Source organism: Hypomesus nipponensis, chromosome 10 (assembly GCF_054491055.1).
Source record: "Hypomesus nipponensis isolate SF chromosome 10, ASM5449105v1, whole genome shotgun sequence".
Taxonomy (NCBI): Eukaryota; Metazoa; Chordata; class Actinopteri; order Osmeriformes; family Osmeridae; genus Hypomesus; species Hypomesus nipponensis.
The window spans coordinates 6544460-6746438 of record NC_140370.1 but is presented as its reverse complement, the minus strand read 5'-3'; the positions used below and the strand labels follow the sequence as shown (position 1 = coordinate 6746438).

The following is a 201979-nucleotide window of genomic DNA, read 5'->3' as shown; positions in this document are numbered from 1 at the left end:
CCCTTTTCTCCCCTTCTCATTTAGTGTCAGTAACTGTCCACGTGTGGGACTGAACTAGGACTCTGCAAGGACTGAAAGGATAATGTAATGTTCTCTTCTGTGCATGGTTTGAACAAAACAAGAAAGTTAAATGTTCTGATATTTATGTGTTGTGATTGGTAGTACCATAAGTGATTTTTGAGTGAAAGGTGCATTTCCAAATTTGGTAGTGAAGTAACTTTTAGAGGACTGATATTTATTTTCATTGTATTTCAATAATTTCCTTTTGTCATCATTCATATGTTTCTAGAGAAATGTCATACGTGATTTAAACTGATCATAACATTTCTCGAGTGGAGGCTTAAAAATAATAGTAACTGGATATTGCCATATTTAGACTTCATTGGTAAACGTTTATATATTTCAGCCAGCTCACAATTCAACAACTGGGAACCCAGGTTCTAATTTATCTTTGTATTGATGAAATGTACCATATGGCTAAGAAAAGTGTTACACACACCTACAGCGCCGCAACGCGTCATTCTGTGTTATTCTATTCCTGTGACTCAAGTCAAAATATCCAAAACAATATTCCTCAAAAAATATTTTATTTTTCCACAATATTAACAATTTAATCATAAATGAACTTTGGGGGACAGTGGCATCGCTGGCCTCCATCTCTCTCCCATTAAGGGATGGAGTGAGGTAGGGTCTGGAGGGAGGGCGTTCAGAAGGGGTTAGGGAGAGGTGGGGTCTGTGGAAGGGGTTCAGATGGGGGTGTGTGTGCAGGTGGGACAGGGTCAGTGGTGGGACAGGGTCAGTGGTGGGATGGGGTCAGTGGTGGGATGGGGTCAGCAGGTGGGACTGATGGAAGGGGACGGAGCAGAAGACCTGGTCCGAGGCCAGCAAAGGAAGGTCACCTGGAGGGTTAGTGATCACAAACCTGTAGGACACACAACTGTTACCTTCTACAGAACATCCTGTCACCTGCAGCTCTTCTCCATCATGTTACTGCTGTTACAACCTTGACCACTGCTGTCTGGTTCATCTCTATTGTGAACTGGTGTGTTCTATTGTGTCCTATTGTATTGTGGTGTGTTCCATTGTGTTGTGGTGTGTTCTATTGTATCCTCTTGGGTTCTGTCAGGGTGTTGTGGTCCATACCTCTTCATGGGGCGGTTGGGAGGGTCTAGGAGACGGTACAAGCCAAAACACAAGATCTCCAGAGAATCTAGAGCCCGGCCAAACAGATCTCTGAACAACACACACTGCAGAGAGAGAGAGAGAGAGAGAGAGAGAGAGAGGGGGGCGTTAGAGGCCGACAGAGAGACAGGTAGAGAGTGTGTGAGGTTACGAGTGTGTATGTGCATGTGTCCTCAGTGTGTGTGTGTGTTCTCCTTCACCTGGAGATGACAGAGAGGCTCGTCCTTCAGGGCCAGCTGGGCCAGTTTGGACCTACGGCGCAGCGCCCACAGCTGAGGGGACATGACCCCTCCTCTCAGCTGGTTGTCCCTGACGAGCTGGGCCTCCAGCAGGGGAGTGTCCCCGCCCGTCACCAGCGTGGACACCAGCAACGGAACGTTGGAGTTGAAGAATGTCTGGACACACACACAACACACTTAGCTAGCGCCGTGTGCTGTGGTATGAGAGAGCGACTCAATCCCTGACTCTAACCCTGAACCCCAATCCTAATTTGCGGTGTCTATGAATGTTCAGGTCTGGACTACCTGGCTGGAGAGTTTTGTAGATTTACTATGGATGGAGGTAAATGAGTGGCGTGGCTCCAGACTGAACCCTGTGCCCATACATCCAGACTGAACCCTGTGCCCATACATCCAGACTGAACCCTGTGTCCATACATCCAGACTGCACCCTGTGTCCATTCATCCAGACTGAATCCTGTGTCCATACATCCAGACTGAACCCTGTGTCCATACACCCAGACTGAACCCTGTGTCCATTCATCCAGACTGAACCCTGTGTCCATACATCTAGACTGAACCCTGTGTCCATACATCCAGACTGAACCCTGTGTCCATACACCCAGACTGAATCCTGTGTCCATACATCCAGACTGAACCCTGTGTCCATACACCCAGACTGAATCCTGTGTCCATACACCCAGACTGAATCCTGTGTCCATACATCCAGACTGAATCCTGTGCCCATACATCCAGACTGCACCCTGTGTCCATACACCCAGACTGAATGCTGTGTCCATACATCCAGACTGAACCCTGTGCCCATACACCCAGACTGAACCCTGTTGTCCATACATCCAGACGGCTGAGATCGACCACGGGGGTGACTGTAGAGGGATGAGTACAGGGACTCAATCCTCCTGGTGACTCACGGCAGCCATGAGGGAGTCCAGCACATCCACTGAGAACACCTTCCCCACGGAGAAGGCCTCGCTCAGATTGAAGCTGTCCACCTCCTCCAGCCTGTCGGTCTCATTCATAAGCTTCACCTTCAAAGTGTTACCTAAGGGGTGAGACAGGGTAGGATGGAGAATAGGGAGGGCGAGAGGGGGTGAGTCAGGAGAATCTTCGGTAGTGCAATGACAGCATTGTTCCCGGAGGGTGGGGTCGAGAGGCGTAGTACCTAGTTCCACCAGCAGAGGGACGGACTGTCGGGTTGTTTTTTGGCGTGGTGGGTGGGATCCGTGGATGTAGCCGGAGAGGCTGAGTGCGCTGAGAGCCTCCGTCTGCAGGCTGAGGCCGTTGACGTTGAAGCAGGACAGGAGCGTCTTGGACTCCTCGGTGGATCCCGTCGAGTTCAGGATCACCGTACGCGCACAGCGGGTCACGCCCGCCGCACGCAGGTCGTTCAGACACACGGGCGAACCCTGGCGTGGAGGGGGGTGCAGGGGAGGTAGGGTGAAGGGGGTAGAGTGGGGAACAGATGGAGCAACGGAACGTTGAACCAGAACCCCACAACACACGCCCATTCATTTCAACCGCACACACACATACCCACAACCACAAACTTTAACACCCCCCCATCCAACCACACACAAACCAATGTTCCTCCCCTTACACTCACAGGCAGGAAATAGATGTGAGGGAAGTAGTGGATGTCAGGCCACTCCCTCATGAAGTAGTCTCTGTCCCCCAGGAAGACCACGGGGGGCAGTTCAGGCCTGGTCAGGCTGCTGGCTCTCAGAGGCATCATGAAGGCCCGCAGGCCCAGCCGCCGTCTGGAGTGACGGTCCCCAAGCACACAGGCCACCACGTGCTTCTGGAGGGCTAGGGCACTAGCACTCTGTCTGGTCTGGAGGGTGCCGGACACACACACACACACAAGCACGTTTGTGTGAGAGTGTGTTTGTGTTTGTACGCGTGTGTGTGTGCAATCCCAGTGTCCCAGTCTCACCAGGGTAACCTCTTCCAGGGAGACAGGGGGACACCAGTGGAACATTCCGGTGGAGTCGAGCGTCACCTGACCCTCCGTCTCCAGCTCCTTGGTCCAGTCAGCGTTCTCCTCCTGATCAGGACTGTTAGACAGAGGAACGGCAGCACACACACACTCATGTGGACCTCATCATCACACTCATCAACATGTTTTCTACGCTCACCGGCAGTAGAGATGTTCCATCTGGGGCTCAGGTGAGAATACAGCCCGAGACAGAGGAGGAATAGATCCCTTGGATTGATTTCTTTCACATTTCTTTCTCATTCTCACTAACTCATCTCATGGTGGACCACTAACTCATCTCATGTGTGTGTGCACGTGTGTGTGTGTGTGTGTGTGTGTGTGTACTTACATGGAGGGAAGTACTCCCAGAGATGGGCGTCGTAAATTCATGGCCGAGGTCTGAGCGCCATCTGGTGAAGAAACACACGCTTGAACACACGAATGCACGCACACGGAAGCATGCGCACACATGCAGACAGATGACTAAATAAAGACATCCGGCAGAAGGCAGCATCACAGAGTGGGGCGAGGCCTGAAACCAGTTGTGACAAAAACGGAGGCAGGCAAAGCTGGTGTCGAGCACATCTGGCTTGAGTGTCACTGTTCCCACGAGCCAGTGGGGTCATCTCAACACCTGTTTGGAGTCCTTACCGTGATCAAACTCAGGACACTGGCACGGTCTCATCCTGGACAGCTTTCTTATCTTGCTGTGACACCTCTCACAGTAGATACCGGCCCTGGAGAACACACACAAACACACACAGGTGGACAGTGAGCCATCTCTCCTCGTGAGCTGACAGGCGTCATGGCTAACAGGACGTGAGTGAGTGAGTCCTGGGGTGAGCGCAGCTCCCACACTGCCTGTACCTCCTGGCATCACTAGCATCGCTGGCCACCAGGAAGCCCAGAGTCCCCCGCTTGATTTGGATGCACTTCCGAGGATTCACCAGAACACTAACGTGAAGAGAGAGAGAGAGAGAGAGAGAAAGGAAAGAAAAGATACTTTTTGTTATGTACGATAACATGGCGAGATGACCGGCGTGCCTTCTGAACAGGAAATGCACGGGGTGTAAACAGGAGGTCACGCACCTCATCTCGTTGTCTTCGCTATAGGTTGCTATGCCGATGAGCAGCAGACCCAGCTTCAGGAAGCAGAGCCTGAAGTACCAAACAACCACACACACCACACACACATTCAATATGCACACACACAATGAGCATGTTTCTGTGGGGACAGGACTACAGTTCCCATGATGCCTCTCACCTCATGCTGAAGCTGGGCGACAGTGACTCACTTGCTGGCTTGGGCGAAGGTCATGCCTATAAAAGGCCAGGAGAGGTGCTCTGTGTAGATCTCATTGAACATGCCCTCCAGGTAGAGGTTCTTCCACGACTCTCCCTTCTGCTGCAGGAAGCAAACACAGGGAGGTCAGCATTAGCTTGTGTGTGTTTCTGTGTACTGCATGTGTGTGTCTGTCTGTGTACTGCATGTGTGTGCTGTGTCTTTGTGTGGGTATGTGTGTGTGTCTGTGTACAGTGTCTCTGATGATGGGTTGTCTGAAGGACAAGAATTGCGTCAATGCTGTAGTGAATATCGGCTCCAAAAGAATTATCAGCCAACCTAACCTAAACACATTTTTTTTTATTGATTCATGTACTAAATTTGGTCTGTCTCTTGATATATGACTTCCCTGCCTGTGACATTTGAAGTTGTGTGTATGGGTTGGGTGAGCTGCAGATAAATTGACCTTTGAGGGCTCAATAAAGTTGAATCGACAGAGTCTTTGGCCCATGTGTGTGTGTGTGTGTGTGTGCGTGTAGCCATGTGGACTCCTTACCTCCACATCACTCTGCATTGTGAAAAGATTTGCCAGCAGGCTGGACAGTCCGGGCACCCTGCAGCTCTGGGCCATGAACCCCATCTTTAGCTCCGTCAGACACATAGCCGCATCGCCACGATTCCAGTCCCAGTGTGGAATCTTCTGCACCATGACCTGGAACACACAGGGACCGGAACACTTGACACCCTGACACACACACACACACACACACAGACAGTGTGGGGAGGTGTTACCTTGCTGCTGGGCTTCAACATTTGGACGATCACCCTGGTTCTGGGATGATAGGTCTTGACGGTGATCACACTAGAAGGAGACGAGACAGGAGAAACCTTGTTTGATGTGTGGAGATCTGTGTGTGTGTCTGAGTGTGTGTGTCTGTGTCTGTGTGAGTGTGTCTGTGATTGTGTGTGCTTACTTCTTCAATGTGTCCAAGTCCTCTGCATCTGGGTCGGCAGCAGACCTGTCACAGAGAATCACACAGGCGGACGCTTTGCGCATCTGCCAGAGTTCTCGTGTTAGGATTACACACACACAGCAAGACTCTCCCATTCTCCAACACATTTACACTTCATCCATTCAGCAGAAACTTTAGTCAGAGAGCACAATGGACACTCAGCACAGAATCCAGGACCACTAGTGCACAAATCCAACAGTATTTCAGTGGTTGGTGCCAAGGAACACTGTTTAGCTACAGTACTAGACTGTGCAACAACAACATCATCTCCACTACAATATGGATATTAAATATCCATACGAGCAATCAATCATGTCTCAAGTGCAACGTTACAAAAAACGGTTGGAGGTCTCATCCTTCATCTTCTTACAACACACACACGTCTCTGTGTGTGTGTGTGAACACAGTTACCATGACTCTCTTCTGGTCCTGCCCGTTCTTCACTGAGCCCTGGTAAAAGTTGATTTTCCCAGAGAGACTGAGAAAATACTCGAGCGCAGGGTCAGGGCAGAAGCTGAGGGAGGGAGGGTGAGGCGTCAGAGAGGAGAGACAGGAACCCAGAGAGAGGGAGACTGACAATTCAAATGTCAAACCATGTAGGACTTTGGATAGACAGACTGCCAGGAATCAGTGGATGGGAGCTGCACCAACAACTGATACTTGTTACAAACGGCAGATAAGCCTGAAACTGGACGTGTTTGGGGGAGTCAGATGAACTGGTGTAGCTAAAAGAGGCTTTCAGAGCTGCACTCACTCCCCCAGGAACAGGAGGTTGATGTGAACCTCCCCCCGGTCCTCATGGAAGAACTCCTTCACAAACGGCTCAATGTTGCTCAGGGAAAGATGTCCACACACCACAACATGCCTGCAACACACACACACACACACAGAACATCAGTGTGAGTCACAAAAACAGGAATGGTCTCTGAAGCACATGAAAATCTGGAGTGCTTCTCCCAGACAGAGACTGGGTAGGTCCGCCTTGTATTGACAGATGACTCACGATTTCCCCAAGACGCTGGAATATTCCCCAGTGAAGCGCTTCCTGTTTTCTACGATCTCCATCATCTGGGGTACTAAGCTGGCAAACATCCCCTGTAGACGACACCGTGGGTGAGCCAGGAACAGACATGATGGAACAGAGAGAGTGAGATGAAGGTGGCAGGAAGGAAGGGCGGCGTACCAGGTAGATGAAGATGAACACAGTGATTAGAAATTGTCCTGACACGGTGTAGACCAGGATGTCGCCATAGCCCACTGTGGACATGGTCACCGTTAGGAAGTACACAAACAGGAAGTAGGGACGGCTCAAGGCGTTGGATTTCTCAAGCCAGGGGTCACCGGAGCTCTCCACCTACAGCAGGGCAAACCAAGAGGAGAGAAACACCTTCGGATTTTAACTTCAGAAGCTTTTATCTACTCTGGCTTTGAAAACACCAGGCACTCAACTTTTTATTTTATTTTGCTCTCAATGTTTTCTGAATTGTGTTTTTCCATGCTATACTGTCGTTAAGATGTTACGAGATGCACTGTAGTTGAGTCCATATTATTCTTGCATCTTGCCTGGTCAATACAGACCATTCCTTGACTCTGACCATAGTCATACTGTTAGAACTATGCACTTATGTCCCTTGAATCTCTGCAGTACTTTCTATATTCTTTACTTCATGTTTTTTGCTTTGGATGAAAGCACCTGCAAAATCAATCAAATGTATTTTATGTTCATGATTTGGCGTGTTGCTGGATTCAAGTCCTCACCAGGTGAATGAGGCCGGCGTAAAAAAACAGGGATCCCATGAGGATGGCTCCCAGCCGACACAGCCTCTGAGATGTCCTGTGAAACCACAGAAGAAGAAAAGGACCAGAAGTGAAGTCTCACGCCAACCTAGAACAGTTCTATGTGATCCTAACACGGGGTCTTTCGTTCCATCAGTTCCTACTTGCTGGTCAGGATGTTGAGCATCCCCAGGACAGCTGGAAGCTCCAGGATGTACAGGGCCCGGAGGAACCTGAGGCCTGTGGGACGGAACATCATGAGAACCAGCCTGAGGGAGGGGAGGGAGGGAGGGATGGATGGAGGGTCTTACCAAGCCAGGACCGACCGGTGACTACTGCAAAACATGATGGTGGGACGGTGAACATGTCAACGATGGTTTTGTAGTCCAACCACATGACCATCAGATCCTCGGCAGACAGAAACTGACAAGAAAAGACACAATGCCGTCATAAACAGGAACTAATAACAAGAAAGCAACGTCACATCCAGAGGCAATCAGAACGTGGGACCTCCTAATCTGCGGTCCAACCCTCAACCGCTCAGTTCCACCTCATGCTAATGCGTGAAGATGAAAGCCATTTACGCCTATTGGTGTTGTACATCAGAGGAAGTTCTTACCCTGAGCCAAAAATGCATATGGTGGAGGATGCCCAAGCCCAAGTCCACAAGGAGCAGGGCGTCCAGAACCTCCACACAGTATTCAACGGGCCTGTCAGGCAGAACATCAAACATTAGAGACCCTGACTTCAGCTATTGGACCAGGTAGATGAGCTGGCTTTCTCTGTACTCACCTCATGGTGAGGACCAGGTAGATGACAAAAGACACCATGTTCAAGAAGAACATTAACACCGTCTGGACAGAGAAAAGTAAAAGGTGCTGTTACAATATTATGGGCTGTAGGGCTGGGGGGGAATGAGCGAGGCTGAGATTCACCGTGCTCACCAGGAAGCGTCCATGTGGATGTCGGCACGACACCAGGGTTGACGCGTGCGCTTTAACACGGTCGAAAAAAGGTGGCAGAGGGACGCACTGTTTCAGGAACAAAAACACAGTATGGTTTGTAAATTAGATGGTTTAACACTAGTAGCTCCTAGCACCACCTCCTAATCCCTCCTACCCTCCCTGTAAGACCTAACATCTCCTACTCTTGCTCACCTTGTACTTAGCCTTGTGAGATGTCAGGAGCAAAAACTGGTGCGGTTTCACAACTGATTGAGTCCACTTCCTGAAGAGGATGAGTAGCACGCCTTGCACCCAAGTGACAAGGCAGGTGACGACATAGAGGTCCCATATTTTTGTCCCTCGGTACATACAGTGGCAATATGATATTTCCTCGATGAAGGGTCTTGGCTTATACATGGTACAGTTCAGGATCTGTGTTGAATATTATAAGAGAAAATATACTAGTTAGTTCTGACCAAGTAATTTGATTGGACAGCAGGCATCCCATGAGTGCTGTTATTTTAAGATAACATCACTGGAACTTTGCAGTCCATTTGACTGTTTTTAAATTGTGCAATTACTTTTTCTAAATGTCTGTATATTTTATCCTTATATTAGTTAAAATTACAAAACTGAAAATAATTTCTGAGTGGGCTATTTCTACCTTGAATTGTTATAACGGTTACATTCAATCAATCAATCGACCTTTATTTCTAAAGGACATTTAACACAATATAAATTGATCCAAAGTGCTGTACATACTGCAAGGCAAAACTACGCAATAAAACAACAATTAAAGGTTTCCAAAAGCTAACAAATGAAAATGTGTTTTTACATTGACCGAATGCATTGTTATTGTACCATACAGTACAGTATGCATTGCTGATAATCAGCATGGCGGTGATTCGTTCGGCATTATTAGACAATAAATCATCAATATTAGTACTTCGAGTGTGAAATTGGTTAATTGAAAAGGTAGCTCCCTATATGCTATCTTGCTCATTTGTTCTGAAAGGATGTGATGGCTTAACTTCGTGGCCTACCTTTGGTATCGATGACTTCGCTGTAGATTGTGAATGAATCAACAACAGCCAAGTTAGGTCTTATGTAGTTTTTATCAACTCAAATCAAAACAACAGTAACCAAGTTGTCATCAACTCATATCAAAACTACAGTAGACAAGTTCAAAGTCAAAGGTCAAATCAAAACAACTGTTGACCATCCATATCAAAACAACAGTAGACAAGTTGTCATCCACTCAAATCAAAAGTGTGTTTGTCGAACGTCACATAAATAAATAAATAAAAAAATAATAATAAAAAATAAATAAAAAATTGTCGAACATCACGTGACTACACCGGAAAACAGGTCTCGCCACTTCCGCTTGCAGGGTAATCTGCGCTAACCCAACGGCAAACCTAGCTAGTTTACACAATCAACAATAACATTAACATTATTACCCGTGAATACCATGTATTTATCCAAAACGGTTAAGTACCAGAAGCGGGAAAATCCGAACAGTGATTTTTGCTGCGTACCTCAGTGTGAAATGTCCGGTAAGTTTAATTCCACCGTCAGCTTCCACCACTTCCCAAAGGATGAAACGTTCAGAGAAGTATGGATACGCAATGTTAGACGTACAAATTTAGTGATTAAGAGGACCACGACAGTGTGCAGTAGACTTTTGTCTCCACGGATGTCATTGACGGTGGTCGACGACGCTTAAAAGAGGGGGCTGTGCCCATGTTGTTTGCCTGGAACGACTACTCCCTATCGGCAGACAGACCAAGCGTCTGGGAGAGAGCACAACGGCCAGAGGATGAAGTAAAGGAAAGCATGGATGTTGATGTGCTGCTTCAGTGCCACGACTATTATGCCAAACCAGAACCATCAGCACTAGATATGGCATGTGAAAAAATAAAGGCGCAACAGCAGGTAATAGAAGAACTGCGTAAGAGGGTGGAAGGGGTTACACTGAAGCAATCATTTGGCTTGGAGAGGTTTTCAGCATCGGACGATGACATCAGATTCTACACCAGGTACATATAATTTCATATTTTCATTGCTTCGTATAATCTTAAATGTCTAAATACAGAGCCACAAGCACATCTGTACATGTCACAATTCTTTTACTATTTTAGATTTGCCAGCTACCGTCATCTAGATGCTTTTTGGAGACAGATTGAACCTGCAACTATGAGGATTGTGCGTGTTGGTACGCGAACACCGACCAGCACAACAGCAGCTCCTGACAAGGCAGCTGATCAACCTCTTCGACCAGTAAGCTAGTTCAGACTACATAAGTTGGTTACACTTTATTTTAAGGTGTTCTTCTTACAATAAGGTTGGTATTAGGGTTTGGTTTAGGGTTAGTTGAATATCATATTCATACTTTACTGTAATTACATGTAAAATGTGTAACAAGGACAATGTAAAATAAAATGTTACCCATCATTTTGATTTTAAAACCAGCTTGCTGAATAATTGGCACAAAAAACAAGTATTATCCAAGGATTCTTATCACCACTAAGACTTGTTCCCCCTGCATCCATCAGAGCCAATGCCTTCCACTGATTGATGAGTTGTTCCTGTTCTTGGTGTACCTGTCACTGGGTCTGAAGGAGAAAGATCTAGGTGATCGCTTCAACATTCATCAGTCCACTGTCAGCAGGATCATCAAAACCTGGGTTAACTTTTTGTACACTTTACTGGGTGCTGTTCGGATATGGATGTCTCCAGAGGAAATAGGAGCCACAATGCCAAGTGTGTTTGGCAAATACTCAGACACCCAAGTAATTATTGACTGTACAGAGTTGAAATGCCAGATGCCTTCATCTTTACTCTTACAGAGCGAGATGTTTTCGCAGTATAAATCCCACACTACTGTGAAAGGAATGATTGGTGTGTCACCACATGGTGCTGTTACATTTGTTTCTTCACTCTATTCTGGTTCTATCAGTGACAGTGAATTGTTCAAGCGATCTGGCATTATCGGTCTTTTAGATAAAGACATGGCTGTAATGGTGGACAAGGGATTCAGAATCGATGACGTAGTGCCCTGCAAAGTTTACATGCCACCATTTCTGACCAAAAATTTACGGCTGTCTCACAGTGAAGTGCTGGTCACTCAGAACATCGCACGACTAAGGATACACATAGAGCGAGCAATAAGACGCCTCAAAGAAAACAAACTTTTCGACACAGTTATCCCTCTAACCATTGCTGGCAGTATTAACCAGCTTTTTGCGGTAGCCTGCCTTCTAGCAAATTACCAAAACAAGCCACTGGTCAAGGCACGAGCCAACTGAGAGTAAATGCATTACTTTTTTTTGTAGGGCTGTATTGGCAGCAACCTGAACAGCCTAACCCGGTTTGTCACAGGTCACAGACAGTAGGCCTATGTTATTTTTTTATGACTCACATTCTCGTAATGTTTTTAATGTTGTTAAATATATATGTACTGGTTTTATAGAGTTTATGTGGGGAAAAACATTTATTGCAATAAACAATTATTACTGTGTAACCTTTTGAAGGACATACTGTGCAACATGAAAATTGCCAAATCAAAAAATCTATCAGTTGATAAAAATAAAAGATCAAGTGACTTTACAAACTTTTATCATTTCTGTTGTCCTATCCATTGTCATTACAACCTTTTAGATAAAGACAGGTAATTTTGTAATTACACATTAAAATAAAAGTGATCCACCTTCTCTCTGATGGTTGCTATTGCCTTTGGGTCAACATATATACGCTGCACCAGCATGTCCTCCTGGGTACAGATTACAAAATCGCACCACTGCAGGCCAGTGATCAACAGTTGACCTTGCACCAGCCAGTAGTACATGTGGCTTTCCCGAGTGCCATGCTGCATTTAAAAGATGCTGTAAAGCAGAACTTTATTGAACTCAAAATGTGATTAAAGTTCATTACACCACAGAAGAATTTGTTGTTAACTACCCATCCAAATTAGAATGAAAACACTCAACTTCGATTAATAAAAAAAACTAAAACATGATTACGCTAGAGACTGACTTATTTATTCAACTTAAGAAATACAGTTTAAAGAAAATCACATCCTGAACTGCATACTTCAGTAATTCAGTCCAATTATTTGCACCTACTATTGCCATTTTGGAATAAATGTTGCTGTGAAAAGCTTTGTAAAAGTTAATAGGCACATGATTATGGTGGACACTCATCATGGGCACCAGCACCCATGTGGAGCCAGTAATCTTGGTTTTTGAAGATGACAAAATTATAGAAGTTTTCCCCTCCCTTGTGAAATGAATGTTCTTTGAATCCCCAGGAAACGGGACTGTCCATGAAACCATGTACAGTCAGTGACAGCCAGGATGTGAATTTTGGTTCATCAAAATAACTCCTTAAAAGAGAAGAACAAACACTTGTCAATCACTAGCTTTTTCAAGGTTTTTTCTTACTTGTAGATGTATTGATAAAATACATCATTAATCATTAAGTGGCTTCTTTGGAAATATGATAATCCACCTCCCTCAACTGTTTGATTCAATAGAATTTACTGTATTTTACAACTAACTTTACCAAATAGTAAAGTTGTTGCCCATGATATTAACAGCCTGAATAATCAATATAAAGCATTGGTTGATCTTTCTATTTTGAGAACTTTCTAGGGATTCTATGAAGGACATTTATTGTCAAAGTATTAGTATTTCAATGGCAGAATGTTCCCAGAATGCATTTTAAGTTATATTCACAACATCAATCTTGCAGAATTGGCCTTGTAAAAACAAACAACACATACATGACCATAGACTGCACAATGTGGTCTGCACAATGTAGCAGAATGTAAAACATACCGAAGTTCCTGCAACAGTTTGTAGATGTCTTCAGGTAAAAGCAAGCCTGTGATAGTGCACAGTAGAGCATGGTTTACTGGAATCTGGGGCTCTGGACAAGTGTACGTTGACAGGAAACTAGTTGCAGTATTGTCACTGTAAAGGATAAAACAAAACACTGATGGGAGACTTTCAACTAAAAAAAAATGTGTTTGATCTAGCCATTCATTTCAGTCCCACACAGCCAAAACATTGTTAGGTCTCTTACAACAAAGAGACTACTAAACAAATTAGTTGACACCAGGATAGATATTCTGAGTTCCCCGCATACCAGTCAATATCGGCATTTACAGCTCCAAGCCACTCAAGGAAGTTTGTGGGGTCACAGGAGGATTGGTCGCCGCGCAAATCCGAGTGGTGGAGAGACGGACATGGCAAGTCCCTCAGAGTGAGGGTACTGACATGAGGCCTGTGCTCTGTCCACTGGCAATGGGACAGGAAACTCTGCAGGGTCTTGTTTCCATCCACTCCTACAGGTCAACACAACAATGTCAAAAATATCCAATAAAGTTAACAAAGTATAGGCAACATTTTGGAATGTGGCATTTATGATTACAACACTCATTTTGCTTATGTGTAAAAAGAACACGCCTAGCACTAATGACTACCAGGCTCTTTGGTTGTTCAGAATCAAAAAAATTAAATAAACAATCAATATAAGATGGAGTAAGAGTGGGGGTTCATAGTGTTGACAGTTGTTACGCCCCCTCCAATGGCTCGGGAGAGGAAGAGCACGCAACTGCCCTAGGCCGCACAGTGGTGAGGGATGCGAGAGGGTAGCGCCAGTACAAATACATTTACATCTACATACACAATACAAAATTCTACATATTATGTAGAATGACATCTAATTCTAGTTGGCATTCCACTGATGTGAACAATTTTAAAACAAAGTATAAACTACCTGAGCTGTGCTGGGACAGTAGGAAGTCACTTTTGAGGGTGACCCTCTCCCGCAGGCTGGTGACAACCTTCTTGTAAAATTTCCCTCCAGGAGCCATGGATTTCTCAGTCAGGTTGATGGTCACAACTATTAAATTAACCAATAAACATGTAAATATCCATTTCTTCTACATTGTCTGTTATCATTGTTGTACACATGCCCTCTTGGCTATCAATACACAACTACAGAATTTAGAACCAAATTTCTCACGGTTCTCACCATATCTCATGACACGCCTGTGATTGAAACGCGAAGGCTTTCCTTCAAGGCCAAGCTGTTCATACGTGTCCTTATCCAGTGAAAGAATAAGCTGTCCTTAAGAAACATACAGGAACACATTTAACTCTAGTATTCACAATGTTTCCCCTTGACATGTACATGTATTTTTGCTTCCTCCCCAACAAAGTGCAACCAACTCACTGTTCGGAAGAAGTGCTACGGTGTTATCTTCATCAATTCTTGTCTTGTAGGACAGAGCATAAACACCACCTGAAACAGACACGTGGGTACTTTATTGCCAATAAGTCGGTACACTTTTTTCCTGAAAGGGGCCAGTTGAAGTGTCGAGGAGTAGTAGTCCCTATCTAAATGTATAGCTACTAATCAAAGGCATTTTTTGCACTTACCTTTATTCAGAACATTGTCCAAGAACTCTTGTTCCAGCAATTTATAAACTGGTAAATCCTTGATTAAATAAAACTTATTGAACCCATTAATGACACTGGTCATACGTGATGTAAGGCCACCACAGTCTGGTAAAAACAGCGACACCTGAAATGATGGAACAAACGATTGTCTCAGATCACTCAAACACTCAGTTAAATGGCTTGCTGATTGCATCCAGGGGCAACCTCTTTACATATACAATTGAATTGTGTAGACTTTAAGTAAATTACAGATTTCCTTACCTTATGATTAAAGAAATGATGTGACACGTGAGTTTGATATCTAGAATTTTCGTCCTCAAAATTAGATTTTTCGCACACAAGCAACGTTCTAGGACACTTTTGCAGCTCAGCACTAGACATTCTAATCAAGATTTGACTTATAAATCATTTAGAAAACAAAAAGTAAACACTCATGGTACTTGCTACACTTCACGCCTGTCCCCCTTTCACCAGCGTCATTCAACTCTATTTCGTTCATTTGTTAAACGTAGGTTAACGTCATCGTCCGCTGTCGCCCCCTGTTGTATTGGAATATATATAAATGTCTCTAGGCATTTATATTTTATCAGTTGAGGCTTTGATACACTTACACTTGAATGTTGTAATAAGCACTTAATATACCTATAAGGCCTACCCTTTTTGGTGGCGGACTTCAGTAGGTGTATGGTACAGTTGGTAAAGGTATGGTGCAGGTGGCTCTCACCTACAGTATTGCAAAGGAAGGTAACATACCTTGAATATGCTTGATTCCTATGCATATTCACATGGCAAAAAAAGTCAGGATTGAAATCTTGTTAGGGTTTCTGTCAATTTCAATTTGCCATATTGCTATTTACAAAGTACATGTTGTGTACAGTGTTTTGCACATTAATGTTAGAAAGGAGCCAAATAATAGTTAGCTCTGCGAGAAAAAAACAGAGAATAAAATGTTGCTTATTGATCCAGTCAAGAAAAGTACATATTGTAGTGTGAAGTATGAATCCATACACGTTTAATTACAATGATTTATATAACAATAAATTACAGGACATTACATTACAGAGAACATTAGAGACTGAAGCCACAGAGCTGACTTAGCCCCAGTCTCCTTTTAGTCACTTCTCCTCAGCAGGGAGACATTCCTCACTCAATCATCACTTCTGAAGACCTCAAGCCCCCACTCTCTCCACAATGGTCATCTGAGTAGTGTACAGCTGACCAATGGACACCTGTAGAGAGAGACTTTATTTGTCAGTAAAAGAGGGTTCATTTAATGTTGTTTCTATAAACTCTACTTATAACACAGAGCACATTGAGAACACACATTTAGACAATGGGGACAGAAGTTCAAAGTATCCCCATGTTTTTCTGGTTTCACTTTTTTTCCAACTCAGCTATTGAAATTCTCAAAGAGTCGGGTGGACAAACACAAATTTTTTAGGTAAATTATTATTGCAGTCAAATTTATATCATACACTGTGATGAATACGTTCCGGAGCAGTCTTTACCTGTCTCTTGATGATGGCCAGGCTCTCTCTGGCCTGGTTCAGAAGAAGGTCCAGCGTTTTAGGGTTGTCAACATGTACATTCTCCCTGAAGCCATCCTTGACCCTGCGTAGTGCATACGTTCTGGAAAATAGTAGAATAGAATAATAATTACTTCATCCATGTATTTTGGAAGACGCTTGGTTAACAATAACCACTAGTCTATCATCCATGGAAATTACACTTAATGAAGTTCCAAATTATTCTCTGGGGAAAGGTAACTAGAGCAATTAAATCATGAAAATACTGTGATGGGGCCTGTGAGGTTTTGACATGACGTAACGTTAGTCAAAATATGTGCTGCAACACTCCAATAAAAATCATATGAGGCTACGCATACATTATCATACAACATTACATCTCTACCTGTAGTTATAGGACGGGAATTTCTTGCTTTCTTTCATAAGCATTCTGTACAAAGATATCACTTGAGTTTTGCTCGTTGACGCCATGTTGATAATAAACTTTCTTCTTTCATCAGGTCTATGGAGGATTACTGCCACCTACTGCCTTGGAGTGAGAAAAAAAAGCGCTTTCAATATCAAATGGCACTAACCAGTACAACCAACACGACAGTGCTGTATGCCTGGGAAAGCAAACATACATTTAATGAAAATAAATAAATACACAAGCTCATAATTGACTACAGCTCATAGTGTTTTCAACACCAGTCCTATCCTTTTGAGTTGTTCTATGTTTTTGACCCTTTTGAACCTCCCAGTCTCCGTAGTCAACAACTCACGTGTGCGGAAATGTTCATGGCACGCTGGGCCAGGCAGCCACCCTCCTAATCTTTTTTGGTGACTTTAAAGCTTGTTTGACATTTTACCACTAGTTTAAAACGATGTCTATGACCCAAATTGTACCGGGTCAATTTGATGATGCAGACGAAACAGAAGGGTAATACATCTCAAATTTGAAAGCCTAACTTTAACTATACTGTACAATTGTAGAAACTGTGTGAATGTCTTACTTGAAAACGTGTATGTCTGACATGTTTAATAATCAAATACATGTCGCTAATATTAATGTTAGTAGATATAGCATTGCGTTGCAGAAATAGAAGTGCACATTATAGTTATGCTAAGGTTATCTTTAAAAATCAATGTACGATCCCCAGACATTCCAGTCAGTACAGTAAGACTACTTTAGCTAGAGAGCAAGACAGTGTTGGGGTCCTGTGTTTTGTACAATTGGCCTTGATAAATGTGTTGTCAGTTGGGCTAGCTACTCAACTATTGCATAATTATGGGGTTGGTTATATATTTCCAGTTCTGCCAAAATACAACCAATAGCGGGGATGCCTACATTGAAGTGCCAGGTGGAACGAAATCATCTGGAAACGTCAATACATTCCATGGCTGAAGAGGAGGAGGAGGATTATGATGATGATGAAGATGATGATGAAGACTGGGACTGGGATGAGTCAGGGATGGACTTGACAAAACGCTACACTGCCAACAGAACAGGAATGAATCACCAGGTAGACCACTGTGCATCAAAGATCACTTAATTGGCCCCATCTCTTTTAAATTATTATCTGTTAAACATTACCACGTTCTTAAATTGATTAGAATGTGAATACGTTCTGTTATTCAGACCTCTCAACCAAACGGGTTATTTGAAGTACTAAATGATTTTTATATTTAAATCATATTTAAATATGTTTGCAGGCAAATAAACAAAACTCCACAAGCAAATCACAGCAACTTTCAACCCCCACTGACAAGGCCTTGAGAAAGTTTGAACACAGGATAAACCTAGGTATGTTTGAAATGTTTTCCCCAATGCTCATTGATGTTAGTAATGTGAACACAGCACAGCAGTGCAACTTTGCAAAGGAGGACTGTAGGCTGCTTGCTTTGTTATAAAATATTGTGTAAGAGGAAACGCAGAGCACCAACTGATTTATCTGTTTCATTTTAGATAAGCTCAAATATGCAGATTCTGTGACCAACAAAGTGACTATGATGCAGAAACAACGGGATGCTGGCACGTATGTACCACTATTCATGACATCACTAACATGCAACCAAAAAAACTGGTACCTCTAATTTTTTTTATAATTCTTCCTACTTATTAGGTATCGAGTAAAAGACAAATCAGATCGGGCTACAGTGGAGCAGGTATGACTTACCTACAGTTTCACATATTCTGACATTTAACTCAATCGCAGCTTTATCCAGTTACAGCTCTAAAAAGCTACCAATTCAATGTATTTTGTGGGTGGTATAATGATGATTTGTGTTTGACCAATATAAATGAGTATAAATCAAATAAATGGCCTCAACTGTGATCTGTTTAGGTTCACATGCACCTGTTGACAAATGACATACTGTATAAGCAATATACATTTGGTAGTGCATTATTTGTAATTTACTTGTTCCGGTTTTTTAAGGTCTTGGATCCACGGACTCGTATGATTCTGTTCAAAATGCTGAGTAGGGGGATCATTTCTGAAATAAACGGATGTATTAGCACAGGAAAAGAGGCAAGTATGCTAAACGGTTAACCAGTTTTAGGACTGTTCATAGACTGGATAGTGACAGTTGTTGTACAAATGAATGGGTCATTAATGGGACTGTGCTTCATACATTCTCTCTATAATCAGGCAAATGTTTACCATGCAACCACTGCAAATGGTGAGAGCAGAGCCATCAAGATATACAAGACCTCCATCTTGCTGTTCAAAGACCGTGACAAGTATGTCAGTGGAGAATTCAGGTAAGAATAATTTCAGTTTTTAGCTATGAACGACATTGAAGTTACCCCCAACGTGAGTTTACATGCAAACAATTCAATAACCTTGTCCTAATAAGTGGGTTAAGGATGTGTCATTTTGACCCTTTCTCTTTAATTTCTTTATCTACTTTCAAGAATTGGCAGTAGGTTGAACTAAAAGTAATATGTTTTTCAGATTCCGGCATGGTTACTGTAAAGGAAACCCTAGAAAGATGGTGCGAACTTGGGCAGAGAAGGAGATGAGAAATCTTATCAGGTATGCTGCTTTACACTGACACAGGGGCACTTACTGGATTATTCATAAATCCAAAATAACAAAGACATAAATCATTGTAACTGTCACGGTTGGCATTAAACATTGTCCTGCACAAGAAAAAATGGGGTGTGTCTTCACTGTCTGTCTTATGGGCTGTCTTTTTAACAGCTGTCTTTTGATTTAAGGTTGCAGACTGCAGAGATCCCAAGTCCTGAGCCAATTATGCTGCGTAGCCATGTTCTTCTCATGAGTTTCATTGGAAGAGATGACATGTAAGAACCACTCAGATGGACAAAACCCTTTGTTATTGTTAAAACTTGGGCTTTTAGTCATGCAGTTGTGACTCATTAATGGCAAACAATTTGTTTTAATGACATTTCATACACTTCAAAAGTAAATCTTTACAGCATTTTTTCAGTGATTCATCAGTTTTGTGCTTTTTAATTCTCAGGCCTGCTCCCCTGTTAAAAAACGCAGCTCTTTCTGAGTCCAAGGCTAGAGAGCTCTACCTTCAAGTGATTGAGAACATGCGAAGGATGTACCAGGATGCTCGGCTGGTCCATGCGGACCTCAGTGAGTTCAACATGCTGTATGTTTCTTCTTAATCTGAAGTCTTGAATATTTCTCTTTTTATATTGAATAAAGGCTTACAAAATGATAATGATGTAATGATAATATTTAATTAGTATATTTATTTATATTAAACCATGTTAATGAGAGCCTTTTTATTGAATTTATGGAATGGATGAATTCTCATAAATTAATATAATTTAAATTTGATTTTATTAAATTGATATTGTTAAGGTACCACAACGGGGATGCGTACATCATTGATGTGTCACAGTCAGTTGAGCATGACCATCCCCACGCTCTGGAGTTCTTGCGTAAAGACTGCACCAATGTTAACGGTGGGTTTGGAATCCACTAACATGTCTGTTTAGGACCACTTCTGACAGCTCAGTATATTCACATTCAGCGGAAGTCATGTTGTTAATGTATGTGAATTCTCAAGGGTTGTTCAATTCGTCCCTTTTTCTGTAGATTTCTTCATGAAGCATGGGGTAGCTGTGATGACCTTACGAGAGCTTTTTGAATTTGTCACTGACCCTTCAATCACAAGCAGCAACATACACCAGTACTTAGAAAAGGTGCGTTGATAAGGATGTTTTAGGTGTTGTTTTAAAACAAATACATGTTAGGGTTGGAGTCAGTCTAGATTATTGGAATTGAGCTTGATATATGTTAATTTGAGGATTTATTGAGTTTGAATAGTGCCATGTATGTTATGTCCCCCCAAGATCATAACCCAATAGGCATGAAAGTATGTTTTGATTATGTAATCACTTTGATAACTTCCTGTTTATTTTTTGTTGAAGGCAATGGACATTGCTTCTAAGAGGACGGTAGAGGAACGATCCAATCAGGAAAGCGTGAATGAAGAGGTATGTATAGGAAACAATATTCCCATCTAATGCAGTTGCATTTGAACATATTTTCATATAATCACACTGCAACATCTACACTATGTGACCTATTGAACAAACCAATTGTATTTAGACACTTCCTGAACTAGCTTATTTGGACATGTTTTTACTTTTATATATTCTGTTTCTTATTCAGTATTTCTTAATGAGTATTTTTTAATACACTGCAGGTGTTTAAGAATGCCTACATTCCACGTACGCTTACAGAAGTGAGCCACTACGAACGTGATGTCGACACCATGATGAACATGACAGAAGATGAGTCCTCACTCAACAGGCAAAATGACAATGTAAACTACTTATCAGTCCAGTATGCAATATTGCCAAAAGTGTCAATCACTGAAAAACGTCTATTGATTTAATTGAACAATGTGTTTTCCTACCCTACTATATACTGTATGCAGATACACCTAAACCTCACACCTGTAAACCTCTGCTCACAGAGAAGCAAATGCAAGTGTATGGCTAGTTTATTAATGCATTTGTTTACTTTGTGGTCCAGATTCTCTACCAAACTGTGACAGGCCTAAAGAAGGACCTTTCTGGAGTTCAAACGGTAAATTTTGACTCATGTTTACTTGTAAAAGACCAACACTAGATGTATATTTAAAATGTAATTATCTTGTATTAATTGTCTTCATTTAGGATATGCTTTTATCTAAATGGATGTACAGCAAAGGTTGAACTGTTTTTAACTGTGACATCTTGATTTTGCAATCAAATGCTCTGACCACTGAGCTATATTTCAGGGACCTGTCAAATCCTAGTCATTTCTTGTGGCTATGTCACTGTACTGTAGGTACCTGCTCTTCTGGAGCACTGTGATGTGCTGGAGAACTCAGAGGACGAGAGTGAGGATGACGAGGATGAGAGCGAGGATGAGGGGAGCGAGAAAGATCATGATGATAAAGTGAAACCAGAAGATGACTCACAGATGGATAAGAAGGTACTTCTGCTCAACACACATGGTGGAAGAAAATGGCAATATCTCACTGGGTGAATATTTGAATCCAATACCAATCCATACCAATTTTGTTTTCGTGTAGGAAAGGAAGAAAACAACCAAAGAAGCCCAGAGAGAAAAAAGAAAAAACAAAGTACCGAAACACATAAAGAAGCGGAAGGAGAAGGTTTCCAAAACAAAAAAAGGCAAATGATGGAGAAAGAAATTAGGGAAACCACAGACACACCTGTCTCACTGTCTCACTGCATGGCCTTAACAATAATGTAAAATGTTCAATGACTTGTGTGATGGTTGGTTTGTACAGATGTGTTGAGTAATACACATTTTAGTGTATTACTCAGACGCCATAATAGGGTTTTTACATCAGTATTTTGAGTAAATGAAGGTCAGCTATGTGGGAGAAGCAAATTACAAGCAAAATAAACATAACCATGGTAATGGTTACACTCTTCTATCATAGACTAGTTGCAATGTGCTTAATTTTGAAAGAGCTTCACGTTTCTTGGATCTTTTTGATGCCGTAGGTCACTGTAAAATCTAGATTGCTTCTTATTTTTCCAAGATGGACTCAATGTAACATGCGCATCTAAAAATTATATTGTGCTCCGAGAATATATTTAATTGAGGAAGAGATAGTTCCCTGTGTAGCTGTTTTACCAAAATCTTAGTTTTAAATCAAAAAAATAAATAAATCATCCTTACTCAAGTCATCAGCCTTACTCAAGTCTTGGTTCTTAGTACAACATACTTGGAAAAAAAACATGAATCTGAGGTAACAAACCAGCATCAGATCATTACACTACTAGATGCCAAGTGTGACGACATATGTACATACGTTTAATTTTGCAATATGCAAGCCATCAGTCATCTGCCTAGTGTTTTCACTTTGAAATTCAAACATCAAGTTATAATTTGTTTTTATCTTCATGGACAGTTCAATCAGATCAATGGTTTTAGCACAGGTCCAGTGTCCGTAATTGGCCACAGTGGCGTGTGCGGCAGCATACTGTATCCTGTGTTCATCTCGGATAATTCATTCGATCGACGAAGAAGAAAGCAAAACATACGGATTACGGAAGCGGCTCAACTGTATTCTTTTACACAGGTAAGACTTCAGTCCCCAAGGGGTATCCAATTTAGAACGAAACTTGATAATCATAATGTCTGTTTTACTCTATTTTCACTTTGCTGAATCCCCCCCTTTAGACATAGCTAGCGGTTAAATATACGAAAAGTGAACACTTTCCAAGTCGAATTAGGTCAATTAGGGAAGCGCGCACTCGTTGGTGATTAGGTTAGGCAGTATGTGTTTGCCCAAATTAAATGTTTGCCATCAAATCAAATGTGAGAGTTTATATATCAGTGTAAAAATATTGGATGCTGACCTGAACGGACTGAAGAGCTCCTCATAAATACCTTTAATGTTTGCCGATGTGGTAGGCCTACCATCTCTGATAGTAATAGTTTTATACAGAATAGTGTCCATTGTATCCGTGACTATTGACAAATTGTTCACACCATTTAATTTTTAAAGTTTGAGTTGTAATTGAGATGTAATCTACAGTACATATGTGTCCAGTGTTTGGTTTCCAGAATAACCTTTATGTAATAACCTTTCAGCATCCTTTTAAGGGCATTTTCCTAACATCACAGCACCATGCCTGACCCCTGGCAGGATGCCATGGACCATGCCGTGGCTTTGGCCAGGAAAGCAGGATCTGTGAGTGTGTCTGTGTGTGCGTGCATGCTACTATGAACTTGTCTGATTGGTTCTATCCATACTTTCTATTTTGTTTGCATTGTCTAGCAATTGTTGTTTTACATTGGCCCTGTTAGACAAGTATCTTTATCACACTGGTGAGTATTTTTTACAATCCTCTTATGTCTAGATGGTGAGGGATGCAGTACAGAATGAAATGACCATTACTTGCAAGAGCTCCTCTGTGGATTTAGTGACGAAGACAGACCAAAAGGTGGAGAAGCTCATCATTGAATCTGTGAAAGAGAAGTTTCCCAAGCACAGGTATAGTCACTTTCAAGAATATCCTCTTTACATAATGTGTATTTGATACCCTCCCATTAAGGTGTGTCTAGTAAGCAATTAATATGGTAGTAAAATGTTTTAGATTTGTTTATTAAGGTGAATGTCAAAACATTGTGCAAAGCCCTGCTAAACAGGAAGCCAAACATCAAATGGACTATGCAAGTAGTAAAAGTGCACTCTGAAAGTATGCAGACCCCTTTCCCCCAATTGTGTTACAGTCTTACTCTACTATATTGATGCATTAACTACATTTTACAGTAAGGTAATGTAGAGGTGTAAAAAGGGAAAGGGTCTAAATACTTGAAAATGAAAATGCACCGTATCAGACAGTACCTGAGGGTTTCCTCTTAACACCTGTTCTCTTTGCTTTTCAAGTTTCATAGGTGAAGAATCTGTGGCTGCTGGTGAGCCTTGTGTCCTGACTGATGACCCAACCTGGATAGTCGACCCCGTGGATGGGACCACTAACTTTGTCCATGGGTAAGAAATGTGTCTCTTGGTTGACTACATATGAATTATATCATTATTTATGGTATATTATTATTTATTACCATTATTTTCCTTCATCCTGATAGATATCCATTTGTTGCTATTTCTATTGGCTTTGCAGTCAACAGAAAGGTATATTATGAATTTTTTGCTGTTCTAAATGTGATGCTAGACTACATTCTTATAATTGAAAAACTGATGAAGTCAGAAAACTTTCTGAAAGTACTGATACCCTTAATGCGCAATACAATGCAAAAATTGCTTTATTAAACAGATGGAGTTTGGTGTAGTCTACAGCTGCATAGAAGATAAGATGTACACAGCAAGAAAGGGAAAGGGAGCCTTCTGTAATGGACAGACACTTCAAGTGTCAGACCAGAAGGGTAAACGTCTATCCCTCCTATGTACTTGATGATCAAATGTGTCTCTCGACTGACTACACTTGTCAAAAGTCAAGGTTCGGTACAATAGAGTCAAACAGAGTATGTCTGTTCATTTTGGATTGCAGAGATCAGCCAATCCATTATCGCCACAGAGTTTGGATCCAACAGAGATGCGGAGGTTGTAGATAAGATCTTCTCAAGCATGAAAAAGATCCTGTGTCTACCGATCCATGGGTAAGCCCACAGAGATGAAGTGTTAATGTCATTAGACCATCGAGGCAGTAGCGAGTTGGGAGGCATTTCAAATAACTTGGGATAAAAAATGGGGTTCTGCCCATTGACTTTACAAGGTAGCCTATTTTGGACAACCGTTCTGATAGTTTTAATACACTGCACAAAAATGTGTAGTGTCATAGATCACGTGCTCTCATTGTTATAAAACACCTTATTACCTGAACGCTAATCAAACTAGGTAAACCTGAACTAAAATGTGTTCTCGTATTAGCTGAAGAACCATAAACAATGGTCTATGTAAGGTTTTACATGCTGATACTCTGCCAGAAGGTTGGCATGTCTCAGCATGCTGTATTCTGTCTATCTGTTATGACCCTGTGTCTCTTTATCATCTTAACCACTAGGATGCGAGGAGTGGGTACGGCTGCCACTAACATGTGCCTGGTGGCGTCTGGCTGTGTGGAGGCCTACTATGAGATAGGGATCCACTGCTGGGACATTGCTGCCGGGGCTGTCATAGTCACGGAGGCTGGAGGAGTCCTAATGGATGTAGAAGGTAGAGTAACATTTTGTACTTTGTCGTCATATGTCCTTGTCCTACCTGGTTAGCTGTTTTCATGATGCAGACCGTTTTAGGCCGTTTGGCATGCAAAGAGGGACTTGTGGGATGGTGCTGTTGTTGTTTAGATCAGTGCAGAAGGGTATGATGTACATTTAGTGAGCACCAAATCTACTTGGTAATTTGACGCATGTGCGGTGAGAACCAAATCTATAACTGTAATTGGACGGTAACACATTAATTACCATAAGATAGTCTACTATTTACTCAGTTGATACAGGTACAGTTAACTAAATTGGACGCTCAAACACACAACCACTGTATGATCTCCAAATTGTGTGGTGTCATTTACCATTGTATGGTCACTAATGCAGTTAATTGTTATTGCTTTAGGTGGGCCTTTGGACCTCATGTCTAGAAGAGTAATAGCTGCCAACAACAGGACTGTTGCGGAAAGGATTGTCAAAGAAATTGATGCATTCACCCCTTTGCGAGATGATGCACCTATTGAACCAAAATAGTTATGTATGAACTTTGTATAGTATACAATTATGCATATTAATGTCCCAAAATTAGCCTTGTCACGTTTCTGTTTTTAAATGTATTTTGTTTTAAGTGACATTGAAAAAACGTTTTATAGACTACCCGTTTGGATTATTGAAACAGCATCTTTGTCATTTGGTAGGTAGAAGAACGATTGGTGCAACCTTTAGGCAAGTCTGTACTGAATGTAGGCTTGTAGTCTGTCTACGTTAGACTCCTCATGTTCCTAGGATTAACTGCTGAAATACATCAAATACCTCTCTGCTGGTGGAGAATAGTTTTGCAGTTACCCAGTAACTGAGATCAGGCTGAACTAGAAGTGTTTGGAAAGTCCAGTTTAAACAAAGGATTTACCTTGGGCAACCTCACAATTAAATGTATTATTTTACTGAAGGTTGAATTTTCATACATCTTGTATTTTTTAACATTGCATGTTCCTTCTGCTTTCCTTCTTCACTCAGAAAAGAGCCATAGTGCAGTCAGAGATGAGCCAATGGCAGTGTTTGTCATTGTCCCAGGATCAGGATTCAGGAATATTGATTTAAATATATTAACACTTGTAACTATGAAAACATTATTGTATGAAGTATTAACCAATTCACAATTACTTCAGGCTTGTTGGTGAATATTTTAATAGAATATATTTCAGAAATAACACACTTTGTACATACTGTAATTGTGTTAGCTCTATATGGAAAACAATTCGATACATTTTAAGAGGAAATATTTCTGTAAAACATTAGAACGTACTGAATAGTGTGTTGACTATTGTACCATACTAGCAGATCATGTACAGTGCATAATCCAGAAAACGTCTTATGGCATGTACTTAACTCTAACTTCAATCCTGAGAACCTATTTGAATCACCTACTTTACCTTTGTTTAAGGTAAAGTCATCTTCAGACCAGTGCCTACATTAGTCCTGACTTTATGAAAAAACATTACAGCCTTAGGGACCAAAAATCTACTAAGGAAACAAGAAAGTGCATTAAGTAGCTCATTCATATCATATTATAGACTTACATAAAAATAAACAGTTTAGGTGTTAGACATATCCTGCAGTCACAAACATTACAAATGAAAAAGGTCGCTTTTCTCCATAATCATTACTCCATTAGTCACTCATACCATTCACTTTTTCTTATCTTTCAATCTAATCAACCTTTTCTTTTATGCATTTGTGAAAGGACACTCATTCATTTCATACCACATAATCCACTTAATCAATTATGTAATGACGTGCACTTCAAATATCCTTCATACACAGAACAAGGATGTATTTGAGTTGGGTTTGAAATGGGTTTCAGTGAGATCCACTTAAACTATAGAATCAACACAATTCTTAAAATGCCCCTGCTTTTTGTTTGTTTGCAAAATGTCACAAACCATGTCAATTCAGGACATGTGGCCGCCGTGTGACGTTTTGTGAAATGTAAACAAGGCCGTGTTCAGTCCTATTCTGTGTTCAGAAGCCGAGCAGTGTCTTATAGGGTTAATCCAACGGGTTTATTGGTCCAACATAGGTGGAACCATTTAGACCGATGGGCGTACCGTACCCATACAATTCGATTCTGTAAAAGGGATATTATTCCCCTTTATTTAAATTTGACCATAATTTCATATATTTAAACAGGAGGACACTAAACAATTTAATCCTAAATTAGCGTGTCAGACGCTAATTTGCATAACATTGTTCTGGTTTGCATCCTTAGTCATTAAGTAGTAACAACAACTGGGAGTCTTCTGAGAAGCCACTAGCTGAGATGTTCTGGGCAGCAGGCCACATGCTTCCCATAGGTGGGCAAAGGTGATCTTTCACCTTCACAGGAGTGCCATGGTCCCTCAGGCGAACACTCTGGGTAAGTATCTGAAAGTGGTAGAGGTAAGTGGGTTGTTACTAGAGACTCATGCAAACTAAACACACAATGAGTCCGGTGCATTTTGCATAGCATTTGAGCTCACAGTGCATCGTTACGATTTGAATCCGAACATGCGAATGTAAATGCTAACTGGCAGCAAGCTACAAACGATTCAAATGTGACTCAAAGCCACACAGGGTGACATCCTTTTTTGATTTTTGCTCTGTCTGGTTCTACATGAGTCCTCACCTGTGCCTCGAGCCTCTAATAGTTGTAGGGCTACAGTGTAACAGGTAAAAAATAACTCATTGCATAAGAAAAAAAGAAAATGATTGTTATTATTATAATGAATTATTCCTCACCAGTCTGAGGCGGTGCGTGTAGAGTGGCTCAGGTTCTTGAGGCTTCCTCTGGGGAACAGGGACATGCCATCTCTGTAGATCTGTCACGATCTCTGCTGCGTCGAACAGAACCGCTGGGTCGGCCTGACTTCGGTTAATGAGTTCAACCAGGTACTCCTTATAATGGAGTCTGGGGAATGGTAAGAAGAAGAAAACACATTCAGCAAAAACATTGCCACTGCAGGCTCAGAAGACCCGACTTGAGCCTTGTTACTCTCTTATGTCTCTTACGCGCAGTAACCGTTGTGCTCAGTAAGAGCTGGTCGACCACACGGTTCCTCCTTCCTACTGCCTGTGTCTGGTAGCTCCAGAACAGCACACACACCTGATACACAGGGAGTCAAAGCGTCTTAAGAAAGATAGTCAAATGCCAGGGAGTTGGTTATGTCAAACAGGGCAAATGTATTCTCCAAACAAGTAAATAATGCATTTAGGTAAAAATCCAATGTAGATATATTTATGCGAATAGATGCTTTACCTCTGAAGCCTGTCTTTGTGAAGTCTTCTTTGATCAGATTTGAGAGGGAGACTCTGTAATGCTGGAGTTCAACATACAGACCGGCCATCAATCGGCAGCATCAACAGTCCACAATAAGAAATTAGTTTTATGGCACAGTAAGTAACATAACTGGTACAGTAAAGCACCCGGATAAGAATGGTCATCATTGTACAGCAGCCAGTCTAGAGTGAAAGCATGAGTGAGGGAGTGATGTAAGATCTGTAGCCTAAACAGATGAAGACTTACCTGTAGTAGCTTGTGAAGTCTGGTCACACTCCAGTCCCTTAGGTGGTACAGGCAGTCCCTGGGGTGGTGGGCGTGTAACCCCTTAGTACCACACTCAGCAGAGAACTTACAAGCCTAAGAAGATGACACCACTGCATTTACCAAGTCATCGCGGGTCAATTTAATACTAACAATGCGTAACTCAGTCGTGTTCAAGCAGGGGACATGGCACACTTACGGAGCCTAAGCTGAAGGGCCTTTTGCAGCTGCCACAGAATTCATGCTGGCACTGGGTGCATTTGAAATGGAGGCAACCACCCTTGGAGAGGTAGAACACAAACTCGCATTTTGGACATTCTGAAACAAAGATTATGGATGTAGTTTGTGTGGCATGCTACCATCTGCCACGTAAAAGAATGCATTCACACATCGATTACCAGGCTATTATACGTGTATCTACACAACTGACACATACATTTATTTCCATTTTCATCTTAACTTGTTTTGTTAGGTATCTTACAGAAAATAATTGTATTCACAGTGTGGACTATAGGTAGCTCTCTGGATTGAGCATAAGGTCCCAATCAATATTTCATTACACCCCTAAGTAACAGTGTGTGTCCTTACCTATCTTGTTCTTGTTCAGGAGGATCTCTAGTCGTGTAGTCTGGTGCTCTGGGTCATTGTGGAGTTTCCACTCTTTGAATTTCTGACATGAGAGCCCCTCATGCTGGGTAGCCCACTGATAAACACCCACAGTACCGGAGAAAAATGGAACACAAACCACATGGTTAGATCAATAGCTAATTGCTTTTTTCTAGATATTAAATGAGTACATGCAATCCCCCTTACAGCAGTCTTGCAGCGGGAGCAGGTGCTTTTCCCACAGCTGGGGCAGTCCATCCTTAATCGGTCTGCCTCGTGTAGAAGGCCGAACGAGCACTGAAGAGCACACAGATTTACACTCACTTTCCACAAGTGTTTTCAGTAACCACTGCAACCCGTATTTTGGTCCTCTTTGATAGCAGAATGCACATGTATTCTTTTTGGATTCGTAAATATTTGCATGATCTTCTGACCAATCAAATCAGTCAAAAATAATTTTCTTGAAACAATGTTCAAGTGTTTTGGCCCACATCTACCACTGACTGCGTACAATGGTTGTATAGGACATTTTTATAACTTACATCAATCATTCATACTGTAAGTATTTAAATCAAGCCACTGACCATCATACAATACATTTAGTTGTCTTATACACTTCAAAGACACATTGAAAGTGAGATAGACGGAGAACTACTGATTTACAGAAAGAGAGAAGAGGGATGTTTCCCTACATGGGCACACCAGCGGAAGTTGGGCATTTCTTGTAAGGCTCTGTCTCTCAGCTTCCTCTGGAACAACTCATGGGTCTGAGGATCCAGATAATGTTTGATCTGTAAAAAGATGGGTATCAATTATTCAATAAATATTATAAATATCAAATTATTAAAAAGGAAAAACCAGTAGCAATCAGATCAAATACTGTGGGCAAGAATTTGCTGATGCTACTAAATAGCAATGGTCACAAGTGTAGGTTATGGTTGTTATCTGGAAGTGCTGTGTTTGTGCTGGGATATGTCCAACCAAATGGCATTGTGCTAAAGCCTTTTGGGAGTGCGGGAGGTCGTCACCTTGGTGTCTAGCAGGCTGAAGTAGTCCATCAACCCCTCCGTGAGCCCCTGGGTACGGACATCCGGCTGGCTGCACAGGGGACACACCATGTGGGCGATGCTCTTCTCCTTGATGGCTGCAGAGAAGTAAGCCTTGAAGCAGGCCTCACAGAAGGCACACGAGCAGTGGGTCATAGTAATGATCTGGAGGGGTAAAGGAAGGTTACATGGAGGAGGCTCGAAGACAAATGTTGTAGGTCGGACCTTTTGTTTCTATACGATAGGTTACAGTCCAAATTTGCATTAAAGAAATGTTTACTTATTGTTCTGAGCGCAATTAGTGTTGAGGCAGCTATCCACATACTTATATATCCCTTCCCTCAAAAGTAATAAAATCATCAGCAAATCCATGATGACATTTGTAATATTTGTTAGGCTCACTGACGCCAGACAATTTGTCCTTTCAGTCTTCCTCGTAAAATATGGACAAAAAGCAGCAGGTGCCTGTTCACCAACATGAAGCCAGTCCGACCACAGCCTGACCTACCTTGCAGAAGGACATCATCTCCTGGCAGATGGGGCACTCATGGGAGAGGAACTTGAGAGCCGAGGGAAAGTCGCTGCACAACTGCACCGCCTCCTGGACATCAGCAGGGTTGAAGCTCTGCCCCTCCAGGGACAACAGGCTCCTGAACATGGCTGCCTTGTCCCCAGAGATGACATCTGGGATTGGAGTCTATATGAAAAGACACAAAAGAAAAGCTAATTGTTTTCTGATTGCTTGAGGACTGTTCAAAAGAATAGTTTGCGATTTGTAAATGGCCACAAGAAACTATAAGAAGTCATTATTAACATCATGGTATTACATTTTAATGGTACCTTACGTGGAGATGGGAAAAGGGGCACCTATTCTCCCTGTGTAATGATGTGTACTGCTTCACTGTAATACGTATCTACACACAGTAGAAGTTGTTGTTTTTGTCTTAAATAGTAGGACAGCCTCACCTGACAACTGTCAAAGCTCCTCAGCTGGATAAGGACAGGTTTGTTATTCAGAGTGATAATTCTGTTTGCCTGTTGTAACACTTGCTCTGCATCTATAAACAGATTAAAATGACATGAACGTAAAAGTACAGTCAAATGCACATGAGTAATTCAAGGAAATGTGCATAGCTTGGAGACACGCTTTTAGTTTGTCAGGGATGAAGCGAATCCGTGCAGATGCCTCCTTTTAGCTACTAACAAGATTGGACGTCAACCCTAGCCGAGGTCCATCTGTATGTTCACCTCTGGGGCTGTGGAAGGTGATGCAGGCCTGATCAGGCTGGGCTGCTGGGTAGGTCACATCCAGAACCTCCCCTCCTCCGTTGGTCTTGCGTTGGAAGTAGAGTGTCAGTTTGTTCTTCATGTGTCGAGGGACCACGCCCACGGGCAGCTTGTTCACCAGGACCCTGTGGCTGTCATCCACCAGGGCCAGGGGGGTGGAGGAGGGCTTGGGAGTGGTCTGGCTCCCTCCAGAGGAAGCGTGGGAGAGTGTGGCAGCTCCTGCAATGTTCAAGTCAGATATACTTGATGGTTGATGTGCCTTCCAAGCAGAGCAGAGGCTGAGCTGCATCGTTTGCAGTGTAGCCTATCCAGGCGTTTTTCCCCCCAGTTCAGATTGTTCGATTATTTGCCCTTTAAACCATTGTTAATTTTGAAAACATTGTTCTTTTTCTTTCTTTCTTTACCTTTAGAAGTGTTATCTTTGGTTTCAAGCTGGTATATGTTGACCACATTTTCCAACTGTAGGCTACTGAATAGGTTGCTGATGTCCCCCGAGCTGGATGGAGTTGAATCTGGAGCTGTAGTGAAGAGAACAGGAACATGTTAGACCTTTAGAATGTACTGGAATAGAGTACATTGTCATTTACAGAAGGTGGGTCACTGTTTTGGATACAGTGCAATAAGATACATTTGTAGTGTTACCTTTCCGTTACCCATAGAATCCAGTTTCATTAATGTAGAATACCAAATTACAATGGTTTGTGAAGTACTCCCTATTCCATCAAACATTCACTTTATTTTTTATTTTCTTACAGATACTACATCTACCACATTGCCATTTCATCCATAAAAAATGTCACCTCACTAGATGAGTAGCTAAATAAAGTATATAATCTTAGTCTTATCGTGCTTTTTGTTGGTTTTGGTTCATTCCCACAGGGGCAAGGAGATAGGTAAGTTGCCAATGGGCATACACCATGTAACATTCACTTTGGTTGAGAACCCTAGGCAAAGAAAGGGTGCCACCCAGTGTACTTTTGTTAGAGGTGGTTTGGCGGGTTAAGTTAACACAGTTAACATAGTTCTGTTTGCGTTTCCTTGGTACCATTCATAGTTCCCTTGTTCCCATTTGAATTTAAACATTGTTTCATTCATTATGCTCAGGTGCACACACCATTATTCCACGACTAAACACGGCATACAATTGTTAGACCCTTTTCCCTCCCTAAACAGCTGAACCTAAGAGAGGGTCATAATGGTGACCTCAATCTGCTTACATACCGAAATACAGACCAACTGGGGGTGAATCCTACCTGAGCCACTACCGATGAAAGGGTTGGAGGAGGAGTACCGTAAAGGCTGGTCAGGTGGTCTGAAGTCGATCTCCAACAGCTCTTCTGTGTAGGATCGCCTCAACCTGGACTCCCCAACCACCTCTGACTGGCTGGACTTTAAACCGTTGGCTGGAACTAAAGAAGAAACAGTGGAGCCAATGCGAAACAAAAGTAAAAGACAGCTCTATAATCTGAAAAGGAACAGTTAAGATTAATATTCATATTTGTAACATATCTCAAAATGATGTCTATGCAGGAAGACAAATAATGAGTATAATAAAGAGTTGGTGTACTGTCTCAGACAGACAGTGGCCAAATGTTCCAACTTAAGGAACTACAATGTTTGTGTGCAGGTAAATGTGGCCCATGTTAAATATTCCTGAGAGAGTAAAAATGCAGAGTGGCAAACACTGTCTCCATAGTCTCAAAAGGCCCTTAATACAGCCCTCACTAAAAGACTTGTGAAACTGAATGACAGTTGTGGATTCTGTTGTGGACAATTTTGAGGGATTTTAAAACCAAAACTCACCCCTCTCTCTTGGGGTCTGCATCAATGACTGTCCAACTGTTAGGGTAGAATAGCTTCTTGGGTTGAGCCAGCTAGTGTTGAACACAGAGCAAAACAAAATCAAAGAATCAACAATAACATTCAATACAACTTCGATCCACAGCATATTCAATAACAATGTTCTACAGTGTAATGCTGCTACTTTCAAAATAACAGTTATGCTGCTTGTTGTATATTGTGCCGTATATTGTAAGTCTAAATTCACTGTCTAAAAAAACAGAGAGCCCAAATTCACCCTCCATCAGCAAGATGCTGTCCACGAGCATCAGGACACACTGCATGTGCTCTGTGTGCTGGGGTAGGTAGCGTCTCAGCTCTCAGTGTGGCAAAGAGGGGAGTCTCTTTTAGGAAGGCAGATCTCATCTCTGCGACAACTTGTGCGAGACTGGACTGACCCTGTAAATTTCAATGCACCAACATCAATGCAATATTCATGAGAAGATCTGACCATCTTATCCTTAAGTGTGGCATGCTTGTCCATAACACAAATATTTACTGTAGCCCTCTAGAAATACTTAAAGACTGCTCGTTTAAACACACACAGATGCACATGAAGACACAAGAACTGGCTTCATAAAAGACATTGTGGGATTTTTTCCGGGACATTGTTTGAGCCTTAACAATACAATAAGACTTTATTGTACATTTGCAATGGACTAACAAAAATTATTCTGAACAGTTAAGGGTAGGCTTAGTTCTGGAATTAAGCAATCCTATTTGTTGATAACATGGTTTTGAAGTAGTAACAAAAGTGTATGGAAAAGGAACGGTGCAGAATAATATTTATGTAGAATAACATTGCAACTACACTGACACCTAATGCAACTACACAACACCATGGCATGAGCATGACCATGAACACAAACACATAGTTTATGTAGGCTACTTTAAGAGTAGCTAACCATGTTACCCAGAACAAAATATTTTAGAAAAATAGGTCAATTTGGATAAAATAGAATATGTCTGCTTAATGCTTTACATTTTTTAATCACCCATGACACACAGTTTAATCATTTTTGCACTCTTCTAGTAAGCAAAGCCTCTCCACTCACTGTTGAAATTAAGAGTTTAACTTTACTCTCTGTTTTATTCTACTATAGATTGATTTAACATCATTACATTTAGCCTACTCCAAGCTTTGTTGAAGCCCTGTCCATTAAACCTTCCCCAAGTGAGTTCAAAAAAGCCTATTAAACATTGTAAATATTCCAATAAAACTGTACCATCGACTTACACTCTTCCAGTTGTTAAGACAAATGAGACTGACATGCCCACTTGCATCCACACAAGGGCATCGGAGGTTGATCACCATAGAACCCGACGGACACACATGGCACCGTGGTTGGTTTTGGGGGTGTGTCTGATGAAGCCAAATGCGTACAGGGATGTTGTATGTATTACCTTGGAAGGCCAAACAAAACACAAGAAACACTACTATGATACTGCAACGTATAAGACAGTTAACTATTCCATAGTGTGTTGTTATTCTGTGTTTTTACCATCATATGGTACTGGAATAGTGCCAGCCAAACAAACCAACTTCTTCTTCTCCTTGTTGGGGTAACCTGCAGTGTTAACAGGGCATTTATCAATTATTGAATATCCAGTCCAAGGAATCTCTAATGAGGTTGAATAATATATTAGTGGTGGAGAAATAGAAGGAATTTCCTGAGAGGGCATCTCTCTGAAGATTAGCCAAGCAGGCTTGGAAAGAGCAGAAATCACCAAGGAATACTAGTCAATGTCAGATTGTGAGGAACTACAAACTGGTGAAGAACAACTGAACTTTTATAATCTCAAGAGCACTGCAAATATAATGCTAACACCATCTCGATCCACCTGGACACGGGTGTTGGTTTTTGACTGAACTGAACTTACAGTAGAAGTCCACATACATCCGCAGATCTCCGTATGTTGTTGTGACACTCCTGATATCCCTCAGTGCTTCCGCAGGAAAATTGTATTTACACTGTAAAACAGCATGCAAATCAGTCAACCATTTCTGTGACTACAGTAACAATAGTAATCTGTCGTTCATAGTAATTAGTACAACAATCAACAAAGAAATGTGGATTGATTTAGTGGGAACTTTCTAGGGGTATTCTGAGAGTAGTACTGACTCTGCGTATATGTCGGTTAATACTAATAGCATTCAGTGGCATAGCATAGGTCAGGTGCAATCAAGACTAATTCCCAAACTGTTAGCTTTCATCACGATGCATTTTGTTGTTTGATGTTTTTTCTCACTTCTTAATACAACTGTGAACTATCGTCTGATGACTGTCTCGCTACTAGTACTAGCTACTAGCTAGTAAAACTAGGCATGCTAGCTACCTACTAGTTCTACAGACTAGCTCAGCTGTCACTGTCAGACAAACTTTATTAGCCTATTAGCGTAGGACATCAAGGATAATTTCAAACTCACCTCGGCCAGAGTTTCAAATTCAAGTTCAGCTGGAACCCTCGGCATCGTTATGCGTGTTTGATGAAAAAATATCCATAGAAAAAGTTATACAATTCCACATAGCATGATAGAAAACAACATGAGAAGGGAACCGCCGACAGCGTCTTCAGTCTCTGGCGTCCTTTCCCAAAATTCCAAAATAAAAGACCCGGGATAAATTGCACTTCTAATGACAGGTGCAGCTTTCACAAATATGCTATAAAATGACAAAATAATACCTCCAAGCACTGCATTGATTGAAACAGCTTTCTACATGAACACAAGCATCTGTCAACTCCAGAGTTTGTTTGAATAAAATTGCTTTAATAATTATAGTTATTTGGTTACTGCTTGTTAGTGATCGACATCTCTCAAGAACTTGCTTTTCTTTTCTTTAGCTTGCTTCCTGTTTCCTCCTTTTTGAAGTGTTGTGGCAGTGGTGGCTAAAACGACTCTGACTATACAGCAGGGTCCGTGTACGTGAGCTGTGAACATTACTTCTCAGCCATCACTGCAAATACTAAAGGTGCAAGCAGTATTCAGTCGAGGTCAAGGCTGATTTAGAGGCCAAGTTCAGATGCTTGCACACTCAAAAGCTTGTCCTAGATGGTATCTGGTAGCCTAAGATCTGTGGTCAGTACACATTATCCAACACATGTATAACCAATGGGTATCCCTGCAGTTAAGAGTCTGAAACATATTGTATGCCGACTTGTACAGTATTTTATGGTTGCACCCATACCATGTTTCTCATATAATCAGAGGATATTTAGTGAGTAAATGAGTGAGTTATGTTGCCTTCAACTTATTATAATACTAAAGCTATTCAAGTCACATTTACAACAGTTTGTTTTGTGGCCTACAGATAAGACATGCATACACACAACTGAATACTTCAGGTACATAATAACTTTACAATCTAAATAAATAGGCACTATGATAAATAATTTATATTCGTCTCCCAAAAATAATCCTCAGCTAAATATCACTGGTCTGTATTTTGCTGAACCAAAATGTGTAAAGTCTCTTGTGTATAATAATCAAAATATGCTGCTGTGGAAATTTTGGGGGATGGAAGCCATGTCAATAATTTAAAAGGTACAATATGAGTTGCAACGATAAAACCCAACATACAATTCACATTAATTCAATAAGTGTATTGTAATTATTGCTGCAACATTTATTGTCAACTTTTATTGAAAAACATGTCCCTCTTATGTACTGAACTCTTAAAATACCTGTACCTATGAATGCTAACATGACAACATGAAGATTGGTATTTTGTATATTTAGAATTTTTGTAGCCCACATTACATACGGTCTATAACCAACATTTGGGGCGTGCAGTGTGCCTGGTTGTTTCACATATTGACAGATGTCACTTGAACCAATTGATGCCAGATGGAAAGCAGATTTTTAATAATTTATAGGGTATACACACAAAGATGCAGTACATAGAATGTGCATTATATATTTAGATATATAAGATAATGCATTTATTAATTTACGCTAATGACATAAGCAGGATGAAACATTGGTAGTAGGCTTTGTTATTTAAGGTGTTTAAAAATTCAGATCCATTTCCAAACAGGTTTGACATTAGCGTAACCCTTGTATGTAATTGGCTGGAAGCATCCCAGACCTGCCAGTTCTTTCAACTGTGCCATACACCCAACCCCCATCAATTGGCTGCACTCCATGGATGATGTCACCATCCCGGAATGACACCTCATCAGTGTCTTGGCTGACATAGTCATAAAGGGCTCTGTACACACTCTACCAGAAACAATACAAGTAAAGACCAGACCACATCAAAGTTCAAATGCATAACATATTTCAATATGTTTATATTGCACTGCAGGGTCTTCTAAAGCCCAGACAATGTAAGAATAATAATTGAAGACTTTGAGACTTTCTTGTTTACGTTTCAACAGATAACGGTGTTAGGCACCAAGAATAGAAACCCAAATTAGGGTGACATGTCACAACTTTATCAACACATCAGCAGACTTACCAGATGTGAACGACGCTGCATGGATCTTAAAGAATGCATGCTGGTCTGATGCATGTAGCTGTCTCCCAAGGTGTGTGCTTTGGGGTAGTATGCCCCTGGCAGTACGGGAGCTGCAAAAATCAATTTCAGGCATGCAATATACAACTTCTTTAACGTGTTTGATAATAACTTTAATCAACTACATAAAAAGTTGCAATGTTTAAAAAATGTCACTGTTGAATACATGACACACACACACAAAACATTCACTTCAGCAAAATGCCCAAATATTAAAATGCTTCGATCCATCGATATTTTGTCTATATAAACTTAAAAACATTCTGGAAGCCAAAAAATGAATTCACCATTCGAAGCTAGACATATTATAATCCATAATTATCCACTGTACCAGTGGGGAAGGTATAATAAAGCTGAAGAGCATCCTGCTTACCTAAAGTGTACAGTAGTATAAAGGGGTAACAATAATAGAGGATGCCGACCTACGATGATGCCTGGCCTGTGGGCCATTTCCATGATGTATTGGTGCACACGTTTGTGTGCCGGGTGCTCAGATGTCTTGTTGTCCTGCCACACTTGAGACTGAGCGTAGCCTCCTTGAGTGACACCGTGTGAGCCCATTCCCTCGTAATCTTTGCGATATTTCACCTGAAATTTTGAATTATCCGTTAGAATTACATATTTTTTAATGATTTTAAACATTTAGTTATGACCATGCCATATGTTATGTTACAGTATTTTCCACACACAAAAAAAACAAGTCAGGTTTGATCATCTAAGTGGCTTAAAGACAGGTAGACCACCTACATTTTCTGCTGCTGCAATATAAAAAATGTCTGTTTGATTTACCTTAATCAGAGATTGTATACCCACTTGCTATAATTTTAGATGCACCATACATAGCTACCATATAATTCAATGCTCTCTCATAACATTTGTTTTAAATAAATGTGAACATTTATGAGACAAGACTATCCCATATGGACAAAAGAACTGTTTCCGGTATGGTAAATTGAAAATGAATGTGGTGGTTGCCAGGAACCCATAGGAGAGGTGGCAGCAGTGCTGCAGTGACAGGTGGAGAAGCCATGGGGATCCTTCTGGATCGAGTTCTTTCTTACCATGTTTACCTCAGTGTCACACCATTTTACAATATGTCAAATTTTTGTCAATAGCAGTTTGTAGCCTTGAAGTGATAATTTTTTATCTTGTCTAATAAACAGACATTTGTTGACTGTTTGAAATCTTTCTAAGTTAATCTTTAAGCATGGTTCATGTATAATGCAAGGTTCACAATACCTGGCTCTGAAGCATACTTTGCTGTCTCAGTCGGAGGTTCTCAGGAGTGTCCGCAACAATAGTAAATGATTGCTTTGGATAGTGCCTTTTATGACATCAGGATTGATTGTAAGAAATAAAAACATTTAATGTTATTCGTTCTGTTGATTAAACTTACTCTTGTGAAATCAACTTATAGCCAAATATTTTTCCTGTTGTTTTCACAAATTACTTAACATTCCCAATTATTTGAGAATGTACTGTATATCTATCAAATGTCTCTATGTATATTATTGGATAGAACTCATTTTTATTTCTTTATTACAATTCAACATTTACTAAGCAGGAAACTGTTTAAAATAATACTCACGCATTACAATAGGGCTTCTTCTCATAGCCTTTGTAGTTCTTCATATTTAGAGCCATTCTGCACACCTCACAGTGGAAACATCCTTTATGCCAAATCTGGATCAAAAAGGGCAAGTAATAACCAAGTAGCTGTAGGAATCTCAGAGGTAAACATGTATGTATTTACCATCACCATTGTGTCTAGACTGCCATGTGTTGGTGTATGGTGATTGAGATCTCATTGTCTGTGAACCACCCAGTTATAAAGCATGGGAAACCTGCAACACATTAGGCTACAAAGTACTTGTCAACATTGCTGAATGGAAATCTTCAGAATACAGTCAATAGAATACATTGTAACTAAATCAAATCACATTTATTTGTATAGCCCTTTTTACACGCAAGCATGTCACAGAGGGCTTCACATACGCCCATAGAACTGCCCCTCAATCAACCTAAACCCCTCAAGAAAGACAAGGAAAAACTAATATGCTGTGTACGTGTATAGAGACTGAGAAGCCTTACCTTATCCAAGCAGTTCACTTTTTCCGTCACATAAACAATTTTCCCACATCGTGCACAATGAGGATTCATATTTTACAACCAAGTATCTTAAGGATCAAATAGTTGGTATAAAAGTTGTTCAAAAATATTGAACCGTAAACTTCAGTCGGATAGCTGAATGTGTCTTGCAGTCCACCACAATATGTTTATCAGCATGTGTTTTGATTCTTGGAGGACTACCAAAGCTGCTCAAATGGTGGGAGGATACCAAACAACCAAAACTAAGCATTTCACCCTGCCCAGACATTGTACCAAATTAGAGTCACTAATTTTATGTTTTGGCCACAATATTATAGTCCTTTTGTATTCATTCAAAGGATATGCTACCAATTATTAAATATGATTACTTTATTGTACATTGTTCAACAGGGTAACATCTAACATTAAATGTAGATTCATTACCATGTAACTACACAGAAATACTAATAGTAATATCATTGTCGTAATATTTACGTTAAGGGTATTACAACAGGACTTGGTTGCCTAACTGTACAGAGTAGAGGGGAAGTGGATGTGGCAAAATGGCTGCTGGTGTTTATAACCAAAACCAGATCAATGTCAGAATCCACCTTGTCAACCTCCCCCATACCAATTTTCATTAGGTCAATGACGTCTGTTGAACCGCAATATCATCCATCTACTTAACAGTTTCTACATTATGTAACTACAATGTTGCTCCTACAGGCATTACTATGTAGTTACATGGTAGTTCAAGTCTACCTATTGTCAAGTGTTAACTTAACAATTCATCCAATATGAATCAAAATACCTTAAATAGAAAGTTTACAGTCTGCTCTTGAACCTCATTGTCATTATATCCTCAACATATACACACACACACACATGTATATGTATTATCAGTAACTAATGTGTGACGAATGAAATGTGCATAACCGTTTATTTAAAAACATAAAACATAAGCAGTACAATACGTTATTGTAAATAAAATGGCAAGTGGGATGTTTTTGAGTACTGACAAGCGTTTCATTGTGTTGGTGCACTTTATGATAGATCATGGAGGGTTGGGTGGCATGCTTTGGGCAGAGCTAAGGCACATAACTGTTCATGAGTAAATCAAATGTACATCCAGACTTCCTTTATTCCCTTTGTGTCACCCATGTTTTGGGGTTATTAAAGGATTTTAAACATTTAGACCATTTGGGCACTTACTGGAAGTGTAACATTTGCATTTAGAGATTTATGACTAATATTTTTTTGCGTAACCCATCCACAAACACTGAAATAGCTGCCTTGCTTAAGGAAGTATGTAATGCTGGTGCATAGCATTAACACACATTTTTACACATACTTTGCACATACTTTGCCATCAGTAGTCTACCTGGGAAAACCTGAAGCACATCTAATCAGGTAAAATATCTAGAGTATGTTTCACTGCAAGCACCTGCTACTGTATAATCAGACTACAGATTCACACTTGAACACTGCACAGATTATTCAATTGTGCTTTTGGATTCCCAGATTTTGCTACAAAGATTACAGAAGTCATGCTGTTAATTTAAATGTTGTTTTGGCGAGTGTGAGATGCCATGTTCTAGCTTCTCTATACTTTACTCAAGCAAGGCGGTTATTGCTGGATTACAGTGAGAAACATGCTTTCTTCTCCCACAATCCCATGAAGCCAAACATTTGAAATACTTATATTGAGGATATTCAGTTGACTGCTCAACTTCCATACATTTTCTTACCATACATGTTTTGAGTAGTAAAAAGGGTTCCCAGTCTTTCTCTCTACCTCTCAGTGACATGACAGCTGACCATGGTGTGAGCCTTTAGAAGTCCTTCAATATGATATGCATATTGAACTACTTTCATGTATTCAGGTCTGTCAAGTCCAATAGTTTTGAAGGAAGTAGAAGACCTGAGGTCTGATGTGAACATCAGAAAGTCTAACAGCAAAATGAAAATAACTATTTTGGGAGAGTTAGCTCTTGGCTTGTTTTCTTTTCTGCACAAGCTCTGCCAAAAGTTTGTAACGGATCATACACTCCTCCTGAAAAGAAAAAGGAAAAGGTTATGAATTTAAAGCCACCATTCTAGATCGAATACTAACAATGTTTTCAAATTCTATGCATTATTGAGAGGTTGGTTTTTGTCCATTAAGGTCAAGTCCATCTTTAATATACCTATACCCAAGGGGTATATTACAATTTGACAGGCAGACAGTAAAGGGGTATTTGACCTTTCGTTTTCCAGGGACCACCATGGCAATCTTGTCCCAGCGTTCAGAAGTGCCACGAGGGTATTGCTGAAGGGCCAACTCTAGCAGTTTCTGTTGATTCTGGGTCCACACATCATCAGCTGTGGCAGATTTCTCCCTGAGTGCCTGGTGGGTTTGTGGACTTTGCTCATCCTCACTGTCTTCAACTGCTGCTGGGTCGAAGTCCTTCTGTCTGCGATTCTTAACCTTGGACTCCCCCACGTCACTCCCAGTCTTTCTGGGTCGCCTCCTGAGGGCCTGGGCACCCTCCGCATCATCCATGTCACATGACTCTGTGGCCCCTGAGGTGGCCTCTGGGTCAAATGCCTCGGAGTTGTCTCGCTGGGTGATGAGGCTGTCAGGTACCGTTCCAGACACTACTCTGTTGGCTTTTCCTGTGGTAGAAGTTCCCTTGAGCTCAGATAACTTCACCATTCCTGCATTGAAAATGTAGAACACGGTTACTCTATAAGTCTAAATTGCATATAGGTAAAGGCTTCATATCTGTGTGAGAAGAAAGGTTTGGATTGTTGTGAATGATTTTTCTGATGCTGATAGACATAATGAATTGGGTACGCATTATGTATTTTCCCAAAGGCACTTAATAAGACCACATCCACCTTTCAGTCAGCTCTTGTTCAACCAGATATATGTAATTCCTGTGTATCACTAAATACAGTATATCTTGGGTTTTTTCCAAGTACATTTAATATTCAATCATTTCAAAAATCTGCTTGATGAATAAAATGTCAAATCAAATGTCATGTATTATGTGGATTATACAACATTGTTCAAGCACAATTACTCAAAGATATAAACATATTTCTAGCTCTCCCCACACACACACACACCATAGATCCATGCTGTAATAGAGCCAGGATGCAAAAAGGAAAATAAAACAATTGTCTTACCTGAGGTGTTGGTAACACAATCTTTAACTTGTTTGACCTTTGTTGTAACCTGTAGTAGATGTATAGTTTCCATATAATTAATGTCAGACTCTTATGTCATGGACATACTAGGTGCCCCCCTATATGATGGTACACAATGTGGAACATGTTCTAGGCTGCTACATGATGTGCTAGTGACATCATGCGGAGGCTCCTCAAATGTCATAAAAAATTACCTTGTTAAGAGAAGGTGAGTTTCATTTGCACAGTTCTATTTAGTCTACGGTATCCTAGGCTAAATTCCACTGAGTCAAATTAATATTGACATTTACTCCAGGGCCTGTCCTCAAAAAGGTTAGGCTCATCATCAGTGGAAGTGGCTTGTTGTTCTAAATCTTAGTTGACACCATGGCTTGTTGTTCTAAATCTTAGTTGACACCATGGCTTGTGGTTCCAGATATAAATATTAAAATCCCGCCACTGCAGTGCTGTCGAGTAATGTAGTAGTATAGACTTACCTCTGTCACTGATCTTCCAAGTTCGTGGGCAATTTTTTCCCAGCGACCAGGCGTTCCTCCAGGGAACTTGGCCATACTCCGTGTCAGCAGACTGATGTCCTCTTCTGTCCACTCGGGCGTCTGCTGAATAAAAAGACCTCTGCTGAGCTTGGTGGTAGATATGACTAAATAATGTGATCTGGCTCATTTCCGAAGGCACTTTATCGGGATACCACATCAGTGAAACATTTTCAAAGAGCAACAGGTCTACAGTATGACAACAGACCATTTGGCTGGCATGCTAATGAACAGGAGTGTTGTGCTTAACGATGCCTATTGGTTGCTGTTGGGCCAAAGGGCAACAAAATGACCTGCTGCTGTTGCATATAATCACAACCGTCTTTGCCATTTCTGTGACTATACAGCAAGAAGCTACCAGAGCTGGACACATCTAGAACGAGCTTGCTTCTGAACTGGCAATTCACTCTTTTCAGGTTTATGTCCTTGGGACATGGGAAAAAAAGACACTGGTTGGAAAAAATACAAACAGATCACCTTCTTCTTCTCGGCTTTGCTGTCATCAAGCCAATGATCCATCTGATCCTCTATCTCTTCAATTGAGGTGCCCTGATCATAAGATGGAAGGAACCCGGTGTCCGTTATAGCTGGCTCATACACAGGGAATTCAAATTTTGGTTTCTTCACTTTGGGTCGCTTCTCTTCTGTGGGACAGGTAATAAATGAATATAAAATGAAATAAACAAGATACAAATTACATTTGTCCCATTCATGCATTTTCTTTAACCACATTGTTAGTCAAATGTAAAATGAATAATGTAATGCTAATTACTCTGTGTCGTCTCTTGTTCCGCCATAGCTTGAGCCTCCTCTTTCTCTTCAATCTTCATCTGCTTGTAGTCTTCATAATACTGTTTCATGTCCTAAAACACAGACATTTCTAGTATGATTGGTATCAACAGTAGCTTATAATATATAAACGATCTTCCTCCTTAATCTGGTTCATTATCCTTCTAGCTGTCAGATGGCATGCATGCTTATTAGTTTTCAAGTAAATAAATAAACCTTTAACAGGTATGTATTTGTATTTTTTCTACCTGGATGGCTTGTGGAAGGGACTTGAGTGACAAATACAGCCAGATGCTCAACTTAAGAGGCAAGATATCCTGCCAATGAGGTTTGTCGTGGCATCTGTAACGACAAAAAGCCTTTTATGTATAACATACATATATACTATAACATACATACATTCAAATTGCACTTAAAATGTGCATTAAATAAATATGATTTTCGACTTACCTCTCTGCCTTATCCTGACCTGTACACTTTGATTCATCCACAGTCTTGCTGCTCAACTTTTTCTTTTTCTCCTTTTTTTTCTTACTCAGAAGTTCATCCTGCGAATGAAAAAGCACAGAATGTTTGAGCTTGACCTGTGTGGGATGTGTTCCTGCAAAAACATTCTAAACATATAAAGAAAATACATTATTATATAAATACTTTACAGTATAGCATGGAGTATTGTTTAGTTTGATATTTTCCCAGGCCCACTCATAGCACATGACCATTTCCAGCTACATCTCTTGGAATATTCACAAGAAAATGTGAAGAGACGTCATGTGTGCGCCAGATGTTACAGTGATAATGATCATTTATGACACTTAATCTACAAACCAAAACTGCCATGATAGGTCACAACCCCAAAGTGGTGAAAGCAGAGCTGACAAGGTTCTCTCACCAGCTGCTTCTCCAGGTAGATTGACCAGATCACTGCATAATGTCCCACTGTTAGGATAAGGAACAGCAGGAAACCCAGCTCTCCATTGCTCATCTTTCTGACTCGTCTATAGTAGAATACTGGTTGTCTCCAGTCTGGTAGGCCATTGACAAGGATATCATTATAGCTGTAGGGAAAGATAAAAAGTGCTGTTTTATGAGTTGTTAAAAGGGAGAGAGAAATGATGTTACAGCTGAGAGTGTATCTAGGCTGAGGTCAACTAGTTATACAGATATTTCAAACATGTAATTAGGTAAAAATGGACAAGTGTTAATCGATTTGGTTTTGGTGCTTTAACCCAAGTATGTCCACATTGGCAAACTAATTTGAAGAAAAATAGGACTTCTCACCTCTGTCTCCTTTCCTCATCTTTAAGTACCTCGTAGATGGACACTAACTACAGGAGAAAAGATGACACGAGACAATGGTTACAGAACAAGAACAATTTCAGACTCGCAACAAAGGACATTTTCCATTCACAGCAGTATGTATTATACTGTACAAGTACATTTTCCAAAATACCTATCATGGGAATAACTCTCAAATAAGTGAGAAATATGCAACCAGCTACCTTTTTTCTTTTAAGATATATATTTTTATAAGTTTTAAAGGTAATTCTTAAAAGGTCATGGACAGTCTGTTCATATTTTAAAAGCAGGCAGCTAGCTTTCACAGGAGCAAATTCATTTTCTCTGAAGATGCATTGAAAAACATTGCAACCTTCTACTACACAGTACAGAAACAAAACAAATATAATAAATTAATCTTCGTTAACAGTTGCATTGTCAAAACTTTCCACTGAGGAAATGTTTTTCAAAGGCCAGCTTTCACCCGATTGCTTAGTCTATTACTTCAAACAAACGAATGTCTTACTTGTCTGAACTGTGTCTCAGCATTTTCGTCTTTGTTCTTGTCCGGATGTAGAGTAAGAGACAGCCTGCGATATGCCTTTCTGATGTCTGCTGATGATGCATCCTACATCAGAAAAAAAAACTTGAATACATTAAAAGACTAACAGATCTGTTAGCCGCAACATACTACTTTATCTACCAGTCAGTGCAATACAGCCCTTGAGATTCAAATAAACGATTAAAAGCAGCCTTCCTGGCTTAAATACGGTTTGATATGCCTGAGGATGACATACACCATATCAGGGTTCCAACTGGATGCATCTCCCTGATTATTCCAACAAGGTGCATTTGTCCTCCCATCAGTATGCTCATGAGTGTACTTTTTAAAATGAATAAGACCAGACTAACAATACATTTGATGTAGTCATGTGCAATCACCCAAGCTTCTAAAGACAATTTTTGCAAAAAAAAACTCAAATGTATATCTTTTTTCCAGCTGTGGAGGTAATGGATATTATTAGATCTTATTTGATCGTTTTTACTTTTTGTTTCTATTTACCGTAGTAACAAGGCATGCGGACTAACATTTTTAAAATGTTAACTTTAAAATAATGTGGTCACGAATTCAAACGTATTCGGTGTGGGCCTTCCTAAACCTTTTTGGAGTCGTACACGGGTAAAAAGAATATGTCCAAGCAAATCCTCCCGTAACCTTTTTGACACGTGTCCTTCTAGAGCTTGGAGATGCGTAAAAGCAATGGGACGAACGTTCTCTAACGATGTGGGATTAAGGTTTGCTAGTTCATATAGGCTATGTAACATTTATTTTAAAATAGGCTATACTTTACAACTAAAAATAACTATTTATTATTATTTGTTTTCTTCAACTGTACCATATGTTATGGAGTGCGTCTGCCGAAGGTTGACTAAAAGCGAAATGCAAATCTTATTGCAATTTTGTTCACATCATTAGACAACGAAATTACTTACTGTCTGACACCTTTACGGTTTAATGCAGCCGTGACAAACTGTACTATGTTATTATTTTAGATGTCTGAGGTAGCGAATAACGCAATACGGCAGTTTTGCAAGTGTAAGGTTTTTTTGTTAGTCTGCCTTGTTCATTTGCAAGCAACAATTATGCAAGCTCGTTAGGGGCTGCTACCAAGTTCCAAGGTTTCAACTCACCTGCTCTACCGACAGGAATTCGTAAAAAGATTGGGGAATTTCTTCTACAAGATCAAAAAGCTCAAGATCGGTATCCCACGCGCAAATGGGAACTGAAAAAGTAAAGAGAATACTGAATGCCAAGAAAACCTTAAGATTCTTCAATGCTGCGTACATTGTGATGCTTCAAATAATGCTGGCTCAATGAAAATGGATAGCTGACAAATCGTGTGTTTAAAATGTTAAATAGGTTTGTAAGTAAGGAAGGAAATGCTATATTCTATGGAGAAAAATCTATGTTGTGCCAGCTACACTGAGAGAGTACTTCCGGGTCTAGACTAAGTTTTACTGCCTAAGCCACCGTTCCATGGTTTTTCAAAGTAAAAGTGGCGCTTCCAATAAATAAATACATATTAATAATGTGACTTTGTTTACGCTAAAGAAATAGTACTCTGAAGGTTAAAAACTACTTTTAATCGTCATATTTTCCCTCTTCCGTCTGGACTTTATCTTTTATGTTGTCATGTGTTTTCTTTGACGAAGATGAAGAAAGGAAATGAATCCGTCTTCGGGTTAAATTGCTGAAAACAAACCCTTGAAATGTTGCATTGTGGCTCTTGTAGTTAAATATCTGATTCTAGATATACACCATCAGACCATTGTGAGACAGAAACACACAATTATTCGCAATAGTACAATATAAAGGAATATGATGAAATAATTAACATGTTCAAACAATTGTTTTAAACAAAACACAATAAAAAAAAATAACTAGCTGCACTTAAGGTACAGTCAACCAAACTACAGGTACCACGATCCACTGCGAATTACGTATCGCAACACACAGTCGACTGAGAAAAACGGACTGCTTCCGTGTTGTTATTCTGTTATTCCGCTAGTAAGTAACAAGCTAGCTACGTAAGTGAAGGCAATTTTGATAGTTCTCTGTCGATTAAACCATAATGGTTTTGTAAGGTTGTCACATAGTGTAGTTTTATTTCCAAAATGTCAATGCTACAAGGCTCCAAGAAGAAGGACAAGCGTATTTTGTCTGGTACTTGCCCAGACCCAAAATGCCAGGCGAGGCTATTCTTCCCTGCTTACGGCTCAATTAGCATCGAATGCACTGAGTGTGGCCAACGCCACGAACAGAAGAATCTTTTAAATGTGGAAGAAGTGACTGATCCAGACGTTGTGCTTCACAATCTCCTTAGAAATGCTCTCCTCGGTGTCACTGGAGCACCGAAAAAGGGAACGGAGTTGGTTAAAGTAATGGGGCTTTCAAATTACCATTGCAAGTTACTATCTCCTATTCTAACTAGGTATGGTATGGATAAGCAGTCGGGCAAAGCGAAATTACTAAGGGAAATGAACCAAGGAGAGATGTTCGACTGCTCACTCTTAGGGGACAGGGCTTTTCTAATCGAACAAGAGCATGTCTCCACCGTCGGCTATGGCAAGGACAGGTCAGGCAGCCTGATCTACCTCCATGACACTCTGGAGGAGATAAAAAAAGCCAACAGCAATAGAGAATGTTTTATTCCCGTGCATGTAGATGGAGATGGACACTGTCTGGTCCATGCTGTGTCCAGGGCACTGGTAGGCAGAGAACTGTTTTGGCATGCCTTAAGGGAGAACTTGAAACAAAACTTCAAGCAAAACCTTGATCGCTACAAGGCTCTCTTCCAGGATTTTATTGATGCTGCTGAATGGGAGGACATCATCAACGAATGTGACCCTCTGTTTATCCCACCAGAAGGTGTGCCACTGGGACTACGAAACATTCACATATTTGGTTTGGCAAATGTACTTCACCGCCCCATAATCTTGTTAGATTCACTGAGTGGAATGAGGAGCTCTGGGGATTACTCTGCAACTTTCCTTCCAGGTCTAGTGCCAGAAGAGCACTGTAAGGGGAAAGACGGAAAATTCAACAAGCCCATATGCATCGCATGGAGTAGCTCAGGGAGGAACCACTACATCCCTCTAGTGGGAATCAAGAATACAGTGGTTCCCAAGTTGCCGGCTAGGCTTCTGCCCAAGGCATGGGGTGTGCCACAGGAGCTCATCAAGAAGTACATCAAGCTGGAACAAGACGGAAGCTGTGTGATTGGAGGAGACAGGAGCTTGCAAGACAAGTACGTAATGAGACTGGTCAACGCCATGGAGGAGATCTTCATGGAGAAGCACGGCATCCACCCCGCCTTGGTGGCAGATGTGCACCAGTACGTTTACAGACGGACGGGTGTGATTGGAGTTCAGCCGGAGGAGGTGACGGAAGCGGCCAAGAAGTCTGTGATGGAAAACCGTCTGCACCGCTGCTTGATCTGCAACGCCCTCTCAGAGCTCCACGTGCTAGCTGAGTGGCTGGCGCCAGGTGGCAAGCTCTACAACTTGGCAAAGTCCACTCACGGGCAGCTGAGACCTGACAAGAACTACAGTTTCCCGTTAAACAACGTTGTCTGCTCTTACGACCCAGAAAGGGACGTCCTCATTCCAGACTACAAGCTGAGCTCTCTAAACACCTGCAACTGGTGCCACGGCACATCAGTGCGCCACATTCACGGCAACGGCTCGATCGTGTATTTGGACGGAGACCGGACAAACACCCGATCCCAGGGGGGAAATGTGGATGCGGGTTCAAGCACTTCTGGGAGAATAAGGAGTATGATAATCTTCCAGAGGCCTTCCCCATCACCCTGGAGTGGGGTGGACGTGTTGTGCGGGAGACGGTGTACTGGTTCCAGTATGAGGTGGACGTCACCCTGAACAGCAATGTCTATGACGTCGCCATGAAGCTTGTCACCAAACATTTCCCGGGGGAGTTTGGAAGTGAGATCCTTGTACAGAAGGTGGTGAACACCATCCTGCATCACACCGCCAAAAAGAACCCTGACGAGTACAATCCGGTTTCCATCGACGGAGCGCACGCCCAGAGGCTCACCGACGGGGCTGACCCTCAGCAGGCGGCTGTAGACAATCAGCCGCCCACCAAGATCATACTCACGGGTCAGAAAGCAAAGACCATCCACAAAGAAGAGCTGACCATGAGCAAGGCCGAAAGGAACCTCCAGCAGAGCATCAGAGAACAGGCCTCAGTGGCCCAGAAGAGGAGGACTGACCAGTTGAAGCAGGAACAGAAGGGACAGGGTCGACCATCTTCCCCAAGCGGTGCTTCAGAGGGTTCCTCTTCCTCTGCCCCAGCCACTCCCACCAAATCCTCCTTCTCCCCAACCTCCAGTAAAGAGAAGAAGATCCGTGTGACAACCAGTGACGGCAGGCAAGCCATGCTGACTCTCCAGGCCCAGACCACCTTTTCAGAGCTCCAGAAGAGCATTACGAAAGAGTTTGCTGTCCCTCCAGCCCAACAGTGCATCCGCTACGGGTTTCCTCCTAAAGAACTTTGCCCTCCTAAAGATGGGGAGGAGAATGAGCCGGTGGCCTTGCAGCATGGGGACCGGGTCACGGTGGAGATCCTGAGGGGACCAGACGTCCCCTCCTCCGTCCCTCGAGCTTCCAGTTCACATGCGTCCCTCCACTCTGTAAAGAGCGATGATCCAGTGACTTCCAGTAGAACGAGTAACAGAGAGCTGCAAGACAACATCGACCTTGAGATGTCCTCTCTCTGCCTCCTAGCAACCTTGATGGGTAAGAAAGAGGAAGGGTTTGTGAATGGAACTTCTCTTTGCATTTTTGCTACCATGAACATTTACAAATTCCATATGCGGCCTACTGTAACAAAGGTGTGGTATGATTTGAAAAGATATGAGGTCATGGCTTTAGATATCTAATAGCCTAGTTATTCTGCGTGAAGTCACTTGAATGGCAGACTTTGTTTTGGGGAAATAGCCTAACCACATGAGACCCTAAGAACAGGGGTAGAATTGGTGATGCATATTTCAAATCAAATGTATTTGTATAGCCCTTTTTACACGCAAGCATGTCACAGATGGCTTCACATACGCCCATATTTGTTTTAGATAGATAAATTCACTGTCAAGACTATCTCTTAGAATCAATAGATCATGTCCATTAGATCATTCAGTCAACAATAAAGGCCAGTTTGTCAGATGATCCAAAATGTGATAGGTGTGAGATGCCCCAAACTACTACACACAGCATAAGTGCATGCTGTTCTTGGATTGGTTACAAGAGGCAGGATGAATAACAAACTACAGGTATTGAGTGACTAGTGAGCCAAGCTTGCCAAGGATGGATCCAGGTCCAGAATAATCACTTTTTTTCCCCACTCAATATAATTATAATCAACTAAAGTGGTCTTAATGTAGGCTATATCATTAATATTGTTTTTAAAGGCCATATTACAACTTGTTTGGCAGTGAAATAGAGAGAGCCATGTGGATTTGCTGACACAGACAGATCTCCCATCCCTCATCTGGCTGCCAACAGGGTCAGAGTTGAAAGTTGCATTCAGCTGGGTGGAGCATTCAAGAATAGTTTTGGTTAGGCAAGAGTTGCAGGGATGTGATTGACAGGTAGAGTAAAGGATGATCATGGCAGCTCTGTTTGTGTTTGTGTGCCAAATAATACATAAAACCCCCCTGAATGCAGCTCTGGTCTCTGAAGGTACTCCAGGCCTTGCCCTGCCACAGAACGAGAAGGCTGATGGCTTGTGAAGTTATTGCTGGTAGCTAATCTGTAAAGTGGGATCAGACGTGGATGTCTTGTGATTGGCAGATGTTACAGGGCCAATCTAATCCTTCCTTACCCCCTGACGGGGCACATTATTTTATTACAGCATTTGGTTGTCTTTGCGTGTGCATAAAAGTACATGACCTCAACATCTTATTATCCACACTGCTATACACAGACAACTACGTGACATTAACCATAATAATGATTTCGATCTGTGTTTTGTTTATTGTAGAGTTCTGGTATGATATCCGTTTTTTGTTCTTTCTTTGCAGGAGAGGATGTCTGGTCATATGCAAAGAAGCTGCCTCATTTATTCCAGCAGGGTGGAGTTTTCTACAACATTGTGAAGAAAGATATGGGTATGTTGCTGTATTTTATGACATGGCTCAACAATGGGATTTTATCATAGCTTCTTATCATAGCTGTAGATTTATATTTAGTAAAAAATAACACAATTACAGGGAGTTCATATTTACTTGATTTCCCTTCCAAATGTATCCCACGCATGTTTAAGGTAGAGGTGCCTTGTTTCTTCATTATATATTTTTCCGATCAAATATTCGTTTTTTTTGTGGAAGTACATTCATGGTCATCTTAACATTTGTCAAAGTAACAATTTATTTATAGCCTCTCACAATCTTTCTCATGCAGGACTGCTGGACGGCAAGCACTGCACCCTGCCCCACCTCAGCGGGAAGACGTTTGTCTACAATGCTGCAGAGGAGCGTCTGGAGCTGTGCGTGGACACCGCGGGACACTTCCCTGTTGGCCCCGACGTGGAGGACCTCGTCAAGGAGGCCCTGGTCCAGCTGCGCTCTGAGACCACTTCCAGGAGCCGCGAGGGGAGCCCATCCCACGGCCTACTACGTCTCGGCAGCGGCGGCGTGGTGCGCAAGAAGGAGCAGCTCCAGAACGTCACGGCCTTCCAGGGGAAAGGTCACTCCCTGGGCAGTGCTCCCCCTGGCTCCTCCCCCCGGAGCACAAGCCAATCACCCGGCAGCACAGCAGCGGCGTGGACCTAAGCGCCAGTGTGTCCCGAGGGCCCGACCTCTCGGACATCCCCGAGGACGCCACCAAGGAGCTGGTACGCATGGCGCCTGGGTTTGTTACCATGAAGGACAGCCGAAACCTGGACCCTGACATGATAGAGGAGCAGAGGAAAAAGCTACAGGAAATGGTCTCCTCCATCCAGGCCTCCATGGACCGCCACCTGAGGGAGCAGCAGAGCATCGCTGCAGCCCCTGGGGGTTCTGTGGAGCGGACAGGCGGGGCCAGGATACCCGCTCCCCAGTCAGGCACGGCCAACCCAGAGCTCTCATCTATGGACGTGTCTGCGGAAAATCTACAGAGGGAGGTGGGAGCCAAGCCCGGAGGGAGAGATGCTAGCTCTGAAGAGCTGGAGGAAATGGATAGCCAGGATGCTGAGCCTACAAATGTGATGGAGCCAATGGATCATTCCTGATTGAAATTATCTTAGTTTTCTCTATTATGATACCGTAACCTCGCCCCACCCCCCCAGTTTGACTGGTTGCCATAACTGTTTGTGGGAAAACGCTTCAGGTGGTATCTACAGCTTTGGTATCCATTGTGTTTCTGTTGTAATTACTGCATGACTAAAGAGAGGTTTCAACCATTTTTGCCTTTCGATGACAGGCTAAATGTTATTATACGAAACATGCACCAAGGTCCAAGGCTGGTCGCTCATGTGTTAAATGCATTCCTGTAGATAGCTGCTCTTCACGTCTTAAGATAATGAAGGGTATGACAGCTTGAGGAGATGATTCCCCCCACCCCACTCCAGCAATGTAATGTCTGTCCGCAAAAAAACCCCAACATACTTCAACCACCGCACTACCATTGACATGAACGCACATATCATTTTTTGCTTCATTGGCGTATATGCATACATGCAAGAGGGAAATATTCCAAACTGTTTGTTGGTTGAGTGTGTCTCCCAATGACTAATCTTTGATTCCTAATTAAGGGAGAGCCACTTACAATCTTAAGCATATGTCCTAAAGCAATTATCAAATTGTTCCAATATAATGTTTTTTTTGAGTGGCAAATATTATAGGAAATGTCTTTGGATCCCATGTTAAATACAAATATATGACTAATAGGAAATATTTCTGGTGGAAATTGATTCTACAAGCCAATTGTCTGCTATAGACCAACTGGTGTGTGAATATTGATAGTAGTCGGATATTCGGATGCATATTTTCAATAAAATATAGCCTAGAATTAAATAAGTAGCCGGTTGGAAGCAATTTTAAGAATCATTTGCATAATCTTACAAAATCTCATTGTAAGTGATACCTTACTAATGGCAATTTTATTTTTCACTCTTGTGGCTTGAACAGTAAATGTGATACAGGGGATGACATATTTAGTCACTTTAGTCAAAGATTCTTAACTCATTTCAGGTTAAAGATTAATGTCATGTTATTCTTACTCCAAAGAGGACTCCAGAGAACATTCAGGAGTAAATGTATGGAAACATATGATATTGCTGTCAAAGTGCGATAGGAAATCAGTCAGAGATGATGAACCTCCCTTGCTGAATCCCTGAAAGACAATGTGTTGTGTCCATTTGATCTCACTTAGCCTTGAACTGAGTGCTGCATCTCACTGTGGGTTGAGGTGTTCACAGATTCATCTAAGTGCATTTGATTGTAAGCCTGTAGACAAAACTAGGACACGCTTCACATCCCTTCTTCTCAGCTTGTAACCGTGTAATCATCATTCTCTTTCCTTATATTTATAAAACAAAGCTATCTTGCTTTGTTTATCTGAATTTCATTTAAAAACTGGGTTGAATATCTTAAAGCAGAAGTCTCAATAATATTCAAACTCAAAGTGGCCATTGAGGTGCAATGGCCAGTTAGTTTACACTTGTGTTGCCAACCCCAAAAAATTTTGGTTTTCAAAAACTCCTTGTTGCTTTTGAATGACATGGCTGCCATCGTCAGTTTATGGCCTTAAATCCTTGAGTCTTACTAAATATGGGCCTGACTTCTGTGCAAGGTTTCTTATTCTGGCAAACACAGGGGTGAACTGCAGGGTTTTTTTTTCTCCAAGTGACAGGGTTTTATTTCCAGTGGAATAAATTCTAAAGCTTAGCACTTTTAGAAAAGGAGGGAATGTCAATACAGAACATACTAGCTATACATAATATAGTCAATGATATTGTCAGAGGAAAAAATTCAAGGAAACTTGCCTAACTCGGTTAACACTGATTCAACAAACTTCAAGTTTGTTTCTTTGTGACTGCTGTACTTATTTACATGTATTGTAAGCCAGTTGTATTATAATAGTATATATTGTAGTATACTTTGATCTGTACAGAAACTTGAGATGTTCAGTTCCTTCATTTTGTTTTGTTAACTTCTCTCGTTTGCTAATAAAAAGATTCGAGATACCACGGCTACACCATTGCTGTTTGCATGTGTGATGAATTTTCAACCCAACAATAAAGGAATTACTTAAGATTTTGTATTGTTGTCAATAATGCACTTTCCATTCTTTTCAGTACAGCTAGAAGGCCAGGATTGGTATGCTGTTGATTCATGTGTTTATTATGGGCAAATGTATGTGCTTCAAATAATTCAGACAGTGTTTACCACCATGGTAATATTGTCAAATTTCAAGCTTACATCAGTTCTAATACAATTCTATATCTGCAAGGTTTGGTGCAAGGTTGAGATTTTCTGCAGTCTTTTTGATCATCACAATGTTCTACCTTTCTACTCACCAAACAACTGGTTGCATAGAAATACTCTTTTATCCATTGATCGGTCATTCTCCTTCACTGACATTTCAGTTACACCCTGAAGTGTGTTTAAAGACCTGGGTAGTAATCTCCTCCACAGAGATTTGGGAGCTGAACAGCAAACAAATATTTGTACATACTTCTAGTTACAATTCTAAAGCCCTAAAGTTATGGTGCTGTTGAGTGGCAGTAATTTCATAACATTAATATCACTTTCGTTAAGTATGAAGATACAACACTGAGAAATCACACAACACATTTTCATGAATCATTTTCTTTAATAAACAATACATTTTAAATACAGGATCATCCGATTGACGCTTCCTTGACAGTTCTGAAAGGCAAATTAAACCGTAGTATTTCTTGTTAGCAGAGGTCCACCAAGTTAAAATACAGAACACATCCCTTGATGGTTGTCCTTGATATTATGATATTTCTCCAACATTGCAATCCTCGATTACATTATAACTGTAACAAATGCACCTTTGAGACCAAATAAGGGTGGATGATGGTGACTGATTAGTTGGCTTCATCCTTTGAGGCTTCATCAAAGTTTTCTACAAGATCTGCAATATGGACCAGATAGAATTGCTCAAGGACAGTCTCAAAGGGTTGAAAGGTACAAAGGGGTTAACTGATTGTATGACAAAGGATATTGGTCTAAAAGACACCAAAATGACAGTTACCAATTCAATAATTCTACAACTATTAATGGTCACAGAATCAATACCTGGAACGTCATCATCTTCCTCTTCAATATCTTCTGGTTTGTTTGCCTTAGTTTCCAATGCTACAACAAGGAAAAAGAAAGTTGGATTTGCATGAAAACTAATATTTTTCGACAATGTGCTCTCCCATAAGACCTACTGGGTTTGCGTGTGCTAAATAAGATGTAGGAGATTCAGCCCACCTTGCCGGGGGAAGTGCTCTGCCAGTTTCCGCAGGCTACTCAGACTGTCAGCCCCCAGCTGGCTGAGGATCCCAGGCAGCATCTCAGTGAGCTGTTTGGTCTCTGCGTGGCCAGTGATGGCAAATGTGTTTGCTGACAGTGAGGCTTGAACCTTTGGGTTGTTAAAGTGGATCACCATCCCATCGTCCTTTATCATGTTTACCTTGGAGGAAATTGCAAGTCATTTAACAAATGCTGGTTTGCCAAAATGAATACACAGGCTCAACGTGAAGCTTTTTAGGTTGCCTCACTGTTCTTTGGCAAAAGGTAAAATCATTTAAACTTGCCTCAAGTTATTTCTCCAAGAAGTGTTTTTTTTTTACATTATTTGAAACTCTACTTCCGTAAAAAATATGCATGTTACGGACAAGCGTTGATGTGAACATGTGGACACCGGGAATTAAACTTAATCCTGTTTGTTTTTTTACATTACATTAAGTCATTTAGCAGACACTCTTATCCAGAGCGACTTACAGTAAGTACAGGGACATTCCCCCCGAGGCAAGTAGGGTAAAGTGCCTTGCCCAAGGACACAACGTCATTTGGCACGGCCAGGAATTGATCTGGCAACATTCAAATTACTAGTCCGATTCCCTAACCACTCAGCCATCTGACTGTTTTGTCACTATCTGTTAATATCAAAACATTACCAAACAACACACACATTCAAACAAAAGAACTGAGGAACAGCGCTATCAAGGAGCTAACGTTATAGCAAAACTTTACATAAATTTGCTTAGCCACAGACTCAAACTGGCGGTTCCACATCACATTCCGTGAAAAAAGCGAGAAGTGCTTACAGAGAATTTGAGACTTCAACATGGGTGTAGGAGCCATTTGTACTTTAGTTAGATTTCTTTGAATTGAAGGTTGAGCCTATGACCCTGCTGGCAGAACTAATTATTGACACCTGGAACGATTAATTGGTATCACCTCACCTGTGTTAATTAGGAGGTGAATAACTACTAGACCAGTGGTTCTCAAACATGTCCTCAATTACCACCTGTCCTGCATGTTTTAGATGTTTCCCTGCAACAACAAACCTGATTCAAATAAATGGGTTGTTATCTAACTCTGTAGAAGCCTGGTAACGAGCATTCATTTGAATCAGGTGTGTGGGAGCAGGGAAACATCTAAAACATGCAGGACAGGTGGTACTTGAGGACAGGTTTGAAAACCACGGTACTCGACAAAGGAATTGGGCATAGCGTTTGGTAGAGAGCCTGTCGTGTGGAATGTTGGAACTTAATGCTGGGGACACACTAAACAATCTTTTTAATCTTATAAGATTTTCAAACTGTGAGAGACCACAAACATGAGGACAAAAAATCCTAGATTTAGCCGTTTTGCTCCTACAGTGTGTGGTCACTCTTAACACACTTCACACCAAGGGAACATCTAATAAAATCTGCAGAACCAAGATAATCGGGACATATGTTACCAAGGATTGTCGGAAGGGACGAAATCGTCCCAATTATCCTGTGGTGTGGTCCCAGCATTAGAGACGCTAGCAGGCATATAGTTTTTCAACTGCATCTATTTGTTTTATTTGCATCAATATTTTTAGTTGTAATAGTTGCATCAAGTTGTACAGTTTACTTTATTATTTATATTTTGTGACAACTCCTAAGTTTATTAAACAAACTGAACTGTTGAAAACTCCTATGGCATCAAGATGGAAGTGACTCATTAGAGGACACTACAATAGGAACAACATACCTCTTCAATACCAGCAATGTTGTTCACAGCTAGTTTCTTTAAAGAACTCTGCAGTTTTTTGTCATCTGCAGTGGCCGTCCTGTGAACCACCTTTTTCTTCCTACGGGCCGATCCCTATGGGCAGAGTAGATGGAGTTGAACAGTATTACAATACAGATCAAAAATTCACATGTAGGTTGAAAGGATAAATGCAAAAAAAAAAAATACATGTCAATTATGGCACCATCTAGTGGAGGAAAGAGACATGATCCTGCGACAAGAGAACGGACAATGACAGGCCTCAACAGTCATCAGGTCAAAGCATCTGTCCATAATAGAAATGCTGAGGTAGGGGGAAAAGGCTGGCAGGTCTTTTGTGAACTTAGCTTCTGCACCAAAACAGTAAGCTCCTGTTTCAACACATTCCATTACCTCAAGGATGAATAATGTACCTACTACTAGAGCTACAGATCCTCACCTTCAGCCTCAGTATTGCATCAGGCTACATTCAATCAGTATCAGCCTACATTAGGGCATAATACGTGAGGGTACTCTAAGCAATGTTATGAGTTATAATCTAATGCAGGTGACCCCAGTCATTTAGCATCACAAAACAGCAAATACATTTGGGACTTGTACCTTTCCCCCTATCCGGACTTGAGCCTGGAGTTTGGCAAGCTTTTCTTGGTTCATAACTGTTAGAAAGAATGAAGAAGACCATTTTATGTCATTAATAATGATGCATCAAGAAAAAGTAACACAATTACTTGTATTCAGATTATGTAATTAATTACACTGACCCCAAGCTAACACAACAGCATAATTAGATTTACCGAGGGGTGAACAATTAGCTGTAAGTCACAAACAATATATTTCTACAACGCTCACTAAAGCTAACTGTTAGCTTACTAGCTGAACTATAACGCTAGATAATCCAATGTAACAGGTTACTCGCTAGTGCTAGCTAGTTGACTTGCACTTTCATCCAATTTAAATAAGTACTAGCTAGATTTAACGGTGGTGGCACTAACAGTGGACTATGTGATTTAACTATACAAATGCGTGATTCATAGAAATATAAAACTGACAGTAAAAGGAGAAGTTAGCTAGGTGGATTGATGTGTCAGAACACGCTAGGTAGCTAAGCCTAGCTACGTTAGCATGCTGGTAAACAACAATCTAATTATCGACGAACACTTGCGTATATGACTTAACATAATACGATTGTTGTCCTTTGTACAGTTGTTGAATTATAAAATCTGAAATATTTACCTGTGTCAAGACTGTCGTCAGTAGCTCTCTGGTATTGTTCGTACTAGTACTGATTACCCACTTACCCAGGCTACCTCACCATCTGCAACACTAGCACGAGGTGATGATGATGATTCCGGTGTTGTGCCCTCAGATGCACCCCCACCATGAAAAGCACACCCTCGCGGGAGCGCGCACAAACCACTCGAAATGTTGTCTTGATATCGCAACCAAACGGAGGGGAGACAGCCGGATACTAGTCCCCTTAATATACAGTAAGAATAATTTGATGCAGGTCCAAACACTGTTGTGAAACAGTTGTTTCACCTACGTTGCGATATCAAGACATCAAAACATGACTAAATGCAAGACGACATTTTAAACTTTTTTATTTGAGCATGCTTTGCTTTTCAGGGTGGGGGTGCATCTGGGGCAACAACACCTGTCAGAGTGAAGGATAGCTGTTGACCACTAGGTGGTGTTATGGCATTAAATCCAGACACAATTATAGAAAATTATAAGAAACACCTATTTCCCTTCGTATTTACATTATTTTACATTACATTCATGTTCCCAACCTATTCTTAAACACTAACCCTGAAATCCAGAACACACAATTGTTTGGTAGCTCATCGGTAACTTTTATTTTGAAACGATTACATTGTGTTCAAGCACTCTGTCTCTCATCCTGTCACATGGTACATTATTACCGGTTTCTGGTACAACTACTACTAGCTAGCTAGAAGTTGAAAGTAGCTAGCACAAACAGCAAGATTGTTGTAAGGCCACGAATATGCTGTCCCCCCGTGTCAATATTGCTTTGTTGTCCGCTTTTCAAGTACTATTTTCGTTTTCCTATCTTCATAAGGTTGCAGCTGAAGAAGGGAATAGCCGAGGTAAGCATATCATTAATGCGCACGAATGTTTAACTGTCTGTAGGCTGCAGGAGTGAAAGGAAGAAGGCGGTACTGTACACGGCTGCTGGCCACTTTGCTGTATCAGATTTTGCTCTGAATTAACAAGCAATAACCTAGCTAGTTAACGTTAGCAATGTATATTTTGGGTTCTAGTTACTAATAGTGTAATTTTCCATAGAGCTTTCCAAGTTGACCAAGTTCAGCTTTCGTTATGCTTTAGTCATATCCTATTTTGAAAAGAAATATAAATGTGAACGTTTCATACAGTTTCCAGTAAACTTTCTTTGTTAATTCTGACTAAATACTTTGTCTGGCACAGGAACCGCTCACAGAAAATACATTTCTTATCTCCCAAGGTCTATTATTGGTGATATAACACAGACTCCGACAAAACATGTAAACAATCTGCCATATTATTAGGGCCTAGGGGTCCTAAATTCTGATTTCTGATTCTATCATAAAAGTAATAGCCAAGTTCAAGTTACACCATTCAGCCGGATGGCAAATAGTGTGTATGGCCCTCTTACCACTCCCAGAGACACACCCCTGCCCTGCCATCGTTTCTCTTCACAAAGAGAGAGGTGAAGCCTTCCCATTGACTCGTTTGTTTCTTTAAACAGGATTTGGGGATAATATCCACTGGAGAAGCCTGGATGATGGGAAGAAAGAGGCAGAGGCCAGGTGATCAAGTTACTCTTTGAAATGAGAACCTTTTACCTTGCCTTAATCAGTGATCTAGGTGTTGCCTGAACAGTTGTTCTTGTGCTTTATATCTACTCATTTAATCAGACCACTTTTTCTCTTGACAGTGGATTGCCGTTGATGGTCATTATTCACAAAACTTGGTGTGGAGCCTGCAAAGGTGTTTTTCCCCAAAATGTTCTTCCATATTAAGTTGTTCTTGCTTAAACCAGTGATTTGTTACATGAGTATGTTATTGATACTAGCTGAGAAAAAATAGCTAGATTTTCTAAAGGAATATCAACCCTTTTTCTTTTCAGCTCTGAAACCTAAGTTTGCAGAGTCTAAGGAAATCTCTGAACTGGCTCACAATTTTGTCATGGTAAATCTGGAGGTAAGAATAGGCCATTCTTTGACAGAATTATTCTTTCAGGCTTCCTCATTATACCAGGTTGTAGGTAGTTGTGTATGTATATTGTGTATGTAGATGTCTATGTAGTTGACTTACCACAGATGTATTTCAACAGGATGAGGAGGAGCCTAAGGACGAGGCCTTCAGCCCTGATGGTGGATACATTCCTAGAATACTTTTCCTTGGTAAAAGAACACTCTTGCCTGTATACTTCTATAAGCACATCCCTATGACACGCAACACCCCTTACATTGACATTTAGCAGACTTAGTTACTGTAAGTCGCTCTGGATAAGAGGTACATTCCCCCAGAGGCAAGTACGGTGAAGGACACAACGTCATCAACTTTCTGATTAATAGCCCAACTCTCAATCCGCTCAGCCATCTGACCCCCCCTCCCCCTTAATTGTTTTCTGTTGCTAATACCCATGTTTCTCATAGATCCCAGTGGCAAAGTTCATCCTGAGATAACCAACACAAATGGGAATCCCAACTACAAGTATTTCTACAGCAATTCAGACCAAGGTATTAATCTCATAGAAGTAAATAATTACAAGTGTGAGTGTCTGTGACTAACAGGTTTGGTTGTGACCCCTTCTCCTCATGCAGTTGTATCTGGTATGAAGGAGGCCCAGGAGAAGCTGACAGGTGATGCCTTCAGGAACACCCATGTTGGAGATGAACTGTGAGAGACAGGAGCAGGGTGTAAGGGCTTTCTTCCTGAAAGCCGCTACCCAAGGCAGCCGGTGGATACTGTACGTAGTCTAAAATCCACCCCATGTAGTTTTACTTCTATTTAAGTGCACATTTGACATCTATAGTCATATCATACATATTTGTCCATCTTATTTTGAGGATGAATGCAAGTCTCATAGCAGCCAAGTCTTCAAGCAACCGTCCATTTGACACCGGTGCTTAAGTAATGTACTTTTCATACTGTTATTTCCTAATAGCCATTTCCAAAATGTTACAGTAGTGGAAACTGTCTCCTTATTTCCAGATCACAAATGCTGTGTATAGTCAAACTACTGTACTTCAATAAATGCCATATAAATACTCTGTAGAGGCTGAACAATCACTCAAAATAGCCCCGTAACTATCAGGCATCAAAGTAAACCTTAACTGTCAACATTTCACTTGGATGTCAAGGATATTTACAATAATGTGCTTCCAAGTCCTCTAGAGTATTCCCATATTTTAAAGAAAAGCTTCATTATATCTGGGGCCTTCTTTCCTTTAAATTCTTTAGCTTTTGTGGGGTAGCTAAATGTATTGAAATTAATATGTCAGTTGTTAAATTCTGCCAATTTTGGCATAGTAGGTTATAAAATGTATCACTATTTTACAGTTAAAGTTTTTGATGTTTGGAAAATTATTTCCAACTGGTTCATCATTTTGCCGGCTTTGCTAAACTTGTTTTGAAGAGCATATTAACAAAATGAAAGGTTCTGTTGTCATGTTGTATTTTGTATATACACACCAAAGTGTGCCAATAAAGTTTGTTGTACTGAATGATTTGATAAGGGTTCATTTATAATATAACTAAAGGGCAGAACTGTAAAACTACATTTTAACGGGTTACTATATACCAGAAGATGACATCACTGCCACATATCTGTTACAGAATACCACTGTGTCTTTAACCCTGTAGTATAGTATCTTAGTCAAACAAATACAATTATTTAAATACAGAACATATTTTATCAAACCATTTACCATCCCTTATGGACAATAAAACCCTTAAGAAATAGATGTACAATTATCTGTAAACTGCATGCTAAACATTCTTTTGCTAAGAAAAATTAATGTATTTACAACAAACAGGCTTCAAGATGGCAGAATTCAGAGATAGATTTCAGTTTAATGGTGTGCCAGGTCTTAAGGCTGTAAAAAATATATTTGACAAATGACAAATTTTAATTGAACAAATAAATTAAAAACAAAAAACTTTCTATTAAAATCTATTTTATATCTTAATTACGCTCTAGCACTCTGTACAAAAATGCTACTAAAAGATAAGGAATGTTAGTTGAAATTGTGCCATCACTTCTCCTTGGTCAAGATAAAAACTTGTTGTGTGATAATCCAGTAATCCTTTACTGAAAAGGGAGCACAGAATCTAAGGCTATTTCACTCTTTTTGTCTCACTACCATGACTTCTTTCTGGGTAGCCATGCCCTGAACAGACTATTATCTGCAGTACAAGATGCATGGTGCACATAAGGCAGAGTGACACCTATAATGATACAACCCAATAGGATTAGGTCACACAATGCAGTGTCAGTCAAATTATTTGTGAAATAACTGACAATGGTAAACCTTCATTCCACCATGCTGTTGTATCATACAAAGATATGGAGTTTTTCCCAGGTGAGGTTGATGGTAAGATGTCCTACAATGACACCCTGTGGAGGAGAGGTTGGAAAATTGAGGTCTCGGTCAACATAAAAATATAGCTATGATCACCACAACTACACTAATTACATATGCCACGTTCCAAAACGCAGCAACATTTTGACATGAGACATATAAAAAGCCTAAAAAAGTTTGATACATGTGATCAGTACACATATATATATATATAAATATATTTATCACTGTTATAAAGTAGTGTGATTACAATTAACTGATTTAGAGGTGTGTACCCTTAATAACCAATGTTGCACATTTCACTAGATTGTATGGTTCATGAGTAGAGCATAAATAGGAACAACTCTAAGAGGGTATGTAGATAGTCTAGATAATGCATAAATCAATGCCCTTTTACAACCAAGACCAATTCCATTGTGATAATATGCATTGTGGAATGCAGACCAATATGCATTTTGTAGCCAGCCGTTATGGCAGCCAAATATTGAACCCTTCATTAAGTCACTCAAATACAAAATTTGTCCCCAGTGCAACTACCCAGGAATTACAAGAACCCCCCCCCCCCCCCACCAAACCACGCTGCACACGACTTTGGACTTGGTGACATGATGTCCTGTGACTAAACGAAGATGATTCAGGGAAGTATCAGGAAATTAAAGACTAAAAGCGTCCCTGCTTGGCGTCTCCGATTGCCCCCCAGACGTCGAAAACAAACTCGTCCGGGAAGGCAAAGTCTCCAAGGGCCTCGTCCAGGGCCATGGCGAACTCATCTGGGTTCTTCTTGTCCCGCCCCACCTCCACCATAGTGGCAGCTGGGGAATAAGTGGTACTCCATGTTATTACAACTGACTATATGATGCTGAATACTTTGATTACATTTCGTGCCTGGATATGGTATGTGTGCAAAAGTGTTGATTTGTTATGTTGTCAGTAAGGTGCTCATCAACTGAATATTTAGTGGGGAGTTTATTGTCTACACACCCAGCTCAGTGTCTCTGATCCCCATGTAGCTCTCCAGGAGGTCATCCACCTTCTTTACCGCTTTCTCTTCAAACTCTGTTGGCTGGAGAACACAACAGGGTTTCAGTAAGGAGACGGGCCACGGGGAAATGTGGGCCCTGCCTGGAAGGTTGTGACCAACACCAGGGGCAGACACTCACCACCTCCTCCACAGTCGCCGGCCCTTTGGAGCGCAGTCTCAAAGTTCCCCTCCCTGTTCCTATCTTGTTCTCACTGGCAGGTTTGGTGCCCTTTGACCTTGGCTCAAGCATTTCTGTTGATCAGGGGGGAAAAAATATACTTTCAAAGACATTGTGCGGGAGAAGGGATGTTGTCATGACATTATGTGATGAAACTGACATTTTTATTTATATTGGGAAATTGCGTTCAAAAGGGTTTTACTATTTTTATTACAAGTGTTTTTGTTTTTATGTAAAGCACATTGTGCTGCAATTCTTGTATGAAATGTGCTATATAAATAAAGGCTTATTATTTTTGACTGTGGCACAATGGCAAGCCAGTTACAAAGATCATGGAACAGGGAAGGCATTCAAAGCAAATTCAAAGTAAATAAAGTAAATATACTTTGTTTTTGTCCCATAATGGTCCCACAAGCCACTGTAGGTGTAATGTGGTAAGGTGTTATGGCCCACCACTTACCAAAGGCCTTCATAGGTTCCACTAGTTTCAGAGTGAAGACCTTGTCTTTGGGCAAATCCTTCAGCATGCGGGCCACCTCATAGTGTCGTGTGCCCACAATGTTCTGGCCGTTTATGCACTCTATGTGGTCACCCACACAAATCACCTTCACTCCATCCACCACACTGCCCTCTTTGATGCGCTAAGAGGAGAGAGAAAGAAAGAAAGACAAATATAGGGAAAGATTCATTTGTTGTTATTATACAGGAGAGTTGACCGTGATAAGAACCACTTGTGTTTCTCAACAATATTTCAAACTTTCTACGTGGGACCAGGAGAACCTTTCATGAATGAAACTTGAAAAGCTTATAAGAGGACAACCATACACATTTCATTCTCTCTGCTCATGTAATATCTGTGAACTACCATGTGTTTTTTGGTTTCTGTTCATATGAACAGCCCGTTTGACTTGAGGGTAACAACATGTAATGATGAATTATCAACACAAGGGGGCATGTATGAGCATCCATTTTGAGATCTTCCAAACTCTTGAATGAAGACAAAAAAGCTGAAATGAGTCACAAATATGTACAGTTCTTGAAATCAAATGACACAAGTGATCTCAATGGAACATTTAATTTGAATATGAATATGTGCATGCCTACCTTTATGAAGGCATAGCCAGCTCCATTGTCTGTGATGGTGAGGCCCAGAGCCTCCTCGGACTTGTGCACCTCCACTTCCTTCTTGATCCCCCTGATGTGGGCGAAGATGAAGTCCTCCAGGCCGATCTGGCCCCCCAGCAACTTCTCCATGTCAATCTTGTGGGTGTTCAAGGTACAGAACAGGATCTACATACACACACACACACACACATATATATTTTACAAAAAGACACACACACACAAACACAAGGTGGTACTAGAAAGAAGAACCCAATGCTTCATGACATTTTATTTACTGTTTGTGGTCCTCTTACTTCAAACGACAGAATTTGATAAGGGCTCATGTCAAAGTCACTTTCAATCACTGACTGTCTGGAAGCTGAGCTGGAGTGACACCACACGGGGCATGTTAACAAAGAAAGTCGCCAGTGAGTCATGTCTTTATCTATTTGGTCCATGTTCCCTTTCTAGTCCTTCTGTGACCAGTGTGACTCAAGACAGCTGTGTGGTGCCTCCCTCTCCGTCAGACTGGGACCAAATAGACAGAGAAGGTGACCTTTTCCACCGTGCCAGTGATGAGAGACCCTGGCATCACACCTTTGGCTGCAAACTCTTGGCAGGACAGGGGGGGGGGGGGGGAGAATGCGATCAGCAGGAACACGATCCACTTGTAGCCTGATTTCAAAGCCCTTTAAACTGGGGCCGGCCAGTGAAAGCAGGAGGGAGGGGCCTGCTGGGGGTGAATCATTTATTCCGCCCTACCTCACACAGATGGTGCACCCAGAGCTATTAATATGTCCTCCTGTAAATCTCTATTCTTCTACGATCCCAATGCTAGCCCATGCACCAAAGGCACGATTTGCTCTTAAGAGTTTCACACTTTTGAAGGAATTCATTTTGTGTATATTTTTTTTAAATATATGTATGTATCTGTTCTATGAGTTGAAAACTGCCAAGTCATGTTCCCTGACTTCCGGGCGGTGTGAAAGAAAAGGAGTGATCTGTACCGGTTCATCGGTATGACCTTTGTGTGCAATGAGTCTCTGGCAAGAACAAAACGAATAAAAAAACAAGCCTTGCTCGGCCCCTTTTGTGTACCAACAGGCACTACGCACATACACATCAGCTGACACAGACACAAGCGTTGCCCTTGGTTACCAGGGTATAAAAGAATGGGATTAGAAATTGGGGGGGGGGCTTGTTAGAAGTGGGAAGCAGAGAGGGAGCCGGGGGTGGAGGGGGGAGTTAAAGTGGACGCTCTGCTTGGCTAATCTCCCTCCTACCAGGGGAAAGCAGGCCAGGGCATTACCCATGAGGCCGTGGGTGGAGGAACAGCGATACGGACGCCTACACTCTGTAACCAAGGTTGCAGATTACATCAAGCCTCTTCTTTCCTGCACTCAGGATGTTCCCGATGCTCCTTCCCTGTGCCTGAGTGTGTACCTCACTGTGTTTACACTCCACGCAGCTTGGGTACAGGGAGCGTCACTCACACTCCTCTCTCACCTCCACCGCTCTGAGTGACTGACTCAGACTGACACAAGTCCACAAACACCTCCCACTAGCCCAACCACCCGGCCAGCTAGCCCATGTGGACAAGCAGTTGGTAAGAAACTAATCTGTATCATATATTATACAAATACTAAAAGACAAACTATACACAAAGGAACAACAGTGTATTAACATGCGCACATGTAAACTGAACACTGTAGAATCTACAGATAACAAGTCTGCAACAACACAGTAAACAACATGCCTTTGTAGTAAGGAAAAGGTTCAACTTTTATGATGATATATCAACAACAGTGATGAGCGCTTATCCATCATCAGTGATGTATGAGGTTATCAAAATGGTGGTAGACAAGGATCAGAACATCGGATTGGATTAAGGGGGTTTGTAGTTACACACTAAACATATCTTTAGGAAGATTGGTCACAACTAATCTCGAACAGTGAGATTAAAATATGACTTCACAGGTATTGAAGAAGCATGGTTGAAGATGGAAAAGGTAATAGCAAACTGAATTGCCTTACATATTTTTCAATGAATAGAAAGGTCCATGCCTCAACAGGATATAAATGCCCATCAGCGTTTCAACCTAGACAATGATCAACTTTGAAGTATCGCTGACTAAGGAGTTTATGAGGGCATACTATAAACAACAGAAATGCCACTGAAGGGACTGATGTCAATTTAGTCAATGTCCAGACACCTAAATACATCCACATCATCACTTGAACGCTCCTCCCACTAACCTACACAGAGAGAAACAAACCCAGGCAGTAGTCAGGTGTTCACAGGTGACACTCACACTTGTTTTGCTAAGTCCTGTGACATAGGCTAACCCTCAGTGTCGAAGACACAGATAAGAGGCTGGGCGAAAGACTCCCCTGGCAACGTTTCTGTCTGCACTAGCTGCTGGAAAACAACTACTTAAGCCTAATGGTGACTACAAAATATTTTAATACGGCTGAAGTCACACCTGTGTTTTCAGCAGGAGGACACAGTACGTTTAGCCTCGACTTGCGTCTTGTCTTATTTGGGCATGTACACACTTGTAGACTGTGAAAAGCAACATTACCCCCGGGACTGTGCCAAGTGCGCCACAAGCCTACGCAACATATTAACGCTCAATTAGTATTTGTCTATAAAGAAACCATAATTTCCAACAAAAAAGGGAGTTGAAGAACAGAAGAAGAAACGTATTAAAGGGGGAAATGAATGAGATCAACATTAGCTCACCTAATCTATTCAGGACGTAATTAAGATCTACAATTCTATCAGAGTAAGCTCCAGTAATCTCGGGGCTTGATCTCAACATTTCTGAAATAATGAAAATAAATACTAACTAAACATATACCCGTGCAGACATGGAGGAGGAATACTTAAAGGATGTGAGAATGCCAACACTGTGCAGCGATCTTTGTCCCCTTATAACTCTTCAAGAACAGCTCATCAGACTTCTCTAGATGGGATGGTTACATTTAATTAATTAGCAGTATAATCTCCTTGAACGTTTGACTGTGAGCTTGAAGCAATCCCAACAAAGTAGGATGTTAGGATCATTAGACTGATACCGTGAGCAGTCTCTCTACTGTATTGTCTGCCTTTTGAGTTAAGGTGCAGGCAACACATAGGACGAGGCTACAGGAAGGCAGCATTTACATTCAAACGTTAAGCAAATCATTTCTGGGGAGTAGCCTAATGCTGGCAATCTGTGGGAACAGGTGAGCACATTGCAAGTCACACACAGCCACACCTTTGGTAAAACACAACTGCCTGTGAAAAGACTTTGACCTCGGTTGTAAAAAATGACTGCCTGAAAATATTAATATCCTCCTTTTTTTTTTACTGAAATATGTCTCCCGTGTAGGAACAAGCTAATAACTGTTGTTTCAATGACAGCAATCACTGTACTCGCTTTTTCAATTAACAATAATGATATTAATAGATTTTCATGATGAGTGCCCGATTTACATAGAGATACAGTGCTTCATGTTAACAACGCAACAAAAAAACATCAAGAAATGTTTAGACCAATATCCTGAGCCACTCTTTAAGTGCCAACTTTCATGCCACATTGATGGGGGCAGCTGGTGAGTTGAGATGCCCTGGTAGTAGTTAGAGTGAGTTAGTGCTTTGTGTTGGTGTAGGGAGGGAGTTGGCATTGGGCAGCCTCGCCGCCCAAGGGACTTCAAGGCTGGCCCTCGGCTTTTATCTCATTGGATTTAGGCTGTGCCCATTGTGCAGGATGTGAGGGACTTCCTCAGTCTACCATCCCAACATAACCCTCACTCCATGTAGGGGCTATCTGCCCTGTAACACACAGAAATGGCTGAATGGGACACCATGTTCATGCAGGAATTGTGGAGTGTGTAACAGCTTTATGAATGCTTATACCCAGTGCAGGTGTCCTTAACTGAGCAGACGTGCTCAAGCAAGTCAGGACACGGAAAGAATTGCATGTACTCAGCTGGTGAGTTGATGATATATTTAAAATGTCATGCCTCCAAGAACCTTAGGCGAAATGGGCGCTTTCTTCATTTTCACAAATGCCCATCAAACTTGTGGCTTGACTGGTTTCTAAGAAGCGCCTTCTCACTCAATTGTCAGCAAAGGTTCTGCACTGGTTGAGGAGGGAGGGGGAGAATAGCTTATGGCTCAGCTCAAATGTGTCCCTGGCTGATAGGCCGGCCAGGCTGCCTGGTATCTAGTCCAGCTCAGTGACAAAAGGCAGACATGTCACTCACAGATTATTCTACAAAGAACAGAACAAAGAGTCTGGCCTTGGAGGAGGGTTTGAAACATGCATTTGTCTACTACAGGGCCTTCATTTCACCCTATCTATAAATGCAGTGTTGGCAGTGTCTATGAAGATGGAATTTAACCCTTGTAATGTAAGTTCAATTCTGGAAAGGGGTCCTCCCTGGGAGTTGTCCAACTGCTCCTTATAGGTTACTAGTAGGCCTATAATATAAGTTTGGCTACATCTGAATATCAATGTAGCCTACGCAGGCCCCAAATCTGATTCATGTATTTAGCAGTTCACTTAAACTTTTAGAGGCAGGCACTCACGCTAGCGTTAGGTCACACCTTACACAAACATACCTCGACGTCCTCTCCGCTAACATAATATAATTTTTTGGCATGATTTGTTTCACAACAATCACACACAGTACACATCATTTGTTGTTGTTGTTGTTTGATCAATAATCTACTGCTCTAAAATCACAGAAGTAGTAGTCTATAACTTACATCTGGAGGACTCAAATTAAAAGTGTTGGCAATTTTCCCGTACAGTTCTTTTACGTTAGTAAATCCTTCAATTCTGCCCGTTGGGCTGCCGTTGGCTAATTGCGTATGGAACACTAGTTTCGGTCGCAGGTTGGCAGGTGGAGGTGGGAGTCCCGCACCGTTGACGGAGGATTTCGCTGCGCTTCCACCAGCAGCAAGCTCCTCATTTTCGACCAAATTGGAGCTTTCCTTCGTCTTGTTTTTCTTTTTTCTTAGTCCCAAAGGCATTTTAAATCCGAAGAGCACGTAGACGAGTCCGTCCGACTAGAACATTGAAGTGGCAACCTGTTGCGATCCTTCCTTCCGCCTACCTTAGCTCCCTTCTCCAGGTTTGACTTTGTTCCTAGACAGTGACTCAACGCTGTGTTGAAGTTAATATTCGAAATATTCAACAGGTAGGAGGCGTATACTGCGACGCCTTTCTCGCACATACAGTAGCGAAGACTGAAAACTCTGACAGGCTGGTCACCGAACAAAAGCTTCTCTGTTTCAATATGCTGAGAACGCACGCGCAGTAGGCTACGATTAGAAATACCCCTGAATGAAGCACGCCAGTCTATTCTACTCTATACCTGTCATCACAGGTAGCCTATCCATTTTCACTAAAACAACGATTCCTTCAATTCTGTGTTTTTACTTGGTCTTTTGGCATTTGATTATACCTTATCATCAGTCAAGTATCGTTGGCTTGGCTTAGCCCATGTAACTCATGACGACTCATCTGACAAATGTTATTCAGGTCATAGTCAACGGGTGATAACAGAAGAACTAATGTAGCCCTTCTTAAGACCCCTATATAGCTTTGTGATGCATAATGTGGTGTCCCCTGGTGGGATAATGTAAAGGTCACTGTGTCTGCAGCCAATGATCAACAGCTGTGCAGCTGTTAATGGACAAGGCAATATTTATTCAATCACTTACTTTAATGTATTGCCTGTCTCCTTGTATAGTGGTTGTAAACCCTTAATAAAATACATAAACCGTCAACCTCTTTAGTCCCCTTGCTTACCATAGCCACAAAAGGCATTTTCCAAACATGGAAGATACTTTTTAGAGTGTGCAGGAGATGATCTAAGCCATCTCTTTTTTAATTATTATTCATTTCAGTTTCAAGTAAGGAGAGCTACATGTAAAGCAACACATTTCATAATGGAAATAACAGTACTTTGTTTTTACTTTGGTAACTGTCCTTAACAAAATGATGTCGGAAAATGATGTAAATGCTAGTAGGCTACCCATAAACCCCTATGTGCCTCTTTATCAGGGAATAGACCTTACAGCACGATTAGATCACATATGTGTGACATATAAATATGCCAATTAACAGTATAGTAAAAGTGTTACAGTCCATTACAAACAAAACAAATATAAATAATTAATATGTGAATGTGGAATTACCCCACAGACATACAATGTTTACTTTAGATAACAACACATTTTACTGTCACTTATATCAACTTGGAGGCATGCATGGTATTTATAAAAACACCTAATTGATAAAAAATTGAAATTGCACGTTCATTAGAAGGGGGTCCACCTGTGAATAGTCGCATTGTCCTCGTAAGAGGGAGAAGGAGGACTGGCATGCCGACATCATCCCTCGTCTGTCCACAGCCTTCTTGCTAGACGGGTAAATGTCGTTTCAGGACATCCTTGGCACTGGTTGGGAGACTCTCTGGAAAGTTTACATCAAACTCAACCACCAGATCCCCCCTCTGGTCAGGGTTTTTGGGGAAGGGTAGCCCTTGGCCTGCAACTGTCTTTCTCATGCCTGGTTTGACGACGTCTGTGATTTTCATGTTGCACGTATTCCCATCTATTGTGGATACCGTCACAGAACATCCACATAATGACTGCAACAAGAGGAATATGACAGTCAGTGACAAGTTTGCATAGAAGTCTACAAAGAAGTGTCATAATACATTGCAGAACACTGTAGGCAATATGCACTGTTGTATTTTCCAGGGTTATGTGGTCACATATTCAGCATGTGTTTACTGTCTGATAAGCAATGTGATCTAAGCGCAGCCACATTTTCTGGTGTTTTTGTAGTATGACTCATTGTAACCACATTCCACGAGACTGCATCCAAAACTGGGTTGTAAACTTCAAAACCCATAACTACACAGAACTAATATATGGAGTGTATAGAAAATACCATATAAGATAATCTTGCACAGTATGAGTGGGCAAGTTCTTGTCTCCCTGCCCACCTCAAGTGATGCAGCTCATATTCCATAAGTGTGTATAGTGGGGTATGTGCATTCCATAACTGGCAGACTAAATAAGTGAATACCGATGTTTATACATATTCAGTAAGTACTTATAAACTACCCAGACCAAAAAGAGTATTATGTATTCTACATTTGGTCAAAGTTATAATTCAGGATTTGACAGTCTATTGCCAGTAGTTACTTTCTACCATTGTTTTACTGGTGCCAAGTCATCAAGGAAAATAGGCCTCACCTGTCGTAGACTGACCCCTACAGGGTACACAATATCAGAACCTTCCCGTCTAAAGTGTGGGTGTGGTTTGTCCTTGATTACGAAAACAATGTCTGCAGGAATGGCACCGGGTGACTCGTCACCCTCCCGAGGGAAGGTGATCTTGGTGCCTTCTTTCCAGCCCCTCTTGATCTCGATAGTGAGAATCTTATCCTCCGTTCGCATGGTCCTCCCATCAGGATTCATCCTCTTCCGCGAGATCTTCATCCGCTTGGTGCAGCCATGGAAAACCTCCTCGAGGGTGACCCGCAGCTCGTGGTGGATCGCCGGGTCCTGCTTCCGTCGTTGCTGCCCACCCAGGCCAACATGTCTATCTCGGGGGAACCCGTTAAGGTTAAAACTGGTGAAGGAGCCAAAGGGGTCACTGCCATCCACCTCCATGTCCTCATCATCCCGTCCATTAGCCTTACGCCCAAAGAACATCTCAAAGGGGTTGGCTCCTCCAAAGAATGTCGCAAATGTTGCATGGGGATCTCCATGGAAGGTATAGGTGAAGTTGCTACCCTGTCCATCACCAGTAGGCCCATTTCCTCCTTTGAGACCTGGTCGGTGGACAGAAATAACACAGGGGTATGTCATTAACCATGCCTTGTAAAAAGTAACTGTATAGCACAAAAGTATGAAGTTTAACTAAAGGGAACATTTTATTTCATTTTAAAGTTATCCAAAAATATCCTCTATGTTTTAAACACATTTGTCTTATGCATGGCAGGCTCTGTAAATAAAAGTAATTGGTTCAATGCTCTGTTTTCCCCTAATCATGAAGATCATTCTGTCAGTTTTTCTGCCAGTATCTATTAGAGTGACATTTTATCGAGAAAATATCACCCAATTCATGTTTAAAAGCATGTTGAAAATAATTCGATTTACAGTTCTGAGCAACTGGGCCATCCCTGCAGACTGAGCCCAGGCAAACCATAACCTCCTTATAAATGCCCACACGACATGGGGTGAATACATATTCACAGTAAATATGTCAAAGATTGTCGAACGTTATGATTTAGCTAATACAAATGTATCTAAATTTCGTCTGAATTGAATATATGGAGTGTATAGAAAATACGATATAAGATAATCTTGCACAGTATGAGAGGGCAAGCTCTTGTCTCCCTGCCCACCTCAAGTGATGCAGTTCATATGCCTTATGTGTGTAAAGTAGGGTATGTGCAACTGGAAAAAAATACATAAGGTATGCATTCGCGTCCACGATTAGATAATTCAATCCTGTCAACATTGGCATGGAATATACAGCCTTAACACACAATACAGTATTAAAAGATTGAGTTTGCACAGATTACCTTCCTCTCCATATTGATCATATATCTCCCTTTTCTTTGGATCACTGAGGACCTCATATGCCTCGGCGATTTCTTTGAATTTTTCCTCTGCGTTGGCTGCCTTATTTTTATCCGGATGCCATTTCAAAGCTTGCTTTCTGTATGCTTTTTTGATGTCCTCTTCCGCAGCTCCTTTCGAAATCCCAAGTATTTTATAATAATCTTTTCCCATTTTCCCCCAAAACAGCCACGCATGAAAGAAAATATATTCTCGATCTGGTGTCGATGGGCGCTGTCAGCCCCCCAAAATGTTTGAGACCCCTTTTACTTGGAGACAACTGATAAAGCGACGCTCTTATTACTATTAACGACAGTACACGAATGAATAGCGACGATGTCTACGTTTAGATGGGCTTACTCAACTCTGTGGACCCTGTGTTATGCATCCCTCCCTACGATCCTCTTTAAATAGCCATTGCACCCTCCCCTGCGTACGGCTTGCTCAATGGAATCCAAGAGCAATTTCTAGAAAGTTAATGCTGTGGGCCTACGTCATGTGCCATATTCGGGTTTTTGCACTGTACACCTACTTGTTCATGTCATTCCAAAAAAGAATGTGTCCTTACGGCTTATGTTAGAGAGCTTCCTGGGCCATATAAGATAACGTCCACTGCGCATTTGATCATTTTGATGAACATTCGACGGTTGGACGATTCCGACCCGTGTAACCTCTGAACAATGTAAGCGGGTAAGCCCTAAAGTCCTCCAAGAACTGGAAGACAAACATCATGGTTTATTTGACTGGTCTTCTGAAATTGAGAAATGACAGCATGGAATAGCGCTGTATCCCATTTTGATCCACGCTGTAGTGGCATCTGCTGTATTCTTTTGGAACTGCATGTGGTCCCTCCATAGGCCAGCTCGACTTCAAGCCATTTCATCCTTCGAGTGCCCTATGACTCAGCCATAAACATCTAGGCTTTTTCTTTTGCATCCTTCAGGCTATTGCGGTCCTGAAACCGATACCTTAGCTTTAAACGTATTTATTTTTAACAGAAAACTGTTGAACAATTGAAGCATGGATGCATTTCGAGATTTATTTATTAAATTAGACACAAATGAGGATGGCTTTATATCGGTAGCAGAACTTCATAATGAGATGAAAAAAACGGGAATTCTTTCAGTAGATGAAAAGGCTCGGGTAGCTTAAATTGTATTACATACATTTTGCAATGCAGTCATCTATCAAAAACTGCACAACTGCTTAAATTGTTACATTTGTTTCAGAGTGTTATTAGCACATTTGACCGAGATGATGATGGACGTCTATCATATGAAGAGTTTCTTAGCTACATGATGAACAGTGAGAAGAAATGGAAAATCCACTTTCAGGATCTTGACAGAAACAAGTGTGGTGAGTAGAATGCTAGCTGACAGGGACAGCACTGCTTGTTTTTAAACCATGAGGCTATGCAGTATTTCCATGAAATGCTTTTTGACTGTCAAATTTATAGCCTCTTATAGATAAGTTTACCTCAAAGATCAGTCATACACTTTTGTTGACTGTACAATTTGTACAATTTGTTTTCAAGGTCAAAACCAGCAGTGAAAAGGACTCCTATTTAACTACAACAGACACTCCACTTGCAGTACAGACACATTTGACAATAAAGCACACTTCCTATAACCCTGTGTATTCATATCCACCTCTTTTTTGATCAGGTGTAATTGGCGAGGAGGAAATCGTACATTTGTTTAAGGAGTTAGGTGTGGTCATATCAAAGCCGAATGCAAAAACAATAATCAAAATGTAAGATGAAATTCTCGTTTTTTCTCCTGATTAAATGACCACTATGTAAAATAGTAGTTTAATAATAATTTCAGTGGCTTGTAAGTGCAGTGTAGCAAAAGTCCATGTCTTCACCGTATGGCAATGAAATAGTCCTCTTCCTAATAACTTCACACTGTTCAAACTGATATTATTAAATTATTGATTTGGTACATTGGAATTCTCTGTGTCCACATGTTCTTGCTTGATAATGATCAATATTGTTGGTAGGATGGACAAGGACAACTCTATGACAGTGGACTGGGGAGAATTCCTTCACCATGTCATACTCAACCCAGCTGAGAATCTTGGGGACCTGGTGTCATCATGGAAGCACAGCCTAGTAAGATCAGTTCACTGCAGTCTAATCATTTATGGATATTATTAAGATGTACAATAAAGACAAACAATGTCAGTTCACTGGGCAAAATCACATACCTATAGCATCACAAAATCCTGCGATATAACCTTTTGACTTGTGTCCTTACTTACTCAATGGCAGTGAAAGAACTGTGTCAACATGTGATTTTGATACATTTCTATCATTTACTGAGCTCCATTGTTTCAGCAGCAAAACAAACAGAAAGTGGCACCACCCCTACACACATGTAAAAGTATAAGAATAGCTGCTCACAGAATTGAGAGTGTCATGTTTGTAGGTGTTTGATGTGGGGGAGAGCCGTGCAATGCCTTTGGAGTTTCCTGAGGAAGGGCCTGACTCAGGGATGTGGAGGAGGTTTGTCCTGGCTGCAGGACTGGCTGACGCTGTGTCAAGAACGGTGACAGCCCCCATCGACCGCTTGAAGACCCAGCTTCAGGTTGGTAAAATGTTCAACCATCCAGTCACCGCATACAGGTGCTTAAGGCAGTGAATGGATTTGAATAGGTCTTCATTTCATATAGCTTGTTTGCGCGAACCATACGTGCATGTTTTACAGGTGTACGGATCCAAGGCATTCTCTGAAGGGTTTCGAGGACTGAAGGAGGGCGGTGTGAGGGCTATGTGGCAAGGAAATGCTGTTAATGTGCTCAAAGGAACTCCTCAATCAACCCTCCAGTGCCTCATCTATGCCCAGGTGTTCTGAAAACAAAGGCCTCTAACATAATGCGCACTATTCACTATGCACTACTATTCAATTTGTATACATGCACTACAATCTCTCACCCTTTAACTGTGTGGTTTCCCTTCCTGGTAGATGAAAGTATCCACCCTGTCTCTGGGTGAGCAGGACAGCCTCTCTGTGCAGCAGCGTTTTGGACTGGGGTGTTTCTCTGGTGCTGTAGCTCACGCTGTCTTCTACCCTCTAGAGGTATCAGAGAGCCTTGGCAGGTCTGAGTGCTTTACTGTTTCAATTGTGTGATATACTCTAAGATACAAGTATGATATGTGTATGTTACATTTGATGGATGCAACTTTCTTCCACTACCTCTCAGGTTCTGAAGGTCCATCTTAACCTGCAACAAGCTGGCACGTACAGTGGAGTTTTAGGGGGTGCACGATTGGTTTTCAGAAATGAGTCTGTAGCCTCCTTCTACAGGGGCTTTAAGCCAAGCATCCTCTGTATGATTCCATATGCTGGTGTAGAATGTGCAGTTCATCAGGTACACTATAAACACTTACCTATTTGAATCATTGTTATCTTTCACTTGCTACAGACTAATCGCGGTTCAAATCTTTGCTTCCAGTCAATCATAAGCTGGGCCAAGAGTGACCCAGTTTACAGCAGTGACTACAAGCTCTTCTTCTTCAGTTTTGTGGCCTTCGCGTGTGGACAAGTGACCAGTTATCCACTTGCAGTGATCAGGACACAGCGACAAGCTCAGGGTAATAGTTCATTCTAACAGCACAGTGTGTTTTGTGTTTAATATATTAACTGCATCATGGTCAAATTATTTCTTTTTTTTTCAGCTTTCAGTTTACATTCGCCTACCTCCTCTAGTGTTCTTCAAGGACTTATCGGAATCTATGAAAGGCAAGGGATTCGTGGATATTACAATGGAATGGGGGCCAGTTTTGTAAGGGCAGTTCCATGTGCTTTGTTGAACTACACCTTAACCACAAAGCTTGAAATGCTGCTGTCCTCATGTTAGGCATTGCCATTTGCCAATGCATCTGTATGATGACAATAGTCTGAATGTTGTCAGTCACAGGAGTTTACCAAGTCTTATTATGACCCCAACATCATAGAAATAAATATGTACAGTGGTGTAATAGCCTATGTACACTCTGGTAATTAGAAAGGTGATGCTGATTAATTGCATGTACATGATGTAGTCCATGAAATGTGTGTCTGGACAATGGGTGTAAGATACATTTTTAGGGGAACTAGCCATATACTTTCATCACAACATGTACTCCAAAAACATTAAATAACTGATTTTCCCCACATATTTTGGATTCCTCATTATTTGAAACTCATACTTAAGCGACCTAAATTGAGGCAAAGGCGTGTTCATTTAGTTAAACGGGTATTTGCGCGCAAAAAGTGGTTACTCCGCGGTGCGGCCCAGGTACAGTACTGCTAGCTGTAGGCACCTTCTGTACTCGCGAGGATTGTAAGGCCTTCCCATGTCGCAGTAGCAGCGCGAGAGTCCCCATCAATGAAAACGGCCATCTTCTCTGTCTCGAGCACAAGAGAGACGAATCGAAGCAGATATGGCTGACTACTCGAACGTGGCTCCGCCGTCCTCAAATGCTGGTGGTGGAATGAACGACGCGTTTAAAGACGCACTACAGCGAGCACGACAAGTAATAATGTTATATTGTTTACAATGGTAGCAAAAATAGGTTAAATAGCTAACTACTAAGTCGCTTGATTGCAATCGGACTATACTACGTTCGCTCACTGGCTACCTAAGCCAACTGCGGCCTTCCTCGTAATGGAAAGTTGGGGCGAACAAAGGGATGTTGCCACGTACCATATTTCGTTAGCTAAGTGTCTAGTAAATTGTCGTCCGTAAAATATAAGGCTGTGGGCTTATTGATAGCTTTGGATTGTAAGATGTAATGTGTAAACATCTTAAGCAGCCTAACATGGACTATACTGTAGTCAGCTACTAGTAGCTACTTTCCACCGCAGTGTTCTTAGCGTGCTTGAGAAGGCGTCAGTATTTGCTGGAATGTTGCTTACTCGTACATGGAACTGTATGTGTAGTGGAAATTGATATAGTCTCTAACTATTTTTGGACCAGCACGTTATATGTAGAATGTTTATGTTTGAAGTCAACCATACATTAAGCATGTCGGTGAAGGTAATTTATAATCAAGACACATTTCATCAGGTCTGGTTGTTAGCTAGCCAGCTAACCAATATTTCCGGTTAGTAAACTACCTGGTATGCGTGCATGTTTTGGTTTTGAGTGTCTTGCATCTCTTGTCTATTACAGATCGCTGCTAAAATTGGAGGAGATGGTGTGACTCCTTCACCTACAACCAACGAATTTGGATACGGTGGCCAGAAGAGGCCCTTAGAAGATGCCGGTGAGTTACTAGCCACCGAGGCCCTTCGGGCAACGGATGCAGAGCTACCTTACACACATGATAGTTTTCCCTTTAAATTGCACACAAACTTGCTATGAATGCTTGCATGGATGTTTTTAGTTGAAGCTACGCCTTTGGCGCAGCAAGACAAGTTTGTTACCTAAATTGGAATCGGATTTTAACTGCAATGATAATGTTACTTAACAGGGTTTTGCTGTGTAAAAAAAGTTCCAACCCATGTTTTCCTGTACTTTGCATTTCTCCTCGTGATTTCAGTACTGTGCGCATTTCTCCGTGAGAGAGGCGAATATACTTAGGTTTTTCATCCAGGTTTCGCCGTGCCGTTTTCTTTTGTATGACTGTGTTCATTCTATTCACTCTATGTAGATGACTGTTGGACAAGTCTGAACAGTAGAGGTCACCGGGAGGGAATGAACTCTCCTTTCTCAGGCAGGATCCCTTTGCTCACCATAGGCATCTAGGCCAATTATCTGAAGCTGGACTCTTAGTACTGTGAATGCCTAGTATTATGTAGGCTAGTTGATGTGGTTCATGGGTACATGCTTGTTCTTTTTCTTACCTGTTGCCAGATTTGGCATTTATACCGTCAATAGAACACTTTTATTTGTAGGCTAATATTATGTGTGATTTAATTGTGTGAAATAGCCTAAAGGATTTGCCAGGTTTGACTTATTTCCCTTTTGAAAGTATTGTGCTTTTAAGAGGGCATAGAGCTAAGATGCCTGCTTGTTGCTTTTGTTTATCTCACTAATTTTAAATGTAAATCAGTCTTTCTTACGGTTTATAATGATTGCTGTTTTGAGGGCAGTACCAGAAAGCGATTTCTCCACGTCAGAAATATAAACCCTCAGCTCCAGCTCTGAGGATCTTGGCAGGCCACCTATAAGAGTGCCACATGACTCCTTACACTGTTTTTTCCCCCTCTCTTTATAGACCAACCAGAAACAAAAAAAGTGGCACCAAATGACCGTAAGTATCTTGAGATGTGGTCTGGATCAAGATATTTTTGTGTGTGAATCCAAATATGTTATTTTGGTTCTGTCATGTCTGACAATCTTGTGTTCCTTGCAGCTTTTTCGGCAGCAATGGGTGGCATGGGAGGAATGGGTGGTCCAAGGTTTGTTTTCTACAAGTTTCTCTTCCAAAATCCTGCATCCACTCACTTGATAGTATTTAATGGCCTTTCTTTATTTCATATACATAACAAAAAAAATCTAGATCGTCTTCAGAGGAATTCAAGGTCCCTGATGGAATGGTTGGATTCAGTGAGTAAAACGTTTTCACCTTAGCATACTACAGATTGAGACGGAAAAATGTGTGTTGACATTCACATTTGTTATTTTAGTTATTGGAAGAGGCGGAGAGCAGATATCCCGCATGCAACAGGAATCAGGCTGTAAAATACAGATTGCCCCCGGTGAGTCTAGTGTACCGAACATCAAAATATAAATATGAATGTTCTCAAATGGTTTCATGTTTCGAGTGCACTTGTTAATCTATCTTTGGATTGACTTTTCCCCCTCTGTGATGCAGACAGCGGAGGTATGCCTGATAGGTCGGTGACATTAACCGGATCCCCTGATGCCATCCAGTATGTAGCGTTCCCTTTTTAACACTCATTGTAGTGATGAATACCACACTGGCCCCTGTAGTGGAGCATCAGTGACACCTTGATGTTTCCACCAGGGCTGCTAAGAGGCTGCTAACAGAGATTGTGGAGAAGGGAAGACCAACGCCTGCGTTCCACCACAATGAAGGACCAGGCATGTCCGTCCAAGAGATCATGGTCCCTGCCTCCAAAGCTGGCCTGGTGATCGGGAAGGGTGGAGAGACCATCAAGCAACTTCAGGTGAGAGAAGCTCGTTATCTTGGTCCCCTCGGTAACATGGCTTTTCCTTCCATGTATGTTGCGTAAGCAAGCCTTCCCATGTTGTTGTTTTGACTTCAACAACCCTGTTCCACCCACCAGGAACGAGCCGGCGTGAAGATGGTCATGATCCAAGAAGGACCGCAGAACACAGGCGCAGACAAACCTCTCCGGATATCTGGAGAGCCTTTTAAAGTTCAGGTAGGTCATCTTCATGCACTGCGCCCAGAAGCCGCCAAACATGTCGAGTGTAGTATTATATTGTTTGCATGTAACCTGGTATGAGTCTGGTTGTGGCGTTAAGCTTTCACCTCTCTCTCCCCTCAGCAAGCTAAAGAGATGGTGATGGAGCTGATCAGAGAGCAGGGCTTCAGGGAGCAGAGGGGGGAGTACGGCTCCCGGATGGGAGGGGGAGGAGGCGGAGGAGGAGGCGGCGGTGGCAACGGCGGAGGAGGAGGAGGAGAAGGCTTGGATGTAAGGCTGAGTTTGGACTGTTGTTGAGAGCTGTTGATTGACTGAACGGATTTCTGCATTTCTATGTAAGCCGAACATTAAACCAAACGTTTTCTCCCGTCCCCTCATCTTAGGTCCCGGTCCCTAGATTTGCCGTGGGCATTGTGATCGGCCGAAATGGAGAAATGATCAAGAAAATTCAAAGCGACACAGGTGTTAGGATCCAGTTCAAACCAGGTGAGTGTCTGGATTATCAACAAATTGAGTAACCCTCAGCAGGTTACTAAGGGAACCCCCCCCCCCCCCCCCCTCCCCCCACTGGCACCGGTCCGTAACTGCTTGTTACCTTCTTTTAGATGATGGCAGCACGCCGGAGAGGATAGCTCAGATCATGGGGCCTCCCGACCAGGCCCAGCATGCGGCGGAGATCATCTCCGACCTGCTGAGGAGCGTCCAGGCTGGGGGGCCTCCCGGCCACGGGGGCAGGGGCCGGGGTCGGGGCCAAGGCAACTGGAACATGGGTCCCCCCGGGGGCCTGCAGGAGTTCACCTTCACAGTCCCTACCATGAAGACTGGCCTGATCATCGGCAAAGGTAACCCGCTAATGCTGCACCCAGGCTTCCCAGCATCCTGCCTGGTGCTCCTCGAAAATACGCCGTAGAGCCGGGAGTGTGGACATATGCAGATGTTTTAAGTGCTGTTGGCCTCTCTTGTACCTCTCCACAGGGGGCGAGACCATCAAAGGGATCAGCCAGCAGTCCGGGGCCAGGATCGAGCTGCAGAGGAACCCTCCGCCCAACGCTGACCCCAACATCAAGATGTTCACCGTCCGGGGCTCACACCAACAGATAGACTATGCCAGGCAGCTAGTCGAGGAGAAGATTGGGGTGAGGCTCTTTTACCAGTCCTTTCAAAAGTATTTCGGAACTGTTCAGGATCCTTTGGGTGGTGGTTTGACTCTCCACTGTTTGGCTGTTCTCAGGGTCCGGTCACACCAATGGGAGGTCCTCATGGGCCCCCTGGCCCCCCCGGCCCACACGGTGGCCCGTCCCCACACGGCCCCCCTGGGCCTCCTGCTCCCATGGGCCCCTACAACCCAGGCCCCTACAACCAGGGACCACCAGGGCCACAGTGAGTTTCTCTACAGCCCCACCCCAAATATTTTCACACTGTGATCTAACAGAGGATTCATGGTGTGTCTTTTTGCCTCCTCCCTCTCCCCATCAGCGGTCCTCCTGCTCCGTACCAGCCTCAGGGCTGGGGCAACGGCTTCCCACACTGGCAGCAGGGCCAGCCAGACCCCGGTGAGTACCACTCTGCACCGGCACTGTGGGTCCTCCACAGGAGCTCCGGGAGAGCCACATGTGATATTCCAGTTTGGAGCAGAGCAGAGAGCTGATGTGTGCTTGTGTCTAAGGTAAAGCAGCCGCAGATGCCAACGCAGCAGCCTGGGCAGCCTATTACTCCCAGTACCAGCAGCAGCCTCAGGCCCCCATGACCCCAACCGGCGGAGCCCCGGGAACAGCACAGACCAACGGCCAAGGTAACCTTCCCCTTGCAGCCTGCTTAACTTTGCCCCCCCCAACCCCCAATGCTGGGTTTTGAAAATCCCACATGCGTAGAATAGATCTGCTCAGAATAGCCTCCTAAACAGCCATGGGATGGGTGCCGTAGCCCAAAACTAAAGCGTGCAGTTTTAGCTTGCTTTGCCATCACTTCATGCTTTAACCAGTTGCTTTGGCTCTATCTGTCTTGCAATGCTTTGCATTTAGCAGGTTGGCCAGACAGAATAGTGTATATATATATTTTTTTACCTGGTCGGGGTCAAGAGCCCCACCTAGGCAGGTGGAGGACTAACTGCAGCCTTTAAAAGAATGGTTATCAATTATATTGTACCATTTTTAACAGGTGACCCGCAGGCTCCAGGTCAGAGTGGACAGGCAGATTACACCAAGGCCTGGGAGGAATATTACAAGAAATTGGGTATATAAATGTCCACCCGCCCCCTCCCCCCAAACGCAGCTTCAGCGTACACTAAGCGAAATGAGGACCAGTCTAAACGGCAAAGGGGCTTGGAAATGACAACGCATTCTCTTTTTTTGAGGGGGGTGTGTGTGAGAGACTTCCAGAGGTTGGGCTCTGCTGGCTGCAGTGACTGGTCACAGTCCTCCGCTGGAGAGACCTTCAAGCCTGTGCTGTTTAGACTGCTGTACTTTCTCTACCCACAGACAGGTCCAGAGTAGCCAGGGACTGGCAGAAGAAAGAACACTGAGCAAGAGTAGCTTAGCACACAAGCCTTTAGGCCTTTTGTCCATACTGTTGACTTGCTAACGTGCTAAGATTGCAGTACTGTTATTGAATGCACCCATACAAGTTTTATAGTTGCATGTAAACCTATTCTTTTTTTTTTATGACCATCAACTGTATTTGGGTTGAGGTTTTTTTTTGGGGGGGGGGGCTGCATGTTAAGGGTTAGATGTTTTGAGAGATGTGTTGAGGTTTTGCTGCTGTGTTAACCTGCTTTCTGCATAATGTTTTAGGTCAGCAGAGCCAACAGCCACAGGACTACACAAAAGCATGGGAGGAGTACTACAAGAAACAAGGTGACCATTTGTAAATCAGCCTGTTCTGCAGTAACATTCTCATAGTATTCTTACAAAAAAAAAAAAAAATCTTATCACCAGGCCTTTACAACGCCACACAAGTTGGCTTGTGTTGGGTTTTTCCATTTGGGATTAGCCCAGTGTAACTTGAGTGTTTCTGGGTGGCTGTGCCCCCCTCGCAGCCCTCTGCAGTAGAGTGTCTGTACTCACAGCTGCCCTAGAGCAAGTCAGAAGGATTCTGTCCCGCCACCCAAAGGACGTGTGCTGGGTTCGTTCCCCTTCTCACACTCCTTTTCACTAGGAGTCGCCCCTCACCCAGTGACCTGACCGGCGGTCGCTCTGCGCCGGGCTCTTGTGTTACAATTGCTCTCCTGGTCACCCCCTGGCTGTGGTGGCGTGTTGGTAACGATGTGATTGGCTCCCTCTGCAGGTCAAGCCGCTCCCCAGGCCACGGCGGCAGCAGCGGCCACCCAGCCAGGCGGCCAGCCGGACTACAGCGCTGCCTGGGCAGAGTACTACCGCCAGCAGGCTGCCTACTACGGCACGGGGAGCCCCCAGGCCATGGGCGGAGCCCCGCAAGCCCCTCAGGTACATCCCGGCTACGAGCCTCCCCCCTGTTCCACCCCCCCTCCCCTTCCACATCTGTCTCCTGTACTGTGGCGTCTGTATCTCTCACGTCAATGCTCTTAACCCCCATTTCCACTCCCGCGTTCTCAAAATATTTCTTTATATGTTTTTGTGCATTAACCCCTTCCTCCCAACACAGGTTTTTACAGGTTTCCAGTGGGATATGCAAAGCAGCAGAATTAACGATCACATTTTTCTCCCTCAACAGGGCGTTGATATATATTTTGGGAAGCAGAGTAATGTTTCTGCTGTTAACATGCAACGTATTTTTTTTTATGTATTTCTCCTGCACAGGGCCAGTAATGTGAAGTGGACATAAAGTAAATGCTACATTGTCGAAACAAATCCTTTGTTAAATGTTTGGATGCAGACGCCTTGATGAAGATCTTAATTTCCTTGGTTTGAAAAGTGTTTCACATAGATGGCAGATTCCCCGGAGAACAACTTTTTTTGCTTTTTTTCCTTGTAAATGAATGGTTTGTTTTTAGTGAGGTTATAATACATATGGTCATTCCAGCCTTGTATCGCCATGCTATGTGGTTAAAACTCATGTTTAATAACTGTAGTCATTACCATGTAAATCATCTCAGTTTTTAAATGAAATGCCTGTTGTGTTTTGCAATAAAACTAAATGAAACCTTCTGTGTTGGTAAGTTGGGGAAACAGAGGAATGGGTAATTTAAAAAAAATTATGTAAGTTTTTGTTTTATCTTTGGGGAGGTAGGAAGTCTAAATGCAGGCCATCTCTCTTTTTGACTGTCCAAATTTGCTGACTGAAAGTTGCGCTATCCTGTCTCTGTCTCTCTCCAACTGTCTACAAGGCTCCTGGTTATGTTGAAGTCGTGCCGATCTCTCGAGTGGTTCAGACCTATTCAATTTCCCTGTCGTATTGACTTTGTGATGCACCTCGTCTTCATTGACTAGTCAGTCATAGGCGGATGTGTCTTATAGGAAGGCTTAGGGTTGGCAAACGTATGTTACTCATGCATTAACTGCAGTTCGTGGCATTCTGTCTCATGTTTAGCCTGGATTTCTGACTTTGAGGTCGTTTTTTTTGTATTGCAATGCTAGTCATTTCCTCCCTAACAGGCAAGATTAGAAAAGGGGTAAGCAAGAAGTTTTAACGTGTTCGCCAGAAATGTTGTCGCAAAAGTGATGCATATATTTTTTTAGTGTTTTTTTTTTTTTTTGCTGCTCTTTTTCAGGACAGGTAACTTGTTGCTGTATGAAACTTTCATTGCATTCAAGTCTGTTTTCTCCCCCATATCAAAATGTTTCAAAGCAATCCCAAATGTATAAATTTGCTGGATTTGAAAACAGTTTTTATATTCCCTAAAAAGATGAAGTGGTTTTTTTTGTTGCTCTGCCCATTGTCTTAGTATTTATCCAGCATAAGAACATAGGTTTGTAGGGTCGGGGGTGGCTAAGCAGTCCTGCATCCATGCGTTGAGCCCTCCTATACTGTAAGTACAAATACTGTGACTTAAAGAAAAGCAAGTTCCTGTTTTGATGTGTTTCCTTGAGCAACTGCAAAAAAAACAACTTGTAGTATGTCAAATTACAATTTCCCCCCATGTTTTGGGTAAGTATCATTGGAGGCCGAGTTATTTTGAAATAATTTGCGATTCTTGAAACGTCAATGTCTTTTTGACTGATAGGACTGTTACACCCCCTCACCCTTTCTGTTTTGCAATGCTTTCCTAACCTGTACTGTTTAGGCTCTGAAACCATATAGTATGTTTCATTTTTGCATTGTAGTTTATTGTTCTAGACCCTTCTCTGTAGGTAGGAATGCCAGTCGGACTGTTCTTTTGTGAACTCTGAACTGAGGGCCTCCAATATGTAAGCAGTGTTCTCAATTTCAAGTTAACCCGCTCTTGGCAGAATATTTCACTATTGATAGGCAGCTGAACTATGATAGACAAATACATTTTAACTGCTTTGTGCCATTTTTGCTAAGATGGCAAACAGAGATCGTTGATTTGTGTTCGACAAATGCCATTTTGTTTGACATTATTCCGAAGTTGCACAGTAATGTTTATTGATACTGTGTTTCCAGCACTGTTTTAACATGGCATGTGAAGGTTTCTGTTAACTGATGTCTATTATCAGCATGTGGATTGTCAGTAGATCAAGTGCTTCAGATTAGCTCAAATTGATGTAGATGTGCAATTCATCTTTCTTGACATGCCAGTCGAAATGAGCTCTTGTATTGAAGGCTGTTGAATTGAGTCAAATGAATGACTATACCTGTTGACTGATGGCAAACAGTGCAATGTCTGATCTTTGCAGTGTCATCCCAGACCTTGCACCTTAGGTTCTGCTGCAATAACACAGGTAAGCGAAACCTAAGGAACAGTGTTTTACCTGTGATCCAAAAAATGACCTATAATACATGCCCAAGATGCCTACCCTGTGTAGTTACATGTAAGATGCAGCTGTGCTTAGCATAAGTCATGTCCAGGATTTTGATTTGATAGCCCTTTTTAGTGTGAATTACTTGCATGGTAATGCGTCATGTTTTTGATCGATTTAGACAATGCAATACAGTTTAGGTCTCCCACTTGAGTTAGCCCACTCAGTATAGTATTTCACTGCAGTGTCATTGAGATATTTGTGGTGCATTTGAAGGTATGTCAGTATTGCCTATGATTTGTGCATTCCGGTAAGTCTTGCAGTGTCGATGATGCATTTAGTTCTAGTCTTGTTCCTCTGTAACATGATTTAGAACGTACTGCATGCAGTGCTGGTCGGAGACCAGTAAATGTGCATTCTAATGAGTCGAAACAGTCAAGTACATATGCCCATGCTGTCAAATTGGTGTGAACTTGTTATGCCCCACAATGCAGTGCAAATACCTTTCAAACTGCTGCCTTCACTTCTCACTCACAGTGTTGGAGGATGCTGCAAGCGTAGGTCATAGAATCAGGCCTGTGGTAGTTTGTCCCCTAAGGAAGAATCCTTTGAGTCTATCCCACTGCTGAACGTAAACCATTCGAGAGCTCCAGTGATAAGGTAAACAAACAAAAAAGCAAAGCAATGCAACTGAATGCAGATTTCTGTGATTGCAAAAGTACATTCTGTGACTTGTCTTTCAAACCTAGTCTGTTGATTTTTGCCATAGAATTCTGATAGCTGTCTGATAGCATATTTTCATGTCATGCTTCTCTTGAATGCCTTTGCCACTCTAGTATCATCAATAAGGATTAGATATGACCGTGCTTTAGAAAGTTGGATGAAGACCAGGAACTGTTGTACCTTTGTGGCTTTCAATGTCATGCTTTTCACTACCGTTTGGCAGTAAATTGGATTGGTTTCATAAAAACAACAAAAACAGCAAATGAGTCCCTGCTAGTTTAACACGTTTGCATATTTCTATATGCGATTGAGATGCTCTCTCTCCCTCTGAGCTAAATGTTTCAAGACAGAGTTCGTGGGGGTGTAGAAGACAAAACAGAAGGGAGAAATGTGGAGCATGCCTTAGAGGTAAACAAACAAGGTTTTCTGTGCTGTGTATATTATCGAATGTATTTTAATTTGTTATTGAAATTAGTTTTGACTTCTGCATTGTTGCCACGTCTATGAATAAAGTTGTAGAGATTTGACTTAGTCTGTTCCTTTGAATTCACTCTCTTGGATTTGTACAGAACTAGGTTTAATGCAACAAAAAGAATTGGAACTATCCACAGGGAATTCAATGTCACAGCAACACACATTTGTGGACCAATTTATTTTTTTAAACCAAGTTTATTTTCTTACATTCCAATGTTGCCCAGATGACATCCCATATTGATGTCATCCCACGATATTGCTTTTAATTAACTGTAGTGACCTGTCGTGTGTCAGTCACGCCATTGTCATCGTTTTATTGGTTATGCCCACAAGGACCACAAGTACAAACCAGCTTATAGGCAATACAACAATTAACAGGTGAGTACAATACATTCAATGATGAGACACAGGGCTGGAGCATGAGTACTGAAGACAGTAAGGCTTTATATTTAGTGTGCTCAAAGACCAACATGGTGACTGCCACAGTAAAACATGCCAGGGACAGCCTGATCACAGCAAGATTACTCATTTCTAGTTTAATGCAAATAGTTTATATTTCTCCCAAATCTGTAGAATAGAATGGTACTATTGATGGGACACCAATGTTGAATATGGACTTTAACCAAGGAAAATGTTACTTATATACTTGGTGCTCACTGTTTAGATTTACTTGAGTTAAATAAAAGGTCTGGTAATAATTTGGAAGAGGATCACCTTTACAAGGCATGTTAGCAGCAATGTGAGGCCTTAAGTTATACAGTGAGCAAGGACTACAGGTCACAAAAGCAGACCAAGTCATATTTGGCCTAATGTCAGCTCCCAAACCAGACAACCTGCCCATGGTTCACTAGCTGATTCACAATGCAGGGTATGACACGGCAAACCATGACTTGTGTAAAGATATTAAATATTACATATGTAAAATGATCATTTTTAAGCTTTAAAAATATAGATGTCACACATACCTTTTCAAGTACAATAAAATAAATACTAAGATAAAACTAGTGTGCCAAACAGCACAGAAGATCCTTGTATGCTGTTCTCTTCAAGTACTATTCAATTTACAATGCATATTGATCAGCAGAAACCTTTTTGTCAAAACGCAGTTCACTGCAAGTTTACACAAACGCTATCGTAGGAAAAAGTAGAACATCCACATTTGACGTGCATTGAAATGGCACTGTAACGAGGGTGAGGTGGAGAGACTGCACTTCTGAAGAACGGTGGGGGGGCGGGGGTAACCATCAGAACGGGTGAGTCGTCGTCATGGATGTATGGGAGGGCAGAGGTGGTGAGGGAGGAGGAGGAGCGGTCTCCTACAGCACGCGTGCCTCCAGGAGGGCACTAGGCACCAGAGTCACTTGGGGGCCGACGCAGCCGTTGAGGTGGCGCAGGGAGTCGGCCCCCAGGTAGGCCAGCAGGAGCTCGGAGCGCCGGTGGAGCAGGTGGAGCATGTCCTCCGCCAGGCTCTCCGCGCTCAAGTACCTCACCTTTTCCAGGTCGAAGATATCCTTCAGGAAGTACACCACCTGGTCCTGCAAAAAAAAAAACCCCAGAGCAGTTAACCGTGAGACACCGAGTTCAGGAGTTGGAGGCGCAAGACTGGTGCTTCAAAACTCCACATGGGATTTCTGACATCAGGATCAGTGGTGCAGTCTGGTACATCACACATGATGCCGCCGACACCCAGGGTTCAAAGTGCGGTAGGACCAAGCTGAGCGTTACCTTGAAGAAGCAGCAGAAGTCATGCAGGGAGCTCTTGGGCCCCAGGAAGCCCCACGCCAGGACGGGACTGATCTGCTCACACACAGCATAGACATGGGCAATGAATCCATCAGGCACCTAAGGACAACAGACAGGAGAAATTCTCAATTGCTGTGGTAGACAGAACTGGTATTGATGACAGCTTCCAGGGTGTCGGGTAGGGGGGGGGGGGGTGCTGTTCATTGAGGCAGTCCTGTACCTTCATGTGCTGCCTCTTCTGCTTCAGCACCGACCAACAGCTCGATGCCACGGCCTGTGGATCCAAAACAGGGCCAACGTGAGTGGAAACGCCGGAACAGAAACGCACAACACAAGTCGTTGTGCTGACATTGTGCTCTCCTGCCAAACTTACCGTCTCTTTGAAGGAGTTGTTGAGCCAGCGGTTGTTGACCACGTTCTGGATGGAGATCGGCGGGTTCTCGAGGTCCTCAAAGGAGTCCATGAGGATGAAGTCCAACACGATGTCGTAGAAGTTCAAATGCTTGACCTGCCCCATTGGAGGACGAATGGAGGATCGGTTTAACAGGCATCTAGTACGGCTAAATACTTGATATAACCCAGTAAACAGTGTTTAATTTGAAGATATATCAATTATGGATGAAGGGACTGCCAATATGTCCGTTTTGGGGGCGCCGGTTTCCAGTTTCGTCTCACCCCTCGTGTGGCCAGCTCCACCTCTGTGTTCTCCCAGTGCTCCGGGTGCTCCAGAAAGGAAATCATCTCCTCAAACACTTCCTCGAATCTCTTTGGGCTCTGTCGGCCGGTAAGAGTCCCAGTCAGTTGGTCAGGTTCACTTGATGCGTTCAGCACGTCTACATAAGGACAGTCACGTTTTGACGTGTGGGTATCTTGTCTTACCTTACGCGCTTTTACAATGATGGAAGACAGGGTCTTCTTCCCCGTGTCAGCCAGAAACGTCCTCGTAGCTCTCTCACACAGGATAAGCTGCAGGTGACAGACCATAATAATAAGTACACAAGATCGACGGAGCACAACTGTTCCATTGTCATAGTGAACATGGTTGAGATGTATACCTGGCACGCCTGCCTCACACAGTGCAACTTGGCCAGGAAGTCTGTGTCCCCAAGACATTCCAGCATCTCCGTCCTGAAAAAGACGCAAGAAACAATGTCAACACAATGTTACAACCACAGAGTAACTCGGTCTTGTCTTTCAACTTCATCTTGACTGGTACAGAGTGAACTGCCAGGAAGGACATAGCACAAGTATACGATCAGCTGAGTGATGATCTGAGAGGCCCATGTAGGAGAAACAGTCAGTGTACGGTGGTGAAACAGTCGGTGTACGGTGGTGAAACAGTCGTAGTACAGTGGTGAAACAGTCGTAGTACGGTGGCCGTGCGTCCTACCTCAGCACCCTGCAGGAGATCTTCCCGTCCTCAGCCATCTGCAGTGCCTCCTGGTAGAAGGAGGAATGGCCCAGGGAGCCCAGGACATAGACACTCCTCATCTCCCTGTGTTCAGACAGCTGAGGTCCAGCCAGGGGAGGGAGAGGGGGGCAATGCAGTCATGGATGTGGAGGGGAAAGAGAAGGGTTCTGTAAGAGCAAAGTAAGCCCCTGATGAGCCCTATGGTGCTCACTGTAAAACAGTGGAGCTGTGGGTCTTGAACCTGAGAATCCTTTGAACTTGAGACACGACGACCCTTCTAGCCACAGATTAGAGTCTAGGGTCAAGTCCTAGGTTGGTCTGGTTAAGACCAGGTCTGACATTACTGAGAACAGCTACTGTCTTGGTCAAACGTGCCGAGTCTTGAAACCAGACACGTCAAAAAACCAGACAGGTCCCTGCACTCCATTTTGATTACAGACAACATGGGATGGCTTGCTTCTGAGCAGTGCGCTGGTGGCACAGATGTAGGAACGTTTAATGCTATTTATAGAGGCCTCCTCCACACACCGCAGGAGCGCTGACCTACTTATACATGGTGGAGCTTTAGCTCAGCTCTCCTCAGTCATAAATGGCAGAACTGGTCAGAAGTTTCTATGAAGACGGAACTAGAAGCATTCTTATAAGGGTTGGCGTCTAATACAATCTACATGTACATCTACAAATGACATTGTCCCTGGGCAAAGCACTTCACTCTACTTGCCTTGGGGGAATGTCCCTGTACTTACTGTAAGTCGCTCTGGATAAGAGTGTCTGCTAAAATGACTAAATGTAAGTTAGAAACAGAGACTCCTGACTGCGAGAGCAAGGGCAGACCAACCTCCTCCTGGGTTTATCATTGAGGAGGAGAGATGACGGGGCTGCCCTGCGTTATTTAGAGCGTTTTAATCAGACCGCCCCCTGGGAACAGCGTCACTGCTCTCCTATACTGGTCCAACAGCTCCTGACCTAACCCCCGTCACACATCCACCTCCAACATTACACACCATGGAGGTGGAGAGAGCACACATGGCCGTAGCTGCCGTCATGCAGCGTACTGTGGGTAGTGTGCTACTATAGGGAAGGTAGTGTACTAATATAGGGAAGGTAGTGTACTACTACAGGGAAGGTAGTGTACTACTACAGGGGAGGTAGTGTACTACTACAGGGAAGGTAGTGTACTACTACAGGGAAGGTAGTGTACTACTACAGGGAAGGTAGTGTACTACTACAGGGAAGGTAGTGTACTACTACAGGGGAGGTAGTGTACTACTATAGGGAAGGTAGTGTACTACTATAGGGAAGGTAGTGTACTACTACAGGGAAGGTAGTGTACTACTACAGGGAAGGTAGTGTACTACTACAGGGGAGGTAGTGTACTACTACAGGGGAGGTAGTGTACTACTATAGGGAAGGTAGTGTACTACTATAGGGGAGGTAGTGTACTACTATATGGGAGGTAGTGTACTACTACAGCTGAGGTAGTGTGCTACAGGTATAGTAGTGTACTACTACAGGTGTGGTGTATTACTTTACCTCGGCGGCAGACACAAAGGAGTCTGTGGAGGCGATGCTGGTGGAGTCTCTCAGGCAGGGGTCGTCCAGCTCGTCCCGCCCCGACATGTCTGGGTTCTGATCTGGGACAGGAGGACACGGCACAACACCTCAACCTGTCAGAGCACGGGAGCCATCCGGGACTGGCCAATCGGCTCCTTGAGAACGAGTTGGAAAGATTTTCCTTGTGCGTGAACTACAGAGACGTGTCCGAAAAGCCGTGTAGAACAGGAAGAGTGCTTTGGCCTGATGCCAGCAGACACATTAGCAGCACTGTGCTCAGTGCATGGACTGAGGTTAGCTGCTATTGTTAAGCACACTGGGCTTGAGAGAATGTTATGGCTGTGGTTAGCTAGGGGAGAGCTGCCTTAAGGAACTCAAAATAAATCATCTGTAAAACAGACCTCTAGCACTGGGGGTATTATACTCTTCACTGACACTAGGATTATAATATCAGGATATAACTCTCAAATGTGTTTTATACACAGAGGGGAAAAGCATTACCTATCGTTTGCCTCTGTGTACTCAACAGCAGAGGTAAAAGGGCTTCAATGACAGGTGACAGCTGTTGTCACAAAAGTTGGCCTACAGCCGATGTTTATCAAGGAAGAGGACAAGTGCCCTTGACACTGTGTGTGTGTGTGCGTGCGACTCACTGCTGTTGCAATGGGAGGAAGGCTCAGACATTCCCAGAGCTCCTTCAAACTCCTCCTGCAGGCGGTAGGCCCTCTTCAGCAGAGACTCCAGCTTCAGGATGAACTCTGCACTGATCAGGTCCTGGGGACACACACACACGTTTAACAACCACGACCTCACACATCTGACCCATTGTCAGGGTGCGTTCTTTCTACATGTGTTCTCTATCCACACGTGTCTATATTGATAAGACAAAAATACATATTCACGGGCAAGACGTGTGCTAACAGGGTATTGAACCAACAGAAGACGGTGCCGACTGGCAACGTTACTTTTTTAGATTAGTAGGTTAGGGTTGGTAGCTGGTCGAGGTTATTTATAGACGAACCTTGAACTGTGTATTGGATTAGGCCTATTTGGAAGGACACTGGTATGTACCCATAACGTGTGTTTGTACCTAAGCATAAGGTAGGGATAAACATCCAAATCCAAACAAGAGTAGGGTATTTCCCACAGCGACACAAACTACCCAGCTCTCTCTGCAGACATCTTCCAGTAATCTTTACTAAGCCCTCCGGGGGGGGGGGGCTCTGTTAGGAAGCCCAGCCCCACACACAGCTGCTGTTTGGGTGCCAAAGATTCAGGTCTGCCCTCCCAAGCCTTCTAATCACTTTGTGACCTCAAGACAGGTAACGCTAGCCTAGGGGCCATCTTGCAGGCCTCACAGCACGGGTTATGTCAGTGTTGGATTACGAAAGGGCTTTTACATGCTAGACGTCCATCTATTCCATCTCAAGCTTGGACAGCATGCAGCACGCCAAGATTAACTCTATTAAATGTAATTGGTCACCCGCCCCTCGGGGAGCGAGGCACACGGGGGGGAGGTGTGCTTCCAGAGAGACAAGTCAGTCTTCTCCTCAGGAATCATTAGAATACATCCACTAACTTCTTCGATGAACTTTAGTGATATTGATATTCCGGCATTAGACACAAGTGTTCCCCTCTCTAAGCACAGTCAGTCATAGTACATTCTTGTAGACTTTATACATCACAGGCCTTACATCGAATCATTTTGACCAACCATAGACAGACATTTCCTGTACATGTTTTTTGACAAACCGTAGATAAGAGATGGCAACCAGCGTTTCTCGGCGTGTGCTTGTGCGACACAGTACAACGCGGGTACAGGGTGGTGAGCAGGGCTGGTGTGGGCTGGCTCACCTCCATGCTCTCCTGGGCGATGGCGTCTCCGGCCCCCAGTCTGACGGAGGAGCAGCTGGCCTCGTCCTCAGCCTGTCTGCTCCTGAACGTCAACGCCTGCTCCCACCTCCTCACAGCCTCCTCGAACAGCTCCATACCTGGTCGCCACACACACGCATATATTTACCCAACATGCACCTCTCGTCTCTGCACTGAAGGCATTGCAGACTCGGCCGCACGGTACAAGGAGTGTGTGTGTGTGTGTTACTGTGTGTGTCCTTACCCATCAGGTACAGGTTTTCCGGGGTGGTGACGGGAATGTTGACCACGTTGCAGATGTCGTCGTCGGCCTGCCTGTCCCAGCAGCTGGAGCCGTTGGCGCACGTGCAGCTACTGGAGGAGTTAATGCTCTTCACCTGGGGAGCAACACACACACACAGTCATCCCTGAGGTCAACACACACATTAACCACCCTAACCCGTATCACTCCAGCTTTCCCAACCGGGTGGGATGACATCACGGGCGGCTCAAATTCCTCCTGTAGGCGGGCGGATGCTGATGGTCTGCTGATAAGGTGCTGGTAGTGTCGAAGGCTGGTGAGGATGTGGAGGTGTGTGTTTCTAGCGGGCTGTGTACCGAGGTCAGGCTCTGGAGGGATCCAGACAGCTTGCTGTACGGCCCTGCCATGGGCAGGAGGCCGCACGAGTACCCGTTCTTGGAGTTGAGGGACAGGGTGAGCTGCTGCCGACTGCCGCTGTCTAAACAGAGAGGGAGAGCACGAGAGAGACACGGAGGGTTACTTTGCGTCGATGTCGAGGGGCGTTGTGTAGCAAAGTTTGCGTGAGTGGGCTCTATTCTACCGCCGCTCCACCACCAGCGCTCCTCCTACCAGACCTCCTCACATGAGAAGCTGGAACAGCAGCCTGCCTTGCCTTTTAGTTACAAACTGAATCCTCTCCCTGCTGCCTGTGCTACAGTTTACGGTATCACTGGGGTAACTGCACGAGTCTATACAGGCCAAGCGGAGTGGTTCATTTTCTTCTGCATGGCCAAGCAAGTACATCATTAACCGACATAATGCACATTTACATAAAGTATATCCTCTTGTTTTGTATATTCTGCATTGTGCCCATTACAGTAGCCTTGACAGTACAATTCCCCCCCACACAGAATCTATACAATACTACTCTACTCTTTATGAAGTCTGTGAAAAACAACATGGGCAAAAAGCGACCAGTGTAGTACCAACTTAATTTTGTCCCTGAACGCTGGATCAAAACACTACATTAGGCTCAGCAGTAGGGGAGACGCTGCTCAAACGAGGATCCCCCGAGCACGTCGCCCTGACAGCAGGCCGTACCTTTCTCCAGGTGGACTGGGGAGGGGAACTCAAACCCGGCCTGCTCCCACTGGGGCGGCAGGGCCTTCTTCCTGCCCTTCCTCCTCTGGAAGTGGCGCGCGAGGAAGAGGAGGGAGACGGCCCCGAAGGCCGTGGCGGCCATCAGCTTCTTGGTGCCAGTGCTGAGGTGGACCTGAGGGGGGATGAAGAGGACACCCTCAGTCTGGTACTCAGTCCAGCTGTGGACACGAGAAGGACGCAGGCTCGATCTGGAACTGGAAGGATTACATTCTATCTTGTCAAGCAAAGACATCCAGAAACCGATTGAGACATTACTGGCTTCAGGTGGGGACGTGACAATCTGCACAAAACAGCCCTGGCACTGGTGGCGTGTGTGTGTGGGGGGGGGGTTGAAAGAGAGCATGGAAAGCCTTATAGTTTCATAATGAAACAAAGAGCTTCATATCTGTTTGAGCCCTTTTAAACTCTTATGCAGAATGTATAGAATTGTATTCACGGTAATGGTAAAGGGGCTTTGACACAGAGCCTTTTACATTAAGAAAATTGCTACTCGCGAAATAAAAGACGACATAAGACGCGGAGAGAGATGACAGCTGTGACATTCACTTCCAAAACTTGGCTCTTCCTGCCTAATGGGATAAGATACGGATTGTTTAAAAGCACAGCTAGTTCACACCAGCAGTTCATCCTGGGTCTCTTTCCTGTCATCAAACCATGTCGCTAACAAACATCTAACATGCTCCCACAACATCCCAGCTGACATGGGAGACTAAATGGCGACGTGGCTCCAAACGCCGACGCCAAACACCAATGCGTCTCCACGGCAACAACACCTCACCCCTGTCATTAGAAGCGATCAAGCTGAGTCGCTGGCCAACGTCCCTCCTCTCAAAGCCCTTGGCCTTGGCACGGTCAAAACAAACAGTAGGGGTTAACCAGACACATGACCTGTGATCTTGTTTAGTGCACACTTCCTGACATGGTGCACTCGTCAGAGGAGGTAGAGAAGACTGGGGCAGGCTCACTGCTGAGCCAGAGGCTGGAGTTCATATCGGAATTCGCACCACGGCTGATGAGGATGACACTTTTGCCATTCAGAAAACGTTCCGACGCATCGCATTTCAGCAGTGTTTTCCCTTTGATTTGACACAAGTGTACATGACAGTTTACCCGGGGTGTGAGTACAAAGGACTCGTTCAGCTTCCTTTGAGTGTGCAAGACCTGATGTAGGACCACTCCAGAGACTTGCTTTCCTCACCTGCGCTAGGGAGTTGTAGACCGAGAGGGGCAGGTCCACCACCCGCAGGGCAGCCACCTTGAAGGAGAGTTGGGAGCTATTGAGTGTGTCGTCCGTCATCATGGCCGTCTCTCCATGTCCCTGCAGGTACAACGCTCTTAACCTGGTCCCATTGCCATCGTGCTCCGGAGGGGCTGTGAGGCTGGGGAAGATGACAGACATGGCATGACAGGTTATAACCTTGGGGCAGCGCTGGCCGAAAGAGAGCATAGTCTTATTACATAAGAACCGTCACACTGGCCTGTCACACTCGGTTCATGTCAATTCAATCCATGACCATACACTCATAAGTAACCTTTTTCTCACGATATATCATTACCTTCACTATTAATGTTGACATAAGAGTGACCATTATAAAACACTATGGAAAATATGCATTGACAAATAAGTCAGGTGTCCAAGGATGATATGCTGATGTCATTCAGCATATTCAGCTGATGCCTTTCAGATATCTGATAGTAATGCCACCATCTACTGGCTTTTACTATTTGACATGATTTAGACGTCAGAAAAGTCTCCAAATAAACAACTACCTGGAACTAATTCGTTCTTCTTTCTGAAAATAAGTCTAATGGCTGTCTTTAGTAAAGTCAACTTCTAATATTACTCCTATCAGATAGGTAATCTTGAACCTGTCCTCTTGGCACGACAATTCAATACATCCAATTATATTGACATGAGAAAGCAGTACGTTTTTAGCTTCTTGTGGTAGCCTATACGGTTGGAGCCCTCTTCTGAGCTCAAAACAACAGGGCAATGGATATACAATATAGATGCGGGAAGGCCATTGGATAGCAATGTCATCCATTCATCTCGATTGCCCAATGCCCCTTGGCCCTAGTCAACAATTTCTACAACGTAGTACGCGACTCAACTAGTAGTTAATTCGCAGTGTGGACTGGGATTCGATCTAAGTGCAACAATTTACTTACTTGACAACCACAGCAATCCAACATTGTCAGCTGGGGATATAGACACGTCTATGGCCAGCAGCATGCCTGACATTACAGGTTTACGCAGCTAGCATCTATCAATAACTCGCTTAGCTATATGGAAAAGAGACTTTAAATCAAAATGACAAATCAATACTAAATTACAACTCGTTGTCAAGCTGTACAACGTAGCCACTGGTTAAGGAGGAGGCAAAGGAGTAGTTGCAGATCGTGTCGTTAGTTAAAGACTACCCTGTACTAGCTAGCAACGCATTTCTGCCTCTCCTCCTGGCTTGCCAATGTAGGCTGCTATAACGACGTATCAAGGCGAGCTCAAGACTTGCTAACTAGACAGCTAAAAAGCCGGCAGTCACAAAAAAATATTCAGCAGTTCGACAAACTCAAACCGTTTTTTGGAATCGCCCCATTTTTTCTTATATTTACCTTTCAGTATATTCTCAGGGCCTCAGCTTGAGCTATCCCTCACGCGACCAACTGGATGCACTGTAGACCGCCATGAACCGATGACTGCTAACTGGGCGAATATTTTCCTGTGTTGAGTTCTACAAGCTAGATGCGTTGGGTTTTCAAAATAAAAGCCAATTAAAATTGTAAATGTATTTGACCAGTTGGTGGCGCTTGGGCTGGGTTTCTTTCTTTCTCCACTGGCAACAGTCAGCCACCAGGTGGCACAACGATCCTCGAGGCCAGACACCTTTCTTCAGCGCGATAGGGCTCGCAGAATAACCAACACACTTGCATAATCTAGCAAATAAAATAAAAACATAGTTCTTTATAAATTGAGTAGGGTTTCGTCATGTATGATATTGAAATTACACAGACAAGACAAGTAAACAACTTTACATCATAATGCATGGAACATCAAGGACATCACTTTTAAATATGTGTGACACTTATTCTGTTCAGATAACATTCTGGGTTTAGGCAAGGGACACTTGCAACACTTTTATGGATCCTTCAACCTCCTTGGATCCTCGGAAATCCAAACAGGAAACCCGTTCGTGGCGTAACCGGAAACCGTGGATTTGACTTGAGGGGCGTACACAACAGCAGCCAAGGTTTCAACCTGGAAGTTGTGGTTGTCTGAAACGTACGGTCTCGTGAATTTTTTTTTGATCAACCATTCAAAATGTCAAGGATATATGTTAAACCTGTGTGCTAAAGTCATAACATTGGAAGGATTACGGAATACTGTTATCTATTACGTGCAGGTAAGGACATTGGATTCTGCCTGTCACTGCTGTGCTGGCTAAGCTAGTGCCTAATGTCAGTGCAGGCAGTCACACTGCAGTGGTTGACGAAGGCTCTAACGCGAGTAGCTAGCTCGATAACTAACAGCCCTACTAGCTAAACTAGCCAGCTAGCGACGTGTGAAATGACTTGCAACATTGCTAGGATGACTTGCTATCTCATCTGGGAAATTGGCTCGTTTACACAACCCTAGTTTGGTCAGTCCTAATGGTACTAATAACTATATATTTTGAAGCTAGCTTCCTAGCTTTGTAGCTATCGCTAATTAATTCAGACTTGGACACAGACCAAGTCGCTAGCTAGCGGCAATATTAGCTTTGTTTGACAGCTCGTCAACGCCGTCACTTCATACTGTTAGCTAGTGCTTGTTCGATCACTTAGCTAATACCTTTACTGTCTTGCTTTCCCATTCGGTCGCACACGTAATGTTGGTGTTTTTCAAATGCGAACTGCCTATCATACGAAGTATTTTTCAGTGTTTTGCTATATTGAACGGTTAACGTCAACAATACTTCTAACAACTGAACGAAGTGCTTGACTTAAGACGTCTGCTTTTCTGGCTACTGTTAGTGGTTATTAGGTAGCCTACTGTATGTCTCCTAAGTCTACCGGTTTAGAGTTAGCGTTTGTTCTCTGATGGATACAAACAATTTATATTAACCCGGAATTTATATTCCACGGCTCAAGAAGCTTCCATATTGTAATCAACAGGCAGATGCCCCACCCTGAACGATAAGAAATGTGTGTATTCTCAACTGAATAAGTGAACTGGCATTCCCCTTGGCCAAATGGGCAATATATCCAACTTTTTACAGTCGATATAAAATGTCTAATCTTTCTTGTTTGCATTCATTTGATTGCTCTGCTGGACAGTGGTGGTAGTACAAAGGTCTCTATGCTCAAGGCACATTTATTATTATCTATACAAACAATATTAGAACTGCTATGTGGCACTGTTCCTGAGTGTTCAGAATTGTTTTCTTCACTAGCTCAATATTCATGAACGTAGCCCCTGTAGGTAGTTTTATATCATGGAAACAGAAAACAAAAAAATGAATATGTACTTTAACACTAGTTAGTATCCTGTCATTACAGGACTTTCATTTAGAATCTGATCTAAACTAACAGAGAGCCAGATTTGTGTTAAATGAGTGTCTTTTCAGTAGTGTGTATAGTGTTCATGAGCTGCAGGACCACTAAAGAAGTGTTGTAGGATGTAAATGATCCGACAGACTTGATTAATACACAGGCCCACTAGCAGCTCTGCTGAGATGAGAAACCAGGTATTGATTTGTGCAGTCTTGGACATGACTGGCCTGCTGCATGTCTTGAACTGAAGCTTTACACTGTCTTGCACTTGCCGACACTACAGTTTTGCTGAGCCATCCGTTTAACAATTTATTTATTGAGTTAGGGGTGGAAGACTTTTCAGACATGAAGCTGCAGGTGTTATTGGAGCATAACTCCGACATCATAGAATGGTAAAGAAACTCCTAATAGCCAGACTGCACTGTGCAAAACCACAGACCAAGACAGACTAGATTTTGCATGTTTATTGCCCTTTTTATTATCAGACCTTTTCATTTCTTTTATCTGATTCTTTTATCTTTTATTCTCAGTACCTGATTACAACATGACTGAATGGCTTGGTGCATTTTATGCGGGAGAGGAAGTTTGCGGAGGCGACTCCTGACTTATCCTGGCCTTGTTTGGAGTGACTGCTTGCAGCTGTAAACGCTGCTATTAGCTCCGGCTTGTGTGGAGACACAACCATCAGGCCACATTCTGCAACCTTGAAAATGTTGATACGATGAATAGCCCTAGATTCTCTATTCATCAGTGCTTTTTTTCCTCCCATGCTGCACCCTACATCAAATACAGGCCTATTTTCCTTTGATAGGGCACATAATCATCCTCCCATCCATTTTCTCTTGAGAGCAACCCAATGTGGAGAAGCTGTAGTTACCTTGCAGGGCTGCCTGAGGCATGTATGCTGCTGGACTTCAGCACTGCATACTCCTGTTCTGCAGTGCTAAAAGCCTACTGCTCACACCCCCACACCAGAAGCACCCTGTGGCTCATGTCATGCCTGCTCATGGGTTGTAGGCCTGTCTGCAGCCACTGCATTTCCCCTCTCAGTGGAATGGCTGATGGCCTCCATTACACCACTGCGGATGACAGCAGCTAAATGTTTCTACGCTCTGACGGCTCCTTCAGATACAGGCCTTCCAAACTCAATCAAATAATGAGAGAGAGTGCATACAGGAAGCCTAATAAATGAAATATGGCTGCCTTTTTGCGTGTGCAATTGGTAAGGGAGAGACATGTTGGGAACCGATTTATAAATAAAATATTGTTAATGTATGGGTCTGTTGAGTAATCAAGTGTGCATAATTTAGGTGTCCTTTTTCATTAGATCATGCTGGGCTTAATCTGGCCTACCACGACATTTAAATAGTAATTAGTCTCCTCTGGCCTATTGAATGCTCAGTCAGAAATCAGTCCAGAAAGGGCCAATAGCTCAGTCTGAACTCTGTAGTTAGGAGAAATGTGCTGGGTGGAATGAGAGGAAGTCGTTTGTTAGTTTTTATGGACGTGAAAAACTAGTTGTGTGGTCTGGTTTGGGTATCAGGTTTCAGTCATCCTGCCGGTCTGTTCCATCCAACAATAAACACAATAAATATCTCAGCCTACTGCTCTATGTCTGTTTGGGGTGTGGCCAGTGTGTCTAATGCTGTCTCCTGATGTTCTCTGATGATCTTCTTCACTGTAGCTTAAACCATTTTCTGTGTTCAAAGCATAATTTTTCTTTTTCGCCCCTCCCTCTGTCTATCTATCCCTCCCTCCCTCCCTCCGCCCCCCCCTCCCCAACAGATCTGTGTAGGTGAGCCATGCCAGCAGGGTCCAGTGGTGACTGTCCTCATCTGGAGTGTGTGGGCGAGATCACCAAAGAGGAGCTCATCCAGAAATCCCATGTGAGAGTCACCACTGTTCTGTAGTCAGACTCTCAATCATGTGTTTGTCTTTGAGATTCAGGCCTGTTGTTTGTGATCGAGCTCAGACTGTGTGGCCGAGGCTGTCTCACCTGTTTGGTTTTGTGAAGTGGAGCTGATTTACTGAGACTTCACCGTTTGTTGTGTTTGTGTTTGTTAGGGCCAGTGTCAAGACTGCAAGGTTGGAGGGCCGAATTTATGGGCATGTCTAGAGGTGAGTGGGCAGGGCTTGACCAGACTATCACCTACACCTGAGACCTGCCGTGACAAGAAACCGGCCACTCAACCTTTCAAAACGCTTCACTGGTGACCAAGAGGTGGAGCGTTTCACATAGACAAAGCCACTAGTTTGAGAGCGTTGTTCTGTTGTAACCTGACTGTGTCTCTGCAGAATGGCTGTTCCTATGTGGGCTGTGGAGAGTCTCACGCCGACCACAGCACCGTCCATTCCCAGGTGAGCGACCTTTGACCCCACACAAGATGGCTTGTTAATCCTTGAAAAAAAGCAAAGGAGGAGAGAGGAAAAGGGGGTGTTGGACAACAAGGGGAATGTTAGAAGAGAATCTGTCATGCTGCGCAACCATGACAAATATAAGCATCCGACATAGTGCTATTTCATCAGCCGCTTCCCAGCATCAAAGATTGTTCAGTCATAACTTTTTGGTCTTTGAAGCGCATGTGGTGAAAACCGTCTATTTTGCAGAGCGCCTGATGAAATGCAGTTGAACTTCACTATTGGATCATTTATTATTAATGATTGTCTTGCGGGAGGGGGGAATGGTTCACTGCTTTGAGCTCCATAGAAACCCTATAAACCCCTTGTCTGATTCCGGTGAAGCGTTAGTGTATTGTTTAAAAAGAGATTGACTGGGCCATACCCAAGATAATATCCACCCACCATCATATGATTCTCAAAAAAGCACACAGACTTCACAATAGAAAAAAGAAAGAAAAGAACTGCAATTCTGATTGGTCCAGGTCACAAAAAGAAGTTTGCCCGGGATATGACCAGAGCAGGCTGCTAATAGCATTGCACCATGCCCCAGTACCGGAGGAGCTGTGTTGATCAGACACGGTGTTGTTCGATACTAGTGGAAGAAGTCTTCAATGGGAAAAGGCTGCAAATATGGGGCTTCTGGACTCCAGAGGGTAGGAGAACATGTCAGTCTGTGACTGGGTGTGGCATGGGGAAGAGTCTGTAGCAGGAATAGATCTGAGGTAGGAGGGGCAACGAGAAACCTCTGACCGCAGAACAGCAATTGATTCCGACAGTAAATAGGATAGATTCCGTCAGCTTTTTTTTTTTTTACGGTTGAACCGCATGTTCAAGGTTGTAGCACTGCACTATTTCACCTCCCACACATTCGGACTCAATTTGTTTTTGTAATTTCTCTCTCTGTGTGTGGGGGTTTAAGTGTTTAATATTTAAGTGCCTTCTCTACAAAGCCAGTGGCCAGCTACAAACAGTCGGGTTAACTGACAACAAGCATGTCTTATATAGCTTGACTGAGTAAATGTAAGGGAAGCAAGTAGAGAAGCATTTTCACGCTCTTACACACAGGCTGGTTTCTTCTCTCATTGACAGCTTGAGAAGCTGTGCTGAACATTCATCCCCTCTTAACACTAGTACTTGGTGCAGATAGACATGTCCGAGCAGCGAAAGTCAAAGGAGGGAAACTGAGTGAGTTACTTCTCCAGTACTCTGGGGCAATATCTCCTCAATATTAGCTCTACTGTTAGTTCCACACATGTTTTTAGGCAAGTACTAGCTATTGTACCATTTAAACATGAAATTATGATGGTGATACAAAGTATGGGTATTTACTGTATGATATCGTCCCTACGCGAGTAAAATAAGGAGTATCTTTGAGTCTCTCAGCCAAAAGGAAACATTTTCACAAAGCCGGGTCACGTGATGTCGGACATTATCGGTGACAAACTGTATAGATATTCAGTAAACATATAAATCACCAAACTGGAAAAGGTCTCCTCATGAATCCTCTGAGGTTCCAGGGCCACCGCATGCCCCCCTTCTGCCAGCCCCCCTTCTGCCAGCCCCCCTTCTGCCAGCCCCCCTTCTGCCAGCCCCCCTTCTGCCAGCCCCCCTTCTGCCAGCCCCCCTTCTGCCAGCCCCCGTCCTGCTGTGTGACAGCTAATGCACAGGTCATGAATAATGCAGGAGCCGCTGGTCTGGCCGGCTGCTGCTCCCGGTCTGTCTTGCCAGCCTCCCCTGCTGCCTGCTTGTTGCCTGCCTGCTGCCTGCTTGTCTGCCTGTGCTGCAGCAGTAGGTCAGCAGAACTCGGCCATGATGGAGGGGTTTGGCCGCTCTGACTTCTGTAATCAGAGACTCAAGTCATGGAATCTAGGAACAAGTCTCTGATTACATAAAGGGACAGTTCATCTATTAACAGTTGCCCATTGGGCCATTTGATATTTCCCCGGGATATCATTGTGTTGTGAATGTACTGTTCCTGTCGGCGTTCCAAATATACTGTAAATTGACTCTCCGAAGAAGATGACTGTGAATAAGGGTTGGATCCGCAAAGCACCTCGTCATTTTGTCCCTTTTTTTTTGTGCTACAGCCCAGGAGGAATGCAGTTTCGAGGTCTTAAGCTTTGATATTCAGTCTCCCAGAGAGATGCTGCTTGTTTGCGTACGTGTGTCGCTAATGACGGCGTTCCGACGCTCTTGTCCAGGAGACGCGGCACAACCTGACGGTGAACCTGACCACGCTGCGCGTGTGGTGCTACGCCTGTGGGAAGGAGGTGTTCCTTGAGCGCAAACTGGGGCCCCGGTCCCCCCTCGCCAACAACAAGCCCCTCCCCTCTCTGCACACCACCACCAGCCAGGTAAGGACAACGGTGTTAAGCATCCTTAAGTCCCGTCCCTGTCCTAGAAGGTTCTCTAGTATGAGTGCTGTCTGATCGGGATTGACTTTGACTGTTGACAACCTCCATTTGACGTTATGTAATCCCCCTTGTTGTTCCTTCACTATCGTGGGCTGAGACGGCTGATAGCGTGCGATAAGGAATTCCACGAGCTCCCTATTGTTGACATTCCAGGCTAACGGCGTGAGGTTTACTGTCTGTTTGGGTGATAAGCTTGATCAGATATGCTGTGCGTGGGTGTTTTAGGAGAGCGGCCGTGCCCCAGGAAGCCCCACGTCTCTCAGAGTGCCCCCTGCTGGCGCCAGTGAGGACCTGGACATGGAGACGGAGGAGGAGGACGAGCTCCGCACGCGAGGTCAGAAGCAACGCCTCGCCGACTTGGCCCTCGTATTTCCAACTTGTTTCTCGGTCATTCCAACTGAGGGACATGGTGGCTCAATGGAGATATAAAAGGCCTCAATACCCGTGTTTGGCCTTGAGGATGTGTGTGACATCGGCAGATGGGTGCGGACCCCACTGTGTTCAAGCACTGATGTGTGTTTCTGTCTCTCAGGTCTGACAGGATTGAAGAACATAGGGAACACCTGCTACATGAATGCTGCCCTGCAGGCCCTCTCCAACTGGTGAGCTTCACAGCTACTGGAAACCTCCTGAACTCCAAATCCCATAAACCATTGATCACCTCTGCCCACTGGGCTTGCCCACACTAAATTTTTCAACAGGTTCTATTTCAGTGGTCACTTCTATTTTCTGCTCACTGACTTGTTCTCGTTGACGCTGAAAAATGACCATGGCCCGGTTTGTTAGTCAGAGGGGGAACACCCTTGTGAAAATTGCTGCAGTGCACCATTTGAGACTAGAAAATATGGCCCTTTTGTATTTCCCCGTAGGGCTTTTAGATCCAGTTGAACTATTTGGGTTCCACTCAACCTTGTCTTTTTACTTTCTCCTCCCCAGTTCCCAGATTTTATCTCCCATCTCTGAGTCTCTGTCTGGCGGTCTGGGTTTTTACTTATATTGGATGGCCCAGCTTTTTTATTTGAAATCGGTTGTTGCCGTAAACTGCCTGCATTGGGACTTTTATTATTACAGCTTTTATTTCAGTAACCTCAGGCTTTTACACCTGCTTGGTTTTTCCAGCAATAGATATTCAGAGCACAAGCTTGGAGAGAGAAGGGTGAAATAAAGTTACATCCTGTGGCAATATTCTAAACAACGTGAGAATGTTTTCAGTGTCTGAACTTGACACATTACAGATATACAAAATCAAATGAAATGTAGATCAGAATCTGTAGTGAGCTTAAATTGAGCTTGTGTGGGAGAGTGTGATGCAGTCGGTTGTTTTTGAAGACCGTTTATGTTCAAAGCTGGTAGTGGTCAAAGGGATTTTGCCCTAGTATGTGAAGAAAAAATACTGGTGTAAGACGCAACACAATATATGTCCTTGTAAAAACAAATACAGAACATAGATGCTACTTATTTGGGTTCTGACATTTTGTTCTCCCTCTGCCCTGTAGTCCGCCTCTGACTCAGTTCTTCCTGGAATGTGGAGGGCTGGTGAGGACGGACAAGAAGCCAGCGCTGTGTAAGAGCTACCAGAAGCTGGTGTCTGACCTCTGGCACAAGAACAGGTACGCCACTCTCTTCTTCACTGAAACCATGTGATTCCTTTGGTCTCTTGGACAGTTCACCCTACCAGGATGCTCCCAGTCTTGTTTTCCTTATCTCTGTGCTGTAGCTTTGTGAAACGTTGTTCTTGTGGTCTCGCAGGAACTCGTACGTCATCCCGACCACTTTGTTCCAGGGAATCAAGGCCATCAATCCCATGTTCCGTGGATATTCACAGCAGGTGGGTCATCTCAAGGCCAAAGAACATAGAATTTCAACTAGAGATGGAACACCCGTCAACAGACACCATAGCATCCAGTGTGGTCTCTGTGTTACTGTTCTCTGTGTGTTTGTTCAGAACTGAATAACTGAACTTGGTCACTCATCCAGTTGCCAACATTCCTGTGATTGTGTAACCTAAAAAATCACAGTCTCTCTACGTTAGGATTTTCAATCGTAATTTCTGATCTTGCACTTCATTTCTCCAGAGAGCCGTCTCCCACACAGAAATGACTTTATTTCATACTTGAGTCGCCCCGGAAGATAACGAGGATTTCTGACTCGTCTCGCGCACATTCTTTCACACACACACAGTCTTTAACCAAGCTCAATATGTTGATTCAATTCCGCCTGTGGTTTTAATGCGATATTCATTATGTATGAAAGCAGCCCCGTGTTAACGGCAGGCTGGTCCTGCCTTAATGTCACTAAGCAAGGCAGCAAGTGCATGCCGAAGCCCAAATGAAGATATGATTAAGGGTCTGTTTCCTCTTGGCTTGCCAGTGTTTGCTCAGTCGCGTTAGCTGGGGAATATTCATTGGTCACGCCGCGCTACACCAAAACAGAGGCTACGGAATTAGCATCTTCATGAATGGAGGCGCACACAAGGTCCTGGGAGAGGGGCTTTCAGAGGCCTAGCTCTCTTGATGGGACGGGACGTTCTCAATCCGGGCTCGCTTGACTCGCGCATTCATTCCCAGTCTGGGGACAGAATGCCAGGGGAGCCCGAGATTATAAGGCCCAGTCAGACGATAGGACAAAGCACTTAAGCGCTGCGTCCGGAAGCGTTAGTTCTGAGTGATATGGACCTCTAATCTTATTAGTGAGTGAAGCGGTTCCCTTGTTCAGTCATGCGTTGCTGTGAGCGGTCCTCCATATTCTCCTTCCTGTCCCCCCCCCCGCAGGACTCCCAGGAGTTCCTGCGCTGCCTGATGGACCAGCTCCACGAGGAGCTCAAGGAGCAGCTGGTGGAGGCCGAGGAGCCGTCGTCCACCTCGCACGCCATCACCATGGACGACGGGCCGGACGAGGAGCGCCACGGCCAGTCGGACAGCGATTTCCAGTCGTGCGAGTCGTGCGGGAGCAGCGACAAGGCGGAGAGCGACGGGCAGGGCGGGGGCGACGGGCGGGCGGGGGACGGCGCCAGCGAGGCGGAGATGCTGATCCCGGACGAGGGCCGGGTCAACCGGGAGTGGCAGAAGGAGAAGAACTTGATCAACGAGGCGCACCGCTCGGGCGGCGGGGTGAACGAGGGGTCGGGCGGCGACCTGGACAAGGACGTGGACACGGCCGCCGACGAGGCCACGCCCATCATCAGCAGCCAGGGCACCATCAAAGTCCAGATCCAGGCCAGGACCACAAGTAAGACCTGCCAATGTCAACCTCGTCCAGTCGCACCCAAACACCCCGTGAGATCGGGAAGTTCATCGGCTCACGTGCTTTCTCTCACTCACTTCAGCAACAAAAAGTCGAACCGAATCAAAATGTGTTTTGTATAGCCCTTTTTCCAAGCAATGTAACAGAGGGCTTCACATACGCCCATAGAACTGCCCCATAACCAACCTAAACCCTCAAGGAAGACAAGGGAAAAACTCCCACTCACTTAATGCACTCCCACTCACTTGACGCACTCAAAAACACACCACCGTTGCCCTTGCTAAACCAGTCTCGAACCTGTGTCCAACCAGCACCAGACTCCTTCCCAGAGGTCCAGGTGAGCAGCAGCGTGCGACCCCAGAGCCCTGTCTTCATGGAGAGCCACATTTCCAAGATGTCCAGCAGCCCCCCCAAGACCGCCTCCATGTGGCCGGCCATCGGTGCCAACCACAAGAAAGGTAACTGTCCTACTGGAGGCGGCCCAGGCTCAAGGTGCCCCGGCGCTGCCGTGCCCTCCCAGGCTGAATGTGTCCGTGCTTTTCCTTGGTTGTTGCAGTGACCACGTTCACGCCTCCTAAGAGCAGGCATCAGAGGAAGTACCGCAGCGTCATCTCGGACGTGTTTGACGGCACCATTGTCAGCTCCGTCCAGTGCTTGACCTGCGATAGGGTGGGTTTGTGGAATATATCGACGAAATGTCAACACGTCATCAGAAAGGATTTCAGTATTCATTTAACTATTGAATGCTAATGGCTGTGTGTCTGCATGGCCGTTCAGGTGTCGGTGACTCTGGAGAACTTCCAGGATATCTCCCTGCCCATCCCAGGGAAGGAGGACCTAGCCAAGCTTCACTCGTCCTCCCACCAGACCTCCCTGGTCAAGGCGGGCTCCTGCGGAGAGGCCTACGCCCCCCAGGGCTGGATCTCCTTTGTCATGGAGTACCTTAAGAGGTGGGTCCCCCATCCACAGGGTCTGACAGATAACCTCACGCTGCTCCCTAGCTTCGACAGAACCGCAGGTGTGTAGGATATGAGAAGGCGCTCATTTGTGGGGGGGCCCCCCCGGGGAGAGGTGACGAGCGTTTTTCGAGTGTTTCCGACGCTTCTGAAACACTGTGCCGTTTGTGTTTCTGTCGTGCAGCTGGTTCTGGGGGCCTGTGGTCACGTTGCAGGACTGTCTCGCGGCCTTCTTTGCCAGGGATGAGCTGAAAGGTAAGCATTTATTTCACTCTCAACGTGTACTTGTTTTCCGCTGACGTTCAAGATCTTCACCAAGGGTTTTTTTTTTTTTTTTTTTTTTTTTGTACGTTTGATTTATGGACTTTGCTTTGTGTATTCCTAGGAGACAACATGTATAGCTGTGAAAAATGTAAAAAGTGAGTATTTCATCTCGCATACATGAGAGAATCCAAAGTTTTAATCAGAGGGCTTCATGGAATATTTACACTGTGCCTTTTTTGTGTGTGTGTAGATTACGAAATGGGGTGAAATTCTGTAAAGTTCAAAGTTTGCCAGAGGTGAGTGCTCAAATGCCAACGAAACAGGAACGAGTTCTTCTACACGTCGACCAAACCAGACATTCATGAGGACCAGCCACGTGTCTCTCTGTCTGTAGAAAGACACAGAGGCCTGAAATGGAAAACGACACCTCCCTCTTCCTCTTCCCCAGATCCTGTGCGTTCATCTTAAGCGCTTCAGACACGAGCTGATGTTCTCCACCAAGATGGGCACCCACGTGTCCTTCCCCCTGGAGGGTCTGGACCTGCAGCCCTTCCTGGCTAAGGACAGCTCAGCCCAGACCACCTGCTACGACCTGCTGTCTGTCATCTGCCACCATGGCACTGCCAGCAGTGAGTCCCCCCCCCTTCCCCTTATGGTCTTTTTATGCACCGTACTCAAGATGTGGTCTGTCCATAGCCCGAGCCAATATAGGTCAATGAAGGGTAGTGCACTGTCATTTGCAAGTGTATTCAGTTGTTTTTATAGGCTGATGGGACTGACCCCTTGTCTGGTCTAACTGTACAGGTGGCCACTACATAGCCTACTGCAGGAACGACCTCAACAACCTGTGGTATGAGTTTGATGACCAGAGCGTGACCGAGGTCTCCGAGTCGTGTGTCCAGAACGCCGAGGCCTACGTTCTCTTCTACAAGTAAGACTTCCCAAGAGAATCTCCCCCTCAGAAGGTTGAGACCAGTGTGCAGGGTGAACCCGATCCTACAAGTTCCTAGTGAATCATTGTCCGACATTTGTATTCACGTGAATCGTAAAGCGTTATATTATTATAGTTGTCTATATTTTCTGGTATAGTAGCGTTGGCCTGTGGCAGTGATGTGTGTGTGTGTTCCTCCAGGAAGAGTAACGAGGATGCTGTGAAGGAGAGGCGGAGGGTGACGGGGCTGTTGAACATGATGGAGCCTAGCCTGCTGCAGTTCTACGTGTCGCGCCAATGGCTCAACAAGTTCAAGACCTTTGCCGAGCCGGGGCCCATCTCTAACAATGACTTCCTGTGTTCCCATGGAGGTATGCTGTGCACCCCCTCCCCCCCAATGACCTCCTAGGCCCTGCCCCCTTCCTTTCTAGTCATCCACCCCCCCCCCCCCCCCCAAGACTGTCGACTTTGATCTGAGCCAGAGATAGACTGCTTTGCCAAAGGCTTCAGCATAATCCCTGTAGAGTATAGAATACTTCAAAGGGCTTTGCTGTCCTGTATTTGGATCATATTGTCAATAGACGTGGGGGGGGGTGGGGGGTGGAGTTTAAATGGATAGAGATGCCCATTTGAAATGTGGAAGGTAAACGCTTGGGGGCGCCGGTCATACGGGGTTGTCTTGTCGTCCCCAGGTGTGCCGCCCCACAAGGCAGGGGCCATAGATGAGCTGGCCGTGATGCTTCCTCAGAACGTGTGGGACCACCTCTACAGCAGGTAGGCAGCCTGCTGCCTGGGTGCACCCCTCTTCACCACTCATCACACGGCCTCCACCTTATCGGGTTGGGATGACAGGCACAAGCCTGTTTTTCACGCTTTAACAAATGGCAATTTAGTGTTTAAAAGCAACCATCGCAGTAAATGCCGAGGTGGTGTGGTCATCGGCAAGCCTTGACTTTATTTACCTCAGGTGTGCACAGACTTGTCATGTCAGATGTGCTTCATGCACCACAATACTGTGCGTTTTCGGTCGGGCGAGTCTGAACAGCTGCGATATAATAATCAAACTATTTCACGCAGCCGTCAAATCACATCTTGATGTCCCGCTGCATTTCTTTAATGGTCACAGCGAGGCAAATTTGTACCCCATGTGCCATTGAGTGTATTCATTTTTTTTTTGGTGATGGATATAACCCATCTGGCCTGTTCATTGGGCAGGTATGGAGGCGGACCAGCTGTCAATCACCTGTACGTCTGCCACACCTGCCAGACAGAGATCGAGAAGCTGGAGAAGAGACGCAAGACGGAGCTGGACATGTTTGTCCGGGTACGTCTCCCCGCCACCTCCACCACCACCACCACTTATGTTATCACTCTACACAGCTTAAGGACTGAGCAGTGAGAGGGGCTGGCCTGGCACATAGGGAGGTTATCCTAGAATAAAGAGACACAAGCCAAGCGGTGGAAAAACGGTGTGCCCGTTTGTTTGGGTTTTTTGCACACTTAACTCGTTCATCATTGGACTGTGCTGGAGTCCTCCACTTTGCTGGCGGACCAGAGGTCTGAGTCTTGCAGAGTCATCATTAATGCATAGGAACAGATGTAGCGGGCGCAGCTGTCAGACAAGTGTAGATTTTAATTGAAAAAAAGCGACGGAGAGAAAATGTTTTTAAGCGAGAGGCGTACTGTAGACTTCAGCCGTGTAATGTTAATGGCCATTTCAAAGAACTGATGTCTAACTCAATCTCCTTTTCTCCATTCTCTTCCATTCTGTTCATCCCCATCTTGGCCCTGCCCATGTCTTTCTGCTCCCCCCTCCCCCTCCTTCCTCTCTCCTCCTCTGCATCTCCTCCTCCTCCTGTCACTTCCCCTATTTCCTCTCTCTCTCCCCTCCTCCTCTGCCTGTTCAGCTGAACAAGGCGTTTCAGGAGGAGGAGTCTCCGGTCGCCATATACTGCATCAGCATGCAGTGGTTCCGAGAGTGGGAGGGCTTTGTCAAAGGAAAGGACAATGGTGAGTGGCTAGATCCCTCTAGGCTCCTCCCCCATCCTGTTGTGACCTCAGTATGTGTTTTAAAGGGGGTAAATGCTTATAACTGTAGTGCCTTCATTTGGTAGTTAGGGGCAACTGAATTGTCCTGGAAGGAACAGCTTTCTAGTGTCCTCAAAAGAAAATGTCCACAATCATGAATCATGATCATGAAAACAGCTCCCATTTTCTTGTATTGTATAAATAACATAACATTACTTTTGAAACAATGAAGAACTTGATTATGATAAAATGTTGCGACTATAACTGGGAGCGTGTTTTTGTACCTGGCGTGATAGAATCTCAAGGTTCTCCTTTCTTGTTTCGTCTTCAAAAAGCCTCCCATATTCATGCAGGGTGGCCCGTCACCGTAGTAAGACAGTGTCAGGATGCATTCCATTTCATCTGTCGTTCTCTCGTGCTTCTGTTGCTTTGTGCCGTCGTCTCTTTCTACTCTCTGAACTTAGATGCAGCAAGTATGCTACTGACGGTATCGAATGCTAGTTCAATATTTGTTCTTCAAAGCTTTATAAGCTGAGAGAGGACTTCTTGTTGGATGTTAACAAAATGTAGTCAAATGCATCTGTCCCTTTCAAACTGAATTATATGTAATAGTCTGTACTTGTGCCTTTCAATACCGACTTAACGATTGTCTTTATCTCCCATCTCCTTGTCAGATCCACCTGGCCCAATCGATAACTCAAAAATTGCCACCAACAAGAACGGCCATCTAACACTTAAACAAGGTGAAAAATACATTTTTTTATGGAACTTTAATTTAATTTGTTTTATCGACGGTACTGAAGCCAGTCGGCTAGTCCGTAATAGAGTGTTCTCCAAAACGGCACAGTTCTTTGTTCTCTGACTTCAGGCTGTGTTTGAAGGTCCATCTCTCTGTCTAGAACACTGCCTTATGTCTTGTGCCTAAGTAGAACTATGTGTGATGCTGCCTATAATGAACAGTGAAATTTGCGGTCTGTTGAGTTAGTTATTGGCAGAAATGCTTTACCTCGTTATGTGTCATTGGGAACATCAAAAGGGTATGTTGGCAATGTGTAAATGACTAAAAAGGACTAAAATGTGGAAATGGAAGGAAAGGCAGTATAGAATGGGGGGTAATTGGGGTTGTAGGATTAGATCTACGGAAGGGTTAGGGTTAGAGTAACACTACGAGTACCTTAGTGTTGATGTAGTTAGAGGTTACATAAGGAGTATGCAGAAATTGTCTGTTTGTATTCTCAGGTGCTGACTCTGGCCAGATCTCCGAGGAGACGTGGAACTTCCTGTATTCCATCCATGGGGGAGGCCCGGTGGTAACTGTTCGACCAAACATCAGCCACCAGGAGGTAGAAACCTCGCAGTCAGAAGAGAAGATCGAGGTTGAGACGCGATCGATTTAAGAAAACCCAAGCTTGAAAGCCTTCCCTGTGAAGAAAAAATACATGAAAAGCCTTTTTATTTTGCACTTTTTTATTTCAAAAGAATTAGAGCAAAGGACCTGACTAGGATCACTACAAGACAGCTCTTGAAGTCGGGAAGAGGGAATAAACATGTTTGAGAAGGTTTGTCATGCTTGTACATAAATGTATAAATCTCCCCAATTTGTATTAGCACTGTAGAATCCATGTTGGGATGTCTCCAGAACCAAGCATTTAATTTTGTGTGCAGCTAAAGATTTACCTGAATGCCATGTGTTGTTTTTTTCATGACCAAAATAGGCAATGTGTGTTGTACATGGTAAAGAATCACAATGTATCTTGTATATGTTGACATGGTTCTCCTGTTGTCCAAGTGAATGGTTTCAAAGTCCAAGTGCTGCCATTTTCCTTAAAGTGAAGAAAAATCTCAATTAGCAAGGGATACGAAGTACTAACTGAGTAGCCTCAGGAATTGTATGTTTTACACTGTACTGTAGACTGGCTAAGTGGCATGCTCACGCAAATGTCTGATTTGTATTTGAATGTACCAGTACTGATAGTGTATGGGTCAGGAGTGCTAGCACTTTCTTGTTATTTATCCCTGAGGGGTGTGATTTACCATGATGTTAATAGACTTTTTGTAGAAAATATTTGGCAGGCCGAGTCTGTTAGAGAATGCATGCTTAGGGTGCACACAAGTAAATTAAAACCAAGTTGACCACAGAAAGGACATTATATTGCATGTAAATGCATAGCTGTTCTTGCTACATATGTATACAAGCACTGTGGCTATCTTGTCTGAAATGTAATGAGCAGAATACATAATGAGCTATCAAATCAATATTTCCATCAGCTATTCCAGTTGAAGGCATTCATTTCTGTATAAGGCATGGTGTTGCTTATGTGTTCACTGATGGGGGGGAATTGAGAATGCTGCACATGCACTTGGAAAATTGCATATGAATACTAAACTATTCAATGATTTTGGCTGGCTGATATTAAAACCTGACAAATTCAAAGTAGTGTCATCACGTTGATTTCCCAAACCACTGTTGGTGGTTGATTCAGAATGTTTGTTTGCATTTCCATTTGTGTTTTCATGGAGATGGTAGACGTCGATTCTTTTCAGGTTATTTGACTGACGATATGACATCTATTTTCACCCAGTTACTTGTATTAATGGTAATCATGATTGAAATATCAGATTACTGAATGGGTTTCCCGATGTGTGCAAAATAATGTAGTTTATTTAATAACAAGGAAGCCCTACTGTGAAAGTAACTTTCACTTTGCATCATTAACATCCACTGCCCACTCGGATATGGACCACTCTCACACACCACTACTGCCTGACAGGCAAAATTGTTCTGTATTGCATTTTGACGAGCGCGGCAGGATTGTGGGACTCGAGCACAGTCACATACACACCAGACCAGTTGACTGGATAGAAAATATGGCTGCTGCCGAATGTACAGCAAACTGCTTGCGGAAGTGAGGTAAGTAATTCTTCAGCTTCACAAATCATGTTTAAATGAACGATTATTTGATTGCATCAAAAACAATTAGGGGTAAAAAATGGGGTTGTCGTATACAGAAAATATGTGCAAGTGGGCCAATAGATAGGTCGTTGCCTATGTGAACGCTTTGGCAAACTTATGAGACCAGCTAGTAGCTAACGTTAGCTAGCAAACGTCTTAGCTCGCTAGCAACTCTAAACTGATGCTCAGACAGTGTGGCTGCTGTTTCATGGAGATAGTAATCCAGAACAAAGCTAGCCAGTTGCTAAGTATTTAACAGTGCCGATGTCTGACCACTTTAAAATAGTTGGTTAGGCAGGTTATGAAGTTAATTCCACGTGACTTTGACCTATTTGTTTAAAAACGTAAATATTTTGTGCTGCATAATTTTAGGGTGCGACAGAGCTTGCACGTTTTGTCAGCTCTGCGCAGCCCTTCTTTTGGTTAGCTTGTTCCTCGCTAGCTATCTAGGCTACACCGTGGGGCTACATACGCTAGCTTGTTAAAGTCATGATGTTTTGCGACTCGTGAGAGAACTGGAGCACTTGCTTGCTTTATAGCAAGAAAGGTGTACGAATACGGCATTCCCCTCCACCACAAAAGTGTTACCACTACAGTATAGATTTGCGTCAACCTGTTTGTTAGCCAGTTGCACCCACGCGCATTCTAGTCTGCAACTTTCATGAGCTCGGGAAGGTTTCTTTTCAGCATTTATGGCTCGGGGTAGCTAGCTAGCCACTAAGCGAGACTGGGTTTAAGCGTGTGCTCTCCTTCGGCTTTAGTATGATGCCAGTCCGAGGATCTGATGTTGCCAGTGAGGCCTGATGAAAGCAAATGTTTACTGAAGTCAGCAACATAAAGAGGAGGGTGAGAGAAGACAAATTCAACTGTTGTTTGAGATACTTGTATTTGGAGCAAATTCACCCGCTTGTATTCTTATTTTAAAGCTATGCACCATTAGCTCCACATATAAATCACATTGAAGCGGCTAGTTAGCTAATTGCATATTTGTTAAGGCATGTTATAATGATCATAAGGTTAACCATTAATAAACTGTTATGTGCTCCACGGTTTTGTCCACCACCAGTAGTAGTTGACTAAAGTAAAACATGATCTACTGCAAGCAACCAGCACGTGCCAATTTAAAGTTCACCACTAATAATTTAACATGCGCTCATATTCAGCAGGAAGTTGTAAATGCTTGTCATATAACACGGTAGTATTAGGTAGTTGTGCCTTGAATGATCTATATTATTTTGCAAATGATTTTACTTTGGGATTTTGTACATACAGTGTTCAGGCTGTTTGTCATCAATTATAGAATCGTTGTTGCCCTGTGAGATTTATTCTCAATAGGCATAGAACATTGTACTTAAATCGTTATGGACATTTCCTACGTTAACGGGTGGAAGGTGCTAAGATGTATTTTCTTTTACAACCCATGTTGGCTGTTATAGATTCCTGGCGCGCTTATGTTTCGTTGATCACTGATCCATCTGAAGTCAAGACGTGTCTCTTGGCTTTGGTTTCAGATTCACTTAATGAGTCTGATGCAACTGTGTCTGATGACATAAAACAAAATATGTATCGTATATGAGAAAATTAAACTTGGAATTATCGTTATTTATTGAGCCATGTCAAGGTTCAGGTACACTCACTGCGCATTTGTTTTTCTTTCCCTCCCTTATTTTATGCATGGTCAAATCACATTAGCTCTCTCCGCTGGAGGTCTCTATGGGCTGTGAAAGAGGGATGCACATAGCTTTTATACTGCACGGATCACCTGAACTACTTGTTCTTGTTAATGTCGTTTTCTTGACATACACATCACTGGTTAAGACTGTACCAATTGCTGTTTCTATACTTGGAAGTCAAACAACATAGAACATGTCATATTTAGCTCTCTAAGCAAGCATAATGTATTCCCTGAAGGGCTTTAAAGTCATTTGTGACAGATCTGGGTTTACAGATACCGTTGGAAGAGAATTTATGCAAGTGTACTTTGTCCCTTATTTTAATTGATGTCAAGGTTTTCCATGCATGGTATTCACTGATGAGCAAGGTACATTATTCCTACCCTGAAAGTCACTTTGTCCAATGCTGACAGATTTATGGGGTCTAACCATCAGTTCCTCCTGTTTATGAGATACTGCAGTTCACAAGGACGGGTGAACAAGGATTTGTCAAAGGCTTATACCAAGTCACGGTGGTACACCATAAGCTTAACCCACACAAGGCCGTGTTACCTAGCGATGACTGCAGAAGTGCTGCTCCTTTAGTTGTCTTTATACTATGAAGCGTTTGTCAAAGAGGGCCGTTGGTAGTTGAAAATCTGTTAAAGTGCAGATAAGGAGCAAACTCGGTGATGGTGAACCTTCACCCCCTTATCCTCCTGTGTGTTCTGTCGTCTCATACTCTGAATGTGGAGCTTCTACTGCAGATAGAGGACACGATCAGTGACCCAGGGAAACATCTGCTTTTGTTTTAGATTGGGGGGGGGAACAAACAAGCTGGACCTGAGGGAGGTCGAGAAAGACGTGCTTTTTTTTTTTCATGACGTGAGGCATGTACAGTTGAGCTTCAAAGCTGGTTTGACATTTGAAAAGTCCAGAGATTCATCGACCCCACTCTAGATGAAAGATACTGGTCGTATTTATCCTTCGTCAGCAACGTGCCTTTCAACATTTGTTTTCCTCATGCAAAAGGTTTCAAATCTTCTCTTTTATGCCAAATCTAACTTTCCCCACAATGGCCTCAGTTACAGAGATGTAACTCCCAACGGCGGTCAATTGGTACATTCTTTAGCTTAGAGAGAGAGAGAAATGGCATATATTCTTTATGGTGTAATAAATGTCTAATGAGCAATTCCTTTCTGCCCGTAGGTGCCCACATTCTGCTGCAGAGGAGCGAGCACCACGATGAGGACACAGTAGGCACCCGCTGGAGCATGGCCGCGTCCCGTTCCTCGCGTGTCACAAGGTCATCGTCAGTGGGGATCAATGGATTGGACGAGAACTTTTGCGGTCGAACCCTCAGGAACCGCAGCATCGCCCAGCCGGAGGAGTGTTCGTCGTCTCCCCTGCCGCGGGCCCGCTCGCCCAAGAAGAAGCAGGACCCCCAGCAGGCCTCGTCGCAGCCGGCCGCTCAGCAGGGGAAGGTAGCCGACTCCAAGGCCTCGTCCGCCGAGGGGGAGCCGTGGGCGAGCCCCAGGAAACGAGGCCTCTCCTGCTCGGAGAGGGACCCCGGCGCGGAGAAGGCGGAGAACTGCGAGCGGGGGAAGGCCGGGGCGCGGGATGTGTCTCCGCCCCTCAAACGAGCCAAGCGGTGCTCGCGCTCCGGGGACTCGCAGGGCCACGACCACGACCCCCAGCCCCCCGAACCCGAGAGCCCCGTCTCTGCCCCCACAGTTCTCAAGGAGAACAACAAAGAGGACTTGCCCAGCCAAAACTTTGCCACTGCAGCCTCCTTCTCGTCCGACCTCGGCAAAGAGGAAGATGGGAAGGACGACGGCTGTGTCGAGTGTGATGGACCCGCACGCCCCCAGAACACCCACAAGGCCTCCAACGGGCTGGGCGAGAACGGCGACAAGGACGCCCAGCAGGACACGCCCTCTGAAGAGCCCCGCTCGAATCCCTCTCCGTCTGTCCCCAGCCCGACACTTCTCAACGGTAGCCAGGCGGGGGCGCCCTCGTCCCCTGAGCCCATCGTGCCTTGTAGAAACTCTGTCCCCGAGCAGGCGGAGGTCAGCTGCTCAGAGGAAGCCCCCACCGTGCCACCGGCCCCCTCCCCGGACCCCGCCCCTGAGCTGCTGCTGGTCAGGGAGCCGGAGGTGGAGGTGGAGGAGGTGGAGGTGGACGTCGTGGGAGACTCCCTCTGCGTGGCCCACGAGGAGCAGGTGACGGAGGAGGAGAGCGGCGGCACCAACGGTCGGCCGCTCACGCCCATGCAGGACCCTGCTCCCTCCTCCTCCTCCACCGCCTCCTCTTCAGCCGCAAACGACACAAACGATACAAATGACAGCCCAATCACCACCAACAACAACAACTCAGGAGAAACGACCCCCCCGCTTGCCCCCCCCGCTTGCCCCTTGGAGCCGGGGTGCACCCCCTCGGCGTCCTGCACGCCCCCCTCCTTCACGGAGTCCCACGAACACAGATACACCCTGAGAACTTCGCCCAGGAGGGCGACCTGCGGGGGGCCGAGGCCCCCCTCCCCACCCAGGGACAACGGGCCCCTGCTGGAGGAGTGGGGAGCGGGGGTGCAGGAGAGCATGGAGGTGGAGACCAGCGAGAGGCTGGACGAGCCCGCAGGCCCCTGTGGCGAGCAGCTGGCCTCTGTGGACCAGGGGGAGAGGGCAGGCGGGGAGGACTTTGCCCAGGTGGAGAGTAGAGGGGCCGGGGTCAGCAAGGAGCCGGCCTGCAGCCAGGTTGCGGAGGAGGAGGACGAAGAGGAGGAACCAGACGTGTATTATTTTGAGTCAGACCACCTGGCTCTCAAACACAACAAAGAGTATGTAGTAGCCAATAATGTATGAGGTCCCATTGGGTCCTTTAGATGACATTGTTGTAGCTATATCCCTTCGAACACACTGTAAAACTGGTCCACTTGCTGATCTCTAGCCAGTTGGACTGCTGTACAGAATCATTTCTAGCTCACGAAGCCAGGGCTTTGTCCTTTTATTAAACAAAGCAAAATGTACAAAGTCACAGTAATTTATATTTTTAGCACAATGGTGGTCGACCTTCAAATGGATGCTTTGAGTCAACACAGTTTGACTCCCTTTACCCCTATTGGTCCAGGTTTTTAACACGTTTCCCCTTGATCCAGGTTAGTGTTTTACGTTGATTAGCATACAAATGGCCTAAACCTTCCAGGAGCTGCATGTAGAGCTGTCCTTCTGTTCCCTGTGGACTGAGGAGGTTGTTGGTGGAAATGGGGCTGTGGTCAGGCTGGAGTGGAGGAGGAGAGTGTGTGCTGGTGAGACAGGTTGTCCCAAGCTGTGCTCAATCAGAGCATGCTTACCACAGCATGGGAGGTCAGCTGACCCATCCAGCATCACCCCGGGAAGGAGGGGGATGGGCTCTCAGAAACGCCACATCTACCAAATGGTGCCCCAAAAATATGGGCTTCCGTTTCAGGCCATGGCCAACCATTACCCTAAACCTTCTGGGATTTATGACTTGTCTGCATCCATGTCATGTGACAGACAGTGTCATACGATGATTTGATCATTTGATGATGCAAATTCAAATCTGGGGCTTCGAAGAGAGAAATGAACAGTGTCTAGCACGACCTGGCTGAACTAACAGCTCATCGGCTCACCAGCAGGAAGCTCATTTCCAAATGAGAACCTGTGTTCCGTGCCTGTGTTGGACGTCCAGAGAGCGGCCAGGTTGTGCTGTGAGGAGGATGACGGGGCACCTCTCGGGTCTCTGCCGGGTGGGGCAGCATGGCTGTGTGTCAGTGGGTCCTCAACACCAGTAGGTGGCAATGCAACCCCAGGCCTGGCCCGAGACCTCTGGGCTCATGCCAGGAGGAGCAACAGTACCATCCCCAAGGCCTCTTAATAGCCCCACTGCTAGAGTAAACCATGCCCTCTCTCATTCACAGATGCTAGAAGGGAAATCAGTGTGTGGAGTGTGTTTAAACGGGTCTTTTTTTAGATATATATATTGGAATGGAACACCCAAGCTTGAACAAACGCGGTCTTGCAAGCGTAAGGCTACCTCAAGCCGAATGTGGGATCTACTGGCAGCTATTGAATGAATTCCGTCCTCTCATTGATCGTCGTTCATGTCCTGTTAGTGGTGATTGATCGCCTCTGCTCTGTTGGAGCTGCGTGATTACTACCGATGCGGGAGGACGCTGCTTCCCCATCGAGGGTTTGCTCCGCCGGCGTCTAGTGAATCCCTTTTGACCAATCAGACACTTGTTCCGCTGCGCACTGAGCCCATTTGCCTATTTCCGCGTTGCCCGCAGGGCGCGTGTGAAAAGGTCATTTCTATTCCAGTGGAGGCACTCCTCAACTTAACGCCAAACCTCGGAGACGTCCCAGCGCTTATCGTGTGAAGGCTGTGACGAGGCCAGATGTGTGCTGTGACCAATGCTGTCACAAGTGTTCCCCTACAGGTTGTGAAAATTAGCCCCCGGGTTCCGGATTCAGACCAAAACCCTGTTGAAAGGACCCCGTGCCAAAGTCCAAATCAGAGAGGCAGGCCGTCTTGGAAACACACTCCCTTGTCGCTTTGAGTTTTCTCCCATTTCGTTTATCAGTACCGCCGCGGAATTATGCATGGTTCCCAGGTATTTAGCAATGGGAATGCACCGACGCGTGCTAAGTGTCACCCTGAATAATGCATGTGGTCCCCTCTCCGCTGTGTGCCAGTTACCAGAGGCTGCTGCAGACCATCGGGGTGTTGGAGGCCCAGCGCGCCCAGGCCATCCTGGACCTGGAAGAGCTGGCCCGCCACCAGAGGGAGGCACTCTCAGAGCCCGTCAGCTTTGTAGAGCAGCTGCAGAAACAGGTACACACACACACACACACAGAAACTTTTTTGACTCCCCTCCCAGACGACAGTCAGATGTCGTCTTTGAAGGATGCTCTCCTTGTCATGGTGCCGACCATGTTGAGCTTGTCATGGTGCTGCCCATGTTGAGCTTGTCATGGTGCCGACCATGTTGAGATTGTCATGGTGCCGACCATGTTGAGCTTGTCATGGTGCCGACCATGTTGAGCTTGTCATGGTGCCACCCATGTTGAGCTTGTCATGGTGCTGCCCATGTTGAGCTTGTCATGGTGCCGCCCATGTTGAGCTTGTCATGGTGCCGCCCATGTTGAGCTTGTCATGGTGCCGATCATGTTGGGCTTGTCATGGTGCCGGCTGAGTAAGGAGATGGCTTTCTTTGTGTGCCAAACGTTGGGGCCCAGCCATGTTGTTCGAGGTCACTCTTATAAACCGTAACCTTTCACCCCCTCAAGGTGGAGTTGGGCTTGCCCTGCCCCCAGCGGGTGGTCCAGCTGCCGGACATCACGTGGGACCAGTACACCTCAGGTCTAGGAGACTTCGAAAGGGAGTTCTGCCACAAGAAGCGCAAAACCAGGCGATTGAAGCTCATATTCGACAAGGGTATGTGACGGGCCACTTCTTTATCACCGAAGGCCATTTGGGTCGAGGTGTGTCGTTTCACTGTTCGTTCACAACTCGTCAGTACGAAAAAGTACAAACCTCTTCTTGAAATGTATTCCTGACCCCAGTGGGATTGCCAGTTCGACCAAAAAGTCCTTTGGAGCCCAAGAAGGAAGGTGAATCGTCCACCATGTACTCTGCCCTGCCCTCCAGTGATGCTCCAGAAAATGGCACAGAGACACAGGTAGACCCTTTCACAGCTGTAAACGTTGCCCCGCTACAACAACACTGCATAGCCCAGCTTAGAGACCCTGGATGGTGGCTCGCCACCATAAATCATCAGGTCATTGTTTTACTGCTCCCTTTGTCCCACCCCCAACCCTGTTCTCCCAGTTGAGCGTGCCATGCATGCAAGCAAGCACAAATGGATGTTGTCTATGGAAACGTGAGCTGACGACCTCGTCCTCTCCCCACATCCGATCCCTTTGTGTGTGTGTGTGTGTGTGTTCTTATTGCATAGGCTGAAAGCAGTTATTTTAATTGATTGCGAAGATTAGAGGGAGCTACCAGCACTGAGCAAATGTCAGATCTGTATTCCTTTATTCAATTGTTGGTTCCTTTGTGAACAGAACTGGCTTCGTTGCAGGCTCACATTGTCAGATTCTAGTCTGCAGTAACCTTCCCTCGCGTGTTCTTAATGTCAGCATCTGTTGTCAGATGGTGACAGAAGGCTTTTGACAGTCTATTTGAAATGCCCATTTCCCCGTCTGAGAAGGCTTGTCCCGCCTCCCTCACCACATCTCCTGTGTGCTGCGTCTCCACAGATGATCAGAGGCAGGATGTGTCACCAGAGCAAGCCTGACACCTTCAACCAGCTGTGGACCGTGGAAGAACAGGTCAGCTGTGGGAGCTCTGTCCATCTGAAAAAGAAAATATGCTTTTGTGCTTTCAAAAAGAAAGTTGTCATAGATGTTGTCACTTGCTGTTTCGGCCCTGTCTTTGTATTAAACAAGTGTTTGTTTGTTTATTTGTGTGTGTGTGTGCACATTTACAGAAAAAACTGGAGCAGCTCCTCCTGAAATTCCCTCCTGAGGAGGTTGAGTCTAAACGCTGGCAGAAGATTGCTGATGATCTGGGTAACCGGACAGCCAAACAGGTGAACACCCCCCCCCCCCCTCACACTGTCACACAGCTGCGCTGAGGAGCAATACAGGAGGCCACAAGATAGTAATGTCCTTAGACAAGAATGATGATACAATGACAAATTTACACAATTCCCAATAGCTATTTTTATAACATGGTAAAAAAACAACAGCAATACTCTACCAGAATGTGAACTGTAGAGTGATTGTTGTCTTTAATGTTAATGTAGCTGCTCTGCACTGACATTTACATACACACCACAGATGTGGAATGAGAGTACTAATCTTACCCCAGAAGGGTAGTTTCCTGACACAGTTGCATGCTAACAGTCAGTCATAAGCATACAGGTGGGACTGAAGATGTCCCTTAGACATTAGGAGGGAGACACATGATGTCAAGTGGTTCTCATCCCAATTATCTGGTACCAAATCACTTTTTAAAACGATTAGAGTTTTTTGCCTAAGCAAAGGTTGTTTCACATTTTAGACCAATCGTCTTGTCTCGTTGCTTTGTGTCCAGGTTGCCAGTAGGGTGCAGAAGTATTTCATCAAACTGACAAAAGCAGGAATCCCCGTGCCTGGAAGGACTCCCAACATGTGCATGTACAGCAAGAAGGTACCAAATGAATCCATCCGAAAACACTTCACAACCGCTATAACAGCAGCCCCTCTGCCCCTCTTAACCAAACTGTCTGCTGATGCACGGCAGGCGTCCAGCAAGAGGCAGCACCACCTCAACAAGCACCTGTACAGGCAGTCGACCTTCCTCACCTCGTACGAGCCCCCGGTCTACATGGACGAGGAGGACGAGCACACCAGGTTCTTCAACAGCCTGCAGGACCACTCCGCCGACGACTCGGTCAGTCTGACGCTCGGGAAGGCCCTCCTCGCTCTCGCTCGCTCTCTCTCGCTCTCTCTCGCTCTCTCTCGCTCTCTCTTCAATCACTTGCCCTCTCTCTCCAATCACTCGCCCTCTCACTGTGGCGCCATTGTTGATAGGCCGCTGTATGTGCACAGTGATATCTAAACGGGCACCAACGAAGGCTGTGTAGACAGATTTTCTTCCGTTCGACCTGGCAAACCACCATTTAAGCCCGGCTATAAGGTGTTTAGAAAATCAAATATTTTTACCCTGCCTTTTGGAACCCTCTTACCCTCTAACCCTCTCTGCGCTATAATGGCGCAATTTGACACGTGGCGCGTGTGCTCCGCAATCCAGCGTCAGAGCACTGCTGCCGGCGCATGTGTTGCACCCCCCAACCCTATCTCAGCTGCCATCGAGACCGTAGTGTACGACGCTCGCTCTCCCGCCGTGATGCCAAACATTGACATTTTCCCTCTCGGTCTGATGGCGCTAACCTTTGAGAGCGGCGCTGCCGCGCCCTGCCAACGACACAGGCTGCTGGGGGGGGGGGGGGGCGTATCAGCCATGTCAAAGATCTGCTCGTGTTCATTAAGGTATCTGGAACATACTTTGAATTGAGTGTGTGTGTGCGCGTCTCTGTGTGTGTCTGTCCCAGGACGAGGAGACCATCCCCCTGGAGTACCGCCACTTGCCGGAGTACAAGGAGCTGCTGGAGCTGAAGAGGCAGAAGAAACAGAAGCTGCAGGAGCTGCAGGACGACAGCGCCCTGGCACAGCACCAAGGCTACAAGGTGAGGCTCGAGCAGCAGCCCAGCTTTGTGCTGAGTGACAGGGCTCTGGGGGGGGGGGGGGCAGAGCACACAGGAAAACACGCCTACATGTCGTTTGACGCATTCTTGGTGACACAGGAAAGCACGCGCTCAAGGCGGTCTGTGGGATTTTTCTTCTTTTTTTTCTTTTCTAAGGTCATGCACCGTGTCGTCATACAAAGGCTTTAAATGATGTATTCTTGTTGCCTTGAGACACGGCAGAGCACAGGGAGAATCACTGTTGACATCACACGAGTATGTACCTGCGTGAATGTCTCGCTGTACGGAAAGCCTGCGATGCATAATGCATGACGGTGGGTTTGTGAACCGTGCCCTGAAGCGTGACTCTCTCTCTCTCTGTCTCTGTCTCTCTTTTTCCTCAGTGTGACATGTGTGGCATGGAGCCCATCCAGGGGGTGAGGTGGCACTGTCAGGACTGTCCCTCAGACAACGCTGTCGACTTCTGCTCCAACTGCTCAGACTGGTAAGTGTCCCCCCCCCCCCCCCCCCCCCACTGGGGAAGCATGAACAGTCATACGGCTTGACGTCTGACAGGTCACCGTAGTAGTGCAGGTAAAGGGTATTCAGGCCTGGGGATGTTTGTCTAACAAAGTTGAGGCTCGGGGGAGGGAACCATTCACCACCTGTCGGTTCTGGCCGCTTTCCTTGACGTTTCCGTTTCTCCTCCCTCTTCAGCTTGTTTAAGACTGAGACTCATAAACCCAGCCACCACCTGGAGCCTGTGTACACCGAGACCTTCCTGGACCGGGACTACTGCCTGCCTCAGAGCACGGGCTACAACTACCTGGACCCCAACTACTTCCCCGCCAACAGATGACAGGCGCCAAGGCTTGTCTCCCACAGCATCCCACAGGCCTCTCTGTGCATGGCTTCATCCTCCAAGTTCAAGATACTGCTTAACCCATCGCCAGCCAGCCAGGCAGACAAGGCAGGCAGGCAGGCAGGCAGCCCGGTGTCCACACCCTCCCTCCCCCACAGCTGTGGTCGGTGGTGGTGGACGGTGGTGGTGGGGTGATGGAGGGGGCCGTGGAGGCTGGCCATCCTCACTCACCAGAGGGGTCCCAGGAGGGCTCTCAGAGAACGGGGCCAGGTTACCCACCACCAACGGAACAAGTCTCACGAAACAAACACACTATTTAAAAAATAATAATTAAATACAACAAAAAAAAAACATTAAAAAAAAGGAACTACAAGAAGAAGAAGACATTCCCAGTGACTCAGAGAATGGACCTCCACCCTCCCCCACCTCCTTCCTCTGGCCCACAGCACCTAACTGGAGAAGCAGGCAGAGGATCGACTCAGTGTAATGATGTGAACGTGTGATCACTCCCAGTGTAGCAGACCCGCTCATCAGCCAAGCCTCACAGAGGGCAGTGGGACCTCTGCTCTCTGAGAGGAAAACTAATTGTCCTTAGGTTATCTATCTGTAGTTATTCTGAGTATTTATGAATCAAGCTTCCTCAGTTGGGACAGGCCTGGAGTAAAGACCCTGGGGGGGTTTTGAGGGACTTGATGCCAGGACAATACATTTATTTGGATTGGTACTGGGTTTTTAACCAATCACAGGAGCTTTGCTGATCCATACGTTTCTAAAGACGCACCTGTTAACAGACCCTGCGCCAACCACGCTTCCCGCCTCACATCTCAACTCCCCTCTCCCTCCACGGCTGTTTATTTGTCTTTAAATTTGTCACCCTCCCCCACCCCAGTAATCTCAACCTGGTCAGTTTCCAGTTAAATAGCACTACAGCATGGACAACACGAGCTGAAGGAAGACTAGTGGGATGCATTTAGACGTACGAAAATAAAAGGATGTAGAAATGATTGTTTTCCTTTTCTTTGTTTTTTATTTTTGTTTTTACTTTTTCCAATGTGTGCCGTCGTTGATCATGTGGTGATAAGTACCCAGTGGTAGTTGCTGTGTGCCATTTATTTTGTCTGGAGAATCCCACCTCTGCAACCTGTACTGTCCTCCACGACACAACCCAATCACAACACCTCTAAACCCTCTTTCAGTTTGCAGTCCACAAGAAAGATTGTATTTTTATTAATCTATTTAAATAAAAAAGAACCGATGTGGTGGTGGTTGCCGCCCCCACAGTGGAACACCCACGTTATTTTATACACCTAGGTTTTTGTTGTGCTTAAAGTAGACACCATTTTATATGGGTTTCCTTTCGTCTCCCTTCACCCCTTGCCCTAGCTTCAATATCTGTGTATAACAGTCTGTTCTTAAATAATGTAAAAACAATTAAAAAAACAATGCTAGAGGAGAACTGTGGAAATAAAAAGTATGTGAAAATAGTCTTTCTACACCTCGCCTCCTGGAGTCTTTTGTTTGTGACAGGTGTTCTATGGACCTGTTGCCCTTAGATACTATTGTACATTCTACATCCTCCAGGTGGAGCTGTCCCACAGTAATAGCAGGTTCCCTGGGTTAACAAGCGTCGGTTGGTGAGGTGATTTGAATGAGGGCAATATAGAGTTGTAACAGCAGGTGTGTTGGGGAAAATATTCTCTTTCTAGACTAATTTATCCATGGGAGATTAAAAAGAGCATTTATATTTCTGTACAGCGGGATTAGGATTAGGGGATTTGGGACTGTTGGCAAACACAGTTTCTTGACACATCATCTCACACTGACAAACACTTCAGCACAGTGTGGCAGCGGCACAGTCTGAGGATGTCTTATCAGCAAGCTAGTGCTGTTAAAAGCAATAGCGTTGCGTGATCCTCATGTCCTTTTCATCCTCTGCCACAAATTCTTTTTAAATGAGGATTTAACCTCTGAAAAATGAATAGCAAGATTTACACTACGGTTATCGTTATTTGATGTGTGCTTACAGACTTGCGCGGATGAATAGGATGAGATCCCTTTGACCGACAGACGGTTGAAGTCAACCCTCAGCCTTGATGTCACAAAGAAAAAGGTGTTTTTTCAACAACAAAAACTTCAGCAAACTGACAGGATCTGAAATCTTGGTCGATCATCTGTAGTTATATTCCAGAACAAACTCATGAGACCAATTTACCAAATAGACTGTCTTTATTGAACGTTAAATATTGGACTTGACACGCAAATAGATGACACCGTCCCAAATGAGAAGTCTGTGGTCAGCCAAATATAGATGCAACACTTGAATTTCATATCTTTGCATTAAATTAAACACAAAAGGCAATAAGCTTGATTGTAACCCTTGCATGCTTGCTACAATATAACACATTCTGTGCACGGGAGCATGAGCACACACACACACACACCCCTGTCCACTGGCTACCTGGCGCTCGCACAGCAGCAGAGTGGGGAACCCTGTTTTCATACTTGGGGAACTTACAGCACTTCATTTGAGCGTTCATATTTCCCTGGTCACACGTCTCTTCATCTGGGGCTGAAGTTGGCAGCAAGTATCACTGAAATCACTGTAAAAGAACAAAACAAGCCTACTGTATGGACAGTAAGTTGTTTTCCTGACAGCCAAATACTTTGGTTTTGTGTCACAAAGGGTTTTGTTACTGTCAAAGACACTGATAGTGCTGGTGGGGATTTTTAAGACATTGAATGAAACATGCGTTGAGCATGTGTCTGTGTTAAGTGAGTGTCTGAACTGGGTCTAAGACTGGGCTGGTACAAAGGGATCAGTCTGCAGGGGGGAGATAGCGTAGTTAAACATCCGGGCCTGTAGGGGGGTGTGGCGAAGGTTCTAGAGCCTCTAACAGGAATCCATGGCCTGGCAGATCTGGGAAAACACTTCCTCTGGCATCCTCTCAGCATCGATCTAAACACACAAAGGCACTGTCGCTGATACATATACAATCAAAATGTTCACGACCTAGTCTACACAAACTGACACACACTTAATTATACTAATGATACTTTAATGTTGTAATAAAAGCATGGTGTGACTCCCTAACCTGTTCCGTTCTAATTTCAATTGACATATTCTCTTTTGGCATTTCCTTTACACCCACTTGTTGCGTGAACGCCCACATGTTGCGTTAACGCACACTTGTGGCGTGAGCACACACACACATACACACCCTCACCTTGTGTAGGAGTTTCCTGTGTTCATAGTGAGAGGCCACGGGCTGGGAGTCAGTGTAGTAGCTGTCCACTCTCCTGTGAGAGGAGCCGTCTCTGTCTCTGTCCCTCTCCCTGTCGGGGTGGAAGCCCAGCCCCGAGGTGGAGCGGGCCCGACACTGCAGCCTGGAGGCCATGGTGTCGGAGGAACACTCCAGCAGCAACACCAGAGAGGGCTCCCCCATCTGAACACACACACAAACACACACGCACACGCGCTCTTTAATGAACAACATGGGGGAAATTCCCAGACCTATTCACTAATGTGACGCCTGGCACCATAAGTGCACACACAAAGACTCTCAGCTCACAGGCCACAGGAGAGTGGTTTTATCTGCCCCCCCCCCTCCACCACCCACTCTCTATTCTCGCTCTCTCTTCCACCATCCTAGATCTTCTCTCTCCTTCTGCCCCCCCCGCCCCCCCCAAATCCCTCCAATATGTCCTCTCTTCCCCATCCACTGACTCGGTTCACCATTCTAGAACTCTCTCCTTCCCCCTACCCCCCCCCCCCCCCCATTCCCGGAGTGCTGACCTTGGCCTCATACTCCAGAGCCTGGCGGACGTCTCGAGGGAAGCCGTTGATCAGGAGGCCCCGCCCCTGACGCTGGGCCGACGCCACCGCCTCACACAGCAGCTCCAGCAGAGTGTCCTAAGCAGCACACACACACACACACACAGAGTAAAGATCTGGGCTTCTTGTTTTGTCACGTACCCAGAGATTCTATATGACAATTGGAATCCAAAGTGAGACAAAACCCATGACAGATCACAGATAGCATGGTATGTGAGCACTATTTGAAAGAAACTCAAAAGGCTAGCATGGGATGTATTTCGCAGAGAACATTTCATGTCTCCCTTCACATCTGTGTTGCTAGGCAACAGTACTGTAACATTTGATCAAATCAATCTCTTGAGCAGCTCCATGTTGCTTACATGTGAACCTCGGCGGCTAGCCCTGAGGAGAGGGTCTTGGGGAGGTGATGCTAGTGAACGTGACCTTGTCTAATCCTGGAGAACTGTCCTCCAAATGACCCCATGTGGGAAACTGGAGTGTTTATCTTCACACACACACACACACGCACGCACACGCACGCGCACGCGCACACGCAAGAGAAAAAGCCTTTGGCAATAGCTGAAACCACAGACAGTGGACATAAGGGGACTGTGACAGGCTGTGAGAGCTACAGCAGAGAGCAGAGCAGAGCTCTGGCCTGCTGCTGGATCCTCACTGTGATGAGCAACATCTTGATGGCAAATGTGCTCCTGTTTACTTCCCATGAAAGCTCTAGACAACACGGTTCAAACGGAACTCTACTTAAGGGCAGGTCTGTGCACCGACAGGATCCGACACGTTCCCTCTTTGAACCCGGGAGAACGCGAGGGGCATGTCGCATGGTCGTCTGGGAGGCCTTTGATGGGAAATGCCACTGACATTTGGGACAGGCCACTTACATTAAAAAGGGATACCGCAACGTGTCCATGGCAACTAGCTCAGAAGAGGACGGAGGCAAGAAAGACTCTTGTTATCTCTTTATGACTAGTTACACCCTGAGTGTGGTGAGAGTCATTTAGTTTGTTGATGCAGGGTTGGCAGAGGAGCATAGAGCAGAAGCTGTTCACTGAGCCAGTCTTATTTATTTGCCTGTCTGAGCTGTGGGGGTGTCATTTTTGGATACTGTTTCTAGTTCTGCTGTCACTTGTTTCGAGATAACAGCGGACATGAATGAATGCGTCTTAATGCGTTGGTATCTGGTGGTGCATGTGAGGGTGTGTATTGGTAAACATAACGTGTGCATGTCTGTGTGTGTGTGTGTCTATAACGTTGGAAATCTCAACGCATTCAATCTCATCTCATTTGATTCCATGATTGTCATTTGTGAACTCAAACAAAGCCTTGGCTTAGTGTGTGTTGCGCGGTGAAGGGAAGGAGCGTGTCTGACCTCAGGCAGCGTCTCTCCTCTCTCCAGGGCGTCTCGGAGGCGGCGGCCCCTCTCGCTGTGGGACTGCAGCTCGCTGCAGAGCAGGTCTCCTGGAGAGACACGACGCAGGCCCAGCCTCTCCTCCAGCCTCTCACTCTGGAGAGCCTTGCCAGAACCGGGGCCGCCTACGCACACACGCACCAAACGCACCCCCCCCCCCCACACACACACACACACGCACAGATACACACCCACAAATAAGCAGGCACCCGTGCTCACACACACACACAGCCACCCCCGCATCCACATTCGAACAAGCCCGCATTCACACGCACCCCCACAGACGCCACACAGAGTTCAGAAAGAGTCAGGAGAAAGATCGATACATGGAAGCACAGAGAACAGAGTGACTATCGCTCACACAGGAAAGAACAGAGTGACAAGTGGACAGAATAGGGGGAGACAAAGAGAGAAGAAACAGGGAGAGAGACCTTGCAGGATATGAGAAAGAGAGATAGAGCAGAGAAACAGTTGACTGGCTGATGACTGAGAGAAAACTAAAGTGGGAGGTGTGAGAGAGGGATGGAGGAAGTAGGAAAAAGAACACGAGACAGAGGTGTTGGAGGAGAAGTGCAGTGCTGCTGGAATGTGATCACCCACGTTATCACAGTGCTTGTTCATTAAATGTTCCCCTGGCTTCTTCTGCTACCTAGCGACCACTACTGGCAGAAAAGACTGCAAACACACATGTCGACACACACCTGTACGCACAGGCACACGCCTACACACAGACTTTCATACACATACACAGACCTAAACACATGCCCACACACACACATGCCCCCACACACACACACATGCCCCCCCACACACACACACACACACAGACCTAAACACATGCCCACACACACACAGGCCCACACACACAGACACACACACGCACACACACACGCTTATCCAGCCAGCAGAAAAACTACCACCTTCCACCCCCAGCAAAGTCACAGATTACATCCAAGGCTGATATTTGAACTATAACATCTATCTCAGTTCAACAAATGTGTAATTACATAACTTACTAAGTCCTCCTCTGCTATTGAAGTGTTGTTTTATTTTTGAAGTTAATTTAATTGTCTGAATATCCTTTTGTTGTGAAATGGGAGTGGGAGGATTCCTAATTACGAGAGCCTGTACATGTCCTGAAGTCCAGGGGCCAAATGTAGCAAACTCTGTGGAACTCTGGGGATATTTGTCAGTAAAGTAGGCAGACGGAGAAAACTGGAAAACTCCGGATGCCTCCGCAGCTTTTTCCCAAATGTATGATCAACCGATATCACGCGTTGGTCTTCATAGATTCCATTGAACTAGTGATTCTCCATTCTTGTTATTTATCCATCTAGTAGTAGCCATTAAAGACCCTAGGAGTAGCCACGTTTTGGAGATATCAGTTGGAGAGATGTCTGCCTTCTCATGAATATAATGGAACTGGAATGGGCTGGTCTTGGGGTGCTTACAAGCACCAAAATTTAAAAAGAGAGAAAAGAGTATTTTAGATTCGGGGTAAAGAGACTCTCCCTTTAAGAATCACTGCACAATGCCCTGGGACTTTTACAATGTTATAATCACAGGACATTAATGATGTTTTCATTTATTCACTGTATTTGTCCTTTACTTTGACTTCTCTGAGATGTGACAGCGCTAGCTTATTTCCTGTGGCTATCTCTCTCTAACACCTCAACACACTAAACCCAGCTTGGTAGAGGAAGTGAGCTAATGACTGGAGAAACTAGGAGGCATGCTGCTGTGTAACCCCCTGCCCCCCCCCCTGCCCCCCCCCCTCCTCACCCCCTAGGCACAGCCACTCAAGATGACTCGTGTGTAACTGGTTTGATTTAGAAATGTCAATTTCCTCCCTTGACAAGCAACTGTCAAAAATGATTCTAATCAACATAAAGTACATGCTTAAAAAGCATTGTGTTCATGATGGCCATTCTGACTAATCAGTTGCACACTGTGAAACCCTCCAGGTTAATGTACTGTAGCACCTTTCCACAACTGTGACAGGATGTGGAAAATGAGATAAATGTGCCCATTTATAGTCAACGGTTCCTTAGCCGTTAGCAATGCCGGGAGTCCATTCTAGTGATTCTAGTGAAAGTGGATGCTGTCACAAAGCTGCCACATGCGACCCGTGTTTCAAGGTGCTGCTCTGGAAACCGCACAGCATCCCAACACATGGTAATCACATGCAGTACTGTCCTTGACAAGAGCCAAGGTGACAGATGGAGAATCAGAGAGAGAGAGAGACAGACAGACAGAGAGAAATAGAGGGAGGGAGAGAAGCTGAGAGAGAAAGACAGAAAGACAGAACACGGCAGAAAGTGTAATTGAGCGATGAGAGAGAGGGAGAGGCTGAAAATAGATGAGGGGAAAAAGCAACTGGGACTAAAACAAAGCGATAGAGAGCGACGGAAAGAGGCATCCGCTTTCAACCTGCTCTCTCCTGCTTTCCGTCACTCTCTCCCCCTCCCTCTCGTTCTCCCTGCCGACGGCCTGGCATCGCTCTCATATGCATTTCAGAGGGGCCTCGTGATACAGTGAAGCCAGGTTATACGCGCCCCAAAAATACACACGGGGAGTGCATGTCTTTGACAGCAGTCCTGTTTTTTTTTCTTTTTTTCGCAGGCTCAGAGAGATGACAGGTAGGATGCCCCATCCAGAGACTTGTGACAGCTCACCAGGACACAGGACACGGACGGGGAGCAGAGAGCTCCAACCATCTGTGGGCAGGGGATCACATGTGGCCTAAATGTTCTGTGTGGCACCATGTGGGGAAAATCAGGCACCTAACCTGCTTCAGCTGAATTACCTTCGGGACCAATGAAAGGAATTGAATTGACAGTGTGCGATACTGAAAAGTGTCATGATCCGAACCCTTTGAAATACGTTTTGAAACTTTACGGTCTAGAAATGATCATTAACAAATGAGTGTCTGGTCCGGTGAGGAGATTCTGCGATAAGAGTTTAGTTACAGGAAGATCAGTGGAAAGACCCAACTGTGAGAACTCACCCCATGTGAATTAATCTCAAAAAGGAAGACGGCTTTCAATAGCGCTGACCTTGTGCTGTGTTTTTCATGGACACAATGCTGCCCCCATGGATTGGCTCCTTTGATTTCTCTTTCTAACACACAGACTCAACGCATAATCATGACGCACATTACACATTTGTTGGCTTACGTCGCTGATTTATAAGCCAAATAATAAATAGGGTTATTAGTGATACATAGTAAGTAATAGTGAAATGGGAACTGTCATTATAGCATACATTCCACACCCCTCATATCCTATCAACCTCCATCTCCCGTGTCCAATCAGTTTCTCGCTCTATCGGCTAATTGGAGAAGGGGGGGGGGGTGCATAAAAACCATGCTAGACTTCTCTCTGACTTCTCTCTGATTTCTTGTCTAACCCACACGCACTATTAAGTGTACGCATGAATGCACAGCAGACACGCACACCATACACACAACACACACACAAACATAGTTGGAACTGGTGGTGAGAAAAAGCTAACAGCCCGAGGCAGGGAGGTTGTTTCTTCTGACCATGTCTTCATACATCTGCCTGGTGTCTCTGTTCCAAAGGTTTCAAAGAGGAATCCCTCTTCTCTACAGTAGACTATCCTCTCAAGTCTGATCAAAACGTTCTGGAATTCTGTCTCGGAATATTTCTCTCCTAGAAATCGCAAGAACACATAAGCAACAACCATCCATCCATAATTCTGTTAATTTTACTGCGTGTTTGAAAAGCCAGTGTGTGTGTGTGTGCCGTAGAGACAGAGAGAATGAGGCCAGACAGACACAAGACTGACTCCCTGTAGGGGAGACGTGAGTGGCAAAAACAGGGGCTTGTTGAACCCCCTACTGTGTGTTAAAGGATTTGCTCGTACATGCATGCAACATGCCTTGTTTGTGTTCATGGAAGAGCACCTTTGGCTGATAGTTGTTGTATATACATACCCATCATGAAGATGACTTTTGGTTTCTTTCGCTCGGTAGAATAACCTACAATTCAGAGGAGAGAAGAGGACACAATCAGAAGGGGCATATTCAACACGCCCTCTCTGCCAAGCCCACCGAACATGGCCTAACACAGCCGCCTCGTCTGTCTGTCGGGGGCAAAAGCTACTGACGCCATTTTCCTTCTTTGTTGTTGGTACTAATGGGGTTCTAGCTGTCTTAATTCTCTGGCTGGATCCAAAGGCTCATGCAGAGCTGAGCCCAGATGAGGCGTCAGGAGATAAACATCACGCCTGCCGACAGGGAGGCAAACACAACCCTAACAGGACTGTCCATACTATACTACAGCTGCTAGCTACCCCACCTGAGGGAGGAATCACGAGATATCACGCTCTGCGTTCGAATCACGATGAGATGTTGGTATTTGATTGGATGTTTGGATTACCTCGTGACTGGATTCTGTGTTAAATGAGTAGGAGAGTTTCCAAGATGAAAACGATGCATGTTTATGCCGCTGTCATTTAGTACATATTGTATGCTGGCAGAATTAGGGTGCATTTCCTACTGCATGTCCCCAACCCTCCCACACACCCTTCCACACACACACACTTAAGTACTCACTCTCTGTACTTCCTTCAGCGTATCCCATCTCTTCCTCTTCAGCCTGTCAATGGGAGAGAGGAACGAGGAAGAGATTTCAGTATCTTATTCAGTATTTTTTTTTTAAGGGGGATAAACAAACCAGGCTAACCCCCAGGCCTGTCTGTCTCCTCATTACAGTCACAACTAAAGTGACTCAACTCAGAACTAAGACAGAGTGGGAGGGTAAAGGCCCGTGTAGCTTAAGATAGAGCATAGACAAACCACAGAGCAGACTATATAGAGTATAGAGGAGCCAAAGTACACCATAATAGCGGAGCCACAGTACACCATATAGAGTATAAAGTTATGTTTTAGATCATTAAACCCCATTCTGGATCATATTCAATGTTCTGCCCAATTCTGAACCGCATCTTTAAGACATGGTCAAATGTATCAACTCCTTTCACTTGTCACCGCAAGTCTGATCACAACACCAAAAAACAGTACCCAACATCATGTTGAATGTATTCCATGTTAGTCTTTGTCTGTGTCTCACTTCTTTGTGTGACGTCCTTGACTTTTATAGAGAGTGCCTCACACACTGCTGTGACAATGATCTCAGATTGACACTAATGGCCCTCCCCCGCGGTCTGTCTGACAGGGCGTCTTGCCTTCCATGACCCCGCCGCACTCAGGAGCACCTGAACCAAAGCCCTGGACCATCTCCCTCCCTGCAGCATCCATCACAGACAGGCTTAGACAAGCAGCACAGTAGGACCTGGGGCAATCCCACTTTAGTCACTCGAGTTAAAGAGCCCCGGGTTTCAACAAATTGGGGTTTCCTCAGGGCAGTCCTGCTCACGCTGGAACAGTCGAGAGGCGCAAGGCTAAAACAAATGCTCTCAGTGTCAAAGTGCTAAATAGACTGTGAGAAGAAAGGCAGGAAATCGAAGAGGGGTTGGTTTCCTGGAGGGCCTCATCTAACTCTTGACAAATCCATCTGTCTGACACCGATCACAGCAGTTGTCCAGAGCGATCGGCTGCCAGGGTTAGGGGCTTTAGTAGCTGGCTGTCCTGTGGGGCTGTGGTCGAGGTTCAGCACGTACAATGGGTTTATGGAGTAGAGTTTCAGTTGAGTTTGATGCAGTGGCAGAGTAGAGTCTTTACAGAGTTAGAGATTTGTGGAGGAGAGTGGAGCGAAGTTACAGTTGTGTCGCAGAGTTTAGTGGAGATACAGTGGACTGTGGTCACTGTGGGGGAGTGGTGGCACAGACTGGGGTGCCAGCGATGAGACAACCTGTCATGTGGGCCCACCAGCCGGTCCAATGAGTCACAGAGAGAGAAAGAATGATATAGGTCCAGAGAAAGACAGAGAGACAGGGAGAAAGAGAGAGAGAGAGAGAGAGAGGGATAAAAGGGATGCCAACACAGCAGGGAGCATGCATACGAACAATCCAACACCCTTCCGCGCCATGCAGCACGGCCGGCCCATGGAGGTAGCACACGCAAACTGGCTCCGGAGTGTCCAACCACACATCGACACTTAGTGACGGGACCATATTTGCATTTGAACCAAACACCGATTCATCAACATAACACTGCACATGTACGCACACCACTACACAAGTGGGACCATAGACACACTCCCACACGTGCGCCTAAAAATAAACCCACTTACAGTTCACACATGTCTAACGAACTGTGAAGACAACATTGTGAGCAGCCAACCACCTTGGAAGAGAAAGTTATACCTTTCATACACAACAGGTCCTTTATATCGGGCTTCGGTGAGTCATCTGTTTGAACTAATCAAATAAGCATGGCCCCGTCTCTGCGGATATTACATTCAAACCTCTCGACTCAAGCACTTAATTGTCTTTCACTCAGTCAAGTATGGAGGGACCAGTCAGGTGCTCTGCGGTACACAGAAGCATTACTCTGGCATAGAACTTGGACACACCTTGCTAACAGGCTCTAATATGAGATCACTTAGAGAAATGAATACGAATGAACTTCTATCATTTGCTCAAGTCGCGCGACAAAACTAAAGCGATGGCACAAAGACACAGGCAAACAGCCTGTGTCATGACAGAACGACCAGGCAGACAGACAATATAGGGTAACATAGTGAAAACTTGTGTGGGGCCTGAAGGGAAGGAACACTGGAACAGACTTGCTGTGTGCGACGATGCCAGGCCAGGACTTTGCTAGCCCTCTGGCCCCACCCTCTGCAAGGCAGCATGCCTCAGAGTCTAGCCTGAATCGTGAGCCAGGCCTCAGCCAGCGGATTGAAGCTCGCTTAGCAAGAAAACACTGCTGGAGTGACAGTAGCACATCTTCATTTGTTCTCCACAAGACCAACAGTTACTTTACCGCCTCTGCAATACCTTCACGGGTATGAAACCTACATTGTGGTACATTAGCGGGTGAAAATCGAACTATTTGATAACTATGATTTGAATGATATGACTCAATGACTTATGTCAGAGGTTTTGCATTTCTTTCCAAAATAGCTTGTCATGAAAGCATTCTGAAAACAGAAAGCTCCCCTTATAACCAGTTTGTGTCACCGCATGTCAGGTTTGTGACATTCTCATGAACCTAGCATAATGATGCAGGGCCACCTGGTGTGCAGAGGTAAGGGTCCCCACCTGGAGAGAGAGCCACAGTATGTGCCAGACATGATTAACAGTCCATTTGAAAACCGATTTACACTGCTAGCTACGTGCTCTACTGCAAGACATCAGCTGCACAAGCAAGGTACTGGATCAACATCATCGAACGGCTCACCCTTACCAAGGCTCGCCCAGTGTAAATACTATTTATACTTCGATGTATCAAAACCGAATTTCGATGTAACAAAACCCAACAAAACATTTGAAACAGATACGGTTCAAATGTCTCATTTTGAACTATCCTTCCTAATGCAAGTGCAAAATTGTTCATTGACGTCCACCGTGACAGGACAACGGTTAGCTTTGTGTGCTGTGGTACTCCATTCTTTCAGAGCGCCAGACTCCTTTCGTGAGGGACTGTTAGAGAGTGTGTGAGGAGCGCGGAGCTGCTCTGCGGGGAGGGAGCCTGCTGTCCACAGGCTGCTGTTGGCTCGCGGTCGAGGGAGGAGAAGTGGGAAGACGCGCGCAGAGCATCTCCACGACCCCTTATCTGATTCCATTCCAAAACGCACATGGTGACATCATGGCACAGAGACAGGGTCCGGTGGGATTGTCTCTGCCGTGCTCTGATAGAGCTCCGCAGCGCCGCCCGGGTAACGTCCATGCAGACGGACAGAATGTTCAGAGACAGATAGTGAAGACCCGACATGGGGGTGGGGATCTTGAGAGCATTAACGGTAGAGGATTTGATGTGGCAGCTCGGTGGGTTTCACAGGTCAGACACTCGATTTCATTTCCGTTTCTAATCTCCTCTCTGTGGATGACACACACTGGATGTGGTCTCCAGATACAAGCTTTCAGAAGGCGGAATGGATAAGAAGGGAAGAGGGCAAGAAAATAGAACATAGAAAGAACCTGTATGAAATAAAGAAGGAAGATGTGACGAGGAAGAAAATAAAATGTGGCGAGGAAAAAAGGAAAGGAAGGAAGGAAGGAAAAAAGGATCCTGGAACAAGGTGCCACAGATTACCATACACCAGGGAGTGTCTCATTAACTACTCCTTGGCAGAAACATCCTTAATCCTCACATATTAGGGCATATGGTCAAACTGACCTCAAACTACTGTAGACAGACTTAAACATAAAGAAAGGAGGAGAGAAGGGTGACTCAGCAGAACAAGGTAGAGGTTATGGATTTAGAACATTCCAGAAGGCTTCTGAGAAAAGGAGAGCTCAGAGGATCAATAATCTTTGCTGAATGCAGGTCAAATGACCCTCCACCCCCATTCCTGTTTACGAACACCAGCGTCATACAATGGCTGATTCATTTGACCTTTCAAACTTGGCTGCTCAATCTAGGCCCTCCTCTTTTTCAAACTGATAATTTGAAGATTTCATTTTGACAGTCATTTTGTAAAAGGAAATGAGGAGGGGGGCTTCCTACTGAGAAAGTAAAAAACTTTGCACTGTAATGATGGTGATTCAAATGCCAATGTGACATTTGATTGTGGCTGTAGCCGCAAGTCTTAAACGAGCATTATGTCTTCATGAACAGGATAAAGATTTATTATTAGGTTAGCGAGCTTTGTGAAATCCAAGATCATGATGTCACATTTAATCAAATGAAAGGGGTAAACTGTGTTGGGTGATCTTGGAGGAAATGTGTAAAGAGAGGAAGGGAACTGTGGAGGAAGGGATACATGAAGGAGGAGAGGAACGAAGCAAAATACAGACTCACCGGCTCATCGTATTTACAGGCGACATCTGCAAGGCTGCTGCTGTCTCCCAATAGACTCAGATCCAGTTCACTGGGACCTGTAGAGAGACAGATAGAGATATAGAAATCCAGAAACTTTCTTAAATGCACAATATCATTTTGTGGGGAGCGTGTGTGGGGGGCGGTCAGGGCATATAACCTGAAAAAACATCACTAGTTTTCCCTCACATGATGTAAATAAACCATTGAAAGGATTACATCCCTACAATGCCTTTGTCTATTTGAACTGGTGTCTTGACCCGTAAATATTTATTTCATTACATGCTATTCAAGTACAGGGATATTGATGCATTTGCCCGAAAGGATATTCAGGCATTGATGTTTCTCTTTTTGAAGCTTTCTTTTTCAGATGCTTCTCACAAGAATTGATGTTTCTTCAATAAAGAGAGAAGGCTACTTTGATCTCAATGTTGAGGACATTGTATTCGGAAATGTTTTGCCCTGTTCCAATCTCATTGTAAATCAGCTGGACTGATATCTTTTGACTGAAACATCATGTGATATTCAATTATGCTTTTCCAACGAGGTAACCAACATCCCAGCACTTGATGTTCAATATAGACCGACACAACTGCAACTTTCCAACATATTTCCACCTGTTCCATCGAAGATGAACAAAGAACCACCAGCCTACGCCAACCAAGGATGTTCCCTGACTTAAGGGTGAACTATATTGGAGCCCAGGCCTACGAGAGGTTGTGACAGAATCTAACATGCACGCAGCCTCGTCCTTTGCTGTAAATGGGTTGTGAGTAATGACACATCACTGCTGTTCCTGTCTGGTCAGCCTCTTGGTTCGAGAAAATGGGTTAGTTACAAAATGCTTGTTGGATCCCAGTGTCAGTAAGGGCTGTCATACTAAGAACATGCAGATGTCTCAGCTGGATCTTGTCTAACGGCTACACGTGACATTCAGCCAATGAGAACATTAACTTAATGTGTCTTTACTGAGTCATATATGGGCTCATTATATCTGGGGATTGTGAGGCTGCCGACAGCATGGCAGTGTTGGTACGTTTTCTTGCTTTCAGACCTCAGATGGATCAAACACAAGATAGCTCTGTGTCTACAGCAGAATACGTCTGACTCAACAAAGTGTTTCAGTGTAATCATCCTCAGGGGGATGATGATGGCAAGGGAAGGGATGATGTCACAGAGCGGATGTGGACGTCAGCCAGGGCGTCGTTAGACCCTTTTTACTGGGGCACGTGCCCCAGTATCAATCTGCTGTGCCCCAGTAAAATAGAAATTTTGAGTTTTAACAATTTACTTTATTAGTCAGTGCATTAATTTATATTGATAATCCCGGAAAAAAATGATCACAGTATCCCAATCAACGTTTGTAAAATCAAAGTAAAACACAAAATGAACGCAGAATTCCATGTTAGCGCGCTCTTCTGGGATTGCCAAATAGCCACTGCACGCACACAGAAGTCCAGGTGTTGGACTTGGCACACAAGTCAGAATTAAGGTAGACTAAGAAAACATTACAAAACTAAAGAACATTTCTAAATGATAGGCCTACCGATCATCTTATTTTGACTACAACATAAAAACTATTACATGAAGTTCATAAAATCTGTATTTCCACTCAAATTAATGCAAAAAAAACAAACAATTGATGTCCCTGCCAAAGCTGATATCAAACTTGCGCCCCTAAACTGTTGTATAGTGGGTTAAGCAAGGGGAGTTTCTATAGCCGAGTTGTGCATTGTGCGCAGCACATAAGATATGAGTACGGGCCTGTGCCCAAGTAGAGTTTCATGTCAAACAACGCCCCTGACGTCAGCTATTCATCTGCTCCTTGGGCCAGGAGCAGGATGCTGGGGGTGATGGAGGGAGCTGGAAGCTGGGGGTGATGGAGGGGGCAGGATGCTGGGAGTGATGGTCGGAGCAGGAAGCTGGGGGTGATGGAGGGGGCAGGATGCTGGGAGTGATGGTCGGAGCAGGAAGCTGGGGGTGATGGTCGGGGCAGGAAGCTGGGAGTGATGGTCGGGGCAGGAAGCTGGGAGTGATGTTGCATGGCTGGAAGCTGGGGGTGAAGGTTGGGGCCAAACTGGCGAGGGCCTCCAGGACCTCCAGTCCTCCAGACAGGAGCCACGGGACCAAGATAGTTTAGAGATCGCACATTTCCTTGTGGTAGGTTACGGTAGCAACCAAACTTCTATTATTTTTTAAGAGCAAGGTTGAAGAGCAGCATATTAAATCTACAATGGTGCACCTGGGACTCGGAGACAATGTTCAAAAATACATTATTACAGTTGATTGACACCCTCGAATTCTCTTCTATACACAGCTGAGACCATTGAATTGGGACCATTGTACAATAAGAACAAATTATTGCTTAGTGACATTGTCTTTATCCTGGATAATTGTGCTTTACTGATCCTGCAAGTTACACCATGGGGGTAATGGTACTAGACCATCTGCTATGAAACAATATGTAATTATTATTTTTTACCTTCATCAAACGATATTTAGATGACTGAGAGCCGTTTCACTCGCCTTTTTGGGTAGCATTCAATCAAATAGTTTATGAAAGATTGCCTAGCCGTGTGGACTTAAACCTGTGAGTGATTAATTTCTAGATTATTTAGCTAACTGGATTAAAGCATATCCTCTTAAGGGATGAGAAACAAAGCACAAGTATATTGTTGTCTTATATATAATAAGTGGACAAGCGACAGAAGATCAATTTACTGCGAGGGATTCCATTTCCAGAAGATTTATCTATAATCGGATAGAGAGATACAGAGACAGAGAGAAAGCAAAGGCAATTTGCAGTCTTACTGATAATTTTTTATGGTCCCCTGGAAATTAGTTCATTCTATGGCTTGCTGAATATCACTTAAAATAAAGCACATTTGCCAAACAAGAACAAAGCCTTACTGTTGTTCAGTGAGGCATGTACATTAACTTCATTGTATGGAGGAGTATCGGAACATTCAGAAATCCCTAAAAAGTTGACAAAAAAAATAAACATGGCCTCTTTAAACCTCTGCTATTACATATGATACTTTAACCTGTATCTAGCTAAAAAGTTGTATATCTGGTGCTCTACCATCGTCAAAAACTACAAGTCCCTACTACAATTCTCGTGTCTCTGCTGGTCCAGACTAGGAAGGCCGTTAAGGAAGCTGATTAATTTCATGGCCAGTGTGCATCAATACAGAGGCCTCGTCTGTCAACCCAAAGCTTCATTTATGCCCCCGTCGTTGGAGAAGGTCGTCGGGAGGAAAGCGATGTTTGATGTCTGAAGGAAAGGGACATTTTTAATGCTATCTGAGAGTAACTGCTCCTCTCTGCTGTTATTCATATCCTAATCTTCCTCTGCAGCCCACTGGCAGTATAAACCGCCTAAGGTCTGTGTGATGTGCACAGCCAGAGACCAGACAGTTACAAGGTGCTCTGCAAACTCAGATTCCAGAGTTTGTCAAACCAAGTTTAGATGCTGCTATTGGCAGTCAGGATTGATATTTGGAGTTTTATACCCATACAATGATCCATCTTGGAAATGTGGACATTATTCGATGGGTGCTGAAGGTTTATTTCCCTTTTGAAATGAATTAATTTTTTAGGTTTTTTGAAAACTGGAGTTACTTAAAGGGCAAGCTGTTTTCTTCAATGATTTGGCAGACAAAACAACCAGGAATTTAAATAAATTAACAATTTGAAACAGAGAAACATGTAAGCACCTCCTTTGGCCTGGAATTGTTTAATTGTTCAAGTGTTGACTAACACAGTTCTTACCAGCGACTGGTTCTTTAGAGGGGAAAAGCTTGTTGTCCACCGTCATGCTGATGTCACAGAAGACCTCCTCCTCATCTCTGTCAGCATCCAACTGGAACACCACATGAAAAAGAAAAGCTTAGATTTGTTAGTAATGTGAATATGAAAGTTAATTCAAACTTTTATATAATTTTACATGTGGTGAACAAGGACAAACACAAGGACATGTTGTTCAAACAATATGAGTTGGATATTTTTTTATTTATTTACCCCACATATGCAGAGCTTCAGTATTAGGAGATGAATTTAGTTCATTTCTACATTGCAATTGGTTTGATTCACATTTTTCAGCCTGTTTCTCATACTGCTTCCCAAACGTGTCCCCAGTGTGAATCCTCCCCCAACAGACTTCTTATCCCAGCTAATGCTTTGCTATTCAAGCTCTCATCTCACCAATCATCCCATTACTGAAATAACAATGACAACCACACAATATGCAAGGACAAACATCCAGTTTGTTCAGAGAGAAAGTCCATAATGAGCTCTCCTCTACCTTGGTGACCTGACTGTGTCTCAGAGTTACAGGACTTCCTCAAGAAAGATTCGGTAAGACGAACGCTGAAATCTCAAGTGTTTGGAAGGCAGAGGAATGACCCCCACTCACCCCCTCCTTCTACCAACACCTCCACGACTGGTTGCCATGACAACAGAATAGGAAAAGAATTGCCGGCGGACATTCAGTGTGGTGACTCCCCTAAGCCTCAAACCTACAGTCCCTGTTGAAGATCAGTGGAGGGGGGTCATTAAGGAATCAATGAGAAATACTCTGTCAGGACCCGAAAAATATACTGTCACTGAGCAAAAGCTCTCCTCCTCTAAGCCATTTTTCTTGCTGGGGGCTGTTCTCAAAGGTTTAGTTGAGGCACAATGTAATGCATGTTTTTTATTAAGAGACAGAGTGCTATCATTTGGAAACGCAAAAGGTATTGGAGTACTGTCTAAGCACTATGCTCGCAGAAATGTGTCTTTCGACACTTTGACAATTGAGTATTTGAGCCTGAAGTTGGTGTGGTTGTATTCATCAAATGAGTGGGATTATTGAATTATATGTGGAAGGTGCATCATTCCCCTGCCCAATCATAATTTTGCAAAATAAACGAGAATGTATTTAAATATGCCCACTGCATATGCCTGTTTAGCATAGGCCATGCACAAGATGAAAAGCAAATTTAGTACTTAATACTTGCGGCCAGAAAAAAATCTGGTCAAAAAGTTGATCGTTAGATTCACTCTCCACAGAATTTCTCATTTCATAGGTATAGCAGTACCTCTGACTTTAGCAGTACTTCAGCAGTATTACTGAAGAAGTCTGTGATTCAGTAAAGAGCTCTACCAAGACAGAGCTAAGAGTGATGGCAGCTTTCAAATGCAAGCAAATACCTATTCCTCTTCCATTTCTGATACCTCTTGGGAAAAGAGAACTGTCATTATTTGATTGCTAAAGCAGGAGCACAAAAGGGATTAAAGCTTTAATAAGGGCTTTTAAGCTCTACTAAGGAGTGTAGATAGTGAGTCACAAAACATTTATAGACTGCATATTTGACAAAAATACAACGCTGAATGCAACTGTTGGGTTCCCTCTTGAATGGCAGCTTGATCAAGCCACCTGTAAATTTGGCATGCATCTCTAGGTTTTTAGCATCTGTGCGACATAATGCCCCATGCAGGGTAAAGGAAGGCTGGGCGGGGGAGAGGGCTTTATTTAATCTTCCCATCTTTTAATGACAAAACCACTTTGTACCTCAACAATAATCTCCCCTTCCACAGCAATTTCCCATGACGTTTGATAGTGTACATGATGTAGGCCTGTGTGTGTGTGTGTGTGTATACACATGGTTTATCTGCTCAATGTATGGTGCAGAAGATTTTCTACCCCAAATAGAAACTTGAACAAAAAATCAATAACTTTTATTTATTGTGGAACTACACTTGCAATTGGTTAGAATATATATATATATATATATATATATATATATATATATACTAAAGAATTACGTGCTTATGAGCTCTCTGCAATGAAGTGGAAATGGGAAATACTACAATATATATATATATATATATATATATATAATAATATATTGTAGTATATAATATATATATATATATATATTGTAGTATTTCAGTATTTCCACACTTCATTGCAGAGAGCTCATAAGCACGTAATTCTTTAGTAGGTTAGTAGGGGTCGATAAATCAATGAAGTTCACTATGACTGTAACCAGAGTCTTGCTTTGAACAGTAAAAAAAAAAAATCAGTGATAACGCTCAATCCAATCGGCAATTTACATTTGCCAATGAGAGGGATTTTTTTCATACACAAGTGTGGGGAAAGGCTAAATAAAAATTTACAACACAATAACATAACTTAAATTAAATTAGGACAAAACTTAATTCCTACTTTGTGGCCTCAAATCCAAAAGAGAGATGCCAACTAAGAATCTAGGAGGTTTAAACCAGAGGTGACAAGTCTGTGTAATCCTGGACCAAAACAGCTTTCTTTCACCTCAGGAATATAGCGAAGGTACGCCCATTCATAAACCAAAATGATGCAGAGAAGCTAATTCATGCTTTTATTCCCAAGAAAGCCACTGAAAAACTACAGCTCATTCAAAGCTCTGCAGCTATTAACCAAAACTAAAAGGAGAAAACACATTAGTCCTGTCCAAACTACTTTACACTGGTTCCATGTTACCTTCAGAATTGACTTTAAGGTCCTTCTCCTCACATAGAAAGTTCTAAATGGACAAGGACCTAGCTACATTGCTAACTTTCTTATTAACTACACACCAGCTAGAACACTGCGATCATCAGATGCAGGCCTATTAGGTCACCAGCAGCAATCATAAGAAGATTGGTGATGCAGCCTTTGTCAACTATGCCCCAAAACTATGGAACACATTACCCATAAATAGTAGGGAAGCATACACGCTAGAAATGTTCAAAAGACAACTTAAAACCTACCGTTTTACCAAAGCATTTTACTCATTTTATCTCAGAAGGGTTTTATTACTTGTATTATTGATTTTATGTAAAGCACCTTGAACTGCAATTGTTGTATGAAATGTGCTATACAAATAAAGTTGTATTATTATTATTTATAAGAAAATCCTGTGTTTCATAGTAGTAGAGTAAAATACCAGCCAGAGCACAAAAACCTACGCTGTCAAGACAACAACAATTACAATAAATACATTCCTGTTACAGAACATGCGCTAAATTTTTATAGTTGTCATGACAACGACACGCTATTAATTAAAAGACTGTGTGCAACTGCTACAATACCTGCTGTAGTAGCAGTTAAAGTACATTTAATTAGCCAATAGCTGGCTGCCACAGCCAAAATAAAGCAGGTTGTCCTACAAAGTGATGTTGTTCTACAGGGTCTATAGAGAGGGTATTATGGGATGGGAGGATGACTACCGCCGGGAGGCCAGATGTGTCAGCTCCACGCGTCACAGCTGATCTGATCTCTCTCTCTGCCCTCTGTTCAGTGCTCTGCTCAGCAGAGACCGCCTGCAGCGCTTCCTTTAAAAGGGGTTTGCATGGTCCGTCCTTGGTCCAAACATTCACCAGTGCAGATAGCAGACACAAAGATGAGATTCAGCTCAAACTTTCAGGTGGTTACTCAAAGGCTTGATTCCAAACGCCTGTTTTGATGTTTTCAAATAAATCAATCAATTGTGGCCGGAGGAGGCCGGCAACGACTTCAGCACCACGCCCAGCACCCAGGACAGCAGATGGATTCCCCTGATGAGGGAGCACACCTGGCAGTCATCTTACATCGGGGGAGCATAAAAGGGCTGGGAAGGCAGCCACATGGGAGGTGAGGTAGAATAAGGAGAGTAGAATCAGGAGAGAGACAGTAGAATCGGGAGAGAGACACTAACTCCCCCAAGTGTCTGGCCCCACAGGCTGAGGACTCGGAGGACTGGAGCCCAAACACCCCCCCACACCCCCCACCCAGTGCCCCCCCCCCCATCTAAATATTTGTATACAAATCAACACTCAACTGACCGGCACTTCTAAAATGGAACAGAACAGTCCCTAGGAAGTTCCTTGTCGTAAATATGGAGTGTGACAACACCCGACCATCTGAAGTGCTCATATCCACATGCTAAGAGTCTTCTCACGGTTCAGCCTCATCGGGTGGCGTGCTTCTCTTTCAAAAGGCTCATTTGTGCACCAATAGCACTACAGCAGCTAATCCCAAACAATGCGACAAGCCTGGCCCTCTGAAGAGCCATTTACTGACTTTAAACCTGTAACAAGAGGTCGGTTTGCAGGGCAGACTCAGTGTGTGCACTTTGGACAGGAAATCCATAGTCTCTCCACCCAACCATGCTGGGTAATTATTCGTTTAGGCCAGAGCCGATGACCACTGGCCACTTACTGAGAGGAAACTGTCTGGGAAGCAGCAATGCAGACACAAATGTTTCATGGAAAACAAAGAGCATGAGAATACCTCAATCCCACTTTGCAAACATACAGTTTTAAGAGTTCAGAGGTGGTGAACTCTTCAAACTGTGGGTGTGTTGAGTGGGAGAATTCCGAAACATGGGAGATAGTAAAAAGTGAGATAGTAAGTGAGACAGAGAGTCAGAAAAATTAGGAATAAGTAGAGCGAGAGCGTGGGAGACAGACACACACAGGCAAAGACAGACAGGGGAAGCATGACAGACAGATTAGAGAGATGGCGTTTGTATGACAGCCGTGAGGTTGTGCGGACTGCCCGTGCGATTACATATTGTTGATCGGCTTGGCATTTCCTCCCCGTTTCTGCTCGCTGCTTTTTGTCAAACACTGCACAGTGAACCGGAGAGGAAAGAGCGAACAACCTCTGCCAGTCAGTGAGTGCAGCCACATGTAAGTAAAAATCAGGCTCTGAAAAGACATCTGGCCACACTGCGAATGACTCTCCGTTAGTGTGAAACAGCCTAGTCACTCGTGTATTCAGTTGATTTACGTTGTTATTATGATCAATAATATGTCCAGTATAAGGGATGGAGTTGTTTGGTTTGGTTTGGACAGGTTGGTATTGCATCACAGGAACTGACGGCTGGGATGGAAGGCTGCTATGACTCCATTTGCACCCAAGTCACACCTACCCAGGCTCCACACGTCTCTGCGGCCAACCACAAACCAGCAGGAAATAATGAGGACAGCAACAGCCACAAATTAGCGCCGTCCCTTCAATCCATTCTCATCACAGCCACAGTGAACGCCGGTGAAATTGATAGGGAGATAGACTTGTTAGGGGCGAAATAACTTTGTGTGCCTTTCTGCTGGAGTCAGTGCATGTGGGGAATGATAATGCAAATATGACTCCCCCCCCTCCCTCTCCCCCACCCCCTCCCCTCAACCCCACTCCCCCTCCCTCCCCCCAACCCCCCCATACCGTAACGATGAGGCCTCTCTCCTGGAAGTACTTCACCAGGGGGATGGTGTTCTGCTTGAAGTTGGTAAGGCGGCGCTCCGTGGCCTTTGGGTTGTCGTCGGGGCGACCCTGCTGCTCCGCCCTCTTCTCCAGGCGCTCCTTGAGACGCTGGTTGGTGCACGCCAGGAACACCACCAGGTCAGGACTACAGATCTGCAAGGGGGAAGGAGTAACACAGTTAGAGAGAAACAGAACCGGTTGGAATGTGGGGGCACGTTGACTTAATGCCTGTGTGTTTATGCTCTGAACGATATTGGAGCAAGCAGCACTTGGTTTTGAGAATAGCCTTGAAAACTTGACCCTGATGACCCCGGTGAGCCCTTTGTGACATTGCTCATTGATAGTACATCGTGTGATTGTAATTTCACGGCATGGGATGGAAACGTTGCCTATTCAGTGTGAATCCCACAAAACATCCACCTCAGACATCCACTCACACAATTTCATACAAACAAGTAGCAGCATGTAAATCTATTAGGCCAACCCTGTCCCCAGAAACTCTAAGTCTTTAATGAGGAACATGAGTCAGCTTCTGCTTCTGAGAAAGGACCGATTGGAAGACACAGGAAGGCGTCGGTAGCCACATAAGTGTCTGAAGAGCTGCTAATCCAAGTTTGGCTTAGCCAATAAGCACCATTCACCTCTGAGCAGATCAAAGAGTGTGTCCATTCAAAATATAGCATCACTGCATAATTCACGGGAGAACGTACACATTTGGGTCCCTTCTCTGATTCTTGTCATTAAGATGAGCCTTGTGTAGAGAAACTCTGTGGAGGTTACAGTAGTCCCTTCATGTTCTATTTTTATTTTCAGACATGCAGAGCCAAAAACAGATGTGAATTGCGTTGCTTTTGCAGCAAACTAGAAAGCTGGGACTTCAATTCATCAAACAAGGATTTTTGTTTCCATAGCTACCATTTTTTTTTTTTACCTAATTTTCTCAGTAGGCTTCACTTAAAGTTGTTAATGGCTTTACACACAGATATAAATCTCCTCTCAAGTCCATTTTCTCATTTGATTTCCAAAGGCGTGCCACACATGGGATACATTGCTACTATTTCAAATTCATTGGTCACCAACCAATTTTTTGTTTACATTTTGTTCAATGGGTTTTTGTGATACCATCACTTCCGTATAATGCCAGATGTGTCATGGAAATGATGCACATAGCCCACATCTGGTTCTCCAGGCAACCCTGTTATAGGAGCATGATCTTTGATGGACACCGAGGCAGCAAAACAACAAAAGTCTCTTAAACCCAGGGCAGTCCACTGAGTATGTAGTTAAGGCTTATTATTTGTGTGCCCATACAAAAACACACACACACACACACACACACACACACACACACACACACACACACACAGTGGTGTCTCTTGCCAAGAGAACAGGCTGCGAAAAAAATCTGAGGCAATTAAGAGTCACACATGAGATGACTTTCTCACCTACTTTGTATCCTCATCTAACACATTGTGATATATTTTGATGAGGTTGTGGTACTGAATACTAAAAACAAAATCGGACTTTCTTCATGCGACACAATCTACAACAAGAAATGTATAGCTGTCACAGCGAGTGGTGGAGTAGGACCCAAATGCAGGAGAGTTGACAGGCATAGTCGAACAAAGGGGTTTATTACTCAAAACAGGAACACACACACCGGGTACTCACGTAACAAGGGTAATGACAAGACAAAGACTGGACACAAAACAGGAACCTAAATACACAGAACCAAACAAGACACAGGTGGACACAATGAGACTAACGAGACAAACCACTGAACGAGACAGGTGAAGACAATATGGCAGGGAAAAACCAAAACAACAGAGGGGCACGGCTGTGGCCGTGACATACAACCACATTGCACTACTGTACCTCACTGTACCTCGCCACCAGGCTCCTGTATGGTCATTGACTTAGTCACTGATCTGCAATTTTGCACTATTGTACTGTACTCCACTTAGGTTAGAATAGGTTATAGGGTTGAAATAGGTTTTATGTGCATTTAGGGTCAGTATAGTGTATTATTTATTGTATCTGTAATTTAGGAAGTTTCAGTATTAGGGTTAGAATAGTCGATTATTTATTGCTATCTGTATATTTAGGAAGTTTCACTTATTTAAGATCAGCATAGATGTAAATTATGTTCTGTGTACTTATATGTTATGTTATGCCAGGTGCTTGCGTTGTCTTGTCTTAAGAATTTCAGTGCCCAGTCTGACCTTGTGATGTTCTGTGTACCTGACAAATAAAAGACTTGAACTTGAACATATAGCATAAGGTAAGTCCCGACAGCAGCCATGCTTATTTCTGTTCAAGGACAGACACGCTTGGATCTTGCATGGATGGAGCCAAAGGAAGTTTATGCTAAACATTATTCATCGTGTGAACCTTTAAAACGAGTCACCACCATGTGACAAAGCCAGTGCCAAATTGGCAACATTCCATGATGCAACTGTTCTAAACCAAGAGGGCTGGGGGGGGGGCAGGGAGGGAGGGAGTAGGTCTCTGAGGACAGCCAAGAGAGAATAAGGGATATTCTGAGGGAAGGGGGGGGTGTCTGGCAAAGAATTCCACTGAATCCCAGAGAGCAGACATTGTTTAAAGGGCAAAACAGCAGGAATAGGGACTCTGGAAGAAGGGGGGGGGGATTTCCTCGGGGGACCCTGTTGCCCACTGGGCTGCCAGTCTCTATCCAGTCTGATTGGGCTATCGGTGAGCACCAGTGGAGCTGGGCTCAGCTGAATGCCAAGGCCAACAAAACTAGCATGAAAGACGGAGAAACATGACTTTTCCACAGAAAAGTCAAGTCGAGTCGACTGATTTGTTGTGTGTTTACCCGCTTTATCAATGAACCCTCGTCCTGTTTATCTCAAAATACACATACATCGCCCTAGGCTCAGTTCAGTTGCTTGTAACCACCCAGAAGGGCAAGCTGACAGGACAACCTGCAATGCCTCTTGGGCTGCAACACACTCTTTCTCTTTATTTCTCTCTCTCTCTCTTTCAATTTCTGTCTCTATCTCTGTTCTCTATGTCTGAGTCTCTCTCTCCGATGCACTCCCTCTCTCCTTTGAGAAACTCAAAAGAGGCCACAGATGTCTACACCAATAAGACATCTTTCTGCTTCACTAATTGCACTCGGGCAGAATCTGCCGCCTTGATCCTTGAAAATCATCCCACAGAGTATTGTTATAATGTTATAACCCTCGTATAACCCTTACTTTAATGACAGTTTCATGACTAAGTGGGATTAGTCATTGATCATCCTCAGCATTTGGTCACTTTGCTCATAAGCAGATGAAAACCCCCTCACAGACAAAGTCGTCCCATAATCAGATTGTAAATCCCACGGCCACAGTCACCAGGACCAACGCTGCTGAGGAGCTGCTCTGATTGGTTGCCTGGACATGGCCAATACACATAACTTGGCCTGGCATGAACCCTGCCACCCCCTCATCTTTGTCATAAATGAGGAGCAGTCCCCCCTCCCTTTCTACACACACACACACACACACACACACCCTGGACTCAATTTGTAGAGCAGCATCCCGAGGGCACATATGAGATTTGAATCACGTCTGCATGCGGTAGTCTCGGTTCATCTCTATCTGATGTTCACCATGCACGGTCTGAGGACAGAAGGTACATCTAATCATTTTTCCAACAGGGCTAGAGATAACCATAACAAGCAGTGGCGCTGCCAAGGAGGCGGCAAAATGGTGCCCTATTACCCTGGCCACCCATATGAAAAACTTCTGGGGGCACCGCTAGCAACAAGGTCATAACTTTATAATAGGATGCTTTTTTTGCCATCCAGTTGCTACATGAGTCTTTATGTCATTCCAGCGGAATATATCTTCTAGGCCCCTGAGCAGAAGTCACAACTCAGGACCTCATTACAGGAACGCTGTGGGCTCTGCTGCAGGACTAGGAAATGATGAAGATAAAACATTAATTAACCAGACGTGCCCAGAGAAAAAAAGGTATGTGCCAAAAGACTGAATAAGATTACAAGAGACACACTGAAAGCTACTCTTTGATTCCCAAAGCTAACAGTTGAAAGGTGTTCAGCAGATATACATGTAACAACAACTACCATATAACGTGTAACCTACCATTTCAGGTATAAACTACCATAGGGTACTAGTAATTACAATTACAAATGAAACCATGGAATACAGTACACCTTGTTCCCCTTTAACACAATCAATTAATTATATATTATCTGGTGGGTAAAATTGAGAGAAAACTTAAAGATTTCGATTTCATTTTACTTGCTAGAATTGGGATTTTATAGGTGAACGCCCCGTGAGAAGCGACAGTGTTTCACTACTACCTCTAACAAGGCATCTCAACCCTGTGTTGACGGTCACAGGACTCACCCCACCCCCCACCCTGGATCTTGTCACTGTCTCTTTAATTGGTGTGAACTAAGGAAGGAAATATGTCGTTGCCACTCATTTACCTCCACGACTCGAGCAAACAGTCAATTCCATGACCGATTGGTCTCGGAGCGCCGGCTTTATGAGCCTGTTTACATGTGCTGACCGCGGTGATGCCGAGATACGACCTAATGTCCCCGCCGACTGCTCCGAAAGGTTACCGTTCACAATGATAGCCCTCTCAGTTTGTTTCCGCTCTGGGAGCACGCAATCTGATTTCCTCTACAATGGAAACACATTTAGTCCTTCTACTTGACCTATCGTTGTGCATGCAATGGGTAATGGTTCTTCTTTTTGCGTAGTGAGTGAGCCTGTGGATACCAGTGACTGACAAAAGAGTCAAAAAAACAGTGCATCAACCAGAATGAAAAAGACTGAATTTGTTGAAAAAGCGCCTGGAAAAAAAACCCTTCCTGCAAGATGTAGGTGAGGTTCTGGATATGATTTATTCTGAGTGTAGATCATCCATTTCTACTTCCAATTTGCGACTTCAAATCTGTCAATATCCATACCAGTACATACTTCAATGGCATGGATATTGATCTGGCCACACTAAACAACAATCTAAATAATAGCAAAGAGAAAAACAATCCATAAGACAAAAAAAAATAACACAAAAATGGTTGTCAATCCCTGCAGAGTAAATCTAAGAAACATTCTTTTTAAGTGACCTCACCTGCCCCTGCCCCTCCCATGTAGGATGATCTGAAAAGCTGATGAATGTTAATTGAGCTCCAAGATAACGAGAGAATCGACCGTTCTCCCAATGGCCACTCGACTGTAAAGCTAGAATTTCCATGAAGCGGGTAAACAACAAAGCGCCCGGGCCTTGCACAAACATCCCTCCATTGTTGCATGTGTGCGGAGTTGTCGGCACAGAGGAATGGAAAACCTTTGATCATCACCTTCGTCACGTTGTTTTTGTGAACGCTCACCCATTCTATGTTGTCATTCGCAATGCAGGGTATGTTCATGAGGTAGGCTGCAAACATGGGACTGCTGTTCCCAATCACCAACCAACCAATTGGCACACTCTTTACACCTAACCGTCCTGCACTAATGCAAATACACTCTTGACAAAAGGTCAGAGTCTGTGTTTGCCTATCCCGTCTGCAGACAATGACATGCTGCGCCAATCAATAGGGACCCCATGTTGTCAGTGTTTGAAGTTTGTTTTAGGTAGAGCTCACCTGGTCCTCGAAGGACAAGGCCTGTCCAACGTCACGGGGGAAGCCGTCGATGACGATGCCGCTCGCATCCGGAATCTTCATTATCTTCTGTTTGATCTCGGTGATGGTGGTCTCCTGTGGGACCATAGACAGACACTTCAACGCCGACATGTTTTTCATGGCACGGGGATGAGTGTTTCAAAGAAAAGACAACACAAAGCGGCAGGACGGAGTGACTCGGTGGAGAGCGGTCGTGTGTCGCACCACAGTTCTCACACACTCTCCGTCTTCACTCCTTGCTCTACTCTTCCTCTCTCACTTCGGATCTTCTCTAAATTAGGATGTAAACATGTATAGTGCTCCGTTGCTTTTCTCATTTGTCCACAAGGCTCTCTTTAACAAGGTGGCTTGGCAGCATGCATATCTCCCTCCTGCACAGGGCTACAGCGACGGCATGCTTTAGTGTCACTTATGTCTGGGGGAGTTGGGAATGTTCCAGGCTGTTACATATAAAGACAGACGGGAAAAGCATAATAAAGCAGAACTATCTGGGTAGCATCACTATTTAAAGATATCTACGACAACCAGGAATACCAATGCATTTGAGTATCTGACACAATTAGCTAATGTTCCTAGCAGACTGTTGTTTTTTCCAACAGGCAGGCTGTGCAGCAAAGGAATGACCTAGACTTCAAATCTATCGCAGTCAGATTGCCTCTGTGCCTCAAACTAAGCCCTATGTTCCAGACTGGGGTTTGATGTCAGCTCTGTCAAATGCCAGATATCAAACACTCCCCTCTTGTTCCTCTGACGTACGAAAGAAAAGGCTTTGTTTTAAAAGCACGTCCGCCTGGATGGAGTCATCAATAACGCCTACTACACAATGCCCAAAAACCTCCACCCACAATCCCAGATAAACCTCCACCCACAGTCCCAGATAAACCTCCACCCACAGTCCCAAAAAGCCCTCAGGTGTCACTGGGGTGGTATTCTTTAGAGACTGATATGGCTGTTCAAACTCCCAGCTCTGTACACCTACTATAGGGAAGCCTTGTAACAACCATCATGTTATAGATCTGGATTTACCACTATGCATCAACAAACAAGTGTATCCGTTCTTGGGATCATTTTACCACCGTTACTATCCTGACAGTGGAAGGCTGGTCCTTAAGTCTTTAAGCCCCACTGTGTATGGTGCATACCGTGGCCATCATGTAGAGGGTTTACTTGAAATACAGCCTGGGAATAAAAACGCATGACATGGTGCCTTTCATGTTGAAGCTAAATCGGAACCTCCCCATACACATTACAGATTAGGGGATTATTATATTATGTATCAGAGGGATATGAGGAGGGCTTGAAGGGGTGCAGACTGGCGAAGGGCCAGGCAGGGCCGCTTGTATTCGGTATTAAGTATCGAACGTAGAAAAGGCTAGAGTCCGTGACAGGGTTAGGTTTATCTTAGGGTGTCCTGGTGTCCTGCCTCACTCACCCTCCCTCATGCTGGGCCTGAATTGAGCTCAGACAACAGCCATAATGAGACACACATACAGCATACAAAGAGGCCTGGGTTTTAAGATACCTGCTACATTAGCGCCTAAGTGAAGCTGGGCTCCAGTCGGAGTGAGCGTAATATGAAAACACGACAAGGAGCGTCTTCACATTTCTCCCCGGACTGACTCATCACTGAGCAAGATGTAGTGTGAATAAGAGGACGTCGCCTCCTTCTATCTCCAGCTTCCTTCTGACAAGGACCCCGCTAATTATCCCCTTTTTTACATTCACGCTGTGATAATGACCTATAGGTGTGTGGCTAAGGATCCTTTCTCTGCCCCTCTCCCTCCCCCCCTTTTATCTCCCTTCCCCCTCCCTCCCTACTCCCTTTTCCCCTATTACCCCCTTCCAGTCCACCCTCAGTCCTATCTCCCCTATTCCCCCCCCCCCCTTTCTCTCTCATTCCCAACCCCCTGTTTGCTCCCAACCTGTGGCGCCAGCTCCCCATTGGTGATGATTTTAGCGATCAGACTCCACTTCCTGTTGCTGGTGGCGTTGTGGATCATCTTCTTCCTGAGCAACTCGCCCACGGAGACGTACTGGAACCCGTAGCGCTCGGCGATCTTCAGGCTCTGTGTACCTTTCCCACTTCCAGGACCACCTGTAGGGAGACAGGTGCTGGTCTTTGAAAGTGGTGAGAGTGTGTGAGAATAGGAAGCGTGTGCTTGGTGTAAAATGAAACCGATTTTTGTGTGAACCTCTTACCACAGGCTGGCAGCCACACACACACATGGTGCAGAAAAGATGGAGGAAAAATTGTGAGAGGACAATGACCCTCAGAAAAACCACTGTCAAAAGTGATTTCTTTGCAAAGTAATTTTTTAGCTTAATCAACTTCAAATATGATCACAATTTGTGTCACTCTGAGCTTCCTGTCTCTGTGTGAAATGGCCTGGCCCATTAGCGATTATCCCCACAGGCGATGACGATTACATCCATCAGACTTTTCAATCTAACAGGGAACTGAACGACTTACTGGGGTGTAGGGTGAACGCGTGTGTTGGTGGCAGTTATCCACACTCATAAAAAATGAGTGTTGGTATGAACGCATTAGGATTGTGTTAAAATGTCCTTGTAACCGATTTGAAATACATCAATACAATGTACCATTGAAACCTGTCAAGTGAAGACAAAAGTGTTCCAATCACTTACAACACAGACCTTGCTACAACACTCTCAGCTGCAAACAACATTGGTATTGCCCAGAATAATTAACGTATACTTAACCATCACATTTCACACAACTTCATCATAAAACATTCCACGGGTATGCTAATGTAAAGGGGACAACATGAATCTATTTCAACAGGCCCATTTAGGAAATCAGATTAGCATAGGATAAGAATCTAACAGTTTGAATATGTTTCTTGCTCTTATCTCTAAGGAAACAGGAATAGCCAATAAACAACACTTTGCTTCTAACCAGTGACATAATTAATATCTTTCATCCACACCAACAGACTCAGAGACACACGACAGAGAAGCACACGCATGCACACAGTAATGACGCCATCCACGTTGTGGTAATGACCTATAAGTGCGTGGACACAAGTACTTTGCTGGACTGGCACAAGTATTTGGACAAGCTCTTTACCTATAACAAGGATGACTTTGGGTCGTGGTCTGGATGGATCAAACACTTCATACTCCTCTATGAGCTCTGCTGTCTCAGACAGGTCTGAGTCGCTCTCTATGGAGAACTGGCTGATGGGAGGAAGTCGGTCATATCGCCTGTAGGGGAAATTGGGGCTGTCGGGCAACACTAGGGGGACACAACACAGAGACAATCACAACTGTTTGTTTCACATATTACATGATCCAAAGTTGCCTCAGCATCACTGACAACAAGATCGAGATTTCTTCTGTCGGTTTTAACAATGCCCTGTTATGGTCCATGGTTGCAGGAGGCAAAGTCAAGTAACCTGCTTGGCTAGGCAAATTAAGAATTGTGCTTAGTATATAATGCATTGTCTTTACTTCCTTATCTAGGGGTAGTTTATAATGTGTATATATATAGACATGTATCAGTAATCAGTAATGATTAAGCACACCCCACCCTCTTCAACATGTATCACTTATAACACCAGTACAACTGCCCCATTGTTCTACATCCAACCAAACACACGCAAACGTCCAACCCCGCCCACTCACCATTTCTGAAGAAGGACCTCCGTGATTGGCTCCCGTTGAGAGGGGGCAGTGACTTCTTCTCCTGACCAACAAACGTGTCCCATCGGACCTTGTCTGTGCCTCCCAGCTCCCGCACCTTCTTCAGACAGCCCTCCAGATAGTCTATGGGGTCATCAGGGCGGTAGTACATCAGCCCTGTCAACAAGCTCTGGAGGAAGCAGAACGAGCAGCACAATGAGAGAGAGAAACTGTCATCATCATACCTTGTGTTCCAAACTGTTGATCCTACTGGAGCTGACAGCCAGTTGAAAGTGGAACCACTGTTAAAACAGTCATATTTCCATATGCAACATGCTTGCCTTAGAAGGGGAAATAAGTATTCAATAAAAGCAGAAAGTGACAAGCATGTAGACATTGATTCACAACTATGTCCCATTAGGCAAATTATTCAAGTACATAAAACGTTCCATGCTTAGAAAAACCAAAGAATGTCCTTGATTTGTTCCTTGACCCTGACATTTTAAAACAATGCTTTCTGACATCCTCCCAACTTTAAATCCATCTTCTTAAACGAGTCCTCCAAGCTCGGACAGGTTGTTTTTAACAACACAACACACCGGTATGTTGACAGAAATTCAATATCTTGTTAACTGATTTATAAACACAGTTACATATTTTTTTTATATTAAATTGTCTAGAAGAGACAAAAACATTTTTTGCATTCCATCCAAATGTTCGTTTATACTGTATGTATAGGGCAACATGTAGTGTTATAATTACTAACCAGTTCTGCAAAATGGTTGTAATCAAATTTGCTCCAATTAACTTGATTACATAATCAATTGCTAATTTCATTCATACTCTAGCCTAACCAAAGCAATGTCCCAGTATACCAACAATTACACAGCTGGAAAGGAAATTGCTCATTTTAACATTATGGAATTATAGTGGGTGAACAACAGCCTACACTTAAGACCAATTGGATCTGTGCTCTACTGAGGATTCTCTTCACATGTCTCAATATTAATAGATTGTACAATGTATGAAATGTGCCTGACTTGGCTAGACTGAATATTTAAACAATTACTATTTACTTTTTTATTTGAGATGGTGATGACTGGTACATTATTTGATGATAAGCAGTACAATTAAAATGCATTATAAGTCAGCTAACATAGTCACACTTCTTACAATTTTAGATAACTATGGTATATTTTGTTGAAACCGTCTAATTTGCTACTTCAAAATAGCATATGGAAGGTGCGCGTGTTTTGAGCGGATTTATATCGCTTATACGCGCATCATCAGACAACATAAAATGGTAATCAGCAACGCTCCCTAACGTTTAGTTTGAATATAAATATATTCACATATATCCAGCCTTGCTTAACGTATTATAAACCAGTGACATAATAAATCGTTTTATACTGTCACATATCCTAAGTTAACTATACATTCTGTCAGCAACTGCTCGCAATCAATTCCTCTCACCTCGAACAGTTGAGGTATCTCTCGTCTTGCAAGATACTCCTTGGCATCATTGGTATTCATCTCTGCAAAAATTATGAGATAGCACTCTAGAATACAGCTAGTTTATTCTAAATAAACACGCAAGCTTTATGTCCGTGTTCTCTTGTGTGAGTGAAATTGATGGAATGATCTCCGAGCTATGTTAAAACCTCAGCACATCTTGCCTGTGACTTTATAACTGGATTCCTGTAGGCAACGCCACTGTGCCACCCTCTTCAGAGATGGGTGGCTGTTCTCTCTCCCTACAACGTCCTGCCTCTTACTCCGTTGGTTAAGAAGCCAGCCAGGCGAATGGCAACAGATATGAAGTGATGTGTTGGCATGCAGCATCTGCGGCTGTGCTTGATCAGATCAAAGCCTGCGGCGCATAATACATATAGGGCAACTTCTGTAGTCTTTAAAAATAAATACAAAATAATTTTCACATTTCTCGCACACATACATTAATTGATTAGCTTGAAACGTTTAATTGTCAATTGACATTAAATAAATTAAGTTAAAGCAGACGCATTAAGTATAGCATTGCAGGAAGAGAAAAAAATAACGTTCATGATAAAATGTAGGCTAATCACCGCTATAAATTCTGCCTCCCCTATTTAGTTTGTCAATGATTGATTTCATATAAAATAATTGTAATCATATCCTTAATCATTAATAGGATAAAAAAGTCAAATTGTTGGATTACAGATAGCCTACAATATTTGAATACACAGCACAGAGGAATTAAACAGCAGTTGCTCAACTATTTACAAGCCTATAGGCCTAATGTGACAGTAGGCTAATTTAACTTAATGTAAGATCAGTCATCTCGGTTAATAGGTTAAGGCTTTTTTCGTCAATCCTACTTTAGTGCCTCCGTGCTATAGGCTACTGAGTGAGTAGGCATAGGCCTCTACCAATGACATGGCTCCTTATGACCGTTACAAGGATGTTATCTCTATTCCTAATCCATTTGTCCAGTGACACGCAAATTTTATTTTTACATGTTTGCTATGGTGTGGGCAAGGCTGTAAGAACCTGAAGCATCTGTTATCGCATCTAAAAAAAAAACACATCTGTTATCTCATCTAGATGAGCTAACCATTTGCAACCCACATCAGCTGTTTCAACAGCTCATGAAAATCTGCGTTTGCTGAGATCTGTCTATATTGTAGCGACTGGAGGGGAATTATGTTTTTGCATACCTTTTTTATTTTAGATGCCAGTCATATTTTAGAGCGGCCTTGCAGCTCAACTGTGGCGTGTGATGCCAAGTGGGAGCAGGAAGACTGTAGAGATTAAGTGTTTGGCAAACCTAGGGCACAGTCTATTTTAAGCCACCTCACAGCGTGACATACTTGATTTTGACGCTGGATTCTGGAACCACAATTTTTCACTCAAAAAAGAGTCATCCTAAACAGCTCGCCGATGAGCGAGCAAATTCTCTAAATTGCGCTGAACAAAATGGAAAGCACATTTCTCAAAATCAAAAACTAAAATCTCCTGTGCTTTAGGTTACAGAAAACATAAGCACTTTCATTTTACAATTTTCCTAATACAATTTGAAAAAAAAGGCATAGACCGTTGTTTCGGTTTCAAAGTTTCACGATATCTAGAAGAATATACCCACTGAAGTTTCTAAATTACTGGACTTTTATTTTGATAGTAACCGGAAATATTGTTAGGCGGAGCCAGCGACAGCTCTTCCTTATCATCATGGCTAGCTGCTGCTCTCTGAAAATATTAACAATTTTAACCTTTGTTTTGTTCTATGCATTTGTGGAAAGTAATAACTTTGAGGTAATGCAGATTTTATAATTTACACCCGAATCTCTCAATAATATAAATGTCAAATGCGTCGATTTGTCTGTCAATTGAACCTGTATGCTAGCAATCTAGAGCTACAAACTGTAGTCCCATCCTTATGATGTCCAGATAGTTTGCCTTTAGCTTGTAAACTGAATTAAGCCATAGTACCTATCTGTCTCCTCGTTGGGTGAGATGCAGATATTCTAGCTGGTATTCTGCCATTTTTGCGACCTTATCAGGTTAACTACGCAAATATATAGAGCTAATCTTCACCTTGTTGTGTGCAAATGGAGTATCTGGTAATATGTTCTGGTGTGGAGCCAAAGTGATAGGACACAGGTACATGTGTCTTCACATTATTCCACCCGTCGAATTTATTTACTAGTCCTACTGCGCATGCTCACATAAAGCAATACGGTCAGAATTATCCCTATAGTATTGGGCTACGTTAGTCAAATATAACAAAGTTTGACATCGGCTAGTTAGTTATTTTTCCTAACACACCATCCTTTCTTTTCGTAATGAAGGCCAAAGCCGGCCAATTCTTCAGCAGTGGTCATACTAACAACTGGGCAGTACTGGTGAGTATGAAGGCCTTACACAGCACTGTGTTGCTTTATCATCATAATTCATATCATATCATCCTCAGATAGCATGTCATATTCTTTCTAATACAAAATGCACATTTGGTATTTGTTCATTAGCTGTACTGCAAAAATGAGCTGAAGGGTGTATTCCTTGTACCCTAGGTTTGTACATCCAGGTTCTGGTTCAACTACCGTCATGTTGCCAACACACTGTCCGTGTATAGAAGTGTTAAGCGACTAGGCATCCCAGACAGGTAAGTCTTGTTGATGTCCACCCAACAAACTGCTAGTGGATGTGTGTGTTGCTGTCCTTCAGTATCAAATAAATACACATTTTAAATAACTACGAAGCAAACTAAATAATAAAAGTCCCTCTTCCCCTCTCTTCCTGTCTACCAGTCACATTGTTCTGATGCTGGCAGATGACATGGCCTGTAACCATAGAAACCCCAAGCCAGCCACTGTGTTCAGCCACAAGAACATGGAGCTGAATGTGTATGGGGATGATGTGGAGGTGGATTACCGTGGTTACGAGGTGAGTGGGTGTCCTTACTGAGGCTCACCAGTGTTTACCTTCAGTGTGTAATGGGAAATTACTTTGATACCACTGACACAAAAGTGCTTTGTTATTGATCACCCCTCCCCCCACAAAAAAAGGCTTTTCAGTGGATTATCAGTTAGTTCGTTTTTTTTATATTTACCTCTCCAACCTGTTGGTTTTACCTTTTACTTAACCGGAACACATCATAATCATCATGTTGCAGTGATGTGAAAGATGGTTTTTAATACCTCTATTAATAGCACTCGAATAATAATATAAACAATGATTGGGGAAAAGCTAAATATCCACATTTCCAACACATTCATTGCCAATATATGGACATGAAAAACAGAACAGTGTGTCTTTTTACAGCAATAGATTGTTTTATCCTTGATTGTTGTTCTTGGTGGTTGCGTCAAAGCTGAGTCTTCATCCTGTTTGTCATCCTGAATTAGTTAGTTTAGATTGAATGTAAACCCGACTAGGGATTTCAGTCTGAACACCATCCTCCTTTCCAGGTCACTGTGGAAAACTTTCTCCGTGTTCTCACGGGCAGACTGCCTCCCAGCACCCCCAGGTCCAAAAGACTACTGTCAGATGACCACAGCAACATCCTCATTTACCTAACCGGTACTGTCCTCTCTTCCTGTCGACTCTCCTCAAACACCAGGCTTTCTCTTCGCACCTTCTTAATCCCTGTGTCCTTGTGCTTTCAGGTCATGGAGGGAACGGCTTCTTGAAGTTCCAGGACTCTGAGGAGATCAGTAACGTGGAGCTAGCTGACGCCTTCGAGCAAATGTGGCAGAAGAGAAGGTAACTTTGGAGATAGAGAGGCAGATACAGGATGTGTTTTCTGGTCATGTCACTGCTGTTGCTATCTGCTGTCCTTACCTCGATGAGTTAGTATCTTCACAGATCCGTATGGCGTAATGCAAAAAGCTGAAACCCAGTTGAATCCCCCACACCCTCAGTTTTTTTTGCTCTGATTCTTAAATGTTATAATAGACAAACAAATTGAACAGCATGGGGGAATTGTGACTTTTCAGGAAATCCTACTTGCTCAGTGGAGTTTAATTTTGACCAATTTATTGCGTTTGTTTGCCTTTTTTTTAATTTTATTTTTTATGACAGTAACAGACTGTTATAATTACTGAAGGTAAACACAAGGACAACAACAGCTGGGCTGAGGGCCAGGGAATTAACACCAACAAAAACACCTATCCCCTCCTGAAGAGAGAATAGCACGTCCTGTTTTCAAGACCTACAGCACCATTTATTCCTCCCATTTTTAAGTACATTTATCTGACCTGTCCACATCACATCCAGTTTTAACAATGTTTAAACACAGTTTGAAAGCTTTAATAATTAATTCCATATTTATTTGATCATTCCAATGATTCATTCAGTGTTGTCAAGGGTCGGAGATGGCAAGCCATTATCAAACTATAATTCTCTTGCTTCTGGAATCAGGCCTTAGGTGTGAACCACCCCAGTCTTGTTTTCTCTACTAATTTTCGTGTGTAACTCTATGGGAATACCACCCAAGAGAAACAGCTAATATCCATAATGAAAGGTACTGGAAGAAGTCTCTAATAACTAAATTACTATTTTCTAATGGGCAGATGGTATGTTTAGTAGTGTGGACATGGCTATTCATTAGCAAAGCCGCAGGGAGGGAGTAAGATAGACCTCCCGTCTCCAGCCCACTCTGTAATGTTCTAGATCAAGGACAAGAGACAGACTCTGTCTGAAGAGTCAGGCCAGCCTATGACAGAGGACAGCTTTGTGACACCAGACTTGTCACTGATGCAGTAATTGCAAGCTTGATCTGCCAAGCGCTGGCTGCCTGGGCAACTTTGTCCTCTCTCTTGACCAATTGGTCCTTTGTTCAGCCCCTGGTTCTCTCGTTTCTCTAGTCTCTAGAGAGAGAGAGAGAGAGAGAGAGAGAGAGAGAGAGAAAGAGAGAGAGAGATGGGTGTAAGTGCTTTCTAAGGCCTGTCATGATGGATGGAAGTTGCATTAAAATTCCCTTTTGAATAGAAGGAAGGAGGTGGAGGGGTTGGCGGAAGGGAGGGGAGTTGGGTTAGGTGGTGGAGTGAACGAGAGCAGCAGGCTTCTCCTGGTCTCCATGGCAACTGCTATTCAAAGCAGAAGGATGCAAGCCTGTTTGTTCGTGTCGTCGCCCCTCGTCTCTTGTGCGCGCACGCACCCTCTGCATGCCAGCGTGTTCACGAGAGGCGCTCTGCCTCTGCTCTCGCCGTCCAGGTACAGCGAGCTGCTGTTCATCATCGACACCTGCCAGGGGGCGTCCATGTACGAAAGGTTCTACTCCCCCAACCTGATGGCCCTGGCCAGCAGCCAGGTGGGAGAGGACTCCCTGTCTGTGAGTACCAACACACCCCTCCCCCTCCTCCCTGAACCCCCCCTTAGATGGTAGGAAGTCATGACAGCAGTGACCTTTTCGACTTTTCCGGGTCAGAGCCCTTATTGCCACGCTTTAAGCAGACACGTGAAAGGCCAGTCGACTGTGGTGTTCCTACACCTGTCTTCTGCGTCCCACTTCACCCTTCGAAAACAATTTCTCTCCCCCTGTCCGTCCACCACCATCACATCCCCCCCCCCTCTGTTTACCCCCAGCACCAGCCGGACCTGGCCATAGGGGTTCACCTGATGGACCGCTACACTTTCTACCTGCTGGAGTTCCTTGAGGACATTCACCCTGCCAGCACGACCAACATGAATGACCTGGTGAGAGAGAGTGTGTGCATGTGCGTGTGTGTGTGAAAGAGAAAGAGAGAGAAATGGCATAGACATACAGTATAACTTTACGTTTATGTGTATAGTATGCAAGTACAATGCAGACAAAGTCTTATATTGTGTGTGATCTTAAAACTGAACATGTAATACCATGGGGTTTTCCGAAGAACACTGTATGATTTGGTACTTCCTGTGACTCAGTTTTAAACTCTCCACCCCTTTTTATTTTTCCTTCACTAGCTGCCACTCTTTCTTCACTTTCCACTAACTTTCTCTCCTCTCTCATCCTGTCACTGTCAACACACACACACACACACACACACCAGACCTAGATGAAAGCCTTGGTGTGTGCTTTTCTTTCACGGACACTTGAAACAGACTGGCTAATCCAGCTCTGAGGCTCAGGGCCTTTGACATGCCTGCTGGGCGGCGGAGGGGGGGGGGGGCACAGCCCCCTGGCCCCACTGGCCCCACAGCCCGCTGGCCCCACAGCCCGCTGGCCCCACAGCCCCCTGGCCCCACAGCCCCCTGGCCCCACAGCCCCCTGGCCCCACAGCCCGCTGGCCCCACAGCCCCCTGGCCCCACAGCCCGCTGGCCCCACAGCCCCCTGGCCCCACAGCCCCCTGGCCCCACAGCCCCCTGGCCCCACAGCCCCCTGGCCCCACAGCCCGCTGGCCCCACAGCCCCCTGGCCCCACAGCCCCCTGGCCCCACAGCCCCCTGGCCCCACAGCCCGCTGGCCCCACAGCCCGCTGGCCCCACAGCCCCCTGGCCCCACAGCCCCCTGGCCCCACAGCCCCCTGGCCCCACAGCCCGCTGGCCCCACAGCCCGCTGGCCCCACAGCCCCCTGGCCCCACAGCCCGCTGGCCCCACAGCCCCCTGGCCCCACAGCCCCCTGGCCCCACAGCCCACTGGCCCCACAGCCCCCTGGCCCCACAGCCCGCTGGCCCCACAGCCCCCTGGCCCCACAGCCCGCTGGCCCCACAGCCCCCTGGCCCCACAGCCCCCTGGCCCCACAGCCCCCTGGCCCCACAGCCCGCTGGCCCCACAGCCCCCTGGCCCCACAGCCCGCTGGCCCCACAGCCCCCTGGGGTTAGTGATGGGTCTCTGCCATGTCTCCCCTTCATCTCCCTGAGATGTCTAAAAAGAGGGTCTGGGCCTCTGACCACCCCCTCCTGGTGTCCACTACTCTGCAGGGGATTCGATCAGACGGCTCTGTCCCCATTCTTTGTGCTTATCGCTCTTCCAGGGACTCAGATCGATGAGCTCCCACTAATGCTGAGTTCTTTTTTTTTCTCTCTGATTTTGTAGTTTCAAAAAGATGTGCTTTTTGTTGCAAGGTCTATTTTTAAGCATTAAGAATCAATATTATGGATTTTGCTCTCGGTTTAAAAAAAATAAATTAATAAAGAGAATTCTTTATCCCTCGTAACAAAGTGGCACTTTGAAGGATCACAAGGGAAAATGTTCCTCTCCAATTTTGCTTCGATACTTTGTTGTTAGATTAAAGATGGTGTTGCTTGAGGATTTAGCTAGCAGTGTCATGTTATTTTGTCCATCACAAATTGAAACCTACATCTGCAACAAAAGTTATAAAATAACGGGAACAATGCCCGGCCTACCCCATCCAAGTTTTCTCCTCGCTTTCCTCCAGCTCGAGGTTTGATTGACAGGGGTTTCACAAAATGAGCCCCGGAGGAAGGCCCACCTCGCTTAAGGTGATTGGCTGTAACAGGATTGCTGAAACAAAATTGGCTGGAAAGTGGTGAGCCACTCCAAAATTTGAAATTGACGTTCCACTGGTACTGAGCAACTCTCAGAGGGCCTCATTACCTGACAACATTATTATAGAGGGGAAAAAACGTTTTCAGTCAAAAATCTTTGACTGAAAAATCTTACCTATTGTACCTTTTTTAATATATTTTTTCAATCCATTCAGCTTGGTTACATTGGGTTATGATTTCTGGGATTCTTTCCATTGAAAGACAATGAGTATTTAAACCCAGGTCATTGATCCATTTCATCTCTTGCACAAACCTCACTGCAGTCAGATGGCTGTCCTCCGAAGAGATGGGACAGTCCCCCAGGCCCCCTCAGGCCCGCAGCATGTCTGATACCGTTGACACACAGCGACATGAACTAGAACAGACACTAGCTGTCTTCTACTGACACTTTATGACCATTGTGCTAATCACCCTGTCGTTATCTTTTGACCACTTAACTGTTTGGTATTTTTTGTCAACCCCAAGCACCTGTTGACAAGTTAGCAATATAGGTTGTTGACATGGAGCTGCAAAATGTGTCACATTCTCCATGCTGTATATTTGAATGTTTCCCCATTACGTGTGTTTTCAAACAGTTCAAAGTGTGTCCAAAAAGCCAGTGTGTGTCCACGCCGGGCCACCGTACTGACCTGTTCCTGCGTGACCCGGGGAGCGTCCTCATCACAGACTTCTTCGGCAGCGTTCGCAAAGTGGAGATCACCATGGAGACGGTCCACCTCCCCTCTCCCATAGAGAAGGTGGCGGAGGAGAAGAAGTAAGATCCCCTTCCTGTTTTCTCTGGTGACCTTTACCACCCCCTCATCACTGGGCCCCATTTATTTGAATGTTAATCTCTTCATAATTGACATACAGAAGGACAAGGCAGCCTCCGACCTATGAGAAGTAGAAGATTTCGAACATTGATATTTAGTATGATTGATTATAACCTATGAATACCAGAATAGGCTTTTGAGCATGTGAGACATGCCTTGCTAAGTGAGCCTTGATTATCCGTTGCCCTTTTTATAGCAGGAAGGGTAGATGGATTTTCACATTAGAGGACCTTTGTGGTTCGCTCCCATTAGAGGTGTGGAAGTATTCTTCTTGCGTCATTAGTGCTTACAGTAGTCGGATGCAAAGCTATGTTGGTCATTACGGTGACCTTGCGAGAGAAATGAGGCCAGTCAATGTGAAAGATGGATGGCTTGTCCCGTGTCATTTAGTTTTGGTCTGAACATGGCATGTACTGTAGTTGTACTTCCAATTAGGTCATACATAGATTTCTATTGTAGCCTCAGTTTTCAGCTAAACCTATATACTTCAGTAAAACAAATGGTATCAGATTATTTGAATGGCCACACAGTGTTCAATTTTATTGAAAAAAACGTTCTTAATCTCATCACAAAGGGGGCAGTAAGATTGTAACATTGAGGGGAATGGACAGAATGCACCTTTTTCACTTAACTAAGGTGTAGTTTAGTACCCCAGCCACCAAGTACAACCATGCTGCACCACTAGATGGCACTAGAGGTGTTTCTCATTCCTTATTTGAAAGTATATTCACTGTCCTGTTGAGTGGAATATCAAAATACACTAATCCCCACTATACATATAAAGACTTTCATTGGGAATTGCAAAACACTAAGGGCAAACAAGTAGTGTAAATGATGCATCCAAATCCTTCGCCACATTTGTTATAAATAGCTTTTCAATCGCGCCCTTTATGAAAATAAATTACAACTGGTTCAGGATTACGTTGCGTCCTTTTTATTAAACAGGCTTTATTGCAACACTGTGTGGCCATAGTCAAATAATCTGATACGGTTGGATGCTAATGACTAATTACAGCTAATTGGCATCGTACATTTGAGTTAGATGTTGGTGCTTTGGCCTCGGGGTAGACAGATACAAAGGCTTTCTCCCGCTAACCCCTCCCTATTACTTTATTATTGATTAGCGCTAACACAGCACGTCGCCCAAGCTTTAGCTGAACAAATTCTGACGCATTTCAATTAATGAAGAGGGGGTTGAGTGTGTCCCTACTTCATGCTGTTAAAGGAATCCATTATCTATTTTAGAATATAATGTATTTGAACATCAAATAGGCCTAATCATTGTGTTTGTAATAAATCCCACTAATAATAGCTGTTCTTCTTAATAGTCTGCCAATGTAAAGGTCAGAACTGAAGTTATGTCACCTTTCATTAGTTTAAGTAAGACACTTTGACTGTGTCTAATCAGATGAAATAATCTGTTGCCAAACAATAGCTTTTGGATTCCCAAAAAAAACTACAAGAGATTTTCCTTAGGGGATTTGTAAAAGTAGTGTTTCTAACACAGGATATGACTTTCCCCTGACGCTCTCACAGTACAGGACAGGCTTACAGCTTTAGATGACCCAGCAAGCAAGCAGTGATGGAATGTAGAGCAGCTCTAATTCACTATGTACCTCGGTGAACCTCTCAGACTAGTGAATAAGAATCAGTAGACACCGCTCTCTCTCTCTCTCTCTCTCTCTCCTTCTTTCCCTCACCCTGTATCTCTTTTTCTCCCCCTCCTGTCTCCCTCCCCTCTATCTCTCTACCATTTCCAAACAGCAATTTTTCTCTGGGCCATTAAGTGAATTACATTCGTTGCAGAGGACATTTTAATAGACCCCCCCCATCCTTTTCATTATATGTAGGCTTAACACTTAAATGAGATTGCATAGTAAGTCATCTCTGGGCCATAGGTGCCTGTTGACCATTCAGTATGCAAAGCCCAAAGTTAATTAGAATGAAGGGGAAGCTATAAAATCGGAAGAAAGTGTCATCTTGTGAAATAAACTGAATGAAATGCTCAATGTTCACGGACTTCATCCTGATTACAGTAAACTCTCGGGTCTGTTCTGAAAATAAATTGGGGCCATTAACATAACAGGTGTCCTATGAAAGGAAATTGGGGTCAGACCATTTGAGCTCAGTTGGTAAACTGGGAGATGGAGAAGTCCTCACGGGGTCAAGGAGTGAGCGAGCCTAAATGAAACTGGAAGCCATCTCCTAGCACAGAGAGCAGCTCGGAGCCCCGGCCCTGGATCATGGATCCCACCCTCCCAACCGTGAGCCTGAGGCCCAGCGGGAGGCCTCTCTGGCGGACCTCGTCTGTCAGAGAGGCCCCGGTGGGTTTCTATTCCGGTCGGCGGACGCTGGGACACAGCAGAACAGCAGAGCGGGGGAGGAGGGGAACAGGAGGCCCAGTGAGCGGCGCTGGGATCGGCCCCTCAGACCTGTGGTGCTGGTAGAGTACAGCTGCAGGAGCGCTAGCATGGACAAGTGTTGTTGATCTCCCCTCCGCCCGCCCCCCCTCCTCCCTTGTTCCGAAGGCGCAGGAATGACCTCAAGCTGAGACGGTCGAGCTACTGGGGGGGGGGGGGGGGGGGAGGGGGGGGGGGAGGGGAGGGGAGGGGGGTGACGCATAATTGCTCGCTCCTAAACACACGCACACATTCTCACACCATGGCAGCAAGCTTCCTGACACAAATTTGCAAATGAAACGGTTTCACAGTTACCTCCTGTTGCTTCATATCCTGTGTGTGTGTGTGTGTGTGTGGGGGGGGGGGTTGTGTCAACGTGGGTTCATGTCACGCGCACCATGGAGCCAGCTGTAACATGCAGTCGTTCACTCTCCACCATCTGGCTCGTGTGACAGAGGCCTGTCACCCCCCCCCCACCCCCCCACCCCGGTCCCCGTGAGCAGGGTTCTAACGTTCCGCCTGTCCACAGGTACGCCGAGCCGCAGAGGGAGATCCACGCCTACGTGGACCAGCTCCCCGTGGCTGAGATCATCCATCAGGTGAGGGCCCCGCGCACCCTGCTGCTTCTGGGAGCTCGTTAAGAGAAGGGCGGGAGGGGAGTTTATTATCACTCCCAAAACAGCCTGCTCCGCTCCCAGACCTCAACAACACCCCCCAACCCCCCCCCCCCCCCCCCCCCGTTCTGTTTATCTAACCGTGCTATGTTCCAAACACGTGTTCTTGACTGTATGAGAAGCACGCTGTGCCTATTGTGCTACTTACCTATTATAGGATTCCACTTCTGATTGGAGTGTGCGCGTGTAGCAGATAGAAAGAGGGGCAGCTGTATCGCTCCCCACCTGATTCTGAAACAGAACATGAAGTTACATGCGAGCAGAGGTGTTTGCGCTGCTACCATGGAAATGGCTGTGTGTGTGAGAAATGCAAACGTCTTGGACGCGTCGGTGGGACAGTGTGAAATTTGACAGAATATATTTGTAGGTGTGTGTTAAGAGAACTGGGCTCCCCATCTTAAAGCAAATTGAATTCTTTAGATGACAGGGAACTGCCTACACAACTAACACCTCTTCATCTCCGAATGGAATGATGTTGAATAGTATTGCTTGGTAAATCTCCAGATGACCTTAGCTTCCTGCTAGTGATTCTTCCAGACAAACATAACAATGTCAGAAGCAACCAAGCTGACAATGCCATGTCTTTAGGTTTAGCAAGAGTGACTGATACGAAGAGTAGCTGCTATTAAGAGTGCAGACTTCCCACACACGTTTGGTTGGCTATCAGGGAGGAGGGTCTGCCCCCGCTGGGGTGAGAATGGGAGCCAATAGGAGCCCAGGTTGACCTGTCTTCCACCACCCAGTCAATCTCCACAGTGGTGCCAGAACCTGCATCCCGCCACAGGCTAGGTCTGACTGGAGCCCACAACGCTTAATAACACCAAAATAATGTCCTTCTAAAGTCTTTTATTCTTCTCTTCTGTTTGGGAGAACAAACTGATTCAAGATATTGGATGCGAAAGTAGGATAGAAACATGTAATACATTTGACTTTTTATTTTTATTTGTAAAAGGGAAGACAGTGATTGCATCGGTTCTAACCTAGCTGTCTCCTCATGGTCCCAAGACCACTGTTGTCATTCAGCCAGCCATCCATGTTTATTCACTCCACCCAGAGAGCCACTAGACCACGGCATGTCTCCAACCTAATAGAAAAGTGATCTGATAGTCAGTGTGTATGTGAGGCTGTGCAGCAGTGGCCAGGGTTTCTAAACTGTCTCTCCAGTGTGTGAGCGAGGGGTTGATTCATGTGCTGTCCCCTGTGGCAGCTGTCTCGACTGGGGGAGCCCTCCCCCCTCACACACACACACACATGCCATTTCCCCGGACAACCATGCATCATAACACCATAACCCAATCACAACATGCTCTGTGGAAAAGGTGTGTGGAATTCTAGCTCCCTCATTGATTATTTTCTCTCTCTCTCGCTCTCTCTCTCTCTCTCTCTCTCTCTCTCTCTCTCTCTCTCTCTCTCTCTCTCTCTCACACACACTTTCTCACTCTCTCTCTTTCACTCTTTTTTTTTTGGGGGGGGGGGGGGTGTTCTTCGCAATGATGATCCCTTGTCCCTGGCGTCAAATTGATATTTTGTTCCCCTGCCAACTTTGACGCCACACCATATGGCTGTGGAGAATTGGAAACACAGAATGGTGGAAATGAATAAATAAATGAATAACTCCAGCGCTCTGAGGAGTTGATGTTCTGAGTTTTCAGCGGTTTTCATCCAAGTAACCTGCAAATATTATAGGATGGTGTGTGCCAAGGACTGAAACCACAAGAATAGGTAGAGCATGCAGAATGTATTTGTATAATTTAGTAAAAATGGCCGAGTGTGACCTTGAAGGTCTATAGGTTGGCAGGCTCTCCTGCCTCCCTAAATGACCATTAACACTGCATGGCTCTGTTAATTACTTTTAATCAATCAGATAGGCAGCAATTCATGGCTTTTAGTAATGTCCTGAATACGCACCACTGACCTCACACAGAAAGGCAGAGAAGTCAAGTTAAATTTGGCTTTCTGTCATTTTGGAAGCTAGAAATTCTAGAGCTGTGAAGAGAAACTATTTCTCCACTTTTTGTTCTCTGTCCTTCTTCTTCTTTTCTTTCCCTCCCCTGACATATGTTCTCCTCTCTCCCTTGTCTGCTGACTCGGCCCCCTGTCTTAGCCCATCCATCTCCCTCTGCTTTTCCACACCCGAGGGGACACACACACACCTCCTGTATTCCATTGTCATGGAGGTCAACCATCCTTGGGGTAGCACACACTCCCTCTCAGGTCTAATCAGCTTCCACCGCCCCCCCCCCAGCCCCCCAGGCCTGACTGTCTGGTTGGCGACTACAGTTCGACTAGAGTTGATTGAGCTATTAAGCTTGTTTGCAAATCTGGATTTGATGTAATCTAATTGTGGCTCTGGCTGCTGACAGTCTCCTCCCACCTTACTTCCCTCCCCTCCCCTCATCTCCCCTCCCCTCATCTCACCTCCCCTCATCTCCCCTCCCCTCATCTCACCTCCCCTCATCTCACCTCCCCTCATCTCACCTCCCCTCATCTCACCTCCCCTCATCTCACCTCCCCTCACCTCCAACGTAGAAGATTGAGGAAAAACACAAGTGCGGCATTCCAACATGTACAAACAAACACAGCCTTTAAACATGGGACTTAAACAGTGGTCCTGTAATCCCAACATTTCTGTGAGGTTGTCAGTTATGACCCTGAGCTGAGGCCCTGCAGTCTGGTCAGTGTGTGTGTGTGTGTGTGAGTGAGTGTGTGTGTGTGCATGGGACACTGGTGCGTGTGCAATTATGACAGCAGTATATGGTGTGCTCCTCTGTGTTGCGGTGAAGAATTCGGACTGTGCCTTTTTTGGCCTGACTCTCGTAGCAGCTTGTGGAGGAGTTGTGTACGACAACAACATCCACAACCACAACAAAGGATGACTGTCGTGTGGTCTCGTCCCCTCCACGGTTGTACAACAAGAGTTAGGAAGATTTTTAGAGGTTAAATCTGGCCTCTCCACAGAATATTCTCCCCTGCATTAGCATATAAATGTGTTCCTGGCGATGCATGTTTAATACGAGGGAAAGATTTAAAAGTATAATCATACACAAAGTGATGATGTGGCAGGGCATGGGCAAACACAGACAGGGGAGGTGTACTGATGAGCTTACCACTCACTTCAGCTTGTGTGTGTGTGTGTGTGTATCCATGTGAGTGTGAGTGTATGTGTATCCATGTGAGTATGTGTGTGTGTGAGTGTGTGTGTGTGTGTGCAGCATTAGCCATGGCCTGAATACGAGCCGGCCGACCACACTGTGCCTGACCCATCTCCTCCTCCCTCAGAAGCCCAGGCTCAGAGACTGGCACCCTCCAGATGGCTTCATCCTGGGCCTGTGGACCCTCATCCTGCTGGTGTTCTTCAAGACCTACGGCATCAAGCACCTCAAGCACATCTTCTGAGGCCTCGGGGGGTCCAGTCCGTGGAGTTCTCGCACCGTTTTTTGTTTTGTTGCTGTCCATTTTCTTTACAGCAGCCATAGAGAGGGGTGATGGTTCTGCCTGGTGCAGTCAGGGGATGTTGAAGCCCTTTAGAAGGTTATCTACAGACTGCCTTTTCCAAAGCTCATTTCCCATTGTTAATCCCCCGTAACACTTTTAAACTGAACTGAACTGAAATATGTAATAAAAATGTTAAAAAGATAAAGTACATGAAGGATGTAAGCATGCAAGCACAGTGATCCTTCTTAGTATGGCAGCCCAAGTTGGGTGCAGTGAGCCACCAGAGGGCACGGTTTATTATGTTTTCTTTGTGTTTAATGTTCTGTTTTGTACAAACCGCCTATTCAATAATTGCGAGATTTGTCTGAAACGCACTGTATCGAGTCTGCAGATAAGAATGTCATTTCTTGGAGAGCACGCCGCTCCGCATATTTAAAGCACCGGCCTTTTTACTAAAGTGGCACTCAGCGTCATGGTCTCTGTGAAAAGAATATGAGGGGGGAGGGGGGATAAGGGTCTCGAAATGGTTTCCTTGGGGGATGTTGTGTTTGTTGCTTGGTGCTTTGGTCCGCTTGTGTACACTACAGTGCGGGGTGCCCACTACAGAACGTTCCGGGTGGTGTGTTGGATATCCATTGGAGATCCCATCTCACATGATGGAACCATCTACGTTTGCCATTCAACACATCGTCCATTAACCCGCAGGCTGTGGACTCTGCCGATTGGACTCTTATGATGGACATCACATGGGAGGACTGTTTTTTCTCCGGCCCGCATTATTAACACTTTTGTTTCTCCCAACTCCTTTGTTGTTCGGAGCTCAGACTTTGGTCTGCTTGGGGGGGGGGGGGGGGGATTTAACATTTAATAAAAAAATCTTCCTGCTGTCTTGATTGAAGATGAAAGTGCTGTTAGGATCTGAACAATATGTTTTTCTCTTTGAGGTTAATCTTTTTATGACATTCATCTTGAGTATTTTGATGTTAGGGCTTATTGAAAGCCAAAGCAACTATTTGAAGGATGTATGGCTGGGCTGATACGATGAGTCACAAATCCCTCCTACATCATTCTGCCATCAGGTGATCCCTGGTCTGGCCTGGTGTGTGGACAGATAGTGAAACATTTTCAATCTAGTGATAAGTCAGTTAACATGGTTTTCTTCAAGAACTATTAGATTTGGTTGTTTCTACAATGAAAACTTTCAGACTTCTTTCGAGTCTGTCTTATTTCACACCTGACTAGAGACCCTTATTGTGGTACAAGACTCAAAGGATGTGGAAATTGTAAAATATAGGATTGACTGAACCATGTCACATGGGATATATTATCTTGGGTTTGCCTTTCTATTTAAACCCATGGGGTAGTTGTGGCTCAGGGGTAGAGATGGTTGTCCATATAACTGCTAGGTTGGTGGTTCGATCCCCAACTCCTGTCAGTGTCACTGAGCAAGACACTGAACCCCCAGTTGCTCCTTGCATGGCAGCAAGAATCAACCAAAATCATGGCCACACATGCGTAAACCCTAGACTTATGGATAAGGCTTCAAGACTGTCTATAGTGAATGAGAGGGTGCACACACACACGCACCCACATTGTTTGAGAAAGCTGGAAATGTGTGGCAATCTGATAACTACCAGATTACCATGGAAACACTAATCATAGGCTATAACGTCAATCAAACTTACCACAATAGGAGTGTGCTATCTCACATATGACGGTAATTGGGTCCTTTTGTCATGTCAGGATTTGACCATTAGAGCTCATTATGTATATCAAACTCACTAGAGCCAGAGGGAAATCGGCACCCTTTGATATTCTACTTTTAAAAACTAAAAGCTGCCACTAAAGCCCTGCAAACCATCATTATCCAGTGTTGGCACCTAGAAACCCTCAAAGCTACAAGGTGATGATTGTGTAAGTGATGATTGAGATCATCTCAATTCAGTCCTCATAAGACATGTTATGATTTATGTACGTTAATGGAAGTGAGAGGCTCTCTTTGCCGTCTAGCTGACTGTACTTTGGAGCCGAATGCAGGCTAGGAGCTTCATTCAGTAGCAAAGGCACCATCAGAGAGACTATTTTTAGCCCTGGAGGTGATGAAGGAGCCCTCTTGGCCCTGTCTTTCATTACTATTTCAGTGTGAGAGAGGGTGGCAGTGAGCAACACTGGTGCAGACACGAGTCAAATGGATTTCAAACGGCAGAAGGTTTCCGTTAGCGACTTAAGATGAGAACTTGACTGCTTTTCCCATTTTCGCAAGCAATACACCTTTTTACATCAATTTTCTTTTACAGATGTTTTGCGTTTTTCTTTCTTTGCTTTATAAACTCTTGCATAATGTGAGAAGTTTTTTCATTAATGTTTTTTATTATATGGAATAAATGAAAAAAGTATAATCTTCAAACCACTTCACATACTACTACTATATATACACAGGTTCCAGAGTTCAAGTGCCTCATGGGATATTAATATTACAAATAGCCTACGTATAAGAACTGCTGAAATCATTTATTTTTATTTGTTTTCCTTTGAAATACGTTCAAAAGCTGTGCCCTGACTACAATGGAACATCCAATTTTTACTCGTAGCAGTATCGGTCCTATCTTTTTGATCAAACATGATATGAAACATGTTCACTTGGTGTAACTGTTACATCTTTGACCTGTGGCACCACACATTACTCACATTAAAGAGAGTGGGCCAAAATCAATAAGGCCGTAGACCTGGGATCAATCATTTAGATAACATCCCTCCTTTTCTCTGCCAAGGGCTGGCTACAGAGTCATTCACACAGATAGTGGGAGAGAGAGGGGGAAAAGAGAGATGCGATCAAGTGCACATACCCCATATCCATAAACAATTCCACGCATATATGATTAAATCAATCTTTCCTCAAAATGACTGCAGATTCGATTTGTCTAAAGCAAAGCGGTGCAAGTACAGTTGGATGAGCGTGTGGTCACAAGCTTCCCCTCCATCTCAATCTCCAGCTGGTCGTGTGAGACGCCGCGCAACATTTACATGACAATCTGGCCTGTAGCTGTATAAATTGCCCTATTAAACCAGAGACAGATCTGACAAAGCTTGCTGATATACACACACACACACACACACACACACAGCACAGAGCGTACACAGACAACTCGCGTGCACACACACACACACACACACACGGAAAACATTATCGTAAATGACACCCACTTGTCACTCAGATATCTGTGAGCGATAGAGCCGCGCGTTTGACATGCGTGAGCGCACACGTGCACGTCTGACCGGGGTAGAGAGGGCCTGCTAAAACATTCATGTGTCTCGACTTCTGACAGCCGTGAAGCGTAATCACCACACCGCTGCTCTACGCCAACCCCCCCCTCACCCTACCAACCCCCGAGCAGGCCTCTGTGCAGCCATACCAACGTGGGACATGATAGTGGAATAGGTAGACATTAATAACCCATAAATTGAGTTTAATCAGATCAAATGTGTGTGAATGTGATCATATGGCCAGTATGCAGCCTGGGATCATGGGTTGAGTAAGGTCCAGTGTTCACCTGGGCACAGTTCAGAGTGTTCCCCTCCTTGATACAGTGTTTAACATGGGTGTGGTTGGACAACCTAACTACTGTCATACAGTCAAGGGATATTTTGACATGTGGTCTTATGTGACAGATCTCAGTCATGCATACCAATGCACGCGCACACACACACGCACGCGCGCGCGCACACGCACATGCACGCTAACAAATCCACTCTAAACGATACCCAAACATGCAGTAGCGGACTGGAATGTACAATGGTGTAACACTGCACTGAAAGTGGCACACAGCAATGTCCAATAGGAATGCATGCCTCACTCTGTCCCTCCCCTTCCATAGCATCCAATCAGAGAGTACCATGATTGCCCACATCAAGCAGAGGAGGCCAGCAGCAGGTCATCAGCATGGTGCTCAGTGTTGAGCCACACCATCCTCAGTCTATTAGGCCAGTCCATCTCTTCAACCTCTTCCCCTGCAAAGTCACGTGTTCTTGGGCATCACAGTGAGCACGCCGCCCAGCGTCCGGTTGGCGGGGAGGGGCGGGGGGCTCCAGTCCGGCTGGTAGAAGTGGATGTCGAATATTTGCGCCCAGTTGGCAAAGACTCGCTTCTCTGTGATGAAGCGGTGGTGGCTGCCACGGCGACCACGCTCGTGGGAGATATACATGACGCACTCGTCCGCCCCGCGGGGTTCGTAGTAGTGGTAGGGGACTGAGGGCCGCTGGGGCTCCCTGGGGGGCCGGAGGAGAGAGGACGAGGGCTTGTCAGAAACAGAATTAACCATAGAACTAAGAAGAAGCTTCTCCAGCTAATATCACCACTTGCCAACAAACATCATAATGAAGTAACCGCTAATGAATGTGTAAATGTGTGGGTCACAGTTATTCCGTTTGTGTTGCATCAGTGCTTTTTCAGAATGTTCTAAATAAAACCTCATGTTTATATTCATGCATACCATTTCATTCTCTGTTTTTAATTGTATATATACCCCACCTTTGCTGCTACTGTTATATTTATTGTTTTCTCTCTGTTGTTATTTTTCTTAGTCTTCTGCTGCCATTCATTTGTAATTGGTGTTCTGCAATTTGCTTTTTTTCTTCTATTTTGCCGCTAGTGCTTCGTAATTCCTTTATATGCCTATTATGTCGCTTGCCATGTCGTAAAAATGTCATGCTTACACTGTGCACGTGATAACTAAATCCCACTGCAGGACTAAACAACGCCTGCTGTCATTGATCAGGATGTCCATACCAGATGATGCTGATCGATCCATGATTTGGGGGAGGTCCTTTCAGACCTGAGCTCACCTGCAGAAGTCAGGAGCCACCATGCCAAAGACGTTGATCCGGTCACACAGCTCCAAGGCGATGGTCATGGTGAACCAACCTGTGCTCAGCCACGAGTTAGAGATCCTTCTGCGGAGCACACGGAAAGGCGGGGAGGAGGGATGGAGAGAAGGGTACGTGGAGGGGTTGAGTGGACAAGCGTCATCAAAAAAAAGAGAAGAGAAAGGATACCTGATTAACTGGGAATTTAATGGAAAATCTCATTTTGGCAGGATATGGCTGAATAAAGATTTATTCAAATCCAGAGATCGATTTTTACCCCAAAGACTAGTGCCAGGATCGTTTGCAGATTCATTAAAATACAAATCCATCCTAAATACTGATGGATGAGAATAAGGCTTGTCAAATAATCAAACCGTCGAGCAGAAAGGAGAGATTTAAACGAGAGCATACTGAAGATACTTGGAGAAAATGACTCCTCTTTATTGGCAGGATGATTTATTATTTCTCAAATTACTAAGTTTTGGTCCTGGCCGCTATCAACAGGGCCCTAATGAGAGTCCATTGAAATGTGTGATAGTGTAAAAACGATAAAACAGTAGTTACGACATGCAGAACACTGTTCTTGAATACCCATTAATTTAGGATATTTCCCTTTCGTATCATTCATGGGCCAAATGACTGCTCATGAGGGACTTGCTTCAGCACACTGGGATCCTTCTCAGTGATTCTCAGTGATCAGTGGCCATACCCTGCAGTACCCTGCATGGGAAACGTGTTCATGTTTGTAAAGGAGATTGTCAACTGCTCTCACTAATCTGTGAACAAGCTCCCAGATGACAATCATTAAACACACACATTCTGGTGGCTTCTTAATGAACTGGGTAGTGAAATAGAACAAAACAAAAGCTCTCTGTATTAAGTCTGCTTGTTGGTAGCGTATGAACACAACTCACATAGCACCAGGTAGAACACAGAACATTAACACACCAAGGTACTATTTTTTAATCAAATGTCTGTTTGAACAGGTAATGTTCTTTCCTGACAAATGAACACTATGGCTGTTGAGCGGTCTCACTTTGACAAAGCCAAAAGGAAGAACGTATATTAAAAAGCTTTGATAAAAGCAGCCTGGAGCACTGTGCTATTATAGAACATGACACAAACTTCAGGGTTCAAGGTGTACCACCCTGTTAGCCATCTCTCTCTAGCTCACTCAGAATTACATGGCTGGGGTTCAGGTCTGGAAAGAAATACACGGGCTGCAAACACATTTGGAACTGGAACCGCTAGGCTGAAGGGGTATTGTTTACATGAGTCTGAGAATGTGTGGGTTCATGCATCTGTTTTGCCAATCAATTAGTGCTTTCTATGACTTGGATGTCTGAATAACTGGGAAGGGGAAGGCTGTGCCACTGATCTAAAACCCAGCCAGTTATCTCTGACCATGAAACACAGTCAACTCAGCCTGATTGAATCGTCGCAAACAATGAGAGTGTTTCTGATTAAATTAAAAGACAACTTAGGTTTTGGGAGCATACTTATTGGCTGTGGTGTGTTAACAATAACCCTTTGCAGGTACTGTAGTTTTATCAGCAGAGCATACAGCATCAAATTGGAAAAGTTTGAACAAGAACACGAGTAACAAATGTATCTTGGACACAGAGTGCTTTATTGACAGGCTCCGCTAATCCAGATAAATAATTATTCAGCTGTTTCTTATTTAATCACAGAGATGAAAAATGTGATGTAAAATGTCAAAGACCTCAAGCGCCATCTATTATGTAGTCATATTCATTGGATGACTGGGTAATACCATGCCAGGAGGTAAGATGCTAACACATTTGGGTTTTTGTGAAAATATATCACCCAAGTCTGGTCCTGAGGCTGTTTAGCTGCAGCTAAGCAATTACACTCCTCATTTAACCCTAATCTAATTGGCAAGTTGTTACGAGAACCAAAAAAGTATTCTTCCCTTAAATTGAGGTTCTGCACTATGATTGTGAAACATTGTGGCTTGGAACCCCAAGTGAATGGAAATATAAAATATTGAATACAATTGTACTGAGATCATTCCACATCTAATTTGTTAGTAATTATTCCATGAGGCTATTTTCCATCCTTTGCAATTAAGCCTGCATGAATCTAAAATACACCTGCTTGTCAGGGCTTTTGAGTTGATATAACCAAACTGGGTTGGACATGGCAACATCCCACACAGTCCTAATTAACTTCAGAGAAATGGCAGACTCATTTTCAATAACAGTCCTGCAGTTTCCTGTGTTTGACTGAATTTTCAGCCTCAATAGAGAAGGCTCCGGAAAACCAAGAGGCTAAATGCAATGTACTGGACATGTATATCCACTACATACTGTAATTATACATACATTTGCAAATGCATACAAATATCTACTGCATATATACTTCAGAAGAACCAAATAGGAAATTGGATATCTATGGCTATATAGCCAGAGAAGGATCATAGGAGCACAGTCGGTTACACTGAATAAACAATCACTTGACTCATAGGCTTAACTCAAAGGGGGTGAATGACAAAGATGTTTGCAAAATCCTTTTCAAAGTAATTTCCCTTGTGATGTCTGTCTGGCTTGAGCTGTAGTTCCAGCTCCACAGACGTCATTGGGCCAAGCCTCAGCGAGACATAATGAGAGAGAGAGGAATAAAGAGAAAGAGTGTGTTGTGAGATTAAATTTTCATTAGTGGCCATGGATCTGTAGCATTCGAGCACTGTACTGTATGAACAACTCATTCAGCTCAGTGTTCAATGCAGAGGTCTTGTATCTTTTTAGGAACTTAATCAAGGTCTTTTAAGATCTTGTTTATCCTAACAAAAGAACCCATCTGCTTGAAGGCTTTGTATGTTAGGTTACCTAGGCACCCTATCAGAAACATACTCACACTGGCACCGGTTTGTGCCCTCATTGCACTGCATTGAAGCTCCGTTATTGGCTGGAGTCCTTTTCAATTACAGTGCCACACAACGTAATAATAGTACCACTGTGCTTATTTCCAGCGCTCCAACACCCTCGCAAAATGGAGTTAGATTAACTGAAGTTCAGGAGGAAGATGGCGCACCAAGACTCCTCCTTCGCCCCAATCAAGTCATACGCATCAGCCCAGTCAAAGCACGGAGCATCTCAACCAAACTCCCCGTTTCAATTACGAGTTCTGTTTGAAGTCTTTTCCGAACCTCTGGTCCTTGTGCTAGCATGTTCTTGTCACCCTCCCACCATTCCTTGTCTTCTCTGATTCTCCCTGTTGTCTCTCCAGGGTTCCCGGGGTATTTGCTTGAGTTGCTGCTCGGCCGTGACCCACTAGGACCACACCCTGAGTTCAATGCCTGGACCCCAGACCTGGCTCTGCTACCAGCCTCCACCAAACTGCTTTAGGCTTGGCTCTGCTACCAGCCCTGCTTCAATAAAAGCATATCTTACCTCCATAAAAGCATATCTGGTGTGTTTTACTGAGCTCGTGAAACAAACGAAAGCCGAGTCCCACCGACAACCCTCTGCCCTCCACCCTCACCTGTCCTTGCCCGTCTCCCTCTTGAAGAGCTCGTCGAACTGCAGCATCTTCTGCCAGGAGATGATGTACACCTTGAGCTTGGGCAGCACCTGGTTCATCAGGCGCAGGTTGTTGTACACCAGACCTTTCCCGTCCCGCCTCATGTAGCTGCTGGGCCCCCAGAAGATGAACACTGTGTCCTGGCTGGCGTTGAGCAGCTCGTGGCGATTGCGTAGCACCCGCTGCATGCTGGAGTGGGCCACGACGCGCAGGCTGGTCCGGAGGCCCACGTCTCGGCCGTAGCCCCTCGTGGTGGGGGCGTCGTTCATCCGGATCACGCACTCGGCCTGGTCGATCTCCTCGCCACGGCCCCCACCAATCAGGTGGCCGGAGCTGGTCACCAGGGCACAGGTCTGGCAGTGCATTCTGAGAGGCTGAGAAAGAGGAGGGAGAGAGATGAATATGGACATGGGTAGTTCATGTATGTAGAATCAGGTCCTGCATCTTAAATCCCCTTTAGTCAGTAAGGGAAAGATAGGAGAGGCGGTCATGATCGAAAATGCTTTTGAAATACAGTATGTACCCCAGGTGTCTAGCAAACAAGGACAGTGCACCTAAAGGGGACCTTCATGAAGAGTACCCCCTACTGTATATGTATGAGGAAGAAAAATGCTTTGTTGACAAATGGATTGTGACAGTGGCTCTTGGGTTTGCACAGCTTGTCATTGACTTGCTACTGTCACAAACACCTTTGGGTCTCACAAAGGATTTGCTTGCAAACACTCTCTCGTCTCATCCAAAGTCACTTCTCTCCCACCTCACATACTGTAATTCTGATGTATGGCATTCATTGATCTATAGTATCTTCCTATAAATGATTCCTTAGATAAAAGCCATTACCTTTCATAGAAGGCTAATCTATGACTTGAATGAAGTGTGTGTGTGCGTGCCTGCTTAGGTCTTGTCTGCAGAAGTGTTCCTGCAGAAGTATTCCTCTGACACTGCTCACTTAAATCACATGCAGGCTTGGCCTCATAGCCTGCAGTGAACTATCTACTGAACAACAATACAGCAACAATTTTTGATGACAATCTTAAAGAAACAAAACAATGAGGGTCTGCTAGCCATTTTGTCCAACAAGGAATTTTCCAATATAGAATCACCAGGCCATAATTGAGATAGTCAACTGGGCCATCACCCTACTTGCCTCGGGGGAATGTCCCTGTACTTACTGTAAGTCGCTCTGGATAAGAGCGTCTGCTAAATGACGACATGTGACATGGAGTTCACTTTCACTCTGCAGGCAAAAGTGACTCAGATCAGCTTTTCTTGCTCAGACCCCAGTCTTAACGGGCAATACAGAATCCATCCGATTTTGAAGTCACTCTTCACATCGACAGTCTGCACAATTCTGCGCTGGCGCGAGTCACTCGGTGAAGACAAGCGTGGACAACAGCTCAGACGGAGGTCATCAGTGACAGGAGACCTGATGAGCTTCTGAACGAGCAAAACTAGAAGGGTTGTATCCTAATGGGTCTCTGTGTTTGAATCAAATCAAACAAATGTCCAGTGTAGTGCATCTGACGTTTTTTATTTTTCATTTGTGCATGCAGATCAATTGAGGATTGTGACCAGATCCCATTGGAATCTGATACTGGGAAAAAATAATAATTATGTGAACAGCCAAACATATCATTTTGGGGGGATCTGAACAATAAATCCGAACTGAGCTCTTAAGCTTGCAGTGTACAGGTAAGTGGGTCCATAGTTCATGTCTGAGGATTTTAAGTGAGTCTTCTGGCCCGATCTGTCCTCTCAGGGAGCCTGCCCAGGCTATAACAAAGAACAAGAATGGATGGCCTGGTTCTCTATGTCCAATCTTCTCACTGTGTCAGGTGGAATTGCTGCCCACCAACTCTGAATGAAGTTGTATCTGTACACTCACAGGGTGTATCTGCTTGTCTGATTACTCCAACAGCCAGAACCAAACACTGGTTCAAGAGCAGCACACTCTGAGCTTGGCTCAAAAAATCTATCATCTATAAATATATAATTCAGAGACGTTTGTATATTGACATCCGTTTTTCCCCAAAAGGAATGCCAGTTTATTTTTGACCCAGAATGAATTCTCCCCGAACCCTTAACAGCCTCTATGTCACATGGTACATCTACATCCAATCACATCTTACTAATGGCGTACGTCTAAGCCATTAGCGGTGCACAACAGATGTGCTACTGTTCCAATAAGGACAGAATCGGACCGGATGCAAATTGTTCATGTTGGTTCCAGACAGTACATTGTGTTGCCCTGCTTTGTAAGACATGCTTGACTGAACACCAGATATTACCAAGTGCCACATTCACCAGTCCCTATAATTAAACAGTGACAAAAAGATGTTGTAAAGAGAGGTGATAATTATGAACATAATTACACTGTGATTTTGGCTGAAAAAAGAGAGAAATTACGCAGATTTTCCGGTCTGATTATGTCAGTGGTCTGTACAGCAGCCTGACTGCCTAGCTGTACTCATGGGCACTGGACGTAATTGGCAGTAAAAACCCAACACGGGTCTCCAGGCATTCGATCAGATCATTTAATCATTCTCCTTCCCTTCTTTGCTTGGCAGAGAAATCCCTATTTAAAAATAATTATAGATTACGAAAAACGGTTGCAGTTTCAGGTAAGCTAGAGAAGCCGAGAAATAGCACAGAGCGGTGTTATTGATTTGAAGGGAGCAGATCGTGGGAGAGAGTCTGGAGCTTAGCACCTGCCCACTGTAGGGCAGCAGCCAAATACAAGCATATGGCCAGTAAATGCTACCGCTGAAAGGTTGCAATCACTTCAGCCTGCTGGACACAGTGACTCTGATACGCCAACATAAAAGACTGATTCATCAGACTGACTTGTTCTAACTACGCAGGAGTCCAAAGTTTTTGGAGTCATTATCGGTTGGTATGCAGTTACCAACGTGAGCGAGAGAAAGAGAGTCAGGGGGAGAAGGTGCAAGAGGGGAGGGTAAAAATAAATGAAACAGCAATTAAGGTCAACAACACCAAAGAAGAAGGAGAAAAAGCTGGGAACAAGAGACTCCAATTAGTGTCAACAGCAACAGCTAGGGTAGTGTGTGTGTGTGGGGGGGTGAGATGTTGTTTCGAAAACTGTAGCCACTGAACTGTGGAGTGCGGGCGGCACCGTCAATGGAGGAGGAGGAGGTGCCTACTGGGAGGAGTCCAAATATCTGTCTGCCCATCAGAGAGACTCCGCCGGGAAGCTGAGGTGTGTGTGTGTGTGTGTGGGGGGGGGGCAGCGGGGATTCCAGAGGAACAGCCGGCACCAGAGGCCGCTCCAGAGGCCCTATCCTAATTAAAACTGCACAGATTTTTTATCACGGAGATCACTTGGCCAAAAGGACACCTTTGATGGAGGACAATAACTGTGCACTTGATTCAAATTTTCTTTTTCGATTTTCTTTTTTGGGGGACGGGCAACGGACAACACTATTATGGTTGATGTCTTGTTATAGGGTGGTATTTCAAACCACATCTGATGTTACTCTGGGTTTGAAGAAAAGAGGATTTGTGGCAAAGCTCTGATCTTCAAAGTGAGAGCCGGAATGAAAGAGGGAGCTTGACTTGTGACAAAGACCGCATGAGAGTGAATGTGTGTGTGTGCAGACAATGTTGTCTCCTCTTGCACCATCACTAAAGAGGGACAGATTAAAGATGCATAAGAAAGGAAGGGAAAACAGACAAACTGGGACAAACCTCTACTCCTCCAAACCGTTTCCTCTGATCTCTAGACCACCAATCAGCTCTGAGCTGGGGAGGGGGGGGGGGGACAATGCTATAGTAGGAAAGCGAACCATGTATTTATTGATAATTAACGGCATTCTATTCTGGGCAGTAGAGATTGTTCAGGATGCGTCTCAGGGTGTTCCAGGTGGGAGTTCTCATCAGTATGTGTTGCAGGAAGCACAGATCCAGACGCCCTGTGTGTCAGTTCTGTGGAAGCTGTGAGACTTGCAGGTTACACCCTAGTCTGCAACTAATTGGCCAATACAACTCTGCTGGCCGGCTGAGCAGGTCATCAACCAGCCTTCTTCCTCTATCCACAGCCCGCAGAGAGACAGCCCACAGAGTGAGAGAGAGAGTGTGAGAGTGAGAGAGAGAGAGAAGGAGGTGCAGAGAAAAGGAAAGAAAGACACAAATAAGGCCACAGCGAAGAGACACTCCCCGTCGCAATGATTGCCTTGGTATGAATACCAAAGATGAGATGCAATTTACCAGGCTGAGAACTCCCTCTCTTCCACCCTGAGAACTGAGATTACAGTAGGAGCCTTGTAGCCGAGATTGTTCAGGGAAAAAAAAGGAGGGAGAGAGGCGGGGGGCAGGGGAAGGGTGTGGAGGATAAGGATGGGTGGGGAGGAGAGAGAGACGGTACCAAGCTCTACTCAACATGGGGAGGGACGCGCCAAAGCTGGGGGTGATATGGTAGGAGGTGGCGGAGGAGTGGGGGTGATATGAAAGGCAACCTTGATGGATGACAAAAAAAAAAGCAAAAGCAAGAAAGAGAAGTGGCTGTCAGAGGAAGAAAAAGGGGGACGCTTCGGAGACAACGAAATGTAGGGCAGGCCCTTTGGTGAGACATCGGGGGATTGCTGTGCCATTCCAGGAGAAAGGTTAGCATGGCACCTCCCCTCCTCTGTCACAACTCATAATAGCAAGGCGCTGAGGCTTGTACAAGCGGTTTGTATGCACGGGCACAACAGGCCTATAACAAAAACATCCATATCACAGTAAAACATCCTGATACGATGGTGGTCAGACTACCAACACAGTGGTTGATTTCTTCAGGCATACCCTATTGTTCCACGCTGGAGAAAATTGTGCTCTAATTGGAAATGTTCTGGTCTGTTCTAGGAGGAGCCTGTCCACATCCTGGGGTTGAAATCCACATTCACGCTACAGCAACACAGAGTTCTGTTCTTTGTGCTGTTTGGACTTTGTCTTTTCGATTCCTCTGCACAACAAATCCCTTGCATGAAGTATGGAAATGAAACTGGATAGATGACAGTGAATTTGAGATATGAATATCAGCAATAAATACACAACAACAACCAGTTGACTGTGGCACTCTGTCAAAGTATAAATGACAGTTTGAAGCAAACAGTGTTTAACAAACCCACAATTTCACACCTACGTAAATCTTTTCCTGGACACTGCAAAAAGAGTGTGAAATATCTGACAGTGTGAAGATAATACTTAACATACACAACTATAAAGGCAGGAATCTCGGTGTCACTGTCCGTCTATGGTTCGATTATCTCGAGAACCGGCCACTGCGTGAAGTTTGCCAGATGTATTGCTCAGGTCCCAAGGACCCAGTGTCGTGTGTAAAGTTTTTGGGATAAGCGTCCACAAGAAATAAATATAAACACAATTTCCGCCATGTTGAGCTGCGCTATGGAGCCATGGATCACACAAAGCAAGATCAATTCCAACACAACCCCTTCGCCAGATCAAACATATTTAATGGGCACTACACTGTCTCGTGATCCCAAGGGGGAAACTATTTGCAAGTTACAGCAATAATAAGAATATCGAGAAAAGAACATCTATCAAAAAAATATTAATGTACTTAATCATTTTTTTAATGCTCTCGACAAAAGAAAACTGTCTGTTAACCCATTATAGCTGGATATAAGTTAACTTGAACCTTACTTCTGAGTACAAACTCACAGACAGGAAGATCTACAGTGAAGGTAGCTTTGGCACATGCAAACCTGTAGTCCCTTCAGCATGTGCTACCATTAGCAAACAGCTTCATGGGGGTGTTAACCCAGGTCATCTCCCTCCCACACTCTCTGTGCTCCGCTCATTAGTCTAATCCTCGATGTCTTCCTCCTCACAGAAGTCGACTCGTCACAAACTCCGAGAACACACACACACACACACACACACAACCTGCTCACCGCCTCCAGCAGGGAATAACCCCTCCTCTCTTTGCTCTGTAATGAAGGAATGGCAAGCGTACGATACCCGGCGCCTGCCGGAATGTCGGTGTGCATATCTCTATACAGGCGTATTAGGGGGATTAAGATTGATTTCGATGCTGTAGCTGTCTGTGCTGATCTCCGCGGTTATTAGTTTAGCATCTGATGCTATCATCATGGACGCCTCTCTCGCATAACTGATGAGCGCGGCAAAGGCCAGCAGCAGCAGAGAAGCTCACTTTGGTTACAAACACGGCGGAAATTGAGATGGCAACAGTGCCTCCGTGAACGCATCATGGGTTCAAGTCTCAGAGCCTCCCATCCATCTCGGGCTAGGCTGCAGGGGTCGACATGCAGCCATGCGGCAGCCCCAAACACACGTAGGGCTTCGGGTCAGGGCCCTGGGAGGGGGCGTACTGTATACGGACTAATAATGTCTACACGCTGTAATCCATTTCACACTAACGGCATGCTCAGTTCCCATGACGATTCCCTGCTGTTGATCTCCGAGTGAGAGATTCTGTTTAACCCGAATTGATGTTGACACCCCACGGGTTAGAGGGAGGCTCGACTCTGCGTGGGTTCAATAAAGTGCTTACTCTTCCAACACTGTGTTGAAGTGCAGCATGTACAGGCCTGGTCCTAGGGCTTGTGGGATATGCTGGTGCCGGTTTCACAGTTCACCAGGTTTTCCCTAAACCAGTGGGAGAGGATGACGGCATCCAGCGGCAGTCTGAACCACCTGTTCTGCCAGAGGATGTAAGACAAGTTGCATTGGTGCTTTGTGTTGGACTATACAGTTATTTGATCCTATTGGGAGTCTTTGACGTGCCATTCTCAGAGGCTCCCTCTGGGTGCTTCCCGCCGTGAAATACTGACCCACTTTTGGGGGGTAGCAAAGACATTTTCCATTTAAGTGTTTTGTGTATCAAACAATAAATATCTACTCCTTGTTCAATATGTTGCTAATCCTTGGGGAAGCTGGCAGCATATGGAGGGAGATGCAAACACAAATAATAGTCTGATCATTTGTCTCTCAGTGTGAAGCACCAGCCCATTAATCATTCCTAAAGAGCTGAGTAATGCAGCCACCCTCGCACAAAAGGGGGTGAGTGAGACAGAGAAGTCACGCATTCATCTTTTTCTTCACTCACCAAAGGATAGAAGTCAGCCATTTATCTATCAGTTGCCATCTTGCCAAAGGTATCATCCACTTAACATTGTTTAACCTTTTTAGCTCCTTCATAGCTCCCACAAAGAGCACGTAGAGTAGCCCCCCCCCCTGGCTAGGCTTACAAACCACCAAAGGTTAAAACATGTAAAGCATGAAATTCCCTTTCTGCTCACGAAACACACAATAAAGTTTCAGGATTTTTCTTTGTGCTGAAAATGTTCCCAGTGATTCCCTAACCAGAGAATGCCACAAGGCACACAACGCAAGATTACTGTGTTGAGGGAATATTTATCGAGAGAGAGAGAGAGAGACTGCGCCCTCTCATCCCGTAATTGCTTTTCAGGCCTGCCTTGGTAAGACCCTGAAGCTCTGTTTTGTTTGCCAATAGAGAAATTGTAGATAAGTTGGGAGTCCAAGAATAAGGGCAACTGGGAAAGCAGTACGGAGTATGGATGTGCTACTCCCTTTAGTGGAAACAATAGTGTTCGAGCATTTCTACCATGTTCCTAAAAACATAAGAATGTGCAACTTGAAACGCCATAGGCGTACACACACACACATTTCACGTGAAAAAAGGCCCGGCTTCCTCGTTGGACAGAAAGACTTAATTGGGGAGTTGTTGTGTTGGCCTCCAGCTGGTTGATTGCTCAGAGAGATCCTAATGAACGGTGAAAAATGACTGTCTCGTAGAGACAACAGCATAAGATTTGGGCGTTCCAGATGATATATGAATCATCTCACTTCTCCAGCTGTCAGCATAGCATTTAGTAAAGAAAGGGAGAGAGAGCGAAAGAGAAAAAGAGAGAGAGAGCGAGAGAGCGAGAGAGCGAGCGAGATAGAGAAGACTGAGAGAGGCAATTCATGATCTCTCCTTGGCACAGATGACTTAGTTCTTCTTGGCACAACCATTACATTATATTATTAAACACAAAAGGCCAAAAGTTATTAAAGCTTGTATATTTTACAATTAATTTTCCTTTTGACCTGAAACACCTGAACATTCATATAGTCGCGTGGGCATAATCTTTAGAATTTCCTATTTGTATGCGTTTCAATATGCCTTTGTTTCAACATATTCTTTTTGAGCAATGTTAGTCACACAGAACAGGTGACACATCGTGAGACTCGTGCAATGTGTTTCCCACCTGCTGTCTCCTATGAAAGCTACTTTTAGGAGGCTGCTGCCATGTTCTCACCACAGAAGTATATTTCATCCTCGTTCCCCAATTCCTCTGCCGCTGCCCAACACTCATGTCAGCTGTGTGTCGGCACGGCTGGTGTGTCTCAAAGCCAATCTGAGCAAAGTGGCTGTGGTCTCTTTTGGGTTCTCTACAGAGAGCCAGGCAGAGTGGTTTCCTACCCTGCTCACGCTGAATCGAATGAGGACGGTGTGTGGAGGAGAAGCCACCCCATCCCCTGGGAGCTCTTTATCTCTCTCTTTCCCTTTCACTCTCTCTCTCTCTCTCCATATCAATCTCCACGCATTCTGATTGGTAGTCTACTCAGAAAGCTTGGGGAGTACTGGAGGCTATTTGCCAGCTGAGTACTGTAAGGTCCAGTCACAGACTCCAAACACTACCCTGTGGATTCCTTTTCTACTGTATATAAAATAGATGCTGGTTGTTTTCATTGATATCTGAAGCGTGTGCAGTGTTGCCAGTCTGCAGCTGTTGATTGTAATTGTGGGTTTCAGCAAACTTATGTCACGCTTCTCAGAGCCATGGCCTTTAATTGATGTCCCTGGACTGCAAAATGTCAATACGTTTATGGAAGGAAAACATGAGACAATAAATTGGACGTTTCTTTTTGAGGGTGTACCCTCAGCGTCAGAGGGGGAGGAGGACGAGTGGGGGATCAATACTCCTCCATACGCCTGGCCAACTCAAACATTACAGAAATCCTCATTAAATCAGATGTGCTTGCACACTGAATATTGACATTTGAGTGAGAAAAACACTTCTGCATGGCTCGTCAAGAGTTATAAAATAATTCTGACTCACTTCCAATATTTACACCAATGTAGAATGTGTTTCGATTTAAATTCACCATGGCCTTGGGGGGGTTAATTCAAATGTCTAGAATACAGTACTTTGCCGAGTATAAACTCCAAAACAAATATTGACCCTCGAGTTAAAAAACAACAACAAAAACATCCACCCATGTCATCTTGCTATACAAAAGCAAACAAAGTAAATTGGGAAGAAGATTTTGTAGATTTCCTAAAGCTTAGCGTGCGGCAAGGCAAGTACTGTAACATGCATGCAGCCTACTGTGTGTGATAGCATCAGTGATACGGTCTTCTTTATAGGCACTGCCGGGACTATGGTTTCATTGATCGCTCTACCCCCCCTTTGTAAAAGGAAGGTAGTCAGTCAATACTTCAAGTGACGTCAGTTATCACCCAGGTGCACCACTGGGATCATCAATTAGAGATTAAGACTGCAGCCAAAGGACTTTATTTGCACTAAACATTTATTGGTACAGGCAGGTGCTACCCCTCAGTCCCAATCCTCGAGGCAGTGCAATTGTGACAAATGACAGGGTGGCTATCCTTAAGGAGCTGCACTAAAGATAATTCTTGCTAATTAATTAAACCCTACCTGCGATAAACCCAAATGGACAGGGTGGGGGGGGAAGAGAGAGACAGAGAGACAGAGAGACAGAGAGACAGAGAGAGAGAGAGAGAGAGAGAGAGAGAGAGAATCACCATTGATATTTAATTATAGAGTCCTGTAACATCTGCTTACCTTGTGGTCTATTATGCCACTGTAGCCCTGTAAGACTTGCGCAGCGTAAGGCTTGGGCTCCTTGAGAGGAGGTTTGGTGGTCTGGTCAGCTTGCCGATTCTTCGTATCGTTAGCTTCTCTGGACGCATAGTTGAAACTGGTATTGTAAACGAGGAACAAGCTCGCACACAGAGTAATCACTAAAAACACGGCTATCCCATGGCGCTGGAACAAGAGAATGACACAGATGTTGAGAAATTAGCCGCATTACAGTGCTAAATATTGAGGCATTACAAGAGTGCCTCCACAGTCCCTGGATAGTCGAGATTTTAGCACAATTTACAACCTGACCCTGGCTTTGCGAACATCAGCCTCTATTACGCACACATTGGATTAAAATACTGCAGAAACTTCAGATAAATAATGAATGTGGCAAACTTCAATATGACCAGAAATTATTTGTTAAGTGGTCGAGGTTACATTTTCATATATAAATACAGGAAGAATAAAGATGTATGAGCTGTAAACCCGAGGCATGCTTTGTATGAAATATGGACACTTGTTTCATGACTTTACGGTGGTAGTTGTTCAGGTAGGTGACGTTCTCGTGTTTGTTAGATACCCTCCCTCTACACGGATTTCTATCAATTCATGCATGACTGATGGACATTTTGATAAATGAATCCATAAACTGCAGATAAAGATTTGTATAAACCACATTCCTGTTTACATTTTCGTAATAGGAAATTCTTTGAGACGCACAGCTGGATGCATTTTGTTCAAATCTTTCTCGGACCCAACACAGTACACAGAATTATGTAGATTGAACTGCACTTTAATGAACAATTGTGGTTTTGCCAATGATAGAAAAAAAAATATATTACCAAAGGAGTCTTCATTTTGCGACAGACTGTCTTAATTCCACGAGTCTGCACATGTGTATCCACTTTTCCTTAACATCAGTCTGAATACATTAAAACCGAATATTCCACTTGCATCCCTGCAGGTTCACGCGATCAACATTGTGCTGTAAAGGGTTTCTGCACTATGTCAGATTACTGCCTGTATGGATGGAGACTAGAACCGGAGCGCATTTCATAGAGTAGCCGAAAGACGACAGATGTTGACTGTCGTATTTCTCCATGGTCTTAACGCTTACCGTGTTTGAGGACTGAATTTAAGAGGAAATGGGCTATACTAAAGGGGGATGTAGAAGGCGTGTTGCAGGTGCAATAGATTAGGCTAATGAGGCCAAACGCACAGATGATTGGTTTAAACTTAATTGTTGTTGGAGCATTGAAGGAACTGGTGCATCCAAGCTAAAAAGTCATTAAGATGAAATGGGTATTTGTAATGAATATATTGTCCATTGAAGCCTATTGCTTTATTTATTTTGACTTATCTTGTCATTCATAACTATACATCTTGAACAATAATCAGAGCTATGTTGGTGTAGACAACATACACAAAAACAAATGGTTGAGCCAAAACCAGATTGGGCTATGGCAGACAGTTTAAAGACGACAAGCAATTGTTCATAAGCTATTTGACTTCCGAGAGTCAAAGATTTCCTGGAACTAGTAATCCACAGCAGCATTACCGCCTGGCTGTAATAAAGATGACACATGTGCCATTAGGTGGACGGAAGCAGTTTATCAGGTTTTTGGGTGGGACTACAATAAAAGGGCTTTGTGTGAATGACTCATATAGTATCTTACATATGTAGTATATTGTAGTACTATGCAGTACAATATAGCTAGTCTAGTATAGTTCTATAAAGGTAACAGCATTTATCACATTAGTAGGTAACTATGAAATTGTACTATGGCACAGTTTAATACCGTATAGGTAATATCATGATGGACTAATTCATTATAGTGAACAGTGTTGGTGTACACAATATGGAGCCCCAGATGTTAATTGTACATTTGCCCTGGCAAGATCTTCTCTAATGGAGCCCCTTGATGTCATCCCAACCCTGACAGCCTTGTGTTGACCAGCAGGTGTGTACGGTGGCTGTCACAGCACGGGTTTCAGCAGCACACACTTATCACCCGTCATCCTCCCCAGTACGGCTGGCTGTGTGGGTCCACCTGGGCCCCCAATAAACTTCTCCTTTTATGTTTCCTCTAATCTACCGTGGATCAGTGTCTCTGTGGTGATTTATGAGGGACTGTTCCCTGTGGTGCTACAACGAAGACCTTGACGAGAGCATTTGGCTGGCTTTTTTGTCCTTTACATAATTAGACAAGTACACCTAATTTACCCCTCTCATTACCCTGGGGCTTGATGACAAACGAGGGGGGGGCATGTTGTCCGGCAGGGACACTGTCATGTCCTCAGCCAGGGGCCATGTAGTCTCCAGGTCACATGCAGGCAGGGCCTGAGGACACGTTATCTGGGTTGGAATCTAGTCCCATTCTTGGTATGATAAGTGTGGTAGGGAATTTGCACAGTGAACCGATCCAGCATTAGGACCCCAAATGGAAGTCTACTTAGTGGTAAAAACACAAAATAGACCAAAACAGAAACAGACCAGATCATTCTAATACTGAATCTCGAATAACTAACATTGACAGTTTTCAATTGGTTAAACATTACCCCCGGTCATTAAACTGCTATCTCTTTTCGGTTGGTCTACATTTACAATAAAATCCTTGTGGCCTAGGACTGAGTGGCCAGGGCATTGCTCCCCCTATTTGTTGCTGGCATTACAGTATGGTTGAGGGTGATGTCTCTCCTATGCTCAGTGCTGGCCTGTAATTAAATTGTTCCCTCAGGCATGATGGAGGGGGAATCTAGTTTCAGGGGTGAGTGGGCTGCGGGTTCAGACGGAGACCCAGAGCTACTGTATGTGAATGCCTGGCTTTGTTATGTGTGTGTGTGCTGGAGGGAAGACAAGCACTTCCAGCCCCATGACTATGCCAAGTGGGAAAGCAGCCCTTGGTAGCTCTCCCATGCAATAATGTAGCAGACCAACTGGGGGTAGATGTTTTCATTTTAGCAACTGAAAGTCATCAACTCCAGACTTTCTGTTTGGTTGCAGTTTGCAGTGGACTGTCAATACGACAGTAAGTCCAAAATATGATGGACTCTCTCTATATCATTCCCCGGTGAATGTGTTCCTCTGAAAATAGCCACATTTGGTGAAAAAGGCCTTATCCGCCTAGATAGCTCATTCTTAGGGTACCGTTTATACCCCTCTTGATGCCTGTCTGCGTTTGAATGTCAAGCACACATCCAAAAACCTCAGCATTCAATATCTGTGGTCGGGAGACAGATTACTGGGTATTCAATGAGGTAATTTCAGCCTTTAGTGACTGTCACTCCACACCAATTTGCCTGTGAGCAGGGTAAGGTAGACTCAAGGCTCAGAGCCAGATGTATGGAGGCAATCCCCTCCCTCTCCTCACCAACTGTCTGGCTTGGATGATTACTGAACGACGGTCTGGCTGAGAGATTGATTGATTTGGTTGGACTGTACACCTGCTCTTACTCCTGCCTACACGTTGGACTGACTGGCTGCCTGAATGACCTCTAGAAGACTGGACCCAGCTGCACAGCACTGACATTCACTGTGTTTGCCTGCCTGACTGTCTGTCCGTCCATCTGTCATGCTGTCTGTAAATGTATTTCCCCTTCCTCTCAGCCAGTCTGTCTATCTTTATTTCCATCTATCCTGCCTATTCTGCCAGGCAGTGGTCGTATGCCTGTCTACTTGCCTGCCTGCCTGCCTGCCTGCCTGCCTGCCTGCCTGCCTGCCTGCCTGCCTGCCTGCCTGCCTGCCAGTCTCTCTCGATCCCTCTCTCTGTGTGTTCGAGGAGCTTGCCTCTCCTGATGTCAGCTCAGCCTCAGCAGATGCTCTGGCTGTGGCTCCATGCTCCACGTACCCCCACCCTGGCAGCTGTCCACCCCTGCTGTCTGACCTGGCCAGTGTAGGAGCGCCGTCCTAGCCTCAGCCTCGTCCCTGCGTGAGGAAAACATTTGGTTTGTGTGTGCTTGTGTGATATGACATATCATTGCCAGTCGACAGTGGGGGAGTGTGTCTTACTGCAAGCAGAAAGCTGACGGCCCCTCCTTCTCTCCAGTACCTACCTCCATTCTCTCCGTCTGGATGCAGAAGTACAGATGGAGAATTGTACGTATCCATGTGAGATCTGTGATTTCATTGGATGGATGCATACTCTTTATTTGCAGGGCGTGCAGTGACAGTTGTGAGAGATGCCCGAGAGATTTAATTTCTGTTTGAGGTAAAGGCAGACACACTGACTGCGACAAAACGTACTGTATCAAAAGCTTTGAAGTCCAGCAACACCTCTGCCCGCAAAAAACGAACGAATCCGACTTGGACCCATGTTGTTTACAATTTCATAATTCTGCTACTACTGCAAAACAACAGGCGACTGTTCTTCCATCCCCACATCGCTGCAGGCTTGTATGCTAACTTCATCTCGCAGGAGAGTAACCTTTCAGGAACCTGTCAGTGGACTCAAAGGGGCACCACGGGGTTGCCTCAGTTCTCCAACATAAGGGATGAACAGAGCTGATGAAAACCCTGGCAGGTCTTCACTGACATGTCTTCACTGACATGGCTGTGAGTGACCAGCTTCTCTCCCCAAACTGTCAAAACTGTCTGACACCTACTTATCGGTCAGAGGAGTTTGCAGGGGAGGAGAGTGTGTGTTTGTCGGGTGGGGGGGTATTTCTTGATTTATCTGCTGACAGAAACCAACAAGAATTTGGGCAAAGCTACTCCCCCTTTAAAATAATAGAGTTGTTTTAACGACAGCTGTAAAAACCCAGTCAGTTACTCAAATGCTGAATCGTAGGAGTCAAATCCATGAATAGATGCTTTATAACTACTATTAGTTTGAGGAAGTGATTGATTGTCAGCAGAGAAAGCTTATGAGATGGTAAAGAATTTTATAGTAGTCAAACTACTATCAGGTACATTATGTTGAAAACTTCAAGCTTGGTAGAAGAAAACTAAATTGGACATTACTGAGTAACTCAACTCCTAATGAGGTAAAAGTATTTCCCCTGAGGCCAACCTAATCACTTCTTTCATTTCTTTATTTCAATGTTGTTTAACCAGGAAGGGTTCACTGAGATAAAAAATCAAAGAGCGTCCAGGCCAATTCAGGCTGCACCAACACCATTACACCATGAAAAAACGACTAGTATAATCACCAAAACATAATAAAATCATAAATACTTTCATAAGTACTTTCCAAAACATTATAGTAAGTACAAGTAATGCCGAAATAAAATTATTACACTCTCTGTCTGTTTGTGAGAGTGTAAAAGATTCAAGCTGAGTTAACGTGTTGTGTGTGTGTATGTGTAAAAAAAAATCTTAAATTCTTATTTTGTTTTATTATCTGACACTTAATGGCTGACACTCTGAGCCAACCCATTTCCTACCAGTTGCAGACAGGGAAGTAAAGACAAGAGGAAAGGAAGGCTGAAGGGAGTGGGCACCACCAACGAAGCATGAGGCTGTCAGTGTAACGGTCCCTATCAGACCCCATACTGTAGGAAAGGGTTGTGAATAAAAAAGCGCCCGCATGCAAGTCTCTTATGAGGCAACATGGCTGAAATGGAGTCCTAGGGAAGCGCCTTTATACACATTGGAAAGAGAGCTCAATGTCCTTACAAAGCCTCTGAGGGGACAAGACACATTGAGAGAGAGAAACTGAGAGAGATTTCTGGAAGTTACAAATTGTTCAGCTTTTCTTTTTCTGGGCACACTCTTTGGTAGCTTTGGTTACTAGAAGAACCTCAGCTTTCTCTCTGCCCAGCATCAGTGGGTCAGCATTTCTGGAAACACCACCCACCACAGATTCAGTGCACTATCCCAATTAACAGGATTTGGCTAAGATACATGAGCAGACAGGCCAAGCAGACAGAGCACACTCCAAGAGTTTGTCATCAAACCTCGCTCCATCTTCCATCCTCACCAACGCATCCTGAGCCACTACCACTTAGAACAGGAAATAAGTACTTAAACACAGTTGGACATAAACATAGGTGCCCTAAAATGTTCAGTTGTATTGTATTTGAAGTCTTGCAAGTGGTGTCAGGTCTAGCTAACACCTTGATGGATGGGTGTACAAGACAGGGCTGGAGACATTGATATGGAATCCACAAGATGAGGTAGAAGAGGGATGACAGATCTCTTGTGGTTCGTTCATTTTGATCTAAGTGGTGAACAGAAGGATATTAAAGAGCACTGATATGCGGAGACAACAAACCCCACTATTTGTAATCATCAGGCTTTGACATTGTGACAAAT

The 201979-nt window shown here is 44.3% G+C and overlaps 22 protein-coding genes across 35 annotated transcripts; 10 read left to right on the top strand and 12 right to left on the bottom strand.

Moving 5' to 3' along the window:
• Positions 1-570: 570 nt before the first annotated feature.
• On the bottom strand, positions 571-9783 carry LOC146271120 (calcium-activated potassium channel subunit alpha-1a-like). Its single transcript, XM_084708353.1, has 27 exons — positions 9455-9783; positions 8625-8843; positions 8412-8498; positions 8260-8321; positions 8087-8177; positions 7779-7890; positions 7632-7707; positions 7450-7525; positions 6875-7045; positions 6695-6786; positions 6446-6556; positions 6103-6205; positions 5653-5735; positions 5471-5540; positions 5235-5390; positions 4692-4801; positions 4486-4554; positions 4264-4350; positions 4048-4133; positions 3746-3806; positions 3355-3475; positions 3025-3252; positions 2584-2827; positions 2333-2463; positions 1383-1577; positions 1144-1247; positions 571-922 (listed from the first exon to the last, which is right to left on the bottom strand). The coding sequence occupies exons 2-27, from the start codon at positions 8826-8828 to the stop codon at positions 814-816; spliced, it is 3039 nt and encodes a 1012-aa protein (XP_084564479.1). The 5' UTR covers positions 8829-8843; positions 9455-9783; the 3' UTR covers positions 571-813.
• A 29-nt stretch (positions 9784-9812) lies between these two features.
• On the top strand, positions 9813-11934 carry LOC146271119 (uncharacterized). Its single transcript, XM_084708356.1, has 3 exons — positions 9813-10450; positions 10553-10691; positions 10967-11934. The coding sequence occupies exons 1-3, from the start codon at positions 10155-10157 to the stop codon at positions 11717-11719; spliced, it is 1188 nt and encodes a 395-aa protein (XP_084564482.1). The 5' UTR covers positions 9813-10154; the 3' UTR covers positions 11720-11934.
• Positions 11935-12429: 495 nt separating this feature from the next.
• rpp40 (ribonuclease P/MRP 40 subunit) lies at positions 12430-15373 on the bottom strand. Its single transcript, XM_084708358.1, has 8 exons — positions 15140-15373; positions 14858-15002; positions 14652-14720; positions 14451-14546; positions 14193-14318; positions 13560-13758; positions 13250-13384; positions 12430-12795 (listed from the first exon to the last, which is right to left on the bottom strand). Exons 1-8 carry the CDS (start codon positions 15257-15259, stop codon positions 12597-12599), a joined length of 1089 nt encoding a protein of 362 aa, XP_084564484.1. The 5' UTR covers positions 15260-15373; the 3' UTR covers positions 12430-12596.
• A 487-nt stretch (positions 15374-15860) lies between these two features.
• Positions 15861-16933, bottom strand: lyrm4a (LYR motif containing 4 a). The gene is made up of 3 exons (XM_084708361.1): positions 16790-16933; positions 16387-16507; positions 15861-16107 (listed from the first exon to the last, which is right to left on the bottom strand). The coding sequence occupies exons 1-3, from the start codon at positions 16873-16875 to the stop codon at positions 16048-16050; spliced, it is 267 nt and encodes an 88-aa protein (XP_084564487.1). The 5' UTR covers positions 16876-16933; the 3' UTR covers positions 15861-16047.
• Positions 16934-17164: 231 nt separating this feature from the next.
• riok1 (RIO kinase 1 (yeast)) lies at positions 17165-22588 on the top strand. The gene is made up of 17 exons (XM_084708355.1): positions 17165-17323; positions 17696-17906; positions 18097-18187; positions 18350-18419; positions 18507-18549; positions 18822-18914; positions 19035-19147; positions 19341-19421; positions 19607-19693; positions 19873-20010; positions 20226-20329; positions 20463-20569; positions 20798-20863; positions 21076-21195; positions 21408-21461; positions 21705-21851; positions 21952-22588. Exons 1-17 carry the CDS (start codon positions 17268-17270, stop codon positions 22060-22062), a joined length of 1692 nt encoding a protein of 563 aa, XP_084564481.1. The 5' UTR covers positions 17165-17267; the 3' UTR covers positions 22063-22588.
• Positions 22589-22808: 220 nt separating this feature from the next.
• Positions 22809-26514, top strand: impa1 (inositol monophosphatase 1). 2 transcript variants are annotated; one of them, XM_084708360.1, is made up of 9 exons: positions 22809-22974; positions 23502-23589; positions 23759-23892; positions 24289-24393; positions 24489-24534; positions 24677-24785; positions 24911-25019; positions 25424-25575; positions 25972-26514. In XM_084708360.1, exons 2-9 carry the CDS (start codon positions 23527-23529, stop codon positions 26097-26099), a joined length of 846 nt encoding a protein of 281 aa, XP_084564486.1. In that variant the 5' UTR covers positions 22809-22974; positions 23502-23526; the 3' UTR covers positions 26100-26514. The 2 variants fall into 2 exon arrangements, with proteins under 2 accessions (XP_084564486.1, XP_084564485.1); XM_084708359.1 differs by having other exon boundaries at positions 22810-22974; positions 23490-23589.
• Positions 26515-26736: 222 nt separating this feature from the next.
• Positions 26737-36507, bottom strand: LOC146271114 (E3 ubiquitin-protein ligase lubel). Its single transcript, XM_084708354.1, has 21 exons — positions 36352-36507; positions 35805-35895; positions 35426-35491; positions 35161-35327; positions 34162-34322; positions 33888-33958; positions 33338-33493; positions 32489-32602; positions 32046-32303; positions 31764-31855; positions 31306-31494; positions 30780-30962; positions 30444-30542; positions 29959-30048; positions 29734-29848; positions 29345-29463; positions 29128-29241; positions 28861-28921; positions 28614-28707; positions 28344-28512; positions 26737-27989 (listed from the first exon to the last, which is right to left on the bottom strand). Exons 1-21 carry the CDS (start codon positions 36394-36396, stop codon positions 27831-27833), a joined length of 2613 nt encoding a protein of 870 aa, XP_084564480.1. The 5' UTR covers positions 36397-36507; the 3' UTR covers positions 26737-27830.
• Positions 36508-37866: 1359 nt separating this feature from the next.
• On the bottom strand, positions 37867-40755 carry nebl (nebulette). Its single transcript, XM_084707964.1, has 6 exons — positions 40532-40755; positions 40029-40123; positions 39680-39764; positions 38863-39028; positions 38384-38493; positions 37867-38145 (listed from the first exon to the last, which is right to left on the bottom strand). Exons 1-6 carry the CDS (start codon positions 40598-40600, stop codon positions 37969-37971), a joined length of 702 nt encoding a protein of 233 aa, XP_084564090.1. The 5' UTR covers positions 40601-40755; the 3' UTR covers positions 37867-37968.
• Positions 40756-41451: 696 nt separating this feature from the next.
• On the bottom strand, positions 41452-48314 carry dnajc1 (DnaJ (Hsp40) homolog, subfamily C, member 1). 2 transcript variants are annotated; one of them, XM_084708419.1, is made up of 12 exons: positions 48010-48314; positions 46844-46945; positions 46321-46367; positions 45932-46097; positions 45493-45590; positions 45291-45384; positions 45026-45116; positions 44731-44897; positions 44197-44319; positions 43700-43748; positions 42771-43225; positions 41452-42581 (listed from the first exon to the last, which is right to left on the bottom strand). In XM_084708419.1, the coding sequence occupies exons 1-12, from the start codon at positions 48163-48165 to the stop codon at positions 42513-42515; spliced, it is 1617 nt and encodes a 538-aa protein (XP_084564545.1). In that variant the 5' UTR covers positions 48166-48314; the 3' UTR covers positions 41452-42512. The 2 variants fall into 2 exon arrangements, with proteins under 2 accessions (XP_084564545.1, XP_084564546.1); XM_084708420.1 differs by having other exon boundaries at positions 44197-44316.
• A 547-nt stretch (positions 48315-48861) lies between these two features.
• Positions 48862-56130, top strand: vcpip1 (valosin containing protein (p97)/p47 complex interacting protein 1). Its single transcript, XM_084708418.1, is given in 5 exon segments — positions 48862-50602; positions 50605-51636; positions 52917-53003; positions 53296-53612; positions 53615-56130. Coding segments are annotated over 5 exon segments (3537 nt in total). The 5' UTR covers positions 48862-48993; the 3' UTR covers positions 54107-56130.
• Positions 56131-56671: 541 nt separating this feature from the next.
• LOC146271110 (transcription factor BTF3 homolog 4-like) lies at positions 56672-60473 on the bottom strand. 2 transcript variants are annotated; one of them, XM_084708102.1, is made up of 7 exons: positions 60333-60473; positions 59700-59755; positions 59082-59195; positions 57324-57525; positions 57144-57203; positions 56897-56979; positions 56672-56747 (listed from the first exon to the last, which is right to left on the bottom strand). In XM_084708102.1, the coding sequence occupies exons 2-6, from the start codon at positions 59751-59753 to the stop codon at positions 56933-56935; spliced, it is 477 nt and encodes a 158-aa protein (XP_084564228.1). In that variant the 5' UTR covers positions 59754-59755; positions 60333-60473; the 3' UTR covers positions 56672-56747; positions 56897-56932. The 2 variants fall into 2 exon arrangements, with proteins under 2 accessions (XP_084564228.1, XP_084564227.1); XM_084708101.1 differs by having other exon boundaries at positions 56672-56979.
• Positions 60474-60994: 521 nt separating this feature from the next.
• txndc12 (thioredoxin domain containing 12 (endoplasmic reticulum)) lies at positions 60995-63832 on the top strand. The gene is made up of 7 exons (XM_084707531.1): positions 60995-61207; positions 61849-61909; positions 62038-62090; positions 62230-62303; positions 62437-62506; positions 62762-62845; positions 62930-63832. The coding sequence occupies exons 1-7, from the start codon at positions 61105-61107 to the stop codon at positions 63007-63009; spliced, it is 525 nt and encodes a 174-aa protein (XP_084563657.1). The 5' UTR covers positions 60995-61104; the 3' UTR covers positions 63010-63832.
• Positions 63833-64161: 329 nt separating this feature from the next.
• gipc2 (GIPC PDZ domain containing family, member 2) lies at positions 64162-72319 on the bottom strand. The gene is made up of 6 exons (XM_084707251.1): positions 71750-72319; positions 66994-67179; positions 66350-66530; positions 65851-65963; positions 65672-65753; positions 64162-65502 (listed from the first exon to the last, which is right to left on the bottom strand). Exons 1-6 carry the CDS (start codon positions 72014-72016, stop codon positions 65351-65353), a joined length of 981 nt encoding a protein of 326 aa, XP_084563377.1. The 5' UTR covers positions 72017-72319; the 3' UTR covers positions 64162-65350.
• Positions 72320-72835: 516 nt separating this feature from the next.
• Positions 72836-76029, bottom strand: dnajb4 (DnaJ heat shock protein family (Hsp40) member B4). The gene is made up of 3 exons (XM_084707249.1): positions 75592-76029; positions 74255-74835; positions 72836-73641 (listed from the first exon to the last, which is right to left on the bottom strand). Exons 1-3 carry the CDS (start codon positions 75800-75802, stop codon positions 73411-73413), a joined length of 1023 nt encoding a protein of 340 aa, XP_084563375.1. The 5' UTR covers positions 75803-76029; the 3' UTR covers positions 72836-73410.
• An 809-nt stretch (positions 76030-76838) lies between these two features.
• On the top strand, positions 76839-79780 carry slc25a24l (solute carrier family 25 member 24, like). The gene is made up of 9 exons (XM_084707248.1): positions 76839-76984; positions 77293-77380; positions 77630-77741; positions 78058-78216; positions 78337-78474; positions 78595-78708; positions 78833-79000; positions 79085-79223; positions 79308-79780. The coding sequence occupies exons 1-9, from the start codon at positions 76924-76926 to the stop codon at positions 79487-79489; spliced, it is 1161 nt and encodes a 386-aa protein (XP_084563374.1). The 5' UTR covers positions 76839-76923; the 3' UTR covers positions 79490-79780.
• A 207-nt stretch (positions 79781-79987) lies between these two features.
• Positions 79988-90055, top strand: fubp1 (far upstream element (FUSE) binding protein 1). Of its 7 annotated transcripts, XR_014767192.1 has the most exons (22): positions 79988-80147; positions 80786-80879; positions 81267-81329; positions 81834-81869; positions 81972-82017; positions 82119-82165; positions 82246-82317; positions 82434-82491; positions 82587-82749; positions 82870-82968; positions 83095-83241; positions 83355-83457; positions 83577-83813; positions 83947-84107; positions 84203-84351; positions 84448-84524; positions 84638-84763; positions 85129-85203; positions 85761-85823; positions 86254-86411; positions 86745-88787; positions 89343-90055. XR_014767192.1 is itself a non-coding variant. In XM_084708402.1 (21 exons), the coding sequence occupies exons 1-21, from the start codon at positions 80055-80057 to the stop codon at positions 86751-86753; spliced, it is 2070 nt and encodes a 689-aa protein (XP_084564528.1). In that variant the 5' UTR covers positions 79988-80054; the 3' UTR covers positions 86754-90055. The 7 variants fall into 7 exon arrangements, 6 of the variants coding, with proteins under 6 accessions (XP_084564528.1, XP_084564527.1, XP_084564529.1 ...); XM_084708402.1 differs by having other exon boundaries at positions 84644-84763; positions 86745-90055; XM_084708401.1 differs by having other exon boundaries at positions 86745-90055.
• A 122-nt stretch (positions 90056-90177) lies between these two features.
• On the bottom strand, positions 90178-100731 carry miga1 (mitoguardin 1). Its single transcript, XM_084708407.1, has 16 exons — positions 100577-100731; positions 99162-99342; positions 97904-98075; positions 97180-97301; positions 96827-96959; positions 96565-96701; positions 95364-95484; positions 94690-94790; positions 93136-93254; positions 92801-92873; positions 92625-92711; positions 92421-92519; positions 92119-92253; positions 91966-92019; positions 91728-91844; positions 90178-91537 (listed from the first exon to the last, which is right to left on the bottom strand). The coding sequence occupies exons 2-16, from the start codon at positions 99261-99263 to the stop codon at positions 91319-91321; spliced, it is 1791 nt and encodes a 596-aa protein (XP_084564533.1). The 5' UTR covers positions 99264-99342; positions 100577-100731; the 3' UTR covers positions 90178-91318.
• Positions 100732-101125: 394 nt separating this feature from the next.
• On the top strand, positions 101126-117163 carry usp33 (ubiquitin specific peptidase 33). 3 transcript variants are annotated; one of them, XM_084708398.1, is made up of 24 exons: positions 101126-101364; positions 104279-104379; positions 104558-104611; positions 104789-104851; positions 107095-107247; positions 107533-107641; positions 107840-107909; positions 108804-108917; positions 109057-109135; positions 110079-110535; positions 110862-111008; positions 111107-111219; positions 111328-111500; positions 111691-111761; positions 111892-111925; positions 112021-112066; positions 112219-112399; positions 112575-112701; positions 112903-113072; positions 113394-113475; positions 113917-114025; positions 114609-114711; positions 115404-115472; positions 115969-117163. In XM_084708398.1, exons 2-24 carry the CDS (start codon positions 104296-104298, stop codon positions 116124-116126), a joined length of 2766 nt encoding a protein of 921 aa, XP_084564524.1. In that variant the 5' UTR covers positions 101126-101364; positions 104279-104295; the 3' UTR covers positions 116127-117163. The 3 variants fall into 3 exon arrangements, with proteins under 3 accessions (XP_084564524.1, XP_084564526.1, XP_084564525.1); XM_084708400.1 differs by having other exon boundaries at positions 101138-101243; XM_084708399.1 differs by lacking the exon at positions 101126-101364 and adding an exon at positions 101460-101601.
• Positions 117164-117487: 324 nt separating this feature from the next.
• On the top strand, positions 117488-129939 carry zzz3 (zinc finger, ZZ-type containing 3). 3 transcript variants are annotated; one of them, XR_014767185.1, is made up of 12 exons: positions 117488-117640; positions 120544-122170; positions 124047-124185; positions 124641-124788; positions 124917-125032; positions 125613-125684; positions 125843-125944; positions 126451-126546; positions 126640-126789; positions 127451-127585; positions 127760-127858; positions 127987-128077. XR_014767185.1 is itself a non-coding variant. In XM_084708284.1 (12 exons), exons 2-12 carry the CDS (start codon positions 120609-120611, stop codon positions 128439-128441), a joined length of 2763 nt encoding a protein of 920 aa, XP_084564410.1. In that variant the 5' UTR covers positions 117488-117640; positions 120544-120608; the 3' UTR covers positions 128442-129939. The 3 variants fall into 3 exon arrangements, 2 of the variants coding, with proteins under 2 accessions (XP_084564410.1, XP_084564412.1); XM_084708284.1 differs by lacking the exon at positions 127760-127858 and adding an exon at positions 128300-129939 and having other exon boundaries at positions 127987-128087; XM_084708286.1 differs by lacking the exons at positions 117488-117640; positions 127760-127858 and adding exons at positions 118385-118528; positions 128300-129939 and having other exon boundaries at positions 127987-128087.
• Positions 129940-130651: 712 nt separating this feature from the next.
• ak5 (adenylate kinase 5) lies at positions 130652-162688 on the bottom strand. The gene is made up of 14 exons (XM_084707889.1): positions 162629-162688; positions 161146-161345; positions 160602-160756; positions 159436-159608; positions 157475-157588; positions 151801-151992; positions 146367-146457; positions 142578-142654; positions 138264-138306; positions 137643-137687; positions 133646-133809; positions 132238-132354; positions 131669-131887; positions 130652-131400 (listed from the first exon to the last, which is right to left on the bottom strand). The coding sequence occupies exons 1-14, from the start codon at positions 162686-162688 to the stop codon at positions 131335-131337; spliced, it is 1716 nt and encodes a 571-aa protein (XP_084564015.1). The 3' UTR covers positions 130652-131334.
• A 1635-nt stretch (positions 162689-164323) lies between these two features.
• Positions 164324-177902, top strand: pigk (phosphatidylinositol glycan anchor biosynthesis, class K). Its single transcript, XM_084708508.1, has 11 exons — positions 164324-164446; positions 164983-165036; positions 165205-165296; positions 165442-165577; positions 166102-166213; positions 166300-166396; positions 167849-167966; positions 168221-168331; positions 170701-170879; positions 173866-173935; positions 177290-177902. Exons 1-11 carry the CDS (start codon positions 164363-164365, stop codon positions 177404-177406), a joined length of 1170 nt encoding a protein of 389 aa, XP_084564634.1. The 5' UTR covers positions 164324-164362; the 3' UTR covers positions 177407-177902.
• Positions 177903-179672: 1770 nt separating this feature from the next.
• st6galnac5a (ST6 (alpha-N-acetyl-neuraminyl-2,3-beta-galactosyl-1,3)-N-acetylgalactosaminide alpha-2,6-sialyltransferase 5a) lies at positions 179673-196811 on the bottom strand. The gene is made up of 5 exons (XM_084708425.1): positions 196569-196811; positions 195706-195909; positions 185813-186225; positions 182288-182395; positions 179673-181711 (listed from the first exon to the last, which is right to left on the bottom strand). The coding sequence occupies exons 1-5, from the start codon at positions 196581-196583 to the stop codon at positions 181462-181464; spliced, it is 990 nt and encodes a 329-aa protein (XP_084564551.1). The 5' UTR covers positions 196584-196811; the 3' UTR covers positions 179673-181461.
• Positions 196812-201979: the final 5168 nt, after the last annotated feature.

Coding starts and splice junctions, on each gene's coding strand:
- usp33 (XM_084708398.1), top strand. CDS start 104,296: ATGCCAGCAGGGTCCAGTGGTGACTGTCCTCATCTGGAGTGTGTGGGC. Junction 104,380..104,557: donor AGCTCATCCAGAAATCCCAT/GTGAGAGTCACC, acceptor TGTGTTTGTTAG/GGCCAGTGTCAAGACTGCAA. Junction 112,067..112,218: donor AAGTTCAAAGTTTGCCAGAG/GTGAGTGCTCAA, acceptor CCTCTTCCCCAG/ATCCTGTGCGTTCATCTTAA.
- nebl (XM_084707964.1), bottom strand. CDS start 40,600: ATGAATCCTCATTGTGCACGATGTGGGAAAATTGTTTATGTGACGGAA. Junction 39,765..40,028: donor AAGAAGCCCTATTGTAATGC/GTGAGTATTATT, acceptor ATGTCATAAAAG/GCACTATCCAAAGCAATCAT. Junction 39,029..39,679: donor AAAGTATGCTTCAGAGCCAG/GTATTGTGAACC, acceptor TCAAAATTTCAG/GTGAAATATCGCAAAGATTA.
- miga1 (XM_084708407.1), bottom strand. CDS start 99,263: ATGATGACGGACGACACACTCAATAGCTCCCAACTCTCCTTCAAGGTG. Junction 92,874..93,135: donor ATCTCCTGCAGGGTGCTGAG/GTAGGACGCACG, acceptor CGTCTTTTTCAG/GACGGAGATGCTGGAATGTC. Junction 92,712..92,800: donor GTGTGAGGCAGGCGTGCCAG/GTATACATCTCA, acceptor TGTCACCTGCAG/CTTATCCTGTGTGAGAGAGC.
- zzz3 (XM_084708284.1), top strand. CDS start 120,609: ATGGCCGCGTCCCGTTCCTCGCGTGTCACAAGGTCATCGTCAGTGGGG. Junction 125,033..125,612: donor AAAATGGCACAGAGACACAG/GTAGACCCTTTC, acceptor GCGTCTCCACAG/ATGATCAGAGGCAGGATGTG. Junction 125,945..126,450: donor GTAACCGGACAGCCAAACAG/GTGAACACCCCC, acceptor CTTTGTGTCCAG/GTTGCCAGTAGGGTGCAGAA.
- fubp1 (XM_084708401.1), top strand. CDS start 80,055: ATGGCTGACTACTCGAACGTGGCTCCGCCGTCCTCAAATGCTGGTGGT. Junction 81,330..81,833: donor AATGAACTCTCCTTTCTCAG/GCAGGATCCCTT, acceptor CTCTCTTTATAG/ACCAACCAGAAACAAAAAAA. Junction 82,969..83,094: donor GAGAGCCTTTTAAAGTTCAG/GTAGGTCATCTT, acceptor CTCTCCCCTCAG/CAAGCTAAAGAGATGGTGAT.
- impa1 (XM_084708360.1), top strand. CDS start 23,527: ATGCCTGACCCCTGGCAGGATGCCATGGACCATGCCGTGGCTTTGGCC. Junction 23,590..23,758: donor TGGCCAGGAAAGCAGGATCT/GTGAGTGTGTCT, acceptor TCTTATGTCTAG/ATGGTGAGGGATGCAGTACA. Junction 25,576..25,971: donor AGTCCTAATGGATGTAGAAG/GTAGAGTAACAT, acceptor TTATTGCTTTAG/GTGGGCCTTTGGACCTCATG.
- lyrm4a (XM_084708361.1), bottom strand. CDS start 16,875: ATGGCGTCAACGAGCAAAACTCAAGTGATATCTTTGTACAGAATGCTT. Junction 16,508..16,789: donor TTCCCGTCCTATAACTACAG/GTAGAGATGTAA, acceptor ACTATTTTCCAG/AACGTATGCACTACGCAGGG. Junction 16,108..16,386: donor TGGCCATCATCAAGAGACAG/GTAAAGACTGCT, acceptor CTCTCTCTACAG/GTGTCCATTGGTCAGCTGTA.
- dnajb4 (XM_084707249.1), bottom strand. CDS start 75,802: ATGGGAAAAGATTATTATAAAATACTTGGGATTTCGAAAGGAGCTGCG. Junction 74,836..75,591: donor TGATCAATATGGAGAGGAAG/GTAATCTGTGCA, acceptor TCCACCGACCAG/GTCTCAAAGGAGGAAATGGG. Junction 73,642..74,254: donor TAGGGGTCAGTCTACGACAG/GTGAGGCCTATT, acceptor CTCTTGTTGCAG/TCATTATGTGGATGTTCTGT.
- txndc12 (XM_084707531.1), top strand. CDS start 61,105: ATGCTGTCCCCCCGTGTCAATATTGCTTTGTTGTCCGCTTTTCAAGTA. Junction 61,208..61,848: donor TGAAGAAGGGAATAGCCGAG/GTAAGCATATCA, acceptor TTCTTTAAACAG/GATTTGGGGATAATATCCAC. Junction 62,507..62,761: donor TCCTAGAATACTTTTCCTTG/GTAAAAGAACAC, acceptor TGTTTCTCATAG/ATCCCAGTGGCAAAGTTCAT.
- LOC146271119 (XM_084708356.1), top strand. CDS start 10,155: ATGTTGTTTGCCTGGAACGACTACTCCCTATCGGCAGACAGACCAAGC. Junction 10,451..10,552: donor GACATCAGATTCTACACCAG/GTACATATAATT, acceptor TTACTATTTTAG/ATTTGCCAGCTACCGTCATC. Junction 10,692..10,966: donor CTGATCAACCTCTTCGACCA/GTAAGCTAGTTC, acceptor TGCATCCATCAG/AGCCAATGCCTTCCACTGAT.
- gipc2 (XM_084707251.1), bottom strand. CDS start 72,016: ATGCCTTTGGGACTAAGAAAAAAGAAAAACAAGACGAAGGAAAGCTCC. Junction 66,531..66,993: donor CTGGCTATGCCTTCATAAAG/GTAGGCATGCAC, acceptor CTCTCCTCTTAG/CGCATCAAAGAGGGCAGTGT. Junction 65,964..66,349: donor GGAACCTATGAAGGCCTTTG/GTAAGTGGTGGG, acceptor CCTGATCAACAG/AAATGCTTGAGCCAAGGTCA.
- pigk (XM_084708508.1), top strand. CDS start 164,363: ATGGCTAGCTGCTGCTCTCTGAAAATATTAACAATTTTAACCTTTGTT. Junction 165,037..165,204: donor CTAACAACTGGGCAGTACTG/GTGAGTATGAAG, acceptor CTTGTACCCTAG/GTTTGTACATCCAGGTTCTG. Junction 168,332..170,700: donor CGACCAACATGAATGACCTG/GTGAGAGAGAGT, acceptor GTTTTCAAACAG/TTCAAAGTGTGTCCAAAAAG.
- st6galnac5a (XM_084708425.1), bottom strand. Junction 182,396..185,812: donor AGGGAGACGGGCAAGGACAG/GTGAGGGTGGAG, acceptor TGTGCTCCGCAG/AAGGATCTCTAACTCGTGGC. Junction 181,712..182,287: donor GTGGCTCCTGACTTCTGCAG/GTGAGCTCAGGT, acceptor CCGGCCCCCCAG/GGAGCCCCAGCGGCCCTCAG.
- rpp40 (XM_084708358.1), bottom strand. CDS start 15,259: ATGTCTAGTGCTGAGCTGCAAAAGTGTCCTAGAACGTTGCTTGTGTGC. Junction 13,385..13,559: donor GTAAATGCCGATATTGACTG/GTATGCGGGGAA, acceptor TATCCTTTACAG/TGACAATACTGCAACTAGTT. Junction 12,796..13,249: donor AAACTGTTGCAGGAACTTCG/GTATGTTTTACA, acceptor TTCTCTTTTAAG/GAGTTATTTTGATGAACCAA.
- dnajc1 (XM_084708419.1), bottom strand. CDS start 48,165: ATGTACGCAGCATTGAAGAATCTTAAGGTTTTCTTGGCATTCAGTATT. Junction 46,098..46,320: donor GATGAGGAAAGGAGACAGAG/GTGAGAAGTCCT, acceptor CTTTCCCTACAG/CTATAATGATATCCTTGTCA. Junction 43,749..44,196: donor TTGGAAGATCAGTGACAGAG/GTAAGTCTATAC, acceptor CATCTACTACAG/GTTACAACAAAGGTCAAACA.
- LOC146271120 (XM_084708353.1), bottom strand. CDS start 8,828: ATGTATAAGCCAAGACCCTTCATCGAGGAAATATCATATTGCCACTGT. Junction 7,708..7,778: donor CACCGGTCGGTCCTGGCTTG/GTAAGACCCTCC, acceptor TCCGTCCCACAG/GCCTCAGGTTCCTCCGGGCC. Junction 1,578..2,332: donor TGGACTCCCTCATGGCTGCC/GTGAGTCACCAG, acceptor GTGTGTGTCCAG/ACATTCTTCAACTCCAACGT.
- ak5 (XM_084707889.1), bottom strand. CDS start 162,688: ATGAATACCAATGATGCCAAGGAGTATCTTGCAAGACGAGAGATACCT. Junction 133,810..137,642: donor AAAAGTCATCTTCATGATGG/GTATGTATATAC, acceptor GTGTGTGCGTAG/GCGGCCCCGGTTCTGGCAAG. Junction 131,401..131,668: donor ACAGGAAACTCCTACACAAG/GTGAGGGTGTGT, acceptor TTGTGTGTTTAG/ATCGATGCTGAGAGGATGCC.
- LOC146271114 (XM_084708354.1), bottom strand. CDS start 36,396: ATGCCGAGGGTTCCAGCTGAACTTGAATTTGAAACTCTGGCCGAG. Junction 33,494..33,887: donor GCAGACCCCAAGAGAGAGGG/GTGAGTTTTGGT, acceptor TTTCTTCTTTAG/TTCCAGCCAACGGTTTAAAG. Junction 30,049..30,443: donor ACTTCCGCTGGTGTGCCCAT/GTAGGGAAACAT, acceptor TGTGCTCTTCAG/TGCTCGTTCGGCCTTCTACA.
- LOC146271110 (XM_084708101.1), bottom strand. CDS start 59,753: ATGAACCAAGAAAAGCTTGCCAAACTCCAGGCTCAAGTCCGGATAGGG. Junction 59,196..59,699: donor AAGTCCGGATAGGGGGAAAG/GTACAAGTCCCA, acceptor CTCTGCCCATAG/GGATCGGCCCGTAGGAAGAA. Junction 56,980..57,143: donor GGAAGATGATGACGTTCCAG/GTATTGATTCTG, acceptor TCCATATTGCAG/ATCTTGTAGAAAACTTTGAT.
- riok1 (XM_084708355.1), top strand. CDS start 17,268: ATGTCTATGACCCAAATTGTACCGGGTCAATTTGATGATGCAGACGAA. Junction 18,420..18,506: donor AAACAACGGGATGCTGGCAC/GTATGTACCACT, acceptor CCTACTTATTAG/GTATCGAGTAAAAGACAAAT. Junction 20,011..20,225: donor CTCAGTGAGTTCAACATGCT/GTATGTTTCTTC, acceptor GATATTGTTAAG/GTACCACAACGGGGATGCGT.
- slc25a24l (XM_084707248.1), top strand. CDS start 76,924: ATGATGAACAGTGAGAAGAAATGGAAAATCCACTTTCAGGATCTTGAC. Junction 78,217..78,336: donor GCTTGAAGACCCAGCTTCAG/GTTGGTAAAATG, acceptor CATGTTTTACAG/GTGTACGGATCCAAGGCATT. Junction 78,475..78,594: donor AGTGCCTCATCTATGCCCAG/GTGTTCTGAAAA, acceptor CCTTCCTGGTAG/ATGAAAGTATCCACCCTGTC.